Source organism: Mercenaria mercenaria, chromosome 4 (assembly GCF_021730395.1).
Source record: "Mercenaria mercenaria strain notata chromosome 4, MADL_Memer_1, whole genome shotgun sequence".
In the NCBI taxonomy this organism is placed as follows: Eukaryota; Metazoa; Mollusca; class Bivalvia; order Venerida; family Veneridae; genus Mercenaria; species Mercenaria mercenaria.
The window spans coordinates 40142128-40430485 of record NC_069364.1 but is presented as its reverse complement, the minus strand read 5'-3'; the positions used below and the strand labels follow the sequence as shown (position 1 = coordinate 40430485).

The 288358-nt window shown below is 35.2% G+C and overlaps 16 protein-coding genes across 23 annotated transcripts; 6 read left to right on the top strand and 10 right to left on the bottom strand.

The window, feature by feature from the left end:
- Positions 1–4701: 4701 nt before the first annotated feature.
- LOC128556603 (tyrosine-protein phosphatase 10D-like) lies at positions 4702–15724 on the bottom strand. The gene is made up of 8 exons (XM_053542146.1): positions 15662–15724; positions 13195–13377; positions 11034–11180; positions 8745–8880; positions 8412–8479; positions 5772–5874; positions 5480–5575; positions 4702–4726 (listed from the first exon to the last, which is right to left on the bottom strand). The coding sequence occupies exons 2-8, from the start codon at positions 13334–13336 to the stop codon at positions 4702–4704; spliced, it is 717 nt and encodes a 238-aa protein (XP_053398121.1). The 5' UTR covers positions 13337–13377; positions 15662–15724.
- A 33846-nt stretch (positions 15725–49570) lies between these two features.
- Positions 49571–51705, top strand: LOC128556738 (ceramide synthase 5-like). Its single transcript, XM_053542403.1, has one exon. The coding sequence runs from the start codon at positions 49597–49599 to the stop codon at positions 50671–50673; it is 1077 nt and encodes a 358-aa protein (XP_053398378.1). The 5' UTR covers positions 49571–49596; the 3' UTR covers positions 50674–51705.
- Positions 51706–55450: 3745 nt separating this feature from the next.
- LOC128556321 (putative inhibitor of apoptosis) lies at positions 55451–58571 on the bottom strand. The gene is made up of 5 exons (XM_053540990.1): positions 57665–58571; positions 57260–57453; positions 56867–57005; positions 56397–56609; positions 55451–55894 (listed from the first exon to the last, which is right to left on the bottom strand). The coding sequence occupies exons 1-5, from the start codon at positions 58422–58424 to the stop codon at positions 55698–55700; spliced, it is 1503 nt and encodes a 500-aa protein (XP_053396965.1). The 5' UTR covers positions 58425–58571; the 3' UTR covers positions 55451–55697.
- A 2381-nt stretch (positions 58572–60952) lies between these two features.
- On the bottom strand, positions 60953–64275 carry LOC128556737 (baculoviral IAP repeat-containing protein 7-A-like). Of its 3 annotated transcripts, XM_053542402.1 has the most exons (5): positions 64105–64275; positions 63338–63826; positions 62977–63118; positions 61479–61631; positions 60953–61215 (listed from the first exon to the last, which is right to left on the bottom strand). In XM_053542402.1, exons 3-5 carry the CDS (start codon positions 63077–63079, stop codon positions 61019–61021), a joined length of 453 nt encoding a protein of 150 aa, XP_053398377.1. In that variant the 5' UTR covers positions 63080–63118; positions 63338–63826; positions 64105–64275; the 3' UTR covers positions 60953–61018. The 3 variants fall into 3 exon arrangements, with proteins under 3 accessions (XP_053398377.1, XP_053398376.1, XP_053398375.1); XM_053542401.1 differs by having other exon boundaries at positions 62977–63826; XM_053542400.1 differs by lacking the exon at positions 63338–63826.
- Positions 64276–70118: 5843 nt separating this feature from the next.
- LOC128556602 (tyrosine-protein phosphatase 10D-like) lies at positions 70119–94144 on the bottom strand. Its single transcript, XM_053542145.1, has 6 exons — positions 93762–94144; positions 83243–83315; positions 79122–79188; positions 75386–75691; positions 71431–71736; positions 70119–70447 (listed from the first exon to the last, which is right to left on the bottom strand). The coding sequence occupies exons 2-6, from the start codon at positions 83285–83287 to the stop codon at positions 70119–70121; spliced, it is 1053 nt and encodes a 350-aa protein (XP_053398120.1). The 5' UTR covers positions 83288–83315; positions 93762–94144.
- Positions 94145–100540: 6396 nt separating this feature from the next.
- On the bottom strand, positions 100541–120715 carry LOC128556320 (receptor-type tyrosine-protein phosphatase O-like). The gene is made up of 15 exons (XM_053540989.1): positions 120569–120715; positions 118580–118653; positions 115381–116213; positions 114811–114960; positions 112242–112380; positions 111937–112004; positions 111504–111603; positions 108774–108864; positions 106913–106989; positions 105983–106108; positions 105573–105695; positions 104791–104951; positions 103853–103988; positions 101761–101839; positions 100541–101255 (listed from the first exon to the last, which is right to left on the bottom strand). The coding sequence occupies exons 8-14, from the start codon at positions 108832–108834 to the stop codon at positions 101804–101806; spliced, it is 720 nt and encodes a 239-aa protein (XP_053396964.1). The 5' UTR covers positions 108835–108864; positions 111504–111603; positions 111937–112004; positions 112242–112380; positions 114811–114960; positions 115381–116213; positions 118580–118653; positions 120569–120715; the 3' UTR covers positions 100541–101255; positions 101761–101803.
- Positions 120716–135772: 15057 nt separating this feature from the next.
- On the bottom strand, positions 135773–178869 carry LOC123544416 (uncharacterized). 2 transcript variants are annotated; one of them, XM_053540986.1, is made up of 23 exons: positions 159363–159505; positions 157719–157880; positions 157253–157390; positions 156439–156668; positions 155237–155392; positions 154721–154978; positions 154234–154362; positions 153474–153586; positions 152240–152368; positions 151646–151714; positions 151259–151347; positions 148292–148415; positions 146697–146802; positions 145305–145429; positions 144718–144809; positions 143833–143974; positions 142919–142996; positions 142027–142082; positions 140665–140755; positions 140320–140375; positions 139454–139537; positions 138776–138933; positions 135773–137715 (listed from the first exon to the last, which is right to left on the bottom strand). In XM_053540986.1, exons 2-23 carry the CDS (start codon positions 157823–157825, stop codon positions 137657–137659), a joined length of 2589 nt encoding a protein of 862 aa, XP_053396961.1. In that variant the 5' UTR covers positions 157826–157880; positions 159363–159505; the 3' UTR covers positions 135773–137656. The 2 variants fall into 2 exon arrangements, with proteins under 2 accessions (XP_053396961.1, XP_053396962.1); XM_053540987.1 differs by lacking the exons at positions 157719–157880; positions 159363–159505 and adding an exon at positions 178747–178869.
- A 145-nt stretch (positions 178870–179014) lies between these two features.
- Positions 179015–193034, top strand: LOC123539111 (uncharacterized). 2 transcript variants are annotated; one of them, XM_053540985.1, is made up of 5 exons: positions 179015–179632; positions 183781–184046; positions 187110–187186; positions 187664–187804; positions 189392–193034. In XM_053540985.1, exons 1-5 carry the CDS (start codon positions 179274–179276, stop codon positions 189545–189547), a joined length of 999 nt encoding a protein of 332 aa, XP_053396960.1. In that variant the 5' UTR covers positions 179015–179273; the 3' UTR covers positions 189548–193034. The 2 variants fall into 2 exon arrangements, with proteins under 2 accessions (XP_053396960.1, XP_053396959.1); XM_053540984.1 differs by having other exon boundaries at positions 183493–184046.
- A 3630-nt stretch (positions 193035–196664) lies between these two features.
- On the top strand, positions 196665–200148 carry LOC123553347 (uncharacterized). The gene is made up of 3 exons (XM_045343079.2): positions 196665–196804; positions 198043–198268; positions 199350–200148. Exons 1-3 carry the CDS (start codon positions 196738–196740, stop codon positions 199408–199410), a joined length of 354 nt encoding a protein of 117 aa, XP_045199014.2. The 5' UTR covers positions 196665–196737; the 3' UTR covers positions 199411–200148.
- A 1407-nt stretch (positions 200149–201555) lies between these two features.
- On the bottom strand, positions 201556–222421 carry LOC128556319 (DNA-(apurinic or apyrimidinic site) endonuclease-like). 2 transcript variants are annotated; one of them, XM_053540982.1, is made up of 11 exons: positions 221839–222420; positions 221423–221507; positions 216396–216449; positions 215291–215347; positions 214665–214724; positions 213909–214079; positions 211548–211746; positions 209176–209247; positions 205876–206022; positions 204073–204253; positions 201556–203335 (listed from the first exon to the last, which is right to left on the bottom strand). In XM_053540982.1, the coding sequence occupies exons 1-11, from the start codon at positions 222243–222245 to the stop codon at positions 203212–203214; spliced, it is 1557 nt and encodes a 518-aa protein (XP_053396957.1). In that variant the 5' UTR covers positions 222246–222420; the 3' UTR covers positions 201556–203211. The 2 variants fall into 2 exon arrangements, with proteins under 2 accessions (XP_053396957.1, XP_053396958.1); XM_053540983.1 differs by lacking the exon at positions 214665–214724 and having other exon boundaries at positions 221839–222421.
- Positions 222422–227014: 4593 nt separating this feature from the next.
- Positions 227015–245986, bottom strand: LOC128556318 (exodeoxyribonuclease-like). 3 transcript variants are annotated; one of them, XM_053540979.1, is made up of 11 exons: positions 245812–245986; positions 243731–243784; positions 241521–241580; positions 240279–240332; positions 238613–238672; positions 236683–236853; positions 235760–235958; positions 234314–234385; positions 229639–229785; positions 227743–227923; positions 227015–227137 (listed from the first exon to the last, which is right to left on the bottom strand). In XM_053540979.1, exons 1-11 carry the CDS (start codon positions 245833–245835, stop codon positions 227017–227019), a joined length of 1143 nt encoding a protein of 380 aa, XP_053396954.1. In that variant the 5' UTR covers positions 245836–245986; the 3' UTR covers positions 227015–227016. The 3 variants fall into 3 exon arrangements, with proteins under 3 accessions (XP_053396954.1, XP_053396955.1, XP_053396956.1); XM_053540980.1 differs by having other exon boundaries at positions 245818–245985; XM_053540981.1 differs by lacking the exons at positions 238613–238672; positions 240279–240332 and having other exon boundaries at positions 245812–245985.
- A 3606-nt stretch (positions 245987–249592) lies between these two features.
- Positions 249593–252292, top strand: LOC128556316 (uncharacterized). Its single transcript, XM_053540977.1, has one exon. The coding sequence runs from the start codon at positions 250474–250476 to the stop codon at positions 251557–251559; it is 1086 nt and encodes a 361-aa protein (XP_053396952.1). The 5' UTR covers positions 249593–250473; the 3' UTR covers positions 251560–252292.
- LOC128556317 (uncharacterized) lies at positions 252238–254436 on the bottom strand. Its single transcript, XM_053540978.1, has one exon. It carries the CDS (start codon positions 254424–254426, stop codon positions 253680–253682), a length of 747 nt encoding a protein of 248 aa, XP_053396953.1. The 5' UTR covers positions 254427–254436; the 3' UTR covers positions 252238–253679.
- A 5850-nt stretch (positions 254437–260286) lies between these two features.
- Positions 260287–267029, bottom strand: LOC128556315 (sodium-dependent glucose transporter 1-like). Its single transcript, XM_053540976.1, has 3 exons — positions 266683–267029; positions 265012–265303; positions 260287–261775 (listed from the first exon to the last, which is right to left on the bottom strand). Exons 1-3 carry the CDS (start codon positions 266740–266742, stop codon positions 260679–260681), a joined length of 1449 nt encoding a protein of 482 aa, XP_053396951.1. The 5' UTR covers positions 266743–267029; the 3' UTR covers positions 260287–260678.
- Positions 267030–270027: 2998 nt separating this feature from the next.
- Positions 270028–273539, top strand: LOC128556736 (E3 ubiquitin-protein ligase TRIM71-like). The gene is made up of 2 exons (XM_053542399.1): positions 270028–270420; positions 271136–273539. The coding sequence occupies exons 1-2, from the start codon at positions 270101–270103 to the stop codon at positions 272469–272471; spliced, it is 1656 nt and encodes a 551-aa protein (XP_053398374.1). The 5' UTR covers positions 270028–270100; the 3' UTR covers positions 272472–273539.
- A 4561-nt stretch (positions 273540–278100) lies between these two features.
- LOC128545847 (uncharacterized) lies at positions 278101–288039 on the top strand. The gene is made up of 2 exons (XM_053540975.1): positions 278101–278253; positions 282768–288039. Exons 1-2 carry the CDS (start codon positions 278182–278184, stop codon positions 284955–284957), a joined length of 2262 nt encoding a protein of 753 aa, XP_053396950.1. The 5' UTR covers positions 278101–278181; the 3' UTR covers positions 284958–288039.
- Positions 288040–288358: the final 319 nt, after the last annotated feature.

The window sequence follows — 288358 nt, the reverse complement described above, 5'->3', positions numbered from 1 at the left end:
CTTTTTTGTAACAAAATGATATAAAACAATTCAAAACTAGGATATAATACCTAGACGACAACGCCCTATCAGAATACTTTTCGTTAGGTAATTGTCTTTATGTGCCTACTGCATAGTAATCATGATAATAATATCAAAGACAAAGACAATGTTTTCAAATACAAATATTGTGGCTCAAACAATAGCATCCCACTTAATCCTTCTAAGTTTGTCCTTGAATAATGACATGGCGCCAGGCCCGAATCAAGAAATATGTAAATGGGGGAGGGTGGGGGCCAAGTTTAGAATGAAGGCATCTATGGAAAGACGCGTATCGCCGAGAGGGGGTGGGTACGGCATGTGAGCCTTCTTCGCTCATATTGGGTTGGAGTCAGGGGCTCTCCTCCTGGAAATGTTTGAAATGTAAACATGAAGTTGTGGCCTCTGGAGCAGTTTCAGGTCTACATTTGAAGAAAATATGATCTCTTTGCCAAGTTTGATTGGTATAGGTAAATTATCAGCCAGCTGGTGGTGACAGAGTAGGGGCCTTGACTGAAACACTGGAAATTTCAGAGACGCGTTTGACGTCTCCCATGCAACTAAGAGACCTGTAATGGTTCTTGCAAAGGAAGAGTGCTTTGAGCATATCGGTATTATACACTAGATACATTAAAAGTCAAGACTGTATTCATAAGGTGCAGGCTATATTAGTCGTGCATGCATGTATCTAAACGATTTCTATTTCTCTCCCTCTCTCTCACTGGTCACATGGCTCTGTGTCTGTGTGTATATAACTTTTTTTATTCTGTCATGTTATTTAGAATATGGTAGGTTAACCGGTGCGAATTTCCCTCTAAAGAATAGATAAAACCTAGAAGTAATGCATTTGATGAAAGAATCATACGTTATTTAACTCGTTGAATAGAATCTCGCATTATATCACTATATTCAATAATTTCTGTATGATAAGACACTTGTGCAAGATCCTCTATGTATATCTTTGTACAATGATTAATCCTGAATCGAGAAGTGTTCTTTGAGAAACAAAAAAACCTATTATCAAGATGGCAGACTTGTATCCAAATTTTCATATACATGTATTAATAATCAAATAACACAAGGATTAAATATATAAAAGTTATCAAAAAGAGAGTATATTATAGCGGATATGTCCATGTACATGCAAACCATCATCTATTTATTAACCTCAACGTGCCTCTGCATTGTTCTTCATTTTTTCTGCTACGAGACAGCTAGGCAGCTACCGCGATACATCAAAACATTATTTTGAGCAAGTAAATTTTTCTGAAAAGATCATCTCAATAGTCGAAAATTTTCTGGAAATATTATTGCGATCATATATATTATTATCTCGATACCTTTAGTACCATAGCTGCCTTTTTTTTAGATAGAATGCTGTTTCAATACTTTAGAAATAATCTTGATATTTCGAACTTTTCTTAAAAGTTTATTTCAATTGCCTAATGTTTTCTAAATAGGAATCATATCTAGAACCAAGACTGTCAGACTTTCACAAAATACACCCATAATCGAACTTGGCCTTATTCAAAAGCCATAATCCATAAGAGTGCATGGGGCGATTTTGATAGTTATCGAACTTGGCCGATATATTATACCTACAAGGATTGTCAGTATGTTTGGTGAAGATCGGATGAAAACTGTTAGACTTAGAAAGCGGACAATGCTAAACTCGCAGTTTTAGAGTAGAAGAATAATAAAAAGACCATAATCTAACAGTGTCTAGGTTTAATTGGGTGGTTATCGAACTTGGCCGACATATTATGCCCAAAAACATTGTCAGCAAGTGTGATGAATATCAGATATAAAAAGAACATCATTCGATAGAAAATTTTATAAACGAAACGTTCAGAATTAAAGGAACCTCAGATGTTCTTCCGATATTTGATAATACAAGATAAAAGCGTACACTTTCATTCTGTGAATTTTTTTGTTTTCATTAACTTTAAGATTTCTGTAGGACATTCGATACAAGAGATATTTTACAAATAAAGTAGAGTATTTACTCAAAACTTGTCTAATCATGTATGAAATCGCTTTAGTGTTTACCCTCAAAGAAAGCGTGCATTTTTGTTAATAAATTGCCTTTAGTGTCATAAATTTCACAAAATGCATGTTAACCGTGGAAGAAAACTGGCATGTCAGCACCCCGGAAAAAAGGTTTAAGTCTGGATATATTCAAACATAGTTTCAAGTGGATATAGAATTAAATGACTTCTAGTCCAACTAGAATGTGTCTGTAGGACACAGGGTATGCCCCACTAGTACATTTGTCACAAATAACGGGCAATAATTCACATATTTGCAGTCTTAATGGGGTATAGCCTCAACAAACATTTATGAAAAGGATTCACTATTCTAGGCCCTAAACGTTTTGAGCTATGAGCATCACAAACAAAAAATCAACTTTTTTTGATATTTCAAGGGCCATAACTCTGAAATAAGATTCTCAAGAAGAATGCCAGTTGTGCAAGGTCACATCACGATAAAGACTCCAGCAAGGTTTCCTGAATTTACATCTAATACTTTTTAAGCTAGGCGCATACTTAGGTGAAAAAGTGCATGTTTACTATTTCAGGGACCATAACTTTAAAAATAGGGTGGAGCCCGCCAAAAATTTAGAGGTGTTCAAGTTTATACCATGATAAAGACTTATGCAAGTTTTCAACCATTTATATAGTAAATACTTTTTGAGCTAGGTGCGTCACAAGGAGAAAATGTACATTTTTGACTATTTCAGGGGCCATAACTCTAAAGATAGGGGGAGGACTCAAATGAAACATAGAAGGTGCGCAAGTTCATATAATGATTAAGACCCATGCAACGTTTCATGAATCTATATAAAATACTTTTTGAGCTAGGCTTGTCACAAGGTGAAATTGTGCCTTTCTTTTTACTATTTCAGCGGCCATAACTCTGCAAATAGCGGGCGAACCCAAATGAAAATATGAGTTGCGCATGTTCATATCATGATTAAGACTCATGCAAGGTTTCATGAATCTATATCAAATACGTTTAAAGCTAGGCATGTTACAAGGAGAAAAAATGCACTTTTGACTATTCCAGGGGCCATAACTCTGAAAATAGGGGCGGTGCCAGACGAAAAATAGGAGGTGCGCAAGTTCATATTATGATAAAGACTCATGCAAGATTTCATCAAATTATATTAATTACTTTTCGAGCTAGGCGCGTCGCGAACTTCGGACGGACGAACGAACGGACGGACGCACGGACAAGATCAAATCTATATGTCCCTACCACTCATTGGGTGGGGGTGGGGGGGGGGGGGCACAACAACACATTGTAGTCATCCTAAGCAGTCTGCAGTACATAACAAATTTGGTCAATTTAGACCCCATCTGATCTTACAAAACATTACATTGTCTCATACACAGTTATGGGAAGTATAAGTATTCGCATTCAAAGGTTCAAGCAAGGGCTAAAACGAAACGTAGTGTTTATAGATGCTAAAATTAATTCAAAATTATCTACCATACTTCCATGTAAGATCTGGCCTATTTTCTAGAGCCAAACAAAATGTCTGATCTTGGCAAGGATCTGTAATCACATGTTTATTCGTAGAATGATACATGTTTTAGTTAAGGGAGCTTGATCAAGGCCCGAAACAATCAAAATATGATCAAAATTGTATAAGCTAACACTATACGGTGACATTTATGACCTTCCCTGACCTCTACTGTTAATTCAGGTACTGGTGTTTCTTCTCAGGCCATAGACCTACACGCAAATTTAGAGTATAAATGAAAAGTGCATGCTCTGGTTGTCAGTAAACAAATAAAGTCAAACATCTGGCCAGAAAAGTGATGTCTTTGCTCCGTATTCCAAACATATATTACCTTTTACACCTCGGAGATTTTATAACAGTATATATACGGGTCATAGGAGCTTGGACCTTGTCCAAAAGTACACTAGTATACACGAACCACATATTGTCATATGGGTATTGGTCAGCGCTATCATAAGGTTGCATATTGGTGAAAAGGGTAACTGAAGCGTTAAATGCTCGGTTTGTGTTATTTCACTAAAATATCTCTTCTTTGGAACATTATGTAAAAAATGAAAAGAAAAGGCTTTAACGTAAAGAGAAAATTAGGTAGTAGTAGGTGAATACAGCATTTATCCTAAAATCGCACAGACGATTTATTAACAATCAAATATTATAGCTTGATATCATACTAGAAGTCCTGACATTTACCACAATAATTGAAATTAACAAAAGTGTTGAGAAAAGGAGAAATAATTCAATATCAGCATGACACACGTTCATTATTGATTTGTAATGTTTTGAAACGCTTTCATCACATACTCTAAAATCAAGTTAATATCGTTCTTAAAGAATATACAGTTAAAGTTATGTAAAAATGAAGCAATTTCACGTGTAAGTAAATTCAAATAATCATTTAAGACTGTCGGGCAGTAAAGTATTTAAAAAGTTTACCAAAAGAACAGGCTGTTGTAGATAAGCGCAGTGTTGGATAATGTAGTTGTAATGCAGGAGAAAGTAGTGGCTTGTAGCATGTCTGTTATATATTATTTACAATATACATACCCAAAAATGCTGAAATTACAAAATCAAATAATTGATATATAATAGAAGTAATAATTACTATTTTACGAACCTTTGGAAATATGTTTTAAGCAGAATGTATGGAAATTATTTTGTCATTGGTGTCTTTCAGATATAATCCTAGTAAATATTTATAAATTTTCAGAACAATGCGCTTATCAGTCCTTGATATAAAAATAGCATGGGGTTATGGAAATACAGAATTATTTTCAATAAAAATTAATTATTCTAGATACAAATTTTCTTGAGACAGGTTATATGTTTTCAAGATATGTAATTTAAACTTACATGAATTCTAGAACATAAAAGACTATCTTTATTAAACTTGGACAGCTGATATCTTGCTTGGTTGCTTTCAATGCCTCCAAAGGATCTTCATATTGTTAAATATAGTTCTTTAAGACTATCCGGTTGGGTATCGATGGTGGCAAAGGGATGTGTCCATAAACATACTATTTTAGGTAAACGTTGGATATGAACTACTCAAATTAAAGGGGAAACACTTAATTTTCTCCATTTTGAGTACTTTCGTGACGAAACCTCTACTCGACTTCATGAACATCACAAGTTACAAAACGAGCCTTTATAAACGCTGCCCTCAGCCGTCCAGGTGTTCCCATAGTACGTTTCGTTTCATGGGCGTATAAAAAGAGCTGATGTGGAAAATGATCACAATAGAGTTATGGTTCTTAAAGTTTGCAGACACTCTCGTTGATTTCTTAAGTTTTACTGAAATACTTTCCGTACTTAAGGGCAGAAACGTGTAACAGACTGATAGACGATAGCCAAATCAACAATTATTATAGAAATACAGTAAAGATAGTTTGTTCCACTGCACAGAATGGAAAATATGGAGCAGCAAAGAAGATATACCTGCAACTATTCATTTTCATGGGTTCTATTTTGTCCATATGGATACCTTCGACTGGTGTATGTGTACGCAGACTTTCGTCATCTTTGGCAAAACAACTAACAATGATAAAGACACAAGTAAAAAAATAATTTCAAAACCTTAAGCACTGCTTAAACGAAGTCGTGCAAATGTCATAAAAGATGAACTCGTTAAAATGTTCTCGTAAAATATTTTGACTTAATATGTAGTGTTCCTGTTCGGTTGGGTAATATATGATTGTTTACTTTGATAGGTACATTACAAATTGCTTACACAAGCTGTTTCCTTCTCAGAACGAAAACAACGACACCAACAACGGCTATGACTACTAATGCTGATGATATACCAGCTGCCATCGGTACTGTAAGGTCTGGAGCTGAGAAATAAATTCACATATGAAAATAATTAACCTAATCTGCATATCTAATTTTCGACTAACAGGTTTTTAAATGGACTTTTTATTCGTGCTTGCTAAAAATAAACATTTTAAAGTTTTAGTTGATACTTGACAGCTACCCAACGTCTTATGTTGTCCAATACATTGACTGAAGATAGACTGGTAAATGCACCAAGAACGTATTATAGCACATTCGTTTTATAGACTCTAGTGATAATCTAGAAATAGTGCTAAAAAGGCGTTTGCTTTTAATACTTGCAATAACATGCCAAAGAAAATAGCAGTATTCCTTGGCAAATAAAAACGCACGTTAAAGTGTTGTGTCTGAAAAGTAACTTCCAAACAGTATCAGTAACACTTTAACTTGAAAGTTTAAGCTGCATGATCGAAGAATCTGTTTTAGGCACATTTATACAATCTTTCGTTTGTCTTTGACTGCAAATCATACTATTTTTACTACATACGGGACTACTATTAGCAATTTTGCTTATTGCATTCAATTCTTAATCATACCAAACACGGCCTTAGTGCGGTTACAATTCGCTATTGTAGTAATTAAAAGTGTTGTAGCAGCACAGAATCTTAATGTTAACTCTGTTAAAACAAAAGAGCAAAAGCTTGTTGCTAGAAAACTACAAACAAAAGAAGAAGCATCTGTGAATGCATCAATACCTTTCATCACCTTAGGAATTGTAAAGAAATCAAGCTAAATGTATCTCTAACTAGTATTTTAATACACTGTTTATAAAATACCATATTTTATGAGCGTAAAATGTTCTAGGTGTCCGTGTTTAAGTGGTATACTTCACGTATTATTAAACACACTTGCGCAAAGGCTGATCGCAGAACTACTTTTTGCAGCACCCCAACCAAACATTTTTCACAGACTCCTTACCAATAATAAATAAGACAGTCTAAATGACAACTATATCCCTCGCCACTTTTAGGAATAGTAAAAGGGTTGACGTTGTTGGGTGGAAGCACTGACGTTGCTAAAAGCCCTTTTATAGTTGTTTAATAGTTCTCAAACCTTTGACCTTGAGTTTTGAGCTTAAACTTGAGCCAACATGGACGACTCATGCGTTTTGTACATCGTCTCGGTGAGGTGATCATTTGAAGTTTCATGAAACTCATTCAAGGAGTTAAGGAGATACAGAGCGGACATAAAATGGAAGGCTCAAAACTTTGACCTTGAGTTACAACCTTTACCTTGAGCCGGCATGGCTGACTCATACGTTCTGTATATTTTCTTGATGCGGTTATCATTTGACCAAAGGTTCATGAAAATCCTTCAAGGGGTTTAAGAGATATGGAACGGTTACAAAATGGAAGGCTCAAACCTTTGACATTGAGTTGTGACCTTAACCTTGAGCCGACATGGCTGACTCATATAATCTGCACATCGTTTTGATGGGATGATTTTTTGACCCAAACAAGTTTCAAAATACCTGAAGGAGTTTATTTAATAATATATGGAACGTATACAATTGTTACAAACGGACGAAAGGGGACCATTCTCTGCACTCCTATAACCACAACTACTCGTTGCGGGAAATTAATTACAGTCGACAAGCATATGTCAAGTGATTACACTGAAATTTGTCTTTATAGAAAATTTAGATATTCCAAATATTATACAGAAACAAACTATTTTTGTTCACGTTTGTAATGTCATGACGTCATTGTGTTTACGAACGTACATTTCCCGCGCTACTTTTAACACGCATTTATCCTAAAAAGTAATGTACAGAAAAATATATTAGTTTCCTTTTATTCTGTGGTTTACAAAAACAAATTTGTCCCTGAAAGTAGCTGCAGCTCCCGGATATTCATTTTTGCACCTATACCCCTGAATGATACGTATTTATATATTAAACGAGTTTTAACACTACTTTCGACTTGAATATTCCGTTCGTCTAGTTGCAACTGCCTATCTAATACAAGTATGCTTCAATAAGTACACCAATAATTCAGTATACCGGCCATTTAAGCCCAAGTTGCACTGTCAGGGTTTAACGACTAAGGTATTCTTTCATCTCCCGCAACTACGGATTACATATTTTTTGTTCCGTTCATGAGAAGTAAGGGTTTTAGTAAGTTTCCGCAACATTTTACTTCGTATCATCAGACTGACATACACAGTGAATTAGTGTCACACTTTCATTGCAGATGGATACATTTTACATAGTTTTCTGCGTTTTATTTCGTTTCAGCACGTTTTTCTAAGGATTACACGGTAGAGCCAAAAACCAATAAAGTATCTAATCGCAATAATAATAGAAATAATACCTCAAGTTTGCTTTCAGCAGTCTAAAGAAGCCATCGTTATATGTATGGCCGTATCTTACTCGTTTTATAAACGTAGCAATACCTAGCCCTTAATGTCTGACAGTGGGAACTGGGCATTATCGGTTGGCTCTATAAATGACATGACATAAAGTTATTTCGCGACGTTGAATGTGTAAAATGAACAGAATTTAGTTAAAATCATAAAAAAATAGCTTATAATAACTCACCCGTGGATATTGCATTTGAATATTCTGTCTCAGTACAGCCTGCGGTTGTGCATACAAATGATTTCACCCTATATTGTATCGAGAATTATCGTTAATTATCAAATTAAAAAAATTACCAGAAATCTCTTGGAAATGGGATTTTCTGCATTAGTGTTCATATATAAGAAATTTTGCGCATAGTGAAATTTAGTTTGTGTTATTAAATGTTTGACAATGATATCATTCACAGCAATAAAATTGAGGATGAAAAATACACATAATATATTCGATAGTTAAGATAGAATAGAAATTATATGCATATAAACATAACATATCTAATAAAGATAATGAAACCTGTAACTACGTCCTGGTTGTAATTCTCCATTACAATATTTGTTATTTTGTATGCCGGAACACTTGCCGTCTTCTCCCACAATAAAATCTGTGTACACGTGCTCACGCGTTGCTGTCGCTCGTTTTCCTCGGTTACCTGAAATAACACGTTCTTCAAGTAAAAAGTAAATATACTAATTAAATTGAGTGTGCCTGAAAACATTGCAAAACCAATCAAAAATTGTTGATGCTTTTTTTTTGCAAAAACAATCGCGAAATGACTAAGCCAATTTGTATTATTTCAAGAAAAAAATACAACACCAACAGTAAAGAAAAAGAAAAGAAACACAAAATCTACCAAATTTTGAAAGTGAAAAGCTATTACTTCTTTTGGTAAAACAAAGCTTCGCAGAGTTTTGCTACCTCAAGTTTGTCAAGAAGGGTTGTTCTTTATTTATACGAAATTTCGACATACAATCTTGAAATTTTGACTCATCATCTCAAAATTTTGACCCACGTTATTTAAAAATTCAGCATACTCGCTACCATTCATGGATGTATATGTAAAGGTCCAGAGTAAGATAGCCCTTTTGGTAATAGCTGAGGACAGATCAGTGTTAATATTTCAAAAACCGCACTATTTTCACCACGATTATGACTTAAATGTTTTAACTCGGTTAGAACCATATGGCAAGGAAATATAGCCATACCTTACATGAATATGTCCTTATGTGACCTTGCTATAGATTGTGGACACAATCGGGTACCTATGGTATTCATAACTCTTGAATTAAGGGCAGTTTTTAGAAAATAATCGAGTTGTGTTCTGATTGAATTTGACTATATCTGAAAAGCTTTTCATTTTCTTAATCCCTACGACCAGATAGTTGTTAGAATCATACAAGACATTGTAAGAGCGAAATGCGAACTTGAGCGTCAGCGATGTTTTGTTATCCATACTATCAAAAGGACTGGGGAAAAGCTATCATTCATGTTTTGCAGCGAAGTGGAACATGCCAGCGGTATATTCAACTAGGGTACTGAGTACTCCCGTGAAGTTCCGTTAAAATCCAGCCTGCATTTTGACATGTGAATGTCGAACAAGATTTTTCTATCTTAAGCTATGGCGGCCATTTTGTGCAGCAAAGCGGAACGTGCAGGCGATACGCAAAACTAGGGTTGGTACTAATCACTCCTGTGAAGTTTAATCGAAATCCAGCCAACAATTTTACCTGTGAAAGCCGGACAAGCTTAACGCGGACGGAAGGACGGGCGGACAATCAGTCGAAGAAGGCAAAAAAATATGGGGGACATTAAAATGTAAGTCGAAATTTCTAATTGATAGAACAAATCCTTCTGGCAGTTATGCTCCTCCATACTTGAGTAGTATAGACGGTTTATTTTTATACTAAACAACAACAACAACAAAAAAAAACGCACTGTTGTCGCTTCGCGTTTTTTAAAAAAGAAATCCATTGCACACTTTTTTGTTTTGAAAACAAATTTACACGACCCGCTTGTTAGCAAAAACATCGCATAAAACAAACTTTGATTAGTTTCACGATCTTCTTAGCAAGAAACAACTATATGTTACCCTTTTTACAATTAAACAAAGACGACTAAAACTATGTTTTTATGCAACTATATCACAATTATTAGCCCATTTGCTTATCTCAATAGGGATAGTGCAGGTCTATGGACCGCTGGATTCCGACAGAGATCCACACGGCGGGACTCATGTTCTCCGTGGCGATTTGATAAAAGACATTGTGCCTGAATTCATTCGTCCTCCACCTTCATGTGATAAAGTTGGCAGTTACTTGCGGAGAACAGGTTTGTACTAGTACAGAATCCAGGAACACTGGTTAGGATAACTGCACGCCGTTACTTATCTGAAATACTGTTGAAAAAGCGTTAATTACTACATCACAGTTTCAAATGTCATAGCCGGCAAATATTTTGTGGACGTCGTAAAGGATGTAGAAATGATTCTCAGTTTCTCATTAGAATCCAGTTCATATGTCTCAAACAGTGACTTTGTCGTTTGTTTATGTGCTACCTATGATGTTTGATTCAGTTAACGGATATATGTCTTTGGGATAAGAATATTACTCGTTCTGCTATTATACTAGTGCATACAAGTGTATATTTAATGCAATAAAATTTATGAGTTGTGCTGAGCATTGGGATTGTAAGGGACCCTCAACGAAAACATATACACATGTATTCTATGTTATGTTAATTGCTGTGCATCAATATTCATAAACGAGACAAATAAACAACGAACTGATATTTCTTTAAACATATTACTGTAAAAAGTGGGACACTGCACTGTCCAATTTTCTGGTGTAGCTATGTAAGGTGGAATAGGATCCATGTCTTTCACTTGAAACCAGCTCTTATACTTCTCTGTCACTTTCTTGTTGAAATACGCTGTGCTTCCTGTGAAACTTGTGTCTGATTGTTAAAACAATTGAATAGAACCTTTAGAACAATTTCGTAAAAATGAAATATCCTGTAACACAATAACATATTTAGTAATTTATGTCTTACAACTTTCCATTCGTCATATTATTTTTGTTGTTTTGTAGGACTAAACGTCAATGATATGCTTAAATAAGTAATTATATAGAATTACAACCAACAGCTATAATAATGAGAATCTGAATTTCTAGTTAACCATGACTTTTCTGTTTTTCTTTAGGCTTAGTATTCGAGATCATCTGCCTGAATCATGTACCAATAAATCATACTAGTATTAAAATTACAAAGTCTGTTAAGATCAAGTAGTCTGTAATAATAGTTTGTTTCTTTCTTCATACTAACACTGATATAATCTCAGAAAAAGAATCACTCTGAGCTCATCTCAACAGATTAAGAGATGAGAGATATTGCTTTCAGCAGTACTATTGAATACTATTGAAGAGGATTTTATTGCAGAATGGTTTATTTTAAAGGAATCTAACGACGGATACTCAAAGCATATACGTACCATTTTCTGAGAGCTGTGCAAACTTTTCTTCTTTTTTTTCAGTTTAGCTCGACTTTTCAAAGAATATATTAGAGTATATTGGACTTGCCCGTGCGTCAGTGTCGGTATCTCGATTTGGTTAAGTTTTTGTATGTAAGCTGGTATCTCAGTAACCGCTTGCGGTAATAAATTGAAACTTACTACACTTTTTCACTGTGATTAATTGACTTACATTGCAAAGTTTCCATAACCCTATTTTGCCTTTTTACAAAATTATGCCTCCTTTTCGACTTAGAAATTTTGGGGTTTGGTTAAGTTTTCGTATGTAAGTTGGTATATCAGTACCCACTGATGGTAATGGATTGAAACTTCACACAGTTGTTCACTGTTCCCTTCTGACATGCACAAAGCAGATCCCATAACTCTACTTTGCTTTTTTTTTTTTAAAAATAATGCCCCCTTTTCGACTTAGCAGTTTTTGGTTAAGGTTTTGTAAGCTGGTATCTCAGTACTCACTTATGGGAATGGATTGAAACATCACAAACTTGTTCACTGTCATAATATGACATACAGTGCACATGTCCCATAACTCTACTTTGCATTTTAAAAACATCATGCCCCTTTTTTGACTTAGCAGTTTTCGGTTGGACTGGAATGTAAGCTAGTATTTCAGTACCCACTGATTGGAATTGATTGAAACTTCACACACTTGTTCATTGTCATGATCTGACATGTAATGCACAGGATACATACCTGTACTTTGCATTTTTACAAAATTATGTTCTTCTTATGACAAAGCAGTTATGGTTAAGTTGTTGTATGTAAGCATGTACTCAGTCCCCACTAAATGGAATGGACTGAAACTTCACGAGATTGTCTATTGTCATGAACTGATACTGTGAAATCGATTAACTTCGTTGGCATGAAATTTTATGGTTTTCAACTTTTATTTTCATTCAACAGACAAGGCTGTTAAATAGTCGAGCGTTGCTGTCCTCCGACAGCTTTTTTCATCTTGTATACGTAATATTGGTAAGAAACGTCCATGCCTTTAGTATACTAATGAGTCTAGCTTGTTAATAGTCTGTATTCATTCACAATGTTTAGTTCACAGGCCATTCAAATTTTAAATCATGTCCCATTGCTTCTCAAAACAGTAGATAAGTAGCCACGAAAGTTCGGTCAGAAAATTAAAGATTAAACAAAAAGCATGGTTAGTAGCCAGGCTAGTTCGTTAAGTGTTGCAATCACTTGATATTTACATTCTAAGTGATTTTCAATACATCATATGCATCAGTCGGTCAAAATAGCAAGTATATTCAGTAATAATCCACGCACAAGAAATTAGTTTCAAAATTGAAAAGGAAAACTCAACGAATCTGTTGCAGTTTGCATAATAACATTTAAGGGTTGCTGTTATTATAGGTATCTTAAATCAACTCTATTACCAATTATTAGAAATTATAATAACGCGACTTATAGAAAGAAATACTGCTGAACCTGTTGCTTGGCTTTCCTGGGCAACAACTACACCCCATCTTTTCAGCTGACCGTTGCGTATATTGCATAGGAGATCTTTCAAAGGAAGCTTCACTGCTATTTGTCTCTCGTCATCCGAAACCTTGGCCTTACTTGGCTGCATCAATAAACTATCTGCTGTTTCTTCGATAAGTTTCAACGGGGCTTTAATGTAATATTCACCAAACATCTAGAAATACTGTTATTTTGCAGAAAATACGTGTTCACCAGGCACTAGGTACATTGTAAACATAAAATGTAAAAATGTACAGAGGCACAATTGTTATTTGAATTTTAAAGGACAGGCATGCTACAAATGTAGGAGTAGTGAATTCCAAAATGAATCACATTTCAACAAGAACATAACGTGACTGTTTTAGTAGAGTACTAGTATAATACTTAAAGTGTTAAGTGCCATTGTAGACTACAGACTACTGGTAATTATATATCAAAAATACAAAACGTAGACAAAATAAAACCTGACTAAAACAGAAACTTTTCTTAGTAATTAAAACTGGCAAATAAAATAAATTTCATTTGTAAAAGAAAGTTTTAGACGCTATATTCAGAATTTTTACACATGTTAGTACAGTTCTAGGTCTTTTCTTTACTTTGAACAATCAAGACAGTTCTTAATGAATAGGTTATACTGAACTAAGTTCAAAATGAAATCTTAAAGTATTTATATTCCGCCGCTATCAAAACGATATTGAAATAATAGAAGAAAAAGATGCTTGAAAAGGTTATCGGCATGCGCTAGAAATATTAATAACTAATTTGATGCTAGAATTTAGGCCAGAGAGTTCTGTGTTTTACTCAATAATTAAGATAAATGTTGAATCATGTCGTTTATTTTGTTTTTCTACAAACTTCTATCCTAAATTTAACAAGGTATTCAAAGATTATGCAATATCATTTTTTTCTAATTTGTTACTTTGAACAATCAGGACTATTATAGTAAAAGAAGTACAAGAATGAATACGTCTGATTTTGTCAGGCGCCATACATTTTGAAATTTACAGAAACTTACCATTCCAAGAGAGGTCAAATGTACAAAAATGACTAAACGGTATAAAAGAAGAAAAAAAAAGCTGTCAGGAAACAATTGTTGTTAAAACCAATCCGAAAACGGCTTATAATATAACAATTGTACCAAACACGGAAATCCATAAATCGAATCCCTTCTCACACAAAAGAAAAAAACGTTTGATAATAAGTAGTTGATTCAAAACTTTTGTCTAAACATGTCACCAAGTATCAAAAATATGATATATATAAGCACATACTTTAAAGATATCAATCTTTTACTATAAATATATTTTCTTTTTAGATATTCACTGAAAATGTACAAAATCAATTGAATTTAACTTTACTTAATATATGAATTAAGTCTGCAGTAAGAGCTTTATCTATAATTAAAAATGTTATGCATTAACAGGTAATTATAAAACGTTTATTTTATTGGTACATTGTAGTACACTTCTATATAGTAGTCGCAACTTGACCGCGATGGTTGACCTTCGGCTGATTATTCATATCGATTATTTCATTACAGAAATTTAGGGTGATTAGGGTAAATATGTATATTTATATAGAATATGTTTGTATACAGTGCAGTATCAAAATATGTATACTTACATTTGATCAGTTAAAACATTCCAATACACTAATTAATAATTACACAAATTTATATTTCCGCTTTCTCATGCAACTCGTGTTTTACGCACACTCCTTTTCAATAATAGTTTGTGCCTCATTATGTATTATAATACAAAGGTCAACCATCGGGGTCAAGTTGCGTCCACTATACCGTGTTTATAAATCTATACATGTATGCAGTGTGTACTATTTTTAATCTAATGCATAGTAAAATGTGTGTACGTTAAACATCTATAGCATCTACAGGATTGCATAACACTGGACAAAACATGTCAGAACTGTCAGACAAATCAAAATTTTGAAAACAGACAATGTCTACACTATGACTTGAACAGTTCTTATCCAATTTTCACCGGAATAATTGATAATATAGCATACACAATATCTCAGCTCAGTGGCACTAGAATTACTGAGTAAGTTTACAATTACTATGGTGGGTGTATATTGTGACTGTCTAATACTCTTGTTTTCATGTGAATAAGGAATAGATATATACATTTCTAATTATTTTTATCTATTTTCTAAAATTCAATATACAGATGCGGAAGTTTAGTAAAATGAAATCAAGTTGTTGTGAACTATATGTAATAGTTTTCATTAAGTTTTGGTTCTTTGTATCCAACTGGCCATGCACGTCATCTTCCAATACCTAAAAAAGTAACACAGGTACATAGCCTAATGACCACTGAAATTAATAGGGTATATATTGAAGCAGATTCATGTAAAATTATATTTGTAGAAACAAAGTATAATAAATGTGTCGAAAAGGGTACACATGAATGATGCTTACCACCTGGTCTTACAGTTATCGATTGTGTTTCCACCGTGCCGTTTCCGACAGTCGTAGCAGCAAAAACCTAACAGAAAATATATCATTATTGCAGAGAGCACACAAAGATGCAGTAATTGTGGGTGTCATTCAATCTTCAATTTCATATCATTGCGTTAGTTCTTATTAAGTATTTGTGGCCACGTGGTTAAGGTCGCTGACTTCAAATCACTTGCCACTTATCGATGTGGGTTCAAGCTTCAATCGGGGCGTTGAATTCTTCATATTAGGAAGCCATCCAGCTGGCTTACGGAAGGTCGGTGGTTCTACCTAGGTGCCCGCTCGTGATGAAATAATGCAAGTAGGGGCACCTTGGGTCTTCCTCCACCATCAAAACTCAAAAGTCGCCATTTGACCTATAATTGTGTCGGTGAGACATTAAACCCAACACAAAATCCCTTTTCAATAAAATTAAGATGATGGTATAAGGTGTGTTCATCTATAACATATGTAAAAATAGTTTCGCTCTATAATCAGTTTCCGATAAAATAAAATTATGATTAATTGACCCGAATGTCTTTAAAACTCATTTGTGGCTAATCATATTTTTTCTATAGATTAATCAGCAGGTTACTTTAATACTTACAAGAGCGGTTCATATGATATCGTACTTATATATTTCGACATCTTCCAAGTTGAAAAAGGGTCACTACTTGGCAAGACTTTTGTAACTGAATTATTTTATCACACTATATTACATATTCTAACACGACCAGCAAATAACCTACATACGAGTACATGTAGAGCAAATCTATCTCGGGTTATTATGAATATACCACTCCCGTGCAATGACGTCATCCGATCCAGGTGTGTGGCGCGGTCGTAAAAAGTTGTTACCACTATTTTCTAACACTGTTGATACTAGTATGTCGTGTTAGAATCGAAATAGTTAGTTCCCAAGGGTGATTTATCATAGAATAACCCGAGTGTTTCGTTCTTATGCGAAGCAATGTATCACTCAGGCCTACGGCCTTCGTGATATATTCTTACGCATAAGAACTCAAAACTCGGATTATTCTACGATAAACCACGTTTGGGAACTTATTATTTCTTAATTAAATCTTATTACAGCAATAAAAACAACTGACATGCAGTACTTCAATTAACTCTTTTTGAGTCAAGAACGAGAATTAATTTCAACCAAGAGTTCTCCAACTTCAGCATGTATGTACATTTAACAATAAATATATCTTGTGTGAAGTTTTATTCACTTCATAGTTAAGTGCACGCAATACTTTATCAAACTTTTCTCAATAATTAAAAAGAGGCCATAACTGGTACCAAATTCATCAAAAGTTACATAACTTTATAATTTCAACAGGTTTGATGACTATATAGAAAACCTTGAGTTATTTCAATAAATAAATGAAATAGTTACTAAGACATGAACTTGCAAGTAAAGTTCTAATAAAGTGTGGTGATTAAAATAGATCTCAATGACACATTCTTCGATTAGTCAAGATAAAATCAGAACAATGTATTTATTTAATTAAAACATCCATTCGTTCTACAAAAAAGAAAATTTTCAACCGGTTAAGAAAACCTATCATTTTCTTAGGTACTACAGGAAAATTAAGAGCTGTCACATGAGACAGCGCGCTCGAATATTTTAATGCTCGATAGTGAAATTTGGCACATATGAGGAAGCTGTCACCGGAGTGTTTGATGACTCCATGAAGATGAAAATGTTGGACTTAACATTGTTAAAATTGTTGATGTTGACTTAAGTCTGTGTCAGAAGTATTAGGTAATAACATATAAATATAAACTGTATCAAAACTTACAACTTATAATTATAAAAGGGACAAAATTCATGGAAATTCCCTGCAAGAGTATTGCATCATTGTCATATCTAGTGACTAATAATATGTAATAACTATTTTACGTAATAACTGAGATAGACCAAAAGTGCATCAAAACTTTAACATGAAACTCTAAGTACAAAGAGGGCATTAGTCATAGCACTGTGGACTATATGTCATATGTTGTAGATGATGATGTGGAACAACCATTTTACGTAAAAATAAAACCCACCAAGCAGCAAAATTAAACCAAACTTCTTACAAAAAAGAGGACATAATTAATGAAATATTGGTCCAAGAATTATGGCCCTTGTATTAACTGACGCGGGTGATGATGTAGAATAAATATTTTGAAGTTTGAATCAAATCCGTTTGGCAATGATAGAAATTGAGTGACAGTGCATCAAATCTTTTACCTGAAATTTCAAGTATAAAGGGGAAATGGTTCATAAAATATTGGAGCCATATATATTTTTGCTTTCATGTCAAATGGTCCAGGTGGAGATGTGGAACAACCATATTAGATTTGAATGAAAGTGGTGGGGTGGGGGTATAATTCGTGAAAATTGCAGTCAGAGTTATGTTTTTGATCTCGTGTCATATGATTTGAGTGATGATTTTAAGTTTGAATCAAATCCATTTAGTTATAACTCAGGTAGAGTGAAAGTGCATCAAAACCCTAACCTGAAATTCTAATTAAAAGCGGACATTGTTCATGAAAAAATGAGTTATGGATATTCTGCCATACAATGTAAGTGATAATTAGGAACAACTACTTGAAATCTAAATCAAATCCATTCAGTTATAACTATGATAGAGCGAAAGTGAATCAAAACTTTAATCTGGAATTCTTAGTAAAAAGGGGCATCATTCATAAAATATTGGTGCAAGTGCCAAAAGATGCTTATGTGGGAGATGAGTAGGAATACCTTTTTAAGTTTGATACAAATCCAGTAAGTAATTAAAGAGAAAAAGAGAAAATGCATCAGAACTTTAACCAAGGTGTGGACGCGGAAGGACGCCGACGCCGGGTCGAGTAAGACAGCTCTCCATACTCAATATAGTCGAAGTTTTATCAGTCTACAGGCCCTGGCTTGCGGTTTTTTCGAAGTCCGTGCTTTCCCGCGATCGGACACTAGTGCGAACACTTTTATGAGTCGCGGGGATGCGCTTTTTTCCTGCATTACCGTAATATACTTTACAGTTTCCATCTCGACCGAAAGCAATAAATCGATTGCGATGTATTGCGAAGACATATCGCAACGCATCGCAGTGAATTGTCATTGATTCGCGGGGAATTGCGGTGGATCGCCGCGATTTGAGGTAAGAGAATGACTATATAGATGCTATAGACAGTGCAGAATGCATATAAACCGACAGGAATTTTGTCATTAATTATTTAGAGAAAAAATGAAAAGTAAATGGCTTTTCGTCACCTTAAACTATAATAATAATTTCAAACATATTTGTCATAGGTTATTTCAGTTATTCGTATATTCATAATATAAAATTTTCTACTGACAAGAATTGATAACATTTATCTTTATTTAAAATAATGCATTCTTTGTCTTACCGTTTCTAATATGTTTAGTTTGTTTTTCAATGTGGCCGTATTGTGTAAAAAGTAAAATCTGCATATCATGATAATAAAATGATAAAAAAAAATGTCATATCAGTGTGATATATTTCCTTTTTTTATATATATAAATAAAAACTTTCAAAAGAATGATTAAATATTTTATCACGAACGTACAATCATGCATAGTTATTGTAGACAACAGGATAAAATCAGATTATTGAGTTTCATCTGTAAAAGAAATGTCAAAACGGATGATAGCAAATATATATGAATAGGGAAGATAAATCGCATATATATATCAATGATTAATGATATGTATGCAGTTGATTTAAACTGCAATACGAACAGTCTAGCTGGTTTAAAAATATGAATAAGTGAATGGGCTTTAAATTAATTTCCTGTTATACCATTATTATCTCAACAGAGCAGAACATGCTCAAGTTGAGGTGTTGTGATCACTCGCCATCTGTTTTTTTTTAGTCAAGATTTTCAATAGCATCGCGGAAACTATAAGATATTGATGACACGGCTGGTCCAATTTTGAAATAATTTCACACAAGTTGTCCTTATTTAACCTTCTACGAAGATTATCTAAATTATTCCGATTTGTCGAAAACATGGCTGCCAGGTGGCGTGTTCACTTTTCCCTATTTGTATATAGTGGAAACTTTTAAAATCAATTTATGTGAGACTACTGGCCCGATTTTAAAATGATTTTTCATGAATGGTCCTTGTGTTACCTTCTACCAAGATTGTTCAAATTATTCCGATTCATTTAAAAACATGGAAGCCAGGGGGTGTGGTCAAATTTCCCTAAATGTATATAGTAGAAAGTAGAAACCTATAAATCTTCTTATGTGAAACTGCTGGCACGATTTTAAAATGATTTACACAAATTTTTTTTTGTGACCATCTACATAGATTCTGATTTGTCAAAAACCACTGCTGCCAGAAGTTGTCACTTTTCGTCTTTGTTTGAACAACATTTCCAAAACCACTGAATCAATTTTGAAGAAACTTGATACAAATGATCTCTGGTTGGCCCTTTTTCAAAGTTGTTCCAGTTCATTGAACATATTGGTCACTATGGTTGAAAATAGTTTCCAGCTATAAAACTTTAAAACTCTTCTTCTCTAAAGCAATAATAGCTAGAGCCTTGATATTTGGCATGTGATATCAGGGGTTTGACTCTACCATAATTGTTCAAATTATTGCACTAGCATAAAAATGGCCACACCCCTTGGTTTGACTGTATATTCTATATGCTTATATATAAGAAACTTTGAAAATTTCTCTGAAGCCATAATAGCTAGAGCTTTGATATTTATGTGATACTAGTGTTTGACTCTCTACCATGATTGTTCAAATTATTACACTAAGGTAAAAGTGGCCATGCCCCTGTGTGTGCATGTACTTACTATAGGTTAATACATGTATATAAGAATCTTTGAAAATCTTCTCTGAATCCATAAAATCTAGAGCCTTGATATTAGGTGTGTGATATCAGGGTTTGACTATTTGCTGTAATTATTCAAATTATTGAACTAGATTTAAAAAGACTGTGCCCATTTGTGTGACATGTATGTAAAATAGGTTAATATAAAAAAAACTTTGAATATCTTCTTCTGAGTCCATAGTTTCTACAGCCTTGATATTTATATAAACCCAACTCTGCTTGTACTCAAAAATTATACAAGCCCGAAATTTTGCTCAGGTGAGAACTTTAGGGTCAATGAACCTCAAGTTTTCAAAAAAAATTGGCTGCCAGAGGATGTGGCCACTTGTCTTTTGTTTATACTGAAACTGGAAATACTAGAAACTGGTGGCCAAGTTTAAAAGGAACTTTAAACAATATTTGCTATGATGACCATTTACAGCAGCCATAACTAAAAAAGGAAAACTTTGAACAATATTGCTGCATTGCTTTTAAAATAATTTCAGGGTTATGTTCCTTTGGTGATCTTCTACCAAGATTGTTCAAATTATTCAAATTTGTCATAAGACATGGCTGCCTGATGGTACTTTTCCCTATAAGTATATAGTGGAAACTTTGAAAATCTTCTTGTCAGAAACAGTGGGTCCAATCTTAATATCATTTCACAAATGATCCTAATGTGACAATATCCCAAGTTTATTCAAACTATTCTTTTTTGTCAACAAAAATTTAGTCACCAAAGGTATGGTCACTTTTCTATACATTATTTTGATTCCTCAAAAAATGAGCCCACAGCTTAGAACATTAGGGAGAGCACAGATCTGAGGGTAATGGAGTTGTGTGTTGGAGGCCCAGGAATGCATGTGTTCTCTGTGATGATTTGATAAAAGACATTTAGTCTTTTAAGTTCTTTTTCCTCCTCCAGGTCCTCTGGTTTATGTGGAGAAATTGATGGTTACAAAGGTACTTCTGGAAAACATGAAACACATGAAATCCAGGAACACTGGTTAGGTTAACTGCCCGTTGTTGCATAACTGAAATACTGTTGAAATATGGTGCTAAACCCCAAATAGACAAACAAACAAACAAACAAATATAAACAATATGGGCACCAGACATGGTCAGCCACATGTATGTAGTTGAAACATGGAAACTGCTGGCCTGAATTTGAAGTCATTTCACATGACTAATCCTTGGGTGACCTCTCACCAATAATATTTAAGTAAAAAAAAAAAGATAACATTCAGTAGGTGTTGTCACATTTTCCTATATGTAGTGGAAACTTCAAAAATCACGTAAGACACTGCTGCCTGACTTAATTTTAGAATAATTTACACAAATAATCATTCGGTGACACTTCATTAAAGATGCTCAAAATATTCTGATTGGTCAGAAAACATCCCCTGTTTAAAATTTTGGGAATAATTTCGCAAGGGTCACAGTGACCTTGAGATTGAAAATGATTTCAGATCATTACTGTAGAAATCTTGGGCCCTGTTAGACTTCATAAGAAGGTTGCCAGTGGTCAGAAGTTGAACTATATTTTCTAAGTTTAAAGATGAAGGTCAGAGTGACCTTGAGCCTGAAAATGGTTTCTAGAGTGCTTAGACCAACAGCTTATAAAAATCATTATGCCAAAGGTCAAAGTTATAGTTGTTTTAGGTATGAAAATGGTTTAAGATTAAAAAAAAAAAAACTGGAGAGATCTTTGACCTACAGTAGTAACTGTTGACCTCATCTAAATGAAATACTGTGGTCAGGAGATGGCCCGACTTTGTTTTAGTGGTGTCAACAGCTCAATTGAAGATCACGGCTAACTTAATAATAAGAATTACACACCTGTGGAAAGGGAAATTGCGGTGAATTTGATTATCCCTATATTATGTAAATGAACTTTTAAAAGTCTCAGAAGTGTTACAATGTGTTAAAATTTGGACAAAATCAAATAAAAATATTGTGAACTAACATTAATTAAGTTTGTTTTATACTGGTTTTCATTTCTTGTGTTATTTCTTTATGTTCACATTGCTTCTGATTTCGCAACACTATATGAGCCGTGCCATGAGAAAACCAACATAGTGGGTATGCGACCAGCATGGATCCAGACCAGCCTGGTCAGGCTCCATGCTGTTCGCTTTTAAAGCCTATTGGAATTGGAGAAACTATTAGCGAACAGCATGGATCCTGACCAGACTGCGCGGATGCGCAGGCTGGTCTGGATCCATGCTGGTCGCACACCCACTATGTTGGTTTTCCCATGGCACGGCTCATATTATCTTTTCGATTACACTGCCTGATAAATGCCCATAGCTGTGACATCTCATACAAGCAGAACTTTCCCGAAGTCACTAGCTTGCTTTCCTATGATTGTTTACATGTATGTGTCGTGTCACTTTATGAGGTTTGTTTGTTTGACCAGGCGTTATCCATGGAATAACTTAAGTGCATTTGATCAGTAATTATCCATGGAAAGACGTATGCATTTGACCAGGTTTTATTCATGGAAAGATGTGTGCATTTAACTAGGGATGCCAAATGCCTCCACACTTAACATACCCATATATTTAATACCTAGATGTAAACTTTATGGTGATTTATTTCTTGAATAAATATGACTTTATATAAAAACTTCGAATCTAAGACCTGCCTTAAGTTTTGGAGTGTTAACTTTAATGCCAGGAAGTCATTCAGGTGCCTGACAGAGGGCTTTGATAATGTACCTCCTGTGATGAAATAATGCCAGGCAGGGTAACTGGGGTCCTACTCCAGAGGCGTAGCTGGCCTGAAAATCAGCATACACACATGCGAATTCTTTATATTTCTAGGGGTATCAGGGGGATTGCTCCCTGGAAAGTTTTTGAATTCTGTATCCCATTAGGTTTGAGGCAAAATTCTACGTAAATAATGTTGAACAGGTTTTTGTTACACATAAGTGAACAAACTTTGAAATATTTCTAAGATAAAACATAGTTTAGGTCTACATTAAAGGTATGAATAATTTTGAACAAGTTTCAAGGTTTTTGTTACAGATAAGCGAACAAACTTTGAAATATTTCTGAGATAAAACACAGTATAGGTCTACATTAAAGGTATGATATATTTTCGGATGAAATTCGCAATAAAATTTAGTTGGACGATTTTGTCCTTCTTCTTTTCCCTTTTTTTGCCCCTGAAGGGAGGCATATTAGTTTTCAACTGTCCGTCCGTTCGTCACAACATTAACTTTTTGCATGAAGGCACTTTACTCGCGAACCACTGCACCCAGGACCTTCAAACTTCACATGCTAATAGTTCTTATTGAGTACATGACCCCTATTGACTTTGGGTTCACCAGGTCAAAGGTAACCAGGTCAAAGGTCAAGGTGCTGCGGGGGCATTTGTCACCATTAGTGACAGCTCTTGTTTTTAGCTCCCCTGAGCCAAAGGCTCATGGTGAGCTTTTGTGACCGCTCAATGTCCGTCGTCTGGCGTGTGGCGTGCGTTCGTCAACATTTTCTAAAAAAATCTTCTTGAAAACCACTGGGCAGAATTACACCAAACTTCACAGGAATGATCCTTGGGTGGCCCCCTTTCAAAATTGTTCAAAGAATTGAATTCCATGCAGAACTCTGGTTGCCATAGCAACCAAAAGGAAAAACTTTAAAAATCTTCTTGTCCAAAAACACAGGGCCTAGGGCTTTGATATCTGGTGTGTAGCATTATCTAGTGGTCCTCTACCAAAATTGTTCAAATTATCCCCCTAGGGTCAAATATAGCCCTCGCCCCGGGGGTCACATGGTTTATATAGACTTTTATAGGGAAAACTTTGAAAATCTTCTTGTTCAAAACCACAGGGCCTAGGGCTTTGATATCTGTTGTGTAGCATCATCTAGTGGTCATCTACCAAAATTGTTTAAGGTATTAGATCACTAATAGAGAACCTCCTTTCTGAAGAGTATTCAATTCTTACTATGAACCTACTTTTACTGCAATTCCTAGGGGGGCGTAGGTTCAAGCCCTACTGGGACCAAATTTTTTTTTCCTTATTTTCCTTTTTTCTAGTAAGTTTTTATTTCTTTCAAGACTTATTACTGATTTCTTGTACAAAAGTGGAAAAAGATGAATCTTATAAGCGATTTCTTGGTGTTCAAAGAGAATTTACTACTTAAACAGATGGGGTAGAGTTATAAATCTTTAAAAATATTGAGTTACAAGCGGTGAAAGTTCTCTATTTTGCTTTCACTCTTAAATTATATATTGTGGAAGAAATTTAGGTAGGTTTTAGGTCTGCCCTAAGATTATTTTTAAATGGAGTAAAAAAATTCAAAACAGAAAAACATCTTTTGACCTTATTTTTTCAATGTTGAAGTTTGAATTCTGTCTCATTAAATCCGTTTACTTGAGGCACCATAGAAAAAATGATACTGACATTTTTATTTTGTGTTTTATAATCGTTTACCAATAGTGTGATGCTTCTTTTATTACAATTAATGGTAAAATGAGTTCTCTACAAGCGTTTTGGATAGTGGCTATCACTTTGAAATTTGTCTCTACTTGAGCTTGAGGAGATACCATAAGTTATACAAAATTTATAAAAAACGGCACGGTAAAACTTGTTTAAAACTTGCAAAATAGTGCAAAACATGGTTACCTTTCAGAATATACCAAGCAAAGGCCATTTTGTAAACATTACTATTAGTGATCTAATACCTTAAATTATCCCCCTAGGGTCAAATATGAGCTTTTGTGATCGCACTTCGTTGTCTGTCGTCCGTTGTCTATCCGTAAACTTTTACTTTAAACGACATCTCCTCATAAACCGCTTGGCCAATTTCATCCAAACTTCACAGGAATGTTTCTTGGGTGAAGCTCTACAAAAATTATTCAAAGAATTGAATTCCATGCAGAACTCTGGTTGCCATGGCAACCGAAAGCAAAAACTTTAAAAATCTTCTTCTCCAAAACCGTAATGCCTAGAGCCTTGATATTTGATATGTGGCATCATCTAATGATCCTCTATAAAAAATGTTCAAATTATTCCCCTGGGGTCAAAGGGGGCCCCACCCGAGGGGTCCAAAATTTTACATAGACATATAGGGAATAGCTTTAAAAATCGTCTACTTCAAAGCCATAAGGCCTAAAGCCTTGATATTTCGTATGTGGCATCATCTTATGGTCCTCTATTTAAAATTGTCCAAATTATGCCCCAGGGGTCAAAGGGGGCCCCGCCCAAGGGGTCCAAAATTTTACATAGACTTGTATAGGGAAAAGCTTTAAAAATCTTTTTCTCCAAAACCATAATGCCTACAACCTTGATATTTGTTGTGTGGCATTATGTAATGTTTCTTTAAGTAAATTGTTCAAATTATGCCCCTGGGGTCAAAAGAGGCCCCGCCCAAGGGGTCCAAAATTTTACATATACTTTTATAAGAAAAAACTTTAAAGATCTTCTTCTCCAAAACCATTAGGCCTAGAACTTTGGTATTTGGTACATGATATCACCTAATGGTTTGCTATGAAAATTATTCAAAATATGCCCCTGGGTTCAAAAGAGGCCCCGCCGGCGTGGTTCAAAGTTTTACATAGACTTATACAGGGAAACACTTTAAAAGTCTTCTTCTCCAAAACCATATGGCCTAGAGCCTTGATATTTGGTATGTGGTATTATCTAATGGTCCAATATGAAAATTGTTCAAATTATGCGCATGGACTCAAAAGGGGCCCCGCCTGAGGGGTGCAAAATTTTACATAGACTTATACAGGGAAAAGCTTTAAAAATCTTCTCCAAAACCATAAGGCGTAGAGCCTTGATATTTGGTATGTGGCATCATGTAATGGTCCTCTATGAAAATTTTTGAAATTATGCCCCTGGGGTCAAAGGGGGCCCCAAAATTTTACATAGACTTATATAGGGAAGAGCTTTAAAGATCTTCTTCTCCAAAACTATATGGCCAAGTAGTATTTTTTTGAAAACAGAGTTGAACTTTGCTCTTTGTAATGATTTGCTTACCTACTGAAGCCTTTGTTACTCTGCAATGCTTAGGCCTAGGATGCCAGATGTATACAGGTGAGCGATTTAGGACATCATGGCCCTCTTGTTAGGATTTTCCAGGGGTATGTCGGGTGGGGGAGGGGGGTCTGGACACCCCTCTGGATCCGCACATGGGTTTTTATTGCTTGTTGGGTCATTTATTTTTTGTTATTTTTTTTTAAACAGCATACGTTCGTGCCTGTTTGCGTATGCGTGGCTACCCCCCTGTGTTCCACTATAAGAAGCTTGAAAGTTATAGTTTGAGTTATAGTTTTGCCTGTTTGAGGTTAAACCCTAACAAAGCAATTTTTTATCACTAAATAGTAGCTTTAGTGACATGAATATTTGGATATCTAATTAAAACATATCTGCTTTGATGCAGTTTTGCTTTGAGTGGGATGGTAATTATTTTTAAGCTTAAGAGAAACCTGTCGCCCTAGGTTTCAGTCTGTTTTATACAAGTATATCATTTCTGTATCACTCTGCATGGAAAGCATCTCTGAAAGCATTATTTGTGCACAAAATACACCAATAGAAATGAAATTAAAGCTTTATTGATAGAAATCATGAGAATATCTTCATGGTAGTACAGATTTAATACATTTTTAGCTCGACTGTTCGAAGAATAAGTAGAACTATCTTACTCGCCATGGCATCGAGTTGGCGTCAGCATTGGCGTCACACCTTGGTTAAGGTTTTCATACCAGCCCATGTTTTGACAAAGTCTTTTGAGGTAAAGCTTTGTAACTTTCAACACTTGTGTATCATCACCGTGTCCAGTTTTGAGCAAGAGTACATACCTCCATCAAGGATTTTGGCTGAGTTATGGCCCCTTTTAACATAGAAATCTTGGTCAAGTATTTTGTACCAGTTTACATTTTGTGTAAAGTGTTTGACATATGACTTTGAAACTTTTATCACTAGTTTATTTTAAGTCTCCAGCCGAAGGCAAGAGTACATAACATTGTCAACTATTTTGGCTGAATTATGGCCCTTTTTGGACTTGGAAATTGGTTCAGTTTTAGTACCAGTCCATGTTTTGTCAAAAATATTTGACATGTGCTTTTAAACTTTTAACACTTGCTAATCATCATGGTTTCCATCTGTAGGCAAGAGTACATAACTCTGTCAAGTATTTTGGCTGAATTATGTCCCTTTCTGGACTTGTTATTCGTTCAGTTTTCATACAAGTCAACGTTTTGTCAAAGCTATTTGACATATGACTTTGAAACTTTTAACACTTGCTAACACTTGTTAACACATGTCACATTTGCCATCTGTAGGCAAGAGTGCATAACTCTGTCAACTATTTTGGCTGAATTATTGCCCTTTTTTACTTGGAAATCAGTTCTAGCGAGTAAGATATGGAACAAAAAATGGTAAAGATGTTCCCGTTTGTGAAGAAAGTACCAAATTTTGCGTGAAACTACTTTAAGGTATCCCAAATCCTACAAGAGGAGAAGACACGCTATATCTGCCCTGGAACCTTGTTTTAAATCAGTCTAAAAAAGGGAGGTAAAAATGTCTTGAAAAAATACTTTTTTCCTTTAAATTGAAATTTATCTATAAAGTAATGTTTCATATGATCTAAACATGGATAACATTTCACTAGCATAGACAAACAACCATTTTGTATTGACAAATATACAAAGTTTTCTACAAAATACTCTTATTTTTCAAGATACTAAAACGGGAGATAATCAGATTTTACTGTATGCTTAATTTCAAAACTGCGTGTGAAAAGATGTTTCTTATGAAGAAAGCAATAAGTTTGTATTTACGTATACTGGATCAGAAATGGACTACATATACTATTTGTTGGCTTGAATAGACCAAAACATGAGGCCTCAAAGGGGAACTACCTTTTATTTATTTCAATTAAATATATCTAGAACAATTTCAAAATGTTAATTCATTACCTTAATCAATTATAACCCTTGAAACAAAATTTATTCAATTAGATTTTATACGCGTTCAATATACATGACTCAGGAAAAATAATACGAGGTCCTTCAAGGGAAAATTGTTAAAAATCACATTTTAAGGGCAAATTATTATTTCATTCGTTAAACTATCATATTACTGAACTTAACACAAGTAAAGAAACAGAATTCATGGATCTTCTATATAAAATATCAAAAAAAGTAAATATATTCACATGTTTAGGTCCATGAGGTAACCTGTGTATCTGTATTTATTATACTAAGGGCAGTAGATTTATATAAAAAAAAGAGAGGCCTTCCAATGGACCATTTTTTATGTTACATAACAGTATATGAAATAATCATGTTTTCAAATCAAATGACTCGTCCAAAAATCCATAAAATAAAGTGAGTGAGTGAGTTGGGTTTTACGGCGAATCGACACAAGAAACTTATATTTAAACCCATTCAATAGATATCTAAGAATTGTAATAGGTTTTCCAGCACTTCTCTAATACATTTGTTTGACAAATTAATATTTACATGAATGTGTTACTGCACTGGCATTTGATTGGTTCTATGAAGTGTACATAGTAATGAAAGTCAAGTGTCATTACTGACCAATCCAGATTCAACAGAATTAAGCAATGCAAGGGTCACAATTAGGGTATACAGAAACTAGATAGAAAACAGGCGCGGAAAAAATCATGGTAGTCGCAAAATAGCGCATTCAAAACGTCCTCCTACATTGCTCTGCAGAGCTTTTTTATACGCCCGTTTGAAAAACGGGACGTATTATGGGAACGCCCCTGGCGGGCGGGCGGGCGGGCGGCGTCCACAGACCTTGTCCGGAGCATATCTTCTACATGCATGAAGGGACTTTGATGAAACTTGGCACAGTTGTTCACCATCATGAGACGGAGTGTCATGCGCAAGAACCAGGTCCCTAGGTCAAAGGTCAAGGTCACACTTAGAGGTCAAAGGTCAAATTCAAGAATGACTTTGTCCGGAGTATATCTTCTTCATGCATAGAGGGATTTTGATGAAAGTTGGCACAATTGTTCATCATCATGAGAAGGAGTGTCATGCGCAAGAACCAGGTCCCTAGGTCTAAGGTCAAGGTCACACTTAGAGGTCAAAGGATACAAGAATGAAAACTTTGTCCGGAGCATTTCTTCTTCATGCATAGAGGGATTTTGATATAACTTGGCACAAATGTTCACCACCATGAGGCGGAGTGTCATGCGCAAGAACCAGGTCTCTAGGTCTAAGGTCAAGGTCACACTTAGAGGTCAAAGGATACAAGAATGAAAACCTTGTCCGGAGCATGTCTTCTTCATGCATAGAGGGATTTTGATATAACTTGGCACAAATGTTCACCACCACGAGACGTAGTGTCATGCGCAAGAACCAGGTCCCTAGGTCTAAGGTCAAGGTCACACTTAGAGGCCAAAGGTCAGATACAAGAATGACTTTGTCCGAAGCATTTCTTCTTCATGCATGGAGGGATTTTGATGTAACATGACACAATTATACACCATCATGAGACGAAGTGTCATGCGCAGTTCTCTCCTTTAGAATTACTTCCCTTTGTTGTTACTATAAATAGCTTATATTGTAACTTTTTCATTACTAGTCATAGGGAAAAATCGAGACCACTTTTCTGTAGTACAATATGCATGCTACATCCAATTTTGAGGTGTATTTTGACCAGTCTCTACCTGGTAAAGATTTTTGTGAGGACTTACAATTTTTTTTTTGATTTTTTTTTTTTTTTTAAGATTAACTTCCCTTAGTTGTTACTACAAATAACTTATATTTTAACTTTTTTATAACTGACCGTAGGGAAAAACCAAGACCACTTTTCTGTGGTACAACATAGATGTTACTTTCCAATTTTAGGTGTATTTTAAGGTATCTCTACCTGGTAAGGAGTTTTTTTGTGGACTTAGAAAAACAAAACACTTAGTTATTACTAAACAACAACAAAGTTAAAATTCCATTTGCAAATACAGGTGCTAGAGTAAAGAAATTTGCTGTGACGGGCGTATATTGTGACATTCTTGCACTCTTGTTCCTTCCTTTTTTACATTTTTTTGCTGAAAACACATAATAGATCTATCCTTTACATATAGGAAGCATTTTCGCAATAATATGATAGTAGGACAGATTTATTATGGAAATATTTGTCATACAATTTGGGGTATCATTTTTAGTTGATATTGTAGTTGGTTTGTTTGACTGAAGTACATGAGCCCCAATTTTCTTTTGATGTTTTTGTCAGCACTGACAATATTCTTTAAGAAAATGTAAAAATGTAAGCTACAGACATTTAAAACTGGTCCTGCTCTGTGCTGTGGCCATTTGAAATTTGTCAATTTTATCTAGAATAAAGAATGCCAGCTATTTAGTATGTTCATACCTTAATGTCTATCCCCAAACATGGCTTCGTATATAAATATTAGAAACATGAACATCAGGTAATTTAGATGTTTTCATGCTGTCTATTTCCTTTTGGAACTAGAATGGTATCTGGCACCATTTACTGACTTACAGCTTGATACTTTTGTTTATAACATGACCATATATTGTTCCAAACGTTTGAAGTCACAACATGTGGTGCACTAACTGGTATGCGTGCGACATGGTACACAATACCACAAGGGGATAATCTTACGAGCAACCAGCACTGATACACACTGGTATTTTTAGCCCACCATCATCAGATGGTGGGCTATTCAAATCACTCTGCGTCCGTGGTCCGTCGTCCTTCCGTCCGTCCGTCCGTCATTCCGTCCGTCCTTCCGTTAACAATTTCTCGTTATCGCATCTCCTCAGAAACTACCAGGGGGATTTTGACCAAACTTTGTCAGAATGATGTATTGGTACCCTAGTTGTGTCCCCCTGAAAATCAGACTGGTTCAACAAATTTTTAATAAGTTATGGCCCTTTGCTTATTTCTATAATTTACATAGATTTATATAGGGAAAAACTTTGAAAATCTTCTTGCCCCAAACCACAGAGCCTAGGGCTTTGATATTTGGTATGAAGCATCATCTAGTGGTCCTCTACCAATATGATTCAAATTATTTCCCTGGGGTGTAATATGGCCCGCCCCGGAGGTCACATGGTTTATATAGACTTATTTAGGGAAAAACTTTGAAAAACCTCTTGTCCAAAACCACAGGGCCTAGGGCTTTGATATTTTGTATGTGACATCATCTAGTGGTCTTCAACTAAGATTGTTCAAATTATCCCCCTAGGGTCAAATATGGCCCCGCCCCGGGAGTCACATGGTTTACATAGACTTATATAGGGAAAAACTTTGAAAATCTTCTTGTCCAAACCACAAAGCCTAGGGCTTTGATATTTGTAATGTAGCATCGTCTAGTGGTTCTCTACCAAGTTTGTTAAAATTATCCCCCTAGGGTCAAATATGGCCCCGCCCTGGGGGTCACATGGTTCATATAGACTTATATAGGGAAAAGCTTATAAAAACTTCTTGTCAATAACCTACAACATTCAAATTTGGACCACATGTATGGTTTTGAGTGGCAAGATGAACCTTGACATGAGTTGACCTTGATTTTGACCTAGTGACCTACTTTCACATTTCTGTAGCTACAACCTTCAAATTTGGACCACATGCATAGTTTTGTGCACTGAAATAAACTTTGACCTTGACATTGACCTAGTGACCTACTTTCACATTTTTGAAGGTACAGGCTTCAGATTTGGACCACATGCATAGTTCTGTATTCTGAAATAAAATTTGACCTTGATTTTGACCTAGTGACCTACTTTCACATTTCTCAAGCTATAGCCTTCAAATTTGGACCACATGCATGGTTTTGTGTACCGAAACAAACTTTGACCTTTACATTGACCTAGTGACCTACTTTCACATTTTTGAAGGTACAGGCTTCAAATTTGGACCACATGCATAGTTTTGTATTCCGAAATAAAATTTGACCTTGATTTTGACCTAGTGACCTACTTTCACATTTCTCAAGCTACAGCCTTCAAATTTGGACCACTTGCATAGTTTTGTGTACCAAAATGAACTTTGACCTTAAGATTGACCTAGTGACCTACTTTCAGATTTCTGTAGCTATAGGTATCAAATTTAGACCACATAATTAGGATTGTGTACCGAAACAAACTTTGACCTTGATATTGACCTAGTGACCTACGTTCACATTTTTGAAGGAACAGGCTTCAAATTTGGACCACATGCATAGATTTGTGTTGTGAAGTGAAATTTGACCTTGATTTTGACCTAGTGACCTACTTTCTCATTTCTCAAGCTACAGCCTTCAAATTTGGACCACTTGCATAGTTTTATGTACCGAAATAAACTTTGACCTTAAGATTGACCTAGTGACCTACTTTCAAATTTCTCAAACTACAGTCTTCAAAATTGATGCACATGCATAGTTTTGTGTACAAAGAACTTTGTCCTTGAAATTGATCTAGTGACCTACTTTCACATTTCTCAAGTTACAGCTTTCGAATTTAGACCACATGCACAGTGTTGTGTACGGAAATGAAATTTGACCTTGAGCTAGTCAGTAAGTCTTGAAATTTGGAACACACGAAAATGACACATTGGTGGGCGCCAAGATCACTCTGTGATCTCTTGTATATAGTAAAACAGTTTGCTAGTTGTAAGCTGTAGCTTCATTTGGCTGTTCCAAACAGTTCTAGTACATGCTGACTAATACTGTAGCAAGCCGTCTTTTTGGTATAAAAACAAGGACAAAAATCCAACAGGAAAAGACACATCCAAGAACGTAGACTTAAAGCTAACATTCTTTATAATGCATTATCTAGTTGTGACCTGTCTCAATACGTTTGCAAGGCATAGGATGATATCTTTACTTATGGTTATGCCGTTTTAAAAGATTCAAGAAGCGCACATGACAACTGGAAGGATAGGTTGTTCTATCATGCAAAGAAATATCAAAATGAAGCCAGAGAATATATTTTCTTAAGCAATTACACATATTGAAAGCAACCCCCTGAGAGATGTTCACGTATGTAGCAAATAACATTATATCAAGCTGGTTGCAGACAGGCATTTATAGCATACATTAACATTGCTAATTCTGTCAATTGGAAATGGTCAAGAGAACTGGTACTTGGCTTTAAGTATGCAATACGATTCATAATTAGCTGCTATAAGTTGGAGGAAACTCATCAATGTAACTACAAGAATACATACAAAGGCAGATATAAATGCATCAAGCCAATCCTGTGTACTTAGAGATTTTGAAGACATGACATTGTGTGCTAGAGAGTGAAATACTGGCAAATTACAGTTTTAGTTAAATATTGAAAAGTTTGTTACGCATAAAATTAAAAGTTGTTTGTTTAGGGTAACTTGACCGTAACTTTTCTTTCAACTTTTGTAAGTTTATCAGATACATGATATTATTATATGGGCTGATTTGGAACCTAAGACAGAAAATACCTTATTTCGTTATTTATCAAAAGGCTTAATATGCGAGATAACTAGCCCAGTATATTTTAAGGAGACATTTTTAAGAAAGCGGAATTTAGACTGATTCTAAAACTTGAAATCTTAATCAAATTCAAATAAATTAGTATCATTGAATATAGTATAAATTAGCAATAATAAATACAACAATACATTTAGCTCGCATTTCATTTTCTTTTGTTGTAAAGAAAGCATTAGGACGAGCGTATGCTTTAGCTTGAAGTCATTAATTGTCTTGAAAAACATAGAAATTATATTTTGTATAATACGTTTTACATGAATTTACATTAGTTATTGAACTTACAAGAAAAACACAAAATACCCCCTTCTTTTGCTACTCTTTTGAATGCTTAATAATAATATTCAAAGGGAAATCGAACTATCGGTACTCCATGTAAGGTATAAGTACTGTAAAGTTGATTATATGAATTACAGTATGTACCTATATGTGAACTTGTTTTATAAAATACCCTTAATGAACCTCAAAATGAAAAGAATGCTTAAATAATATTTTGATATAATTAAATGCTAAAATTAGTTTTGTTTACTGGAGTGATATAATATTCACACTTAAAAATAAAGTCATCCTGTAAATGAAATTTTTAAACAATTTCCCCCCTTTTAGGGCCTCATCTATATCTATGTCATTTGTCAGTGTCCTATATATTAAATGTGTATAAAATGTAACTAAATAAATATTATGTCAATAATAGTTACTTATCTAGGTTATAAATTAACCTTTTGGACATTGCTTACAAAAATATATGATTAAAATAAATAAAATATAGGTCCCTTTTTGGGGCCTCATTTTAAGCTAATTAAGGTTTGCGAACAGGGTGTCTCCTCCTTTTTTTGGATTCAGCATACTTCAAAATAGTTACATACAAAGTTTGGTGCTTTCTTCACAAAAAGAAACATCCTTTTCCTATAACCTACTCACTATTCAGTTCTCCGTACCAGTCGGTATTTTGCCTTATCTTTTCGTCATATGGCTTTGAAACTTTGTCCACCTTCATAGTCTGCATACCTAGGACAAGGACTTAAAGCTCAGTTATGCCCCTTTTTTGGACATAGTAATTAGTTAAGTTTAGCATACCATTCCATATTTTGTCTATTTACTGTTTTATATATGGCTTTGAAACTGTGAACACTTGCTTACCGGGTCACATATTGCCATACACCTGGTAGTGCAAGACTGAACCAAATCTACAAATGCAGATACATTGTTTGTCTTATCTATCCCTTTTCTTTTGTCTGAAAATCTCTAGTAATATTTTGACCCTATATTATCAATGCTTCGAAAAGACAAGCGCGTTGTTGCTGAAATGAACTCCCTTATTCAATTTGGGCAGTACCACTTATAATGTAAAAGGCTGTTCACTGAAAATTTACTGACTTTTTGTTTGTTTATTTTGATATTGACAACATGGCTACAATGACAACATTCATGATATGATATTAAGATTTATCAGCAAGGAAAAAAATAATAAAATTCATGAAATATGCATATGTAATGAACCATATCAGTAAATCAATATCAGGGATAACACGAAAAAGGGAAGAAATCCCTTATTTCCATTGTGGTCCCTGTTAGTGATGTTCTGACATAAAGAGGCATGAAACATGATATTAATAAAAAAATTATAAAAGACTTAAAGTGGAATGATACGCATTTTTCAAGTAAACATCCAGCTGAAATAGATGTGTGTGTAAAAGGGGTGGAGAAAATTATAGCTTTTAACCCAATATACCGGACTCTTCCTGTTACCAGTAGGAAATAATAAGTTTCCAAATATGACTTTTCTATTTTGAGTGGGGCAGTCTTTTACGAAAAGTAAAATTGCATGCAAGAGTTGCTTCCCTTTGACTTCAGAAATCTCTACCTATAGGTAAGGGAGATCACTGTGTAGAAGATTGAAGAAAAGAACTATAATTTATTTGTCTGATTTCTTTATTTCTAAAGCATTAGCTTCAAATACTTATGTGGCATTGTCGTTAATTTAACACATTTAAATGCACAGCAACTGAAAATTGCTTTTATAAAACATTCACCAGAAACACACTATGTGCAGTAAGATGTGCATAATGCCACTTTAAGATATTTAATAATTTTAAAAGAATTGAACAGTGTAGACCATGATCAGCTTGCATGGATGTGCAGGCTGAGCTTGGTCTGCACTTGTCACAAAGACAAAATCACTTTCCAGTTAATTTGGCTGCTAAAAATAGCAGCATGGAACTTTGGGAAAACCATTACCTATTTAATTTTAGATTATTATACCATGACTGGGAAAACCTTTAAGTAACATTTTTTTCAAGTAACGAATAAGCACTTCTTTGTTTTGCAAAAATGTCAAGTGCATAGGAGTGTAGTTTTCCTGTATAAAAATTGAATATATTAATTCAACTTCACTGTGATTATATTACGTAATAATAATAAAGAATTGTCAAGTTTGATGTATAATTTAGAAATACAGTGCTTACTGGTACAGTCAACTCGCCAATAAAGAATCACTGCTAATAGCGGGTCACTTGAAAATAAAATGTGAATCTCTCTTATACATATTAGAGTATACAATGTTTTAGTCTCCAGTAATATAAACTTATCACTTAGCAATTATTACACAAAAGAAGATGGATCTAATCTAATGAGTTTGAGTTCCATGAGTAGATAACTCTTGCAACCATGTTTCCTGACTTGGATTTTAGCACTCTTGAATTCTTCGAAGTAGAATATTTTTGAGCATACCTCACAGTTTCTAAGATAAAACCACACAAATTTGGTACCATTTTGAAGAGTGAAACACACACTTTCATCGGGATAATACGATTATGAATTTTAGATTGACTTTGACAAAAAAAAGTGCCATCAAGCAGAGGCGGCAATTTAGCCAATAAAGGATCACCCATATCGGGGATAATCGAAAGATTGTTGTCCCCCCTGACAACAAAGTTGTAAGGGGGGTATACTGGTTTCAGGTTGTCTGTCTGTCCGTCTGTCTGTCTGTCCATCTGTCCGTAGACACAATCTTGTGCGCACCATCTCTCCTCATCCCCTTGACACAATTTAATGAAACTTCACACAAGTGATCAGTAACAACAGTAGTTGTGCATGGGGCATGTTAGTTTCTTTCAGAAAATAAAATTGCAGAGTTACGGGACTTTGTTTTTTGTTACTATACTATAAACATAGACACAATCTTGTGCGCACCATCTCTCCTCATCCCATGGACACAATTTAATGAAACTTACTATATACTAGACACAATCTTGTGCACACCATCTCTCTTCATCCCCTTGACACAATTTAATGAAACTTCACACAAGTGATCAGTAACAACAGTAGTTGTGCATGGGGCATGTTAGGTTCTTTCAACAACAAAAATTGCAGAGTTATGGGACTTTGTTTCTTGTTAACATACTATGTACATAATGATACAGTCTGCATATGCAATTTTGTGCGCGCCTAATCTTCCGAACCCTTGCACACAATTTAATGAAACTTCACACAAGTGATCAGTAACAACAGTAGTTGTGCATAGGGCATATAAGGTTCTTTCAGAAAAAAAAAATTGCAGTTACGGGACTTTGTTTTTTGTTACTTTACTATATACTAGACACAATCTTGTGCGCACCATCTCTCCTCATCCCCTTGACACAATTTAAAGAAACTTCACACAAGTGATCAGTAACAACAGTAGTTGTGCATGGGGCATGTTAGGTTCTTTCAACAACAAAAATTGCAGTTATGGGACTTTGTTTCTTGTAAACATACTATGTACATAATGATACAGTCTGCATATGCAATTTTGTGAGCCCCTAATCTTCCAAACCCTTGCACACAATTTAATGAAACTTCACACGAGTGATCAGTACCAACCCTAGTTTTGCATGGTGCATGTTACGTTCTTTTAGATAAATATTCTGCATAGTTATGGGACTTTGTTTTTTGTTACTATACTGTATACATACAGTCTATATACATACAGTCCACATAATTATGCAATCTTGTGTGCGTCAAATTGCAATGTACTGTGTCAGTGCATGCGGGGGGTACATTCATCACCTTTAGTGATAGCTCTAGTTTATTCTGCTTAAAAATACAAATCAATGGTTGATTTGATGTAATAATGGTTTGAACTGGCACATTTAGACAAATGAATAAGGTTCTATGCATCAGTATTTTGATTTTAGTTTTAGATATCGTTTGTGCTAATTATGCTTAGAAATACAACTGTGAAAACTAGCACTATATTCCTTTTACCTAGTATCTCCCGTTTGAAATGTCAACATACTGATTCTCATTATATTCTGCTTGAAATGTTTATTTCCAATACCAATAACATCATCTCCCACATCATATGACTTAAGTTGCATAACTCTGGCACCAATTTTCATGAATTATTCCCTCTTTTTACTTAGAATTTAAGATTAATTTTGATGCATTTCCATTATATGTCAGTTATTATGAAAAGCAGTTGATTCTAACTTGAAGTAGTTGTTCTACATCATCACCCACATCATATGACACAAGATACATAACTCGTGCACCAATATTTTATGAATTATGCCCCCGTTTTGCTAAGAATTATAGTGTTTGGATACACTTTATCTTTTAAATTACCTCTTTTATTACTTAATATTTTTGACACAGACTCAAGCCATGTGCAATATCTTCATTTACCATTTTAGTCATTAAACATTCCAGTGACAGCTTCAGTGTCCTCAGATGTGCCCGGTTTCACTATCTAGCAATGAAATATTTGAGCGCGCTGTCTCCTGTGACAGCTCTTGTTTAGCTCACTTGAGCATTGCTCATGGTGAGCTATTGAGATCACGCTTTGTCCATCGTGTGTCCGTGCATTTGTGCGTGCGTCCATCGGTCGTCAACAATTGTTGAGACATCTCCATAACCACTGAATGGATTTTGATGAAACTTGGCATGGATGTTCCATGGATGGTGCTCTTCTTAAATTGTTCAAACAGTTCCACTTGGTTGCACATAGGGTCCGGCAAAGCTAAAAATAGAAAAATCTTCAAATGACATATTCTCCTAAACCGATGATCGGATTTTGAAATAATTTCACAGAAATGGTCCTATGTCACCCTCTACCAAGATTATTCAAATTATATTATTCGTCATAAAACATGGCCGCAAGGGGGCGTGGTCACTTTTCATTATATGTTTATAGTGAAAACTAAAAATCTTGTGTGAAACTGATGGCCTGATGTAAGAATAATTTTACATAAATGGTCCTTAGTCACCCTCTACCAAGATTGTTCAAATTATTTTGATTATTCAAAAAACATGGCCACCAGAGGGTGTGGTCACTTTTCCCTTTATGTATATTATAATGAAAACTTTAAAAATCTTCTAGTGTGAAACTACTGTTCCGATGTTAGAATAATTTTACACAAATGGTCCTTATGTCACTCTCTACCAAGATTATACAAATTATTGCGATTTGTCAAAAATCATGGCTGCCAGAGGTAGTGGTCACTTTTCCCTATATGTAAATTAGTGATAAGTTTAAAAATCTTCTTGTGTGAAACTGCTAGCCCGATTTTAGAATAATTTTACACAACTAGTCCTTATGTCACCCTCTACCAAGATTGTTCAAATTATACCGATTCGTCAAAAACCATGGCCACCAGAGGGCCTGGTCACTTTTCCCTATATGTATATAGTGGAAGTTTCAAAATCTTCTTCTGTGAAACTGCTGGCCCGATTTTAGAATAATTTTACACAAATAGGCCTTGAATGACCCTCTACCAAGGTTGTTGAAATTATTTTGATTCGTAAAAACATGGCCGCCAGAGGGCATGGTCACTTTTCACGGGGAAATTTTTGCTTTGTTACTATTGCTTATATCTTACTGTTTATATCTTACTGTAAGTTCACATAAACATTGTCCAGCATGCAAACAAAGTATGTGCAGGGGCTGGGCCCATTATACCCAAGGTCAAGGTCACAAAGTTGTTATAAAGGGTGTGTAAAAAGTTTGTTCCTATTTTCACCATAGGCTTCATTTTAAAATGAGTTTTCAAGTGCCATGTAACTTAAACATTCAAACAAGAATGCATATGAGCTTTAGAAAATTTAATGAAAATATTATAATTTCTAGCTAAACTGGATTCTTTGTCTATAAAACATATACACTTTGTATACTGAAATCACTCAATTTTGGAAAGACAAATATTTTCACTGCCCCCATCCACTTAATCAGTTTACATGTACTGGTCACTTAAATAAATTCATGGTTCTGGGTAAAGCGTCATATAGGTATGTTCATCAGAAAATGAAAACGTTCAATCAGTGTTAGTTACGAAATGGAAAAGCTCATAATCCTGTAAAATATTCAACAGCTTGTTTTTATCTGAAACGTCATTATCCAAACTTGGCACACGTTTTAAATGTGAAATCTACCTTACGGTCTGCATGCCAAATTGCATTTGATGACATTCTAATGCATTTGATGACATTCTAATCTTGTATACTAAACAGGTTTTACAGTAACAATCCAAGACTTGCAACAAAATCCATTTGACACTATTCAGTTTATTAGGGTAACAAAACGAATAGGAAAGAATTTACCACACACCCTATACTTGGAATTATTTTTATGTTAAATTTTTTCGAAAGCTTTGTTTAAGACATATCTTTGGTTCTTTAAAAGATAATGACTTGAAATTAAGAATATTTCTTTATAATGTTAGGTTACAATTCCCATAACTCTAATTGTATTTTTGACAGAATTATGCCCCTTTCAAGTTTTTTGGCAATATTTGCTTTCTGGATGTAACTTTAGTACAATATAAGACAAAGACTTGAAACTTGAAATGTAGCTTTATCATCATCATCAGCATTTGTGGTAATAATCCACATAACTCTGATTTGTATTTTTGGCCATATTTCGCCCTTTTCATACTTAAGTTTTTTGACAATCTTCATTTTCTTGACAGTAGTTTTGATATTATTTAAAGTAATAACTTGAAACTCAAAATATATTTTTACCACTATCATCTACATGTGTGGTAACAATCTCAGTAACTCCAGTTTGTGTTCTTAATACAGAATTATGCCTCTTGGTGTATCTTCCTTTTAAAGTAGAGGTCTGTTATTGAGACATAAGTTCATTTTACTGTTAGATTATGGACAGCTCTTGATTTGCTCACCTGAGCAATGCTCATGGTGAGCTGTTATGATCACGCTGTGTCTGTAGTGTGTCCTTTCATCCATCTGTCTGTCATCAACAATTGTGTTTAAAAGACATCTCCTCCAAAACCACTGAATGGATTTTAATGAAACTTGGCATTGATGTTCCTTGGATGGTCCTCTACCAGAGTTTTTCAAACGGTTCTTCTTGGTTGCACAGCCCGAGCTAAAAGTGAAATTTTTTTTAAACAACATCTCCCCCTAAATCAATGATCCGATTTTGAAGCAATTTCTTACAAATGCTCCTTATTTCACCTTATACCAAGATTGTTCAAATTATACCAATTCATCAAAAAACATTGCCGCCAGGGAGCATGGTCACTTTTCCCCTTTATGTATATAGTGGAAATTAAAGAAAAAATCTTTCTTGTTTGAAACTGCTTGCCCGATCTTAAAATAATTTTACACAAATGGTTTTTATGTGACCTTCTCAAAATTTTGTTCAATTTTTTTATTCCTCAAGAAACATGGCCCCCAGAGGGCATTGTCATTTTTCATCAACAATTTCTTTAAACAGGATCTCTCCCAAACCACAGAATGTTACACAAATTTTGGTAGCCCTCTTTCAAAGTTGTTCAAATGTTTCTGATTCATTAAACATAATGGGCATTGATATTTTGCATGTGATATCAGATTTGTAATTTTTACCATAATTATTCAAATTATTGTCTAAAAGTTCAAAATGTGTGTGAAATGTATATAATATAAGTTAACATAAAAGAAACCTAACTCTGCACTAACACAAACAAACTTGAAGCCTTGTACACAGGTGAGTGCTTTAGAGTCAGCGGCCTCTTGTTTTTTATTTTGTTTTTGTACTGGGTAATATATTGAAGAACATGTAGTATGATGCAAAATCAGTTTGTTAAAAAGTAGCACAGTGTCCAGTATTTTATGTATTTCCAATGCTACAACTAGCTCCATGACGCATTTCAACTAAAACAAGTGATAAATCGAGGGCTCAACGCGAAACTAGTCTAAGTGTATATATAAATAGAAGCAGATAGACTATATGGTATATGCTGATAAATCTGCAATTATATATACAAACAAAACTCGCTTTAAATGTTTAAAATCATGTCCATATGATGAATTGTAAATGACCATATTCTGTATGTGACAAAACGCAAAAAACATGGGTATATACCTTAACAAAGTGCAACGAAAATCACCAGTGCATCTGATCATGTACAAAATAGACTATTTTTAACACAAGGTCAGAATGAATAGTTGGTAGCTAATTATAGATCTGGAAAACCTACCTAAGATAATTTTGGTAAACTAATTTAGTATTAAGGGGACGCATACTTTGAAATTAGAAAAAAGTGGGTGGGGTATGATAAAATTTACCTGCAAAAAAGTACAAGGTTTTGGTACATGAAATGGATACTGTTTCAACTGTTATAAGTACACAAAGGATTGCTCACAAAAATAAAAATGAGAAAACTGAAACAAGAAAGTTATTGTTGAATTACATAAGACTTATTGTGTACATTCAAAGTCAACAATTAAGACTTTTTGGTGCGAAAATAATAGTGCTTCACCTTGTCCAAACATTTATCAGTGTCCTACAGATTCTAATTAAAAGAAAGAATGTGAAATATGGTCACTGTCTTGCTTTTCATTTCGCATATGTAAGCTAAAACACATTATTTAGTTTGTTTACAAAGTAGTGCATAAGAAAAGATACGGTGGTCAAGGAATGCCACATTCCAAAACTAAAAGAATATATTCCCCTTAATACATTAAAGATTTATCATTACAGAAGTCTAGTGGCTTACAATAAGGACCTAGAAATGTTGCCATTATTAATTTTTAACTTGGTATTCATGAACTACAATGCACTTAAATATTAAAACACATTCAACAAACTTTTGAAAATGTATTGTCTTAAAAATCCCTAAAATAAGGTATGAAATTTGGTTGAGAGGTCCAATCAATGTGTATATGTGCAAAAGTAGCATTCTAATCTTGTTCACAAAAGTTACTAATACACAGCAGGCATGTCAATGATCAAAACTGGACGAATATACAGTTATCCTCACTTTAATGTCATTTATAATTTGTCCTTGAATTCTCCACCATACTTTTCATAACTCTGTTTGCACGAGTTGCACGAGAATGCTGTCATTCACGTAAAAAAATGGGGTCAAATAAGTTGTAAATGCAATATCATCTAAACGTAATTAATGGATTATGCAGTTCAAGATAAACTTTATCTCATAACGTTACGAACATGTATAATGTTGTAACAACAACTTTACTTACACTGATTTAAGTAGCAGTCGGTTTATAAGTGACTTTATTGATTCATTTTGTGTTTTGTTATTGTTGTCAAAAAGTATAACGGAAGTGCCTAACAACTGAAGCGGAAACCAGTTTGATGCGCAAAGTAGTCCAATGTAAGTAATATTTTTTGACAAATGCCCACAGAAATTAATAATTTTCTAATATTAATAACGAATATCTGAATAGGATTCATTATTTGATATGAAATTATAATCATCGACATGTTTTTTTAAAAATCGTACACGTGCTGACACCTAAGTTGTCTCCCGTTGTTTATTAGAGGCTGAACACCACTAAATCCAGCTGTTCTTTATTTCATATAAAATCCACTCACTTCATAACGGTGTTTCGACATTTTCTAGCATATCAGATTTTCAGAGACTTATATTCCCATAAAGAACTAGATCGCTACTTTAGAAAAACAAAAAGAAAAGGGGGTGTTAACTTTTATAAAAGAAAACTACAGTTCGTTAAATACAACCCGCTGATTTTACTACTTTTCGCTTATTTCAATTTCTCTTTTCGTGACATTAAATTCTTACGCCGCCATTTTTATCTAGCAGGCAATAGGAACATGCCGATTTCATTAGAATGCAAAGTGATACATACTGAAACGCGGTAGGGTAAAAGTAAGCACGTTGCTGCCGAGAAAATGCACTAGGAAAGGAAAAAAGATTAGTACTATTTATATTTGGACTACTTGTGACTAGACCTGCGGAGGCTTACATTCTATTTGGTAGTGATCAGCCTGTAAGAGAATTTTTTTGTTTGATTTTTCCATGAATTTGCATTCATTCTCAAGGTACACCTATTTCACAATGATTCTGCTTTGTTTTGGTGCAAAATATTGAGAAAATGTAGAGAAATGACAATTCATTACAGGTCACCCCATCCCCAAAAATATGCAAAATCTAGCCCTGTGCAAGCAATATTTCAATTAATTTTACCTTATTCGTGGAATTTACATTTAACATCCATTTAATCGTTACGATGTTTGTCATTTTCATTCAGAAACATGCTAATTTCAATATTACTTAGAAAACTGAAGTGCTAAAATGCGAGAAAAGACATTTACTAGGCCCTTAAATGAACCAAAATAGTGCCACCTGGTCGAAAATTCGATCTAAATTCCAAAAACACAAGAAATTTAAGCGTTTTCAGCCATTTGTTACCGTTTTACATCATAAAGAATAGATTAATGGCATTTCCATTCATTTTCGAGGGGTTTCAGAAAATAACATGTGTTGCCCCTGTAAGAGAATTTTTTTGTTTGATTTTTCCATGAATTTGCATTCATTCTCAAGGTACACCTATTTCACAATGATTCTGCTTTGTTTTGGTGCAAAATATTGAGAAAATGTAGAGAAATGACAATTCATTACAGGTCACCCCCATCCCCAAAAATATGCAAAATCTAGCCCTGTGCAAGCAATATTTCAATTAATTTTACCTTATTCGTGGAATTTACATTTAACATCCATTTAATCGTTACGATGTTTGTCATTTTCATTCAGAAACATGCTAATTTCAATATTATTTAGAAAACTGAAGTGCTAAAATGCGAGAAAAGACATTTACTAGGCCCTAAAACGAACCAAAATAGTGCCACCTGGTCGAAAATTCGATCTAAATTCCAAAAACACAAGAAATTTAAGCGTTTTCAGCCATTTGTTACCGTTTTACATCATAAAGAATAGATTAATGGCATTTCCATTCATTTTCGAGGGGTTTCAGAAAATAACGTGTTGCCCCTTATAGGCTGAACACCACTAAATCCAGCTGTTCTTCATTTCATATAAAATCCACTCACTTCATAACGGTGTTTCGACATTTTCTAGCATATCAGATTTTCAGAGACTTATATTCCCATAAAGAACTAGATCGCTACTTTAGAAAAACAAAAAGAAAAGGGGGTGTTAACTTTTATATAAGAAAACTACAGTTCGTTAAATACAACCCGCTGATTTTACTACTTTTCGCTTCTTTCAATTTCTCTTTTCGTGACATTAAATTCTTACGCCGCCATTTTTATCTAGCAGGCAATAGGAACATGCCGATTTCATTAGAATGCAAAGTGATACATACTGAAACGCGGTAGGGTAAAAGTAAGCACGTTGCTGCCGAGAAAATGCACTAGGAAAGGAAAAAAGATTAGTACTATTTATATTTGGACTACTTGTGATAGACCTGTGGAGGCTTACATTCTATTTGGTAGTGATCAGCCTAGAGTTACCTTTCGTCCGGCGCAGTAATACATTTGCAGTGAATCGCCGAGAAGTCGTGGGAAAATTAAAAAACATGTAAATAAACTAAAATTAACCACCTTTTCAAGATGAATTTCAAGTGATCGCCATTATGCATTCAACCCGCCTGACCTGTGTAGCATCTTAGATATCTGTTCTAAGGTATTCATTGTGTAGAATGTCATGCTATGCCCTTGCAATGCTAATCCCACTCTGATTTTTTTTGTTTACATTTTTATCAATGAGAAATATGGCGTCCATCCCGAGCTGAAATGACGTGGCGTTAAATTTTTACATGTTTAAGCAAACCTGGTGTGTTAGAAAGAAAATCTCATCCCTTCAACATTATTTGGAACACTGTTATTGTAAAAAACCTGTTTTTTCCTTATACGAAAGCTTAATATTTTGTGTTGAATGTACTTTCACAAAGACCTCTATTTTCCTATTACATTCATAGTACCACATCCTTATCCACAAAATACTGATTATTACAGGTGTCCATCAGTATTATATCAGTTTAGGAATATGTATTTTATTTTCCCACCATCGATTTCTTGAATATGCACCCCTTCCGTATTTCTGTATGAACTGTGAATGTAGCAATATGCGTCCCCTTAAGTATGTAATCTGTCTAGTCCAACTTATTTGACGCGATCCTAGGAAATACTGAGATCTTTTTTTTTTCATATGGGCAATATCCCCACACTTAGCCCCATGTGGTTCTATGACGATCTGTGTATGAAAAGGAACCACTGCCTTACCCTTGCATGATCGGAAGAGGCGACTAATAGGGTCTTAACACTTGGTTTTGCTGTAAATCTGTGATTCCAGCAGGTATGCAAATTTTGATTCCATACTCCATGTTTTTATTCCAATTTAAATGAGATGTGAAACCAAAATTTGTAGTCCTGTTTGGCGCCATATAACCTATACTGTGTTGGTGCGCCGTAAAACCCAAATAAATAAATAGAAGATTGCCAAAACAATCTGAACGTTGCATTATTTTTACTAGTAATTTGTCTTAAAAGTTGAACTGCCTCTTCGTACTTTTTGTCTTAGAACTAAAACACTTACTTGTTCATGAGGTGTTTACTTATTCAAATGATTCCAGTGTGGGAGATCGCATGCTGCAGGTCATATGAATGTTGAAAATAGCACTGAGACTAGCTCTTTTATGAATTGTGTTTTGTATTTTAAAGTTTTTTTGTGTATGGTATGTTTTTTTTTCTAACTTTAATTTGCAGTTATCTTACGTAGAAATAACTTTCAGATTTAGGATAATCTTCCGGTACTTTTCACTTTATAAGCTCACTATTTAATGATTGTTACCCTTGACGTCTTTTTCAGAATATGACTCCACTAAAAACATTAATTCAGTGTTAGGACAATGATCGTTTCCATGTTAAGTAAAGCTTTAATTGCACTACTCAATACTGAAAATAGTACATGACATCCGTAATTAGCTCAATGAATGTTAGGGGTTTAGGAAATTCAAATTTATAAGAGAAAGCAAGTATTCCAATTTTTAAAATCTCGAAAATTCTTAACGTCTTTTTCAGGAAACACATTTATCAGTTGATAAAAGTACATTCTGGCATGGCGAATCTTACTCAGTATAGAAGAATCACACAATATAATCAGTTTCAAAGAAATGTTAAAGGACGACTTGTTTTCTTAGAATTAAATTATAAGGACACAGATATAACAATAATTAATATATATAGCCCGAATAAAGATGATGCCAACTTTCTGAAATCTCTTGAAGATTTTTTAAATGAAAATAATGACAAAAACTTTATCATTGGGGGAGACTCGAAACTCGACTAAAATCAAATAATAAATTTTAAGCAATTATACAAGATTGAGCCTAATTGATACATGGCGAAATAACGATTCATTCACCCAATTTACATGTAACTCAAACTCAACATTGTCATTGAAGTGACCTAAGTTGCACCCAACTATTTTTGCTAAGGATTGATATTTTCTCATAATTTAGACAAAAAAGCGCCCCAGAGGTCCCATTTCATACCTGTATTTCATTTTTTAGCTCATCTGATTTTTTGAAAAAAAAAATGATGAGTTATTGTCATCACTTGAGCGGTTGTCGGCGTCTGCGTCGGCGTTGCCTGGTTAAGTTTTATGTTTAGGTCAGCTTTTCTCCTAAACTATCAAAGCTATTTCTTTGAAACTTGGAATACTTGTTCACCATCATAAGCTGACCCAGTATAGCAAGAAACATAACTCCATCTTGCTTTTTGCAAGATTTATGGCCCCTTTTGTACTTAGAAAATATCAGATTTCTTGCTTAAGTTTTATGTTTAGGTCAACTTTTCTCCTAAACTATCAAAGCTATTGCTTTGAAACTTGGAATACTTGTTCACCATCATAAGCAGACCCTGTACATCAAGAAACATAACTCCATCTTGCTTTTTGCAAGAATTATTGCCCCTTTTGGACTTAGAAAATCAGTTTTCTTGGTTAAGTTTTATGTTTAGGTCAGCTTTTATCCTAAACTATCAAAGCTATTGCTTTAAAACTTGCAACACTTGTTCACCATCATAAGTTGACCCTGTACAGCAAGAAACATAACTCCATCCTGCTTTTTGCAAGATTTATGGCCCCTTTTGCACTTAGAAAATATCAGATTTCTTGGTTAAGTTTTATGTTTAGGTCAACTTTTTCTCTTAAACTATCAAAGCTATTGCTTTGAAACTTGCAACACTTGTTCACCATCATAAGCTGACTCTGTACAGCAAGCAACATAACTCCATCCTGATTTTTGCAATAATTATTGCCCCTTTTGGACTTAGAAAATCATTTTCTTGGTTGAGTATTATGTTTAAGTCAACTTTTCTCATAAACTATCAAAGCTATTGCTTTAAAACTTGCAACAGTTTTTCACCATCATAAGTGGACACTGAACATCAAGAAACATAACTCTATCCTGCTTTTTGCGAGAATGATGGCCCTTTTTAGACTTAGAAAATCATGGGTAGGACAATATTTCTATTACACAAAAAAAATCAGATGAGCGTCAGCACCCGCAAGGCGGTGCTCTTGTTTCCCACGGGGAGAACACACTGACCCCCTCAAATTAGGAAAGAACCACTCCCAGAACTTCAAAGTTAAGACCAAAAAAAAATACACTAGAGCCCACTATTTCGTACTTGTATTTCAAAATTTCCCAGGGTGAGAGCCTCCATGTTCCCCTAAAATGACTAGGATACCTCCTCCCTTACCTTTAAAATTAGACCCAAAAATGCATCAGCGTCTCCTTTATACCTGTATTTCAAAATTCTCAAGGGGAGAGCCTGACGCCCATAAAATGACAAGGATACCTCCTCCCATACCTCAAAATTGAGACCAAATAATGCAACTGAGCCCACCATTTCATACCTGTATTTAAAATTTTTTCAGGGGGACAGCTCCCTTCTCCCCTCATCCCCGTACAAGGAGGGGAGTACTCCTACAATACCTCAAAACTTAAACCAAAAATGCACCTGAGGCCATCATTTCATACCTGTATATCAAAAACAATAATTCAGGGGGACACCCCGCTCATCCTTCCCCCAACATGGACAGAGCCCCCCCCCCCCCCCATTCCTATCTCTTGGCGCTATGCTCCTCGCCGGTTGTGCTTTTTTCTAAAACTGACGAGTTTGTTCTCATAAGTCCCTACTCTTTATCATCAGACTCCTACTTTTCTCATACTTTTTCATCAAAGGTCACTTGAAAGCCTGTCAATTTCCAGCCGCATGTTACTTTTGACCTAATGTGAACAAATTAAGGTGATGACCGATAATGGTGATAACTGATAAAAAGATGATTACGCTGGCTTATGTACTGATAAATACATCCGCAAACCAAATGTTTTGGGTAAAATCAAAATAGGCCAACATGTCTTTATTCAAATTCATTTGGAACGAGGAATTTTGGTTTTCAAATGTAACTGATGGCGAAGCTATTGTGTGGAATGAATTTATGAAACAGAAAGAAACTGGAGAATATTTTCCCGTAGCTTTAGATCTAATGTGGTCTATCCCTTTTGGATTCATAATGATTTTGATTCGACGATTGTTACAGTCCAGCGTTCTTATCAAGCTTGGATATTACATGGGTGTTCCAAAAACAAAAGGTGTAAACATTGCAGAATGTTCCGTACTAGAGCAGGCATATAGGAACGGACACCAAAACGACAAACGGACTTTAGAGAAGATTTCGAAGCAGACGGATATGTCCACTCGGCAGATGGAAATATGGTTCCGGAAAAGAGCGAAAAAGGACATTCTGACAGATATTCAGAGATTTACCGAAAGTACATGGCACCTTTTTGTTCGAGGATCTTCATTTTTGATCGGATTGTTTTTGCTGTGGAATAAACCATGGTTTTGGAAAACGAAATACGCTTGGCTTGACTGGCCAAAACATTATGTCTTTGATGACATATACTGTTATTATATACTCGAACTCTCCATATACTGGCATCTTATCTTTAACTTACTTATGGACCATAAGAGGAAAGACTTTTGGCTTTCAGCTGTTCACCATTTTTGCACAATAGTTTTGATGTACTTTGGATGGGTACTGAATTTCGTTAGAATCGGCACATTCATTCTTTTAGTCCATGATGCCTCCGATCCATGGGTTGACCTTGGTAAAATACTGGTATACAGCAAGAAGAAACGGTCTTCAGAAATAGTTTTTGTAATTTTTGTCTTCGTGTGGCTATTGAGTAAGGATGGTATATACCCATTTATACTTCTAAATAGCACCACCTTTGAGGCATACAAATACCTTCCTGTCACGAATTATATGCTGATCTTTTTCAACGTATTTCTGTACATTCTCATGATTTTGCATATTATGTGGACATACAACATTTTCGAGGTCATCGTGAATAAACTCAGACATGGTGAACTTAAAGATGTAAGGAGCGAGTCGGAACATGACAGCGGAGACACTGATGGAGAATAGATAGTTGCGTGGACAAATTTTTGTAACTGAACTTTATGTATTTATTAGACAGTAGCCTTAGTTATCAATATGCATGTATGTTTTATGTGGCAAAACAAATGTTAGTTTAGTGAATAGTAGAACCTGCAACAACAAAAACAAAAACGGACATAAAAGTGTACAAATCGAAACTGTCTTTGCCACTTTGTTATCTCGATAATCTAAAGCAATTTAGTGAAGCGCATGATTTTGGTTCTTGTATTAGAGAGGTACTAGTACCCACTTCTTGGAGTATACACAGTTGTAGTTTAATCTATTTCTCGCGTGCGGATTTGTGAATCCAAGAGTTACTCTTACATAATTCATAACTAATACTACACGTTCTTCATAATGACATCAGCAGAAAGATAATTCTGCACTCCGATATGCTGCTTATGTAGAAATGTTTGCCAAAATGCGTATGCAAGTTGTATGGAACGCCAAAACCGAGTTTACTCGTCTATTTTCTTTAAAATACAGTATGATGGGACACATTTTCATCCTGATGTGGTTTTATGTCATTCTTTTGTTGTCAGATTACATTATGACGTTGTTACTTTAAACCTTTTGTGGTCTTTTAACAGTGGCTATTTGTCATTCGGCAGTGGTTTCTTGCCAGTCTGCTGTGCGAACCTCTCATACGCAGCGGTATTCTGACTTTCGGCAGTGGTTACTTGTCATTTGGCGGTGCTTACTTGTTATTTGGTATTGCTAGCTTGGCCGGAGGGGCACCTGGGGTCTTCTTCCACCATCAAAGCTGGAAAGTCGTCATATGACCTATCATGTGTCGGTGCGACGTTAAATCCAAAAATAATAATAATTGTCATTTGGCACTGGTTACCTGACATTCGGCAGTGGTAATTTGTCATTCTGGTAAGCTGGCATTCGACAGTGATACATTGTCATTCAACAGCGTTTACTGGTATCTGGTTACTTGTTATATGGCACTGGTAATTTGTCATTCAACAATGGTAATTATTTGGCATTCGACAATAATAACTTGTCATTCCTACTCGTGAGATCCGATCTGGTAAGAATACAGCATTCCAGATCGAGCTACTATTATATTTATTACTTAATTTGGCTGTTAAAAATAGCAACATAGTACTTTTTTTTTTGGGGGGGGGGGGGGGGGGGGGGGGGGGGGGGGGCGGGGAAACCAATACCTATTTGATTTTAGATTATCATCATGATAGGAAAACCTTTAATATATTTTTGTCATAAGCACTTGCCTTAACGTCAAGTGCACATGAGTGTAGTTTATCCATTCAAATTCAATGTAGTTTCATTACTTACTTTAATGTCTTCTAAGAAATGTCAAGTAGATCTATATTGTATTATTGGAATGTTGTAATACACACGATATCGGCTTCATGGGTTCGAAGCTCGACAGAGTTACGATCAGACACGGGAGTCGAGTAGAGATATCTAAATTTTTCACAACAGGGTGTAAATAAAAAAAAGCTTGGTCTTCGATTTGATGACAGCAAATTTACTATGTATAACCTCTCATGTAGAGGGTTTCTTCTGTTATATAGTGTGCAACCTACTTTTTTGACCAATCAGAGCAAGTTATTATTTTTTTTTAAATGTGGCTTCTTATTCCTGAAGTCCAGTGTGGCATGTGAGATAGTTTGTTTGTTTTGGGTTTAACGCCGTTTTTTTTTCAACAGTATTTCAGTCATGTAACGGCGGGCATTCCTGGATTCTGTACCAGTACAAACCTGTTCTCCGCAAGTAACTGCCAACTTCCCCACATGAATTATCAGAGTTGGAGGACGAATGATTTCAAACACAATGTCTTTTATCAAATCGTCACAGAGAACATACGCCCCGCCCGAGGATCCAACTCCCGACCCCGCGATCCGTAGACCAACGCTCTACCTACTGAGCTAAGCGGGCGGGCTTGTATGTCAGATCTCGATATAGTCCATGAAGAGAATTCTTCGAGAAAAAGAAAACCTCAGTCGGTCACTCCAGTACGCTCCGTTTCTCTCCCTATCGGTTTCTTTTTCACGAAGAATTCACTTCATAAACTCTGTCTATAACATTAAAACCGAAACACACCGGAAAGGATCCCATCATATAAGTTCGGTTAATCGTAGAAGCTAACATAAGTAAACATCAATTTTTGTTTGTTTGTTTGTTTGTTTTGAGTAACAGCGGACAGTTAACCGAAGAATGTATTTTTTGTCTATAGATGCGTTTGAGAGCATTTTTCAATAATTTGTCATCTTGATTTTAGGAAGTGTTGCCTCGTTTCTGTGGGAGACTGGGATACAGCTAGGGTCCTCCCCCGCAAAATTTTGGTATTTTAAGCTTTCTGATTCGTCTTGATAGAAAGAAATCTTGGTCAATCAAACTGAGGTTTCACATGTGTTTTACCTGTTTTTATAAAATCAATTGTCTTTATAGACGGAGTTACATTTTGTTCGTCTTTTTGTGAGAGAGAGCATAAGACAATACAATAATCATCTTCATTTTAGAAAGTGTTGTTACATTTATGTGGGAGATTGGCTTTTTGGGCGTGGTGGGTACAGGGTCCCCCGCCGGAAAATGCCAAATCCTGAATTGTAGGGGATTTGAACCTCAAGAATAAGTAGGTGTAGGCAGAAATGCTCTACTGATAAGCCTCCAGTGATAAACGTTAAACTTCGGTGATCAACAGTTATAGTAAAGGTAATTTATATTTGACAGAAGTCTCAGTAAAGTTTAAAAAAAAATCAGTCAGTAAAATAAAAAAGATTATGGCACAATTGTTCACCACATCTATTATATTTGCAACTGTAGTTGTTTTTTTCATTCACTATTTTTGTACAATCATCTTTAATATTTTACATTATTACTTTTACACTTTATTTACTATAAAAGAAGTCACACATTACAATTCAATAAACTAATTTCGAACTCATTTATTGGCCATTTATCATATAGATATTAAGTTCCATAATGCTTTAAAAGTTAATGTTAAAATCAGATGAAACAGCATTCTAAACAAATGATATGCCTAATTACATGTCTAAAAAGTGCTACATGAACTTTCACAGTTAAAGTTATAAAGGAGGTATTAGTAAAAAAAAATAGTACATGTAAAGTTCAGTAAAATATCCTAGTATGTTCATCAATATTCTATTAAAGAAAACTTGAGAAGTATCGGAAATAGGATTTAACAAGAAATTTAAATATTTCATGTTTTTTTTTGCGGAAAAAAATTTAAAGAATGGTATTTGAGCCTTTAAGACATACACTTGTCAGGGACGACAAACCATAGAAACCTATGGTAAAACACAGTGCTAACGCGTCAGCCAGATAACTATTAGCAAAACATGAAAATAACTGAAATATAAAGTCTATAAATAGTTAAAACTCTAAATATAGCCCAAGGAAATTCCCAACATGATACGTACTTGCATGAATTATTATGGTTGGGTGAGTCACTGAAAATAACGAGATAAAATCTATAAATAGAATAACACTAAATATAGCGTAAGGAAATCCAATATGATGTATACTTGTTGAATAGTAAGCGAACACGTGGCAGTTGAGTTATAAACACATGTTTATTACAGTTGGATTTCTAGGTCATATAGTGGACGCAACTTGACCCCGATGGTTGACCTTTGCATTATAATACATGATAAGGCACAACCTATTATTGAAAAGGAGTGTACGTAAAACACGAGCTGCACGAGAAAAAGGAAATACAAATTTGCGTAAATATAAATTAGTGTATTGGAAAGTTTTAACTGATAAAATGTAAATAAATATACTTTGATACTGCACTGTATACAAACTAATTCCATATAAATATACACGGCTACTCTAAGCACCCTTGATTTCTACAATGAAATAATCGATATGAATAAATAGCCTAAGGTCAACCATCGCGGTCAAGTTGCGACTACTATACGTGACGGTGTTTACATGTTTACAAACCAAAATTTCTCTACTTACAAAATGACCTTTCAACTTTTTGATTATGTTTTGTTTTCGCTTGAGCTCACGTTTTTCTTATACAAGACACATTAAAATATGGAACCCTAAGTTTAGGTTACAAAACGCAATCTTTAATGTTTATAAACATGATGTTTACGAATATCGTCGCTACAATAATATGTTAGAAAATAAAACGTGATTTTTTTTTCTTGGTAAGAAATTGGTTCACTTATATTTATTAATCCTTACCCTGCTAAATTTCTATAATGAATTTTAACTTGCCTATCTTTCAATTTAGACTGTACAATTAACCGTTGAAAGGGGTACTTTAAAAAAAACAACGGCGAACAGTGTAGATCATGATTGGACTGCATGGGGATGTGCAGACTGATCATGATCTACACTGGTCGCAAAGGCAGAATCAATCGTGTCCAGCATGATAAACGTGTTAAATTTATACTTGGCTGGTCAAACATGCCACGTCAGTAGGTTTCCAAAGCTCATGTATATGAGAAATTTACATGATCACCCGTATTTGCAAACTGGCGCAAATATAAACTTTATCTTGTATAATTTGAGTACTTTTCCGAAAACACACCCACTTGCGAACTTACGCTAAATAGTTGAAAACCAAAACCTCAAACCGCGGAAATCCGCACAATTGTAGCGACAGCGTGTTCTTTTCCTCTTTTCAGTACTGTTTTGTGAAAATATTGCGTCCTGTATTTTTCTTGTCTATTTGGTCGTCAATGTGTCTGTTCAGTCGATGATGCTGTTAAATAGGCATTAGCTCTTGATCAACTTTAAAGAAAACAAGTCTACATTCTTCTGTAAATCTGATTATTTATAGCGACAATCAATATGTATACCATAGAACTAAAATACATGACACGTTTACTCAATAAATAGATTAACAAATAAAATGGATGGAAGTAACTGGTAATTTTTCATATTAGCTGCCTTTAGTTGTAAACAAATCCTCTTTAAACAAAATAATGATCAGTCAGAATGCTGAACACCTCTGTAATAATGCCCCCAGTTTATTTGTCCTCATGCAGAACTACAGTGACTCAAGATTGGTACACCCTCACTGTCCCTTGCACTATTGTTCTACAAATTGCACATTTTCTCAAATTTTTTGAACATTCTACACATGAAGTCAGATGTCCACACGGAAGAAATGCAACACAGGCTTCATTGTCCAAGCAAATCTTGCATGTTATAAGATCCTTTAGTCTACGGTTTTCTTCAAGTAGCCTTTGTTTTTCTAAAAAAAAAAGATTAATGACAATTTAAAAAAAACGCTTGTTCAGTGTCAATGGAAAGAGATATGTTGGCTATAATTATGAATAGAAATCAACAGATTAGCATGTGAAAAAGAGAAGACAATTACTAGTACTTAAAACAAATGACACGGAAATTAATGAGCCGCGCCATGAGAAAACCAACAGTTTGGTCAGGATCCATGCTGTTCGCTAACAGTTTCTCCAATTCCAATAGGCTTTAAAAGCGAACAGCATGGATCCTGACCAGACTGCGCGGATGCGCAGGCTGGTCTGGATCCAGGCTGGTCGCAAACCCACTATGTTGGTTTTCTCATAGCGCGGCTCAATTGTTTTTCATTATTTATTAACTGTTGGTATTTTTAACAGCAGTTTACCATATTCAAGAAATATTCTCTTGTAGTATCAGTACAATATAAAGTTTCCAAAGATTGTTTTGCAAAGAATGGATTACTAGTTGAAGATAAAACAGTTGATTACATTTACCTGATTTGTGTTTTGGACCATTTGTACTTGTTTGTGCTTCTGTCACGTTTCTGACAGAATTGTGTGGTTTTTCTTTTCTATCTTCGGAATAAGTTTGGTTTACGTGTTCTGATGTTTCGTTGTTTCCTCTGGCTGAAAGCTGTTGCGCAGGGCTTTTAGTATTTGTTTCTAGCAAGTATTCCATGATAAACTGAGCTTTCATTTGAGTTGAACCTGAAACAAAAAATACTCAACTTAAGTATGTGCAAAATTTGTAATTACATAAACTGTCCACTAAAAGATGTAATTAAATATCATTCTATCAACCACATTAGCCTTGAATCTCTGAAAAATACTAAAAAAGTCATTAACTAAAATTAAAAATAATATCATTAATGATGAAATAAAACGATATATCAAAATCTTGATAAAGACAGAGAAAGGGGGAAACTACTCCGTATATCGGGATCAAGTATTTAACCAGTACCTACCGTATTTTCGTCTTGCAAACAGAACACCATTTTCAACGTCTTCTTGTCTATATCCCGCGGATAACACAAATTTGGCTGCAGCACTGTTAACGTTTTCTATCAACCAGTCATCGGGAATATTTTCTTGATCCAGCTGTGACTAAAAATTAAAATTGAAATTTAGTACCATGACAAATCATTAATATTTTGTTAATACATTTTGAGATTTTTTTTTCTAGAAATGGGAATTAATAACAATAATCTTATTACCTTTCCTTATACAGTAGTAATAATATAAAATATTTTAGAATTTGATATTTTTCTTTGTGTTCTTTTTTAGATAAAGAATCATGAAAAACTGTTTAGGTTATTACCGATAGATGTAGAGAGAATTAAAACTGATATAAATTTTACCTCTTCATCATAAACTGCGACATGATCACCATTTACTGCAGCGCTACAAATGTTAACAAATATTTGTCCTTTGCACAGTTTGACATATGCACAGTTGGGAGACCACCTTGCATGTTCGACCCACGGATTGTCGCCTTGTTGCCAGTTTTTCATTCCTACACTACAGAAAAAACATCTCACACAATCTTGCAAACCTGAAAGACAAAATAATTATAGTGTTAAATGCAAAGCAAAAAGCAAAGTTTGCTACTGGGATAAATAAAACTTACTTAATAATTATTGTTTAAATATAGAAAATTTCTGTTTTATTTCTTTGTGTCTTGTTTATGCGTTAAAATACCTTTAATTCAGAGATAATTTGATATTTTAGCATGGCTTAGACATATTTCGAAAATGGTTACAAACCTGCAGAGTAAAATCCTGCTTTAGCTAAATCTGCTGGATCCAATTGCTGCTGCTCTGGCAACTGAGAAAATGATGCTAGCCGTTTACTTAACAGAGCGTAGTCTGAATGTTTAGGTCTGGAATCACTAATTCTTGGATAAAGTTCTATCTCTCCGTTCAGTTGCGTAGAAACGGTCTTTAGTCCAATGTCATGTTTTTGATTTGTAGATGAATGATTTACACATTGGTTTTCAAGAAAAGCATGCTGAGTCGAAATCCTGCTTAAACACACATTCCCCTCTTCTCTGTATTTTTCATTTGATTGTCTAGCAGTATGCGTAGATGGAGCATAGTTGCCTTTATCATTTTCAGAATCTGATTTTTTAAAATTAAAATGTTCGAAATGTGTTTCGCTTAATGTTTTCCCACACTCTGATGTAAAATACGAGCCTTTCGAATAATTTTGTACAGTTTTCAATCTGTTATCTCCATGGATGGCAGTGTTATTAGTATCCCCACCACATATATATCTGCAATGCGGGGAAAGCCGCCGGTGAACTTCAAAAACAGTCTCGTCCTCACTCCAAGCATCATTTCTCAGTCCACAAAAAAAGCAAACGGCTTCTTCTCCTGAGCCGGTGTAATAAAATCCAGCCTCAGCCAGTCTCAATGTACTCGCAACCGACTCTGCTGGAAAGTTCATAAATGAACGAAATCTCGACCACTCCTTATTCATCATATCCCATTGACTAGAATGCTTATCATGAAGAGTTTCCATCATAAAGCTTTTAATCTTAAAAATATTCTTTAAATGTTATTTCAGCTAAGAATGCAAATGTTAATGTTTAGTGCAATATTTGACCAGTGTCAGTATTTTATAGTAACGTTTTATATGTATGTGATTTGTTATGCAGCAATAAATCTGTCTATACAAATGTATTGCGTTCACCGTCCTTTTATACTTGCCTCAATGCTTGTTAAATTACTGTATCTATTTTTACCAGGAGGAAAAACCAGGTTATATTTAGAATATTCATTTTTATTTTTAGAAGCTTTACAGGAAACTGAAATGTAACAATCAGTAAGTGATCAAATTGTTATTTTTGGAAACTGTTATGATGTTGTTTAATGGTTTTTGTTGCATTTGACCGAATTCTAGACCAATGCAGGGTCGTAGCTGGTCCAAACCCCAAGTATCTGTGCCTATCTGTGCCTAAGAGTCCTATGAATTTTGCACACTAGCCTCGTACATATACGTTCTCAGACCGGTTTGGAACGAAGGCGTGACCGCCAAAATCTTTTAATTATAGGAATGAAATGCTGGCCTCTGGTGCATTTCTGGGTCTTAATTTTGAGAAAATATTATTCCTTTGCCAAAACTCTCATGAGTGTAGGTCACTTCTCAGCGAACTGGCGGGGGGGGGGGGGGGGGGGGGGGCAGGAGCCCCCTCGATCCGGCCCTGGACCCGGTTCTGCGAGGGTCGATCACACGACCCCGCGATACGTAGATCTGCGCTCTCCCTAGTGAGCTGAGCGGGCGAGCTGTAAGCGGTTATGAGACACTTGTCTTACCACCTTTATTATCGTCCGGTCACATGCCTTTAAAATATTCATACAATTTAGGTCAGATAATACGGAACAGGTCCCACCAGGCGCCAGCCATTCTTGCCCCTGAAACCGAAATTTTACACGTTTTTATTTGCCAAAGCAAATTTAAGCCTACAGAGAGCTAGTCACAGGTAGTCCAATATGAATAGTCCTAATCTTTTTCTCCTTTTCTTGTGCACCGTGTCTTCTTTTTCTCTGCTGCCTTCCAGTATGTATTGAGAGCATTGTATCGAAACCTATATGGAAAGTCGCCATTTGACCTATCATGTGTCGGTGCGACGTTAAATCCAACAACAAAAAAGAAAAAAGAAAAATATATCGCCCCAGCGGCGTAAGAGTTTTATGTATCGGAAAGAGACACTGAAAGAAGGGAACAGGAGTAAATTTAGAGGGTTGTTAGAAATGAAATGACTTTTTTCGGTGTTCATGCAAAATGAACGACAGAATAGGATCGGAAAATCCATGTTAATTTGCCGATCTTATTTTGTCGTTCATTTCGCATGAACACCGAAAAAAAAATAGTTTCATTTCTTATATTTACATTATATTTCCTTTCCATTTGTAAACAAGAAAATATTATAAATTCACATATTTTGTGGCATTTAACATTAAAATCAGCTTCCCTGTATTTCTGTTCACCAGATGGAACATCTGCGACGTCATCAAAGGAACTTCCTCCATGACGTCGTCAAAACAGCGGTCGGTTATCACTAAGCAGCGATGACATAACTTTCGCTGTTCATACGAAATGAACGTCATAATTTTCAATTGAAAAGAATAGGGCGAATGTAAATATTATTTAATGAATCGTTACTTTTTATGTAGAATTTAACACCCCTCTTTATCTGTTTATAGTAGCAATATATAAATGTCTCTGATAATCTGATATACTAGAAAATGTCGAAATAACGTTATTAAATGAAATAAAAGAACAGCCGGATTTAGTGGTGTTCATCCTAATACACCTGTATGTTTTGCACAGAAAGGGTGTTTCATTCATGGTGTTTTTAGAAGGAAAGCAACATATTTTTGCATTTTATGGCATGGAAAAACGATTTACCCTTTAAAGATTGTGACTCGTCACTTTGGTCTATATGTTCGATCATCAAAAGAGGACTGGCAATAAACGGTGGAAAAGGGAAAAACGAATGGTTGGATACGCCCGATAAAAGTCAAGAGACAATAAAGTGCAAAAAAAGTTTGGTACACAAGAACGTAGTTTTGAATACAATTTAAAAAGTTAACCATTTGAAGCGCCGGACCAACTTCTGGTTTATAACGCACGTTTTACATGACAATGGTCAAGCCAACAAAAGTAAAGACTGAGTAGTGTACTTCCTGGACAAAGAAAAAGTAACAGTCTTACAACATCCGCCTCTTTCTCCAGATTTAAATCTCTGTGACTATTTTTTTCTATTCCACCGTAGGACGAAAATGTAACACTGGAAATGCTCTAGATGGCGCAGTTTACCAGTGTTTGACAAAGGGAGACACATGATGACAATGGATGTCTCGATTACAGAAATAATTTTCTGTCAAGGGTGAAAACTTTTTGGCATAACTTTTGATCGACCCTTGTAAGTATGGGGAAAACGGTATTTGTCGAATACAATCAAATGTAAATCTTTATTTTGTATCAGCTCTGCTTTGCTAAAACAAGAAAATGGATACTGAGATATATAGAAAAAAGTAAGATTTATTATTTCTTTAATGTTTTTTTTTATTTGTAAATATGTACAAAGAAATGGCATCCAATTTGTCTTGTGTTCAGCTTGGATATGCTCTAATTTTCTCCTCTATAACCGCTCGACAAATGGCACATGTGTCAATACGACCAGCACATTCGACGCAAACTGCCATATGTCCACAAGGCTGAAATAAGACGCATGCATCATTCTCTAAGCAAACTTTGCAGATCAGTCGGTTTCTCAATTCTGTGTTCTCTTCTCGAAGTTGGTATACCTCTGAAAGATGATGAAAATATAACAATTAAGATATTAAAAATATTCAACCTGTTTTTGATTTAACCCAAAGTCTAATTGGCCTAAAAAAAGTAAAACTTTGCTTACATGGTCCAAGAATAGCGCTTAAGCGCGAAGCGTCATGTATCTTCTTGGTGAAAATAACACAAATCAAGCTACACATTTGATAGGCAGGTATTTTATTTGTCAATGAAGTGTAACTTACATTTAGCGCTTTTTACTGATAACACGAAAAAAAGCATTACCGTTTCGCAGGCTTTGAATTGACCCTCCGTCAAAGTTATGACTGTATACCGTGAAAGCTGGCAGGCTAATGGGATAATTTTGGTCGACTAGGTTCGGCTCAGTGTTGTGAATGAATTCCATAAGGTCAGACATTGCCATTTCTTGTCCTACACCTAGAGTGTAAAAAGTATAAAGAGGCAAGAAAATAAAAAAAAAACAATTTACTTTCGCAATAAAAATATTTAGTAGGTTGCAGTTTAATTATTTCGTTGTTATTCATTTGTTTTACTAAATTAGTTCAATTTTCATTTAAAACAAAGTTATTTCATTAATAGACCCCTGTTGACTGAAAAATTGTTGAAAAACACGTTAAACCCGAACACACACACACACACACACACACACACACACACACACACACGCGCGCGCACACACACTTGATAATGATAAGCTTAAAGAACTAAAGCGTGCGTTTTTTCCTACATGAGAGACGCATTAATAGCACGTTGCACGTGGGACGGCAAACTTACCAAATTTAAACTTAGCCACGACTGTCTGCAATATTATAACAGAACGTTAATATTTTTGTTTAACTTTTTGAAAACAAAAGCACCAAGGACAAATGTCCGATATGAACAGCCCCCGGCACGGTGTCGTTCCATGCTCTCTATAGAATCGAAGCTCTAAAACAGTGTATTTATAGAAACGCATGGTAAGTATGCACACAAAAATACATAGACTAACAAAGAAAGAAGGCATCATTCTGGAATTTTCAGTGAAAAAACAAAACAAAACAGCAATGATCTGTTTAATTAAACCGGCTGATGGTGCACACCAAGCCTTACTATTAATCCCCCAAACTCCAAAACTAAATGTTATCCCTGTCAGCTGATTCCCTAACATACGCATTGGTGATGAAAAACACGATAGCGTAATCACGGACATGTACATGCGAGAATCTGACGAACCATATACGAGTGTACGTAACGCGTTTGCAGATTGCCCAGACAAAGCAATTATCAAAGCAGTTCAGTCCTAGCGGTTCATCGAGTATTGCATCAGTTTCAATTAAACCAGTAAACAAATCCAATTTATGGAACCTGTTTTACGACAATAATATTATAATGTTACTTTATCTTACTCCTTGAAATAACCACAGGGATATTAATATTCAGGAAAGTGATAGAGCTAGTAAATATATATCAAGCATCAACATTATCAAATATTTAACAGAGTAAATGCATATCAGCTCGATTACGAAGAAAGCTTGACCGCTACCTGACCTCTGTATAAACACTTTCGAATGCCACAGAAGGAGTATATAGACACGGCTCTTGTTAGATTTGAAATACAGGATTGAATGTAATCCCTAGACCACCTCTAGATCTTTCGTCGAAGGTTGATTTAAGATACAACATCATACATATCTAAAACTACTCATCAGTTACCCCTGAAAACTGCAAAATGTTGCAAAAGCTGTAGTGCACTTAACCCGACTCTCAATTAAAATGCAGTTACCAAAGTTTGATCTGTATTGTCCGATTGCGCACCTCACACAATCTTCGCTATATCCTTGCTGCAAAAGGCACTGGGCAGCAAAACTTTGTAGATCTGCTGTCATGTCGTCCGGAAGTACAGTCTCTTGTCTACAGCTAGCATTCTATATCAAACGAGTTATTTAAAGGACTGTTATTTAAATGACACATTAAACCTGACAATTAAGGTACTCATCAAAGAGTTGAATATTTTCTTTTTTTTAATTCCAGAAGTACATTTTTTGGAAAGACTTTCTAAATTCCCAAATAGATTAAACAAATCTGATCATAGAACTTAGATCTACAAAAAGATGAACGTCACCTAAGGAAATAAGATGTCTTACCTATTATTTACTTTGACCAAAGCTTACATTTAAGGGTACCCCCTATAGCTAGAAGTCTTTGCTGTATTTTATACAGTATTCCCTTCTTGATGTAACTGAGTATAAGGCAGCGGATGACAACAGGTGGTACCCAGGCAGTAGCTTGCACCTGGATAGACTCCCTAAGTTAGTAGCACAAGTCCTCGTTATATTTTCGGATCACCTAAGCTCTCAATAGTCCGAGGTGGGCTATTGGTCTCACTCACCGTCCTTCCGCACTTTACTTGGAACGGCATCTTCCCAAAAACCGTTTGGCGGAAGTAAGTAAAACTTTGCCTGGATGTTCCTTGAATGGTGTACTACCTTTCTAAGTTGTTCAAAGAATTTTATTCCAAACAGAACTCTGGTTACCATTGCAACGGAAGACAATCTTTAAAATCTTCTTTTTAGAAACCACTTGCCGATTGTTTCGTCAAGAAACATGGTCGGAAGAGGGCGTGGTAACATTTCCTTAAATGTATATAAAGGGGACTTTGAAAATCTTGTCAGACACTGCTTGCCCGATTAAAACAATCAGAGAAATATTCCTTTTTGACCCTTTACTAAGATAATTCATCTTTAAGATTCGTCAAAAACTGGTGAGCGATACAATGCCGTCATGGCCCTCTTGTTTATTCAAATTATTTGCATATAAGCAACAAATTAAAAAAAAACAACTTAACAATGTAAAAATAACAAGAAATCATAGTAATTCCTGTGTTAATTTGTCTACATATACGAAAACATACCATTTCTTCTTGTTCCACCATCCTTTGGATACGTCGTACGAAGTCTTCACCCATACATTCTATCACGTAAGAACATGCTATCGACCATCTGGCATGCTCGGTCCAAGGATCATCATTGTACTTCCAATTCCTTACCCCTTTTCCACAAAGGAAACATCTCACACAATCACTGACGCCTGAAATAGTAGTTTCTAAACTCATGTAATAATACCATTTTTAACAACCAGTGGCGAAATCAAAGTTATTCGTTTTTGTTTTTTTTTGTTTGTTTTTTGTTTTGTTTTTGCACGGTTAAAGGCTCGCTTCTGTTTGTCTTAACAAGTCCCGGTTTGACTGAGTTTATTCATGATAATAAACTCCCCTAGTACTCTAGCACCGATTTAAACGGAGCTCTACTTTGATTAATTACAACACTGAATTAAAGTATGGGTGACTTTTAAGGCCACTATACCGCACGTAAGTCTGTTATCGTGGAAGTTTAGAATTTCATCAGGAAATCATTTAAAAAACAGACTCGGCTAGATTTGGTCTCTAGTCCGTGAAGGTATTCGTAATCTTAGGCTTTTCTAGTTATATGTAAATTTGGTGCAAATCCGCCAAAAACCCAAATGCCATAACAAAGTTATACAGCCAAATAATGAAAAAAAGAGAGAAAAAAAGAGAAGATATAGGAACAATGATCCAGATATTTAGATATCTACTGCGCCCACAAAGGAATTGTTCTCATATCTGTATAGGCATCTCGAGTAATTTATAAATGTTTGTACAAAGTAAATGCATATACGGAACAGACATACTGCTTATTCTAACACGGCCCGATTTCTTCCCCTATTTAGCAAAGAAGACTGAAACTGTGTGTTATTTAAGAAACAATGTGTAGAAAATCCCTGTTTTAACGTTATTAATACACGGAAAGAGGTTATATGTCCGCGGAATAATTTCACGATTTTAAATGTATTAATATAGATAAAATACGATTTTGTTATACATTATTTCGATTCTAATATGTCCTTAATCTAAAACAGTAGATAAAATATAGCAAAGTAGTGCTCTTTCTTGGTCGCAACAAAAACATTGACGTCATCGAACGTTAACATGACGTCATTTTAGCATAAGCGTGTTTTAACAGAAACATGCATAATAGAATATTAGGTTATTTAATATTGTTCTGTACAATACGAAGATATATTTGGACGAGTACCCAGCTGAGAAAGCCATATTGGACGAGCCGCTATAACCTTTTTATTCTATATCTATTTTAATTTAGTTTCAATTGTAAACGTTTCACTGAATATTGTATTTCTGCCTTTTCTGTATTTTTCAAGGTTGGTATGGGTGCGAATAGATCTATATATTATTCTAACACGACAAGCAAATATCCTACATACATGTAAGCCTAGTGCAAAATCTATCTCGGGTTATTCTGCAATAAACCACTCGCGTGCAATGACGTCATCCGATCCAGGTGCGTAGCACGGTCGTAAAAAGTAGTTACCATTTTTTCTTATACTGTTGATACTAGTATGTCGTGTTAGAATCGAAATAATAAGTTCCCAGGTGTGATTTGTCGTAGAATAACCCGAGTTTTGAGTTCTTATGCGTAAGAATATATCACGAAGGTCGTATTCTTACGCATAAGAACTCAAAACTCGGGTTATTCTACGATAAACCACGTTTGGGAACTTATTATTTCTTAAATAATATATGGTTTTCCCAGCTGGGTACGAGTCCCAATATATCTCGTATTGTACAGTACAATGTTAAATAAACTTTTTATTCCATAACTAGTTTGATTTAGTTTAAATTGAAAACGATTCACTGAATTTTGTATTTCTGCCTTTTCTGTATTTTCCAGCTTGGTATAGATGCGATTATATATTAATAATATACAGAACAATGTTAGGCTCTTAATATCATTTTTATTCTATATCTATTTTAATTCAATTAGAAATATACATGATTCAATCTGAGTCCTAGTAATAAATAAATTATGACGCCCGATTTACATTCGGAACATTTTTACGCGTTTCGGGCTTTATCGTATGTTTAACACGGGACTGTTGAACCGTCCAAATACGGAAAAAATACAGTTTTTTTTTTTTGTACGCGTGATACAATAGGGTTATTATAACAGCAGATTGATCTGGCGCGCCGAGTGTGATCCGACCTTGCAAATTCCACGAGAGCCGAATACAAACTCCAAGATCTAGCTACTGTTATAATGACCCTTTTATTATATACCTTTACCATTTTGATTCTTGTTTTGTTTTTGAACAAAATCTTCAATGTTTATCGATATTAATTATGTGCATTATTTATAGATATGTGTCGGGTCATGCATATTTAGGAAAATAGTCCAGCAGCATACAATACGGAATGTACAATACGGAGTTCAAAAGGTACAATACGGATTTTTTGTCTGTCTGTTCATATTTAATTGTGAAATACAAGTCGATTTTTTTACAGAATTTATATAGGTATATAATAAATTACCATATTGCACGGTCACGTGTTGCAAATAAACGTTAACAGATTGGATAAAAAATATATATATAGAATAAAGAATAATATACAATACACAAACACAGTCTGTACGTAACAATTATTACGTCAGAGCACCAAACGTCATAGTGCTCAGAGCGCTGGAAAAGAAAACACTCAAAACGGGCAAATATTTGTTGAATCAGTTGCCGCGAAAAGTTTATATCTTATATCTTCAGAGTACGTGATCCTTTAATAAGTGGACTTAAAAATGCAAACCCGGGTAATTTAAAACTAAGGGTATATATAGAATTTGCACATTACTTTGTTGCAATAAATTGGGTTGATATGTAGTGCAGCTTTTGACTTGCCCAACAAAAAAATTAAATTCCGGGTGTATATAAAAACCACGTTTTTAGTGACATATTGGTGACATGGATTCCTTTTGTTTATTAATTACCTCCTTTCTATATGATAAACTATTTCATTATATTTTTATTTTGTATTTTTCGTTCCCAATGTAAAAATAAATCTCATTAAATCTTTAAATACAGACTTTTCAAATTTCTTTTTGTCTTCATGAATTATATGATGTATAGTTATGATTTATATACATTGTTAGTATGTTGCTATTACTTGGAAGATGTTGTAATGGTGTAAAATATGTTTAGAAAAATGCTCATGGGCGGATGTGGTTGGTAACTTTGTTAAAAATTTTCTTGTTTAAGAATAAAATATAATTTTTGAACTTCAGATCATACGTTATCAAAAAGAAATGCAATATCTTTTTTCAACAATATCATGCTTGTACTTTTTTTAGGCAAACGAAAATTCATTTGAAACATTGTAATAATTTCAGCCATTCCAAAGTTTGTCAGACCATTCCAACTAAAATTTGTGTAGTAATAATTGATATTATAGTCTTTCTTCTATTTAGTAGACTGACCGAACAATTATGGATTTGAGTGTTAATTGGGTTTAACAGAATTTATAAAAATTTCTTAAAGTTTTGCAGAAGGGAAAGGGAAACGTCCACCCTTTCCAAAAGAAAACTATAGACTTTATTTGCCACAAAACATGTATTGTTGAAAGGGAGGAATATTCCTCCCTTTGAGTTTTTAACTGGGTTAACAGAATTTACAAGAATTCTTAAAGTTATGCAGAAGGGAGGAACGTTCCAACCTTTTCATTAGTAAATATAGACTTCATTTGTTACAAAACATGTATTGTTGAAAAAAGAATATTCCTCCCTTTTAGTGTTTATTATGTACACAGAATTTACAAGATTTCTTAAGTTTTGCGAAGGGAGGAACGTCCACCCTTTTCATTGGGTATACTTTTTTAAAAAAAAATTTGTGCTTTTAAAGGGGAGGAATATTACTCTCTCAAAATTTTAGATACGTAGACATGACTTTTAAGAAAGGGAGGAACCTTCCACCCTTTTATTAGTACACTTTTTTTTTGGGGGGGGGGGGGGGGGGAAAACATGTCAATTATTTCATTTTTTTATGTTTAAAAAAAATTTGTTTGTGAAAGGGAGGAACGTTCCACCCTTTTCATTACAGGCAGACAATATTCCTCCCTTTTAATGAAAAACAGAAACGACATGAATTCTAAATTTGCAGAAGGGAGGAACGTCCACCCTTTACATTCAATGTAATATATTATCACAATATTTGGGGTTGTTGAAGGCCCTTTATCTTTGGGCAAGAAAGGAGGAACGTTCCACCTTTCAATTAGTAAACTATGGACTTTATTTGTTACAAACCGTGTAAGGGAGGAAGATTTCCTCCCTTTGAGTGCTTATTATGTTAGCAGAAATTACAAGATTTCTTAAGTTTTGCAGAAGGGAGGAACGTTCCACCCCTTTCATTGGTATACATACAAGATTTGTTAAGTTTTGCAGAAGGGAGGAACGTTCCACCCTTTTCCATTGGTATACATTTTAAGAAAAATTGTGCTGTTGAAAGGGAGGAATATTACTCTCTCTAAATTAGATACGTAAGCATGACGTTTAAGAAAGGGAGGAACGTTCCATCCTTTTATTATTACACCTTTTTTATGGTAAAACGTGTCAACTTATTTTCAGTGTTTTTTTTATATATAAAAACAATTTGTTTTTGAAAAGGAGGAACGTTCCACCCTTTTCATTAAGGGTAGACACTTTAAAAACATGCATTGTTAAAACGGAGGAATCTTCCTCCCTTTTTATGTAAAACAGAATCTACATGAGTTCTCAAATTTTGCAGAAGGGAGGAACGTTCCACCCTTTGCATTATAGGGAGACTTTTTAAAAACATCATTGTTAAAAGGGGGGAAATATTCCTCCCTTTTTATGTAAAACAGAATCTAAAATGAATTCTCAAATTTTGCAGAGGGAGGAACGTTCCACCCTTTACATTCAATGTAATATATTATACACAATATTGTGTTTGAAAGGCCTTAACGTAGGCAAGAAAGGGGGGAAGGTTCCACCCTTTCAATTAGTAAACTATAGACTATTTGTTACAAAGCGTGTAAGGGAGGAATATTCCTCCCTTTGAGTGCTTATTATGTTAGCAGTAATTACAAGATTTCTTAAGTTTTGCAGAAGGGAGGAATGTTCCACCCTTTTCATTGGAATACATACAAGATTTGTTAAGTTTTGCAGAAGGGAGGAACGTTCCACCCTTTTCCATTGGTATACATTTTAAGAAAAATTGTGCTGTTGGAAGGGAGGAATATTACTCCCTCTAACTTAGATACGTAAGCATGACGTTTAAAAAAGGGAGGAAACGTTCCACCCTTTTATTATTACACTTTTTTAGGGTTTAAAAAGTGTCAACTTATTTTCAGTGTTTTTTATGTATAAAAACAATTTGTTTGTGAAAGGGAGGAAAGTTCCACCCTTTTCATTAAAGGTAGACACTTTAAAAACATGCATTGTTAAAAGGGAGGAATATTCCTCCCTTTTTATGTTAAACATAATCTACATGAATTCTCAAATTTTGCAGAAGGGAGGAACGTTCCACCCTTTGCATTATAGGGAGACTGTTTAAAAACATGCATTGTTAAAAGGGAGGAATATTCCTCCCTTTTTATGTAAAACAGAATCTACATGAATTCTCAAATTTTGCAGAAGGGAGGAACGTTCCACCCTTTACAGTCAATGTAATATATTATACACAATATTTTGTAAAAAAGGGTCATGTTTGTCAAAAGGGAGGAATTTTCCTCCCTTTTAAATATTTTGTGAATAAAAACTACAAAGATAAGAGAAAATTATCTTGATTATTTCTTGGACAACCCACACACCAGAGTGACTTTCCGAGTAGTATGAAAATTACCCACAAGTGGGTGTAAAATCCTTGATAACCGGTCCTGATAAAAGAACTTGATGGGAAAGTATTGAATTATATTGGAAGCTGTTAATTATGAAACCATTGCTTTCACTATTGATTGTGAGTTGTTGGATTCAATAAGAAAATAATTGTTGCCCTAGAATTTGGCCGATGTTGTGATTTAAAGATCTCTTAACCTCACAAAAAAGGCAATTATTCATTGAAAGTGTACCTACTCGTATATGTATGAGTCTCTAGTCCTGCTCCACTTATTAAACCGGGAACTGAGGTGTAGATGATAACTGAATAGTTTGTTCCTGGATCGAGTCCATTGAATTCTAGAGATATAACGTTATTTTTTCGTAGCATTATACAGTTCCCATTGTCTAGAGTTTCACACATGGTGTCAAGAGATGCTGATACAGGAAATATGACGATATGGTAATGAGTGTAACTTAAATTCTGATTATTCTTCCATGTGACTAAGAAACTCTGTTCGGTGACATTGCTGATACGTCCAGCGTCAGCAAGAGGCAGTGGTTCTACAGATATAATAAGAGAAATATAATAACGCTCTATATCAATCTACGATAAAGTTATAACAAATGCATCAACATTTCTCCGCAGCATTTATGAAATTGGTGAATTTATGAAATAACATTCTGAAATATTTATTAACCTGGAGGTCGTTACTTCGTGTCCAACTGAGGTCATGACCTCAACTTTCTCATCCGATAACAGCACAGGGTTTTCTCGGGATGGACTTTAGATTAATTCAAATAAGTTTACATCTCAGTCGAGCTAAAATAAATTAGTATAAGCTAAATATCTATACTTTAAAAGGTTTCAATTCCGTATTTAACCATAGTTTGCTGATTTCAACAGGGAAAATGCGGTTTGCTACAGATAGCCCCCCACCCCCACCCCTTTTTCCGGCAAGTAATTAACTTCGAGTTTATTGAGTTAACTATCCATCTCAAAATACTAATGCGTCACTGTACAGCAATTCTTCAAAGTGGAACTTGGACATGGTTTAACACTTTTTTGCATTAAATAAGAATAGGAGAACACAGTTAAAGTGAAAAAAATATCTTAAAATGTTGATGAAATATGACTGTCTATTTAAGTTTTAATATCATCATACTCCAAACAGTGGTAAGATGGGTTTTGACTATATAGATATAATCAAAGTTTTCATCAATTGATAGGGTGTAGAAACTGTCCTGATATGAATGTGCAGGTAAAACTATTTTCAAGAAAATAACATTCAAGGGTTTTGTTTTACTAATGAATTTACATGTCTTTTAAATTTACAAATATTACAAAAACATTTTACTATGACAGTGATATTTAATCTCCGCGAGTTGTTAGATTTAGATAAAAAAAAACAATTGCTTTCACTTTTGACTAATGAGTTGTTAGATTCAATAAGAAAATAAGTGTTGCTTTAGAATTTGGCCGATGTTGAGATTTAAAGGTCTCTTTACCTCTGAAAAATGCAATTATTCATTGAAATTATACCTACTCGTATATGTATGAGTCTCTGGTCCTGCTTCGCTTATTAAACCGGCAACTGAAGTGTAGATGATAACTGAATAATTTGTTCCTGGATCGAGTCCATTGAATTCTAGAGATGTAACGTTATTTTTGCGTAGCAATGTACAGTTGCCATTTTCTAGAGTTTCACACATGGCGCCAAGAGATGTTGATACAGGAGATATGACGATATGGTAATGAGTGTAACTTAAATTCTGATTATTGCTCCATGTGACTGCGAAACTCTGCTCGGTGACATTGCAAATTCGTCCAGCGTCAGCAAGAGGCAGCGGTTCTACAGATATAATAAGAGAAATATATAATAACGCTCTATATCAATCTACGATAAGGTTATGGTATTTCTTCGGAGCATTAATTACATGCTGAAATGTTTACATTAACCTAGAGGTCGTTACTTCGAGTCCAATTGAGGTCATGACCTCACCTTTCTCATACGACAACAGCACAGGGTTTTCTCGGAGAGATTTTGAGATTAATTCAAATAAGTTTACATCACAGTCGAGCTAAAATAAATTAGTAGAATCTATGAGCTATATATGAACATTTTTAAAGGTTTTGATTCAGTATTTAACAATAGTTTACTGATTTCTCTTCGTGTGTTCCTAAACAGTTAAAACATAGACGTTTGTTCTTCACCACTGCGGTTCTGGATTCATAGTCCCTCATAATGTTACAATCATTAGCAAAGTGCATATTGCTTGAACAAAACACACATACATTAGCGTTTGTAAAACGTTGTTGTTGTGTACGTTGATGTGGATGCATGTGTTTCTTATCCCTGTCCTGTCGTGCACGTGGTCTAAAGTCTGAACCAGTTAACAATGACATCGTGGTTGGTGTTTCATTCACTTACAAGTTACTGTTGACCTGACCTGCTTCTAATGCGTTGATTTCTTCATAGATTGCGCGGCGCATCTTCTATAATTCTAGATTTCTGCCTTTATGTTCACGTGCCAAGTTCTTGCGTATTTCTGCCGGACGTTTTTCAAATTTCACAGGCACTAAAAACATCCCAAATGATTCGTCATGCTGATCAAGTGACTCAAGTCCCCGAATGTACGTTTCTAGCTCGTAGTAACTTCTCAGGCTTGGCTTGGAAGTGTGTTGCTAGGCGACGGAAGATGTAGAAGAGACTGTATGTAAGCATGCACTATCTTATGCTTCTGTCTGTATTGTTCATGCAATAATTCTACTGCATTACTGTAGTTAACGTTCGTTAGGGCAAATCCATCTATTTTCCGTGCTGCTTCATCCTTCAGTTGTGAACGTAACTGATTGAATTTTTGCACATCCGTTAAATTCTGGTTTGAATGCACTGCTAAACTGAATGAATCCCAAAAAGCTTGCCATTCTAAGATGTTCTCGTTGAAAGTAGGTAATGAGAACTTTGGAAGGCGGGAATATTGCGTCGAACTTGTACTATTTCTATCCTGTACAATTATCGTCTGCAGTTCGCCAGGTGTTGATGAATTGACTCTGATTTTGTGAAGATTTTTCACGTCTCTCACTGAATTCTTGGAATTCACGAAGTTTGATCTGTATCGCTAATGAATATTCTTCAATGTTAATGATTTCTTCTTCAATCTCGCTGATTTCTGTCTGTTCAAGTATTTTTCCATTCAGTGATACAAGAGTCTCGAAATTGCCAGTGACAGATTCTAATATCGCACGAAATTCCTACATCGACGAACTATCCTTTGCATTTTCGATTTTCTGGAGTTGAATTTCTTTGCGTTGTCCCTCTCGGATCGATCGTAGTTTGTCTATCTTCATTGTTGCTTTGGTCACGGCACCAAAATCTGAAGGGGTTGCCTGTAAACCCTGTATTAAATGAAACGAACTCACGTCTGGTTCATACGAATCTATTCACTGAACTATATCCGATACAAACAATACATCGTAAGTGACGTATAACATCACGCATAAGTTGGTGTCAAAATAACGTCAATGTAATTTCGCGCTATTTCCGACACGAGTAATTATTGTGTAAAATAAACGAATAAATGTTTGAATCGAATTTCCTACCTCAGTGAAGGCGGCCGGGTCTAAAATCTTACCTGAGGTAACGAAAGTCAGAAGAAAAATAGAAACGGTCATCCATCCATCCAGATTCAGCTCAAATTTGCGGAAAAAGTAAACGGTTATGAGGCACTTTTCTTCCTACCATTATTTTTGTCTGGTCACATGCTTTAAAATTACATATGATTTAGGTCAGTCATTTGAAGATGTTGCGGTGCAGGTCGCGCAAGGTGTGCGTTTTAGGTCATTTTTACCTAAAAAATTAGTGTCCTGAAACCGGAGTTTTACTCCGATATGAAGTGTATGTCTTTTTGAGTTTTTAGAATTTACAAATATTACAAATACATTTTACTTTGACAGTAATATTTAATCTCCGTGAGTTGTTAGATTAAGATAATATAACAATAAAACAATTGCTTTAACTACTGACTAATGAAAGAAAGAAAATAATTGTTGCCTTAGAATTTGGCCGATGTTGAGATTTAAAGATTTCTTTACCCCACAAAAAGGCATTTATTCATTGAAATTGTACCTACTCGTATATGTTTGAGTCTTTGGTCCTGCTTCACTTATTAAACCGGGAACTGAGGTGTAGATAATAACTGAATATTTTGTTCCTGGATCGAGTTCATTGACATCTAGAGATGTTAAGTTATTTATGAGTAGCAGTGAACAGTTGTTGCTTTCTAGAGTTTGTTATTTAAGGCTATTGACTAGGCATAATAAGATTGTTTACTTTTTTCTAAATGCCCGATGTGTAAACGCAGCAAGGTAGCCAGTATTGTTACTGAACTGGACATTTTGGTTGTTCCACAGCGTGTCCTAGTAAAACTCCATAGCGTTACGGCAACATGGGGACCGTTTCAATGTATCAGTATATAGTAAAAAAAAATTCAAATATCTTTGTTTCGTTTAAGGATTAAAACAGTAGCTTTAAACTTCATTATGGGGGATCCATATATGGGCACAAAGACTGTACGAGCACCTGTGGACAACAGCACATGTTTTTCTCGGGGTTGACTTGAGATTAATTCAAATAAGTTTACATCATAGTCGAGCTAAAATAAATTAGTATAAGCTAAATATTTACATTTTAAAAGTTTTTTTCAGTATTTAACAATATTTTGCTAATTTCAATAGGGAAGATGCTGTTTTCTACAGATAGCCTCCCCCTTTTAACTGTAGGTAATTAACTTCTGGTTATAGAGATAAGTATCCATGACAAAATACTAATGCGTCAATGCACAGCAAATTCTGCAAAGTGAAACGTGGTCGTGGTTTTATATGTTCTCCATACATAATAAATCTGAACGGAGGATGAAGAATTTGAACTATAAAATGTGGTTAATCAGATTTGATCAAGTAATGGATTTGCTCGAATGTTTAGCAAATAATCACCTACATTTATTTGTGTTCATTGATTGCTTAGTGCATGTTACATTTTCACAGTAGGTACACTAATAAATATTTGATTTTCCTATTCCGGTTGCCCTGCCAAAGCATACGTAAAAATTTAATGAAATTTGATTGGCCAACTTTTTAAAGCGTATGTATATGCCTTTTTAAACTTTCTTATTGCTTTGACTATATAGATATAATGAAAGATTTCAGAAAACTGATTGGGCGTAGAATTTGTTTTGCAATGGTTACACAGGGAAAACGATATTTATAAAAGTTACATTCGTGGGTTTTGTGTTACTAGCTATTTACATGCGTTTTAAATTGTGAATTGTTAGATTTAGATAATAAAGCTATTGCTTTCACATATGACTATTGAGTTGTTGGAGTCAATAAGAAAATAGTTGTTGCCTTAGACTTTTGTCTATGTTGAGATTTAAAGATCTACAAAAAGATGTATCTCTTTTCCTCACAAAAAGGCAATTATTCATTGAAATTGTACCTACTTGTATATGTATGAGTCTCTGGTCCTGCTTCACTTATTAAACCGGCAACTGAGGTGTAGATGATAACTGAATAGTTTGTTCCTGGATCGAGTCCTTTGAATTCTAGAGATGTTACGTTTTTTTTGCGTAGCAATGTACAGTTGCCATTTTCTAGAGTTTCACACATGGCGCCAAGAGATGTTGATACAGGAGATATGACGATATGGTAATGAGTATAACTTAAACTCTGATTATTGTTCCATGTGAATACGAAACTCTGTTCGGTGACATTGCCGATACGTCCAGCGTCAGCAAGAGGCAGCGGTCCTACGATATAATAAGAGAAATATATAATAACGATCTATATCAATCTAAGTTAAAGTCGTACTAAATGCAACAGCATTTATTTCGGAGCATTAATAACATGCTGAAATACTTACATTAATCTGGAGGTCGTAACTTCGAGTCCAGTTCAGGTCATGACCTCACCTTTCTCATACGACACCGGTACTGTGTGTTCTCTTGGTGGACTTGATATTAATTCAAATAAGTTAAAATCACAGTCGAGCTAAAATAAATCGATATATTAAGCTAAATCTTCACATTTTATAAGGTTTTGATTCAGTATTTAACAATATTTTGCTGATATCAACAGGGAAAATACTGTTTGCTGCAGATAGCCACCTCTTATTACCTGCAGGCAATTAACTTTGAGTTTATAGAGTTAATCATCCATGACAAAATACTTATGCATCGTTGTACAGCAAATTCTGTAAAGTGGGTTAAGGAGATACAGAGCGGACACGAAATGGAAGGCTCAAGCTTTTGACCTTGAGTTGTGACCTTGACCTTGAGCCGACATGACTGACTCATGGGCTCTGCACATTGTCTTGATGAGGTAATCATTTGACCCATGTTTCATGATTATCCTTCAAGGGGTTTAGGAGATACAGAGTGGACACAAACTGTTACGGATGGAAGGACGGACTGACGGACGGAGACCATTCCTATAAACCCCACCACTCGTGGCGGGGGATTAATAACTACAATACTAGGATGTGGCAACATATTAGGGATACAAATATCTCCCTATTTTATATTCAAAGGCAAAGCATGAGCTGTGAACTCCTTGAAGGAGCATATCATGGCACACAAGGAACTGAAACTTGGTGGTCAAACTCAGAAGTGTTCCTAGAATACTTAGATACCCAATTTCTTAAAATGCAAGTAAAGTTCAGCCTCTGCTACTCAACATTGATGGGCACAAGTTACATACTACCGTACAAGTCCTTAAATTGGGTCAAGTAGCATAATGTTGTTTGTTTTTTTATTGCCAGCCTATACTAGCCATGTTTTCCAACCTCTGGACATAGGTTGCTATGGACCCTTGCAGCGCATTTATAATGTTCAGTGCCAGAAGTTCCTACGAGATAAGCCTTCTTCCAAGATAATTCGGTTTGACCTATGGTCAATGGCATGCAATGCTTATAACTCTGCATTTTCATTTGTAAACATGAAGTGCACAGGGATTTACCCTTAAAATCCAGATGTCATTTTGGATACCCAGCTTGCGCCTTCTAAGGAATACTCATCTCCTGAACCTAAAAGGGACATACATGAAGCACCAAGCAATCAACCGTCAGAGATGTGTGAAACAGCTGAAAAGGTTATAACAGATTTACAGACATTTGAACATAAACAGCAGAATAAAACAATCAACAGCATTAATTTTCTCTGGAAAATCCAGTTCATCTACCTGCAAATCTGAAACAAAATCAAAACCATCAAGCAAAAGTTGGAAGGTGAAAAAAGTATATCTTCATCCACTTTCAGTAAACAGCAGCGTGAACCTTATGCAAACAACAATAAGAGAAATACACAATGAATGTGATTACTCTTCAGACTCATCAGATGAGACTAGTGGCGATTAAGAATGTTGTGTTTGTCATTTTTTCAGCCGAAAGAACTTCAAAATGTCACAGTTGTACTTACTAAATGGGAAATTATTACTTGCGTTAGGTTAATTTAAATATGAATTGATCCTTATTATCAGAAACCTCATTCTGTGTCTGATTCACCCTTTGTATAGTTAAATTATATATTGTGTGTAAAACTTATATCTCATGATATGGCTGACTTTTTAAAATATATATGCATGTACAATAATATTATGTATATAAATTGCTGTGCAGTCAATAAGTAAACCAGAAATGTATGTTAACCAGTATTTAATAAAGATTTTTAACTTATTTCGACGCGGACTGCGGACAAGGGACTGCATACTTACAGTAGGGGGTTTCTCAAAATATTTAAAGGTTCGCAAGAAAGAAAACATACCTATGGTACATATGTTTCTTTTACCTAAATGTGAAGTAACTTTTCAGATGTCAACTAAATACTCTGCCGCATTTTACTTGCCTTTAGCATGTTCTTCAAATATTGTTTTGATATTGAGACATTTCTGGTGTTACCTATCTTCAGCGCGACTCGAACGACACGACAAGTGAAGTAATTTCGAACCCAATGTACTACGATAATATTTCACGCGTTAAAAATACAGCTTGAAAGATAACGGCTATTCCTATAAAAAACAGTTTGGTTTTAATTTGTATTCGTCCATACGATTTTTAGACTTGTTTTTCCTAGCAACAAGATAAAAAAAGCAGTACAAAATATTATTGTGAAAATTTTTTGTTGCATAGTAGATTACTTTACGTAAAGTCATTGTCTTTCATTAATTTTGATAATTGTAGACTGTTCCATGAAATAGAAATTTTAATGAAATATCTTGAATTGTTTCGTTCAACATTTTGTCTAAACATACAGGAAGTTCTCATACATGTATATTTCGTCCCCGTCGAAACAAGATCTGATACATTACCATAATTTAGCGACAACGTCCTGAATTAGTTATGTATCAGCATGTTCGAAACTAAAAAAAGAATAGCATATCTGATACATCATCATGATCTAGCGACAACATCCTGAATTAGTTATGTTCCAGCATGTTTGAAAATAATTTAAAAAAAAAAAAAAGAATACTAGTAACCACTTCGTATATGAGATTTTGAATCAAAGGACTGAAAGCACTAGAGGATCGATTGTCTCTGAACAACACATATTAATTTTATGGCATAAAAAATTGGTATGAAGCATTAAGCATTAAGTAACTGTCATTTAGCAAACAGTAACTGCCATTTTACATTAAGTTATTGGCATTTAACATTAATTATTCGGCATTTGGCATTTGACATTTAGCACCGGCCTTCCATAGATTCCCTACAGATATGGCTTTCTTCGCATGTAACAATATGACTGTTTAATACATACTACTCTTCAATGATACTTTGAAACATATAATTTATTAGGCTCTGATCAGTTATCCGTAAGTTATACTCTGTGTACATATAAATTTGCACTTGTTTTATTATGACATGTATGCATTGTTTCTACAGACAAAAATACCAAATTTGGTGCTCCTAAAAAAATTGATTATTGGGAAAAAGCACGGGTAACTATTGTTTTTCTTTTCTATGTTAACTTATGGTACATCAGTCTATAAATTTGCAAAATTATACAAAAATCTATCTGCTAGAATTAACTGTGAAAAATACCTTTTTAAATTGAAAATTATAACAGTGTGCATTTTTTGCTGCAATATTTATTTTAATGACTTCCGTCTGTGCACTGTTTAAACTGGATGATGCTACACTTATTGCATTAATATTGTGTTGCATTACATCTAACAAACACTTACCCTTACGTAAAATCGGTGTGTTCATCGGTGTTAATACTGTTGTTGTGTCTGCCAGAGTCAAAAACATCTGAAAAACAAACAATTATGTGGAAAGGAGTAATGTGAATTGCACACTTAACGGAGCTAATAACTCCCATTCGTTATTTTTGCAATATCTTCCATATTACATAAAATATACTTCTGATATTGTTCGCTTGTTTACAACGATAGCTTTTAACGAACTCAGTGTGTCATTCAATTTTATGACTATAGAATTCCGCATAAGCCAGTTGTAGGGGGCGCATTTCATTACCCTTCATGAACAGGCTCAATCAAACTTTTATCTATCAAATATTATTTTGCCTGGTTACACTTTATGCTTCAAAATGATCTTCTTATAGATGTTATCGAATTTCATTTAAAATCGGAAAAGGTTATACTATCTTTCAACTAATTTTGCTAACTCAAACCGATTTGAAAAGTCTAAACTTAACAAACGAACGAATTTTGTCATAAAGCCAGAGAGCCTTGACAAAAGCAAAATGGCTTCTCTATCCTGTGATATCTTACAAACAAATTTAAATTTGGCTAAATATTTGATCACATATCAGAAATAGTCACTATCTTCTGTATCCTTACATTTGCCCGTATAATTGGGTTTACTTTTATGACTTTTCGAAAATGTGTAGAGATTGTTAAATGAATAAAATAATATCATGGCATTAATCTATTTTATTAAATTTTTAAGATTATATTTCAATATAATCAACAATATTTCAATATATAACAACCAGTATTTCTAAACATGTACTATTCGTTATATGAAAGATATTTTCTAACATTTTTGCGGGGTGTTAGACGATACGATTAGTACATGACACGTGTCCTCTGGAAATGCTTGATGTAATATCCTAAAAGTTCAAAGAGGGGACATAACTCACAAAATATATCTAAACATGAAACTCCAGGCAATATGCTCATGTGCATCTGATATCAATGATGTATAACAGGTTTTATTTGTGTTTTATGGAATTGAGTGTACATTGTATTATCATAAAGTCCCAAAAACGGACATGACTAAACAACGGACATAAAGCTCTGCATAATGTGAGTATATATAATACATACTATATCCATTTCCTGTTCATGTATTAGACGTTTAATTTGACTGGGATTGAAATTGTAGCATTGAGTATGCAAGGCACATGTGTAGTTATTATAAAAACAAAACAAGGGGCACAACTAAACGAACAGACATGAAACTCCCGATAATATGCGAATTTCCATTTTATGTTATGTTTCATTTGATTTTGACTAATGCATAGCTGTAGAAGAAGGTGGATACACAAGGTACACAATGTACAACTGTAAAGTCTAAAAATGAGCTACTTACTGAAGAAAAATTACAGAACCCGAGCGTTTTAACAATAGGTACTTACCCACTTAATGTTAATGATGTAGTTTTTATTTAGAAGGGGTAAACAAATGTAACATTGTAAGGTCCAAAAAAAGTAGCAAAACCAAACAAGAGATATCTGGACATGAAAGTCCACACTATGTGCGAATGTCAGCTTCATGTTGAAAATATTTATCAAGCTTTATTTCAATTGGATGAAACTGTATTTATTTACTAGGAGTTTAATGACGGACTAATGGATGAAAGAAATGACGGACGGACACTCAATGACTTCCAGATTTTCGACATGGGAACATAAAAATGTCTTAACCTAGTATTTTTAGATGGACGGACAGATGAAACTGTATTTATTTAAGAGTTTAATGACGGACTAATGGATGAAAGAAATGACGGACGGACGCTCAATGGCTTCCAGGTTTTCGACATGGGAACATAAAAATGTCTTAACCTAGTATTTTTAGACGGACGGACAGATGAAACTGTATTTATTTAGGAGTTTAATGACGGCCTAATGGATGAAAGAAATGACGGACTGACACTCAATGGCTTCCAGGTTTCCGACATGGGAACATAAAATTGTCTTTACCTAATATTTTTAGACGACGGATAGATGAAACTGTATTTATTTAGGAGTTTCATGACGGACACACAATGGCTTACAGGTTTTCGACATGGGAACATAAAAATGTCTTAACCTAGTATTTTTAGATGTCGGACAGATGAAACTGTATTTATTTAGGAGTTTAATGACGGACTAATGGATGCAAGAAATGATTGACGGACACTCAATGGCTTCCAGGTTTTCGACATGGGAACATAAAAATGTCTTTACCTAGTATTTTAAGCATATGGAAAAAATCCAACTGTGAGGCCATCATAATTGGCGACATTTTTGTTTGAAGGTTATTCATAGTCGCCATCGGTAACCCGTATAGGCGGCTTCCCCAGAAGATTGTAAGGATAATGGAAAAAAAACAGAAGACGCTACATTTCCAGAAGCTTCATTGGTTCTTCAACGTGTCAAGTGTGAATCACCCGTACATAGGACTCTTGTCTCAATGTTTAAAATTCACGACCTCTTGTTTCGTAGTCAGACTGCTGTACCACTTGACCACTAGGACGCTCCTTAATGCATGTCTATATCATGTTAATCACAGGGCTGCCATTTGTGTAGCAGAATTTGTATAGAAGAATACAAATGAAATTCGAAATATATATGTAGTGGAAATTTATGTAGTTATTTATATTTTATTTCATAAAACGGAATGCTACGGTGCCCCTAAAGTGACATGTTACGCACTTTTTTTCCACTTAGGTAATGTGAGACTTTTTTTATTTCGTTAATTAGTTATTTCGTTTAAACGAATTAGTTATTATAATTTCGTTTAAACGAAATAGTTATTTCGTTAAAACGAAATGATTTCGTTTAAACGAAATAGTTATTTTGTTTAAACGAAATGATTTCGTTTAAACGAAATGATTTCGTTTAAACGAAATAAAAAAAAGTCTCACATTACCTAAGTGGAAAAAAAAGTGCGTAAAATGTCACTTTAGGGGCACCGTAGAATGCAGTCAAATACCTTGATAATACTTCTTTGTTCCTTTTAGTATATTTCCTGATTTAAAAAGACCGTTTGCTTTATCAAAAATACTTAATTTTACGCTACAACTGATAAAACAAAACCGATACTAATCATTGTTATTTGTCTTGGAAACGTCCTGACGTCCTTTCTGTATACGGACTTGCTTTCTCGCTCTTTTTTTTTAATACGCTGCTATACAAAAATAGTTCTACAAAGCTTTATTTATACATACTGTCTAAATCAACATGGTCATAATAACTTGACCAAAACAAAAAGGAAGTAAATAAATATATAGATAAATAAATAAATGCATACATAGATACTATTCAATGAATTTTAAGGAATAATGAATCTTAAAAGTTTATCGGATGGTATGTTGTATCATCAGTATGTAACAGACTGAAATACTTCAGCCCTGACCAGGAATCGAAACCGGGACCTCTCACACCTAAGGCGGACACTCTACCACTTCTCTTTAAAAGGTAGCATAATAGTAAGGAAGTATAAAGTGCACCATTATACTCTCCCCTACTGCATACATCCCCTCCATTTTAGAATTCGTCCTCGAATTCTAGCAGTTTGAACCTCTGTGGGACGTTCAAACGTGTCCATTCATATCTACCCTTGAGTTATTTATGTTGAGCGCCAAATGTAACAGGCTGAAAATACTTCAGCCCTGACCGGGAGTCGAACCGGGGAGCTCTCACATCTAAGATGGACGCTATAAAAACTAGCTTAATAACAAGGAAGTATAAGCGCACCCTTATATTCTACCCTACTACAAGTTGATGATGCAATTATAGTAAGAATGAGTTCCCAAAGAAGAATGGAAAGTAGGTTTTTCACTGAAATATCTTCGACTAAAAAGATTCAGAAGCCACTTTCCTTATAAAAGAAAACAGAGAACATCTTTTCGTATTTTCAACTATATTTTCTACAATGAAGCTGATATCCCTTCTGCAACCATTTTTGTTGTCAGAGACTTTTGCCCTTAACATTTTACTTTTGTGTAATTTAATCAACAAATTGCCACACGACCTTTCGAAATTCTAATCTCAGCAAAGAGTTCTAGCTTATGATGTTACATGGCAATTTCATTGCTAAGTAAAATGGTAAAAGACATTTAAAATAAAAGTTCTTACCAAAACTATAAATAGGAACTTCGAAACAACTGTAGTTCTTGCCATCTTGAATTTCTCCTCGTCTTCATTAAATCTGCAAGATTAACATAATCATTTTTTATCACAATTTTAGGAAAACAGTGTTTAATGCATCTGTACTCCCTAGTACACGATCTTTTTAAAAGTACTGACCAGATTTTCCGAATGATTGCACAATATGGTTTAGTAACCACATGTGTGATAACAGGAGGAACTTACGTTCATTCGTCATTTGTCTGTCCCCCGTCCGTCCCTCCATCCGTCAGGTCACTTTTCGGTTACAAAATGTGGACCCGGCAACGACTTTAGAGAACTACAAAGACAATATTAAAAATTTAGGAGTACTTTTAGTTTGTATATTGAATCAAAAATGTATTAAGCGATAACTTTAAATGTTTTAAAGATTTTTATCATGAAACAAGCACACAAATAGTTTTGTTTTTCCGTCAGTCAATCAGTCAAACAGTCAGCCACAAAAAGGTACACTATGTGGTAACTTTATAAACAAAAAGATATTTTTCATTAAACTTTATAATTGTGACCAACTTGTAAAAAACGCTATCTTGATTATTTATCTTTTATTATGTCGATAATAAGTTGATCATATGATTCGTTCATACTTGGTTTAAAATAATTGGACATTGTCACAGGATAATAAGAACATTTTTATCATACATTGAGAACAGCATTTCTTGTAAAGTGTTGATTTTGTTTATCTTTCATAAATTTGTCTCCTTTCAAGGCAGAATTGCTTGCTTGAACTTTGATATTTTTCAAACTTAATACTGTCTGCCAGTAAGTTCATATCAAAAGTTCAGTTTCACAAACTGCAACAGAAGGACACATTTACAAACAAATAATGAACCAGTCGCATTAAAAGTTAAATGTTTTATGAAATATTATTTACTAGTGGTAGATAGACACTAGTAAGACGGAAATATGGAAAGTATGAAGTTTTTTGTTATTAAATAGTTATACATATTTTGTTACAGATATCCATTTTTAATTGTAAGTATGTACCTTCTGGAATGGGACGTTTACTGCTAGGCAATGATAGTCTTGGGACCAAGATCACAATGCTGCCCTAACATTAGTCAATTGTTCAAGTTTAAGCCTACTATCAACCAATCATGCTTGAGATCTGATTGGTTTCCAAACTCAGTTTTATAATCTCGTTGGTATTTTTCGCCCATTTTAGAGTCAAAATGTTTAAAATTGCTTCAACCACTAAAGGTTATTATCTAAGACTCCCTTTTTATAAAATTACATCATATCGACTACGAACGACCAGGAGAGTATTTGTTCACAATATTTTGTCAATGTAGCTTAAGCAACTACTAGGGACGCCAGGGAGTAACATATTCCAGTGTCTCATGAACAGACACAACCAAGTAGAGTTTGTTCTTGTTTGGTTTGGATGTGTTCTATCCTTTCAAAGAACCTTCTTATACGTTTTAATTGTATCTAACCGTTCGTCAAGTTATCATATCACTTTTCTCCACCTTTTTTCGTATTCAGTTCTGGAAAATGGCTTAATCGATCTCGATATCAATAGCTGATAGTGAATGAATGCCCGGGGTTAAGTGTTAAGGCCTAAAAAATTCTTTGTTTCCGGTAACATACTCAAAAGAATTAGGGTAGGTAGGTCGAAAAACAATTTTGGAGGAAACCTTTTTTATTAAGTGAGACTTTTCGGAAATTGTTTTTATGTCAAAAATGAATACAAATAAGGGGGTTATGCCTTTAGAGCATCAGTAAGTTGATTTCTAACATCACTGACCATGTTAAAAGCATAAAAAGTGAAGTTTTGCAACTTTTTTCTAAAAAGTTGAAAAAAATATTCTCAGAGGCCATAAAAACATTAAGGGTCTGGCCAAAAATTTAGGGTAGGTCGGGATACCGGAAACAAACAATTTTCTACGCCTAAATATAAAGTAATTAGCAATGTTTTGGTAAAAACATACAATACAATCAAAAGGATTATAAACGCGATAGTCGCGTATTTTGATCGGAAACATTATTTGTTCATTAATCAATAATTGCTAGCTTACCTGTATAAGCCCTATTAGATACGTTCCATTTATCAATACCCTAATTAAGTAACGAATAAGAGTATAAGCTTGAACGTAACGAATAAGAGAATACGTTCTTTGGCAAATTACACTATTAATAAATTTCTGCAAGGCAAAGCCTGCATGGATATCACATTAAACGCGCAATATCTGGTGTTGTTCAATAATCCAATTAACAGACAACACGGGGCAACGTTAGCAGAATAATGTACCCATCGTCAAATACAGTATTTATAAAACGATTTAAACAAGCGGCATCCAGATTGTACGGCTATTCGTGGTATACCTATAACCGAATACCCCGTGATAACAATGTTTAAGAGATTTTTGAAGTTTTAAGTCCAGATACTTAAAGTAAGAAACTGGTTGTTGATCAGCACCTAGGTGAGAACCATCTTCATGGGCAGAAAAATTGTCTGACACCATCGATGATAATAGTGATAATGATGGTGATAACGGGTGTAAAAAGAACAATACTACCGCCCGGATTACAAAGAAAGAAAGAAAGATTGGCATTGAGAAGGCGTGTCAGCTAATTATGCTACGGCAGCGAGGTGTAATTGTCGGGAATTGTTCATTCATTAAGTGAACAGTTTATATTATCCTCAACTTATCCCCAGCTTAAAGGCCAAGCCGTCTCGCGATACTCTAAATGTCGGCTTAACTTAGAGGAACGTAAAATCAATTATCAATGTTATTATGTGGCTCTTTAAATAAATCGCCGGTCCACAGTTTGTGCTTTAAGACTGATTTATTTTCAATACATGTTTACCGGGCTCATAAGTCAAAAAGTTAAAAATAACACTGAAAATTAATTTCTGATGTCATATTATAAAACACTTACAGAATGGCTTCCTGGTCAATAGTCAAAACTATTGATGTTCGGTCCTTCCGAACTTGGGCAATAGTTTTGACTATTTAACAGACAAGCTATTCAATAACTGTTTATTATTACATGTCTCCTTATATAATTCGCCAGTCCTTAGTTTGTGCTTTATGGCCCGAAGTATGATTCTACATTCAATGCATGTTTACAGAGCAGATAAATTAAAAAAAAAACTGGAAAATAATTTCTAATATCATGTAATAAAACATATATTGAATCCTTCATACTTTGGGCTAAAGTTTTGACTGTTGACCGGCAAGTCATACAATTAATGTATGATATGCTGCCGGATATACTCAAATCGACCAGAGAATACCTTGGAAAATGCAAGTGTCTGTTACTTAGACCAATGTTAATTGTATATATCTATTATAAACACTGCCGAGCCGCTGCATCTTTCCTCGCATTTACCCGTTCTCTTAACATATACTGAAGTCACTCTCGTCTACAAGCACTCTCGTCTACTTAAAGCAAGCTCTCATACATGAAAGAAAGCGGGGAAAACAATGATAATGATGATGATAGTGACACCGAGGCAGAAGCCAAAAATAAAATAGCGTGAGAAGGCTTCATCCCCATTTTAGCTTAAAAAGATGGGCGGGAAATTAAGCAACAGAATTTGAAATAGCAGAATTTCAGTGAAAGTGAAAAAAGCGAAGTTAAGGTAATTCTGCACTTTTGAAAACCCGGAAGTGATGGCGTAACGTCATTTATCCGGAAAACGTTGAATAAAGTTTGGATTCGGTGTACGAAAATGAAATCACTTCATGAATTAATGGCAACCGTTGATTAAATTTATTACAGTGACAGTGTTACTATCTTTCTCAAGTTAAAATATGATATTAAAACATCTGACATGATAAATGATTCATTATAGTGTCTAGATATTAGCGTGAAATGTGCGGTTCACTTTATGGTCAAAATTTCAAAAATAAGCGCACGGACCTACATGTATACGTTTTATTCCATCACATTATAGGACATGTACAGTTTAAAAAAAATACATGGAAGTTATTATTTTCCCATAGACTCCCATTACGAAAAATTGCATGAGGTCCAAATTTTTCAAATCAGTCTAGCAAAAAAATCAAGCACACGATCCTATCTTTTTTCTTTGCTGAAATTTTTGAATATATTTTGAAAAATCAGAGTTTCATTAAATTCTACATAAGAAAATTCAATCCGAACGTGCAGAACTACCATTAACATACCACTCAAATTTCTTTTTTCAAAGATACAAACTCTGGTCTTTCTGATATTTGTAATAAGACCCATTTAACAGAATATTGATGACTACAATCAAACTGTGCTTGTAAGGTCCCCGCATTTGTACTAAAAAATTACAATTGAAAATAAACTATTTATAGTAAAAATAAAGGGAAGTAATTCTATTTAAAAATTGTAAGACCATGCAAAAGGGTTCTGCAAAATGAATAATACATTTTAAGTTATGCTCTTTACATGAAATATGATGGGCAGCTTGGACCTTGCTGTGACCTTGACCTTTGACCTACCGCCCTGATTTATGTACTCTGCACATTGTCGCATCACCACCTGCCTTCATCACAAGTTTGAGGTCAATACCTTGACTGGTTGAAAAGTTATGCTCCAGACACTAAATATGGTGGACAAGTTTGACCTGTGAACTCAATTTGTGATCTTGACCTTACATCTACAGACCAGATTTATCTTCTCTGCAGATCGTCTCATCAAGACCTACCTACGCGTCAAGTTTGAAGTTAATGCCTTGAATGGTTAATAAGTTAAGCTCCGCACACGAAATATGACAGACAGATTTGACCTTTAAGCTCAGTTTGTAGCCTTGGCGTACAGACCGGACTCTTAAAATCTACACATCGTCTCATCACCACCTAACTACATGCCAAGTCTGAAGTCAATATCTTGCATGGTTATTTAGTTATGCTCCTGATACAGTTTTGACCTTTGAGCTCAATTTGTGACGTCTGTACATCGTCTCATCGCCATATACTAATATGCCAAATTTCAAATCAATACCTTTAATGATTATAAAGTTATTCTCCCGACACGAATTATGACGGACAGAAGTTAGACGGACAGACAGACGAACGGACATTCTAACGAAACGATATTTCTGTTACACCCCCATTGTTCTCTCTATTGTTTTATCAGTCACATAAAAAGAAAAAGGTCACATAAACAGAACGGAATGAATGACATCAAAGAGAAAGTACCGTTATGCAGTCACTTAAACATCATTTCGCAGGCACGGACGGACGCACGCGCCATCATTTAGTATTACGTCCCGCTTTTCCAAAACGGGCGTATAAAAATGAAAGAAAATGAAAGTGACAATATCTATCATGTTTACCAAAAACTGGTAGGTATTAAACTATAAAATGTGAAAAGCAGAAAATCAAGTAACTCTCCTGGACTAATATTCGTTCATGCATATCTATGAATGATATAAATTAACGATATATTCTATTAATATATATGCTTTTGGTGTGGCTGGTACTAGTTCTCAACAAACTTATCAGCACTATATATTGTATAAAAGTATGGAGAACCAGCGTTCATATGTCACTGCGTCTGTTTTATCGCTTCGGAATTAGATTTGATTATCTTTCTGTTGTTACTGAAAAGTTTTGATCCATCACTCAAAACAGCTGTCTCACCTATTACGTCAGGAATCATTGTTGGTAAAGTTGTCTAAAATACAATTTATATTACGTACAAATATATCTCAAGGTTTTATTTTTAATTATTTCATTCAATAAGTTTAGTTTGAAGAAATATTTTTTTCTTTTTTTACTTTTTCCCAAATACACCGTAATGCTTATGGTCCTTGCTGTAAGGCTCTTCATCTGCGTACAATTCCACTAAATCCAGTGTGTATGAAAGTCCGTATTTGTCAAAATCGTAACTACGATGGTTTTCTGCTCATACGTTGGGCAGATCACCAATTGTTGAAATATGTAGTTATTGATGCCTATTTAAAATTTTGAAATTATTCTTAATTTTAAGGTTCGTATGCTATCCGCCAAAATTGCAGACTTTCCAAAATACATTACATCCTATAATAAGTTGGAATATATGCTGACGGTGTTGAACACTTCGCATGGAAAAATGTCTGTTTGTAGACATGTTTAGTCAGTAAGAACCGAATTTGTCGGTTTTTATCTAAAAGAAAGGCAAAAGAGTCGTCTATTTAAAAGTAAGAACAAAGAAAGTAATGAACATTTAGCTTTGGGTAGTATAGCCACGAATGAATACAATTACAGTTAAATTGTTATTCATATTTATGCAAGCACGTTTAAACGTTCCATAAAAAACATGTGTAAAGGGCGATTTTACTTAATCAAACACCCAAGGATTGAAAAATTGCAGGCGGGGAGCAGAGTTACGACCCCTGGCAAGAAGGAATCAAAATTCGGGAAATATCTTAATATCGCAGAAGAAAAGCAGCATGGCTACCCATTATTTTAATGTTGGTTTATTTTTTATGTATAATACTACAAAGACAAACAAGTTGTCTGTTGAAAAAAAACTACCGTTTCTTAAAATGGCGACGGACCAAACAAATCTGACAGTGCCAGATAAAAAATGTCCAAGTTTTGAAAATGCCTAGTCGCGTGTGTGAAAATATTATGGTAGTTTGCCTGTTATGTCGGAAACCTGTGCTAAACCACGCTTTGAAGTAGCTGGCGGTTTGAACGAAATAATCGCCTTGGAGATCCTAACTTCGTTTTAATGTGACATCGAAGCGAAATTCAAATCGCCCGATCTTTTAACTACACAATTTTATCCAATAACAACCTGTAGCTCGACGACATGATTTAAGCTCCGCCTACTTCAGATACGCGGTATCGTCTTTGACACTTTAATTTGTAAACTAATTGTTGCTAAACTAAACAGTATGTATATAACATAAACTAATAAACATTCTCTTTTGACCGTTTAAAAAGTATCATACCTCGAATGATTTCATTACATCCACCTAGTTATGAAAGTGCTATAAAACATTACCAAACCCAGTCTTTAGTAACATATTTCTGACACTTTGTGGGAAAAAAACAATTTCACCTAAATTCACAATGCAGCAGAAACTAGGATAAACCTGTTGGACAACTTTTTCCTTTAATGCATGCATGACGGGGTCTAAAGGAATATGTTATTCTATGTGATGCCATGTGTATAATTCAGGGCCAGTAAATATACATTCAATGTTACGAGTTTTCGTTGCACTGGGAGGGAGCTTGATTTTCTTTTTTTCTGAGCCAGTTTTAGAATATATACTGTACTTTTCATAATTACGGGGTTTCTGATTAAGTAAGACTGAAAAATATACTATGGATTTTTTTATTTGCAATAGATTAACAATGAAAAGAAAAAAGATTCAATATTTTTTCTTTGAATTAAGCATCTCTAATTGCTACCTTACATATTTCATCTCTATAAGCTATAGCGTACACGTAAGTTACATTTCTGTGTTCAAGGTTACCCTACTGAAGAAATGAATTACACAAGCTCTATCATTTCTAGCTTTCCTTTAATTGGAAAGGTCTTACAGAAGATGTTATATATTATAACAGTAAGAACAAAGACAAATATCAAAGAGGGAATGCCACATACCAAAAACGCAGCCTCCCCAATACGAAACCCACAGCACGCAGACGTGCGCATCACACACACACACACACACACACACACACACACAAACACAAAAAGCCAACACACGAGGACAAAACGAACAAGCAAAAGAACACAGTGGGGCATCGCATTGAAACGGTCAGTGCCAAAACACCACTGGGAAAGCTTTAACCGGTTTATGGTGCGCACCCAACCCCATTCTTATCACAACCATGTTCCAAAGACACGGGACAGTGTAAATAAAAGTAATCCCCGCCAGGTGAATCTCTAACACACGTAATGGAAACAAAAAGGCATAGCAAGTAAAATCGTTCAATGATTCATAACCACTCGAATCAGCCAACAGATTTGTGCAAATTAAGCAGTGTATAAAGAAATAAATGTCTTGCAGTCCAGCGCGAAGCCTTTCGACAAAAAATTAGTACCTACAGTGCAAATTGAAATGATTCATTACAACTGGACGCCTCTATTGCATATTGATATCACCTTTTGTAACTCAAAGCGGTGTTATACAACAGATGCAAAAGCTCTGAAGCCAACACAAAAACAGTGGTCAAAAATGAAAGGAGAACTGAATATGCCTGATTCCAAACAACCGACTTGGCAATAAAATATAGTGTACACTTGATCAAAAATAGAATTTGTACTCTTCTCCTGGCTTACTCTTAACAGTAATTTTATAATCGTCCTTACGTCCTGTCAAAACTTTTATTTGCATCAAAATTAAAAATTCCCATATTCAAAAAAGGAGCGTTACTGCAAATATTAATTTTGCTGTTTTTGCAACTAAAAGGATCATGCTTACAGTAAGTGTACATTCGACAATGAGAAATAAGAAATAAGTCATAAATGGTATCACATATTTGAAGCAATCTATTTTGAATGTTGTTACACAATATTATTGATGAATATAACGACATTTAACACAGGTTGTGATAAACATGTTTCACGTCATCGGTTCAAAGGTATTTAAGATGGTTTACTGATTTTGAAGCATTTCTCCGACTGTTCATGGGTACTTCGCTGCAAACAGGGTAACTCTCATTATTGAATTATATCCGGACAATCCACTATAACATTTATCACCTGTTTTGAAAGCATCCATGCGGGAAAATGTTGATGGTAAAACGATTCAAGGATTTGTTTGCAATATAGGATATCTTTTTCAGGTTTATTTTATTATAGTTTAGGTAAACCATGATAAAGAGCATATGATTCTCTTTCCCTCAGAACTCTTTTATGGGCTGTTGAATTTGCTAAAAGACTTGAGAAACTTCTTTTAAGTGTTTAAAGTAGAATGTGTATACTAACATCGAAGTGGCTTACCTGTAGAGATTAAAGGATAAAAATGGAGCTCATACAATAGTTGTCCATTTTGCATTAGGAAATATTTAAAGTATTAGACCCCTAATAGTAATGTTTAAAAAAATGGCATTTGCTCGGTATATTCTTAAAGTTGATCGTGTTTCGCACTGTGTTGCAATTTTTAAACAACTTTTACCTTGCCGTTTTTTTATAAATTTTGTGTTATTTATGGTATTTCCTCAAGCTCAAGTAGAGACAAATTTACAAAGCGATGACCTTCATCCAAAACGTTTGTAGAGAAGTCATTATACCATTGTTTTTTATAAAAGAAACATCGAACTATTGGTTAACAATCATAAAACTTAAAATAAAACTGTCAATATCATTTTTCTATGGTGCCTCAAGTAAACGGATTTAATGAAACAGAATTCAAACTCCAAAAATAACCTTGGGGCAGAAGTAAAACCTACCTACATTTCTTTCACAATATGTAATCTAAAGAATGAAGGCAAAATAGAGAATTTTTATCACATGTAACTCAGTATTTTTAAAGATGTCTAACTCTACCACTTCTGTTTCAGAGGTAAATTCGCTTTGAACAGCAAGAAATCGCTTGTCAAATGAATGTTTTTCCACTTTTGTACAATAAATCAATAATAAGTCTTGAACTTACCAGAAAAAAAGAAAATAAGGGAAAAAAAATTGGTTCCCCCCCCCCCCCCCCCCCCCCCCCTCCACACCCAGGAACTGAATACTCTTCTAAAAAGGAGGTACTTTATTACGGGTCTTATACCTTAATGGTCATTTATTGAGTAACAAGTAAGAGGCGAAAATAAAAGAGATGTATTTTCTAACAAACAAGCAAGACTAAAACTAGATATCTCTATGTGTTATTATGCAACACACTCGCTATATACATGTACGTCACAATTATGACGTCATTTCGTCAAACGTCATAGCGATGCGCAGGAAAAGAAATCCACACTACAAGGAAGATTCTAAATATTCAATTGACAAAAAATCATTTACGTATTACAATCGAAATAATATATCTCAAACAATGCTTTGCTTTTGAATAAGATCACTATTTGTCGTGAAGCTGCGTATTATTACATCACTCAGGCTGCGCCTTTGTGATATCTAGATCTAATTCTTTCGCATTTGAACACAAGACAATGAGTGTATACAACGAAATATCACTGTTTGGGATATATCATTTCTTAACTAGATCTACTTATAATTTCTGGGTATTATTTTTATTCTTTTCTCATTTTTTTTTTATGTTAGATCTAGATCTAGATGTTACTTCAGTCATTCGAAGGTGGTGTCCGTAATTTGTTGCCAGCGCTACAGTCTATGCTCTTGGTGTCAGTGTAACCTCTCCCTCATCTACCCACCCAAGCACAAGTAAACATTTTGTATTGAATATATCAAAATAATTTTGCAGATGTAGATTCTATATAAAGTACTCTGTTTTGAAGACATATAAGTCGAAAGTTTCTCTGTACACAGCGTGTGAATCTAGTAGAAATTATAAGGATTCTATTTAGGTAAAGTCGTATTTTACTGTGGGTAAATACTTTCAATGAACAAATTAAATACTCACATTTACATATTCAGCGTCAAGGATATTCTCGTTTTGAATGTCCTAATATCACTCTTCCACTGTTCACAAATATTTAAATATTTCGGCCCGTTTATGACACGTCTAGTCCAATGTATCAATTTAAACTGCCTGTTTTAGCAAATTTAAAGCTCACGCGGCATTCTCGATATCTGTAGATTACCACACTTTTTATCAAAATGTGATATCCGAGTGCATTTGCAGTAGTTTCTTATTATATTTAATATTAGAAGAAATGAACTTTTACAACGCACAAAAATAAACATGTTTGACGCAACCACTGATGTTTACTTTCTTAAACATGCAAACTTCACGCTTTATTTGCAGTATTTTAACAAAAAAAGGCTTTTAGAAATCGGTATAAATAAGAATATTCCCCGTTTATGGAAACAACTTTGGAATTGACGTTACTCAGTGCGTTTTATTTACACTGAATATCAGAATTGTGTATCTGAGTGGGTAAGTTCAAGATTATAAGTTTACTAATGAGGCTAAGCCTCTTAATACAAAAATCCCGAAACCAATTTGATGTGGCATTTTTCTTCTTAATAAAGAAAGCCAAGCATGAGTCGCCAAGCTAACTATAACCATCTTGTATACTGACAGCATTTGAAACTATTGCTCTTCGCACTTTCTAAAAATCTTCTTTTAAATGGGAATTTCAAAACATACAACAACTCTTGTGGGCCATTTACAAATGGGTTTATTTAAGATAAAAATATCAAATTCAGTTCTGAATGACGCCAATCTGATTAAAATCATCTCCTCAATAACCGTTGGGGGTCATCTTATCGCAACCTTTCAACTAACCAATTAACGCCTAGCTTTCAAGTTTTTGAAAGTGAAAGTAGAGGTCAAAAATAATCTATATTTAGCCTCATAAGCTTAGGATCTCAACTTTTTAAGCGAGATTAACATGTCTATAAGTCTAATGACGGCTGTTGATTCAACGATCAACATACCCTATAACCCAGGATTTGAACTAATGACCACCTGGTGAGGACCCCTACGCGAATGGCATCACAAAAACATATGTTACAAGTTACTACTTAATTAAATATTTGGTATCAAAGAATGTATTATACATGGAGTTTCGTACTATTGCAATCGCGACGTTGAAATGCTATTGTACGACGCACACTTTTGAATATGCACGATACGATGCGTGACGGTTTTATACGGTACTGAATTCATTCAGTTTTCAGTTTTCCCGGGTACTGAATTCAATCAATTTTCTCGGTCACCTTACCATGATATACATGATGGCTACATTATGAATTTTTGAGCTTTCATGAGTTTAAATCTTTGTCCAAAGTTCCTGAAGCCGGATATCTACACATGAATTCGAAAGGGTACTCGACTATAAAGGCTTTGTCAATAATGATAAAAGGCTAGTCTCGGCTACTAAGCTGGTTGTATCAAATTGCCGCACAGAATTGCTCAAATGGTGTTATTGGAGTTGGCTAAGTCAAAAACATAATTTCGTTGACAATTCTACAAAACAATTTTAGGTCTCAGGTGGGCTTTAATTGAAATTTTGACAGCTAGTTTTAATGGTCCTTAAAGATTTAATCCCAGACTGACAATTCAACTGAATAGTCACTTGAAAATAGTCATGAATTTAAAACTTAAATCTTAACATGCAATTCTGATATCAGATTATGAAAATACGAAGTGGCTATTTCCTTTTTTTTATTTTCAAACATGCTGATACATAACTAATTCAGGATGTTTTCGCTAAATTATGGTAATGTATCGGATCTCGTTTCGACGGGGATGAAAGACTTCCTGTATGTTTAGACAAAGTTTTGAACTAAATCATTCATAATCATGATATTTCATTAAACTTCTATTCTATGGAACATTAGATACGTGAAGGGCAAGAAAAATTATCCAACATGTCTGCCTGTGTAAGACAGCTGTTTTTCCGCCCCTCTTTACAGCCTGGATAAAAAGACCCTACTGTAAGTTCGCGGTCCTCGTCGAAGTAAGTTGAAAATCTCTACTCTTATCTCAACGATAACTTGATGTTTACAAACATGACTATGAATAGATTAAAATGGAACATAGAGGATTTTACATTTTTCTAACATGTTAAAATCTTAATATTTCTATTTTGAGTTACCAATTACAAATTAGCTCAGAGATAAAGCAGAATGTTAATATTTAACGTATCTTTTGCCGTGTGGGTTCGAAACTCAACATCGACATTTAATTTTTTTTTTTTTCATTTTTGCATAAAAAAACTGAGATTCCTTCATGTGACAACACAACAGAGAAATATTATAACCGATATGGCAGATGAGAAAGGTTTAGCATCATATCAAATACGATATTGATACACTTAAGCGACTAATGAACATGATATTTTGTTATATAAAGACATATGCAAATACAAACCATCAAACAGAGAAACAAAAAAAAGAAAACGAATGAGAAAAACAAAAACAAAAATCTGAAAAAAAATCCTGATGAGAACGAATAAAACGATTTGCTTATATCCAATTGCTATCTGCATTTTACCCGACTGAGTGATGTTGCAGTTTACTAAATGGTAGTTAAAATGAAACAAATACTAATATTTACTTGTCAAGTAATGTGAAACCATTATATGGAGATAGACCCTAAAATTTTCAATGATAGTAATACATTAAATAAAGTCTAGAAATTGATTTCCAAGTCCTTACAATAACCAAAAATGATTTCACAAATGTGAAGTTTATGATAGTTTTGTTAATATCAATAACAGAAGTTTTAATTTTTAATTTAAAGTTGTGATCCAGAAAGAATGACAACTCTTGCCTTGGGCTAGTACTTATAAGCAGAGATATCTATTAGATTACTTCCCTTGCAATTATACAATTGAGTGGAAAATGAAAACTGTTTTAGACACAATACCATACATTTTTGCACAACAAAAACATTTAGGATTTATTTATTTGTGTTTGATTTAACCTTCAAAACATGGTTCCTATGATTTTGTCAACATATATGTGGTAAAAAAATAACTTTTAACAAGCCAATAATAAAATGAAGTACCAGTAAGTAAATAATTGTGCAGATAATACAGTTTTGCTTGTATCAAAATGTCACATTAGAAGCACTTTTGTAATACAGAACACCTGGTAGGATTAGTAAAGGTGCAATTATATTGATCTCTTTTCCCTATGCCTACATTATAAATTGTTATTTTATCAGTGATCATAAAATGGGCCCGTCCTCGCGTTTCGGCGGGGATCACGTTATCAATGGGGATTTGTAGTTGTTTTATTTTAACTTTTTCCAAAACAGTTTGACAGCACTCAAAGCAAATGGGCAGCGCCATTTTGAATGTCAAGCCTGCGTTATTTTTGTAGCAAGCGATTTCATTGGCTGAACTATAAATACCGTTTTCAAAAATCCGATACGGTGCAAAAACAGTGTACAATGTGCCACCGTCAGATCTTCGTGAGGAGATCGGGATTATAATCAGACTGGAATGACGCGTATCTAGTGAGCACTAGATATGCTTGGTAGTCACTTTTTATTAATATCCAGTTAGCGCTCGATACATGCTGGGTGTTCGTTGAGTTTCAGTTGATTCAGTGAGCACTCGATACATGCTGGATGTTCGCTGAGTTTCAGTTGATTCAGTGAGCACTCGATACATGCTGGGTGTTCGCTGGGTTTTTACTGATTCAGTGAGTACTTGATACATGTTTGGTATTCGCTAGATTTTGATTGTTTCATCCAGGTTGCCTAACTAATATAAAGATTTCAAGTTAGCGTAAGAATAAATTTTCGTAAACTACGTTGCTTAGCAAATGCAAAAAAAAATGTAGAATAGTTGTAAAAAATTACATTGGTCAAAGATTTGTGTTAAAAATCATCTTATATATACAACAGCAATTCAACATAAATTCAATTTCTTTAAGTTCTGATTACTTCCCTTTCGTGGTTCCGCGCAACCAAAGTATGTCATCTAAAGTTATCAACATTGGATTGCTTTAAAACCACAACAGCTATCAAGTAGGAATGTGAATGTCACTTCGTCGCCTCAACTAGCTCAGTTTTCTACTTATAGTTGACTTCGCTGCATGATGTGGTATTTTCTTTGAGGGTGGGTTGGATGACAAAAGTAATTTAGATAGTTCAATAATGGGTTCAATAATGGGTTTAAAGATAATAATCTTTAATAAAAAGCAGTTACTGAAACTTTAGTTTTGTCTCTAGTTATTTCACATCTTGATTATTGTAATGTGATACTGTATGGTGTAGCTAACTGTGAGGTGCGTAAGATGCAACGTATTCAAAACATGTGCGCAAACCTTGTCCTTAACATGAGGAAATTTGACAGTTCTAAACAAACATTGTACCACTTACATTGGTTGCCTGTGAAAGCAAGAATTGAGTTCAAGATACTTTCTTTCATGTATAGCTGTCACACTGGCAGAGCACCTCTGTACTTAAAAGAATTGCTTACAGAGTATATTCCTAGTAGACAAGGTTTGAGATCGTCTGAAAATTCTGAATGTCGTTATGTTGTTCCATACAACAAGTGCAAAACATTCAATGATAGAAGTTTCTGTATTATTGGTCCAAAACTTTGGAATGAACTGCCGTTAGAACTACGCCAAAGTAAATCACTTGACAAATTCAAAAAAATCTTAAGACACTGTATTTCAGAGATTTCGCGGCATTGTTTTAAATTTTTGATAACTGTTTATAATGCGAAAACAGCAGGTGATAGTTCTTAAATTTTTGTAAAAGGTTTTACATTTCAACATTTATATCTCCAAGGTTTGTTTATTAAACGCACTTGTTTGTAAGGCTCTATGGGTAGGGTAGTGTGTAGTATTTCTTTCTTAGATAGTATATATATAATTTTAGCAATGTGAGTGTATGTTGATATAAACTAAAATTGCTGAAATTAATTAACAGAGAGAATTTATACGAGCAAAATCACCACCACGATATACCATACCAATCACGGCAAAACGCCTAGCAGTACAAACGAGTGTGCACATGCCACAGCAAGTCCACTAACCCAATAAGATTAGTTTCGATGCCGCTTTATATACACGCCCGAATTGTATTACACATTCGTACTGGTTCAACATTTACATATATACTCAAATCTCTGTTTTCATGTCTCACAAATCAGCAGTGACATCTTAGTCTTTTAACTGATTGGTACCAGAGAAGCTATATTTTCTCTCCCTGAAAGTTTTCTAGCACAAAACTCTTCAAACACTTTCTTGGTGTGTTTACTCTAATCAAATTTAACTTCAGCCATTTCAGTTTGACTTGGAGTTTAAATTTTCCATTCATCTTGTTTAAAGCACTTCGATTACGTACACTGGAAACTAACAAATACGAATTTTATCGCACGATCGTTTGTACATTCGATTCTGGAAAGAATTATAAAGCGCGGCTATTCAGGTTCGCTATCAATTTGTATAACTTTTTTCAGCATTTCCTGCAATTACCTTCATATAAAACTAATCCGTCACTTTCCATGCTTTACAAAATGTGTGTTTATAAAGAAAATACGTCTGACACTACTGTTTTTCGGTGTAATCCATATAAACAATGTTAACATTTAACGTTCAATGTCATAAAAATAATCTAAATTAAAGATAACTTTTTACACAGGAACATATATGTACGGCTTAATACCAAAAGTGAGCAACATTTGTTACCCAGATTGTACACATATTCTTTTAAAACTAAAGCCTCAAGAAAGGATATATGAAGAAGTTAATTTTTTTAAATCGATATAATTACAAAAAGGTATGTATGACTTACGCTGATAAGTCAATATTTGCTTTTAATCCCTAGGTTATAGAACACATAACAAATGCAAGTCAAGAAATGTTGGTATGAATGAGCGTTAGCCTGAATGTATACGTTAACAAGAGTGCCAGAATGTCACAATATACGCCCGACACAGCAAATTTCTTTACACTAGCACCTGTATTTGCAAAAGGAATTCTAATTTTGTGGTTGTGTAGTAATTATTATAATTTTTTGTTTTTCTAAGTCCACAAAAAACTACTTACCAGGTAGAGATACCTTAAAATACACCTAAAATTTGAAAGTAACATCTATGTTGTACAACAGAAAAGTGGTCTTGGTTTTTATCCCTTCAGTCAATTATAAAAAAGTTACAATATAAGTTATTTGTAGTAACAACTAAGAGAAGTTAATCTTAAAAAAAAATAATAATAATAATATCCCCAAAAAATTGTCAGTCCACACAAAAATCCTTACCAGGTAGAGATAGGTCAAAATACACCTCAAAATTGAATGTAACATGCATGTTAAACTACAGAAAAGTGGTCTCGATTTTTCCTTACGACGAGTAATGAAAAAGTTTCAATATAAGCTATTTATAGTAACAACAAAGGGAAGTAATTCTAAAGAACTCCCGTCTCATGATGGTGTACAAGTGTGCCAAGTTACATCAAAATCCCTCCATGCATGAAGAAGAAATGCTCCGGACAAAGTCATTCTTGTATCTGAACTTTGGCCTCTAAGTGTGACCTTGCCCTTAGACCTAGGGACCTGGTTCTTGCACATGACACTCTGTCTCATGATGGTGAACAATTGTGCCAAGTTTCATCAAAATCCCTCAATGAATGAAGAAGATATGCTCCGGACAAAATCTGTGGACGCCGCCCGCCCGGCCATCCGCTCAACCGCCCCCCAGGGGCGTTCCCATAATACGTCCCGTTTTTCAAACGGGCGTATAAAAAATGGAAAGAAACACAACAAATAAATTTTCGTATTACAAATATTATTGGGAAGAAACTTGATTGGAAATGTAATATTTTCCTACCGATTATATGTTTGGTTTGATATGTTACATTTGAAAGAAAATGGACCTTTTTCAGTGAAATATGCAATCTGTGAATTCATATGTAACATTTGAAAGAAAATGGACTTATTTTAGTGAAATATGCAATCTGTGAATTTAAATGTAACATTTGAAAAAAATGGACCTATTTTCAGTGAAATATGCAGTCTGTGAATTTTACTTCCTGATAGTATGAGTTATGTATACCATGAATATGTACTCGGTATTTGAACGGAAATAGATGGTAAAAGTCAAGATATCAGTGAAAAAAGTTTCGTTGCATGTCAAGATGATATGATGTACTTCTTTGATTGATGAGAAAATGGCCGTCACACAATGACATATTTATGTAACTGATCAGGAAGGATCTACAGAAGAATACTTGTGAACTGCGAAAAGGTTACTCCATAAGGTCCCTACAAGCTCTCTATACTAGCGCACAATAATTGTATAGCGTCATATAAGGCAATACAGAAAGTGATGTCTGTCAAATACATATTTCACACATAATAATGTAGCACACATGCATACAGTGTATCAAGTTAAGTAACGTTTTTATGTTCCTCAATCCTTCTGATATCCTGAATTTTCATAGATAGTTTCCTCTTGTGCTCCGAAAGAAGTATTCACGTATACATCTACAACAGAAAAATGTATAGAATCTGAAAATATCACAATAGAGTAATATCACCCATTGACCACACAAAGTGCGTTTTAAAAAGAAGTTTAAATTATTACACAGATATGGAAAAAGCAACGTCAGATAATGCAAGTGTTATAATCGAATTTTCTCTGCTCTCGTGTTCTTTACACGCAGCAGTCATTTTCACTCTTTATACATAATTTCATTTTACAATCCCACTCTGCACTTACAGATGCAATAGGCCATTAGTATAGACATATATCTTCAACAGAATTCTATTTCTTTTAAAGAAAAAGACTTGTGTACATAAATCTCCTGTAAAGTCAAGTTCTAGACTTTATGCATAAAAAGAACTTGTCGCTATTCAAATCGTGTCTTCATACATAAAACGTTGTGTAACTCTTCATTTATTACGACATAAACGTATAGTAGCATATCTCGATGGATTACTATAAATAGCTTACTTTTGCATAATTGTAAAGATATCAGAATTTACATACGTTCATCTTTATTCTCGTCTTCTTCTGTATTAGTTGTAATGAACTATTTCAGGCAATCATGGATGTAAACATACTGATCCTTCAAACATAAAAGTTTAATTTTTATTAAAAGATCACTTTTTCGAGTCAGTGCAAATTTACACATTGGTAAACAGGCCATAAAATAAATTATATGTCAGCGTGAGTAGATCACTTTAATAAAGTAAGTTTTGGAGTATGAACTCATTGTTGTTACTATTTCTGACCCTGTAGGTCTGCAGAGTACAGTGGATGTTCCTTAACAACAGAGTTCGGATTCCGCTTAAGCCGGTGTTAGGGGGTGCGAAGGTTGTTGCACAATTTACTACCTGTCATGAACAGAAACGAGTCAACTATAATTATTTAGCTTGGTTGCTTTCCATGTTTTAAAAGGATCTTCTTTTATTTTATCATACCTTAATTCTGTGTGATAATTAAAATAATCCAGGTTAATTTATTATTCATTATTGTAGTGTTTTTGGTCCACAAATATATGTCTACACGATCTAATAATGAAACCCTCTTCTTAAAAGGTGCACGTATGTCGATGCCCTCCAGCAAATACTTTATTCACTAAATTTGTCAAACGATTCAATGTAGTTCTCCCAAAACCGCAACACTCAGTCATACATATATTTTTTTTGCTTTACTTCAAAAGCTCAAAAACTATACTAAACAAAATGATATGTACTAGGATTTGAAATATTACAAAATATGAAGCCAAGATAGCAACAGCTGTGATGCCAAAAATACGCGCTTACAGATTTACCAAAATTATCATTTTTCATATTTATTTGTATACATCCGAACCTTTGTTGCAAACCCGTTTTTCATTACTCCCTGCCATTTCTTTACATGCAAGAACAATTTATGACAGTATTAATAATAGTTCCCCGATTAATCAACCTTACCGTGGTGTCGGTACGGTGTAACAAAGATATCATTACAGTGGTTATACAATGTCATGACTTCATTTCTAGGACAAGAATAAATATCTCTACTAAGTTTAAGCACTAAATATATCGTTCGCGTGTCGTAATCATGTTAAGTTTTTCGGTCTAGAAATTAACATAATCCTGATCTCCGACATGTTGTAACATGTAGTTCCTACTGTGATCATGATCTTTGTTATGTCGTAAATTCTCTTACCTCGGTCTGTGACATAAAAAAAAATGTATCAGCCTCGTCGTGACCTCTAATCAATCAATAAATCCTTTGTATTCCTTACCACTGTCTGCACCATATTCAATCTATTGTTCCATATTTCTTGGGTAAGACCAAATGTGCCGTCTTTATTGCGACCGATGGAATATTGTTTCAAGCAAATCTTACCTACGTCGTACCATTTCTAGTCTAGTTCCTAATTTCTAGGGCAATGTTAAATATATCAATCGTTTTAGTTGTGGTCTCGAAATGCTGCCGAACTATGTTATACTTACCACCGTAGGTACAATGTTCAGTTCGCGTCATGATCTCTGATACGTTGTTCCTCTGTCTACCATGTTCAGTCTATAGTTTGAATATCATGCCTGAATGTACCAACCTAAATGTGATGTCTGATAAAATGCTACAGGTAAATCTAACCTTTGTCTGAACCATATTTAGTCTATGTTTTGTCATTTCAAGGATAAGTTTGGCATTTGGTACGCTGTAACAATTGATCCTTACCTCAGTCTATATACCGAACCTCAAAATGATCTCTTTTTTGTTGTAACAATCGGTTTGAACCTATGTCTGTACCAAATTAAGCCTTTGATTCCTCTTTTCTATGACTAGGCTGAAATATCAACCTCGTCGGAATCTCTGGTATGTTGCTAGGAACAATCATTCCCACTGTCTCTACCATGTTCAGCATGCGGTACATTGTTTGGACATCAATTATGTTGTACATCGGTTTTTATCATTCTTAGTCCATTGATTCCAAATTTGAAAGGTCAACCTAATCGTGATCTCTGATTCACTGAAACAAGTAGTCTCAGCTTTAGCATAAGTTAATGGCTCCTGATTTCTATGACAAGACTGAATATACCCACTTGGTTATGATATCTGAGATACTGAAAGAAGTAATTTATACCTCTGTCTGTACCATACTGAGTCTATGGTTCCTCATTTCTAGGACAAGACTAAATATGTCAACCTCGTCGTGATCCTTGATATGTTGTAACAAGTAATCAACAGCTATAAATGTCCCTGTTCGTCCTACACCGGCACTGTGATATGAAAAAAAACTAGTGAATTAGTAAATTAAGAACTGGTTACAAAATTAAATACTGCATTGTTATATATTGTGTATACGGTATTCAGTCGAAGTCTAGAACTTATAAAAACGTCGTTGCAGAAATTTTAATGATCAGAAGACAACATTTCTTACTTTCACATTATTACTTATCTTTATGAACATGCAAAATGTTTTTAATTCACAATGGTCATTCATTACATTAAAGCTATAAATTCACTCTAAAATAGGGTTCTTGTTTTGCCTTTATGAAATACCACTTTTTGAGAAGTTTAAGTAATTATACATATTAACTACTTAATGGCAAACCTTCTGTTGTTTGGCAGGTAAAAAGATACACACTGAGCCTGGACATATATTCCGCTATGAGCACTACTCTATTTGATATTGTTTTGATATTTCCTACCACTTTACGGAGGAACTTGATGAAAATATGAGCATTAAGCCACTTAGATATATTTCATACATCAAGTTTTCTTAACATCTACACGGCTTTTAAGACAGCTCATGCTGATACAAAATTATCTATTATGTTATTGCAAATAAATAAAATCAAAAGAAAAACTCTCAACGCAAAGTAATATGGGTAGCCTGTGGATGTAAAACAGTGAAAGAAACATTACGCAAAGAATATCACATGCAATTATATCTTTGGAGCGGGTACAATTTTGGCATGTGACGATGCATCTATTAAACTTTCTGCAATATCTTTATTACGACTACTTTATAAATCGAATTCATGTTTCTGCATACCATGTTTTCAAAGTATCAGTTACCTGCAGTGCACAACAGTCGGCCCTGTTGACGTTCTCTTTTCTGGATTTGTGTACTGTCGTACAGCTTTCACAAACTCAAGCAATAATTTTGGAGTTTCGGGACAACCCTTCTCCGGCCATTTTAGGTAACTAAAATGCCTGACCGTCTTCCGTTCCTCTTTCTAGAAAGCATGCGAAGATTAATTTCACAATAAAAGAAGTTCTATATATGTTAACATATATATATACCTTGGATGGTGCTGTAGTAGCATGCTTTTCATAAAAATAAACATGTTGATAAGGATATAAATACGGGGATTTTAGCTGATAGGCCATAAGTTTCACCTCTTGACACTCGCAATCAATTTCAAAAGCTGTTAATGGTATAAATCCGTTCATCATAGCTGGTGCCTTTACCTTTAAATTTACGGGAATATAAGTCACAATGAAGTAAAGATCAAAAGCAAAGACGGAGGCCCAATGCTGTTATATATACTGGTCCCATGCTAAAAAAAAATGTTCATTTTTTCATATGACTTAATTTTATGCTCACTTTCTGAATTATATTTTGTGTAAATAAATAGAACATATGCTGGCTACTTATAGAACTATTGTTTAAGATATTCAAAATCCATTTAATTTCATGTAAAATACCGTACATTACATTTACGGGGTATGTTAATCCTCATTTATTTGTAGTTAACTGCTATGTTATAAAACATCCCTGGCTTGCCGAAAGTTTACAATGCAAAAATTTAAACACATGTTATCAAATGAAGCAAAAATCATCCTGTAACACATACCATTTTTACTTCAAATATCTTAATTGTGTAGTCTGACAGATTCGATTCTGACTGAAGAGACAGAACCAAATCACCATAGAATGCATGTTCACCTAAGTCCGGCCAATACTCATCACACTTATGCTGAAATTATTTAATCATTTCAATATTGTCATGCATTTATGCATTAATGTAATGCGTCAATATGGTATTGTAAAACTACGAGGCCCTATCGTTGATAAAAAAAGTGATCTCATTTCCATTAAATAGTAACTATATAAGTATCTTTCATAGGTAACTCTACTAAAGTTTTGACCAAACATTTCACCTGTATAAAATCGTTAAAGGAAAGCAAACATGAACATTACATCATTTTTTTTGAACGAAATAAGAAATTGTTTTAATTTTGTCCAGATTTTAAACGAACTTACTCGTCCTTCTTCCATAAGCTTTGTCAGCATCACAATTGTATCTACGTTTTGCTTCCAAATCATTCGCCAGAAATCATCAAACGTTGCACCTTGGGTCGCAATATATTCTCTTCGAGAATTATATCCCTTAAGTGTAAAAATTTAATTTTGAAACATGAAAATCTTTGGCAGTTTTGTTCAACACTTCGAACAATACTAAAGCTGCATAAAGTTTACTACAACAGCAGCTGTATGTGAAAGTTTTTTCAACAAAATGAAGGGCTCTTTTGAAACGTAACAAATCAAGTCTTAAGTCACCCATTTATCAAAGGTCTTCACTACCGGCTTACACGATATAAACATTATGTACTTGTGTACTAGTGTAAAAACAAATCAATATACATTTCTGTCTCTTAAAAGTAATACGACTTTGACAGTGGATTTCAAACATTTCTCATCATTTGAATACTTATAACTACAACATCAATGGCAATGAAAAGGTTACATAGAACAATGGTATGATTCTGACCACAGATAAGGTATATGTTATTACTTCTTCTGCAAGCAGTAAACACATTATTAAACATTCAGTACCATTATATTCATGTACTCTGTTGACTTTGACTTAGAAAAATGAAGTTTCGATTTATCACGACAGTTGGTTGTGAGTTTCAAATAAATATTTACTGAAAACTGCACACACAAAAGTCGTGATATAAATGTCTGTGATAATTATAAAACAACAGCTATATCCTGTCAAAGCTGTCCTACACTGTAGTATATATGAACTTTTTGACCCACAATAATAGGGATGGAATTAAAAAAAATAAACTAAAAGTATTTAGTTTTATGACATGTGTCATTTTAGATAGTCAGAAAAAATGTAGCATATACTGTTAAAAAATAACCAGTCAGAAAACGACACATTTCGAGAAATACATAAAATTTTACCGGAATGTAGTTTGCGTTAATATAATCAGATCCTTCCATGCCATCTGATGACCGCAGCTTCACTCTCGAGTGATCAACTGAAATACGTTAAAATGAATCCTCAAAAGACATACAGATAATACCTAATAGTGTTCTTTATCTTTTCTTTTTTATTTTTTCTTTTTTTTATTTTTTTGAGATTTTCACATTTCGAACTTGGCTGTCTTCTAACACATATTACAGTAACAAACATAACTCGGCATTTTACTATGCGTGGGTCAATCAGAGACCATAAATGTCTATATACAAATTTCAATAGAAACACAACCAATTCAAGACTTATCTTTCTAGGTTACTGATGGAGTGAGTAAGCTGTCGTAGTCAAATAGGAAAGCAAATGAAATTATAGAATAGGTATGCCAGACTTCCAGTAATTAAAAATAAAAAAAAAATGAGATTATTGCAGATAATTCAACTTTATCAAATTTTCCAAACGCAGTATGTTTATAATCGCAAGTTCTAAAGAAGTTGAGATGTGTCCATAGTTGAGGTATTACTTTCATTCCCGAAAACAGACTTTTTCATATTTGTCTGTTTACTATTTTGTATTATTTATTGTATAGCAAATGTTGTTAGTTTGAAAATGGAAAAGCAGTTGTACATTGTCTACATTCAATAGCTATGTCATACATATTTGTATAATCTGAAGCACTACATCAGGTAAATAAAATGTATATTTCATACTGTTAATAAAAACGTATTATGATATATCCGATATGTAACCGCCTCGGTAGCCTAGTGGTAGAGTGCGGCAGGTCGTGGGTTCGATCCCCGGCCGCGTCATACCAAAGACGTAAAAAAATGGTACTAGCAGTTTCCTCGGCGCTCAGCATTAAGAGGGTAGTGCTAGGACTGGTCAGCCCGGTGTCAGTATGGTATCATGTCACGTGTCTACGGTGTAATACTCCAGTGAGGCAGCACTATAAAGTTGGGCATTGTGCTCACCGTCGTTTATATGACTGAAAAATTATTGGAAAAGACTTTAAACCCGAACACACACACACACACACACACACACACACACACACACACACACACACACATCTGATATGTGCATCTCTTGCACAGCGACTAAAGAACTCTATCATATGTTGTTAGGTTTACACAGCGCAACAGCAGTCTTTAAGTGCCGTATAATTACAACTATTACTAAATTCATAGATTTGCGCGTTTCTGGTTGGCTGCTTCAGCACACGTGACCAACTTTCATTTCTCACTGAAGCCTTCACGTATTCATTAGATCTAATTAATATGCAAATGAGTCGTTCGCCTGCGTCCATGACGACGAAATTAATGTGCGTAACACAGGTGCATTTCAGTAAAAAATGTTGCATTTTTATTTCAAATAGTGAACAAATGGAAGAAGTTTTTATAGTTGTAATTATAAGAATTGAATGGTATTTTTCTGCAGTTCATCGATGTATTCATGAACTGTCAGGAAATTTACACCTAATTTTTACATACACACCGAAATTTACACCTAAGTTTTAGTGTTTATGCAAATTAGGTGTAAACTTCCTGACAGTTCACACATCGATGAACCGCAGAAAAAAACCCATTCAATTCTTAAGTGGAAGCTGTGAAAAGTCTCCCCGTACTTGGACTCAGTGTTGTTATACAGTCTGGTCTTTTGGAATCACGGAGCACATTGCCATAATAGATGATCCCGCTTAAGCTAGAGTGTGTGAAGCGTGGTGCTCAATTCATTACCTCTGTCAAACCGAGTCTGCTATTGTTTGGTTGGTTGCGTTCTATGCTTCAAAAAGAATTTTAACATAAATTCTATTAGGTGTGTATGTCAATCATCATAACTGATACTTACATGGAAGAATATTCTTGTACCTGTTCTTTGGTCTACAACATTGTTGTTCTGCTGCTGACATTGGGTGATTAGGACTTTTTTCTTTCAAACGCTAGAAACAAAATACAATGTAAACTTTTAAAATGCAACTTAAGTCAGATTCTAACACGACCCGATTTTTTTTAAATACAGGAAAATGAAACTGTGTGTTGTTATACAACAAATCACAGTTTGTAAGTCCAAGTTGTCATATCATAGCATCAAACGTCCTAGTGGTGCACATGAATAGAAAACCACATAAAGCAGGCAATTGTTTGAGGAGTGCATCAACGATGTACAATGCAGGTAATAGTCCTCGATATTGTGTTAGAATCAAATCACAGTTTGTAAGTCCAAGTTGTCACATTATAGCATCAAACGTCCTAGTGATGCACATGAATAGAAAACCACATAAAGCAGACAACTGTTTGGGGAGGACATCAACGATGTATAATGTAGGTAATAGTCCTCGATATTGTGTTAGAATCAAATCACAGTTTGTAAGTCCAAGTTGTCACATTATAGCATCAAACGTCCTAGTGGTGCACATGAATAGAAAACCACATAAAGCAGGCAACTGTTTGAGGAGGACATCAACGATGTATAATGTAGGTAATAGTCCTCGATATTGTGTTAGAATCAAATCACAGTTTGTAAGTCCAAGTTGTCACATTATAGCATCAAACGTCCTAGTGGTGCACATGAATAGAAAACCACATAAAGCAGACAACTGTTTGGGGAGTGCATCAACGATGTATAATGTAGGTAATAGTCCTCGATATTGTGTTAGAATCAAATCACAGTTTGTAAGTCCAAGTTGTCACATTATAGCATCAAACGTCCTAGTGATGCACATGAATAGAAAACCACATAAAGCAGACAACTGTTTGGGGAGGACATCAACGATGTATAATGTAGGTAATAGTCCTCGATATTGTGTTAGAATCGAAATAATATATCTCAAACAGTGATTTTCCTTTTTTGTCGTTCAGCTGCGTATTGTAAACGCTCATGATATACCTTCATTATGTAAACTCTGAACAGTGACTTGTTAAAATCACTGTATGTTATTTGTTAAACATATCTGTTATGGGTTGATAAAACTGATCGAGGAAATAAAAAAAACATTGCCTTAAATTCACACTAATGTATTAGACAAGGTATAATAAATAGTCATAATTGGACATGTATTTACTGCCACTTTTCGCTAACCATCATTTACCTGCCCCACTTTTATCATTATAAGCCATAATAGACCTTTCTAACGTAAACGTAATTACGAAACGGAATACTGATTCCGTAAAATTTTAGGCTAATTTGTGGTCTATGGGAGACAATTTCATCCAATAGTAATGCAATAATATCTCCCTTAGACCATTATTTGCAAATAACATTTACGGATTCAGTAATCCGTTTCCGATTTACGTTTACGTTAGAAATGTCTAATAGCATGTAACCTTAGGATCATATTGTACTGTTGTTCCTTTTCATATGATAATAAATGTGATGTCCATAGTCCATCCTCATGTACATGTTTATATCTAGAACTAATATAGATGTTGTTGTATGTAGCTTTCCATGTCCTTGTACATATTTGTCATGTTTGTATGTTACGTGTAGCAAATTATTGTATCACGTAACAAGAAACGTTTATATGTTTACGTTACCTAATAAAGAATCTCTCTCTCTCTCTCTCTCTCTCTCTCTGTATTACACAGCCGCGTTTAATCAACATGGAATTATAATTGTCATCAATTATATATCTACAAAAGAATAAAATAAAATAGAAACCATGTATGCATCTACAAAGAGTAAATCCGAATCTCTGTGCATTTTTTCAACAGTGTCTGAGAAATCGGCGAGCTTTATTGGCCCAGGTCTATAGAAATAAAAGAAACAATACAAAAATGTCTTGCTGTCATAAAAGATAGTAACTGAAGGATATTTAACGTTATTAGCAAAAAGAGTAATGATAGGATCCACATGCAATACGGTTCTTATAAACAATAATTTGAACTATGTATTGAATTAATACGGCTATCAATACATGTACTCATTTTATCGGTTAATATCTAAAGTATTTTCAATTATCATTTAAATCATAAATTTCAAAATTTAAGAATAATCAAACGAAAACACTATGACTGTTTCTTTTGACGGTGATAAGTTGAAATAGGTTCATCTGTTTCTCGGTATCTAACAGTACATGTATATTAAAACTGTGATTTTAAAATTTAGTTACTTGGTTGACATACTATTCATTGTTATTTTACCGAGGAGCAATGTATTCGTTCTTTTTTTTAATTTTCCAGTATCAGTTTAGCGGTTGCTTTGGAGGAAAAACAGCTTTTTATATACTTTTATGTGTGTTTGTTTTTGCTGTACTTATTTCATTGTTTTCCTAGAACTGAAAAACTCCATGTTCCAAATCATAATGATTTTCCCACTGTGACAAAATTAAGATGTGAATTAAGAAACACCTGAAGGTATTCTTTTTAGTGGACTCAGTTTTATCCAAGTGTATGTCATCAACGGGTCTATGTGTTTGCGTACTTCTTTCGGGATATTTTGCAAAACACCTAAGTAGAAAAATATAAACACATAAATTTAACCTCAAGATAACACGGTTGCAAAAAAATTTTTAAGTCACCTCAGAAACTGACAATTGATAGATAATTCGATAAAAGGAGCGAGCAAATGTTAAATACATACGCTAACTGTTTCCTCCTCAAAATGAAAACAACAACAACAACTACAACCACCAACAAAACGATCGCCGATGATGTCCCAGCTGCTATTGGTACAGTCAAATCTGGGTTTAAAATAAGATAAAAAATTATCAATGAAATGGTTTCATTTTTCTTCAGAAAAACCTAACATAATAGTAAATTATAGATAGTTTGTTTGCTTCCTTCATATAAATAATATGTATTGAGAGAGATAAAACGTATGTGTTCAGTTAAAATGAACAATTTTTTTATCTTTACTTGGCTGTGTTAGGACAAATTGGTTACAAGAAAAAATAGTACTCACAATAAACAAAACAAAATCATTTCCGGAGTTAAAACTGTGTTTGGATATTGAACTCAGATTCTGATATAGTGCTGAAGCATTCAAAGACTTTAACGTGTAGAATACAACTCACCGGTCGATACTGGGATAGAATATCTAGTTTCCGTGCATCCTTCAGAAGTGCACACGAACGCCTTCGCCCTACAATATACAATTTATTCATCAGCGTCTTAAAACCTTGCTAAGATATGACTGCTTATAACCAACTTCTCTAAAGAATACATAAAACATTGTAAGCGTTCATTTCAATTAACGCCGATTGTTATAATCTTCATGGTATCTCACAGAACTGGCTTTGGCATTTTTACATTCTGTTACTCACACTAGCTATTGATAAATAACTGTTTTCATTTTATTGACATTTGTTCTAACGTTTACCTGTAACTTCTGCCTGGTTGCAATTCTCCATTACAATACTGATCATCTGGCACACCTGAGCACTCTCCTTGACTTCCAACTATAAAATTTTCATGAGACGTCTCGGGAGTTGGTTCTGCTGACCTCTTCTGCCGCTTGCCTTGAAGTAATAAGATGAAATATCTTAACACATGTACGTTCTTTCACACACATTTTGTATACGGTCTTAACTTTTGTACAATACCTCTGTTCCTTGAAAAATATATATTCTACGTTTCTGATGCGGACATCAGGATAAAGTCAATAAAAACAAATGTAAAGAGTAAAAGAGTTTCACGCTTATAGTCTACATTAGCTTTTACAGTGAAAACTATTCCCTTATTCGTACATCTGTATGGTCAAAATTCTTTAAGACACAGAACAAGCAAAAATCGATAAAATAAATAAAAAACATTACAATTTTCTTTTATTATAATTTATAAATACTTCAAGGAAATTCATTGATGCAAGCATCGAAGATGCCACCAAGTGTTGTGTCCAAAGTACATTTACTGCAATATGAGAAATTACCTAATTATTACCGGTAACAAATTATTATCATTAGCAATATATACAATATATGTTATAAACTGTCATGGATTTAGGCATGATAAAGAAGTGTTACCCTCTACCTGACATTGACATTGCGTGTTGGCGGTCCTTTACATAAAAAGTTAAAATTATTATTTCATCAACTAAGGTCAGCACCTGCGGAAAGTTCTTCTATGCAGGTGCATGTGTATGAAGTTTCACATAAATGCAGTTTGTTGGGAAATAAGAAAATGCTGATTATTAATTATTTCAAAGTTGTGGTTCACAGTAACCAATTTTTTTATTATCATTTTCTATTCATTGATATTTAAAGTGTCACGGACTTTAGTCACCTACATTATAGATTCCAGGATTAGATTATACACAGTATTCTGCTGTTTCCGTTGCCAAAGCAACCAAAATTTTTGTCCAAGAAAAGAATGATACAATTAGCATGCATAATCTCTATATTGCCCCTACACACAAAGCGAATGCCATGAACCTTTTTTATATACTTTTGGAATATCATAGAATTCAGTTATTTTTCGGACGAACGGTGAACCTGAAGTCCTCTTTGGTTGAACCGAAATGTTACTAGAAGTATGTCAGTGTCTGGCTACAGGAAATTTAGCAAGCATAGTAATCCACTGCTAAATGTGGTATAAATGCCATTGTATCAGGTAAGTAGGTTATACTAAGGTCAGAAATAGACAATTTGACTTGCAGTAATCTTCCTTAACAATAAATCGGATCAATATTTTGACGAATTTTCTGCTCTTCAAATAAGGAGAGGAATGACAAATAACATCTATCTATCATGATAATTTGCTTAACATACATTTTAATTTATTTTTTTTTTTTTTTTTATTTTTTTTTTTTTTTGCTAGTTTATTTACTAAAATCTAAAATGCAATATCGTGGGTCCTTTAACACACTATTCACTGTGTTCTTTTTATCGTTTCGGAACAATGCATAACTATCTTCGCATGGTCCAAAATAAAAAGTGTATACCATAAACTCGACGCCGCCTCTTGTCGGCGCCGAATAACAGGAGATCAGCGGAAAATTTGTTCCTTTTCGAAACTGTCATAATGTTTGTTGTTTATTACATTTTATCTACTAAAAATACGAAGTGTTTAATACTTGACAATAATGTTTTTGTTCGGAAGGTTGAATCTGACCTTACATATATCGACTCAAACTAGAGATGTTTTTGAGAAAAGCGCATGTCTCCCACAACTGCCTAATCATCTAAATAATAAGTCAGTCTTTATATACTGTTTACTGAATCCACATGTGCATGCGCTTTCTTGACACCAAAAGGACCCCTATACTACTAGTAGTATAGGGATCGGTTTGGAGGTAAAACTACGCAAGAAATCTGAGTGGTTTTGGTAATTCAAGGGCCATAATTCCGAAGTGCCTAGGCCGATTTGGCTAGTTATCGAACTTGGCCGAGCACTTATTGGCAGACACATTTTGTTGAAGTTTGGTGAAGATCGGGTGAGAAATATTCGACTTAGAGTGCGGACAAGCTTTGTGACAGACACACACACACACAGACAGACACACAGACTGGAGTAAATCAATATGTCTCCCACACCACTGTGTGGTGGGAGACATAATAATGCATTGACCATTTCATTTTTGTTTCAAACAGTACTTGAATTTCTTCGGCACACTGTTGTTTAATGTAGCGTAGTCATTCGTTATGTATTTGGATGATAGTTTTCGTTGAATATACATTTTAACTACATCTCTAATACTTTGAAAATGTTTCTACTCTCATTTTCATTTAACCCGGTTCACATATTCCCAAAACAGTTTACGCTTTAAAACCGTCAAATGTGATTCAGAAGAAAGTTAGATACTAAAAATAATCTTCATTTACTTAAAACTGTTACTAGCGATTAAAGTCGTAGTATAAGCTTTACCTAGGAACACTTAGTTTTACTAGTGAACTTAATCTCAAAAGTCCTCTACGTCGCGTCTCATGAGAATTAATTATTCATCTATTTACCTATGTCTTTTGGTGAGCATCTAGGACTCCAATCTGGTGGAGTTGCAACGTAAGCAGGAGTTGGATCATCATCCTTAACCTGTGACCATCTTTTATAGACCGATAGTGGCTTACTTTTAAATTCTTGTAAAGTTCCAGAAAATGGGACATCTGAAATGAGCATAAACATATGAAGGTGATAATTATTGCCTTTCAAAACAGAGATACATGCTCTGTAAGGTGTTCCGTCGTAATAACTGCCTTTAGATAGCTTAAATTACCGGTCGGCATTAATTCTCCCGAATTGAGCGTACGCACGCATGTTGTTCCTAACTCTTATCTTTAGTCAATACACTGCAAACTCAATATGTGCGTACATCCAATAGGGGCGATTAAATGCTGGCGTTAAATTATCATTTTACATAACCAGAGATGAATTTATATGTCTTAATCATCAGTGCGTTACTGTAGTATGTTGTTTTGTGTCTTATTCATTTCAGCAACTATGAAACAAGATCTGATGTCAATGAACGGACACAAAGTTACAGTCACAATATTCGTTGTTTTGTTACTTTTCCAAATTACAAATACCGTTTTGATTGCCATCTTGAACAACAACCACACCCCAGCGTATAGGTTGTCCATTGAGAAGATTGCACAACAGATCTCGTGAAGGCAGTTGAACAGATATCTGTCTCTCTTTGTCTGCCACTTACACAGGACTTGGCTGTATTAGCAAATTACTATCAGTTTCTTCCACCAGCTTAAGAGGTGCTAGAATATAAAAAAAAACTCGAGTGAATTATACTGGCGATGCAGAACCGATTTTGAGCGTATTCAACTGATTTAAGCAAAACACGATTTTGCTATACATTATTTTTATTCTATTCGCCCTTATCCTAAAACCTTACCCTAAAGTAAAACCTTTCCGTAAAATTTAATTGTTTCTTTCATGACTGAATGCTAACACATGGAATGTCATGGAAACAGGTTTGATAGAACATCAGTCCATTTGCTTTCTTATGTTACATCAAAAACACATTTTCTTTACTTTTGGCCTAATACATGCCACTGTCAATTTGTAATTATATATTTATTCATTCAAATCATGTACTATTACCATCCTGGAAACGCAAAAAGAATATAATTATTCCGTTCTGGGTCTTTGAGCAATCAATAAAATACATCAATTAATTGTGGTCTGCTCCTCCTACATCGGTAAAGTCACGCTCGAACGGGCAAAAAAAATCCCTCATTCCAAGATGTCGGGTTTCCTATAGAATATATACGGGTTCACCTAGTCAAGTTAGTGCAAGCGGCGCTGACAAGTCTTTGTTCATTGTATAAATCTTCTCACCACCTGCTTTTACACGTGTGGTACTTAACAATGGAACACCAATCCCGGCACTTTTTTCATCCGCAATCTGTTAATGGTAAATGTAAAACAGAATAAGTAAAGTAAAACAGCATACTAGTAAGTAAATAGGTAACAGTCTGTTTAAAAAGTCGTAGTCCGACAGTAAAAAATAAAATCCAGCGAAACTTCTGCACTGAAATCATTAATAGGTTTATAAGAAACAAAATAATGACATGGTGTTACCAGGGTTTCCTGTAATTCATAAATATGCTCTGCGTGTGCTCTATTTAATTTTCGTTGATAGTGACAAGTTAGAATATAAGATTCATTGGCTGTAGGTGCAGATGAGAATTTCCGGCCTCGAGGGTAACTGTTTAGGCGATAACGAGGCTCCTGCCGAGTTACCGCCTAAACAGTTACCCGAGAGCCGGATATTCCCATCTGCACCTATAACCAGTGACAGAATCGTTTTCTTGCATACCGATATCAAAAAATAATAACAAAAATAAAATCAATCGAACGGTTTTCTTTTTAGAACTATTTTTTATAGCAGTGTATTTAAATAAGCGCGAGAAACCAACGTCCGTAAACAGGAAAGGCGTCATGACGTTTCAAAGACAAATAACAATTTGTTATCAATTGCAGCGTAACGTTGTGAATTTTTAATGAAATAACGTATTTTGAATCGAGAAATATACTATCAGGAACAAAGAAGAAATATCAAGGTTTAGGATTTTTATTCAGTTGTTTTTAAATAAACGATATAAATTATTACATAAATCTTTGACATGTATGTAGTTCGTAATACGTCATTTACAGCACGAGAGTCATCTAAGATGGATTTTTCCAGCACTGGTAAAAATACCAGAAATCCCCGTCTGGTATGCAAGAAGACGCATGCGTTCATAATATAATATAAATGTCAGCGGCATCAGATAAAAAAACAACAACATTATAACAGAAGTTGAGATTGATTAATACATGTGTTTTACTGTAAATAGTTCTCATAGATAACTATCACTTATTACAATCAAAATTATACGTTTTATTTTTGTTTCAGATATTATTAGAATTATTTATAAAAACAAACGACAACAAAAAACAACATTATTTTATCTCTGAAACAATCTCAATTTGAACTACGTCAAATGTAACTAAAATAATAAATGGGTGTATTTCTGTTGAGCCTTCATACCCTACTAAAAATATACAAACACGACTGTTATCAAAATACTAGTAATTAATGGTTTCTTATTCATTGTAAATGGAATTTATTAATAACAACAATTGTCGCAGAGAAGTCTCTTAATTATAGTTGAAGTAAATCAAAAGCAGTGTTCTTTATACACAGCTTATAGATTTAAAACGGCACTGAAAAAAAAGGAATGTTATTAGAATCGTACAGTCAGGAGAACATAGCATACTCCTGTGTGTATTAAGAATATAACAAGAGCGCCGCCAAACGGGGCAATATACGCCCGAAGGGTTACACCAGAAGATGGGAGCAAAATTTAAAGAACTTGACTGTTGAAACCCAAAGGACAGGAACAACAAAAAGAAGAAATTCAAAAAAAATTCTAAGTCCACAAAAAATTCTTAGCAGGTAAAGTTATGTCAAAATACATTACAGAAAAGTGGTCTCGGTTTTTCGATATGGCCAATAATAAAAAAGTTTCAAAATAAGCTATTTATAGTGACAAAAAAGGGAAGTAATACAAAAAAAATATTGTAAGAGAACAAAAAAGGGATCAGCCAAATAAAAACAAGAGCACTGCAATGCAGAGCAATATACACACAGCAAAGTCATATATAACCTTTCACTCCTAAGTGTGACCTTGACCTTGAAGCTAGTCATCCGAAACAAGCGCTCTGCACGTCGTCTCAGTGTGGTGAACCTTTGTGTCAAGTTTCTTTGAAATCCTTCAAGCAGTTCAAGAGTTACAGAGCGGACACGAAACACACTCATATGACCTTTGATCCCCATGTGTGACCTTGACCTTGAAGCTAGTCATCCAAAACAAGCGCTCTGCACGTCGTCTCCGTGTGGTGAACATTCGTGTCAAGATTTTTTGAAATCCTTCCAGGGGTTCAAGAGTTACAGAGCGGACACGAAATTGCTAACGGACGGACGGACAGACGGACATCGGCGACTTAACATAATACGTCTCTTCGGGAGTATAAAAAGGGATAGTCATAATGTTACAAACGCATACCTGTGAGTGCAACATGGCTAGATAGTGCATTCAGTATCGTGCGCTTTGTTAGAAAGGGGTTATTACTTCGAAGTACATTTTACCGTTTCTTTAGTCGTGGTTGCAGAAGAAGCTAATGTAGATGAATTATCACATGTTGTAGGCGATGCTGTAGTTGTATTAGCGGTAGATATTGTTGGAATATCAGGTCTTGCAGTGGTCTGAAGAAATGTTTACTTACCAGAACTACAAGCAGGAACGTCGAAATGATTGAAGAACTTGCCATTGTGAAAGTTCTCCTCGATTTCTTTAAATCTGCAATAATAACAGTAACAATTAGCTTATCCGTCCTAAAGTTTTGTTTTTCGCTTCTAAAGGCTAGTGCTAGGAGTGTTGTGCATTTCATTACGTCTCATGGATAGACACATTACCGAAGATTTTGAGTGACAACTTAATTATATTAATATATGCATATGTATGAAGGACAAGAAATAAATAAAATATTTGCAAAAGATGTCTATGGTGTTGAGGATACAGCGAGACTGTCTTGAATCTGCGGACAGCAAAGACGTCATGTGTTGGTAGAGATTTATACAGAACAACTTCACGGGGAAGATGACTAATGGGTGGTATATTTGATATGTGAATAGGTTGCCTTGTGTATTTTATTAAATGAGAACAGATGTTTACATAGAAACGCTTATTGATTATTTTGTAAAAAAAAAAATGGGATAATTTATACTTTCTAAGGTGTCCTGATTTCGGTGCCCTAGTACATTTGTAATATGCTTTCGATATCTTCTAAAATAAAGGTCCCAGACTGATAAATCATATTCTAGGGCTGGCCAAATAATAAAATTATAGAATTCAAAGCTGCCTGCTCTGTTTCTTGCTAAGCTCTTTAAATACGTCAGCCTTCGGGTAGTTTAGCAAGTTACTTTATAAGCCAGTGTTGACCATATTGATTTGATGCAATTTCGACCCCAAGGTGGGTAATCTGGTTTATTATGAAGAGAGTATACTGTAATACAGTGTTTTCAGACATTGTACTATGCATTATTTATAGTATAGACGACTGTTGAGTTGCAGTGTCTGCAATAGACCCAATGTTCAGTATATAATACAGTCGTTGTTTCATCATCGTGCCATCGCGCCATCGCGTTTTCGTCATCGTACCATCGTGTATCGCGGTTTAGTATTGAACAGAAAGTCAAGATTGTCCAAACGGGACACCGTAGTTATGATATATTATAATGGAATAAAGCTGCATTTCTGAGCGTAGAAAACGGCTTCTGTTGGTATCATTGTTTTCAGTTAAGAATGAAAATTAAAAGTTTTAATCTATGGATGGTATAGAAAACTGCAAAATTGGTGACTGAATAAAATTTGTGTTTCATTTGTGTCATCGACTGGGTACTGTTGTTTGTTGTTGTTCTTTAAGAGACAATAGAAACTCTTAACATCTCTTTGACTAGGAGCATACACATGGCGCCCCAAAAAGTTTAGGCCTCGTTTAAGACGTGGTTTTATTTCCTTTTGACTGGGAGAATACACATGGCGCCCCAAAACGTTTATACCTCGATATTTTATCTCCCTTTGCCTAAGAGCATACATAGGGCGCCCCCTAAAAGGTTACTCCTCGGTATTTTATCTGCCAGCTACGGGTCACATAGACATGTTTGTCACTTGATATATCGTTTTCAGTCGCATCGATCTGAATGCATTTGAAAGATATATAAGATAGCCGAATAAATCTGAAGTTGGTTTACATAAGCATTTATTCTACGTTGAATTACAAGGTAACGAAAACATAGGAGACAAAACCACTAGACAAATGTTTATTCATGTTTTAAAATTTGTTTGTTGTCAATGCTGTAGTCTATGAATTGCCTTGCATATGCATGATCTTGGTGTTTGTGTAACCTTCCCCCTCCAGCACGCACAAGAAAACCTTTTGTATTTATTACATCAAAATAATTGCGTAGATGTCTGTTTTGAATGCATTTAAGTCGGATGTGTGTCAGTATACAGCGTGTGACTCTAGTAGGATTGGTAAAAAATGCACTCCATGCCACTTGAATACACAAACACGTAAGAAAGAGAATGTGTGATAAATCAACAATGTGACATTATTTTTAAAGTTCTAGACATCATGTCGTATTTCACTTCGGGTAAATACTTTTAATCCTGGGGCTAAAAGTGAATCGGGTATATAGATCAAAATACTCACGTTTACATATTCAGTGAAGGAGTGTCAAGTTGTCACATTAATGTCTATTTTAAATTTAAACGTCCACTGTTCATAAATATTTAACTATTTTGCGCCAATAAAACTAATAAATTAATTCCAAGTTTGATCACTATATTGGTTTTTCAGCCCGTTTATGACACATCTAGTCCAATATATAAATTTAAACTTCCTGTTTTAATCAAAGCGGGGTATCCACGGTATCTATAGATAACAACACATTTTATCAAATCTGAGTTTGTACTTTCTGACTTTTTTATATATCGACTGATTTAAGACAGGGAAAGGATAATTGCTCGGCATTTTTGTTCTATTTGTTGAAGACCTTGAATTATTTTACAAGGTAAGCATGACAGGGGACTTTCATTGAATGATTTGATTATAATTCTACTATTATTTGCTGATGACATGGTCATAGTTGGTAAAACTCAACAAGACTTACAAAACAGTCGAAATACTTTACACAAATATTGCTGTTCCTATAGGTTTGAAGTAAATACTTCTAAAACAAAAGTTGTTGTATTTCGAAAGAGGGGACCCATCAAATTATGCGAGAAGTGGTATTTTGATAATGAACCGTTATAAGTTGTAAATGATTTTAACTATTTAGTAGTGGCTGATTTCTCCCATATTTGTCGTTTTGGCGCGTTCACTTGTCGTCTTGGCGTGTTGGCGCGTTGGCGCCCTGCAAACGCGCCAAGACGCCAGAACGCCAGGACGACAACTTCCCCGCCAACGCGCCAACACGCCAAGACGACAAGTGAACGCGCCAAAACGACAAATATGGATTTTGTCGTCTTGGCGCGTATAATTGTCGTCCTGGCGTGTTGGCGTCTTGGCGCCCTGCAAACGCGCTAAGACGCCAGAACGCCAGGATGACAACTTCCCAATTTAGCGTGTTGGCGCCCCCGCCAGAACGACAAATGCCTTGTTTGTCGTCTTGGCGCGTATAATTGTCGTCCTGGCGTCCTGGCGTTCTGGCGCCCTGCAAACGCGCCAACACGCCAGAACGGAATGGCAGAAATCAGCCACCATACTATTTAGGGGTTGTTTTTAATTATACTTTTCCTTTGTTCTTAATAATCAATGTATTGTTGGCAAATTTTTAAAGACCAAGAATGTTGAATGTTTTAATGAATAATATCGAGAAATATGATAGAACTCCATTTATATCACTTCAACTCTTTGACTTGTTTGTAGGCTCTATTTTAAATTACGCATGTCCGGTGTGGTGTTTCTCAAAGTCTAAAGACCATGATAGAGTAATTCTTAAATTTTGTAGGGTTAGGGTTAGGGTGTGGCGTGAAACAAAGTGCATGCCATGCTGCAACCTATGGTGATCTTGGACTCCATCCGTTGTACATAAATAGATATGTTCATTCTCCGCGCCCACAGGCGCGGAGTATTTGTGAGTATTGTTTGTGAGTGCAGTGCAGTGTATGTCGTAAATGACGATTTGTTTCCTTTCAATTTGCAAAATTTCAAATTTTTATTTTTAATGTCTGACCTGGCCCATAATAATGGTATCAGATTTAACAACACAAACGAGAAAAATAAGTTTCACTAGAAAAAAGGAGCAGCAAAAAAATCAAAGAGCAGAAAAGAAAGCAATTTGTGTCGGACATCACGTGGAAAATATCTTTCGTCTTCAGCTTGATGATTGCTCCAGAAAGAAGGTTACCTTTTTTCGTGTGTAATAATTTTATTTTTTATTTTATTTTAATTATTTGTTTATTATATTGTAGGCATTGTTATTTGCCACATTTATTTCATATGATAGAGGGTATAGGCCTTTTATTCCAACCGAAATTCCGGATACTGCTTTGTAAAGTTGATTTATGCTAATTTTAAACCTACTTTAAAATGTTACTTTTATTGGTATACTAGTATATATAAGTAAGTTTTATTCTAACTACTTCTGTATAAGTATTTGTTCAGGATTGTTGTGCATTTGTTAAGGATTGTTGTGTATTGTGTTTACTATGTCGTTGATTCTATGTAAAGTTTGTAACTCACTCTGCAACTCCTTAAAGGTACAAAGCTCTGTCATCTTAATGTAGGCATGGCTATGCCCATTCCTCATTGGTAATCAACACCAAACTTATTACACAGTACGTACGTCTGGAACAAACATCCATAAACAGTGTCTTATATTTTCAGTTTTATACTTTGATTATTGTTTTAAGTTAAGTATAAATTTATGTGTTTAATGTTAGATATGAATTAATAATTATAGTCAAACTTTTTACAAATGTCACTTAACAATAAGGCAAAAACTGGCCTTTGAACCAAGGTGACTTGCATTTTAAAGTATCCTTGCTCTATTATCTCAATGTGGGTTTCTTACAGGCTGATCTTCAGCAAAATTAGAACAATGGTCTTTCTTGAGAGGTGGCTGATTGCACAACATCGACTGTTTGTCCTTCCAAAACACCAGTTGATCAGTATATGACTATATATAGTGTTAGAGGTGTTTATATTAGTGAACTGTTTAGTCAATATTAATTGCTGCGTATTCAGAAGCAGTTCTCCTAAGAAGGAGGTAAAGAAAACAATAACAACAACAATACCCTCTAAGTAAATACATCAACGTAATCATCAATATATACCACTTGGGTAATAAACTAATAATTTTCTTTTTCCTTTTAAACTGTAAGTTTTACGCCCCTAGGCGGGATTAAATGATGTTTGTTTTGTTTAATTCTTTAAACATCTTAGTCCTTCCTCGTCATTTAACTTGAAATTATCATATAGAGCCTACGTTCCTGATTAGACATTTATCAGAATAATGGTCTTGATAACACCTGAGCTGAAACTCGGTCATTACGGATAAACAACTAAGTAAGCCTGAATTTTAGCACAACCTTGTGTATGCAATACATTTCATTCCATATACCGAAACTTAGAGGTCAATTTCGCATATGGGTCATAATCAGTAAATAATTAGGTCACTAAATACAACAATAAAAACCCTGCTCACACTACAAAGAAAATGTTGTTTTTTTTCTTCAACATTCAGCCCAGTGTCAAATTTAACATTCCTCTCCAAAATTCTTGAAAAAGCTGCACTAAATCAAATCAACAAGCATATTGAAGCTAACAATCTCCTCCCAGCTTACCAAAGTGCCTATAGAACATATCATGGGGTTGAAACAGCAATGGTCAAAATGTATAATGATCTTTTGGAAACCATAGATGAAAATCAAATAACAATCGTGGTCATGATCGACTTGAGTGCAGCGTTCGATACCATCGATATCCCGATACTGATTCAAGTTTTAGCCGAACAGTCAGCATCTGACACGGAGCCACTAAGGTTTGGTGTCCCGCAGGGTTCTTGTGCCGGACCTGTGATCTTTACCCTGTATATATCGGCTCTTAACCGAGTGGTGCAGAAATATCCAGCTGATCTCTATGGATACGCGGACGACCACAAGATTGCGTTAAAAATTCAAGCGGGAAATTCTCAAAATGAGACAACTGTTCTTCAACAACTCGACAGTTGTCTAAATGAAATCATAAAATGGATGACAACCTTCAAACTGAAAATGAATCAGTCTAAAACTGAAATTATTATGTATGGAACAAGACAACAGTTAGCGAAATTGGACATCACAAGTGTAAACGTTGGTGGGTGTGACGTAAAATGCGTCGATCACGTCAGAGACCTAGGTGTAACTATGACCAATACACTCAACTTTGACCATCACATTCAGAAAAAGTGTCAGATAGCTCATGTACAGTTACGAAACCTTAGGGCTATACGGAAACATCTCACACAGAAGTCAACTGAATCATTAGTGCATGGATTGGTTCATTCTCACATTGACTTCTGCAACAGTTTATTTACAGAAATTCCAGCCTACCAAATCAATAAACTACAGCGAGTCCAAAATCATGCCGCTAGAGTAGTCAAGAATGCTTCCTATGAAAAACCAAGTACCGAACTTCTGAAAGAATTACACTGGCTTCCAGTTAAGGCTAGAGTCATGTTCAAAGTTTTAGTAATAGTCTTCCGTGTCATCAATGGTACAGCTCCAGTATATCTGAGGGAAATGTTTGTACCTACTCGACAACGATACAGACTTCGCTCACAAAGTGACACTAACTTTAACATCCCTAGACGGCGAACAAAACTAGCAGACAGATCTATGGCAGTCGTTGGTCCCAAATGGTGGAACGATCTGCCTAGCTATCTGAAAAACATTCAGTCTGAAGCCAGCTTTAGATCAAAACTGAAAACACATTTATTTAGGCAGTTTTATGAACAATGAGTGTAGTCTTGTTAAAATACAAAATATTCAGATGTGGTGTAAAATAGTATTTATATTTGTCCAAATCTTTAAATCTAAGTTCTAGAATCCTGTTCATATTTTGTATGTATATATGTTAAATGTGTGTTATGTAATTGTAAAGCGCAATAGAATATTTTATAATTTTTGCGCTATATAAATGACATGTATTTGTATTTGTATTTGTGTAAATTCCATTAGACTTTCTGTTTGCCTAGGGTCTACAACAAAGACACCAGTATCGTTATATCATCTCCTGTTCTATCAATATTACGTACACTGCTTTCTTTGGCGCGGAGTTTCCTTCTGCTGCAGTAGAAACAGTTTCTAACTGTACATGAAGTTAACGGGTATTAATTTAAAGTAGGACAATAGATTTGTTCGACTTCTGTAACTGACCACAAAATAGCGTTTTAATTGCAGAGTAAATTCAAATTAGTTTAACCAGAGCAATTTATTGTATTTCTTGTAAGTTAATGTTTTAGCTGCTACAATCTCAAGTTCGTTTATCTCTGACCCTTCAAGTACAATATGTATCTAGGTGTGTTTGAAGTACATGACCCTAAACAAGAAGGAAAATGTGGATATTTAACGTTTTTCAGATTACTACGGTTTCACGTTTTTCCGTAGAAGGCTGCGTATTTGATAATTTTACTAGTATGCGCATTAGCTTTCTAATATAAGCTTAAATGTATATGTCGCAGGGCTTGTGTTTCCACGGTGACGCATTTTCTCTCATTTTTAAAGAACTATGTATGAAAAGGGGTTTTTCAACAGCTTCAGTGCCATTCAACATGGAATATTACGGTAATGTTATAAGCCGAATACCAAACACTTTACATGGTACCATATTTATCTTAACGTTTAAAGTAACCATGGCAACACAGAGATTTAAAAATATCTTATATCTTGCTTTTTATCGTAATTTCTTATTAAATGAAATTATATTTCTCGGTTTATGTAGTTTCAAAACATTTTATTTCTAAAATGAGTAATATGTTCGTGTTATTAGTATTGATTGAAACAAATTTCGAAGCTTAAAATACTTACAGCTGTACGTCTCGTCTGACATTTTTATGGAAAACTAATTGTGTTTGCAATTATTATTAATAGTTACCGTACATAGAAAACGGTAGTAGCATAGCAGAAAACTCGGAGAAAAGAGCATTTCTATTTAAGTAAGGGCTAGGTGTTGCTCATGTTGGCATTGAACCAGAATTTTGAATGTGAACGTATGGCTTTAACTATATATTACCTAAATAGTAATACTAGTATATCAATTTGACAGTCTGTCTGTTCGCATGAAAACATTTTCTTGCATTAAATTGTTCCTTTTTAAATTTTTAATTTAGATTTTGATACTGACAGTGGTCCAAAAAGAATTAAGTACATTTTAAAGACAGAACTACATTTCCAATGCCGTTGAAACAAAAGTAACGTTGCAAAATGTAGTTCTGACTTCATCAAATTTAGGTAATATATAGTTAAAACCATACGTTCACATTCAAAATCCTGGTTCAATGCAAACATGACCAAGACATAGCCCTTACATAAATCTCTGAGTTTTCTGCTGTGTTACTACCGTTTTCTACGTACGGTAACTATTAAGAGCTTTTAGAACATTATCGCTGCTGCATTTACTGTTTGAAATATACGGTTTTACCGGACAGAATGGGGTTTAGCATGAAAAAAAAATATGGAATTGATTGGATTACCGGACGAATTTTACTTGTGTTTACGTGACTATTTCAATTTATGTTAATTGCTTACTACATAATAATTGACTGACACGAAAAATGGGTTGCCCCACTGTGGCCATAGTTGGAATAGGTATTACACCACTAAATTTGTGGTACGGAATTTATTATGCCCCCGGTATCTACTGATGAGGCATATAGTGATTGTCGTGTCCGTCTGTCCGTCCGTTTGTTCGTTCGTCCGTCCGTACTAGGTTAACCAAATGGGACCGTTCCGTCTAGCATCAATACCGCTTACAAAAACGAATTGATACTAATGCATATGTAACCTTTGACCATTCCTCATCTTCAAACATAACCTGACCCTAGTTTGACCTTGACCTTGACTTTGACCTCATTTTGGACTTAGATTGCGTTATATGGGCCATCTCTTGGTTAACCAAATGGGACCGATTCGTCTAGCATCAATACCGCTTACAAGAATGAATTGACACTAATACAGATGTAACCTGTGACCATACATCATCTTCAAACATCACCTGACCTCAGTTTGACCTTGACCTCGTTTTGGACTTAGATTGCTTTGCATCGACAAGGATGTCACCGGGGGCATCAAGCGTTTATTGTACCAGTAAATTTTCACCCCATTAAATAGATCTCAAAACAGTAGCAAAAAGTTTTTTTACCACTCACTTCTGGCCACAGTATATAGGCGTAGGAAATAGATATCAAAATAATTGCACCTTTACTACTCCTACCAGGTGTTCTGTATTACAAAAGTCCTTATATTGTGACATTTTAATACAAGCAAAACTGTACTATCTGGACTATAAAATACTTACCGGTATATATATTATCGGCTTGTTAAAAGTAATTTTTTACCATTCCTAAGTTGACAAAATCATAGGAACCAGGCTTTGAGTGGTAAATCAAACACATATACATTAAATCCTAAATGTTTTTGTTGTGCAAAAAAGTATGATATTGTGCTTTAAACTTTTTTTCATTTTCCATTCAATTGTGTAATTGCAAGGGAAGTGAACTAATATATATCTCTGCTTATAAGTACTATCCCTACTATGGCTAAAATAAATAAAATTTCAAACAGTGGCAAAGACATTCCTGAACAGTCGTCTATGGCCACAGTACATAGACCTTCAAAGAGCAGGGAAGACTTTCCTGACCAGTCTACTATAGCCACAGCAAATGGACCTTCATTCAGTGGCAAAGACTACACCGAACAGTCGTGTATGACCACAGTAAATAGACCTTAAAACAACAGGAAAGACTTTCCTGACCAGTCACATATGGCCACAGAAAATAGACCATCAAGCAATAGCAAATACCTACCTGACCAGTCGACTATAACCACAGTAAAAACAGTAGCAAATACCTTTCTGAACAGTCGAGTATGGCCACAGTAAACAGACCTACAAACAGTGGCACAGGCTTTCTTTCCAGTCGACTATGTTCACAGTAAATAGACCTTAAAACAGCAGGAAAGAGTTTCCTGACTATTCACCTATGGCCACAGTAAATAGACCTTCAAACAGTAGCAAAGTTCTACCTGACCAGTCGACTATGGCCAAAGTAAATAGAACTTAAAACAGTGCCAAAAACCTTCCTGTAAGGTCGACTATAACCACATTAAATAGACCATAAAACAGTAGCAAAGACCTTCCTGACCAGTCGACTATTGCCACAGCAAATATACCTCTAGACAGTAGCAAAGACTACCCGGAACAGTCATGTATGTCCACAGTAAATAGACCTTAAAAACAGGAGTGACTTTCCTGACCAGTCGACTATGGCCACAGTAAATAGACCTTCAAACAGCAGGAAAGGGTTTCCTGACCAGTCACCTATGGCCATAGTAAATAGCCCTTAAAACAACAGGAAAGACTTTCCTGACCAGTCGGCTATGTCCACAGTAAACAGACCTTAAAACAGCAGGAAAGACTTGTGACTATTCACCTATGGCCACAGAAAATAGACCTTCAAACAGTAGAAAAGACCTACCTGACCAGTCGTGTATGACCACAGTAAATAGACCTTAAAACAACAGGAAATACTTTCCTGACCAGTCGACTTTGTCCACAGTAAATAGACCTTAAAACAGCAAGAAAGAGTTTCCTGACTATGCACCTATGGCCACAGTAAATAGAACTTAAAACAGTGCTAAAGACCTTCCTGTACAGTCGGCTATGGCCACATTAAATAGACCATAAAACAGTAGCAAAGACCTTTCTGACCCGTCGACTATGGCCACGGCAAATATACATTCAGACAGTGGCAAAAACTACCCTGAACAGTCGTGTATGTCCACAGTAAAAAGACCTTAAAACAGCAGGAAAGTGTTTCCTGACCAGTCACCTATGGCCACCGAAAATAGACCTTCAAACAATAGGAAAGACCTACCTGACCAGTCGACTATAGCCACAGTAAAACAGAGGCAAAGACCTTCCGGAACAGTCGACTATGGCCACAGTAAACAGACCTTCAAACAGTTGCACAGGCTTTCTTGACCAGTCTACTATGGCCACAGTAAATAGACCTTCAAATAGCGGCAAAGACGTTCCTGAACAATCGAGTATGCCTACAGTAAATAGCCCTTAAAACAACAGGAAAGACTTTCCTGACCAGTCGACTATGTCCACAGTAAATAGACCTTAAAACAGCAGGAAAGTGTTTCCTGAATATTCACATATGGCCACAGTAAATAGACCTTCAAACAGTAGAAAAGATCGCCATGACCAGTCGTGTATGACCACAGTATATAGACCTTAAAACAACAGGAAAGACTTTCCTGACCAGTCGGCTATGGCCACAGTAAATAGAACTTCAAACAGCAGGAAAGAGTTTCCTGACCAGTCACCTATGGCCACAGAAAATAAACCTTCAAACAATAGCAAAGACCTACCTGACCAATCGACTATAGCCCCAGTCAAACAGTGGCAAAGACCTTCCTGAACAGTCGACTATGGCCACAGTAAACAGACCTTCAAACAGTGGCACAGGCTTTCTTGACCAGTCGAGTATGGCTACAGAAAGTAGCCTTTAAAACAACAGGAAAGACTTTCCTGACCAGTCGCCTATGTCCACAGCAAATAGACCTTAAAACAGCAGGAAAGAGTTTCCTCACTATTCACCTATGGCCACAGTAAATGGACATTCAAACAGTAGAAAAGACCTACCCGACCAGTCAACTATTGCCCCAGTAAATAGACCTTAAAACAGTGCCAAAGACCTTCCTGTACAGTCGGCTATGGCCACAGTAAATAGACCATAAAACAGTAGCAAAGACCTTCCCGACCAGTCGACTATGGCCACAGGAAATAGATGTTCAGACAGTGGCAAAGACTACCATGAACAGTCGTGTATGACCACAGTAAATAGACCTTAAAAAAACTGGAAAGAGTTTCCTGACCAGTCGACTATGGCCACAGTAAATAGACCTTCAAACAGCAGGAAAGAGTTTCCTGACCAGTCACCTATGGCCACAGAAAAAAACCCCTTAAAACAACAGGAAAGACTTTCCTGACCAAGTAAATAGACCTTAAAACAGCAGGAAAGAGTTTCCTGACCAGTCACCTATGGCCACAGAAAAAAACCCTTAAAACAACAGGAAAGACTTTCCTGACCAAGTAAATAGACCTTAAAACAACAAGAAAGAGTTTCCTGACTATTCACCTATGGCCACAATAATAGACCTTCAAACAGTAGAAAAGATCTACCTGACCAGTCGACTATTGCCACAGTTATTAGAACTTAAAACAGTGCCAAAGACCTTTCTGTACAGTCGGCTATGGCAACATTAAATAGACCCTAAAACAGTAGCAAAGACCTTCCTGACCAGTCGACTATTGCCACAGCAAAAAGACGTTGTGACAGTGGCGAAGACTACCCTAACAGTCGTGTATGACCACAGTAAATAGATCTTAAAAAACTGGAAAGACTTTCTTGACCAGTCGGCTATGGCCACAGTAAATAGACCTTCAAACAGCAGGAAAGAATTTCCTGACCAGTTACTTATGGCCACAGAAAATAGCCCTTAAAACGACAGGAAAGACTTTCCTGGCCAGTCGACTATGTCCAGAGTAAATAGACCTTAAAACAGCAGGAAAGTGTTTCCTGACTATTCAACTATGGCCACAGTAAATAGACCTTCAAACAGTAGAAAAGACCTACCTGGCAAGTCGACTATTGCCATAGTAAATAGAACTTAAAACAGTGCTAAAGACCTTCCTGTACAGTCGGCTATGGCCATAGACCATAAAATAGTAGCAAAGACTTTTCTTACCAATCGACTGTGGCCACGGCAAACATACCTTCGGACAGTGGCAAAAACTATCCTAAACAGTCGTGTATGTCCACAGTAAATAGACATAAAACAAACAGGAGAGACTTTCCTGACCAGCCGACTATGGCCACAGTAAATAGACCTTCAAACAGCAGGAAAGAGATTCCTGACCAGTCACCTATTGCCATAGAAAATAGCCCTTAAAACAACAGGAAAGACTTTCCTGACCAGTCGACTATGTCCACAGTAAATAGACCTTAAAACAGCAGGAAAGTGTTTCCTGACTCTTCACCTATGGTCACAGAAAATAGACCTTCAAACAGTAGAAAAGACCTACCTGAGCAGTCGACTATTGCCACAGTAAATTTAACTTAAAACAGTGCCTAAGAACTTCCTGTACAGTCGACTATGGCCACAGTAAATAGACCATAAAACACTAGGAAAGACCGTCCTGCCCAGTCGACTATGGCCAAAGCAAATAGACATTCAGACAGTGGCAAAGACTTTCCTGAGCAGTCGCCTATGGCCACAGTAAATAGACATTAAAACAGCAGGAAAGTGTTTCCTGACCAGTCACCTATGGCCACTGAAACTAGACCTTCAAACAATAGGAAAGACCTACGTGACCAGTCGACTGTAGCCACAGTAAAACAGTGGCAAAGACCTTCCTGAACAGTCGACTATGGCCACAGTAAACAGACCTTCAAACAGTGGCACAGACTTTCTTGACCATTCGACTATGGCCACAGTAAACAGACCTTCAAACAGTAAGGAAGACTTTCCTGACCAGTCGCCTATGGCCACAGCAAAAAGACCTTCAAACAATGGCAAAGACTTTTCTGAACAGTCGACTATTGCTACAGTGAATATACCTTAAAACAGTGGCAAAGACTTTCAGAACAATCGTCTATGTCCACAGTTCATAAATCTTTAAACAGTGGCAAAAGCCTTCCTGAACAGTCGAGTATGGCCACAGTAAATAGACCTTTAAAAAGTAGCAAAGACCTCCCTGACCAGTCGACTATGGCCACAGATAATAGACCTTCCAACAGCAGGAAAGACTTTTCTAAGCATTCACCTATGGGCACAGTAAACAGAACTTCAAACAGTAGCAAAGACCTACCTGACAAGTCGACTATAGCCACAGTAAATAGATCTGTAAACAGCAGGAAGGACTTTCCAGACCAGTCGACTATGGCTATATTAAATAGACCTTCAAACAGAAGCAAAGACTTTCCTAACCAGTCGACTATGGCCATAGTAAATATACTTTCAAACAGTGATAAAGAATTTCCTGAATAGCCGACAATGGCTACAGCAAATGAACCTTCAAACAGAGGCAAAGACATTTCCTGAACATTCGACTATGGCCGCAGTAAATAAACCTTCAATCAGCGGCAAAGACCTTCCTGACCAGTCGACTATAGCTACAGTTAAAATACCTTCAAACAATGGAAAATACTTTCCTGAACAGTCGATTATGGCCACAGTAAATAGACCTTTAAACAGTGGCAAAGACTTTCCAGACCAGTCGACTATGGCAGCAGTAAATATACCTTCAAACAGTGGCAAATATTTTCCAGACCAGTCGAGTATGGCAACAGTAAATAAACCTTTAAACAGTGGTAAATACGTTCCTGAACAGTCGAGTATGGACACAGTAAACAGACCCTAAAACAGTTTGTTTGTTTTTTTGTTGTTGTTTGTTTTGGGTTTAACGCCATTTTTCAACAGTATTTCAGTCAAGTAACGGCGGGCAGTTAACCTAACCAGTGTTCCTAGATTGTGTACCAGTACAAACCTGTTCTCCGCAAGTAACTGCTTACTTCGCACATGAATTATCAGAGGTGGAGGACTAATGATTTCAGACAAAATATCGTTCATCAAATAGTCACAGAGAACATACGCCCAGCCCGAGGATCGAACTCACGACCCCGAGATCCGCAGACCAACGCTCTACCTACTGAGCTAACCGGGCGGGCCTAAACCAGTGGCAAAGCCATACCTGAACAGTCGTCTATGGCCAGAGTACACAGACCTTCAAACAGCAAAAAAGACTTTCCTGACCAGTGGAGTATGGCCAAAGCCAAAAGACCTTCAAACAGTTGCAATACTTTGCTGAATAGAGAAGTATGGCCACACTAAATAGACCTTCAAACAGTGGCAAAGACTTTCCTGACCAGTCGATTATGGCTACAGCAAATAAAGTTTCAAACAGTGGCGAATATGTCCTGACCAGTCTGCTATGGACACAGAAAATAGACCTTCAAACAGTAGCAAAGACCTACCTGACAAGTCGACTATAGCCACAATAAATAAATCTTTAAACAGCAGAAAGGACTGTCCTGACCAGTCGACTATGGCTACTTTAAATAGACCTTCAAACAGTAGCAAAGACTTTCCTGACCAGCCGGCTATGGCCATAGTAAATATACTTTCAAACAGTGGTAAAGAATTTCCTGAATAGTCGACAATGGCTACAGCAAATTAACCTTCAAACAGTGGCAAAAACATTTCCTGAACAGTCGACTATGGCCACAGTAAATAAACCTTCAATCAGTGGCAAAGACGTACCTGACCAGTCGACTATAGCTACAGTTGAAATACCTTCAAATAATGGAAAATACTTTCCTGAACAGTCGATTATGGCCACAGTAAATAGACCTTAAAACAGTGGCAAAGACTTTCCTGAACAGTTGACTATAGCTACAGTAAATAGACTTTCAAACAGTGGCAAAGACTTTCCTGACCAGTCGACTATGGCAACAGTAAATATACCTTCAAACAGTGGCAAATATTTTCCTTAATAGTCGACTATGGCCACAGCAAATAAATTTTCAAACAGTGGCAAAGACTTTCCTGACAAGTCGATTATGGCCACAGTAAATAGACCTTAAAACAGTAGCAAAGACCTTCCTAACCAGTCGACTATGGCCACAGTAAATAGACCTTAAAACTGTAGCAAAGACATACCTGACAAGACGACTATGGCCACAGTAAATAGATCTTAAAACAATAGGAAACACTTTCCTGACCAGTCGACTATGGCCATAGCAAATAGACTTTCAGACAGTGGCACAGACTTTCCTGAGCAGTCGGCTATGGACACAGGAAGTATACCTTCAAACAGCAGGAAAGATGTTCCTGATTAGTCGCCTGTGGCTACAGTAAATACACTTTCAAACAGTGGCAAAGACTTTCCTGAACAGTCGAGTATGGCTACAGTAAATTGACCACAAGAAAGTAGCAAAGACCTTCCTGATCAGTCAACTATGGCCACAGTAAATACACCTTCAAACAGCAGGAAAAGCTTTCCTGACAAGTCGAATATTGCCACAGCAAATAGACCTTTAAACAGTAGCAAAGACCAATCTGACACGTCGGCTATACCAACAGTAAATATATCTTTAAACAAACGGAAAGACTTTCCTGACCGCCGACTATGGGCACAGGAAGTAGACCTTCAAACAGCAGGAAAGACTTTCCCGACCAGTCGACTATGGCTACAGTAAATAGACTTTCAAACAGCGGCAAAGACTTTCCCGAACAGTCGAGTATGGCTACAATAAATAGACCACAAAAAAGTAGCAAAGACCTTCCTGATCAGTCGACTATGGCCACAGTAAATACACCTTCAAACAGCAGGAAAAGCTTTCCTGACCAGTCGAATATTGCCACAGTAAATAGACTTTTAAACAGTAGCAAAGACCTACCTGACAAGTCGACTATACCCACAGTAAATAGATCTTTAAAAAGAAGGAAAGACTTTCCTGACCAGTCGACTATGACTACAGTAAATAGACCTTTAAACAGTAGCGAAGACTTTCCTGACCAGTCGACTATGGCCGCACCAAATAAACCTTCAAACAGTGGCAAAGACTTTCCTAACCAGTTTGATTATGGCCACAGTAATTAGACTTTCAAACAGTGGCAAAGACTTTCCTGAACGGTCGACTATTGCCACAGTAAATAGATCTTAAAACAGGGGCAATGACTTTCCTAAACAGTCTACTATGGCCACAGTTAACAGACATTCAGACATTGGCGAATACTTTCCTGACCAGTCGCCTATAGCCACAGTAAATAGATCTTAATACTGAAGCAAATACTGCCCCTATTCCTCTACAGCCACAATTAATAATTACTTCGTCATTTTCATCCCTAAACGAGGCGTTAGCAGTACATCTCCTTCTGTCTCTGTTGTTTGCATCATGTTGTGCCTCGCCCCACAACAGCGCCATCTCTTTCAGTTCTAGTGTGATGATGCGTCTTCATGTATTTTTTTTGGTGGTCGTGACAGGTCCATTTTAAGGAATGTCAAAATAAGATTTTAATATACAGCTTTTAATACGCATCTAACTAGTTAGATATGGTCTAAGTTAACAGACGTAACTGTAGTCCAAAGTACACTGCTAAGTAGTTAACCTATGGTCAAACTAAGTAGAACATTATATAGAACAAGATATCCTCCCGAGTAGTTACCTATGTCCACATTAAATACACATCAATATACCACAAAGCACTCTTCTGCCTAGGAACTATGCCCAAAGTGATTACATTTTAATAAAGCATCATACACTCAAGCATCCATATACACGTCATAACATGGCAGTTAAGTTTATGTCAGTAGCCAGCTGAAAAGTGTGTCTGAAATTGTGTCTTGTCCTTGCATTTTAAATGAAAAGTTGACTTTATATAGGTATATGAAGGTTCTAATCTTTACATGCATTTCTTATTAAAACATTTAACACAGGGTATTAAGAAACACAGGTGAAGTTCAGAATATGTTTGTTTTTTCTTGACTTTCCAGTTTGATATAGAAATGACGATAATATGGACATACACAATCTGAGCTATTATACAATGTACATGTCTGGAAAGAAAAAGCAACAAATCATCAGTATATTCATTTATATGTTTCAATATCACAACAAAATTAACAGTGATAATACTGCATGTTCAACTTAAGCAAAGAAAAGTGTACAGAAAATATGAGGAGATCTACTAAACAATTACATAAATGTGTATCAGGAAATTGTATATATGAAATGCAATCAATTTGTAGTGTTAAGTTAGCATTTATGAATATGAAATAGTTTGTAAAATTTGACGGATGAACAATATAATGTAACACTTAAATTTACACCCTAATAACATGGCAGTACTGATCTGATATAAATCTTGGCTTAACCAAAACTTGATTAATTGATAACCGTGGTAATATTATTGTTTAAAATGATCCTCAATTTCAAACAAATCCCTCCACTAAAGTTTACAATATAACAAAGATATGGACTATAATATAACTTTAAGCAGAATCAATGAAAATAAGTCTTGGCGTTCAATGTATTTGCTGGAAAGTACATGCATTCGTGCCATGTATAAACTGAATAAGACTAGTTAGTACAAAAATTTAGGACCTAATAAGTAAAACATGGAAGTAGTAAAATCGAAGGATGATTTCAAATTAACTGGAAAACATACTCCAGACAGAATGAACATAAACATAAAATGTATAAAGTTAAACATATCAAATAGGTTTTCATTCATATCCAATTAATTTTGAGATTTTTAAATTTTAAAAAGGTCCCTAATTTATATAAAATTCACACAGACTTATCTTATTGTGTTTTGTTTCAGTATGTGGCTGGGAAGTATAAAAGGCTATAATTGTAACACATTCAAACTTGGTCATTTCAGTAGGCGTGTTTTCTAAGAAGTAATGAAATCTTCAATGCAACACCTAAAATGGTAACTGGCATATGACCTTGCACCCAAAACTGTACGAAAGTGTGACCTTTGTGCTAAGGTGGATGCCCAGGTGAGTAGAATAGCTCATTATTCATATTATTCTACGAAAGGTCTTAGTAAAATGCAAAAATTATTTTGAATATATTACCAAGGCTACATAAAATAGTGGCAAAAATTCTGGAATGAAACTGTAATTACTCTATTCATAAGAGCTTACATTATATTTGTCAAAAATCAAAAACAATTACCAATAATACACATTAAACATTCACAGACAACAGCTATTTTATGAAATATCAAAGTAAATGTTATCATGTTATCCTTCATACCATTTAAAAGGATCTCTTTTCAAAATTCATATATTGCAAAAGCAAAACAAAGAAAAGACATGGGCAGAATTAAAATATACTTGTAGTTTTAATACTGTGGCTTTATATTGTCCTGCAAGAGAAAAGCATTAGCTTTGCAAAAATGAAACTAATGTTATTTGAAATTAAAACTGCCACAAAAGATATAACAACAGGTGTTAAATAAGTAAACATACAATAATATACAAATTAAACTGTCTCCAGAAAAATGTAACATTTTAAAGCAGGGTATATACAAACAGCAATGTTTTTAATAATATTCTGATTTTTGGAGCACAACAAAATAAGAAATTTGTTTGCCATCTTGTCAACTTTAATTTGAAGTCTAATTTTATAATCTTAATAATTGTCCCACCGTAAAATGTAATACAACTACACAACGAAGAGAAACTGTTTAATTAAACAGTATGTGTCAAACTATTTGACTGATATCATGTAAAGAACAGTCATTTCTGCATGTTTTGTCATCTTCAACATTTTATATTATGGTAATATATACACTCAGTACCAGACTTCCTCAAGTTCCAAACAAGTTTATTGATATTACATATCACCTAATGTAATTGAGCCAGTAGTTGCATTGTCAGTCAGATATCAGTTACTAACTTTCTAAAGAAGTAATGCCTGACCATTCCATTACACCCCATAGTAGGAAAACTATTTCATTCAACTGTTTCATTGGGTTCTAATTTCTGGAGCAATTCTGCTTTCTTTCCTTTACCTGAAAATAAACAATAGATGGTTTCAATATCTGTCAGTGTCAATGTTGCATTGCATTATTTGCATAAAGTATAATAAACATACAATTGTTTTTAAAGCAATTTTTAAAACTGCATCAGAAAACTGTGGCTTTAAATCAATCACTGCATTACAAATTGCCTTAATAACAAGGTCAATGTCACAGAGACCACACTTAAGAACACTACAGTAATGCATCCATCTGTATGGCATAATATGTCATTCCTAATTCAAGTTACTGCCTGGAAGTGGCTGTTCTATTTTTGTGACATTATTTTCAGTATCTTCACATGAAATAAAGACTGTAAAGTATCATCACAATAACTTATTCCTGACTGGAGTAATAGGAAGTAAATATTATTTTACTTTTTTAATTAACAGTGACCTTGACTCACCACCAAGATTTCCATATACAGGTGTTTTCCCAAATACAAGTCTGGATGACATAAAATTTCACTGGTTAAGATATGGAGCAAACATAAATTTAAAATAAAATATTTAACTTTTATCTGTAAGTGTCACATTGATCTTTGACCTAATGCATGTGGATGTGATAATGGTTAAAACTGATACTAGTTTAACTTAACCTACCCTGCAGTTAAGATAACAGAACAGCCATGGAAATGGATGGACAAACCAATGAATGGATGGACATGTGTAACTCCCAATATACTTTTTTGTTTTAATGCTTATATTTTTAGCAATAGTGACCTTGATCAAGATCATACCAGCATACATTTTTTAAATATATTTAGGATTTGGTGGAGAAATGGTGGTACTGCAGAAGCAACATTAAAGACAGCATTTTTTGTTAAATAAGAACATGTAAATGTTCAAAATCAGTCTTTTCCAAGAACATCGAGGCATAAACAGTCTCTGTATATATGATTAAGAATTGTTAAAAAAGTTTAGTAATGACTGCTTAATAAATCAAGAAGGGTAGTGTAAGCAGAGGGTAGTGTAAACAAAGGACCAACCATGGACAATCAAAAGTTCTTGTATAATCTGCATGCTAATGCAAGGTGATAAGAATGCAAACATACTCATTTTAAATCCATCTTTTAAGGCTTGTAATTTAGAGGCCTGAAGAACCACTGAACATTGCTCATCACAGTACTGATAGTCCCATCCAGTGAAGTCCTGTATTACACAACAAAGTGCCTCTGGCACCAAAACCTGATCAATATACATTTCTGCTAACCTAAAAAATGTAAGAAAGTTGCTAATAATAATAATATAATAGCAATCAATACTGACAACAATAGCTGTTTATAACACACCCGAGGTAAATACAAAGGTTATATTTATTCATACTGAAAAATTTTCAAAATAGTCTTTTTTTTTTGGTACTCTTATGCCTCAATTATGCAGTTTGATGTTAATTTAGAAATTTTATTTCAATCTACATATCACCCTCAAACATTCAATCACATTGTACGTCTAAGGCACACATAAAACGTTTCTCCAAATCTAGTAGATATTAACCATTCAGTTGCACAGTAAATCATCAAAACTTTTAATAAATATAACTCCTGCATATATCTGGTGCTGTAATTAATGACCTCTGTTAGTGTCTTGCAGTTCTATTAAAATAAAAAGCAAAATGCAAACATTTTGCGCAGACTTACTATCCAGACCCTAGTATGAACCTAGTATAAACCTAGTATAAACCTAGTATAAATTTGAATATGTATCTGTATGCAAGTAAAGTAAATGCTCACGGTGTATGTTTATCAGATTTAAAGTGCTGTACAAGTTTTTGGTCACTCATGCCGGTAACTGTTCCTTCATAATGAAACAATGAGCTGAAAAAAAGAGCAAATTCAATGATACTTTAGCTTTTTCATATTTTGGCAGTTGTTCATAATTCAATTCGGCCTGTGTATATTTTCAATAGCTAGTGATATCAATAAATGTGATTTAGTCCTCTATAACTATGCACTGACTACCACACTGATAAAGTTAGTATAATGGTTTAATAATACAATATTTTATAATGTGTATTATTCTTGACAACAGATCCAAACCTGTGACACTGAATATTGAATTAACTATAACTATCACTAAAGGTGATTAATACATCAAGATGCTGCTTTGATATACAAGTGGAAGTAAAACGTTGTGATGAAGACCTTTGATCTCTTCGAATGTGACCTTATATTTGGAGATTGTCCCCTAGTCAATACCTCTTGATTAGGTTAGCAAATGATGCTATTTTTATGAAAATCCTTCCAGTGGTTATGATATGGAGCAAGCATGATTTAACCTATTTAACTTTGACCTGTAAGTGTGACCTTTTTTTTGTGCAGGCAATACAAAGTAATGCCAGTTTTCTGAAAAACTTATAAGCAGTTCACAAGATATGGAGCAGACACCAAGTTCTTGTATGTGACACTTGATCTCCAAGTTTAATCTTGAACTCAGCAAGTCTTCCTAATGAGGTTAACATTTTGGTTAAGAAAATATGGATTGGACAGAAAAATTGACAGACGGATCAAATGACATGTGAATCCAATGTGGCCTGCATATACATTGTATCTAGGGATATAATAAATGTACCCCTCCTGCTATAACAATTTTAAAATACCGGTATTCATTTTTCAGGAACATCTTCTTTACATAAAATCTGGCACACTCTACAGCCTGAAATGTAAAGTAGATAAAAGATGCACTTTCAAGTCAGTTTGGAATGCTCCTCACGAGGTTGTAAACATAGATATATATCATTCACAAGAGGGTTGTTTCAATAAGCCTGTTTGTCCTTGTGGAAAGAAAATCATTTAGAAACTGGTGAACTACTAATTGCTTTAATGAGTCTGTTTTCATGAGGAAATACTTGGCATGTAATGTGTTAAAAAGCTCATCAACATTTGGCCATTTTATTATTCTTGTACTATAAATGTCATGACCCTATTGCTGATAAAGAAATTACCCGCTGACTAAAAACTGCATAGCCATAGCCATTACTCTTTGTCATTTTTCCATTTCTGTACAACAAATGCCGAGCCATCCATGGTTCCTTCCTGGAAATATAAAAATTCATGGACATTAATAAGGTTGCTCAATCAAACATCATTAGATTTAATTTGAAAATTGTCTGAAGCCATAGACTGTTAAATAATTGGTAATGAACCATTTCTTAAGGTCTCCGCCAAGGGTATATTTTCTGTTAAATCTTGAGATAAAGAACAAAGAAGTTTGTTATTAAAACAGCTTTAAGTCAAGCACATAAAATGCATATGTAAATTATAAACTGTATCTATAGGACCCAGTTGCCCCATTGTAAAACTGACAGGCCATTCTGATTCAGTGCGTGTTAAAATCAAATTAATCATGGTTTCTTTCATAAAACATTTTGTTGGGTTTAGAGTCACACCAACACAATTTATGAAAAGTAGATCACATTCGTGTTCACTGAAAGTCAACTGTAAGATCAGTGTGCAAAACTATACATCTTATCAAAATTTACCTAGCTGTATCCTGAACATGAAAGTAAGACAGGTCAATGTCACGGTCAAGTGACCCCGTAATTGCTTCGGGTCATCAGGTAATCATAATGAAACAGTTGATCCGATAATTTTTCATTTTATTCCTATATGACTCATGTAACTGAAGGGCCCAGGGTTGGGCCTCTTTCACCGCTAGTGCATAATTTGAACAATCTTATTAGAGATCCAAAAGGCAACGCTACCAAACAAACATCAAAGGACTAGGCCTTGAACTTTCAATTAATATTTTTTTATTTTTTTACCTATATGTTTATGTTTAATTTTGAACCCATATGGAAAGGTTTTGTATCATCCCACAGGCAAAATTTGAACAATTTGATTAGAGAACCATAAGGCAACACAACATTTACCAAATATCAAAAGGCTAGGCTTTGCACTTCTGGAACGAATATTCTCATAGTTTTTTCCTATATAAGTCTTTGTAAAATTTGAGGCCCCGTGGGCCAGGGCCTTTTCTACCCAGGGTTATAATTGGAACAATTTTGGTACAGGACCACAAGGCAATGCTACATACCAAATATCAAAGGCTTAGGTCTTGTGTTTTTAGAACAAAAGATTTTTAAAGGTTTTTTTTTGTTATATAAGTCCATGCAAAACCTGTGACCCCTAGAGCAGGGCCTCTTCAACTGACAATGGTTGACCGACATACAGCGGTTACAAAAGCTCACCATGAGCCATCGTGTCATGTGAGCTGAAAATGCTGAATCTTATGTCAACTATCTCTTGTATATTTATTTCAGAAATTAGACTAACAATAATGGTTGGCACACAAATCAAGAAAGTACCTCTTTTGGCTTTTATTGCTAACAATGCACTTCACCCTGATTACCGCTGCTGACATCTGAAAAAAATATTGAGATTAAAACTGTACATTATCGACAAGAACACCATTATATCAATAAAACAATATCTCAATAGACAGCATAGTCAACTATTCAAAGCCTTCAAAGCCTTTCAAAACAACAGGCAATGCAACATACAAAATATGAAAAGCCTAGGCCTTGCAATCTCAGACCAGAAGGTTTTTATAGTTGTTCCCTATATAACTCTAGGTATATATAACTCTAGGTAAAACTTCTGAACACTGAGGTGTGGCATCTTTTCATATAATTTGAACAGTCTTAGCTGGGGACCGCAGCACAATGCTACATACAAAATATCAAAGGCCTAGGTCTAGTGGTTTCACAGAAGATTTTTAAAGTTGTTTCCAACATAAGTATATAAGTATGTACAGCTTGAGACCCCGCCACAGGGTGGGGCCTTTTTTCACCCAGGGGGCTTATTTTGAACAATCTTCATAGAGGACCATAAGATGATGTCAAATGCCAAATCTTAAGACTCTACCTCATGGTTTGGGACAGTAAGATTTCTTAAGTTTTTCCTTTTGGTTTCCAAGGCCAACAGACATCTGCATGGAATTCAATTCGTTGAAATAATTTTGAAGGGGGTGTCACCTAAGGTTCATTCCTGTGAATTTTGTTTACATATACCCATTGGTTTTGAGGAAGATTTTTTATAACTGTTTGACGGATGACTGATAATGCAGAGTTACAAAAGCCCACCATGAGCCTTTGGCTCAGGTGGGTGAAAAAGGGTAGTAAATACTGAAATGTACATTTAATGTCACTTAAATTATCAGGTATTAAGATTAAAGAATCTACAAAATAATGAGCTTACATGTTTGCAGAGGGTGTTTGTATCTATGAAAAAGTTGGTCTCCAGCTCCTCTTCCTCTTCATCATCATCAAGTGAAGGCTGTTAAATGGACATTTAAAGAACAGCACTTTATATGACAAACACGCCTTTTAAAAATGAAGAAATGTAAATGCAATGTACAGTTAAGAATAATGCTTCTGGACAGAGGCACCAACAGACGTTAATATCACCAATGACATTCCCAATATGTATTGTATTTGGACATGATATTTTGTGTACTTAAGAAAGAAAAGCTTCTTCTTTGTTATTATAGGTATAAACAAAAGAGTAAATTCTTGCAAATCCATGAACAGCGCTAGCAAATTCTTGCAAGATTTGCAGAAAGTTAAAGTGTGGTTTATACCCATATAAATGCATAAAAATTGCATTTAATTCACATATTTACATTTAAATTAGCTTGCTTCAAAAGGAAGATGATGATGGCCATGACAAGCTATTCTAAGATATGTTGTAAGTCATATGCCATTGAAGGATACTACACACCTTGTCTGGTGAAGATCCATCAAGTGGTTAATAGGAAGTTGTTTAAAAGTTATATGTTTTTAGGTATAGCAGCGCGCAAAAGAGGCCAAATGCCCCCTTTTGATTTAAACCAATTTTGGATGACTACACAAAGGTGCATGACAAATACTGGAGCTCTAGTGCTTGAGTTTTTTTTTTGACAAACAGATTTTTAATACTTCCTTTTTATATACAAGTAAGTCTATGTGAAACAAATGAACCCCTGGGCGAGGCCAATTTTGACCCCAGTATGGTTTAAAAATACATGTTAAATGTTTTTACTATCACTCTCAGTGTAACCAAGAATAAGTTATGTAGCTGGCCTCTCTTTATTTAAGACACAAGAAAGCATTGTAACTTCAAATTATACCCACCTTCAATACATCAGGAACAGAGAAGACTGAACATTGTGTGCATATGAAGGGCATGCCTTTCTTTGGGATGTCTTTTTTCTCTATACCAAGACATTCTAAATGGAACCACTCCAAACAAAAGTCGCAGAATATCATAAATCTCCTGAAAGCACAATGAGAAACAGATCAACAAACTTCAAAGTAAGAACTGAATCATGGCACATTTCATGTAAGAGCTGATTCATAGCAAATACACTGTAAAATCTGATTTATGGCAAATCTTAAATCAGTCATTCAACATAATCTCCTGTAACAGAAATGCACTTTCACATCCTAAACATCCATGACATGAAGACTACATTGTATACAGGTACAAAACTGGTTGGAAGTCGTAAAAAAAGGTTTCTGCTATGCACTTTATATTACCGAACGTAACTGGATACCGTACCTAAACACATTATGTTTACCTCAGTGATGTGTTGGTTTCAGCGTTCACATATTAAACTAGAAGATAATGGTTCCATGCCCTGTCACGCAACTTTAGGTGTGTTCTTTAAAACGACACCTAATGTCACACGTGTCTCTGTCAACCCAGCTTAAATAGTTAACAAGACACTGTCCCTTAAAAGTCTCAGTCTGGGAGTTACAATTGCCACACAACCTTAATAACTAATATAACTGGGTCAATCCGTATTGAATGTGTTATGTTTAAATGAAATAAAAACTTTGCTAACACAACAGGAAATACTCTTACTGCTTATCATTCGGCTGCTGGCACAGGCAATACAGTTTTATCTTTTCGGTTCACACAACCATAATAACTAATATGTCTGGGTCAATCTGTATTGAATGTGTTATGTTTAAATAAATTAACAACTTTGCTGACACAACAGGAAATACTCTTACTTCTTATCATTCGGCTGCTGGCACAGGCAATACAGTTTTATCTTTTTTGGTTCAACCTTCACCTCAGGGTACACAAAACTTGACCTTTTACGCTGAAATATAGAGCATAACGAATTATTTCAAAGGCTTATTGCTGAAAAAGCTGCTCATTTCATTTTAGTCGCCTTATGTTAAAACATGTGGTTATCAATTTTGTACTATCCAAATTTGTTTTCATAATATGTGTTGCCTTTGTAAGCCATTTTATGAACTAGGGTGGTACTGAGGCACTATGTTTACACTAACATTAAGTTGATTCAGTCAATGAGCTCATCAAAAAAACTGTCAAGAAATAATACATTATGACATTAATGATCCCATCATAAATAAGGAAGAATAAATTAAGACAGTAACAAAACATACTTTCTTTGGACTAAAATTTTAAACATCAATGAAGTACTTCAAAGGAATGAATGTATCTAAAACTTATTATTGTCATTTCTATCAAAAATTGTGAGATTCTGCTAAATTAAAGGAACTAATTCGCTGAAACTGGATTTTCAGATAAACATCAATGCCTTATAAATCTAAGTATGAACACATCTTACATTCAGTCGCCTCATTCCTCTAAGCTTATACGTCTTCTCATCTTTGTCATCGGCACTGGTTCTATCCTGATTACTGTCCTCACAGTTGGCAGTATCTTCCTCAACACAGACCGCTGCAGTTGACCCTTTTAAAATACTGAACTTTATTTTATGCTTATCAGGGAAATAAAATTGAAAATTTCACTGTTTCAAACATTGAAATTTCAATTATTCTTCACTAGTACAGAACTTCATTGTAATAAATTCCATGCAAAATATTCCTCAGTTAATGTATAGATGTATAGAAATAATAAAATGATCATAAATATTTACATTCCATCATAAGGAAATGTAAAAAAATCAGGAAACCTAATAAAACCATTTACACTTTTCAAGAAAGTCATCCTGAGGTCTTGACATTATAACATCATGATGCAATGCACATAGGGCTGACAAACTGGATATAATTTTGTTAAAAAACAGCAGAAATACAAAATATATAATATATTATAGAAAATTTCTTAGTTTCAGTGTAAAATCGAATATATATTTCACCCATGAACAATATAACTTACATTTTCACTTGTGGTTGTGCCACTCCTGAAAATATTCCATTACAGTGTTTACTCAGTGTAATACATTTGCGATTAAACACTAAAACAAACAAGAGCTGTCCGTAAGACAGCCAAGCTCGACTATTCGAAATATTGTCACAGAAGCAGGAAAATATTACCCAAAATGTTAAATATCAGAAGAGTTTTAAGTTTGAAAGGGGACATTATTTGACCAAAATGCATATCAGAGTTATGGGACTTGATGCTATCAACTAGTTTTATAATCCCGAAGAAACATGTTAAGTTTCAATTCCATATCTGCATTAAAAGGGAACATAATTTGGCCAAAATGAAGGTAAGAGTTATGGGACTTGGTGCTATCAACTAGTTTTATAACCCGAAGACATGCAAAGTTTCAATTCAATATCTGCATTAGTTTTTGGGATAGTAACTTGCATGTAAAACTTTAATCAGAATTTTCTAAGTCCAAAAGGGGGCATAATTTGCTCAAAATACATGTCAGAGTTACGGAACTTGACCCAGTGAGGTTGGTAATTGACCTAGAAAAAGAATAAATAAGTTTCAAAGCTAAATGTCTTTAAGTGATAGCTGTATGTACTTGCATGCAAAAACTTAACCAATCTGTGATGCCAACACCGACACAGACGCCAGGGTGAGCAGAATAGATAGACTATTCTTTGAATAGTCAAGCTAAAATATTATCCTCTATACAGTCTTTTATACTCGAATTTTAGTTCTGTATTTCATAGTAATTTACAAATATGTAATTAAGTTTATTGGTAAGAATTAACTTCATAAGTTCCTGAATTAAATGAAAGAAACTGTTCTGTAGTCTTACTGGAAACACTCAGGAGGAAAACTGCTAAGGACAGACGTGCATGCTGGACCTCTTCCTTGCTCCATTCAAAAGCCAATGTCCTTCCTGCCAAATAATTCTCAGCCAACTGTGAAGGATATATATCAGATGAAAGAAATGTATAGTGTATAAACAAAATCCAAATAATGTAAGAGATTATAGTTGCTTCTGTAATAGTTGGTCAAACCTATTCTTCTTCTTTGTACAGTTGTCAATATTGATCCTTGATGTGTCTGTCAACTATTTTTATTTCAAAATAAGTGAGTCAGTTCTCTTACACATTACATTTGATTTTATTGGATCATGCACAAACAACATCCACTGGTCACTTCTTTGAAGAAAATTTTGAGGGAAACAAGATTGAAGGAACCTGTTATAATTTATTGATCATGACCTTTTACCTTTAAGTGTGACCTTGACCTTGGACCTAGTAATTTTTATTAGGTGATGCATGCCTTCTTGAAGAGGTTAAGGACAATAAAGCAGAGAAACAACAGAAGTATACTCTTTGATACAGGTGAGGCATAAGGGCCAAGTTCATAGTAAACATTTTCTTACTTTTGTAATAAATTAAAATCACAACTTGGTAAAATGTTTTAAGTGATTCTATTCCTTTATTTATGACGGAAATTGCATATACATGTGCAGTCTGTTTCGATGACGGGTGCTATATAAAAGCGTAACACAGTCTTTTAATAACTGAAAACATTAATAATAATAATAATAATTTCTTTATTTTACGAAGGTAAACTCATTATGCAATCACATAAGCAGATACAAATGAAATCACATATTTACAATGAGGCCTTCAACAAGGTACAAAGTATTTTAAAAAAAATGCATATTAAAACAATACAATATAAAAAACAACAAAAGGTAAAAAACACATTTGATCTGAGCACCTGTAGCATTATGATTATGCAGTGCAGACTTCCTCAAATAAATGTTTTTTGTAACTGTATTTGAAAGAGTTCACATTCGCTGCATTTCGGATAATAACTGGTATAGAATTCCACACTTTCATTGATAAAAATTTAAAAGATTGTTTCATATAATCTGAATTGAGTCTGAAATGAGTAATTAAACCTTGGGAATTAGATCTTAGGTTGTAAGACTTGTTGTCGGAAACAGTCATCAACTGAGTAATATATTCCGGGGTTGAACCATGTAGAGCTTTAAACGTCATTACAGCTATATGTAATTTATGTCTGTTACAAGGAGGACAAACTGTTGTTACTGATCACTTGTGCGAAGTTTCATTAAATTGTGTGAAGGGGATGAGGAGAGATGGTGCGCACAAGATTGTGTCTATGTATATAGTATAGTAACAAAAAAACAAAGTCCTATAACTCTGCAAATTTTTTTTCTAAAAGAACCTAACATGCCCCATGCACAACTACTGTTGGTACTGATCACTTGTGTGAAGTTTCATTAAATTCTGTCAAGGGGATAAGGAGAGATGGTGTGCACAAGACTGCGTCTACGGAGAGGACAGACAGACAGACAGACAATCTAAACCCAGTATAACCCCCCCTTACAACTTTGTTGTCAGGAGGTACAATTAAGGCAGTACATACTTTCAACACATAAATCCCACAAGAACTTCCATCCGACTGCTTTGCATGACAGGGTGTTTCCATGTCCCATTCCCCTGGCAATACCGAATCAATTCCCTCATCATACCTGGATTTCAGGAAGTTGCTGTAAAATAAAAGGATATAAGGAAAAATGTGAAACAATGGTCAAAATTTATACGTCTGTGGTTATCTAACCTGATAGTATGATATTTTTGAAGGTTTTTTGGCAGGTTCCCAAAATCATTTAATTGGTTATTGAAATAATAAACTTACTTCAGAGTTCATCATTCAACAATAACTTTGTTTTGTTTTTAAATCCCTACTGGCATTTCTCATATAATATTTTGAGTGGAAAGTTATGCTACTTTCAATTAACTTTAAGTCATATCATAGCAACCAGGAATGCACATTTCACGGACAAGCTTCAGATGTTTACCCCACTTAGGTTTACAATTCTTGACATGTTACTCACCATCATGTTTACATGTTGATTTTGGAATGTAAAAATTGATTAATAACTTCATTAATTGAACTGTAAATATAGACTACTTTTAATAAAACACCATGAATATCTTTCATTTCTGTATGCCAATACACAAGGAATTGTGGAAAGAAATTTGCACTTTAGTTATTTCATGTTTAATCTTCTGTGTTTACCATATTGCATTACAACAGGTAAATCCACCCATTATCAAACACCAAATAATAGACTTAAATTGCATTCCTTTTTACAGTACAACTTGCATTAAGATAAAGTATACTCGGGTATTCGAAATCAGTTTTCATATGAAATATAATAGGACTACTGATTCAACATGTACAATATCCTTTATACATATTCATGAAACAATCATGAAATTGCCAATAAAAGGACATTATTTGAAATATGAAATATCGCTGACTTACGTTTATTATTAACAAATTAATCAACTGTTATAACCTATGATTGTTTAATTTGCACAAATGCTTTAAGTTTACAAATAAAAAATTTTTTATAATGTTTGCTTGACAATTTATTGTCATCAGCAAAAAAACTTTTAGAGTAACACTCATTTAAAACTGATTTGGAATACTACAGTAGACTATACCACCAAAGCAAAAGGCAAGAAATATCTCTCAACACAACTGGTCTCTTAATATACAACATAACTTGTTCTTTAATAACAAAATTGGGAACTGCAAACGTGGTTTCTTAATGCAAGTGACGTCGTACTAAATGCAGTTTCTTGAGCATGTTTGACTGTATTATTTTGTTACATTTAGAAACACACTAGAAAAATATGGATCACATGGCAGCTTTTCAATGGTTTCTTACAGGAAGACCTCTAGTGCCTCTCTAGACACTGTTCTGTCATGGGTTGGCAACTGTTTAAAATAGCTGACCTTCCTTAAGCCAGTTTCCTAACATGAATAAAAATAAACCCCATGCGAGGTTGTGAACCATCATTGCTGAGGCGAATGTGATTTGAAGTCTGCGACCTTAATCACTCGATGATGGAATTATTTTGCAAGGGAAAGTCATTTAAAAAAAATATTGCTGTCAAAAAGCATGGGTTTTAAAAAGTATGGGAAGAACTATACAGTAAAATCTGGTTACAATACTTGGAGATGTTCAATGGATGTATTTGCCATTTTGACCACACATACATTGTACACGTATATTAGATTTTGATGAAATATTTTTAGTAATAATAAACAACTTCGGCTTTATTCCGAAATATTTTTAACCGAAAAACATTCTGTTATCTTATCGATGGATGAATATGCACTGTAACCAGCTATCACTGAATTGCATAACACAACAAGAGCACCAACTTGTGGGTGCAGATGCTCATCTAATTTTTTGGTCTCCGTGTAATAGGAATATTGTCCTAACCATGATTAGTCTAAAAGGGGCTATAATTATTACAAAAAGCACTGTAGGGTTTGGGTACTTCCTGTGCTTTATATGGCAAATAACTGCTCCAAGTTTAAAAGCAACAGCTTCGACTGTTGTGGAGAAATGTTGAGTCCAAAATAGGCCATAATTATTGCAAAAAGCGGGATGGAGTTCTGCTTCTTGCTGTTCAGTGTCAGCTATATATCCCCTACCACTGTTATAGATAGGGCTAAACCTTTCACCTTGAATTGTGACCTTGACCTTGAGCCACCATGGCTGACTCATGGGTTCTGCACATCAACTTGATGAGGTGATCATTTGATCCAAGTTCATGTTTATCCTTCAAGGGGTTTAGGAGATACAGTGCGGACACAAAATGGAAGGCTCTAACCTTTGACTTTGAGTTGTGACCTTGACCTTGAGCCAACATGGCTGACTCATGGGTTATGCACATTGTCTTCATGAGGTAACTGGCGCGGACACATGTAAGCTTGAATCCAATAGCTCTAGTTATTTTCAGAATAATCAAACAAGAAATTTCAAAAGAACAGAACAAATTAACATGAATAAAAAGTTATAAAACCTCAGTAACGTTTTACAGGGTTGAATTTCTTTAGTGAAGTTTAACAAGAATGAGCCTATGCTACCATAAAGGTTTGAATAATATGTCTGAAAAGGTTCCTTGTAATTTCCATTTTTTTCCCATTTCATTTAAATTTTAAGTAAATTCCTAGACATCAGTAATAAAGTTTTACAAATTACATACTGTTTACTTACAGGTAATCTTCAATTTCATTTAGTTCTTTTTTGTTTCTTAACTGAGGTTTCTTTTTCAAGCTATTTCAGAAAAACTGCATCAAGCTGGTAACACATAAAATAGTGACTGTTTCTGTTTCAAAACACTTTGGTTTGAAGTGTTATTTTAAAAAAGCACCCATTAACAATGTCAAACAATGACAAATACATTTACTGAAATAAACCAAATACAGGACAATTTTGTTCAACACACTATTTTAACCGAATTTAGTTACCATCCAATGATGACTTTTCCCTACAATGGCTTTAACTAACAACTTTTCTTCACTTACAACCATTTCAGAACAATGTCTTGTTCTAATACATCCAAAGTTCCGAGAGGATTTATATATAACAGTTTCCTCTCCTTCGGAAGTATAATCTGTTCATATAAATTGTCATTAAAGCAGGTAATTATTATATTGTTTCAGTGTTCGAAGAATTTGACCAAATTATTTGTGACAGGGATATAAAATGAATTTCATAGGCTGTGCAAAAGACCATTTTCCAACACAAATTATTATAGACAAAATACTGCTGGAAATATTACATCAATAATTATAGAATATATTTTGCAGGTATATTAACAATGAAAAGATTACTTCTAGCTGAATTCTTACTCAGTCTTGTATGTATTCTAAGACTGTGCTTGTAACTGAATACAATTACTTTATACTTACAATCAAACACCAGTGACAACCAGCTTCATTGTATGCACCTATTATGGTGTCGTACATCATCAATGATGGCTGAAATGAAAAGTTCCTAGTCATATAGCACTTTTCCAGCTTTTCATGGTGGACAAAACCCAAGGTGCCCCTCTAGGCATTATTTCATCACAGATGGGCACCTTTGTAAAACCAATAACCTTGCATAAGCTAGGTGTATTTCTTAATCATATGAGTTAATACCATACTTCAAGTACTTGGGAATGTAATTGTATCAGATCATTTTAAAGTAACCATTTTGCTGCTTGGTGGCAATGTAGCTTGTATGATTTGTCACTATCCGTATAAAGTAATATTTCGCAATGATCTTTGTATTAAATCATTTTTTATCATGATAGTAGTTGTGACAGGAAACTAATTAAATGTTCAAGAAATTTTATGGACAAAACTGACAACTACTATCACAGTTGTGCATTGCATCAGTAATAAGAGAAATTTTACCAACAAATAACATCTTTAATATGGAAATAGCATTATGTTCACATTTACAGATAAAAAATTATACTTGTCAAATGATACATTTTTGTACAAAATAAATGTTCTTACAACTCTTCTTAGACAGCGATGTATTTCCTGCTGTGCTTCAAATATGGAAGTCATGGTAATACAGTTTAAGTGGTAGACCTTTTGACCTTGGTATCGACCCACTACTTCATGCAGAAAGGCATCAATAACCTTTAAAAAATAAGTCAGTCTCAAAATTGCACATCTTCATAAAGACATTTAACTAGCATTTTTCATAAACTGATGCTGAATTTACAAATAAAGGATTAAAGAAACAAAATTTTAGTAAATGATAATAGGTACCAAAGCTTGACAGAAATAAATGCAATATGCATATCAGTGCCTCTTCTTATTAATGAATTATAAAGCGATACTATGTTATCAGCAGTAAAGTATACTGTCTATGTGCATGACCACAAATATTTTTATCGAGTTCCTAACAAGAGTGTCATGATGACCCTGGATTGCTCGCCTGATTAATATGAGCCACATTTCAAATGCTGAACTGATGCTAAAATATTAAGAAAGAATGTCGGTATGTCACAATCATGATCACTGAAAGTCAGTTTTAACTGTATGTCAGGAAAAAAAACAAGAAAGTAAATCATTAGGCCAAGTGAGATCTAATTGTTAGGAGTCATCAGGAAATTATAATTTAAGAGTCTACAAAAAATGATTTGATAATTGTTAAGTATTTCTTCCAATATAACTCATATAACAAGTGACCCCCGGGGCAGGGCCTGGGGCATAAATTCAACAATCTTGTTACAGATCCACCAGGCAATGCTACATACTAAATATCAAAGGCTTATGCCTTGAATTTTAAGATAAGAAGATCTTTAATTTTTTTACCTATATAACTCTATGTTAAACTTGGTACCCCTGAGCAGGGCCTCTTTACACTCTATGGACATAATTTGAACAATTTGGCCAAGTAGCACTATGAAAGGCAACACATCAAATATCAAAAGCATAGACCTTGCAGTTTAAGGAAATTTTGGAAGTTTTTTCCATTATAAGTCTGTGTAAGACTTGAACCCTACCCCACCCCCATGCTGGGCCTCTTTTCGCCAAAGGGACATAATTTTAATAAATTTTGCAGATGACCACAAGGCAATGCAACATACAAAATATCAAAAGCATAGGCCTTGCTGTTTCAGACAAGAATATTTTTAAAGTTATTTTCTTTTGGCTCAGGTGAGTAAAAAATACAATGAACTTTATTACATTTAAAAAATATCACTGTTCTTATAATTGTAAGTATACTAGTATATACCTCATCACACAAAAGGTTATTGGTACACCAAAATGATTGTGCTGTTAATGGATAAGGTCCAACAGATCTAGGTTCAAGCTGTTCAGACCTGGATTTCCACATCCTCTCTACTTCTGAAAATTTGAGAAATGAATCAGACATATGTAAATCAGGATTAAAATCGACATAAAACAAAGCACAACAAAGATATTATTTTTGAAACTATTGATGCTCCCCCATAAAAAAACCCAGCCTGGACAAGAATGGTGAAATGCATACAATATGCAACAATAATTGAAGATTCATCACTCTGTAAGAAATTAGCAACACAGAAAAGCTTAAAATTTGCCAATCTCCTCTTGGTAGTGAAGCTTTCCATAAACTGTTGATCAATTCCATTCAGCGGTTACTAAAAATTATCCCAGACAAGAATGCATAAGCAATCATAATCAAAGGGTCCTAACTGCATAAAGAACCATACCACTGAATCATGTTGATAATATGTGCATCTGCTTTTGGTAGCGATGCATCCCATGACATTTTGCTAAATTCCCTTCTGATCCTTCAGAAATATTGTCAAAAAGAAAGCTGGACACATGAACAGACAGACCAAGCGACCACTGCAAAATCCTTGTTTGGGAGCACTAAAAAATGCAGATTCTAGTTTGATGTTTTTATATAAGTTGGATGTTACCAAATAAATAATTACCTATTCAAAATATGACGATGATTTATGTTCTTTACTTAAGCACACGTTTTTAAAATACATCTTATGAGTTACCTTGGCATAATTCAGGGTGGTTTTCAGGTATGCAGTCTTCTGGCAAGCATGGAATGACAGGAACAGAAACATCCTCAAAAAGCTGTCCTTCCTTGTCACATGAAGAAGTATGATCATAAACTGGCACATCTGAATACATAAATAAAGTTTCATTTAAGATCATAATTAAATGACTCACAGCTTGAGTTTACTTGCAGTATTTGAAAGTTGTAATACTTAATACCGAATAAGTATTTTTTGCTTATATAAGAAATCCATTGAAATGTAAAAAACAGAATTTAAAAGTTGTTCAATCAAACATATGGTGGCTAGGAAGATGATATCAAACTGCTGTCTAACACTGATTTCAGGTGCAGAAACATTTTTGGTTTCCTCTAATGAAACCACATTAATGAAGCATTTATCAGCCAATCACAGCAAATTTACGTTTAATGCAATGCAGTTTCAGAGAATACAATAATGTTGTCTAGTGGTGTAATTGTTGTACCTTTTGGGATTTCCAACTTTGAATGTTTCTTTAAATTCCTAGCTTTTACGCCACATCTCTTGGAATGCTTCCTCAATGACCTTCTTTTCCGAAGAGGTACATATTTTGATGAACTAATGGTACTCCTCACATCAACTTCTTTTATAAGTATATTTACTGAATTTTGTATCTTTCTGAGTGTTAATGTGTCCGTTATATCATAGGTCATACTTGTCAATTTTTTAATTACGTCTCTAGCAATTCTTTGCTCGTTCTCCACTGTAAGCAGAAATAAAACTTATATGTATTATTATTTTGCAATCTAAGTATAAAGATAATGAACACAAACACAGAAGTCTAGAGTAAATATTTTTTAAAATCTGTTTGTATTACACATGCATTTTACATTTGTTTATACTTTGGTGCAATGCAAGTGTATAGTTCTAATCTGAATCGTTTGGCCGAGGTGTTCCTAAACAACTCCATGACTTTGATTTACAAACAATAACTGCTTCTTAAAACAATTATAACACATACCTTTATTGACATTTACAGAATCAGTCTCATCTTGCACGTCCGTCAGGTCTGTACCATCATCTGCAGGGATATTACTGACATTTTCATATTCATCTTCCAAGTCTGTTGGACCGGTATTATCATCTGTTGGTATTTTATTAGTAGCACAAGCCAAATCTGAAGTAACACAGAATCAACATAAATTGTAATGAAAGTATGTTTGTATCAATGTAACTGATTAGGCAGAAGCAGAATATTCATTAAAGATAAAAGAATCTTACACACATAATTTTATTTACATAAACATGTGCCTTAAAAAAGGAAACATTCTTAAATTAAGTTTCAATGGTATGTAATATGAAATGGTTAAGCTTTTTGAGCTTTTGCCCACCTCAATAATTCCATAAGCATTCAATTTTCTTTCTGTAAGTATTTTCAATCTTTATTCATACTGATAATTTCACTATTCTTTTTTCTAGTATTAATAGTTATCATTTTACGCAGTAAATTCTGGTAATAGCAATCTCCTCAGGACAGCAAAATATGTATGTTATATGCCAAACTTCTTACAGAAGTGCAGGAAACAGATTACTTATCAACACGATATGTATGATGAACTGGAAGATCATGCTTTGAAATTCATATTTGGCTAAAAGAGTACTTATAGAATACAGCTTATTTGATTTAGCTACAAATATCATTATTTATATTCTGTCCATTACTGATAAAAGTTTACACAGAATAATGCAGAAAAGAGTATGACATTCCAAGCTGTTCTTCATAACCAGAAAAAAGTTATAACCATGCTTGTTACTACTGAAGCTACTGTAAAACACACTGTCTTCTTCAAAACAGAAGGCATATGTATTACCTGCTGTTACTAAATATAAATCTATATGCATGTTTTATTCATAGTAGATTACCAATACACATGCATGTGCTAAATTCAAGTTTTAAATTGATATGGGGAGTTGGTGAAAAGCTATTGAATATTAGTGTTAAGAAGATTTACTGTTTCAAACAGGTATAAGATGGCCATCACAGAAATCAGCAATACATGTATAAATGTATATGAAAAGGTGATACACCCACTTCAATGAAGGGCAAGTATTTTGAAGTCAGCCAACTTTATCACTCTGCTACAGAGGCCAAAAAGTACTAATGACTCAATATCCTATTGCTTCAGGTGACAAACCAATAGCAATATGATAAAATGATATTACCATCGATAGTACAATACGCCGAGTTCATATACAGAGGTGATATTTGCTCCCAATCGATTTCTCCATTGCGTTTCATAGCAGCGAACATGTGTTTACATGGCATGTGGTGTTCATCCCAATCACTGCATTCGCAACAAGGAAATCTGTCTTCACTGCCTAAGGTTACATTATATGTTCGTTTGCCACTGATGATGTTGAAAGAATCGTTTTCAACGGACTTCACATTAGACCTGTACAAAGAGACAAAATAAATCAACACATCAATTTAAAAGGAGCCTATTTAAACTTCCTGTAACATGGAAACCCAATGTGTTGAGTATCTACACAGTGTCATTTCACATATTTTATAAGTTTATAATGATTATTTTGCAATTTTTACATTACATTCACTCAAAATTTTGTTACACTTCAAGCTTGCCATGAAATGATCTATAATTCTTCATATACAGTCTCAAAAGGAAAAAAACTGCAACTGTCATTCCATTTTAAAATTGCAACCTATGTTAAAATTAATTAAATCACATGACTTTTGACTGCAAAATGTACACACTAGGGATAGTACAAGCCAACAAGGATCATAGATATTCTTAACAACAGCTGTCCGTAAGACCGTGCCCTTGACTTTTCTCAGTGCTTGACTCTGAATTAGAGCTTTACTATTAAAAAAAAATCCAAGTTAAAAAGGGACAAAACTCGTCAGAATTCAAAACAGAGTAATGGGCTTTGTTTCTCCTGGTGTTTACTTTTGCCAAGTGCTATAGCTCTTCTGTTTCTTTCAAAAGTCAGTCTGAAAATGGGCATTGATCAAATTTACCTCTCAATATCTTTTGCAGCCTCCAGCCTTTCCATACAATGTTTAACAAACTTCTTTGGCCGTTTATGGAGCTGTTCTGGGACATCAGATGAAAACTTACGGAATTTTCCAGATGAAAATAAATTCAAGTCCACATATCTGTATTAAATAGAAAAGAAGAGCTGCTTTAAAGAAATGAGTATTTCTCCAACAACTGCCTAATCATCTTAATAATACTATATGAGCGGATCATGCACAAAGACCTCATCTGCCTTATCAGACTTTCAGTGCTTTGAATATGAAACACAAAGAGTGTCATAACAATCATGGATCACTCACATGAGTAATACGAGTAATACCAGTTATATGTTTAAAATGTTAAACTGATGCTGAAATATTATGCTAGAAAAATGAGCCAAAAAATTATTTTAACCCTTTTTGACAAACATTATGGATTTATACTTTATTTCATAAAAAATATACTTACCCCCTATATCTGGCTGGAAAGAAGTCATTTATGAGAGTTTTTAACATGACTGAAAGACCGTAACTAGTTTTCCTGTGCATGAATCTTGTGTTGGGACTCAATTCCATTGTTTGTTCCAGCTACAATTTCAATGGAACCACTCCTGAAAGCCTTGCTCCATCGCTGTCAAAGATAACAGAAAATGCATGCATATTAAAACATACTGCTTTAGAAGACCTATAAAGTTATTAATCTTTGTTCACACTTAATAAATCTAATAACCAATCTTTTACTTCAAGTAAAAAGCTCTTGCAAAACATTTTTGCATTATATTTTAAGCCTGATTTCAACTGTTAGTTTAATATTATAATTCTATCAATCATTAGAGGGATGTGTGAGTACCAGAATGCAATTAACAGAAAAAACCTAGACAATCAAATGAAGTATTTAGTTAGCTAACTAGTGAAATACTGCTTTTTATCAGTGAAATATTATTTTCATATCACTTACTGCGTAACAGCTTTGCCTATCTACTTGTACAGTGTGTTTTAAATTATAATTTTTTGGGGTAAAACAGAATGAAAATTTAGTCATGATTTGTTGTTCATAGCACATTTCTCCATTTAAATGATGTTACATTACAAAATACATTCTGAATGTTATGTTGCATTAAATAAAATGAAAATAGAACTTTATGTGGTGTGCTTCTTTTCAACATCACCGGATGTTTCTATTTCTTGCGCTTACATTAAGATTTGTTGCAAAATGTGTAATTTAACTTAATATGTCATAAAATAACAAGAGCTGTCTCCATAAGATGACACATGCCCCCGATGGCACTTTGAATGAATAGTTATGGCCGATGTTAGAGTTTAGGACCTTTGACCTACGGAGCTGGGTCTTGCGCGCGACACGTCGTCTTACTGTTTCACACATTCATGCGTAGTTATTTTAAAATCCATGCATGAATGACAATGATATGGACCGGACACGCCCATCAATGCACTATCATGAAAAATGACCTTTAATGTCTAAGTGTGACCTTGACCTTTGAGCTACGGACCTGGGTCTTGCGCGCGACACGTCGTCTTACTGTGGTACACATTCATGCCAAGTTATTTGAAAATCCATCCATCGATGACAAAGATATGGACCGGACACGCCCATCAATGCACTATCCTTTAACGTCTAAGTGTGACCTTGACCTTTGAGCTACGGACCTGGGTCTTGCGCGCGACACGTCGTCTTACTGTGGTACACATTCATGCCAAGTTATTTGAAAATCCATCCATCGATGACAAAGATATGGACCGGACACGCCCATCAATGCATTATCCTTTAATGTCTAAGTGTGACCTTGACCTTTGAGCTACGGGCCTGGGTCTTGCGCGCGACACGTCGTCTTACTGTGGTACACATTCATGCCAAGTTATTTGAAAATCCATCTATCGATGACAAAGATATGGACCGGACACGAAAATTGCGGACAGACTGACAGACCGACAGACAGACTGACAGACCGACAGACCGACAGACGGTTCAAAAACTATATGCCTCCCTTCGGGGGCATAAAAAGAAAATTTGATTGTTTTTCATGAATACAGAATATTAATATTTCCCTTTGACCCTTTTTATCAGCGAAAAAATAATTATAATTTATAATACCTTATGATGAGGATACCAAATTTGGTTGAAGTATTTCTGAAACTTGCTATTTGATTTCCATATGGTGGAACATTTCATTTCCTCCAAAGCAGACTTAAAGGAAACAACATCCTTTGCTATGGACTCCTTTCTCAGCAGGGACAGAATCGCATCCTTGTTACCCATGGCATTGTCCTTTTTGCTGGTCCAATGTTCCCATGCTTGATTTCTGTGAAAGTCACATATGAGGACTTGGGAACCTGATAATGCAGAACATTCAAAATTACATCAAAACTTATCATATTCATTTATGCTGTGTATTTTTTCAATACTTCACACTGCATTTGAAAGAAGAACTATTACAAATATGTAAAGCAATTATGTACTTCATTCCAATCATGTTCAGAACGTTTATGCAAAAGGCCCTTGATGGCTCTATATCACTTACGACTTGTGTAGTTTATGAATACATGATATCATCGAACTTGGTAGAGAACCTTTAGACAATGCTAAATGCCAAAAAGGCCTTGAGGTTGTACACAAGAAGATTTTAAAAGTTTTCTTACATAACCCTAAATCATTACCTCCATGAGTAGCACAGTGCCAATTTTGACCACAGCAGCATAATTAAAAAGGGGCTGAGAGACGTCCGATACACAATGCTATATACAAATATGCAAATTCATGGCATTCGAGATCTGCCTAGACCAACTTAGAATCCTAGTTTGGCTACACTTATTTACGATCTCCCTAGATTCAAGTTTGGCCTAAAACATACATACCAGCAAATACTTTCTCAATAGCTGATATCTCACTCTCATCGAAGTCTGTCAGAAAGTATGGAGGAACAGAGTCGAAGCATTGGTCTCTCAACAGAGTAAGAGCCTCTGCTATCGACTCTGTTGTCTCATCTTCAGTGATGAAACAGCCGACAACCTGATAGTCAACGTTTGTCTTCACCGCCAGGAAAAACAGCGGTAGGTCGTATAGTGTAGTTTTGTATGTGGCATCAAGAAACACTGTACTTCCATATCTGGCGAGTAGTCTTTTCTGCTGTTGAGACTGGTAGATGAAGAGGAATTTCGAGCCAAACTGAAATGAAACCAAATATGTAACTGATACGCGAATGGACAGGGCGAAGTGCATGAAAATTAAGAAATTAGAAATCAAGACAATGTGCTGTTACCATAGTTTCTATATTAACAAGAGCTGTCACAGGCGCTCGACTACTTCGATGCTTGATAGTGAAAATGGGAACATCTCAGAAAGCTGGAGCAGTCACTGGAATGTTTAATGACTACAATGTGGATGCAGATATAAGCTCATATTTGTGTCAAAAGAATTAAGTGATAAGAGAGATAAAAAGATCAAAACATTAAATAACATCTAATTTACATTTTTTTCTAGTGGGTGCAGGCAGATGGGGAAGTGGCTGAATGCAAAAAAATTAAATGCCTACCACAACAGACTTGTTACTCGGATTTTCCTCAGCCTCTGATTTCAGCCGGCAGAATATGAAATCATCCTTGCATCCTTGCATCTCACCAATCTGCAATAATTTTTTAAGTGCCTTATTTTTGTTACCTATTTAAAAATCCAGAACTGAACTTTTTTCTGACAAGAGGTACAACCCAAAAAATAAATTAATAGCTTTCCTTCACAATAGTTTTCTCACGTTAATGTTCTAAATTGCCGCACTTTTGCATTTGACTTGAATCTTAAAAGCCTTTGACTTTGACTAATTGCAGACATCTTTGGTTCTTTTTCTTTTAATTCAGCAATAAGTATTGCATTTTTTAGAAACTTTTTCTAGAAATTCTGTAGTTTCAGGAGATGAAAATTAAAACAGGAGAAGTAGTCATTTCAGGAGTTGTTAAAGAAATAATACATCTCATTCAGTGATTTGTCGCTGAATAAATCATTGTTTACAGTTCAGATGCGAAGGAATTAAATCACAAGGGCGCAGCTCGAGTGATATAATGATATGCATCTGAACAAAAAAAACAATGGTTTTATTCAAGAGCAAATCACTAAATGAGATCTATTACTTTGATTCTAACACATCACCAAGGACTTTAAAGTGCATCCTTGACGGCATTCATTAAATATTTGTCCGTTTCTAATCGGTTTCTTTTCCAGCACGCCGCTATACCGTTTGACGCTATGGCGTAATTATTGTGACGTCAGAATAGTGAATTGTTGTACAATTATCCCCTGTTTTCAGCCTGCTTTAATAGGAAAATGAATCGGATCTTGTTAGAATAACAAATAATATGTAGCTGAATGTAAACCAGTAGTGCCATGTATTATTACCCATACTCCTAACTTTGTTTGCTCGTCTAACACCTTCTCATTCAACGCATTATATAAATGGTTTCGAATTGTCTTATCGGAAGGGTAGAATCGTTTGCTGCTTGGATGAGGTATTGGATCACATATTGTTCTGACATACGCATAGATCTGCGTTCTGAGTACTCCAGGATCGGTTATATTAGCAGTTACCAATTCTCTTATTTTCTGTGCCACTCTCGGATCAATAGGTTCAAGTACAACCTGCAAGTATGATTCATTAGTAACATATACTGATTTAATGAACATATTCTCATTCTACTCTTCACTTGGGCAGGCGTCAGTGATGCATGGGTTACAACATTCCCTTTGCAACATGGAAGTTCTGGGTCTGTTCCAAGGTGGGACCACTTGCAGTTTTTCTTTCAAGAAGACACCTGATGTCACATTTTCCTCATTTCATCCAGGTGCAAAGTGGTACCAGTAATGAAAATTTTGTGCTCTTTCTCTGATAAAAGTGACTAATATAAGCTCTGATAACTGGTTTACAACAATTTACTTAAACATTAACTCTTCACTTCCAGACAGTGAGTTTTCATAAGGTGAAGACTGACAGTACAGAAGCTGCACCTTCTTGTGGCTTTAAATCCTTAAGAACGAAAACTGGTCTTTCTACATTTCAACAATATGTGTTAACTCCTTACTTTACACTCTACATTTCTCTGATCAGATAGCAAAATAGTTGTCATTAAAAGTCATGTTTTACTGTACATTTATTTGACTTGATACTGAAATTATCTGTAAGCATAAAATGTACATGGGCAGTCTAAAATCAACTCTACATTCATACCTCTTCAGGCCCAACAGGGTGAACTGTATGTTGAGAGTTATCCGGCAGACAAGTTATAATCAGCCGTTCATGAGGGACATTTTCGCCAGCAATCAGCCTGCATAACAAATCTTCAGCCTTCATTTTTCTTTCGCCTGGTGTGGGAGTGTCAGTAATCTTTATTCAAATATGAAAGGTTATTTTGTAAAAACTTATATACAATGTATACAAGAAGGTTTCAATAAACATAAACGAAAAGGTATTGAACAAGATAAAATAGAGCCTTGCATGTTTAATCAAAGCCATAAGTGAACATCCACTGATTCTAATAGTCTTTGTCTCAGTTAAGCTTTTAGGCTTAAAAAGTGTTTACTAGATTTCAGCTTTAAACTAAAAAAAGCAGACATAACTATCTTTTTATTGGAGTAGGTAACTACCTTATATGTTGGAAACTGGCAAATTTCCCTCATGACGCATCTTGCCTCACAATTTAGTTTCTTGGAATCAGATATTAGGAACTTCTTGCCTTTCTTGTATGATCCATGGTCAGTCTCTTTCTATAAATATATAAAACAAAGATATAAAAAGTATTAGCATGATATTTAACAAAAGGTTACAACAAATGCTGTTCTTCCCCTTCAAATCATAATGATTTTTACATCTGAATATTTTACTTTAGGCTGAAATGACTTCGAACCAAGTACGAGGGATATTTAATAGACATTATGTCAGACTTGCCCTCTACAATTTGCTATTTTATGTAGCAAAACCACATTCCTTTCATCCACAACTGCAACTTATGTACAAAATATACAGTTAGGCTTCTATATAAGTCACTAGAAAAAATATTGAGCAAGATATTTAATAGACCCTTTCTTGTTTGATATAACAGTCTTTGTCTAAGCTGAGCTACAGAAGTACAGGTTGGTAACTTTTCATGGCATTACTAAAGCACAGATTCTACTTCATTATTTTGGACATGAAATGCATTCTGAGGTTGCAGTGGAATTTATTTTTACTACTGTGCATAGTTTCATCTTCTTACAACAAGGCTGGAAATAAGGCTAAAAACTGCAAAGATCATTTTTGTATCTGTAGATATTTGAAAGCCATAAAGAATTACTATGTACCTGATTAGCTTTTCTTCTTTCCTTTGCTTTAACTTTTCTATCTTTTCCAAACTGACAGTCAAACGTTTTTGTTCCTAGCAAGACAAAGGGAACACCTGTATACTCAACCCTACCAATTTTAACCGAAGGCCTATCTTCCCAATAAACCTTCTTTGCCGTCTGTATACCTGAAAAACAGTTTTCAGAAAGAAATATAATAGAATATATTAGATAATCCCAAGAAGCATAAAATCAATGTTAAAGAGATTTCTTTACTAACTCAAAGCGTATTTCTCATTAAAAATACATAAATACTGACAAAATGTCTGAAAATTGTAAGGGTATTTGAATGATCCAAGGGGCTTTGGATGAATGGTGTTGTATTAAAATATATGTACCGTGACATTAGGCAACTGGTCATTAAAGTATCTGGTGCTGTATCAAAATCTATTTGCTGTGGCCATAGGCAACAAGTCAGAAAAGTTTCTGGGGCTGTATTTAAATCAATTTACTGTGGCCACAGGTGACTGGCCAGAAAAGTATCTGCTACTGTTTTAAGGTATATTTACTGTGGACATAGGGGACTGGCCAGGAAAGTCTCTGCTACTGTTTTAAGGTCTATTTACTGTGGCAATAGGTGACTGGTCAGAAAACTATCAGCTACTGTTTTAAGGTCTATTCACTGTGGCCATATGTGACTGGCCAGAAAAGTATCTGCTACTTTTGTAAGGTCTATTTACTGTGGTCATAGGTGACTGGCCATAAAAGTATCTGCTACTGTTTTAAGGTTTATGTACTGTGGCCACAGGTGACTGGTCAAGAAAGTCTCTTCTACTGTTTCAATGTCTATCAACTGTGGACATATGTGACAGGTCAGAAAAGTTTCTGCTTCTGTTTTAAAGCCTATGTACTGTGGCCATAGGTGACTGGTCAGAAAAGGCTCTGCTTTTGTTTTGAGGTCTATTCACTGTGGCCATAGTGACTGGTCAGAAAAAGCTCTGCTTTTGTTTTGAGGTCTATGTACTGTGGACATAGGTGACTGGTCAGAAACGGCTCTGCTTTTGTTTTAAGGTCTATTCACTGTGGCCATAGGTGACTGGTCAGAAAAGGCTCTGCTTTTGTTTTGAGGTCTATTCACTGTGGCCATAGGTGACTGGTCAGAAAAGGCTCTGCTTTTGTTTTGAGGTCTATTCACTGTGGCCATAGGTGACTGGTCAGAAAAGGCTCTGCTTTTTTTAAAGGTCTATTTACTGTGGCCATAGGTGACTGGTCAAAAAAGGCTCTGCTTTTTTTTTTTGAGGTTATTCACTGTGGCCATAGGTGACGGGTCAAAAAGGCTTGCTCTTGTTTTGAGGTCTATTCACTGTGGCCATAGGTGATGTTCAGAAAAGGCTCTGCTTTGTTTGAGTCTATTACTGTGGCCATAGGTGACTGGTCAGAAAGGGCTTTGCTTTTGTTTAGAGGTCTATTTACTGTGGCCATAGGTGACTGGTCAGAAAAGGCTCTGCTTTTGTTTCAAGGTCTATTTACTGTGACCATAGGTGACTTGTCAGATAAGGCTCTGCTTTTGGTTTGAGGTCTATTTACTGTGGCCATAGGCGAATGGTCAGAAAAGAGTCTGCTTTTGTTTTGAGGTCTATTCACTGTGGCCATAGGTGACTGGTCAGAAAATGCTCTGCTTTTTTTAAAGGTCTATTTACTGTGGCCATAGGTGACTGGTCAAAAAGCTCTGCTTTTGTTAAAGGTCTATTTACTTGGGCCATAGGTACTGGTCAGAAAAAGCTCTGTTTTTGTTTAAAAGTCTATTTACTGTGGCCATAGTGACTGGTCAGAAAAAGCTCTGCTTTTGTTTTGAGGTCTATGTACTGTGGCCATAGGTGACTGGTCAGAAAAGGCTCTGCTTTTGTTTCAAGGTCTATTTACTGGGACCATGGGTTGACTTTTTCAGATAAGGCTCTGCTTTTGTTTTCGGGTCTTTTACTGTGGCCATAGGCGCTGGTCGAAAAGAGTCTGCTTTTTTTTTGGGGTCTATCACTGTGGCCACAGGCAACTGGTCGAAAAGGCTCTGCTTTTGTTTTAAGGTCTATTCACTGTGGCCATAGGTGACTGGTCAGAAAAGGCTCTGCTTTTATTTTAAGGTCTATTCACAGTGGCTATAGGTGACTGGTCAGAAAAAGCTCTGCTCTTGTTTTAAGGTCTATTCACTGTGGCCATAAGTGACTGGTCAGAAAAGGCTCTGCTTTTTTTAAAAGGTCTATTCACGTGGCCATAGTACTGGTCAGAAAAGGCTCTGCTTTGTTTTGAGGTCTATTCACTGTGGCCATAGGTGACTGGTCAGAAAAGGCTCTGCTTTCTTAAAGGTCTATTCACTGTGGCCATAGGTGACTGGTCAGAAAAGGCTCTGTTTTTGTTTGAGGTCTATTCACTGTGGCCATAGGTGACGGTCAGAAAAGGCTCTGCTTTTTTTTTTGAGGTCTATTCACTGTGGCCATAGTGTTTGGTCAAAAAGGCTCTGCTTTGTTTTGGGTCTATTTACTGTGGCCATAGGTGCCTGGCGGGAAAAGGGCTCTGCTTTTTTTTAAAAGGGTCTATTTACTGTGGCCATAGGTTACTGGTCAGAAAAGGCTTTGCTTTTGTTTAGGGTCTATTTACTGTGGCCATAGGTGACTGGTCAGAAAGGTCTGCTTTTTTTTGAGGTCTATTTACTGTTGCCATAGGTGACTGGTCAAAAAAGGCTCTGCTTTTGTTTTGACATCTATTCACTGTGGCCATAGGCGACTGGTCAGAAAAGGCTCTGCTTTTGTTTTGAGGTCTATTTAATGTGGCCATAGGTGACTGGTCAGAAAAGGCTTTGCTTTTGTTTAGAGGTCTATTCACTGTGGCCATAGGTGACTAGTCAGAAAAGGCTCTGCTTTTTTAAAGGTCTATTTACTGTGGCCAAAGGTGACTGGTCAGAAAAGGTTTCTGCTTTTGTTTTTGAGGTCTATTCACTGGGGCCCCTAGGTGACTGGTCAGAAAAGGCTCTCCCTTTGTTTTGAGGTCTATTCACTGGGGCCATAGGTGACTGTTCAAAAAAGGGCTCTGCTTTTGTTTTGAGGTCTATTTACTGGGGCCCATAGGTGACTGGTCAGAAGGGCTTTGCTTTTGTTTAGAGGTCTATTTACTGTGGCCATAGGTGACTGGTCAGAAAAGGCTCTGCTTTTGTTTCAAGGTCTATTTACTGTGACCATAGGTGACTTGTCAGATAAGGCTCTGCTTTTGGTTTGAGGTCTATTTACTGTGGCCATAGGCGATGGTCAGAAAAGAGCCCTGTTTTTGTTTTTGAGTCTTTTCACTGGGCCTAGGTGACTGGTCAGAAAATGCTCTGCTTTTTTTAAAGGTCTATTTATTTGGGGGCCATAGGTGACTGGTCAAAAAGGCTCTGCTTTTGTTTAAAGTTCTTTTTACTGTGGCCATAGGTGACTGGTCAAAAAGCTCTGCTTTTGGTTTAAAAGTCATTTACTGTGGCCATAGTGACTGGTCAGAAAAAGCTCTGCTTTTGTTTTGAGGTCTATGTACTGTGGCCATAGGTGACTGGTCAGAAAAGGCTCTGCTTTTGTTTCAAGGTCTATTTACTGTGACCATAGGTGACTTGTCAGATAAGGCTCTGCTTTTGTTTTGAGGTCTATTTACTGTGGCCATAGGCGACTGGTCAGAAAAGAGTCTGCTTTTGTTTTGAGGTCTATTCACTGTGGCCACAGGCAACTGGTCAGAAAAGGCTCTGCTTTTGTTTTAAGGTCTATTCACTGTGGCCATGGGTGACTGGTCAAAAAAGGCTCTGCTTTATTTAAGGTCTATCACGGGTGCTATAGGTGACTGGTCAAAAAGCTCTGCTCTTGTTTTAAGGTCTATTCACTGTGGCCATAATTGACGGGTCAAAAAGGCTCTGCTTTTGTTTAAAGGTCTATTCACTGTGGCCATAGGTGACTGGTCAGAAAAGGCTCTGCTTTTGTTTTGAGGTCTATTCACTGTGGCCATAGGTGACGGGTCAGAAAAGGCTCTGCTTTCTTAAAGGTCTATTCACTGGGGCCCCATAGGTGACTGGTCAGAAAAGGGCTCGCTTTTTTTTGGGGGGTCTATTCACTGTGGCCATAGGTGACTGGTCAAGAAAAGGGCCCTTTGCTCTTGTTTTGAGTCTATTCACTGTGGCCATAGGTGATTGGTCAAAAGGCTCTGCTTTTGGTTTTGGGGTCTATTTACTTGTGGCCATAGGTAAACTGGTCAGGAAAGGCTCTGCTTTTGTTTAAAGGTCATTTACTTTTGCATAGTGACTGGTCAGAAAAGGCTTTGCTTTTGTTTAGAGGTCTATTTCTGGGCCATAGGTGACTGTCAGAAAGGCTCGCTTTTGTTTTTTGAGTCTATTTACTGTGGCCAAGGGACGGGTCAAAAAAGGCCTGCTTTTGTTTTGACATCTATTCACTGGGGCCCAAGGCGACTGGTCAGAAAAGGGCTCGCTTTTTTTTGGGGTCTTTTTAAATGTGGCCATAGGTGACTGGTCAGAAAAGCCTGCGTTTGTTTGGTCTATTACTGTGGCCATAGGTGACTGGTCAGAAAGGCTCTGCTCTTGTTTTAAGGTCTATTCACAGTGGCTATAGGTGACTGGTCAGAAAAAGCTCTGCTCTTGTTTTGAGGTCTATTCACTGTGGCCATAGGTGACTGGTCAGAAAAGGCTCTGCTTTCTTTTAAAGGTCTATTTACTGTGGCCACAGGTGATTGGTCAGAAAAGGCTCTGCTTTTGTTTTGAGGTCTATTCACTGTGGCCATAGGTGACTGGTCAGAAAAGGCCCTGCGTTTGTTTTGAGGTCTATTCACTGTGGCCATAGTGATTGGTCAGAAAAGGCTCTGCTTTTGTTTTGAGGTCTTTTTAAACTGTGCCATAGGTGACTGGTCAGGAAAGGCTCGCTTTTGTTAAAGGTCATTTACTGTGGCCATAGGTGACTGGCAGAAAAGGCTTGCTTTGGGTTTAGAGGTCTATTTATGTGGCCAAGGGGGACTGGTCCAAAAGGCCTGCTTTTGTTTAAAGGTTATTTACTGTGGCCATAGGTGATGGTCAGAAAAAGCTCGCTTTTGTTTAAAAGTCTATTAACTGTGGCAAGTGACTGGTCAGAAAAAGCTTGCTTTTGTTTTGAGGTCTATGTACTGTGGCCATGGGGAAAGGTCAGAAAAGGCTCTGCTTTTTTTTATTTAAAGGTCTATTCACAGGGGCATAGGTGACTGGTCAGAAAAAAGTTGCTCGGTTTTAAGGTCATACTGTGCCATAAGTGATGTCAGAAAAGGCTCTGCTTTTGTTTAAAGGTCTATTCACTGTGGCCATAGGTGACTGGTCAGAAAAGGCTCTGCTTTTGTTTTGAGGTCTATTCACTGTGGCCATAGGTGACTGGTCAGAAAAGGCTCTGCTTTCTTAAAGGTCTATTCACTGTGGCCATAGGTGACTGGTCGAAAAGGCTCTGCTTTTGTTTTGAGGTCTATTTACGTGGCCATAGTGACGGTCAGAAAAGCTCTGCTTGTTTTTGAGGGTCATCATTTGTGGCCATAGGTATTGGTCAGAAAAGGCTCTGCTTTTTTTGAGGTCTATTACAGTGGCCATAGGTGACTGGTCGGGAAAAGGCTCTGCTTTGTTTAAAGGTCTATTTACTGTGGCCATAGGTGACTGGTCAGAAAAGGCTTTGCTTTTGTTTAAGAGGTCTATTTACTGTGGCCATAGGTGACTGGTCAGAAAAGGCTCTGCTTTTGTTTTGAGGTCTATTTACTGTGGCCATAGGTGACTGGTCAGAAAAGGCTCTGCTTTTGTTTTGACATCTATTCACTGTGGCCATAGGCGACTGGTCAGAAAAGGCTCTGCTTTTGTTTTGAGGTCTTTTTAATGTGGCCATAGGTGACTGGTCAAAAAAGGCCCTGCGTTTGTTTGAGGCTTTTCCCACTGTGCCATAGGTGACTGGTCAGAAAAGGCTCTGCTCTTTTTTAAGGTCTATCACAGTGGCTTAGGGACTGGTCAGAAAAAGCTCTGCTCTTGTTTTGAGGTCTATTCACTGTGGCCATAGGTGACTGGTCAGAAAAGGGGTTTTCTGCTTTCTTTTAAGGTCTATTACTGTGGGCCACAGGTGATTGGTCAGAAAGGCTCTGCTTTTGTTTTGGGGTCTATTCACTGTGGCCATGTGACTGGTCAGGAAGGCTCTGCTCTTGTTTTGAGGTCTACTCACTGTGGCCCATAAAGGTACTGGTCAAAAGGCTCTGCTCTTGTTTGAGGTTTCCTGTGCATAGGGACTGTTCAGAAAGGCTCTGCTCTTGTTTTGAGGTCTATGCACTGTGGCCATAGTGACTGGTCAAAAAAGGCCCCTCTGCTTTGTTTAAAGGGGTCTTTTCACTGTGGCCATAGGTGACTGGTCAGAAAAGGCTCTGCTTTTGTTTTGAGGTCTATTCACTGTGGCCATAAGGGACTGGTCAGAAAAGGCTCTGCTTTCTTAAAGGTCTATTCACTGTGGCCATAGGTGACTGGTCAGAAAAGGCTCTGCTTTTGTTTTGAGGTCTATTCACTGTGGCCATAGGTGACTGGTCAGAAAGGCTCGCTCTTGTTTAAGGTCTATTTACTGGGGCCCAAATAGGTGACTGTTCAAAAAAAGCTCTGCTTTTGTTTAAAGTCTTTTTACTGTGGCCATATGACTGTCAGAAAAAGCTTGCTTTTGTTTGAGGTCTATGTACTGTGGCCATAGGTTACTGGCCCAGGAAAAGGCTCTGCTTTTGTTTTGGAGGTCTATTACTTTTGCCATAAAGTGGACTGGTCCAGGAAACGAAAAGGCTCTGCTTTTGTTTAAAGGTCATTTCACTGGGGCCATAGGTGACTGGTTCAGAAAAAGGCTTGCTTTGTTAAAAGGCTATTTACGGTGGCCATGGGGGGTGACGGGTTTCCAGAAAAAGCTCGGCTTTTTTTTAAGGTCTATTACTGTGGCCATGGACTGGTCAGAAAAAGCCTCCCCGGGTACCTTTTGTTTGAGGTTAGTATGTGGCCATAGGGGGACTGGTCAGAAAGGCTCTGCTTTTGTTTCAAGGCTTTTACTGTGACCATAGGGACGTGTCAGATAAGCCTGCTTTTGTTTTGAGGTCTATTCACGTGCCATAGGCGACTGGTCAGAAAAGGTCTGCTTTTTTTTTGAGGTCTTTTACTGTGGCCATAGGCGACTGGTCAGAAAAGATCTGCTTTTGTTTTGAGGTCCATTCACTGTGGGCCATAGTGACGGGTCAAAAAAGGTTCTGTTTTTGTTTAAGGTCTATTCACTGGGCTTAGGGGGACGGGTCGAAAAAGCTCTGCTCTTGTTTTAAGGTCTATTCACTGTGGCCAAAAGTGACTGGTCAGAAAAGCTCTGCTTTTTTAAAAGGTCTATCACTGTGGCCATAGGTGACTGGTCAAAAAGGCTCTGCTTTTGTTTTGAGGTCATTCACTGGGCCATAGGTGACTGGTCAGAAAATGCTCTGCTTTTTTTTAAAGGTCTATTTACTGTGGCTATAGGTGATGGTCAGAAAAGGCTCTGCTTTTTTTTGAGGTCTATCACTGTGGCCATGGGTGACTGGTCAGAAAAGGCTCTGCTTTCTTTAAAGGTCTATTTACTGTGGCCATAGGGTTGGTCAGAAAAGGCTCTGCTTTTTTTTTGAGGTCTATTACTGTGGCCATAGGTGACTGGTCAGAAAGGCTCTGCTTTTGTTTAAAGGTCTATTCACTGTGGCGATAGTGACTGGTCAGAAGGCTCTGCTTTTGTTTAAAGGTCTATTTACTGTGGCCATAGGTGACTGGTCGAAAAGGCTCTGCTTTGTTTAAGTCTATTTAAGTGCCATAGGGGACTGGTCAAAAAAAGGGCTCTGCTTTGTTTTGAGGTCTATGTACTGTGGCCATAGGTGACTGGTCAAAAAGGCTCTGCTTTTGTTTCAGGTCTTTACTGTGACCATGGGTGACTTGTCAGAAGGCTCTGCTTTTGTTTTGAGGTCTATTTACTTTTGGCCATAGGCGACTGGTCAGAAAAGGTCTGCTTTTTTTTTAGGTCTATTCATTTGGGGCCCACAGGCAACGGGTCGAAAAGGCCTGCTTTGTTTTAAGGTCTATTCACTGTGCCATAGGACTGGTCAAAAAGGCTCTGCTTTTTTTAAGGTCTATTCACAGTGGCATAGGTGACTGGTCAGAAAAGCTCTGCTTTGTTTTAAGGTCTTTTCACTGTGGCCATAAGTGACGGGTCAGAAAAGGCTCTGCTTTGTTTTAAGGTCTATCACTGTGGCCATGGGACTGGTCAGAAAAGGCTCTGCTTTTTTTTTGAGGTCTATTCACTGTGGCCATAGGTGACGGGTCAGAAAAGCTCTGCTTTTGTTTTGAGGTCTTTACTGGGGCCCATAGGCGACTGGTCAGAAAAGAGTTGCTTTTGTTTGAGGTCCTTTCCCACTGTGGCCATAGGTGACTGGTCGAAAAGGTTCTGCTTTTGTTTAAGGTCTATACAGTGGCTTAGTGACGGTCAGAAAAGCTCTGCTCTTGTTTTAAGGTCTATTCACTGTGGCCATAAGTGTCTGGTCAGAAAAGGCTCTGCTTTTGTTTAAAGGTCTATACACTGTGGCCATAGGTGACTGGTCAGAAAAGGCTCTGCTTTTGTTTTGAGGTCTATTCACTGTGGCCATAGGTGACTGGTCAGAAAAGGCTCTGCTTTTTTTTAAAGGTCTATTTACTGTGGCCATAGGTGACTGGTCAGAAAAGGCTCTGCTTTTGTTTTGAGGTCTATTCACTGTGGCCATAGGTGACTGGTCAGAAAAGGCTCTGCTCTTGTTTGAGGTCAAATTCACTGTGGCCATGGGTTTACTGTTCGAAAAGGCTCTGCTTTGTTTTGAGGTCTTTTACTGTGGCCATAGTGACTGGCCCAGAAAGGCTCTGCTTTTGTTTAAAGGTCTATTTACTGTGGCCATAGGTGACTGTTCAGAAAAAGCTCTGCTTTTGTTTAAAGGTCTATTTACTGTGGCCATAGTGACTGGTCAGAAAAAGCTCTGCTTTTGTTTTGAGGTCTATGTACTGTGGCCATAGGTGACTGGTCAGAAAAGGCTCTGCTTTTGTTTCAAGGTCTATTTACTGTGACCATAGGTGACTTGTCAGATAAGGCTCTGCTTTTGTTTTGAGGTCTATTCACTGTGGCCATAGGCGACTGGTCAGAAACGGCTCTGTTTTTGTTTTGGGGTTTCTTTTACTGTGCCATAGGCGACTGGTCAGAAAAAGTCTGCTTTGTTTTGAGGCCCATTCACTGTGGAAAAGGTGACTGGTCAAGAAAAGGTTCTGCTTTTTTTTTAAGGTCTATTCACAGGGGCTTGGGGTGACTGGTCAAAAAAGCTCTGCTTTTTGGGTTTTAAGGTCTATTACTGGGCCATAAGTGACTGGTCAGAAAAGGCTCTGCTTTTGTTTAAAGGTCTTTTACACTGTGGCCATAGGGACTGGTCAGAAAAGGCTCTGCTTTTTTTTTGGGAGTCTATTTACTGTGGCATAGGTGACTGGTCAGAAAAACTCTGCTTTTGTTTAAAGTCTATTTAATGGGGCCAGGGGTGGTCAGAAAAGCTCTGCTTTTGTTTTGAGGTCTATGTACTGTGGCCATAGGTGACTGGTCAAAAAAGGCTCTGCTTTGGTTAAAGGGTCTATTTACTGTACCATAGGTGCCCTTGTCAGATAAGGCCTGTTTTTGTTTTGAGGTCTATTACTGTGGCCATAGGCGACTGGTCAGAAAAGAGTCTGCTTTTGTTTTGAGGTCTATTCACTGTGGCCACAGGCAACTGGTCAGAAAAGGCTCTGCTTTTGTTTTAAGGTCTATTCACTGTGGCCATAGGTGACTGGTCAGAAAAGGCTCTGCTTTTATTTTAAGGTCTATTCACAGGGGCCCATAGGTGACTGGTCAGAAAAAGCTCTGCTCTTGTTTTAAGGTCTATTCACTGTGGTCATAAGTGACTGTCAGAAAAGCTCTGCTTTTTTAAAGGTCTATTGACTGTGGCATAGGTGTGTTCGAAAGGTCTGCTTTTGTTTGAGGTTATTGCACTGTGGCCATGGTGATTGTCAGAAAGGCTCTGCTTTCTTAAAAGGGTTTTTCACTGTGGCCATAGGTGACTGTCAAAAAAGGGCTCTGCTTTTGTTGAGGTCATTCACAGTGGCCATAGGTGACGGTCAGAAAAGCTCTGCTCTTGTTTTGAGGTCTATCACTGTGGCCATAGGTATTGGTCAGAAAAGGCTCTGCTTTTGTTTTGAGGCCCTTTTTACTGTGGCCATGGGTTGACTGGTCAGGAAGGCTCTGCTTTTTTTTTTGAGGTCTTTTTACTGTGCCATAGGTGACTGGTCAGAAAAGGCTTTGTTTTTGTTTAGAGGTCTATTTACTGTGGGCCATGGGTGCTGGTCAGAAAAGGCTCTGTTTTTGTTTTGAGGTCTATTTACTGGGGCCATAGGTGACTGGTCAGAAAAGGCTCTGCTTTTGTTTTGACATCTATTCACTGTGGCCATAGGCGACTGGTCAGAAAAGGCTCTGCTTTTGTTTTGAGGTCTATTTAATGTGGCCATAGGTGACTGGTCAGAAAAGGCCCTGCGTTTGTTTTGAGGTCTATTCACTGTGGCCATAGGTGACTGGTCAGAAAAGGCTCTGCTCTTGTTTTAAGGTCTATTCACAGTGGCTATAGGTGACTGGTCAGAAAAAGCTCTGCTCTTGTTTTGAGGTCTATTCACTGTGGCCATAGGTGACTGGTCAGAAAAGGCTCTGCTTTCTTTTAAAGGTCTATTTACTGTGGCCATAGGTGATTGGTCAGAAAAGGCTCTGCTTTTGTTTTGAGGTCTATTCACTGTGGCCATAGGTGACTGGTCAGGAAAGGCTCTGCTCTTGTTTTGAGGTCTATTCACTGTGGCCATAGGTGACTGGTCCGAAAAGGCTCTGCTCTTGTTTTCAGGTCTATTCACTGTGGCCATAGGTGACTGGTCAGAAAAGGCTCTGCTCTTGTTTTGAGGTCTATGCACTGTGGCCATAGGTGACTGCTCAGAAAAGGCTCTGCTTTTGTTTTGAGGTCTAGTTACTGTTGCCATAAGTGACTGGCCAGAAAAGGCTCTGCTTTTGTTTAAAGGTCTATTCACTGTGGCCATAGGTGACTGGTCAGAAAAGGCTCTGCTTTTGTTTAAAGGTCTATTTACTGTGGCCATAGGTGACTGTTCAGAAAAAGCTCTGCTTTTGTTTAAAGGTCTATTTACTGTGGCCATAGTGACTGGTCAGAAAAAGCTCTGCTTTTGTTTTGAGGTCTATGTACTGTGGCCATAGGTGACTGGTCAGAAAAGGCTCTGCTTTTGTTTCAAGGTCTATTTACTGTGACCATAGGTGACTTGTCAGATAAGGCTCTGCTTTTGTTTTGAGGTCTATTCACTGTGGCCATAGGCGACTGGTCAGAAACGGCTCTGCTTTTGTTTTGAGGTCTTTTTACTGTGGCCATAGGCGACTGGTCAGAAAAGAGTCTGCTTTTGTTTTGAGGTCCATTCACTGTGGCCATAGGTGACTGGTCAGAAAAGGTTCTGCTTTTGTTTTAAGGTCTATTCACAGTGGCTTTAGGTGACTGGTCAGAAAAAGCTCTGCTCTTGTTTTAAGGTCTATTCACTGTGGCCATAAGTGACTGGTCAGAAAAGGCTCTGCTTTTGTTTAAAGGTCTATACACTGTGGCCATAGGTGACTGGTCAGAAAAGGCTCTGCTTTTGTTTTGAGGTCTATTCACTGTGGCCATAGGTGACTGGTCAGAAAATGCTCTGCTTTTTTTTAAAGGTCTATTTACTGTGGCTATAGGTGACTGGTCAGAAAAGGCTCTGCTTTTGTTTTGAGGTCTATTCACTGTGGCCATAGGTGACTGGTCAGAAAAGGCTCTGCTCTTGTTTTGAGGTCTATTCACTGTGGCCATAGGTGACTGTTCAGAAAAGGCTCTGCTTTTGTTTTGAGGTCCTTTTACTGGCCATAGGTGACTGGTCAAAAAAGGCTCTGCTTTTGTTAAAGGTCATTTACAGTGGCCATAGGTGACTGTTCAGAAAAAGCTCTGCTTTTGTTTAAAGGTCTATTTACTGTGGCCATAGTGACTGGTCAGAAAAAGCTCTGCTTTTGTTTTGAAGTCTATGTGCTGTGGCCATAGGTGACTGGTCAGAAAAGGCTCTGCTTTTGTTTCAAGGTCTATTTACTGTGACCATAGGTGACTTGTCAGATAAGGCTCTGCTTTTGTTTTGAGGTCTATTCACTGTGGCCATAGGCGACTGGTCAGAAACGGCTCTGCTTTTGTTTTGAGGTCTTTTTACTGTGGCCATAGGCGACTGGTCAGAAAAGAGTCTGCTTTTGTTTTGAGGTCCATTCACTGTGGCCATAGGTGACTGGTCAGAAAAGGTTCTGCTTTTGTTTTAAGGTCTATTCACAGTGGCTTTAGGTGACTGGTCAGAAAAAGCTCTGCTCTTGTTTTAAGGTCTATTCACTGTGGCCATAAGTGACTGGTCAGAAAAGGCTCTGCTTTTGTTTAAAGGTCTATACACTGTGGCCATAGGTGACTGGTCAGAAAAGGCTCTGCTTTTGTTTTGAGGTCTATTCACTGTGGCCATAGGTGACTGGTCAGAAAAGGCTCTGCTTTTTTTTAAAGGTCTATTTACTGTGGCCATAGGTGACGGGTCAGAAAATCCCTCTGCTTTGTTTTGAGTCTATTCACTGTGGCCATAGGGACTGGTCAGAAAGCTCTGCTTTTGTTTGAGGTCTATTCACTGTGGGGCATAGTGACTGGTCGAAAGGCTTTGCTTTTTTTTTAGAGGTCTATTTACGTGGCCATAGGTGACTGGTCAGAAAAGGCTTTGCTTTTGTTTAGAGGTCTATTTACGGGTGGCCTGGGTGACTTGCAATAGCTCTGTTTTGTTTGAGGTCTATTTACTGTGGCCATAGGCGACTGTCAGAAAAAGTCTACTTTGTTTTGAGTCTTTTCACTGGGGCCCATGGGCGACTGGTCAGAAAAGGCTCTGCTTTTGTTTTGAGGTCTTTTCCTGTGCCATAGGTGGACAGGCCCAGAAAGGCCTGCTTTTGTTTTAAGGTCTATTCACACTGGCATAATACTGGTCAGAAAAAGCTCTGCTCTTGTTTTAAGGTCTATTCACTGTGGCCATAGGTGACTGGTCAGAAAAGGTTCTGCTTTTGTTTTAAGGTCTATTCACAGTGGCTATAGGTGACTGGTCAGAAAAAGCTCTGCTTTTGTTTTGAGGTCTATTCACTGTGGCCATAGGTGACCTTTCAGAAAAGGCTCTGCTTTTGTTTACAGGTCTATTTACTGTGGCCATAGGTGACCTGTCAGAAAAAGCTCTGCTTTTTGTTTTGAGGTCTATTTACTGTGGCCATAGGTGACTGGTCAGAAAAGGTTCTGCTTTTGTTTTAAGGTCTATTTACTGCGGCCATTGGTCACTGGTCAGAAAAGGCTATGCTTTTGTTTTAAGGTCTATTTACTGTGGCCATAGGTGACTGGTCAGAAAAGGCTCTTCTTTTGTTTTTAGGTCTATTTACTGTGGCCATAGGTGACTGGTCAGAAAAGGCTCTGCTTTTGTTTTAAGGTCTATTTAATGTGGCCATAGGTGACTGCTCAGGAATATTTTTGCTTCTGTTTTAATTAATATGTACTTTGGCCACAGGTGACTGTTCAGGAAGTACTCTAATGCTGTCTTAATGTCCAGGTAAAACGAACATGCATGACTATCATGAAAGTCTGTATTAAGGTCTATTAATACTGTGGCGATAGGTCACTGGTAAGGAATTATTAGGTGCTGTTTTGACATCTAAGTACTGTGGCCATAGGTGACTGATCAGGAAAGTATTGGGAGCTATTTTATGGTTTACTGCCTCACCATCACTGACATATTGACATGAGATCACAGACTGATCTTGGCACACAGTTGCCCAACATTGAGTCATTTTTGAATTTTCCAAATTTCAAAACTAGATCAAAATCCTTGTATTATAACTAATTATCAAACCTATACCCTAAACAAGACAGAATGATGGAACCATTAATGAGCTATATGCAATTATTATTTTTTTCATATTATGGAAACAAAGAATGCACATATAATTACTTATATTTTAACTAATAATTTATAAACCCAGAAGTTTGAGAACTAAACAAACTAAACATCAGGCTACTAGGGTAGTCCATTCACTGCTGAGGAGTAATAGGAAAATAATGAACAACTGGAATAATTATCTCATTAGTGTCTGCAGACTTTATGACCCTTCTACAGGTAAGGCCAGAAAAAACCAGTTAACCACTTGGAGGGCCACTTGATATAAAATTATATTACAAATCAAAATAAACAAAGGGCTATAACTCATTAAAAAATTGTTGAACCAGTCTGTTTGTCAGGGGGACATTACAGTAACTACAGTAACAATATATCATTTCGACAAAGTTTGGTCAAAACCCCCCAGTAGTTTCTGAGGAGATGCAATAACGAGAAATTGTTAATGGACGGACAGACGGACCACGGATACAGAGTGATCTGAATAGCCCACCATCTAGTGTAGATCTATACATAAAGCTAATCAACATTCTTATTAACATTGCTTAGGGTAATAAGGACTAATTAGGTCACTAGTGAAGTTGGCAGTTACTTGCAGAAAACAGGTTTGTGCTTGTACAGAATCCAGGAACACTGGTGATATTAACTACCTGCCGTTACATGACTGAAATAATGTTGAAAAATGGTGTTAAGCCCAAAATAATCAAACAAAATTAGGGTACTATTTTGAAATTAAAACAGCAATAAGCACATTCAAATATACAGATCTTTAGTCTAGGTAGCTAGAACCGGCTATGTAGACTAAAGGCCTCGATAGCCGGAACCGGTTACCTAGCCACTGCCAAATATTTCATCTACAGGTTTGTTTTTTGTTGGGTTCAATGTCCCAACTTTACAATTACAGGTCATACCGTGAATTTGCAGCTTTGATGGTGGAGGAGCACTTAAGGCATAATAAACTAGGACAAATTAAATTTGACTAGGTATTATATCTATAGATATAGTGTATTTATCTGCCAACAATAATAGACTTGACTAGTAACTTGACTAGTACTACTTGACTTCACAACAGTAGGACAATATACATACTTGAATTTCCGAAATTTTTGCTGCAGGTATATACAGAATAACGGGAATTTGTATTAATTTCATGTTCAGTTAGACGTTCCAAAGCTTCTTGCAAAGAATTGCACTTCACCGTGGAGAACGCCATGTTGTTTATTCCAAGGGAAGTCACTCTATTTGATTAGTTCACGGTTAAAAACGGCTCTGACGGTTTTTTTCATGTCGGAAAATTTAGTGGTGTGTACCCTAGACTATGGCCAGTGAGGCATGGAAACAAGTATTTCCCTTTATGATCAAGTTAAAACCAAACCGACTAAAAATTGACTACTTTCGTTTTCCTATTGTAATACATAAGTAAAATTCCTACTTTCATTTTTCTAGTATGATTCATTTACCAAAATCGCAATTGTTGTGTTCCTAGTATTAATTGAACGAAACAGTCCGTACTTTCATCAACAAAGTATAACAGACTAAAACTGGACTACATTCGTTTTTCAAGTATTCTACATTAGGAAAGTCGCTGTTTTCGTTTTTCACGCCAATATTTGAAAATGGCAACGGATGGAAAGTTTGCTAGATCACAAATCGACGCTTCTGACGCGTTATATGATTTTCCATGTAATCCTTGTGCCAAGGATGGCAAGAATATGGAAGCAATATTTCTGTGTATGGACTGTCAGATGTTTTATTGTAACAGATGTGTGACAGGGCACAACAAATTCACTGAAAACCATAACGTCGTGGACAGGACTTCAAAACTATTCAATCAAGATCAAAGACAGCAGAGGTCACTTTCATCAAATGAACTGCTAAGGGATTTATGCGAGGAGCATCAGGGAGAAGTAATAAAGATGTTTTGTGGACAACATAACCTAGTTTGTTGTACTGTCTGCGTTGCTGTGAAACATAGGTAATTATTATTCTCTTTATAAAAATATACTATACTGGGAACTAGTATCCAGACAAGTGTCCATCCATGTCTTTCGTCAATTATTTTCTCAGTTATAATAATCAGCTGAAACTCACGACGCATAAACATCTGGTCCTAATGCATCTAGAAATGTAATCCGCATTAGGAAGTGACGTACAATATGAATTCCCCAAGGGCTCAAATGGGGCCATGAAAAGTAGTACCTTTCTACGTGGTAAACAAGTAGCCGGAAAAATATATTGAGCATGAATTGCTGCTACTTTAAATCCAAAACAAGGTACTTAATTATTCTAAACATCCCTTCATTATTTATCTTCCTAACAAAGCACATATAACCTGTCTCTAAAAAAGCAGCTATGAGATCAACTATTAAAGCGTACTTCGTCTGACATGAATACTGAAAATTTCAAGTAGATATAGAACGAAATAAATCAAAATTCGTCAGCACTACAATTTAAATAGATATCAGTAATCCATGTCATATGCACATTAAATAGATGTCAGTTAATTTCTTCGCATATGATGCCTTAGCAAGTTAGTTATGCGCAATGCTTTCTACATGCCTCAGTAAGACCGCAACACAGATTCGGTATAATAATAAAACTGAATTTTTAAACTGTGCGTTTTTATAGGCACTAGTAACAAATACCCGAATGATCCAGATAAAACTATTGCTTGAATAACACCTACCCTAACGGAAATATTATAGTTTGCCGCGAACACTTGTTGCGATCATGCCGCGAATATCAGGCGAATATGCTGCGAACACTTTTGATACAATTGATGCAATGTTCGCGAGATGTTCGTTTGGTGTTCACTTTTCACATGAAAATTAGATTTGCCGCGAACTTCACGTGAACAAGTGCGTGCGTGCGTGCGTGCGTGTGTGTGTGTGTGTGTGTTCGGGTTTAACGTCTTTTTCAGTCAACAATTTTTCAGTCATATAAATGGAATATCCCGCCGTAGACACGTGGCATAATACCCAACCCAGTCACATTATACTGATACCGGGATGACCAGTCCTAGAACTATCCTGTTAATGCTGAGTGCCAAGCGAGGAAGCTACTAGTACCATTTTTACGCCTTTGGTATGACGCGGTCGGGGATCGAACCCAGAACCTCCCACACTCGAAGCGGACGCTCTACCACCATGCTACCGAGGCGAACAAGTAGCTGTGAGCTTCCCGCGAACAAGTTGCTGGGATCATCCCGCGAACTAGTTGCTGCGATCATACCGAACTAGTTTCTGCGAACATGCCGCGAACTAGCTGAAAACCATGACTACCAAAATAGCATACACAGAAAACGTGCAAAAACAAATAAATTAACAGGAATCAGGGATATAAATTTATTAAATAAACTTCAGCACTGAGGCTGTAATGAATTCAAATTGTCAATTTGTCTGAACTTTTTCATATCATGATATATCTACTTGGTATATTTTGAATTCTAATGATAAAATATATGTATGAATTTTAACTGTTAATTGTAATTTAAATAGAAGTGTCTCAGTGCATGTATTCATTTCATCCCAAATGTTTTTTTCTTCACACTGCATGCTTATCAGTTATTATGTATGACTACAAATCTGTCATAGGTTTACTTTTACATCTTTAACTTATCAAACTTTATGAAACTAAAATTGTCATTTTTTATATTTCCTTTTAGATAATCTGATTCAGCTATGCAAAAGTTTAAGCATCTATTTCACTTTCAAAATTACTTTATTCAGACATATGAGTATATTAAACATAAATTTTCTTACTTACCACAAATAAGAATATATTCCTATCATCCTGTAAGAATCGCCATTTACATATGAAAAATGTCTTTAATGCATACATATTTCCCTCTAAACATGTCCAAAATATCTGGTTGTAATTAACTTATCAGACTCATACTGTGACCTTACAGATAATGTTACAAATTAATTGATCTACAATTACCTGCTCTTATCAAACCTCTTCATGAACAGTTTAGCAAAAGATTACAATCTTCTAAGTTCTTCTCGCGATCATGCCGCGATCACTGGTCTTCCTGCAAATATCTCACGAACTAGTATCGGCATGATCGCGGGTAGCAGCGAATATCCCGCTAATACTTCCTGCGAAATAGGTATGTTCGCGGCATGTTCGCAGCATGTTCGCGGCATGTTCGCATCTTTTTGATCATTTCATACAGTTAATTAAAGCGTATTATAACGCGTGTCCGGAAAGTGATCCTGTCCGGATACTGGTTCCAAACAAGTAAATAAAAGGGATGTTTACATTTTCATTGACCTTAAATCAAAGTTTTGAGTTTTGTTGGATAAATTGCAACATATTTACAAGTTGTACATGAGTTGGTCAAAAAGGCTGATTTCAACTTTACGGAGTTGGTTTCTATCATTCGTGTAATAAGGCATTAATAAATCAAATATGTATTTATCTTTCATACAAACTGATAGTTTAAAAGAAAGACATTTGTAAGACGAAAGACAACAACATGATGTACAAGTGTACATACTTTCAACCCAACATGTTACTAATTTCTTAAAAAACAGGATTGCAGCTCCATTGTTTCAGTAAATGATAAATAAATGAGTTTTTTTATTAACTGAGCAGAAGTAAATCAGGAGGAGGGCTTCAGATTTAAATTAAATCTATTTCCAGCAATGATGTGTGCTAGAACAATATCAACAACAACAGGTTTCGGTCCGACAAATGTCACATTTCTGTATCAAGCACATTCCCTACTAAAGACAGTGTTTGAAACAAAATGTGTTTATAATCCAGCTGTAGAGTAACGTTTTTACCCAATATCGTTTTTTACTTTTCTCACCCTTATATCTCATATAGGTTCTAATTTCTGATTCTGATAGCCCTCCCATCTCCTACCACACACACAGGCATACACAGTCGCACTCGCACATTTCTACTGGCCTCTTACGAATAGAACATTATTTTTTCTTTTTGGATAACCAGGACTTGATGGCGCGTGTGTCAGTCCGTCATAATTCGTGTCCGGAGCATAACTAAAAAACGTTTAAGGTATTGACTTTAAACTTGCCATATAGGTAGGTGGTAAGGAGACGATACGCAGAGCGTTAAAAAGGGTCAGTAGGTCAAATGTCAATGCTACAAATTTAGCTCAAACATCAAATCTACTTGTTATACTACGTGTCCGGGGTATAGTTTGATAATTAAGCCTAAGTCCCCCCTCCCCCCTCCACACACACACATGCGTTTTATAGTTTACTTCCACACCTGCTTTGATCTAAACTTTCGGGCACGTCTGGCTGTAATGTATGTCAACTACTGTGAAAGGGACTTTTAAAGTATAATGTCGTTTTTAGTTATTTATTTAGTGTTTCATTACAACTCGTGTCGGATATGTTCAACGTAACTTTAATCTAAAATTGATTTCGGTTGTCTTACATCGATTTTCTTAATATTTTACTTGTATTTGATCTGCACTGCTTTTTGTTTAAGCGCATGCCATATTCATGCTATGATTCATTGAAATCCATACACCACGTAGGCCTATAATTATATGAAAAAGGGTAACTTTAGCATTTCAAAGTAAAAGTTTCAGACTTAAAATGATGATGAATACGGGCCTAGCTGTTAAAAGATGAGAGGATAGGGAAACGGCAGTCTGTGTTCAGACCCTGTGTTTTGTTCACAGGAGATAACTCCTGAAGCTATTCAACTTTTGTGTAAGTATGTCCCTTGTCTTCTCAAAACACAGTCATGATTGATGTCAGAATTTATAACAGAATTATTTTTTCTAATAAAAAGATTATCTAGTCGGTAGCCAGACTAAGGGAAACGGCTGTTATCATATACCGTTTATTTTAGATCCTGTGGAGGCGTAGAATATATCCCAAACATTGCCAAAGGGCTTATGAAGAAAGAGGATAAGGACCAAACTAAAACATCTTTGGAGAAGGTTAAAGATGAGTTGCAAAATCTGAAGTCCAAAATGCAAAATGAACTCAAGAAGCTGAATGTGCAACGAGATAGTATACTGGATGACATACAGAAGTTTAAGAAACACCTTATAGCTAACATTGAAGAGTTAGAGAGTAAATCAATAAAAGAAGTACAAGAGAAGCATAAAGAGATTACAGACGAAATATCTTTCAGAAGCAAGATGGTCGATGACATGCTAAAAGATGTTGAACAGCAACTTGACAAGCTTAAACATGTGAAAAGAAACAATGAAGCCCAGCTTTTTGTAGACATTAAGGTTGGCGAAGAGAAGAGTTCAGCGGGAAGTAATTGCATCAGACAGTTTGCTGCCAAAATGATGGAAACTTTGGTATTTGAGGTGAACAGAAGCATAGAGAATTGTCTATGTGAGGTACAGTCTCTTGGTAAACTAACACTTTGGTCTACGGATAACAATGTCGGTAATGAATTTATTTCATTTATATTTATCTTAATTTGTTCCATTCACCGATTGCATTTTGATACAGATTAAATTGTATGTATATAAAATAGTAACATTCTTTAGTTTATCAAACAATATATTAAGGCGCTGATACTATAAATTTATACTATGAATGGTAAGTTGAATGACGGACATTTTCCATTAATTCACGAAAAGTTTTAGAAAAATTGTTATCGTAAACTAAGGAAAACTCGCAAGGACATGTAGAACTAATTTGAACAATCTTGGTAAAGGACTTCTATACATTGCTACATACCAAATATCAAAATCCCAAGCCATGTGGTTTTGTACAAGAAGATTTTCAAAGTTTTCCCTTTATAAGTCTATAAATACCATGGGACCATATTTGACCCTGGGGGATAATTTCAACAATCTTGCTAGAAGACTACAAGATGATGCTACATACAAAATATCAAAGTCCTAGGCCCTATGGTTTCGGGCAAGAAGACTTTCAAAGCTTTTCCCGATATGTCTTTATAAACTATGTGACCCCAATGGCGGCGCAATATTTGACCCTAGGAGGATAATTTAAACACTCTTGGTAGAAGCCCACTAGATAATACTACATACCAAATATACCAAATATCAAAGACCTAGGTCCCCGTGGTTTTAGGCAAGAAGATTTTCAAAGTTTTTTCCTATAGATATAAGTATATTTAAATCGTGTGCCCCAACCCTCCCAGAGCGGGCCATATTTGACCCTAGGGGGATAATTTGAACAATCTTTGTAGAGAACCACAAGGCAGTGCTTCATACCTTCATACCAAATATCAAAAGCTTAAGTTTTGTTTCAGACAAGAAGATTTTTTTCGAGCCCGCTTGCGATGTGCTCGATATAGTCGTCACTGATGGGATTTTGATGTAACTTGGCATGAATGTTCACCATTATGAGACGGAGTGTCATGTACAAGAACCAGGTCCCTATGTCTAAGGTCAAGGTCACACTTAGAGGCCGGAAAGGAATATCGTTAAAAGTCCCGACCCCGTTAAATAATAAACAAATTCACCATTTGTTCCGATTATAAAAAAATTGATTGTTCACGTTTTAAAACGATTTCGTATTATGTTGACGTAATCAAAAACGTTGTTATGATAGAGAAGTCGGTCAAATTTAATGAAATAATTGTTTTTGGGTTTGAAACTGACTGCAGAAGCTCAACGTGCACCGGTGATAGTGGGCACGCTTGCAAGACCTTGCGTTTTTATTAGCTCACCTGTCACGTAGATGGGCTTTTGTGATCGCCCTTCGTTCGTCGTCCGTCCGTCGTCCGTAAGCCCACAATTTCTTGTGAACACGATTGAGACCACATTTTGCAATCGATTTTAATCAAACTTGCACATAACTTGTATTAGCATAATACCTCGATTCCTTTCGAAAACTGGCCAGATTTCGTCATGAGTTCCAGAGAAATTGTTATTTTGCTTTGTGAACACGATAGAGGCCGCATTTTACAACTGAATTTTAATCAAACTTGCACATAAGTTGTATTGGCATAATATCTCGGTACCTTTCAAAAACTGGTCAGATCACATCATGGATTCCAAAGTTATGGCCCCTTAAAGGGCCAAAATTTGCTATTTTGGCTTTTGCAGCCATATAGGGACTTCATTTATAATTTGATTTAACAATAGATCTTGGATTCCATGATGATTCCATCAGATCAAATCATAGGTTCCGGAGTTACGACCCCTGATTCACCCCTGAAAGAGCCAAAATTTGTTAGTTTTTTACCTTGTGAACACGATGGAATCGATATTTTACATTCGATTTTAACCACACTTATTTACAACTTAGGTCATAATATGATCTCGGTTCCTTTCGAACACCGGTTAGATTCCATCATGTGTTCTAGAGTTACTATCCCTAAAAGGGGCAAAATTTTCTGTTTTGTCCCTTTATGCCATATAAAGGTTTCATTTATGCTTTGATTTAAATAAAAAGAAATGCTTGTTAACAATCTTAAGGCCATATTTATGACACTATCTTCTTGAAACTTGGTCAGAATGTTTATCTTGTTGATTCAAAGGTCAAGCTCGAAACTGGGTCATGTGGAATCAAAAACTAGGTCACCCGCTCAAATCAAAGGAAAAGCCTGTTAAACATAGACTTATATGTTTTTGATGCAATGGCAAAGAAATTTGAACCACAAGTATAATGTTTGATATGGATTTCAATACTCAGTTAGAATAGTCTTAATCGTTACTTACTGACCCATTTTCTTGTTTTAGAAGGTACAACAAAGAAATTTGGACCACGTTCATAACTCTTGATACAGATTTCAGTTGATACTCGTCTTTACTATTCTTAACTCTGACCTACTGGCCTACTTTCTTGTTTTTGAAGCTACATCAAAGAGATTTGGACCGCCTGTAAGTTTCATACGGATTTCAGTTTTTATCTTAAATATTCTTAATCATGACCTATTGCCCTACTTTCTTGTTTTTGAAGTTACAGCAAAGAAATGTGGACCATATGAATAATGTTTGATACAGGTATCAGTTCTCATCTTAAATAGTCTAAATCATGACATACTGACCTATTTTCTCATTTTTGTAGGTACAGCATAAAAATTTGGCCCACCTGTATAATGTTTGATACAGATTTCAATACTAATCATGAAAAGTCTTTATTTTGATCTATTTACTTACTTTACTTTCTTGTTTTTGAAGGTACAGCATAGAAATTTAGGACATGTGTATAACTTTTGATACATATTTCTATACTCATCTTTAGTATTCTTTACCCTGACCTACTGATCTACTTTCTTGTTTTTGAAGCTACAGCAAAGTGATTTGGACCACCTGCATAATTCTTTAACATATTTCAGTAGTTTTCTAGAATAATCTTTACCGTGACATACTCACCTAGTTTTTCGTTTCTGAAGCTTTAGCAAAGAAATTTGTTCAAGCAAGAAACTAAACTCAGGTGAGCGATATAGGATCGTTAAGGCCCTTCTGTATAAATATCGAAGCAGTAAGGGCTTACAATACCAATGACAAAATATATTTATTTTTCTTCCAGTATATGACTCTGGTAATGTGTTTGAACCAAATATCTTGGACATTACTGATGATGATTTGATTCAGAAATTCATGAGTGTAAGATACCTAATGTTTTTGTTTTTAAATCCCATTGATATACTAAATATTTAAATCCCTATTGGCAGCTCACTTATTTTCTTTGTCTTGTTTGGTATTTAGAAAAATGACTGAGAATTCCATAGTCAAACAGACCATTAGGCCTGCTGAGATTTTTCAACTTTTCCTACAATGATAACTGTTGGAATATTTGATAGTACTTTTGTGTGTACTGAGTCGGTCATTTTAAGCTAATTACACAAAATACAAAGCAGCAAAAGATGAGAAACGAGAAAGCTTTGCATAACTTAACAATAAAAGAAGTTACAAGCTTTTAGTCCGCCTTTAATTTTGATCTGGATGACAATTGGTCTTTTTCATCTTGTATTTTTATCCTTTGGACTTCTTGAAATCTTTAAAGATTTCAGCCAAACAGTGACTGTCTCATTGACCAAAACATGTTGAAAAATTGAAATCTAACTCTACAAATAATTTCAGGGAGTAAGGAACGTCGCTGCTGTATCTCTTGATATTGGTTACCCGACCACAGCTTCAGCACCTCATTCTGTTGCTAATGGATTCAAGAGACTTTTAGCTATTGCTTGTGAGACTGACATAACTTTCCATGAAGCAGAGAGGGTAAATACGTTTCTTTTGTTTCTTGTGCAGGTAGACTTATAAGATAAAAGAAAATAAATCCTTTCTTCGCTTTGATCCACTTTTTACATAACCACTCTTAACAGAAAGGTTGTTCAGAGTGTTATCTTAGGTTCTCATTCACTTTGGTAATTTTGCCAATCCGTCTTACTACTGACAATTTTTATTTAAAGTTGCTGGAGATAATGCAGTAGGTAAAACAGGACAAAAAGAGATTGACTGTAATGAGGTATTATCAAAACTACATGATGCAGTGACGAAAGTCTCTTGTAACCTGTTAGGACCAGTCTAGCATGAGAGCCAGAAATGGCAGAACCACGTCTACTGACTTGTTACTATGGTAACAAACTGCCAGGGACTGTCTGCGCGTCATTTGTTATATAAATATACTTGTAGTCTGTAGCCATGACCAAGAACTGAATAGTGAAATCTCGTCCAACGATTGAGATTTGTTTGAAGTTAAAAAGTTCTAAGGAATGTTTGGACATGAGTTTCAGAGTGTTAGATTGACTTTTCAACAGCTTAATGGGTGGCAGTTGGGTTTTTTTCCCTCACATTTGGGAATTAAGCCGGGCCTTAGAAATTTGGGAAAGTGCCTCAAAAAAGTCATTGTATATTGTTCTAGATAAAAGATGCTTTTTATATGTAAATGTACATTACTAAAAAAGAAGTGTAAAGTTAGCATATAGTCTTGTTTCAAATGTTTAAGGTTGCATAGGTACAACTGTGACTGATAATGTAGCTTTGCTTTGGGGAATTGGGGGTATTTACTTTTTTCCATTGGGATTGGGGACTTTTAACCAGAATCTGCATTATAAAAAAAAACCAGATAAAACCGGTGCTAAAACTTTAAAAACAATTAAATAACTACATGTACTTCTCATAAAGTACATGTTTGATGTTCACCAAAGATGGCCCGTAGCATCCTTGTATGAATCTGTATCACGTTTGTATAAGTTGTGCTGCTTTCCCTCTTTTAGGAGCCACTGGATGCTGAAAACATAGAAAAACCCTTAAAATCACTTCCTGTGGTCGTAATTTTCACAAAACTTGCATGGGCCTCATTTTCTTTTGTTCAAATGTTTGGTTTATTAAGGGCAGTCAGAGCTAAAATTTGAAAACCTTCAAACAACATTTTTGCATAATACGCAAGAAAGATCTCCGATTAACTTGGTCCTCTTTCAAAATTATTATTGAATTTTCACTGCCGAAATGAAGGTATGGGCTGCCAGAGTTAAACCAGAACTTTTTAACAACATCTGAATTCGATTGACCGAACTATGTCTGTAGCATTCCTGGTAAGGCTTTGTTGCGTTTGCACGAATGATTATGCATTTGGGGCCGTCACAGCAAAACGAAAATAGAAGTATGATATTACTTAATCCGCTGAATGAATATTCATTAAATTTCATAAGGTCGGAGATCTCGGATGAGCAATATTTCGTGAAGTAAATGTAACTGAGTGCATACAGCTATAAATCAAAGTTCTCTTGAATGAATTATAAAACAAAGGTTACTAAAATATCTGTTAAAGTTTGATAGCAAAAATTACTTTCCTATCTATTTCAGACTAAGGAATATTTAGCTGATCCCTCCAAGTTTGCAACAGCTACTTTAGTATCTGCCGCCCTGGAAGTAGGTGGTGCCACGGAGACAAAGAAGGTAGATGTGAAGGAAGAATCTGAGGAATCTGACGACGACATAGGCTACGGACTGTTTGATTAAAGATGTAGACTCTTAACATATAGATTTAAATCTTGTGCACATAGAAACATCTAGGACATGTTCATCAAATTTTTAAAAAAGCTTACAGGAAAATAAAATGATAAAGCCCTAAACATCTTCACATGTAGGCTGGATACAGTTTGGAATGAAAAAAGAAAGTTAATTTCGTGTGTTCTGTTTTTGTTATTAGTCCCAACATACTCTTAAGAGAGTTTTTAATCTCCAGGTCTGATCACTCCCAAGTGTAGTAAAATCAAATATTTTTGTAAGGCTATGATTTTGCCAGGTATGTTAGAATAGGACTTTGCTTACATACTAGAACATTAGATTTTTTTCTAAACATAGCAGTTGTCACTTTTATTTATTTGTATGGATACAAACAGAATGGATATGAGTATAAGGAATATTAATCTCTTGCAAATTCCTAAAACAGTGAATTATAGAACATCAGTTTTGTGAAGTGTAGTACATAGGTTGGTTCCAGAAAAAAGGCACAATTGCTATGTGTTGTTTATATGTTTGTCATTGTTTAGAGGTTGCAAGTTCTGTTTGACTTAATTGAGCTTCTGTAAATAATTGTTTTCAGCTTGATAATTGGAAGAATTACGAGAGTTGTCCTAACATGGCGTCTGCGCCCGTGTCAAACCTTGGTTAAGCTTTTCTTACTATCACCATGTTTAGTTTTAGGCAAAAGTTTATAACTCAGTCAAGGATTTAAGTCTGAATTATGGCCTATCTTAACTTGCAGATCATGGTTAAGTTTTTCGTACCAGTTCATATTTTGTGTAAACTGTTCGACATACGACTTTGAAACTTATATCACTTGTTCATTATAACAGTCTCTATCTGTAGACAAGAATGCATAACTCTGTCAAGTATTTTGGCTGAATAATGACCCTTTTCAGACTTGGAAATTGATTCACTTTTCGTACAAGTCCTTTGACAAGTGGCCACTTGTTCATTGTCATGATTTCATCTTTTGGCAAGAGTAACTTTGTCAAAGATATTTGGCTGAATATAACTATTTCAAAGATATTTGGCCAAAATTTTGCCTTTTTTGAACTTGGAAATCAGTTAAGTTTTTATACCAGACCATATTTTGTCTAAACTATTTTTACAAATGGCTTTGAAACTATGACGACTTGTTTGTGATCGAAGTCTCCATATGTAGGGAAGACTACGTAACAATGGCAAAGATTTTGGCTCAGTTATGGCCCTTCTTTGACGTAGAAATTAATAAAGTTTCGCGTACCATTTGTTTAAACAGTTTGATATATGGCTTTGAAACTTTGAACCTTCCTTGCCATCATGGTGTCTATGTGTAGGCAAGAGTATACAACTGTTCTCCTTACCACCTATCCTATTGATCATGCAATATTTCAACTTTGTTTTAACATTCTTCGAAATTAATTCACATAATCACATTGATACTTGCTATCCAATTGAAACAGTAGGAATGGCTATTCTACCCGCACAGTGTTGAAGTCATGACTGACATTCACTTCAGAACTGCAATGCTTCTTTCCATGACTAGCGCCAGCAGATGTGTTGCTTGAATGCTGTACCAGCTTTACTGCAGAATATTTATATTCTTAATGTATTAATATACACAAATACAGGTACATTGTTTCTCTTATCTATTTTTAGCTAACCTGAGCCAATGGCTAAAGATGAGCTTTTGTGGCCGCTTGATGTCCGTCGTGCGTCCGTCAATAATTTCTAGAATATCTTCTTCTTCAAAACTACTGGGCAGATTTACACCAAACTTCACAGGAATTATTCTTAGATGGCTCCCTTTCAAAATTGTCAAAAAAATTAAAATCCATGCAGAATTGTGGTTGTCATGGCAACCGAAAGGAAATTTTAGAAAATATTCTTGTCAAATACCACAGGGCCTAGGGCTTTGATATTTAGTATGTTCATCATCTAGAGATCCTCTGACAAATTTGTTCAAATTATTCCCCTAGGGTCGAATATGGCCCCGCCCTGCAGCTGAGGGTCACGTGGTTTCTATAGACTTATATAGGGGAAAAATTGAAAATCTTCTTGTCCAAAACCATAAGGCCTAGGGCTTTGATATTTGTTATGTAGCATTATCTTGTGGTCCTCTAGCAAGAATATTCAAACTGTCTCCCAATGGTCAAATATGGCCCCGCCCTGGGGGTCACATGGTTAATATAGACATATATAGGGAAAACCTTTGAAAACCTTCTTGTCCAAAATCAAAGGGCCTAGGGCTTTAATATTTGGAATGTAGCATTATCTAGTGATCCTCTGCCAAGATTGTTCAAATAATCTCCCTACAGTCAAATATGGCCCCGCCCTGAGGGTCACGCGGTTTATTTAGACTTATATAGGAAAAACTTTGAAAATCTTCTTGTACAAAACCACATGGCCTAGGGCTTTGATATTTGGTATGTAGCATTGTGTAGTAGTCCTTCACCAAGATTTTTCAAATTATCCCCCTGGGGTTAAAACAGGTCCCGCCTCGGGGGCACATGGTTTAAATAGACTTGTATTATTGTAGTATTGGTTTAAATCGTCAAATACAGATAAAGTTATTTTGAAAGGAATTTACCAAAATGCGTTAGAATAGTGTTATCATAATGGTGTAAAAGAATTGGACATATCTTGTGAAATGCCTTCTTAACGAGTATGTTTTTTCTGATGTTTAGAACTTACCAGATCAATTTGAAGCCAAAAAATTTGTACCCATTTTTAAACAAAGAAGTGTAGATTGTTTTTAGCAGAAATGATGTGCCGACATTGCTGCAAATGTTTTAAACACCTTTATAATTATTCACATGTCAAAACAAGTTTTTGTATAGAAAATTATTTGAATATATTATTCTGTAAAACATAACGAAACTTCATAGATCATCACATAAGTTACGTGTAGAGTCTGCCGGGTATGGTAGAGACAGGTTGGAAAGGCACAAACGCTTATATCAGTTATGCGATCTTAATGAGGTTGAAGATGAATTTAATTTTGTTTTCAAATGTAGAGTTAATAAAGAATTACGAACAAAATTCATTAAACGTTATTTTATACTCATACAAGTATGTGTAAATTCTTAGAACTGCTACAATCAAGTAATAAATCTACTTAAGTTAAGTTGTGTAAATATAATTATAGCATTAGCTTATAACAAGAGAAACGAGTTATTGCAAGAAATTGAAAGCCATGTCCTGGAAATGTTTGTGCTTCTGTTTGTGATGACAATAATTATATAGCATCTAATGCTATTCAGTTGATCACTATACAGAATACAACCTATACTTCTTAAATTCTTAAATGCAGATTATCTTGTGTATTAATCTCTGTATATAACAAGATTGGCATCATTTATATAGTGATATCGTTGTAATATTCTTTTATCATCCCAATTGTTAAAATTAGAATATTTGTTCATTCCCTGCTGATACTAACAAGAGCTTTTGTCTAGCACGTGAACTGTATTGTATATATAATGTTATGTTATTAACAAGATACGTTAATAAAATGTATGTTCTGTTCTGTTCTGTTCTATTTTAAATAGTATTTGCTGTAGCTAAGTATTAGATGACATATGAATTACAATGCACATTCATATTCGAAAAATAAATCTTATTGATGTAACAATTGATGTTAACTTCCTTAATTAAACATGCAAAGTTCATATCAAAACTGTTCATTGTGATTCACCGCCATTATGGTCCTAATTTACAAAGAAATTTTTATTGTCCCAAATGCAATTTATCTGATAGAAAGTTTATCAAAATTCCACAGGTAATCCGAAAAGAGAACACTTGATTTACATCATATGATTTGTACGTGACAGTTATAAATCCTATACTTAAAGTGTAACATTTATCTTATATATCTTTTCATACTTCCTTGTACACTGAACAAAAAAGCATATCTCTCTTTGCGGAAGAATTGTCTCCTTTCGGAGAAATTCATGTGACATGGCGACTTCCCAGCGTTATTATCCTCCACTGAAGGCGGAGGGATATACTTTTGGTGTCGTCCGTCCGTCCGTCCTCCGGAGCCATATCTATGAAGTGGTTTGGAATCTTTAAATGAAACTTCATACACATGTTCACCACTATAGGGAAATGCGATCTGTCAAGTTTTAGTCAGATTGCCCAAGTAACACCAGAGTTACGGCCCTTAGTAGTTTCTCGTGTTGACTATATAGAGTACTATAATAATGGAAATTTCTGTTTCATAACTTGTGACCTATTTGACCTAGAACTATGAATTAAATTTAGATCACCATAATGTGGAAGTGCACACTCAGTTTCGTCAGGATTTCTACAGTAACTCCGGCGTAATTGTCCTTTAATTATTTTAAAATCCAAATATTTGTACATAACAAATTAACCAATTGGTAGAATTTCATTAAACTCCTTTCATTTTTTTCCGTGAACATTTTTTATACACATGTGAAATTGTGTAATCCACACCCGGTCACCCCAACCGCCATGGTCACACCCTGTCCCCCTCCCAACAAATAATTTATGTTTTCATTTTTGCCGATTTTTTTTATCTTAAACCTTCCATGAATATCTATCAACATTCAAAGTAGTACCCTTCCCCCACCTCACTACCCCACTTAGTCACCCCCACCACCCCGATCCTGCCCCCTCATCCGGTAACCGGCCCCTTGTTGTTGATTAAAAACTGTGTGCCAGTCAGCAAATATTAGAATATTTTGTCAAATGCCATTAGTAAATTTTCGGTCTTACATTTCTTTAGTTCAGTATAATGTCAGGAAACGGCCAAGCTATTTAACTTCCCTTTTCCGGAGTAATTACATTATTTCAAGGCTTTTCCACGAAATGTAATGAAATTATTTACATGTAACGTAATTTATACAACTGTGCCATTGGTAACGCTTGAACTGGTATCAGAATAAAAGAATACTTATAGTCTTTCTGCTGTGACATACTCTTATAATTATTCAACCAGTTATCTCCTGAAACGAGAAATTTTGCATTCCGACAATGATGTGTTTGTAAAACACTGAACTTTACCATTGACTTTGGGCCCTGAACCTTACCATGAAAATTAGAATATGATTTAGAAGTTTATTACCACCATACAGATAGCTATGGGAATATGTATTAAAATGAAACCTATAATTTATGATTAAAGTGTATATCGTCGTGAATATTAAACAAAAATACTATTTTTAAAAAATAAAATGCAATGATCCTTATCCTACGATTGCAGTCATATTTATCCTCGATTCGAATCTTGTGACCAGCATTCCTGGAAAACTACAAAAGTTTTTACATAGACACAATGACTTGTACTTTCCAAAATATGTTTAGCATGATGTTTATAGCCATGACTTTTTCTTAAGCATTTTCTTAAAAACACAATATTTAGAAAAAACACACCTTTCTACCTTTCTACGTAGTGCCGCGACATCGTCAACGCCCCCCCCCCCCCCCCCCCCACACACACACCTTGTGTTTACAACACAAGCAAAGTGTAAAATTGATTACTCAAACTAGAGACTATAGCTACTATAGACACAATATGATGAGAAATACAAAAATGCCCATGTACTTAAAAGAACGTAATGAACCCATACACGCTTAAACTCAATGCTAGGTTATACCTTTGTATAAATGAGGCAGCTTTTATTTCAGTTGGTAAAATATTGAGTCAACGTATTTTAAAATAACTGGCTCGATACTGTTGCCATTTAAGTAACAAAGTTTAGTAATGATCTCTAATGTGAACAGGTCTGTTGAATCCAAAAATGCATGCTCATTCACAAAACGATTTTCTTAGGAATGTATGAAATCCATCACTTCCTATGTGTATTTTGTTGCGTTTTGTTTTAAAACTTATTTAAGTGAGAGTAAATTTGATGTTTTGTCATCCTTCTCTATTGTCACCACAAAAAATTATGTTTAACAAGACTATATGATTCATTGACGAAAATTACATCTTCTTCTAGAAACGTTGCATTCAATGATGCAAAATACGAGGAGGATCAAAAAGCAGTGTCACTTGAGCCATAAAAAATGTGTAGAATGAAAAGACTAAAGTACTAAAAGACGTAAATTTCATATAAGTATGTGTGTTGTTTTGGATATTGTATTTGTCTGGTTGTTTTTTTAACTGTTTATGAAGCGCTATTTTTGCGTGCGGCTAAATATCGCCAGGGATGATCTTTGAAGTTCTGTGTATTTAAAACGAAACAACCTTACAAGATATATCCATATAATCATAACTGAATTAGTTATTATCTTGATCTAATTTCTAAAAATATACAGAGATGAATAAATGCCGATGGACGAAGTGTCATTACTTCTGTATCGACCCTGGTACATATAGATCTAATTTTCCTTTGATCTCGTAAATTGAATATATCTTTGACATGATTTATGTCGCTCTATCCCCACATTATACATTCATCCATTTTGAAAAGCACGTGGTCGCAATATATGTGCATGTTTAAACACTAGAATAAGCAATTTTAGAATGTAAAATAACGTACTATACCACATTGAAGATGATACTAACTTATTAACAACGAAATTTATCATTTACACAAAGATCAACACTTGCTGAATGTTGTCCCTTAATATTAAAAATTATGTGCATGAAGTTTCGTGTTGTATATTAGTGTTTGTTTTTGTTGTTGTTTTGTAAGAGTATACGCAGTTTCTGTTGTTACTGTATTTTAATTCTATTTAACCCCCCAATTAAGTGCTCATCAAAAAATATTAATATCAATATACTCCTGATCACCAGTGATCCAGGATTCTTGTGACAAAATTCCATTTAGTTGTCCAAAACAACTAACACATGCACTCGTGACAGGATTCGTACCCATGATCTCCAGTTTGCCAGTCCGCATTATATAATTTGTTTCACACGTGCTTAATACATTTGCGTAATCTTAATATATTTGCATATCATGAGCCGCAAAGTTTAAGAGGTTCTCTGTACTTATCGCACATGATATGCTAATTCTCAATATCATAAAAGATGTCGATGTACTCACGTGACAAACTTCTGTCAAAACATATCACGAGATCATCTCGAGACATAATTATTAATTAATTAACCTGACATTTTCAGTTGTCCTTTTTTTTCCATTATTCAAATAAGCAGTCGATATAAATGTTCAGTTAGCTGTGGCAAATCTAGCTGCACATCGAACTCGGCCCAACTATAGTTAAAGATGAAGAATTCTAGCTTGGGATCAGCAGTTGTAGTGATTTTGTCAGTTGTGATATTTCTTGACCAAGGTAGGGATTCTTTCTTTTCTTCATTCTTGATACAGAATTGTAAATATATCACCATGTTGATAGAGCATTGCTTTTCAAAGGGTTGTTCGCTGTTAGTTATAAAACGCATTTGACATTTAAGGTATTGTATCCAGCAAAGGTTATAGATCTCCAAAATATAAGTAATTTTATCCGGTCAAATTCAAGTTATTTCTCATCTATCATGAAGCCCCTTAATGTTCGAAAATCAGTAAATCGAGACAATACATGTTAAAAAACACCTTTTTTCTGTATTAAAAATAAGTCACGAGACTTAAGAAATGTTTATATACATATTATTAGTCTATAATTCAATAAAAACATTTAAAATTGTTCCTTTTTTACGTGAGAAAAAAAAGACAATAAACTGAACCTTTTTTTCTTCGCTGGTTTTATACTGCATTTGTTCAACGGTTCTTTACAAAAGAAATTCTAAAAAGATCAAAATAATACAACATAAAACCTATAAGACAAGCTGAATTCACAAATATCCAAGAAACTGAACGATGAACCGTGGTAAATCAGACGATAATCCATGAGAAGGCGTTGTTTATTTTCATTATAACAGGTTTATTAATTAACATGAAAATAGAAATTATGCTGAACTTCACTTGATTAGTAATTAACCTGGCGTCATGCGGCTTTTTGACGTCATATTCGACATTATAATGTTCTCTCACGGGTCCGCATGTCAAACGTTGTTTTATCGCAGAATAATATTAATTACAACGCTTGACTTTCTTCTTCATTTAACCGTTGACAAATAAACGAGCCATGTTAGAATGTGTCACTCTTGTACATGTAGATTGATTATAGCAATGGGTAACTTGATTAGAATGTTTTGTGAACAGCGCCGACTAAAACATTTTTCTGGATAACACGATTAGATTTTTGTTATTGTTAGGGGTTGTTTTTGTTGTTGTTGTTGTTTTTAAATAATTTTGGGAGGAGCGGTCATTATTGAAATCATTACTCACGAGTAAAATACCAAAAAGAAGTTAGTGTTTTAATAACTCAGTTTCTTTATATACTTCGGTCAAATACGAAATATACATGAAGCTACTATACTGTGCCGGATATAAACAACCATTGCACTTGTGCGTTACGGTTCCCGACATTCCTTGGCAGATGAGGCTTACGTAGGCCTACCGGGAGCCATCTCCTTGTTTCACATCTGAAAAATTATATACTGTGTAAGATACTCGTGTTTCTTGTTATAGGAATCTGCCAAAACCCGCACCAAAATGGTGGGCAACAAAACTGGGCTAGCGAATGGAGGAATTGGGCAGGTACAATGGGTAACGGAGCACCGGGTGCAACGGGAAGCGGAAACCCATGGCTTCAAATGGCTGACCAATATATGAGCAAATGGATGAATGGATACGCCGCCCGTAAAGCTAATGGTACAAATCAGTCTGGAGGTTTCTTTGCTAGCCTTATGGACGGGTAAGCTATTTTACTTCTTCAGAATGGATTATTAATTTCTACATATCGTATACATTTCTAACTCATTACAGTGCCATGTAATGTGCTAAATTAGAAAAGTTTAAGACGTTTTAATCAGTACGATTTGTACAGTGAAAAGAAAGTTTTCTTATATATCCTTTGTTGGATGCCTTGAAAAGTTACCCCCAGTACGGGCTATTTTGATCAAATTTACGGGAACGAAGTTGAAATATGACATCTCTGTTTCTCTTTCTAACTAACCTTTACTCTGCTTAATTTCTATAATGAACTCGTCCATCTCTCAATTTGGACAGTACCATTAACTGTTAAAAGGGGTGTTTACAAAACAAAAATACCTACTGAATGGCGAACAGTGCAGATCATGATCAGACTGCACGGATGTGCAGGCTGAGCATGATCTACACTAGTCGCAAAGGCAGAATCAGTCGTGTTTAGCATGATAAGGTTTAATATATTTAGCTCAATAAAAGGAAAAGATAGTTATGCTTAAAACCTTGACAGAGGAATATTTTTCCAATTTTGAAGTGTTTTTTTTATTGTATTTCTCTGCTAATTTAGACCGAAATGAGGGTACTTTCTCATTCTTATTTTACAAACTTGTATATGAATTTTGGCTAAATATGTAATTGTTATTGCAACATTCAACAATGAACGAGTTGGGTTTTACGGCGAAGCGACACGAAAGGGTCATATACAATAAATTGTTCTTATGTCCATGTAATTCCGTAGGCTAGGTATGCTTATGAGATAAGTTCTAATGCTAATATAACTCTAACAACGTTGGGCAATCCGAATGGAAAAATCAAATTAGTGAAAATCTAACATGTATTAAGCACTCATCACACATGATTAAGCGAAAATAATCAGATGCTAAAGTTTTGAAGAAATCCATTACTTGCCAGAGTCTGATTAACCGCTATAGGCCTAACTAGTTCCGCTCTCTTTCTGGATTTTCATTTAGTTTTATTCCACGAGGCTGACTGGCTAAAATCACCTTTAGAAAGGGCGGCTAACGAAAAAATGACTGGCGTCGTTTATTCATATGCATTGTCTGTTGTAGATATGCCAAGAAGTGGAACGGGAAGAAAAACAAGAAGAAGGGCAAAGAAGTGAAATACTGAGCCATAGATCTCTTAAGCGCATTTCCCGAGACTACGTTCATGTTGTTTTGTAATTTGTTGAGCTAATATGCATGCAAAATGTATAAAAGTATTTTGCTGAGCATACAAAATGTCTGTGCATTACGCCGAGCGTATATGCGTTATGTTGAGCATATGTGCATTATGTCGAGCATATGTACATAATGGTGAGAGTATATCATTGTGTTGAGCGCAAGTGCATAATGCTGAGCGTATATGCATGATACTGAGTGTATGCGCGTTATGCCGAGCATATGTGTGCATTATGCCGAGCGTATGCGCATAATGCAAAGTGCATATGAATTATGTTGAGCGTAACTGCATTATGTTGAGCGTATGTGCATAAAGTTGAGTGCATATGAGTGTAGGTGTATTACGCTGAGCGTATATGCATTATTTTGAGCGTATGTGCATTAAGTTGAGTGCATTACGCTGAGCGTATATATATGCAATGTGTTAAGCGCATGTGTTCTGTGATGAGCTTATGTGTTTGTAATGTGTTAATGTGTTGTTTCAATAATGTCTACAGGATAAACAACTTCAGCGCTGATATAGAGGCACTTGCAAGAAATTCTACAAACGAGACTTTGCCCCTTGTCGAGAGAATACAAAACAAAACAAGGAACTGGTTCGCTAATTTGAGGAGCAACTTTGTATAATGCAATTTTAGAGATGTTACAGTTGTTAAGTTGTTATAAATAAATAAATGTTTAATCAAAATCAATCGTTTATTTCTCAAAATTAATATGAAGCTACCGTGACCGTAATGCATCATCGTCTTACAGTTTTGATTTTCCTTTTACTTTGGCACTGAAAAATTGGCGCATACTGTTCATGAAATTTAACAAACTTTCAACGCATTATTGGGTAAATGAAATATTAATAAGAGGTTAATATATGGATTGGTTGTGACCATAATTGCCAGAGAGTTTTAGCTATTATGGCTAGAAGGCACACAAGTCGTATGTTGACCTTTTTATAATACATTTGTATATATTCTTGGTATGATCATTTAACAAATTCTCCATAACTTGTAAGAATCATGTATTGATATTTACACCTACAATCCCATCAGTATCTGAGGATCTATTTGAAAATGTTCGTCACTCTCTTCCCCTCCTAACTGACTTTGCTACATGACGTTGACGTCAGAACGTGTCACCGTTCCGGTTACCGATTACGTCGCGTGAGACGTACTGTTCCTTTATGGATGTTTCAACGGGCGGCAGTATGGCCGCTTTCAATGACGTTTTAGTTACTGTTTCTAATAAGCGTTCTTAAAGGTTAGACTAATTATAAATATTTTGGTGGTCCTAAACCAAGATTGTATTTCCCCCAATTAATCAAACGATGACCACCACAGTGCGCCCACATTGTCTTGTTTGCAGTCCGATCGTGACCTGCACTGATCGCTATTCAGTCAGTATCTTTTTGGTAAGCACCCCTTTTAACAGTTAATGGTATTGTCCAAATTGGAAGATGGACAAGTTCCTTATAGAAATTTAGCAGGGTAAGGGCTAATGTGCTAACAATTAAATTGTGAACGACAGACGATGGTTGCAGGACCATTCACACACCGGTATATCAACAAGTCATCCTGAACGTTTAGTTCAGGCGAGCTGATACAAGGCACAACTATGGCTAATGCGTAAAAATTGGCCCATAATCAAACTTCACCTAGATCTCTGACCATGTTTCATGTAGTTAGGTAGGGAAGTTAATCTATGATTTCACCTAATGACCTGGTTCTGGGCTCAGATTACACAATTTCGCACTTAAATTAAATTTCCAACTAACTTTCTGACAAGGTTTCAGGTCTTTCAGGCAAAAACTGCAGTCTCTAAATTGTTGGCTCACCATCTCTTCAAACCACTTGATCACTTTGAACATGATCAAATTTGATTGAAATCTAATAACAGTATGCACTGACTTATTATGTAAATGTGTATACTACAACGTTCGCAAGCAAACTGTAGAGAACAGACAGATGATGGACAAACTGATTTTCAATGACCAACATCCAACTATCCTTTAAACTCCCCATGAACACTTTGTTCTAATGTAGGATAGAAAGACAAAAATATGTTTCACATTTTTTTATATTTTTAATAAAAAATAGACAAAAAGTAGACAACATGGTTATTACAACAGTGACTTAAAAACAACTATATACATTTGAATGACCAATCAATTTTGCTACAGCTTATCAAAGGAAACATAATTTTAGGTCAGAGAAGTGGAGATAGCATGACTAAATCATTTTTGGTATGTTGGGAAGGAATGCAATAGGTTGAGCTGCATTGTCAATGTGCCCATTGCTTACAAAAAAGACACACTTCTACTTGTTATATTCAGCAGGAAACTAGGTAAAAATATGTAGGATAAAGTTACAGTAAGAAAGATAATGCTACAATGATGAGTTACTTTTTTCTTGTAATTCCTTTATTTATATAGGCTGAACACTACCAAATCTAATGTAAGCCTACAAGCCCCAATTTACCTGACTGTAAAATCAGACATTTTTAGCGAGGCTAAATGTCCACTATATTTCAAATTAAAAGTTGTAGAATACTTGGAATTTATTAGACAAATATGGCTATTTGTAGCAACAATGACTTTCACCAGTACATGTATTTAATTTCGCGCATGCAAACAGCAAATACAGTGAAAATAAATCCCTCCCAAAAATGTGTAGTTTTACAGTACTTAAGAAAAACAGATGTATGAATTTCAAAACATTTTTTAAATGATGCCAAATATACTCAATGACTTTATGCAAAACTGCCATGTGCCCTGTTGGCAATTTAGTCCTAATTCAAAGAGAAATGTAAATCCCCTAACATTTGTATCAAATGTTAAACATGACAAATGGTGGTGAAGATCAATGAACATGTTTTAGTTTTTCTGCATCTCAGCACTGTGATGTATGAAACAGTTAGATTATGAATTATACCAAATAACTGGTATAATGGGAAAAAAAGAGTGTCTCAAATAAGAAATTGTTACACTTCAGCAAGTAAATATTAAGCTGACAATAAAACTTAACATACCTCATTTCTTGGAAATACTTATAAATCTAAATTTTTCTAAATGGTTTAAATTTCAAATGCAAATCAAAAATGTATCAAAATACCATAAATATTGTCAAAATTTCTTATTATCTGAAAATACAATCACTAAAAGTGTAGGATAAAATATACATCTTGCAGTGTTCAATCAAGTGCTAAAACTACCACACAAAATACACAATAATACTGCCAAAATTAAAGGTATTTTGAAGAGAATGGGACAAACTTTAATGCTGTACCATTTTATTTTATTTAACATGTAGACAGACATATTAACAAATATTCAGCTATTACAAATGAAGAAATTCTATCAGTCTTCTTTCGCAAGTTAAGCCATTCTTAAAGAGCAGCTCAAAATTCGCCTTGTAAAAATTTCATTGTCAAAAGTAAACGATCTGTAAAATTTTTATTTTCTATTTAAGAAAATACTTTCTTTCATAAAATCATATTTTATCAGAATCAAAGAAAAGATAGATGACTTCCTTTAAGAAAGTTAAAAAGGCTTCAAATTCTATTTTACATGTCTTGTTTTTAATACTGCTGACAGAAAATCTTCAATATTAGACAAATCTCTACTTGACCTACTAAATCTACTGTCCTACATATTTTCTGGCTGCTTTTCAACATGTGTCGTGATTTAAACCAGTCTATGTTATTTGAAGGCCATGTAGAGACCAGTCTATTTAATTTCAAGTCCATGGAGAGACCAGTCTTTTTATTCTTTCAAGGCCATATAGAGAACTATTGGACAGTGGTCACTTCCCATAACGTCTTTACGGATAACGTTGTCACACAGATCTTCCTTCAACCTCTCTGACAACACAAAGTAGTCAAGTCTCCTGAAAGTATGAAATAAAAATGTTACAAAATAAATCTTTACAGTATTTCATAGTGAAGACAAATGGGAATTAGTATGCAAGAGGAATGCCAAATAATAAATGGCAGTCTAAGTGGCCAGGTGGTAAGTTATCATATCGAAATCATTTGCTCTGTGGGTTCGATTCCTATTTGGGCATAGTTTTTAAGGATGTTGTCAGGTTAACTTGTGGAAGGCCAGTGGTTCTATCCAGCTGCCCTCTTGTACCTGAAATAATGCGCGGAGCAAGACCTGGGATCTTCCTTTGCAAAAGCTGGAAAGTCACCATATGACACTGTGTTGCCCAACCCTTAGCCTGCTAAATTTCTAAAATAGACTGGTCCATCATTCAATTTGACAATACCACTTATTATTCGAAGAGGTGTTCACTGAAAATTTACTGACTGAATAGCGAACAAAGCAGACCATGATCAGCCTGCACATCCTGGTCTGCACTGGTCGCAAAGGCAGAATTTCTTGCCACCAACAGACTTAAGGTTGATTAAAACACTACAAAACAAATGAATAAGATATGTATCTCATTATCAAAATTTTGAAACAGATGTCACTCTTCAAAATATCATAATTATATATCATTATCAAAAAAACATCAAAGTCTGTTTTTCTTGGCTAATTCAGGGACAAAAATTAAGGTCACATAATGTAGTCATTTTTAAAACTGGGGTTTTTCAAAATAGGGTAATCAACAAGTAAAATTACCATCCAACATTTTTGGCCCTTGCATTTCCCATGTAGGTCCAGAAGGAGTAAGCCCCTTCAGTTTCTGGGTACAGCTCCCTGTATGAGTCGATGTATCCCTCCGCTAACAGATCCGTAAATCCCTGCCTCTCCTCAGCTGTGAAACCTGCTGTCTTTTTATTGGTCTTTGGGTTTGCCAGATCTTGGATAAGAAATTTACTGTCTTTAGTGTACAGAAACAAACTTGATAAATTATACCTGTGTTCTTTAATAAGAGGGCTATTTAGTTGTCCTAAATTGCTAATCTCAGTTTCTTCTACAGAATCACTGCAGTCAACAAGAACAGAGGCCTATGCAGTCAATGAAAATGGGGGACCATATTTATATACATGCACCTGTTAAAACTGTGTTTACCATTTCATGTTTTTACCCTCAGTATCTTCTACCACAACACTGTATACATTTTGTTACCTTCTTGTAATTCCTACTTTGAAGGCAAGTAACTCCCTACAAAGGAAACCGCACTAGTTTTTTTGTTGTTTTTTTTTACATACAGGAAAAAGTGACCACACCCACTGACAACCATGTTTTTTGACAAACCTGCATAATTTGAATAAATTTGGTACAGGGTGACATAAGCGCTATTTGTGTAAAATTATTTCTTAATCAGACCATTTATTTAGGAGAAGATTTGTTAGAAGAATTTTCTAATTTTAGCTCTAGTGGTCCCTATAAGCAACCAAGCAGAACCGTTTGAATAACTTTGGTAGAGGACCACCCAAGCAACATCCAGACCAAGTTTAATCAAAATCCATTCAGTGGTTTTGGAGGAGATGTCGTTTAAATATAACTGTTGAAGCTGGACGACTTGAAGTACGCACGCACGACGGACACAGCATGATCAAAATACCTCACCATGAGCACTTTGTGCTCAGGTGAGCTAAAAATTTGATGAATCAATTAAGGACCGTAACCCCATTGAAAATGACTGAATCAGAAAATGCCAATGACATGCACAACTAGGCTTGGCAATGATCCCTCTTGAGAAGTTTGGTGTAAATCCATCCTGTGTTGTCTGAGGAGATGCTGGACAAACTGTGTGACAGACAGACAGGTGGACAGACAGCCAGCACTAAATCAATATGTCCCCTATGTCTCCCCCACTGCATGTGGGAGACATAAGTAACCTCTCAAGCAGCAGCCATATTTTAGTCTTTCTAGTGATTCACATTGCTTTTGAAAAGTCTGGCAGTAACCTGGCTGGTCTTACAATATATTATTAAAGGAAGCAGTATACATGTATACCATAAAATATGTCTAATCCCAAACAAATGTGAGCATTTACAACAACAATTACAACAAACTAAATGTGTTTGAATATTCATTCTTCTGAAAATTATATAAACCTGTCTCAAATTCTATGCTAAATTAGCCAGATTTGTAATATCTATTTTTCCATTTTCATTGACAATCTGGTATAACTATAAAAATAACTATGCTATAACTGTCTAAAGTTCAGTAGAAAATAGTGACATAGTGAAATAATTTAATGCTACCATAGAATCTAGCCATATTACCTACACATATATAACTAACTTTAAAATTAAAAGGCTTTTGACACCGGCCTATCTAAATAACAAAGTTTCAGCTTTTCAACTGTATTTCAAAATGGTCTATGAGAATGATAACTGAAGGCATTATATGATTTTTCCATAAAAAAAAGGCAGATGAGGAGAACTACTGCTAGTATTTTAAGCTTCAATAATTGTTCAAGTTAATGAAAATAAAACAAACAAAGTTACAGGCCCAATAATAGAGTTTTACCTATTTCTAAATGAGCAACATTGAGGTCACCACACATTATGACTGGTTTGGATTTGTTGAGGTTGTTGAGGTACTCTCTAAAGTCTACGTCCCATTCTTTACTTCTGTATGGTAACTGAGGTAAACCATGTCCTGAGTTTGGCACATCTAAAAACAAGAGGACCATGATGGTCCTGAATCGCTCACCTCTTCCCACATGACCCAGTTTTGAGTATGACGTCGTTTTTTCTATTATTTGACATAGTGACCAAGTTTTTGAGCTCATGTGACCCAGTTTTGAACTTGACCTAGATATTATCAAGATAAAAATTCTGACCAATTTTCATGAAGATCCATTGAAAAATATGGTCTCTAGAGAGGTCACAAGGTTTTTCTATTATTTGACCTATTAACCTAGTTTTCGAAGGTACGTGACCCTGTTTTAAACTTTATCTAGATATCATCAAGGTGATCATTCTCACTAATTTTCATGAAGATCTCAGGAAAAGTATGGCCTCTAGAGAGGTCACAAGGTTTTTCTATTTTTATACCTACTGGCCTAGTTTTTGACTGCACCTGACCCAGTTTCGAAAATGACCTAGGTATCATCAAGGTGAACATTCTGACCAATTTTCATGAAGATCCATTGAAAAATATGGCCTCTAGAGAGGTCAAAAGATTTTAATAATTTTAGACCTACTGACCTAGTTTTTGACCGCAGTTGACCCAGTTTCAAACTTGACCTAGATATCATCAAGATGAACATTCAGACCAACTTTCATACAGATCCCATGAAAAGTATGGCCTCTAGAGAGGTCACAAGGTTTTTTTTATTATTTGACCTACTGACCTAGTTTTTTATGGCACGTGACCCAGTTTCAAACTTGAACTAGATATCATCAAGGTGAACACTCTGACCAATTTTTATGGAGATCCATTCACAAGTATGGCCTCTAGAGAGGTCATAAGGTTTTTCTATTTTTAGACCTACTGACCTAGTTTTTGACCGCACATGACCCTGTTTCGAACTTGACCTAGATATCATCAAGGTGAATATTCTGACCAATTTTCATGAAGATCCATTGAAAAATATGGCCTCTAGAGAGGTCAAAAGGTTTTAATAATTTTAGATCTACTGACCTAGTTTTTGACCGCAGTTGACCCAGTTTCAAACTTGACCTAGATATCATCAAGATGAACATTCAGACCAACTTTCATACAGATCCCATGAAAAGTATGGCCTCTAGAGAGGTCACAAGGTTTTTTTTATTATTTGACCTACTGACCTAGTTTTTTAAGGCACATTACCCAGTTTCAAACTTGAACTAGATATCATCAAGGTGAACACTCTGACCAAATTTTATGGAGATCTATTCACAAGTATGGCCTCTAGAGAGGTCACAAGGTTTTTCTATTTTTAGACCTACTGACCTAGTTTTTGACCGCACATGACCCTGTTTCAAACTTGACCTAGATATCATCAAGATGAACATTCAGACCAACGTTCATACAGATCCCATGAAAAATATGGCCTCTAGAGAGGTCACAAGGTTTTTCTATTATTTGACCTACTGACCTAGTTTCGAACCTGACCTAGATATCATCAAGATGAACATTCAGACCAACTTTCATACAGATCCCATGAAAAATATGGCCTCTAGAGAGGTCACGAGGTTTTTCTATTATTTGACCTACTGACCTAGTTTTTGAAGGCACGTGACCCATTTTCGAACTTTACCTAGATGTCATCAAGATAAACATTCTGACCAATTTTCATGAAGATCTCATGAAATATATGGCCTCTAGAGAGGTCACAAGGTTTTTCTATTTTTAGACCTACTGACCTAGTTTTTAACCGCACGTGACCCAGTTTCGAACTTGTCCTAGATATCATCAAGATGAACATTCAGACCAACTTTCATACAGATCCCATGAAAAATATGGCCTTTAGAGAGGTCACAAGGTTTTTCTATTATTTGACCTACTGACCTAGTTTTTGACGGCACGTGACCCAGTTTCAAATCTGACCTAGATATCATCAAGGTGAACATTCTGACCAACTTTCATGAAGATCTTGTGAAATATATGGCCTCTAGAGAGGTCACAAGGTTTTTCTATTTTTAGACCTACTGACCTAGTTTTTGAAGGCATGTGACCCAGTTTCGAACTTGACCTAGATAACATCAAGATGAACATTCTGACCAACTTTCATAAAGATCCCATGAAAAATGTGACCTCTAGAGTGGTCACAAGCAAAAGTTTATGGACGCACGACGGATGACGGACACCGCGCGATCACAAAAGCTCACCTTGTCACTTTGTGACAGGTGAGCTAAAAAGAATTTTAAATACATCTACAGTATAACAAAATAACAAGATTCTGCGTTATTAATTCATAAATACAAATATTTTATGTTCTGATTAAGGAAGTGTTTTCTTTGTCCAATAATACTGACAAAAGCTCCAAGGTTTACGTAATAATATAAAGCCATATGGAATATACATAGAATAAAAGTCCAGTGGAGGTTGTCAGAGGCACCAGCCTTTTCATTCAATGATCTTGCCATAGAGGGTGTGAGCTTTGCAGATTTGTAAAATGCATTTCATATTCTCTGCAACTTTCATTCAGTTAACTTCCATATTTCTTCTCGGAACATTGAGGCAATACCAAAAGTATCAAGTTTAACAAATACAGTGCAATGGCAGGAATTACATGTTACTCTCTGAATCTTAAAATTTGACTGTAGTTCTCTTATAAATAATAAAGTAGAGATATCAGTGGTGATTAATACCCCGGACAACACTTAAAATTAAGGTAAAACACTGTATTCAAGACCTTTCACCTCAAAGAGTGATATAATCTTGGACATAGATTGTGCACTCTGCAAGTCATCTTGAAAAGGTAAACATTTACTGACAATTCTATAAGAATCCTTACATAGATTTCAAAGACTTGTAGTCTGACTGCAGGTCACAATTTTTAATAAATGTGAGATCTAGTATCTAAATGCAAAGCATAATTATGAAGATGGTATTTATCAAACTGAAAGATATGAAGTAGACATGAAATAAAGTAAACTGACCTCAAAGTAAGACCTCAACTCATTCTACTAATCAGAATCATTAGTCTAAGAGTATTTTGCGCTTTTATGATGTATGTTGTAGTAGACTGTAAATCCGTGAAAGGTTTTGGAAATATGCCTCTGGATAGATTACAGACAAGACAGATGTGCATGATTACAATATATCTCCCATATGCATCCAGCAGGATGACTAAAGTAGTTGTGATACATATATCATGTATAAAACTACTAAACTTACAAGCAGTAACGAGGAAGAACTGGTCATACTCCGCTGTGATCACTCTACCTTCTGAATCATGCTTCTTAATACCTACAGTTAAATGTACATTTTACATGACACAAACATTTAATAATACTATAAATGAGAAAACAGAATGCTGCCTGTGTACCATGATATCCTTTTTCCAATGTATAGAAAAAACATAGTCACTTTACCCTATTATAAAGTCAGTGTTTTATTTTTTTTACTACTAGTGTTTTTAGGTAAAAGTGATTGTATACCCGTGCGAAAATGGAACAGGAATTCCTGGGATTATCCCAGGAAGTCCCAGGACTATCCTGGGATAATGTCCTGAAAATATCTCAGGAATTCCTGAGATAGTCCTGGGACTTTTCACGCCGATAAATGGTAATGGGACAATCCCAGGATTTTCCTATGAACAGGAAAAAACAGGACATCTGAGAATTCCAATCCTGCTATCCTTAAAATCCCAGGAATGTCCTGAGATTTCCTGAAGACAGGACATAAAAGTATAATATTGTCCTGTTCTCAGGAAATCCCAGGAATTCTTGAAGCCAGGATATCCCAGGACAATTGTCCTGTCTTCAGGAAATCCCAGGAATTCCTGATGTCAGGAAATTACAGGACAATTGTCCTGTTTTCAGGAAATCCCAGGAATTCCTAATGACAGGAAATCTCAGGACAATTGTCCTGTCTTCAGGAAACCCCAGAACATGTAATTGAATACCTTGTACACATTATTTGAAATTCTCTTTGGCGGGAAATACAGATAACAAATTGACTGTTAAAGTTCAATAGTATTTACAGTAAGAATATAAGGATTATCATTTCCTAATATTAAAAAATATTTTATAGTTAAAAGGCAACCATCATGTACATTGAAACAATACAACCTCTCATAGCAGAAATTTTAATTTCTTGGCACATCTTAATCAGCTCAAATATGTGCACTCATGGCAAAAAAAAACTAGGTGAAAGTATAACTATTTAGTCTAGAATCATCAAATTATAAAGAGCTTCATACTGAGCAAAAAGCTCTTATCATTCTATGATCTGTTCACTAGAGTGAAACTGTCTTTGATCAAACATGCATGTACAGATAACCTAAACTGTAGTAATGCATTTCACTTTTTAATGCTCTGACTGATTTTAAAGAAAACTACTTTTCTAAATAACTTTTTGTTTTGTAAAATCATTAAGTGAAGAGTATTATTTCTAAAAGTTTATACAGAAATAATTTGCTAACTTACCACAAATTTATAGAATATATTCCTGTTACACTGACAACAACACCATCAGAAGTACAGTACTTAATGATACAGTTTCTTCCAAAACATGGGTCTTCAACACCAGGATGTAATTAACTTATTACACCATTACAAGATCATGTTTCAAATTAATTACCATCTTTCAATCTGTGTCTTTAGAAAAAGTCCTGTCTTTCCTGTGAACAGGACAATTTTTCTATCAAAAGTCCTGTGTTTTAGTGTTAAAGTCCTGTCTTCAGGACTTTTTTGCAGCCTTGCTAAAAGAATCCCAGGATATCCCAGGATAATCCTGGGATTTCCTGAGAACAGGAAAATATTTCTGCATGGGTTATTTCTTTAATAACAATAGTCATGTAACAGTCTTTAACATTTGCTATGAACATGATTAGTGACTCAACTATACTTGATTAGTAGATCAGTGCCTACACACAACTTGACCAGAGGGCCTACCAAAATTGATTCCTAAGCTTGATACGTGGGTAGACCAAACTTGATTAGTAGGTCCCTGAACTTGGTTTGCAGATCTACAAAATCAAATGAGCTGATCCCTGATCTGTTTGTCTACTAAACTTGATCTGAACTTGAACTTGGGGTCCCAAACACTACACTAGTAGGTCCCTGAACTTGAAGTCAGTCTACAACACTTAATCAGTAACTTTAAGAACTTGATCCATGGATCTAGCAAACTTGTCCCTAGGTCCCTGAACTTAAGCCATGGTATAAGAAATTTGATTGTAGGTCCTTGAACTTGATTGATTGAAAAACTTGATTCAAAGGTCCCTGAACTTGATCCTTGGGTAAACTTACTGGTAATGACCAAGTCAATTAATTCAAAAACTTTCTTTAAAGGGAATTTAAAATTTTTAGACGTGATTTAATGCTGAAACTTTTAGACATGATTTATTATCATGAAAGCAACAACAAGGGAGTTAAGAAATAACTTGAAGCCATGACTGTTACTAGGGATAAAAAACATTATTTGTTGTAAATTTACCAAATTATTACAGTAAACAGTAATCAATACACATAGTATAATGTTCAACTTCCGAAAGTTTAAAACCAACAACCACAAAAATACATGCATTTATAAACACATCATACCTAGTCCATAAGTGACATTAATGGGTTTGGTTTTGCTGTATATGCCAGTGCCAGCATAGCCAGCCTGTTCTGCAGACGACCAGTAGTCATGGTAACCATCGACTTTGACATCGGCTGGAAGTTCTTCCTGTGCACATTTAGTCTCCTGGACACACAGGATATCTGGTTTCTCATCTGCGATGTATGACAGACCTCCTTTCTGAAATAACATCATAAGAAGTTTCTTTAAATATATCATTCAATATACCCTCAATTCACTTATTAACTCAGCAGGGGAGATTATATAATGACAAAAGGTGGATAATATTCAAGAGGCAAATTTCAGCCAAATTCAATAGGGGTCAACTACTGCACATAAGCAATGTGCCTGCTATGTTGAGGATCATAAATCGAGGTATTCTCAAGATGTATAGCCAAAACAATTTTCATGCTAACAGTTACTGTGACCTTCATCTATAGCCCACTAACCTCAAAATCAAAATGAGTCATTCACTGTCCATTGGCAATGTGCCTAATAAGCCACATGAATGTAGGTCAAGGGCTTTTCACAATACTGAGTAGAAACAGTATTGTACAAACAGTCACTGTGGCCTTGACCTTTGACCTCATCATCGAAATGTGGTCATTCTTTGCCCAACGGTAATATGCCTGCCTAGTTTGAGGATCATAGTCCAAGGGATTCTGTGGATATTCAGCATAAACATTTTTTGTCATTAACCAATAAAGGTCATCCACAGCCCAAGAGCAATGTGCATATTAAGTTTATAGATCACAGGTCAAAGCATTCTATAGTAATTGAGCAGAAATAAAATGCTTACAGATGGAAGGATGACTGTCACCAACAAATAATACTTCCCTTGGAGCACATAAAATATGACAGTAATACTCATTTTGCTTACCGGGATGACTTATTTTACGATCTGATATTTTATAGTTGTCATTCCTCTAACAGGACAGCAACAATCAAAAGTTATCATGCTTTCACGAAACATCCTATTACTTGGACTAAAAATGTGATAACAAAGTTATTCTGTGAGTTCTTGGTAGTTACAAGTTACTTATCAGTTACCAATTACAAGTTACTTATCAGTTACCCTGCCAAGTTTCTAAAATTCAATTTGGGCAGTACCACTTGTTTATCAAACTGGTGTTCACTGAAAACTTACTGACTGAATAGCGAACAGTGCAGACCATTATCTTGGTCTGCAACAGTCGCAAAAGCAGAATCACAAGTCACCAGCAGGCTAAAGATTAGACACTTGTGTAGTCTAGAACAATGTATACAACAAGAGCACCGCCTTGCAGATGCTGATGCTCATCTGATTTTTTTTGTATAATAGAAAAATTGTCCCACCCATGACTTTCTAAGTCCTAAAAGGGCCATAATTCTTGCAAAAAGCAGGATGGAGTTATGTTTCTTGATGTACAGAGTCAGCTTATGATGGTAAACAACTGTTGCAAGTTTCAAAGCAATAGCTTTGATAGTTTAGGAGAAAACTTTACCTAAACATAAAACTTAACCAATAAATCTGATATTTTCTAAGTCCAAAAGAGGCCATAATTCTTGCAAAAAGCAGGACAGAGTTATGATTCTTGCTGTACAGGGTCAACTTATGATGGTGAACAAGTGTTGCAAGTTTTAAAGCAATAGCTTTGATAGTTTATGAGAAAAGCTGACCTTAACATAAAACTTAACCAAGAAATCTGATTTTCTAAGTCCAAAAGGGGCAATAATTCTTGAAAAAAGCAGGATAGAGTTATGTTTCTTAATGTACAGGGTCAGCTTATGATGGTGAACAACTGTTGCAAGTTTCAAAGCAATAGCCTTGATAGTTTAGGAGAAAAGTTGACCTAAACATCAAACTTAACCAATAAATCTGATATTTTCCAAGTCCAAAAGGGGCCATAATTCTTGCAAAAAGCGGAATGGAGTCACGTTTCTTGCTGTACAGGGTCAGCTATTGATGGTGAACAAGTGTTGCAAGTTTCAAAGCAATACTTTTGATTGTTTAGGAGAAAAGCTGACCTAAACATAAAACTTAACCAGGCAACGCCGACACTGACACCGATCAAGTGATGACAATAACTCATCTTTTTTTTTCTTCAAAAAATCAGATGAGCTAAAAACTGTCCAGTGCCTAAGTCTATAATTTACTCTGAAAAATTTAATGTAAAATTAAGGTGAAAGTCCAATGCCTAAGTCTATAATTTACTCTGAAAAATTTAATGTAAAATTAAGGTAATTTAATAGCATGTCACAACATTCTCATAAAATATTAACTTCAATAGAACTGATAATTTTTCATTTGTTTTTCAGTTCTACATTTTACACGATTATTTAGAGCTTTCAGTTAAACTTACATCCATCCAAGCTCTGATTCCGTTGATATTCCATGAGGCAATCTTCCAGTTGGGTTTTCTTCCATCCTTTGTCTGGCAATCATGTGAGAAATCCATTCCCTTAGTCAAGGACACCGCTTTATGTAGTTTTGTCTTTTCCTCTGCCTTTGCAGACTTCGACTTCTTTGCAGGCTGTTTAAGCAAATAAATACAAACTGATTTCATTTCTTTAGCTAAAATAAGGCTAGTTCTACTTGTAAAATAGACTTGTTTTTGCATTTTTCCATCTATATTACTTAGCATTATTTTTAAATAAAGCACTTATTAAATAACCTGATGATTTTTAAATTTGACAGTTGAAATTGTTTACATTTAAACAGCTTTAGGGGATACATCTAATCATTACAAATATATGACAGTAATGATTAACAAGGACCCTTACAATTAAATGCATACTTTTCAAGATGTGAAAAGTTTCTGACCTACAGGTAGCTATTTTACATTGGCAATTATGTGCATAATTGAGATATAAGTGTGGGCGCCCCAAATAAAACATTTTGACTGGATGATACAAAGTGCAAATGAAGCAAATACAAAAACCAAGGCTTTATGATAATTTATTGTTTGTTGCTTATTATAATGACTCCACTTGAATAAGCACAAAACTGCATCACAGTTTCTGTGATTTTGTATACAATGCAAGGGATAACAAGAAGAAATATAATAAAATCAGGATTCATTAATATAGATCTGCATGTACATTTTGATCCAACTTACTGGTTCTCCATCTGCAGTTTCTTTTGCTGCCTTCCTGTGTCTCTTCTTTGGACTTTGAGTCTGTATCATCAGAAAATTAAAACCAGTACAATAAATTATTTACTACAGCTAACAGATTGTCACACAGACACTGTTGTGAGGCAAAACCATTCTATCAAATAAATAAGGCAAGTTACAGGACACTTTTTCTGTAAAGTATTTGCTGATGAACAGACAGAATCCAAAATATCCACTAGATATGGCACTGGATTGAAGAAATTCCAGTCCGTAACTAATTAAGGGGCCATAAAATGCACATGGAACCAGCTATGAGTGGACACTAACTCTCACACCAAATATCAACTCAATTTGACTGATAAATACAAAGAAATGACTGCAGGTAGTGTTTTAAAATAGACAGCCATGTGTATAATTGGAAAATTAATTCCCATTTAAAGCATTTTCAATTGGATAAAACATGCTGGGGGCTAATTTAAGATGGAAACCATGTCTAAATCATAAACTACTGGACAGAAAATTGCACCCTACTTACTGTGATGCTGGATAAAATGCTTGAGACATCATGAAGCAAAATCAAAATGATGTTTAACTGTATAGGCTCATAAGAATGTTATCATCTAACTTACTGTTTCCCCATCTTCAGTATCTTCTGCTTTTCTTTTGCCTTTCTTTGGACTTTCAGCCTGTAAATTAAAAGGGACATAAAGACCCTGTACCACTCACCTGTATCACTCAACTGGCCTTGTACTTACCTAAGATAACCTAGTTTTAAACTTTACCAAGTTTCCTTAAAGACAATCATTCTGAAAGCTTCATGAATGTCCAGTTGAAAATCTGGCTTATAGTGTTAACAAGGTATTCTATTATTTGACCTAGTGACTTAGTTTTCGACCCTGGCAACCAAGCATCAAACAAATAGTTTAACCATTTTTCATCAATATTAGGCCGAAATAGTGACCTCGATAGTGTTAAAACTTAACCAGGCAACGCTGACGCCGACGCCGACGCCGACGCCGACAACCGCTCAAGTGATGACAATAACTCATCATTTTTTTTTCAAAAAATCAGATGAGCTAATAAAAAGGGGGGATAATGCATGACATACTGGTGCCAGGGTAATGGACCTTGTGTCATATTGTGTGGTTGATAATGTGGAACAACTATTTTAAGTCTGAATCAAATCCATTTAGTAATAACTGAGATAGAGTGAAAGTGCATCAAAACCTGAAATTCTAAGTAAAAAGGGGGAATAATTCATGAAATACTGGTGTGAGTGTTATGGACATTTGCCATATGATGTGGGTGATGATGAGGAATAATTATTTTAAGTTTGAAACAAATCCATCAAGTTATTACATTTATAAGTCAATTTAATTCATTAAATATAAAAAATGCTCATCCTGAATTTCAAAATGTTCTATGAACTTCGCATGGCGTCATCTGTTTCTCACGAGAGTCAGTGCACAGATGCTGGGGTCTGACCTGGTCAGATAAACAAATGGGGTTACACCATAACTTAATAGACGAGACCATCAAAATATAAAAATAGCTTCAGTTAAGTTATGGTAGCCAGAACTATCAGACCACTTGTAAAGTCGATACATACTGCAGATCTCTAATTACCCGACATCTTAAAATGGAGGCTAGATATCCAGTTACCGCTGGACTGGTAGCTGGACTCATAGGCAATACCTCAATATATTTTGCTGCCATAGTGATGAGAATACTTACTATAACTGTCAATTCTGCACTTTGTTCTTCAGAGTTTTCCGGAGATTTAGAGGTCTGTAAAGAAAGACCCAATACAAATTCAATTTTATTTTAAACACAGACATAACAAGTTTTTCAAAAGAAACATTTGAAATAAAGCCGACATCCTTAAATTAAACAGATATCTTTTCTTGGTTGTGAATTTTATGCAATTTTCTTAACACAAAAGGCTCGCGAAATTACGCTGCATTATTGCAAATACAGAAGATAAAGGATATTGTATCTCCCTTACAGAAGCAAGCCTCTGTGGCGTACATGCTGCGTATTTGCTGTGTATATGCCGCGAACACAGTAGTACGCCAGAGGAGTACATTTTACATACACCGCATGCCGCGTACTATTTCGACGAGTACACAGCATGTATGCAGGTCACTAGTACACTTCAAGTACACAGCACAGACTCTGAAAATTTAAGGAGTACACTGCATGTACGCAGGAGGGACTTGTACAAGAAAATAATACACTGCATGTACACCGCAGACACTTTGAAAGGGGGGGTCCCAGTTAGGTGTCTGCACAAAATGTTTTTTGATTTTATTTATACTTTGTGGTAATATACCTACATGTATTAAGTTTCATTAACAAGTGTTACTGTTACCAGTTTTGACCTACTTTTATAGATATTCACATTTAAAGTGGGTGGGGTAATCTGACATGTGACCAGCCAGGAACACAATTTCTGTTATTTTTTTTAAAATGGTTCAAACCTTTTACCTGAAACTTTCATGGTAAAATAACTATGCAATGGGCATTCACACAATATGTTGCATTTTAAATTGTACTGAATACTTTTTTCATCACAGAGCCCTAAAGTGGTCTAATCAAATTTACTGATTTTCAGTGGACGAACTTTACCAAAAAGCTAAAACATTTTTCATTAGTTGAGATATTAAAGTGTTATTTTCAGCAGATATTATAAACTAAATAAACATTAAAATGACAGTATATCAGTTTACTCTGATTAATATTGGAAGAGTGGTACACTCTCAAACTGGGAAAAAGTGGGTGGGGTAAATAAATATTCGAAGCAACACTACAAAAATTGTGGAGTTGTTAAGCAATGGCCTCAGATTGTCTATTACTATCTTAATTTTATTAAATACAGCACTGATTGATAAATTTTAACAAAAAATTCCCCACTTTATACATGTGTGTCATGGAAAAAGCATGGACCTTGAACATGACATGTAGACAAACCAAATTAACCCTGAAAGCTCAAAGTATTTAACAAAAGGTTTTGCCTGAGGCAGTATATTTTGAGGAAAGCTATTGTTCAAATTAACATTCAATTTTCTGCATTGATTTTTCCATGGCACACATGTATAAAGTCTTATTAAAGAGAAAAAAGTATTGTTAAAATTGATCAACCAAGTCTGTATTTAATCAAACTAGAATGTGTCTGTAGGACACAGGGTGTGATTTTTTTTACTATTTCAGGGCCCATAACTCTGGAAATAGGGGGCAGACCCAGATAAAAAATAGTAGGTGCACAAGTTCAAATCATGATAAACACTCATCAATTTATATCAAATACTTTTTGAGCTAGGCGTGTCACAAGGTGAAAATGTGCATTTTTGACTATTTCAGGGGCCATAACTCTAGAAATAGGGCGCGGACCCAGATTAAAAATAGGAGATGCGCAAATTCATATCATGATTAAGACTAAGGCAAGGTTTCATGAATCTATATCAAGTACTTTTTGAGCTAGGCGTGTCAGAAGGTGAAAATGTGCATTTTTTACTATTTCAGGGGCCATATCTCTAGAAATAGGGGGCGGAGCCAACGAAAAATAGGAGGTGTGCAAGTTCATATCATTATAAAGACTCATGCAAGATTTCATCAATTTATATCAAATACTTTTTGGGCTAGGCGTGTCACAAGGTGAAAATGTGCATTTTTTACTATTTCAGGGGCAGTAACTCTAAAATTAGGGGACGGAGTCAGACGAAAAATAGAAGGTGCGCAAGTTCATATCATGATAAAGACTCTTGCAAGGTTTCATCAATTTATATCAAATACTTTTGAGCTAGGCGCGTCACGAACTTCGGACGGACGCACGGACGGATGGACGGACGGACGCACGGACAAGAGCAAATCTATATGCCCCCACCATTCATGGGGGGCACAATTAAGATAGTAATAGACAATCTGAGGTCATTTCGTAACAACTGCACAATTTTTATAGTGTTGCTTCGAATATTTATTTACCCCACCCACTTTTTCCCAGTTTGAGAGTGTACCACTCTTCCAATATTAATCAGAGTAAACTGATATACTGTCATTTTAATGTTTATTTAGTTTACAATACCTGCTGAAAATAACACCTTAATATCTCAACCAATAAAAAATGTTTTAGCTTTTTGGTAAAGTTCGTCCATTGAAAATCAGTAAATTTGATTAGACCACTTTGTGGCTCTGTGATGAAAAAAGTATTCAGTACAATTTAAAATGCAACATATTGTGTGAATGTCCATTGCATAGTTATTTTATCATGAAAGTTTCAGGTAAAAGGTAAGAACCATTATTAAAAAAATAACAGAAATTGTGTTCCTGGCTGGTCACATGTCAGATTACCCCACCCACTTTAAATGTGAATATCTATAAAAGTAAGTCAAAACTGGTAACAGTAACACTTGTTAATGAAACTTGATACATGTAGGTATATTACCACAAAGTATAAATAAAATCAAAAAACATTTTGCGCAGACACCTAACTGGGACCCCCCCTTTGTGCAGTACACTTCATATACGCGGGAAAGACTTGTACAATTTCTTTTGGCATTTATACTTAGTAACTGTTACCTTAATAGCATAGAATAGTTCAGATTACCGGTATTCTGAACAATGAAAAATTGCCAAACTATTTGCAATGTTCATTTGTGAAGCTTACATCTTAGTGATTTCTGAGCTGCACCTTATGCAGTGTAAAAATATATTCTTTTTCATTTTGAATTAATCCTGGAGCTTTCTAACTTGGATAACTGAAAAGCCTTATTTGAACTTCGTTGCATTACATTTTGTAATACATGAAATAATTACCAAGATAATGCCTCAACAGCGCCCGAATGAGAAGAATTAATAGGTCTCACTGTTATTTGAATACTCTTAAGCAAAACACTATTCTATCATGTTTTATAAAGGCTTTAATGCTCATTATGTTAACTCATTAAGGCCTCACCAAATTAAAAAGTTGTTCATCGGATTTGCCGCTCATATATTTTCAGAACGTTTTTGGCTAATTGCGCTCGCCCCATTGAAAAAAATCAATCCAAAATTTTTTGGTGCGCTACTTTTTACGGACGTAAAAGTGTATAAATGCTTATATAATTCCAGTCCTAGATTGTTCTCAGATGGATTTTAATCAAAATAAATACATACTACGCACACATCGTCTATAATAAATCATAACACTTATGTTTAGTTGCATTAAAGTTGTTTCCCCTTGATGCAGTTACGCCATTTACTTCAAATGTTTACCAAATTACATGCTACAAAAATTGATTTATTTCATTGAAAAGTGGATGAAGAAAAGCATACTAATTTATTTGATAAAATCAATCTACATTATTTTGGTAAGGGTAAATACTTACTGATGCATGTCACTTATCTTTTTTCGTTTTTTTTCTGTTCAAATGATCAGCATTTGCATTCGAAAGTTGGTGGGGTAAGGAATTTACATTATCACAGCAGTTTTGCCACAAGAGTACACAGCATGTATGCAGCAGGAGTACACAGAATGTACGCCCCAGGAGTACACAGCATGTACGCCACAGGGGTAGTACACTGCAGGCTCATTTGCATGTGAAAAGTGTATGTGCCGCGTACATGCTGCGTACTATTTCCCGCATACTAAATTCCTACAGCGTACATCCTGTGTACTATGTAGTCCACAGCATGTACGCAGCAAGTAGTACGTGGCAGAGCTCATTTGCATGTCAAATGTGTACTACAAACGTACTATCGGTGTATGTGCGGTGTATATCCTGCGTACTATTTAAAGCCCTTGATTTCAGTACACATCATGTACGCATGATATACACTGTATGTACACAGCAAGAGTACGCAGCAGGCCTTTTTCTTCTGTAAGGGCTGTAACAATTTAAATGAAAGTCTCAATTGAGATGCAAATAAGGATGCAATTTTGCTAACTTCTTTCTAAACTTGTGGTTTTGCTGGTCGGTGTGCTTGATTACCTACACCAAGGGATATACCGGCTTAAATAACTTGGTTTGAAGTTCGGCAACAAACTCGGTTATGTTCCCATATTATGTTCCATTATTTGTTTTTGAGAATACCTTAAAACAACAGAGTTTCTTAAAATCAAGAACGTCATCGGCTGTGGTAACACCCTGGTCGAAATCTCAAGGACTAAGACATTTTCATACGGAGATGAATCCAGACTATATCAAACATGCTGCGGGATGAGGTTTGTTTTCTCACATATTTTTTAGGATAAATGAACAAAACTCTAGCATTTATAATTGGTGTACATTTTCAACATAGCAAAACCGAAGCGATATACCGTTAGCTGTACGAAAACTGGTTGTACCAAAAGAACAGACAATAAATAATAATGGAACACAGAAGTTCTGCAACTGCTGTAGTTGTATCTGTTTAACTTAGTAGAAAAAAATAATAAATTTTAATTTTATTTGGAATTTTTGTCCAAAACTTGGAGGGAGAAAATGATGATTAATTTTTGTAAGGGGAAAGAAAGAACTCTGAAGTTAAAATTGCAACTGTTCATGTACATGATTGAAACTTCACAAGAAACAGACTGTAACCTGTATACTGGTAATGTCCAGTAGCTTGTGGCAGCCTGTTAACAGAAGTCCCAAATTTATTATCTGTTTTTCCTTTGAATGAATGATTTGAATAACAAAGTTTGTCTTGAAAGTTCCATCTTTCAGCAATTCTAAAGAAAGACTAAGCTGAGAAAATGCTTTAGCAATTAACAAGGAAGTATGATTTGAATAGACATTACAAACCTCATCCACAGTTGTGCTATTGTCAAGCCTTGCCAAATCTTGAACCATTCCTTTTAGTGCCCCTTTTGTGGTGTATTTTACTGTCCTGGAAAATAAGCATGGCTCCCATTCATGTGCTCAAATAATAAAATTTAGTCAAGTACCAACAATTTTAATCTCATCTGCGTAAATATAAATATGCATTATTTTCAGTTACCAATTTAAATAATTTCTAGGATTTATTTATAAATCAATAATAATTATTATTGATAATTATTAGTTTATAATTTCAATAAGTTGACTACAGAACTTTCAAAGGAACCAAATGCTGCAAACCGACAAAATGTACACAGTCAAAATAATTTCAATTATATGATTTATAACACTTCTTGATACATGTATATTAATAATGGGATTCGTAGAAATTTTGTCCTTACCCCTCTATGTACTTGCTTGTTGGAACACTAACATCTGATTTCAGGTTATACTCAAAGCTAAAAGCTTTACTTGTATCCTTTCTGAGTTCTAAACCAAACTGGTCTGCATCTTCTACAACAGTTAATGGCAACGGGGGACCTTCTGTAGATGTCTGTGATGGCTGTTCAGTATTCGATGTTAGTTTCTTCGGGGACTGCTTTTCTGGTTGTGCAAATGTTGGATGTGGCAGTAAGTTTGATAGCTGAGGTATGATGCCTTGAAATCCAGGATTTATACACGATTTGGTCATAACTCGGAGATCTCCTGGGGCGAATATTGGCTGTACATCATCACTGGGTTGGAAACTTGTGCCACTGCCAGGCCCTTTCAGTTTTTTCAAGTCAATAAATCCATTCTGGCCTGCCATTTTGCTAGCTTAAGGTGATGGTGGCACTAAACTCACTAAAAAGATATCCATGTTAAACTTTAAAGACAGCCATTGTGCAAAATATTAAATCATACACACTTGGTTTAAGCTTTTAAACCTTAATACTCCTACAAAAATCAATACACAAATGAAAGGGTACATTGTATTTGACAAGTTAGCTGTTTCTATAAATAGTAACCTTGTCATTTGATTACATGGCTCTATTTTTATCTTTAGAAAATCATATATAATGACAGTGTCCAATGACAGTGGGGGCCCTTAGCCCTCGAGGCTGGGTGTGTAGGAACTGTCTATCCCATTCAATGAATGTAAAAAGTGCTTTAACATGAGCTCTATATACAAGTAAACATTATTTTTTTTATAATAAAATATAACAAGAGCTGTCAGTCCTGAGAAATTTAGATGCTTGAAAGTGAAATAGTAAATATCTGAGGACAATACATCAATGTACAGATCCTTAAAATTCATTTCTATTTATTTACCATGTTTTAACCAAAAATAATCACTTGTATTTTTTCAAGTTACTGGTACACATTTACAGCCATGAGATTTATGCATTTAATTTACAATACTCATCACAAAGAGTAGGTGATATTTTAAACTTCAAAATAACTACTTATCTGTTATGTAGTATAAACACGTGGAAAAAAGAGTCTATAAAATTGTGGACGACAGACGAAAGATGCAGGATCATCCACATATATCATCAGGACTGGTCATCCCGGCCATTTGGTTCAGGTGAGCCGGTACAAGGCACAGCTTAGGCTACTGCTTCAAATTGGCCCATAATCAAACTTGACTTAGATCTGACCAGGTTTCATGTAATTAAGGTTAGAAAGTTTATCTAACATTTCACCTAATTACCTAGTTTCTGAACTTAGTTTACACAGTTTCGTACTTAAATTAAATTTCCAACTGAAACTTTCTGTCAAGGTTTCAGGGCTTTCAGACAAAAAAAACAGCGATCTCTAAATTGTTGGTTCAGGTGAGTTAAATGACCATGTCTTGAACTACTTGTTAAATTTGCACATGATCAAATTTGACTGAGATCTCATAGCAGTATGCACTGACTTATTATGTAAAGACTGCTTAAGAAATATGTATACTACAATGTGCACACACAATCTGCAGCGAACAGACAGATGATGGACAAACTGATGAACCAACATCCAACCATCCTATAAAGCTCCCCTTGAGCACATTGTGCTAATGTAAGATAGAAAGACAAAAATAGGTTTCATATTTTATTTTTAATAAAAAATAGACGAAAAATAGACAACATGATTATTACAACAGTCACTCAAAAACAACTATACAATCACCATTAAATTTTGCTACAGCTTATCAAAGGAAACATTATTCAGGTGCTGAAATTTAGGTCAGAGAAGTAGAGACAGCATGAATATATCATTTTTGGCATGTTGGGAATTAATGCAATTGGTTGAGCTGCATTGTCAATGTACCCACTGCTTACAAACAAGAGGGCCATGATGGCCCTATATCGCTCACCTGTTATCATTGCACTTGAGGACAAGAAGGTCCTCAGAAAAATATCCAGAGGACAGTCACAACAAAGGGAAGAAATTTAACCGAAAAGAAAAAAAAAATTCTTATAAGGTACAGATATGTCAAAGTACACCTTAAAATTGGAGGTACCATCCATATTGTACCACAGAAAAGTGGTCTTGGTTTTTCCCTACGGCCAATAATAAAAAAGTTACTAAGAATAAGCTATTTATAGTAACGTAAAAGGGAAGTAATTAAAAAAAAAATTATTTTAAGTGAACAAAAGAAGGATCTGCCAAATAAATCTGTTGACATAAATGAAATTTCAGGTAAGTATCTTCATTAATTACGGAGATATACCCATTTTAATTTGAAATAAAGGGAGGTAATTTGACATAAAATCAGTCCATAGTTATCTACCCTGATTGGCTCAGTCCAACTAATGACAATAATGAAATTTCAAATAAGTCCTATAAGTACTAACTGATATAAATCCAGTTTGATTACAATCAGGGGAGGTAATCAGATATGAAATAACTCTGGAACCTACGATTGGATCTGATTTGTCATGGAATCCAAGATTTATTGTTGTTGAAGATATTTTGGAAGTTTGTATCAAATAAAACCATAAATGAAGTCTCTATATGGCTGCAAAAGCCAAAATAGCCGATTTTGAACCTTTAAGGGGCCATAACTCTTGAACCCAAGACGGAATCTGGCCAGTTCAAGAAAGGAAGCAAGATCTTGTGGTGATACAAGTTGTGTGCAAGTTTGGTTAAAATCAAATCATAAATGAAGCTGCTATTGTACAGACAAGATCGAAATAGCTAATTTTGGCCCTTTCAGGGGCCATAACTCTGGACCCCATTATGGGATCTGGCCGGTTCAACAAAGGAACCAAGATCTTATGGTGACACAAGTTTTGTGCAAGTTTGATTAAATTCAAATCATAAATGAAGCTGCTATTGTGCAGACAAGGTCAAAATAGCTAATTCTGGACCTTTCAGGGGCCATAACTCTGGAACCCATAATGGAATCTCACCAGTTCAAGAAAGGAACCAAGATCTTATGGTTATACAAGTTGTGTGCAAGTTTGGTTAAAATCAAATCATAAATGAAGCTGCTATTGTGCAGACAAGGTCAAAATAGCTAATTCTGGCCCTTTCAGGGGCCATAACTCTGAAACCCATAATGGGATCTCGCTAGTTCAAGAAAGGAACCAAGATCTTATGGTGACACAAGTTTTGTGCAAGTTTGGTTAAAATCAAATCATAAATGAAGCTGCTATTGTGCAGACAAGGTCAAAATAGCTATTTTTGGCCCTTTCAAGGGCCATAACTCTGGAACCCATAATGGGATCTGGCCAGTTCAAGAAAGGAACCGAGATCTTATGGTGATACAAGTTGTGTGCAAGTTTGGTTAAAATAAAATCAATAATGAAACCACTATCGTGCAGACAAGAAATTGTTGACGCACGCACGGACTGACGACGGACGACGGACGAAGGGTGATCACAAAAGCTCACCTTGTCACTATGTGACAGGTGAGCTAAAAAGACACACTTCTACTTGTTATATTCAACAGGAAACTAGGTAAAAAATATGTAGGATAAAGTTACAGTAAGAAAGATAATGCTACAATGATGAGTTACTTGTTTCGTGCAATTCCTTTAATTATATAAGCTGATCACTAACAAATCAAATGTAAGCCTATAAGCCACAATTTGCATTGACTTAAAATACTGTGAAGGCTAAATGTCTGCTATATTTCAAATTAAAACTTGTAGAATATTTGAAATTTATTTGACAAAATGGCTATTTATAACAACCATAACTTTCACCCGTATTTAATTTTGCAAATGTAGACAGTGGATACAGTGAAAGAGCACGGAGAGTAGTTTCCCTTTACCAAAATGGCGAATATCGGTAACAAAACTTGTTTTGAAGTTGGAAAATTGTCTATACCTGGGTATAATGAGCACCCATGATTCGGGGATGGTCCCGGTGGTAAAAATCTGCGCATTTTACATGGGTATCTGCGCAAAGGAGGCTTCAGTGCAAAGGAGTTTCGTGACCGATTTTGCGGGTACAGTGGACGCAGAGGCACTAAAAAATGCGAGTTCAAAGCAGTAAAAGCGCGTCAGGGACGCAGAAAACCTGCGTCCGGAAAAACCCTGATAGCGTCTTAAAAATGCCAAGAATAGTCAATGACTTTATGCAAAACTGTCGTGTGTATTTTACTGCACTGCTCGCAATTTACTTTTAGAAAAGATATATAATTCAAAGAGAAGTGTGAATCCCCTAACAATTTTGTATCAAAAATGAGCATGAAAAATGGTGGTGATGATCAATGAACATGTTTTAGTTTTTCTGCATCTCAGCACTGTGATGTATGAAACAGCTACATTATGAATATACCAAATATCTGGTATAATGGAAAAAAAAAAAGAGTGTCTCAAATAAGAAATTGTTACACTTTGAAAAACCAGTTAATTTTACTCTGACAATGAAACTTAACATAGTTTTAAATCATTTCTTCAAATACTTACAGATCTAATTTTTTTCTAAATGGTTTAAATTTCAAAATTTTAAATGCAAGTCAAAAATGTATCAAAATAGCATAAATATTGTCAAAATTTCTTAATATCTAAAAATACAATCACTAAAAGTTTAGGAAAAGATATAAATCTTGCAGTGTTCAATGAAGTGCTAAAACTACCACACAACATACACAATATTACTGCCAAAATCAAAGTGTTTTTTTTAAGGCTGTGCAACAAATTTTACTGCTGTGCCATTTTATGTAATAAAACATGTAGACTGACATATTATCAAACATTCAAGTAACTGGTTACTTTACAAATGAAGAAATTTTAACAGTCTTCTTTTAGCAAGGAAAGGTATTCTTAACAACAACTCAAAATTCACTTTGTTAAAATTTCATTGATCTGTAAACATTTTATTTTTTCTTTCCTAAAATCATATTTTATCAGCAATAAAAAATAAAAGATACAAGACTTTCTTTAAGATTGTTAAAAAAGCTTCAAATTATATTTTTCACGTCCTGTTTTACTACTGACAGAAAATCTTCAATATTAGACAAAGCTCTACTTGATCTACTAAATCTACTGTCCTATGTTTTCTGACTGGTTTTCAACATGTGTCGTGACTTAAACCAGTCTATATTATTTGAAGGCCATGTAGAGACCAGTCTATTTCATTTCAAGTCATGGCACCAGTCTATATTATTTCAAGGCCATATAGAGAACTATTGGACAGTGGTCACTTCCCATAACGTCTTTACGGATTACATTGTCACACAGATCTTCCTTCAACCTCTCTGATAACACAAAGTAGTCAAGTCTCCTGAAAGAATGAAATAACACTGTTACTAAATAAAACTTTACCACAGAAGTGAAGCCAAATGGAAACTTATGGAGGAGGCATGCCACAAAATATGTGGCTGCCTAAGTGGTCTGGCAGTAAAGGTCAATTTCAAATCACTTCTTTTGTGTGTGTGATTCCTGAATCTGTCATCTTTTTTATTTGTTTGTGGGTTTGGTACTTGGGTTATAGCACTCTCCCTATTGAGCTAAGCTGACAGACATGTTTTTTTCAGGATGCTGACCAGCTGGCTAGTGGCAGGCCAGTGGTTCTGGCAAGGTCATGCTAAAAAGTACTGGCATAAGGCCAGATAAGAACAACAACTCCAGATTAATGTAATAGATCTTCAGTCATTGTGGATTTTAACAGTTTAACAGTTTGTCATACAAACAGATCTAATTATAGTTGATTAACTGGTTTGAGACAATGGATTTCACATTCTCTAGACACTTTAAGCTTGGCAGTCACTGTAAACATTCTCGTTATAAAATTATAGTTTAGCACATCAGGGAAAAAAATTAAGGCCACATAACGCAGTCATTTTTAAAAACTAAGGTTAAAATTAGGTAGACTACAAGTTCAATTACCATCCAACATTTTTGGCCCTAGCATTTCCCATGTAGGTCCAGAAGGAGTAAGCCCCTTCAGTTTCTGGGTACAGCTCCCTGTATGAGTCGATGTATCCCTCCGCTAACAGATCGGTAAATCCCTGCCTCTCCTCAGCTGTAAAACCTGCTGTCTTTTTATTGGTCTTTGGGTTTGCCAAATCTTGAATAAGAAATTTACGATCTTTAGTGTACAGAAACAAGCTTCAGAAACAAACTTGACAAATATACCCGTGTTCTTTAATAAGAGGACTATTTAGTTGTCTTAAATTCCTAATCTCAGTTTCTGCTACAGAATCACTGCAGACAATGAAAACGAAGGCTCATGCAGTGAATGAAAATGGAGGACTATATTCATATACATGCACCCGTTAAAACAGTTGACCATTTCATGATTTTACCCAGAGTATGTTCTACCACAACACAGTTTGTTACCTTCTTGTAACTCCTTCTTTGAAAGCAGGTAATTCCTACAAAGGAAACTACACAGTTTTTCACGAAAAACGTAAGTCTCCCACTACTTACCATGCTGAAATTGCAAAATGCCACAAAATAAGAGCCATAACTACAGGGAAAATAACTGAACTGTAACATTCCAATGTGGAACACAACTAGGCTTGGCAGTAATAACACCTGTGAAGTCTGGTTGAATTCCAACCAGTAGTAAAGGAGAAGTAGCACAGAGCAAACTATTTGGGAGAGGACCTTATAACGATGCTACATACGAAGTTTGACGAGATCCATCATTAGGTTCATGAGAAAAAGTCGTTTAAAGGCATTTCAAATTTTTGCTCTAGTGGCCCCTAAAATGGGCCAAGTGCCCCCATTTAGCGGACCTAACATTGATGCTACAGACCAAATTTGAATTAACATGAGAGAGGACCTTATAATGATGCTACAGACTAATCTTGATGAAAATCCTCCAAGCGGTTCACGAGAAAAAGTCATTTTAAAGGTATTTCTAATTTTGGCTTTTGCAGCACCTAAAAGGGGCCAAGTGCCCCATTTGAACAAATTTGGGATAGGAACTTATAATGATGCTACAGACCAAGTTTGATGAAGATCCATCAAACGGTTATGAGAATAAGTTGTTTAAAGGCACTTCTAATTTTTGCTCTAGTGGCCCCTAATATGGGCCAATTGCCCCCATTTAGCGGACCCAACATTGATGCTACAGACCAAGTTTGATGAAGATCCATCAAGCAACTCAAGAAGTTTTCAAAGGTTTTTCTATTTTAGCTCAGGCAGCCCCAAAAAGGGACCAAGGTGAACCATTTAAACAAACTTGACAGAGGTCCATGCTACTGACCAAGTCTGGTGTAATTCTGACCAGCAGTTTCAGAGGAGGAGATGTTTAAGCAAAAATGTTGACGCAGGACAATATATGCCAGACACTGGAGTATCCACCTATACTAACAGCTCACCCTGAACAAAGTTCAAATGAGCTAAAGATAGCAACATTGTGAGTTAAATTAATGCTACCACAGAATCAAGCCATGTTACCTATATAACTAACTTTAAAATTAAAAGGCTTTTGACACTGGCCTATCTAAATAAACTTTCATCTTTTGAAATGCATTTCAAAATGGTCTATGAGAATGATAACTGAAGGCATTATAAATAAATTGTATGTTTTAAGATTTTATTGAGATCATTTCATTTCTCACTTTACATATTCAGTTATTTTTAAAAATAGTTACTATTGTATTCTTTTGATTCATGGTGACCTAGTTTTTGACCCCACATGACCCAGTTTCGATCATTATGATTATTCCATAAAAAAGGCAGATGAGAACTGCTGCTAGTATTCTTAGCTTCAATAATTGTTTAAATTAATGAAAATAAAACAAAGTTACAGGCCCAACAATAGGTTTTTACCTATTTCTAAATGAGCAACATTGAGGTCACCACACATTATGACTGGTTTGGTTTTGTTGAGGTTGTTGAGGTACTCTCTAAAGTCTACGTCCCATTCTTTACTTCTGTATGGTAACCGAGGTAAACCGCGTCCTGAGTTTGGCACATCTAAAAATAGAATTTTAAATACATCTACAGTATAACAAAATAACAAGACTTTGTGTTATTAATTCATAAATACAAATTTTTTTATGTTCTGATTAAGTAAGTGTCTTCTTTGTCCAATAATACTGACAAAAGTTCCAAGGTTTCTGTAATAATATAAAGCCATCTGGAATATACATAGAATAAAAGTCCAGTGGAAGCTGTCAGAGGCACCAGCCTTTTCATTCAATGATCTTGCTGTAGAGGGTGTGACCTCTGCAGATTGATAAAATGCAGTTCATATTCTCTGCAACTTCCATATTTTTTATCAGAACATTGAGACAATACCAACAAGAGCACCACCTGGGGGGTGCTGATGCTCATTTGATTTTTTTTGTGTAATAGAAAAATTGTCAACCCATGATTTTCTAAGTCCAACAAGAGCTGTCACTAATGGCGACAAATGCCCCCGAGAAAAGTTGACCTAAACATAAAACTTAACCAAGAAATCTGATTTTCTAAGTCCAAAAGGATCCATAGTTCTTGCAAAAAGCAGGATGGAGTCATGTTTCTTGAAGTAAAGAGTCAGCTTATGATGGTGAACAACTGTTGCAAGTTTCAAAGCAATAGCTTTGATAGTTTAGGAGAAAAGATGACATAAACATAAAACTTAACCAAGAAATCTGATATTTTCTAAGTCTAAAAGGGGCCATAATTCTTGCAAAAAGTAGGATGGAGTTATGTTTCTTGCTGTACAGGGTCAGCTATTGATGGTGAACAAGTGTTGCAAGTTTCAAAGCAATACCTTTGATAGTTTAGGAGAAAAGCTGACCCAAACATAAAACTTAACCAGGCAACACCGACATTGATCAAGTGACGACAATAACTCATCATTTTTTTTCGAAAAAGAAGATGAGCTAAAAATGACAAATTCAACAAATACAGAGACTGAGCAATGAGAGGAATAACATGTAACTATCTGAATCTTAAAATTAGATTGTAGTTCTCTTGCTATACCCCAGACACCACTTTGATAAAATTAACATATTGTAATCAAGACCTCAATCACCTCCAAGAGTGATATCAATCTTGGACATAGACTGTGCACTTTGCAAGTCATCTTGAAAAGGCACACATTTACTGACAATTTTATAAGAATCCTTACGGAGATTTCAAAGACTTGCAAACTGACTGCAGATCACAATTTTCAATAAATGTGAGATGTATCCAAATGTAAGGTGTAATTATGGAGATGATATTTATCAAACTGAACAAGAGCTGTCCGTAAGATAGCGCGCTCTACTTTTCTCAGTGCTTGACTCTGAATTAGAGCTTTGCCAGTAAATAAAAATCCAAGTTAAAAAGGGACATAACTCTGTCAAATTTCAAACAGAGTTATGGGAATTGTGTCTCTTGGTGTAGACTTTGATAGTAAATAACTATTTTGAGTTTCAAGTCAAAAGCTTTAATAGTAACAGAGATATTTGACTTTATCAAAAAAATTAACAAAAAAATCTTAAGTTAAAAAGGAACATAATTCTGTCAAAATTCAAATCAGAGTTATGGGGAATGTTTCTCCTGGTGTAGACTTTGATGTTTAACAAGTAGTTTAAGTTTCAAGTCAAAAGCTTTGATAGTAACAGAGATATTTGACTTTATCAAAAACTTCAACCAAACAAGAGGACCATGATGGTCCTGAATCGCTCACCTCTTCCCACATGACCCAGTTTTGAGTATGACGTCCTTTTTTCTATTGTTTGACATAGTGACCTAGTTTTTTAGCTCATGTGACCCAGTTTTGAACTTGACCTAGATATTATCAAGATAAAAATTCTGACCAATTTTCATGAAGATCCATTGAAAAATATGGTCTCTAGAGAGGTCACAAGGTTTTTCTATTATTTGACCTATTGACCTAGTTTTAGAAGGTACGTAACCCTGTTTTTAACTTTACCTAGATATCATCAAGGTGAACATTCTCACTAATTTTCATGAAGATCTCATGAAAAATATGGCCTCTAGAGAGGTCACAAGGTTTTTCTATTTTTATACCTACTGGCCTAGTTTTTGATTGCACGTGACCCAGTTTCGAAACTGACCTAGATATCATCAAGGTGAACATTCAGATTAATTTTCATGAAGATCCATTGAAAAATATGGCCTCTAGAGAGGTCAAAAGATTTTAATAATTTTAGACCTACTGACCTAGTTTTTGACTGCAGTTGACCCAGTTTCAAACTTGACCTAGATATCATCATGATGAACATTCAGACCAACTTTCATACAGATCCCATGAAAAGTATGGCCTCTAGAGAGGTCACAAGGTTTTTTTATTATTTGACCTACTGACCTAGTTTTTTAAGGCACGTGAACCAGTTTCAAACTTGACCTAGATATCATCAAGGTGAACATTCTGACCAATTTTTATGGAGATCTATTCACAAGTATGGCCTCTAGAGAAGTCACAAGGTTTTTCTATTTTTAGACCATCTGACCTAGTTTTTGACCGCACATGACCCTGTTTCAAACTTCACCTAGATATCATCAAGATGAACATTCAGACCAATTTTCATACAGATCCCATGAAAAATATGGCCTTTAGAGAGGTCACAATGTTTTTCTATTATTTGACCTACTGACCTAGTTTTTGATGGCACGTGACCCAGTTTTGAACTTGACCTAGATATCATCAAGATGAACATTCAGACCAACTTTCATACAGATCCCATGAAAAATATGGCCTCTAGAGAGGTCACAAGGTTTTTCTATTATTTGACCTACTGACCTAGTTTTTGAAGGCACGTGACCCACTTTCGAATTTGACCTAGATATCATCAAGGTGAACATTCTGACCAATTTTCATGAAGATCTCATGAAATATATGGCCTCTAGAGAGGTCACAATTTTTTTCTATTTTTAGACCTACTGACCTAGTTTTTGACCGCACGTGACCCAGTTTCGAACCTAACCTAGATATCATCAAGATGAACATTCAGACCAACTTTCATACAGATCCCATGAAAAATATGGCCTTTAGAGAGGTCACAAGGTTTTTCTATTATTTGACCTACTGGTTTTTCTATTATTTGACCTACTGACCTAGTTTTTGATGGCACGTGACCCAGTTTCAAACTTGACCTAGATATCATCAAGTTGAAAGTTCTGACCAATTTTCATGAAGATCTTGTGAAATATATGGCCTCTAGAGAGGTCACAAGGTTTTTCTATTTTTAGACCTACTGACCTAGTTTTTGAAGGCACGTGACCCAGTTTCAAACTTGACCTAGATATCATCAAGGTGAACATTCTGATGAATTTCCATGAAGATCTTGTGAAATATATGGCCTCTAGAGAGGTCACAAGGTTTTTCTATTTTTAGACCTACTGACCTAGTTTTTGATGGCACGTGACCCAGTTTCGAACTTGACCAAGATATCATCAAGGTGAACATTCTGACCAATTTTCATGAAGATCTTGTGAAATATATGGCCTCTAGAGAGGTCACAAGGTTTTTCTATTTTTAGACCTACTGACCTAGTTTTTGATGGCACATTACCCAGTTTCGAACTTGACCTAGATATCACCAAGATGAACATTCTGACCAACTTTCATAAAGATCCCATGAAAAATGTGACCTCTAGAGTGGTCACAAGCAAAAGTTTACGGACGCACGCACGGACGGACGACGGACGACGGACACCGCACGATCACAAAAGCTCACCTTGTCACTTTGTGACAGGTGAGCTAAAAAAAGGGGCATAATTCTGTCAAAATTCAAACCAGAGTTATCTGAATTGTGTCTCCTGGTGTAAACTTTGACAGTAAATGACTATTTTGAGTTTCAACTCAAAAGCTTTAATAGTAACAGAGATATTTGACTTTATCAAAAATTTTAACAAAAAATTTTAAGTTAAAAAGGGGCATAATTCTGTCAAAATTCAAATCAGAGTTATGGGGATTGTTTCTCCTGGTGTAGACTTTGGTGGTAAACAAGTATTTTAAGTTTCAAGTCAATAGCTTTGATAGTAACAGAGATATTTGACTTTATCAAAAACTTTAACCAAAAATTCTAAGTTAAAAAGGGGCATAATTCTACCAAAATTCAAATCAGAGTTATGGGGATTGTTTCTCATGGTGTAGACTTTGATAGTAAATAACTATTCTAAGTTTCAAGTCAATAGCTTTAATAGTTACAGAGATATTTGACTTTATCAAAAACTTTAACTAATGGCGACGCCAACGCCGGGGCAAGTACAATAGCTCTACTTTTTCTTCGAAAAGTCGAGCTAAAAATATGGAGTAGACATGAAATAAAGTTAACTGACCTCAAGGTAAGACCTCAATTTTTCACCTAGTGACCTGAATCATTCATGTATTTTGTGGTTTTATGATGGTGAACGTGGTGTAGTAGACTGAAAATCCATGGAAGGTTTTAGAAATAGATTACAGACAAGACAGATGTGCATAATTACAATATATCTCCCATATGCACCCAACAGGATGACTAAAGCAGTTGTGGTATATATATCATGTATAAAACTACTGAACTTACAAGCAGTAACGAGGAAGAACTTGTCATACTCCGCTGTGATCACTCTACCTTCTGAATCATGCTTCTTAATACCTGAATGCAAAATTATTATTATTATACCAGATTTATATAGCGCCCTTTTCATGATAAACACGTTCAAAGGCGCTTTACAGCAACTGCAGCCACAGAGGGCGCGAAATCATCCTCTACTAGTACAGACACAGAGCGATCTGACCAGAGGGACAGAGTGAGACAAAGCCCCCACAGAGAGATCAGAAATCAGATACAGGCTTGTCCGGCTAACTTAGCCTAGCTCGTTGCGAATAGACAGCCTGGTTCTTTAACGTGCCCAGTGTATAGCACTGATACACGCAAGGATTGCCTGGGTTCCTGACCAGTACACCTCTAGCTGGGTGGGAAACACTGAAAAGCGTTTCTGAAAATTCCCGAGTAGCTGCCGGGGATCGAACCCCGACCTCAGGATTGGAAGGCCAGTGTGCAAACGTACATGTACATGTTACATGACACAAAAATTTTTAATAAACTATAAATAAGAAAACAGAATGCTACATGCATACCAAGATATACTTTTTTCAAAATATAGAAATAACATACCCGGTAGTCACTTTACCCTATTATAAAGTCAGTGTTTTATTTTTTTTACTAGAAGCAACTGTGTTATTTCATGACAATGTTCATGCAACAGTCTTTAACAATTGTTATGAACTTTAACAAAACTTGCCCAGAGAGCCTACCAAGTTCATAAGTATATCCCTAACCTTGATACGCGGGTCTATCAGACTTGATTAGAAGGTCCCTGAACTTGATTCGCAGGTCTATCAAATTGAATCAGATAGCTGATCCCTGAACTTTATTTTTTCAAATTTTGGTCTACTAAACTTGATCTGAACTTGAACTATGGGTCCTAAACACTTAACTAGTATGTCTTTGGACTTGAACCGTCAGTCTACAACACTTAATTAACTTGTCCCTTGGTCCATTGTAAAAGAAATTTGATTGTACGTCCTTGAACTTGATCGATTGAAATACATGATTCATAGGTCCCTTAACTAAATCCTTGGGTAAACTTGGTGAGAAGGTTAAGCTCCACAACATATTCCCTACTGAGTAATAATCAATACATTAATGTCGAAAGTCAATTATTAAATAAAAAAAAACTGTCTTTAAGGGGAATTCGAAATTCAATTTATAGACTTGATTCAATGCAAAAAGGTTTAGCCATGATTTGATGTAAAAAGTTTACAACAAAACATTTATTGCCATGAAGGCAACAACAAGGGAGTTAAGAAATAACTTGATGCTATGACTGTTTCTAGGGATAAAAACCACTATTTGTACCCAAATCATTACAGTAAACAGTGATCAATACTCACAGTATAATGTTCAACTTCCTGAATTTTAAAACCTACAACCACAAAAATACATGCATTTATAAACACATCATACCTAGTCCATAAGTGACATTAATGGGTTTAGTTTTGCTGTATATGCCTGTGCCAGCATAGCCAGCCTGTTCAGCAGAGGACCAGTAGTCATGGTAACCGTCGACTTTGACATCGGCTGGAAGATCTTCCTGAGCACATTTGGTCTCCTGGACACACAGGATATCTGGTTTCTCATCTGTGATGTACGACAGACCTCCTTTCTGAAATGTTATATTATTTAGATATTCATTCAAATACTATATTCAATACACCATTTACCATATATTCCCTTATCAATGCCCCAAGGAGCGTTACATTTTAAACAAGTGTGAATGGTTGTTAACTGCCCTAAAAAAAATTATTTTTTGTTAACATATTTTGGTAAATAATCAGTCCTACTTCTAATGAATGAAATTTAACAAATATAGCACTTTCATAGTGCCTGTATTCACTTACAACCTAGAAAAAACTTAAAATTTGTGTTTTTGAAAATGGGGGGGGGGGGGGGGGGGGGGGGGGGGAACGGGGGTTATTTATTTATTAGCCAGAATAACTAAGGAATATACAGTAAATCTTTAAATTATTCAAGTAACACATTAAATCCACTAAAAGATGCAATAAATGTTATTGCTGATCAATCAAACCAAAAACCAGGGATTTGTCTGTTATGCATAATTACATACTTATAGAAGCATTACAATAAACTTCTACAGTTACAGCCATAAAAAGGAGATAATCATAAACAACTTACACAATCATATTTTCTACTATGTTAATCAATAATCAAACCTCTTGCAAATATATAAGAAAACAATTATCAAAAATAAGATTTAACAATAAACAGACATATCTTAATGGTTGTAACAAAAATATGTGGCAGCCACATTATAAAGAAAGGCATTATGAAACCTTTAGCGGGTCTATTTAGATTCCAGTGAAACTTACATCCATCCAAGCTCTGATTCCGTTGATATTCCATGAGGCAATCTTCCAGTTTGGTTTTCGTCCATCCGTTGTCTGGCAATCGTGCGAGAAATCCATTCCCTTAGTCAAGGACGACTCTTTACGTAGTTTTGTCTTTTCCTCTGCCTTTGCAGACTTCGACTTCTTTGCAGGCTGTTTAAGTAAAGAAATACAAATTGATTTCATATCTATATGGCTAAAATAAGGCTAGTTCTACTTGCAAAATAGGATTTATTTAATTTTCCCTTATCATCATTAATTCAACACAAACTATTTTTAACAACAAGAGCTGTCCATAAGACAGCGCGCTTGACTCTGAATTAGAGCTTTGCCAGTAAAAACTTTATAAACCAAAAAAATCTAAGTTAAAAAAGGGGCATAACTCTGTCAAAATTCAAACCATAGTTATTTGCCTTGTTTCTCCTGGTGTAGACTTTGATAGTAAATAACTATTTTAAGTTTCAAGTCAACAGCTTTGATAGTAACAGAGATATTTGACTTAATCAAAAACTTAACCAACGGTGACATCGACGTGGACGCTGGGGCGAGTGGAATAGCTCTACTTTTTCTTTGAAAAGTCGAGCTAAAATATAGCAGTTAAGGTAGTTCTGCAGGTCTGGATCGAAATTTTTTCTACAATGTAGAATTTGATTAAACTCTTTTTCAAAACTTCAGAATATACCTAGAAAATTCAGATAGGATCGTGTGCTTGATTTTTTGCTAGACTGATTTCAAAATTTCGGACCTCGTGCAAGTTTTCATAATTGGAGTCTATAGGAAAATAGCAACTTTCATAACATTTTCGCAAATAGAAAATTTTCCACAATGTAGATTTTAATGAAACTTCTCACAGTCGTAAATAAACAATTATGGCCTATAATATAGTGAAATAAAATGTATAGGTATGTGTGCTTATTTCTGAGATATCTGGCCATGATTAAAGTGAACCGCCTATTTGAAGCTGATTTTAAGACATTATTTTGAATTATTTAACGTGTCAGATGTTTTAATATCATATTTTAACTTTAGAAAGTTAGAGACTGTTACAATTTAATAAATTTATTCACAGGTTGCCTTTAATTCATAAACTGATTTTCATTTCCGTACGCCGAATCCAAGCTTTATTCTACGTTTTCGGGATAAATGTTGTTACGCCATCACTTCCGGTTTATCAAACGTACAGAACTACCTTAAACTCTGATAATTTAAAAATTTGATGCTGCTGTGATTGTTTATCTTTAAACAGCTTCAGATGATATACCATGTGTTGACAGTAGAAGACAAGGTTTAATACATGTACATAATAACTGATTATTCCAAGCATACGATCTCTAACTGCTATAAATATAGAACCAAAAACTAATGATAAACAAAGGAATCCTCAAATTAACCCTTACCCTGCTAAATTTCTATATTGAATTTTTCCATCTTTCAATTTAGGCAGTACCATTAACTGTTAAAGGTTGTGCATACCAAAATGATAATGACTGAATGGCAAACAGTGTAGATCATGATCAGACTGCATGTATGTGCAGGCTGATCATGATCTACATTGGTCGCAAAGGTAGAATCAATCGTGTCAGGCATGATAAGGGTTAAATGTTTAACTTTCAAGATGTGCAAATTTTCTGACATACAGGTAGTGTTTTACATTAGCCTAATTGAAATATTAATGTTGGCATCCCAAATGACACATTTTCAACTGGATAAAACAGAGGGTGGATGAAGTAAATAAAAAAACAAGGCTTTACAATCAGTTATTATCTGTTGCTTTTTTTATGGCTCCATCTAAATAAACTCAAAATTGTGTCACAGTTTCTGTAACTTTTTATATAATGCAATGAACAATTATGATGAAATGTTAAAATCATAAATCATTCATATCCTGCATATATATTTTGATCTAACTTACTGGTTCTCCATCTGCAGCTTCTTTTTCTGCCTTCTTGCCCCTCTTCTTTGGACTTTGAGCCTGTACCATCAAGAAATAAACACGCAAAATTTAATGAAGTATTTTCCACACCTAAATGATTGTTGCAGAAAATGTTGTTCTACAAGTTACTAAGGCAAATGAACAGAAACCAGAAATATAAATATCTAGATATCGCACTGGGTGGAAAAAAAATGTAGATTGCAACTCAATGAAGGGCAATCACTCTGGTTTAAATGAGTACATTCTGACTAGATTTACAACAAAACATCAGTGAGCTAATACAAACAAAGTCAACAGTCATACATGTCAAAGTCCACATACTGTATGATAGAGAAACAAGTTTATTTCATATGTTTAGCCCATATGGGCATCAACATTTACAATTTCCACAACATGAATCTACAAAACCAAAACAGGAGCAACAACTCTGGTTATATAAAGTTGATTTTCACAAAATGTGCAGGGAAGCAGCAACAACTGTATGAATGAACATAAACTCTCAAACCAATATCAACTAAATCAGTCAATGTGACTGACAATTACAAAGTAATGGCTGGAGGAAGTGTTTTAAAACTGACACCTGCGTATAAACTTAGAAAATGTTTTACTAATGATTTCCTAAATATAGGTACCATATGATATTCTAATATGACTAACAATGCTTTAACCATCACAACGATATAATGCTGACATCACGTCGACATGATATTTAGCACCATGTATACATCTAGAAATAGGGTTTTTAAATTTTATCAAATGTTTTACTTAATAGCGTGTTTAAAACATAATGTCACATTGAACAACTGTGTTGATTAATTTACACATATATTAAGTTGGTTATTGGCTTTGCAGAATAATTCGCCATCTTTTGCGCCCAAACTGATTTCTTCCGCAAGTTGTATTACCATTTCTGGTCCTGGCATGCATAAACAAAAAGCGTGACAACCTAACAGTTGGCACCATGCATGTGCGAAGAAACAGTTCTGTCATATTTGATCTAAATTTTTCAATAAAATTCATATAAGAATCAAAATAATTTATAGCAAAACATTGTTTTAACACTATCTATACACTCAGGCAGTTATACGTCGTTCGAAATAATTCACACAGGCTGCACCCTGGTGGAATTATTACCCCCGGCGTATGACTGTCCGTGTGTATAAATAGTGTAAAAGCACCATCTTGCTATAAATCATTTCTTAAATATTTTTCAGATCCGAGTCTTAATTTTAAGCTCTATCTTTCAGAAAAACAGAAAACAGTTTCCATGATTTTCCAGCTCAATATTTGAAATAACTTAGCAAAATTATTATTATTTAGCAATGTAAGAAAAGAATTAATGCATCATTATGTCTTGAATTGTTTTAAATACCATATATATTTCCAAAGTTTGTGGGATATTTACACATGACTTCTGTTACTCAACATATCAACACAGACAACTCTCTGTAAAACTGTTACATACTATGGATCCCTATACCGGGCATCCACACAATCTGGTCAGGATCAATTCTGTTAGCTTTCAAAGCCTATTGCAATTAGAGAAAATGTTAGCGAACAGCATGGATCCTGACCAGACTGCTGGTCGCAAAGGCACTGTGTTGGTTTTCTCATGGTGCGGCTCATTAGTAATGATTATACTTACTACAGCTGTCTGTTCTGCACTTTGGTCCTCAGACTTTTCTGGTGATTTAGAGGTCTGTAAAGAAAAAGACCCAATACAAATTTAGTTTTATTTTATACAAATATGGAACAGAACCACTTTTTTTTGTGTGTGAGTTGTGACCTTGACCTTGAGCCGACATGGCTGACTTGTGGGTTCTGCACATCATCTTGATAAAGTGATCATTTGACCCAAGTTTCATTCATGAAAATCCTTCAAAGGGTTTAGGAGAAACAGAACAGACATGAAATGTTATGGACTGACAGACCCCAAAAAGGGGCATAACTCAATCAAAATTCAATCAGAGTTATGAGGTTTGTTTCTCCTGGTTTAGACTTTGATAGTAAATAACTATTTTAAGCAAGTCAATAGCTTTCACAGTAACAGAGATATTGAACCAACCGCGACGCCGACATGGACTCTGGGGCGAGTGCAACAGCTCTACTTTTTCTTCGAAAAGTCAAGCTAAAAATATAGCCGTTAACCTCACTCTGATAATTTAAAAATTTGATGCTGCTGTTATTGTTTCTCTTTAAACAGCTTCAGATGATATACCATGTGTTGACAGTAGAAGACAAGGTTTAATACATGTACATAATAACTGATTATTCCAAGCATACCATCTCTATCTGCTATAAATATAGAACCAAAAACTAATGATAAACAAAGGAATACTCAAATTAACCCTTACCCTGCTAAATTTCTATAATGAACTTTCCCATCTTTCAATTTGGACAGTACCATGAACTGTTAAAGGGGGTGCATACCAAAAAGATAATGACTGAATGGCAAACAGTGTAGATCATGATCAGACTGCATGTATGTGCAAGCTGATCATGATCTACACTGGTTTCAAAGGCAAAATCAATCGTGTCCGGCATGATAAGGTTTAAATATTTAACTTTCAAGATGTGCAAATTTTCTGACATACAGGTAGCATTTTACATTAGCCTAATAGTTGAAATATTAATGTTGGCGTCCCAAATGACACATTTTTGACTTGATAAAACAGACGATGGATGAAGTAAATAAAAAAACAACAAGGCTTTACGATCAGTATTATCTGTTGCTTTTTTTATGGCTCCATCTAAATAAACACAAAATTGTGTCACAGTTTCTGTAACTTTTTATATAATGCAATGAACAATTATCATGATGAAATGTTAAAATGATTAAAAATCACAAATCATTCATATCCTGCATATATATTTTGATCTAACTTACTGGTTCTCCATCTGCAGTTTCTTTTTCTGCCTTCTTGCCCCTCTTCTTTGGACTTTGAGCCTGTACCATCAGGAAATAAACAAGCAAAATTTAATGAGAATTTTCCACACCTAAATGATTGTTGCAGAAAATGTTGTTCAGTAGGTCAAGGTCACAGTCAAGTGACATCATATTACTTGGGGTCATCAGGTAATTATAATTAAACAGTCTTGGAAATAGGATCAGATGATTTTTTAAGTATTTTTCCTATATAACTCACATAATAACTAAGTGACCCCAGGTCGGGGCCTCTTTTAATCCCAGGGGCATAATCTGAACAATTTTTGTAGAGGACTACTAGACAATGGATCATACCAAATATCAAAAGCCTACGTCGTATGGTTTCAGACAAGAAGATTTTTAAAGGTTTTTCCTATATAAGTCTATATAAAACTTGGGACCCCAAGGGCAGGGCCTCTTTTCACCCAAGGGGTACAATTTGAACAATTTTGGTTGAGGACCATAAGACAATGATACAAACCAAATATCAAAGGTCTAAGTGTTGTGGTTTCAGACAAGAAGATTTTTAAACTTTTTTCCTATATAAGTCTATGTAAAACTTGGGACCCCCGGGGCGGGGCCATATTTGACCCTAGGGGGATAATTTGAACAATCTTGGTAGAGGACCACTAGATGATGCTACAAACCAAATATCAAAGCCCTAGGCCATGTGGTTTTGTATAAGAAGATTTTCAACGTTTTCCCTATATAAGTCTATATAAACCATGTGACCCCTGGGGCGGGGCCATATTTGACCCTAGGAGGATAATTTGAACAAATTTGGTAGAGGACCACTAGATGATGCTACACACCAGATATCAAAGCCCTAGGCCCTGTGGGTTTGGATAAGAAGATTTTTAAAGTTTTTCCTTTCGGTTGCCATGGCAACCTGAGTTCTGCATAGAATTCAATTCTTTGAACAATTTTGAAAGGGGGCCACCCAAGGATTATTCCTGTGAAGTTTGGTGTAATTCTGCCCAGTGGTTTTCAAGAAGAAGATTTTATTAGAAATTGTTCACGCACTACGCACGACGGACATCAAGCGGTCACAATGTTTTACTGTGGATTTCCCAATAAAGGTACCATATGATATTCTAAAATGACTAACAGAGCTTTAATAATCACAACGATATAATGTTGACGTCACATTGATGTGATATTTAGCTTCATGTATACATCTAGAAATAACGCTTTCAAATTTGATCAAATGTTTTACTTAATAGCATATTTAAAACGAAACGTCACATTGAACAACTGTCTTGATCAATTTACCATGTTTACACGTTTATTAAGTTGGTTATTCGCTTTGCAGAATAATTCGCCATCTTTTGCGCACAAACTGAACTCTTACGCAAGTCATACTACCATTTCCGGTCCTGGCGTGCATAAACAAAGAGCGTGATGATCTTACAGTTGGCACCATGCATGTGCGAAGAAACAATTCTGTCATATTTGATCTAAATTTCACAATAAAATTCATATTAGAATCAAAACAATTTATAACAAAACGTTGTTTTAACACTATTTAAACACTTTGGCAGTTATACGTCGTTTGAAATAATTCACCCGGGCTGCATCCTCGTGAAATTAATACGCCAAGCGTATTACCGTCCATCGTGTATAAATACTGTTGAAGCACCATTCTGCTATAAATTATTTCTTAAATATTTTTCAGATCTGAGTCTTAATTTTAAGCTCTATCTTTCAGAATACGTACGGAAAAGAGTTTTCAAGATTTTCCAGCTCAATATTTGAAAAAATTTAGCAAAATTATTATTATTTAGCAATGTACGTAAAACTGTTACATACTATGGATCCCTAATTACCGGACACCTAAAATTGAGGCTAGGCATCCAGTTACTGCTGGACACATAGGCAATATCTCAATATATTTTGCTGCCTGGTGAAAGTAATTGAGCCGCCCCATGAGAAAACCAACATAGTACCTTTGCGGCCAGCATAGATCCAGACCAGCCTGCGCATCCACGCAGTCTGGTCAGGATCAATGCTGTTCGCTTTCAAAGCCTATTGCAATTAGAGAAACCGTTAGCGAACAGCATGGATCCTGACCAGACTACATGGATGTGCAGGCTGGTCTGGATCCATGCTGGTCGCAAAGGCACTGTGTTGGTTTTCTCATGGTGTGGCTCATTAGTAATGAGCATACTTACTACAGCTGTCTGTTCTGCACTTTTTTCTTCAGACTTTTCTGGTGATTTAGAGGTCTGTAAAGAAAAAGACCCAATACAAATTTAGTTTTACCTTATATAAAGATGGAACAGAACCACTTTTTTTAGGATGACAACAGATTTAACAACATGCCGGCATTGTTATAATTACCGTTACGTCTCATAAACTGAGTTATGCATCCAATATCATGACAGTGCACATTAAAGCCATATCTGATTGTTCTTGTCAGAGCAAAAAAGATACACTTCGGAAAACAGTGTGTTACAATCTCTGCACACTTCCTAGTTCAATAACATTAAACTTGCACAGGGCGCCTTTTAATATTTGGACGTTCAACATGTCCCTGTGTCAAGTTTAATCGAATGTCAGCCATTTGCATAGCACAGATTACGACTTTATTTTATTGAAGTGTAATGTAGGAAAACTCTCAGACACATGAAACATTGGTTTACCGTAACTAAAACTGCACCACCAATCACTTCCCCGACGCATTTCACAGAAACTTCTAGCGTAATTTATTGAAATATCACGAACAATACAACACCGAATAAATATATAGAATCAATTATACATGCTTAGACGAAAACAAATACGTTTAGCCTACGACACTTGTAAAAAATCTGCGGCCATTATTTAACGCATGGGCACGTCGAACGCATCTGGACTAGCCTTTTAAACTGCTTTGATAGGACTTTACAATTAATTTAAGTAACTTTCAATAAAATTACCACCAATAAATGCTGATTACACCCATCGATTATAAACATATGCATACTACATAGACAATACGTTAGTAACGGGCCGCATTTCTTTTCAAATCCGACCGTGAGAATATTTTTTCGTCTAAAATTAATCTTTATAATAAAGAAGATTTGACAGTTCGTGTTGTGTTGTGGAAGTGAATGGATGTAAATTTCATTTTCAAAGTGCGGACTGATCTTCAATATCTTCAGTAAGACAGTATGTTCAATGGATGTGTAAATTAGGTTTCTTTGTCCGTTGTTGGTATTTAGCTATCGCTTTCAAGTCACTTCTACCGTGAACTTGTAAAACCTTCCGCAAGAACTTTTGCGGAAAGCTCTACCGGGAAATTCATACTTTCGATAAAACGTCGGACTATATGAAATGTCAAAATCGTAAAATATTGAAGTCCGACGTTTATTTATAGAACTACACACTTCCCTGTCATAAAAATCACACAGTTTAAGATATCTTCTATGCAACACAATAAACCCAAGGTTTAAAACAAGAATGTGAGCATTTAATTTTTTTTTTTTGTGTTCATATTTTTTGGTAAAATAGAACAAGTTCAACGAAGAGCCGCAAGATATGTCACAGCATGGTGAATACAGCAGAAATAATAGCATGACATCCATGCTGAATCAATTACCATGGGAATATTTACAACAACGCCTTCAAAAGCCAAATTCATCATGGTGTACTGCATAGTCCACCATCTTATTGCAGTACCAGCTGAAATTTTCTTGATCAGAACAAACACAAGTCAACTGAGGGGCCACAACAAAAGATACCTCATTACACACTCCAGGATACTATTACATAAGGCATCGTTCTTACCAAGTACCATTCGACTATAGAACTCAGTTCCTGCTCAAACAGTTGCAGCTGCAACCATCAAGGGCTTTAAGTCCGGACTGCTGACAAAAGTCATGTAAATATAAAAGGCATTTTTACTTTTAAATTGTACATAACAGCATCTTAACTTTACTATGTAGACCTCAAAAATCCATGTATAGTCACACACTTCGTTTTGCGGTATGGAGTCAATTGGAAGAAGAAGATATTGTTACCAGGTGTTTCCAAGAGTTATCTTTCCTGATCCTGTTATTTTACAGATTTTATTTTTGCAAAAAAAGCCCCGTTAGTTCATGTGCAATGCTATGGTACTTTGAAAATGTTATTATTATTAAACATGTAATGTATAACATATAATTCTGATGCCCATATCATTCGGTCAAAGTTGTAAAATAAAACTTGAAACTTGCATGCATTTTCAACACAAAGGGCTCGCGAAATTACGTTGCATTATGACAAATCATACCTTTACCTTCTTTTTTGGTGGCATTTTTGCAAATACAGAAGCGAAAGGATATTGTATTTGTAACAATTTAAATGAAAGTCTCAATCGAGAAGCAAATAAGGATGCAATTTTGCTAATTTCTTCCAAAACTTTCGATTTGCCGGTCGGTGCGCTTGATTATCTACACTAAGGGCACCAAACTCGGTTAAATATAGGCAACAAACTCGGTTATGTCCCGTTTTTTTGGGGTTTTTTTTTTGTTTTGTTTTTTTTCTTGTTGTTGTTGATGGTGTTGTTATTATTATATGCCATGGATTTTTAAATAATTCTGAAATCTATTGTTGTTGTTGTTTTTTCGAGAATATCTCGAAACAATACTTTGAAACAGCATATTTGTCTTAAAATCAAGACGAAATCTGATACACTCCCATGGATTCTTTCATTACAAAAAATTGTAAAACTTTTTAAATCAATTTATTTTTCTTTTTGGGACAAATATTCACGTGCATAACAATAATAATCACGTGATGCCGTCGACTTCTTAAATGCCATAGTACATTTCAATAAATGTTTATAGCTTTTCCCGTGCACAACAGTAATAATCACGTGATGCCGTCAGAATTGGTCATGTGTATCCTTTAATGGTTGAAAAGCCGTAAAGCTGTATATCTAGATATCTATTATTATTTTTATTATTATTATTATTATTATTATTATTAGATCTATTATTATTATTATACCAGATTTGTTGAGCGCCCTTTTCATATGAAATATATATTCAAGGGCGCTTTACAATTAGATATGTGACATATCGCTGATATGTAGGAAACTCAAGAAACACGAAATATGCAATCATAAAACTGAAACTAAATCATTTGATTTTAAAACGCCTATTTTTATAAATAATATAGATCTATTCAATAATATTAATAGTTCATAATAGTTTAATTACCTTTATGTTTATGATAATAGTTCGCACAAACGAAACATTTTTAAATTTATTTCTGTACTTTCATGTCATCGTATAAGACACGCTTAGACATTATTTTTGTGTGTCGGATAATAATAAATAATTTTCCCGTGCTCATCAGTAATAATCTTGATGATTTTTCAGATTTTATTTTATATCAGTCTTTTGCAATTCTCTTATATCAATTTATTTATCATCTTGGGGCCAATGTAACTCACATGACTATTTTTATTGGAAAAATGTTTATCAAATGTTGTTTTTTTTTAAATATGTAAATATTAGATTTTCGGCAAAATAATCATGTTTGCGTACAAAATTAATCAATGATTTTTTTGTTTGTTTGTTTAAATATCCAAAATAGACAGTAACAATGTCCTGTAATTGTTACAGGTATTACACAGCAGACGCATACAGACTAAGCTGTCCGTCAAGGAGAGGACATTCCTTTTATCTGCAAGCTATGTGTAAGTCTGTAGCCGTAACTGTCTATTTCTGTGTCCATCCAGTCCGAAGATGATTTGGAACCCACGATTCTTGAACGCAGTGTAAGTCCACTATTCTTTTTAAGTGTTTTGAACGGTAAACATGTTTAAATATCCCTAATTAGGATCAAGAAATCAACAAAACAACAAAAAGCATGTACTGAAGGTTTTTATACGATATTTTTTATCTCTCGTTATTACAAACAGATATTATAGATATTACCAATATCTTTTTTCATATTACTTAAAAAATTGGTAAATAGGAACACAGTTTCAAGAGTATATTCGAGCTATTTTGAGTATGAAAAAAATGTTAAGCGACAGTTCAACCAAACCTAGGAAAAAGGAGCTGGTGTTCCCAGAATTCAATTAATAGGACGGGATAACTGGTATGTACCCGGATGTCAGTAAACACAGAACCTTCAACACGATATAAAAAATTTAGAACGAATATCAATCCCTGAAGGATGAATATAGAACAACACTGAATGAGTGTACGGAGATAATTTTTACGGCCGCCACACAGCACAAACAACACAGTTGTGTGCATAAAAAAAACAAGGATAATTTTCAAACAGGGAATGCCCAAGTCACGGGACAGTGTAAATAAATGTAATTCCCGCCAGGTGAATCTCTAACACACGTAATGGAAACAAAAAGCATGACAGTCATGTAAAACACAAAAATGCTCCTGTATAATTATATAAAAAGCAAACCTTAAGGACCAAAAAAACGTATGTACTCAATGCCTTTACAGAAGACAGAGCATATTATGGACTAGACTGCATCTTTTATGCTACAAGAAGAGGTTTTTATGGAAGGAACAAGACGCAGATATGATATGTCAATCTGCGCAGATATACATATAGGTCCCTGGCAAAGCATTTCAAAAATGAAATTCCAGAGAAAAAAGTAGTTTTTTTATGCAAGAATAGCCATATTGTAATGATTCAGCATTTATTTCCAGCCTGGATTTTGTGATGAAATATTCAAAGAAACATTTTTCAAAAGGGCGGATATCCTGAAAAAATGCTCGTATATCCTTAAGCCGAATTATGTTAATTTTAATTAGAAATTGTTATTACTACCTCCCTTTGTGCAACAAACATAGATTGTAAATAGAATTAGGAAGCTTCACAGGATCTTAAAACAGGAAAAGATGTAAGGTCACAGGTCATCCGAGACGACAAAAATTAAAATGTTGGAACCACCAAACTCTTATCATTTAAACACTTTCAATTATTAGATAATGACAACAGATAAGCCATGATCAACTTCTAAATAATGTCTGGACATTTAAAGCAAACAACCTGAGTGATGTCAATTAATACGGGGTCTGATCACTGACAACAGTTTTATAAAAAAAATCTCTTTTCGATAAGTAGAATCAACAATTTGTCATATGAACAGACTATTATGAAAAGGAACTTGCAGGAGTTGTAGTTAATGATACTTAAACTGAAACTGTTAAAATGATCTGTAATAGATCCATATTTGGACACTTTTTCCACATAGGTAAAAGTGCCATAGTGAGCACCTGCATTAAGCAGTCACTTGTTATAAGCAGTCAGGCAGCTAACTTTCCGAACCGACATTTGTTCTGATTTCTGTCTGACTTAAGCAACCACCTGTTTAAGCAGCCACATAGTGTCGCTCCCTTTGTTGGCTAATTAATAGTCTTATACAGGCTCATAATCATTTTGCCACAAATCTGATTTTAAACAATCTGCCTATAAGATAAAATGGCAAACTACTCTCACCTCTTTTTATAAGATTTCTCTTCTATTTGTCATAGATTTTCAGAAAGAGATACGTTACTTGGTAGTTTTAAGCTCTTTTATTCGACACCGAGACAAACATATTGTGTTACAATGCAAAACACGTTGGCAGATAACATGAAAACTGTATTGTTTTTAAAAAATATATATAAAGAAGTATTTTGACCATAATAACCGAGGACAAGTATATCTAAATATGGAAAACACAAAATTACATATAGCTATTATGAGTTAAACGGCAGAGTGAATATTGTTATAGTAGATCATTTCTTTATACAGTACGTGCATTAAATATAATTTAGATTACTAATTTATTATGAAATGTAATATTACCTATCTTTTCTATCTTTATATAGATCTAGTTAATACCAGCAAGGGGAGATTAGGCAGTTTATATAAATCGATCACAAATATGTTTACATACATGTCGTAGTGGTAGAACATTAAATAAAATGAATCGAGTGCACCAAAGTTTAAACGAATTTATATAAAATGAAAACAATAAACACATTTCTGCGAAGCAACAATTACAAGGTTTGTTTTTGATTTATCAAAGCAACTAATGCAAACATTATTTTAAAGATGTTGAAAACTAACAAAACATTGAAATTTGTATGAAATGTTTTCGTAAAAGATGCGTTAGATAATCTGTATCAAAAGACGTTTGTGTAACCAAAGACGCTTTCTTGTCCTAACTGCACTGTGGAAATGTATATCTTTCTCAGTTTCTGTAAATGCTGTTTCTAGTGTTTCTAGATATGGTTACTAAATTATAAAACTACAAGTGAAATACTGTTAAACGACGAGCAGCATCGCATAGGCTGGCATTAGCTGCTGTTGTAAATAAATAGTGTTCATCTGTTCAGGTGTTTCGTCATATCGTCAGGTACGCTTGCCGCGGCTTGGACTACTGAGATGCCAAGTTACTACAGACCCTACCATTCCTGATCACCATGAAATATCTCTCGCACGTCCTACTTTGTATTAAGATTTGTTCTAGATAGTAACCTTTACTAATCTACGTATACATCCACTGTATACATAAAATAGTTCGGCTGTACATACGGATTCAAGAGATTTATAACCTAAACCAGTTGTGATAAAGTTTTATAAGCGTATGAGAGAAATTTAAACTTAAGACGTATCCATATTTGATATATATGTGATCGAATAAAGATGATGTACATTACCACTCCCCGGGTATTTGTTTTTTCGCATGTAGCAATTGTCCAATCAAGTATGCACAATATCCAGGGCAGTGTTCGTGATCATAATTACATCTGTATTTCTTTAATTGCACTGAAGTAAATTGATTTGCAATAGACATTTGAAATATTGATGAGATGGAATCAAATAAGCTTTTACCAGTGACAGTCTTGGACGAAAATGGCTAAATATTGGTCGAGAGCATTGTAACAACATTCATTATTCATTGCCTTAGTAAGACAGTAAAATGAGTTTACTAACGACCAAGAATGACCAAGATTCTTCAGACATTGATGAACAGCAGATATTGTCTTGTGTAACGATGGAATATTTTGAGGATGATCTTTTCGATTGCATAGTAATGAATAAAGGATGTAAAATTTTGGATTATTTAAAGAAAGGTCTTGATATAAACCATGCTTTCCGAAGTACAGATAGGCCAGATAGGCTGGGCAAAACGTTGTTAGAAATAGCAGTTTTGTACGGCGTGACTGATGTCGTCAAAATTTTGATAAAACGGAAATGTGACGTCAATTTGACATATGTTGTAAACATTAAGGACTTTTCTTATCAACTGGAAGAATTTAAGAAAAGAGATAAACTCAAACTGACGTGCATGTATAGATGTATTGTTCAGGCTGATATCCACCTAATTAAGATGTTAGTAAATGCAGGATTTGACGTGAATGCCTTTGACGAGCGTGGTTGCACATCCATATGGCACGCTGCTGATCTCAATAATTATGACATGTTAAAATCGATGTTACTATCTAAGGAAGCCGACGTGAACAAGGCTGACAACACTCGTTTAACACCGCTTCATATATCAGCAATGAAAGGTAACGTGAAAATGACGTCACTTCTTATACAGCGTGGTGCTGACGTGGACAAAGTCCAATTAAGAGGATCAACCGCACTGATTCTTGCTTGCCGAGCAGCAGATTATGACACTGTGCGAATACTGCTGCTAAATGGTGCCGACCCCAATCACGTGGGCTATAACGGTCACAATGTAATATCAACGGCTTTACAATCAACGAAGGACATAAGAATACCAGAAATGCTGATATCTTGCGGGGCTCTTATAGATTTAGAACTTATTGACTTGTGTAGAAAGGAGGGCAAGAAATTTCTTCTGTTGAAAGAGCACCCTGAGTTCTTTGAGCTTTTGAAGGAATGTGCATTTACTCCACGGACAATGAAAACATTGTGCTGTCTGAATATTCGAAGACTGCTGGTCCAGTCACGTGTCAAAATGCATTTGATTAAAAAAGTGGAGAAACTACCATTACCGCGTCTCATAAAGGATTACCTTCTATTCGGTCATGTCTAGTCATACTTTCCTACCACGTGATTTGTTGTTGTAGATATCTTTAGCTAGTATATGTTCGAATAATGTGTTTAAAACATGTTTTTAACATTTTCCGTCCATATATTACACCACTTGTTTACAAAACGTTGATATTTGTTCTTGGTGTCATGCTTAATCTCGAATGCTCACCATAGGTATAAGAACTACATGACTATGAAAATTTGTATAAAATACGTCATCTGTTTATGCTCATACCTTAATGTCTCTAAGATTGTTTAATTTTTTCATGACAACTTATTGTTTCATACTGAACTATTATTATGAACAGTCAGTTCCTGACAGCAAAACACGAATTGACTTTCTTTCAAGTTTAATTCAATACAATTCTTATGTCAACGTTTTGATGGAATAAACTTCAACATTCTACAGGCTTTTTCTCTATGTCAGTTATGTACAGTCACTGATGTTCCAATGATTTCATGTATGTTTTTGAAATAAAATATCAGATGAGTATCATGTCAGTGTCTTCAAAGAACAACAACTGGCATATAAGAGTGTGCTATTATCACCCTTTTTAGCATTAGCGTTTGTTAGTTGCCCTTGAAACAGAATGGTAAACTTTTGATTTTATTATATTTTATTCTTTCTTCTATACATAATGTATTTTTACAATGGATACACAGCACCTATAATATGATACTGAAATGCAAATACGAAAACAGCCGTCTAAAGCTGATCAAATTGGAGCACAGTGTCAGAATATAATCATGCACTTAATTAGCGAATGTTTTAACGAAAATTTACCACCTTTAAAAACTGCACAACATACTTTTTGGAGACCAGCATACTTTCAGAAAATATGTTGTTAATAGTATACTGTACATTTGTATACCAAAATTTCAATGTAAATCAAATACACCATCATCATATTTCAAGAATACATGCGAATGAATAGAATTTACAAACGAGCAAAAATCGTTACATATTTTGGAAGAAACATGAGGAAAATGGTAAAAGAAAACGATACCGGCCCTGTAGTGTCATATCTATAAAGAATATTTCTTTCTTGATATTTAACCATACTCGACTGAAAAATCGGTATCATTCTACATTTTTTTCTCATAAGTTGCATTGCTCATTATGTGTATTTTGTAACTTTAAGAAAATAGGACGGGTTTTTATTGAATATAATTGTAAAAACACTGTGCGACTTGCAATTTTCATATGCCATTCATAGCAAACAGTTCTAAGAGTTGGACAGATATAAAATATACTTTTTTTGTAATCTTTAAGACATTTTCAAAGAAAACACAAAACAAGTGATACATTAGAAGATAGTGTACAGGTGCGTTCCAATACTTTTGTATTACTGTATATCAGGAAATGGACTTGTTATAATTCTGTAACATATAGTGCCCTCCAAAAGTCTGGAAAAATAATCCCTTTTCATAGACAACATGCCCTTTTATGATAAATAAAATCTATAAGAAGATCCCATAGAACGCAACCAAGTATTGTGTCTGTTCTTGAAACGTTAAGAAATTTGCAACACCCTACAACATACCACGCAACCAAGCAAAATATTCAAGTCTGTTCGTGAGTTCAATACAGAGTAAGCACTGTAGTCCGCCGCTTTATTTCACAGAACATTCTACAAAAATACTAAATAAATATCACTTTACAATGTTGTAGCTTGGCTCTCTCAAAGGAGAAAGTTAGGAGGAAGCATGTTTCTTTTTGTCAACTTTGGCATGTTGTTGTAGCAAGTTGTCCTATCTAAACCCATTGAAGCCGTTAATGGTAACTCTGTCTGGTTAATCTTATCCCTGCTAAATTACGTGTATGTTTGCTCACTGGTCTTGGGTTCACTGATTAAACTAACGCGATATATAATTTTCCGTTAAAGTTTGCGGGTAAGCATAGAGCCGGTCAGAATAGGGTGTATCGAAGGCAACTATTGTCTGAACTGTTTCCAAGTCCATACTCCTTTCATGGAATTTATTCAATGGCTGTGTATTGAGATGACAAACCATCATTTATGTCTATTGAATTACAACCAGATAAAGAGAATTTTGCCTCGTGTCAGGTAATTTATTTTGGGTATACATTCGGTATAATATTTATGTGCAAAAACTGTCATTTCATATGCTTAATTTCCTTTGTCGCGGAGGCACTTCTGTCACGGTTGGTAGTACAAGAGCTGTGGCCATTCTTTCTTTTAAGTACCTGTGCTGTTCATTCGTTCTGCTCACTTTAAGTTTACTCGATATGTTCGGGAAAGTAGTTTTTTGTGTTGCTTCAGTACCTAATTTCGGTTCAGTTACACGTGTCAGTTCCGATTTGGAAACATCACTTTCATTATTTTCTTGTTTGTATTTTGATACTTTGTCTAGATTAGAATCTGATATGCTGAAAATCTTTGATTTCATCAAATTTGACTTTCGCCTTTTTCTCAAATGACTCTTTTCAGGTTTCTTTTGTTTTTTATTATGTTTATGTGACTGAGTTACAATGCAGCCACCATCTAGTCTAGGTAAATTCATGGATTGTATAGTCCTTTTCATATGAATAGCACCTGTGGTTTCAAAATTGAAATTGTCATGAGTGAGTTCTCTTTTCAGCTGTTTCATGTGCAACATGCACCCATCTGTGTATTCCTTCAGCTTGTGAACTTCCATGTTTTCATCGTAATATTCTAGTTGACCTTTTTCATCTTCCAAACGCAATAAATCCGAGGTTATTTGAAGGCGATCACGTGAAAGCAGTCTAAGTTGGTTGTACCAAAGCTTGTCAATTTTCTGTAATTTCAGGTCGAGAACTTTTTGGTGCCGTTCATTCTGAATGAATGCATCTGTAGGGTCGTACTGTTTTTGTTTGTGCCAAGCCATTCTGATGATTTTTTCTCTGTTTGGAATAGAAAGAAGACATAGTCAAACTAAAGTCTTAATTGCTTTTTTGCCACCTGTGGACGAGTGGTTATGATTGCTGAAAACCGAACAGAATCAAGTTCTTCCCCACCACCCTTCATGTAAGAAAATATTGCTAGACTAGGCATGCCAGTTAAACTAAATCAAGTGTACAAATCTACAAACAAAAACTATGAAGTATACAAATTTGTTTCCAGTACCCCCAACCCCATCCTCGCATAGGAAATATGCCTGACTAGAAATGTCAATGTGACTCTCTACAAAATATTCTGAAGTATACAAATCTGCTTCCAGATCCCTAAATCCCATTCTCGCGTAAAAAATAATACCTGTCTATTAATCCCAATTTAACTAAAACTCCAACTCAGATATTATGAAGTTTACAAATCTGTGTCCAGCTCCAACAAACCCTTAACGCTCATGTAAAAAAATGATGTCAGACTATGAATTAATGCCAGTGTGACTAAAACTCCGGCAAAAATATATAGTATACAAATCTGCCTCCAGCTCCCTCTACCCCATCCTCTAGTAGGAAATAATGCCTGGATAGGAATGTCAATGTGACTAAAACTCCCAACAAAAATATAAAGTATACAAATCTGTTTCTAGCTCCCTCAACCCTATCCTCGCGAAGGAAAAAATACCTGACTACTAATGCCAATTTGACTAAAATTCCAACTACAAATATTATAAACTTTACAAATCTGTGTCCAGCTCGCGCAAACACTACCGTCATGTATGAAATAATGTCAGACTAGGAATGTCAATGAGACTAAAACTCCAACAAAAAATAAAAAGTATACAAATCTGTTTGCAGCACCCGTATGACACTGGTCAATCCAATTGCTCGTCAGATAAGCTTATGAGCGTTTTCAAATTAAATGTCCATTTTACCTCAATTTAATAAATTTTGAGAGAATATGTCCAACATTTCACTTACTGAACAAATTACGGATTTCGTTTAATTCTTCATTAATTGGTAAAAAAACTGCATTGTATCGTTCAGCGTCAATATTTTTGTGAAGCAATTTCAATGGCAAGTAAATGACAAATATAGGATTATCCTCTGAATCAGCCTGCCAATGATCAACAACAAATAGCTACACTCCTTCAACTTCAGGGTATTACAGGATTAAAATTTTGATCTTATGAATACAAAAAAAGATTAAATTATTAAATTACTGTGCACAAACTTTAAGTGACAATACACTCACTAAATGGTGAACGTAAATCTGTCTTTTGTATGTTATAAGACAATGACCCTCTTTCAAAAAACGAATGTTTTATTTCGTAAGCGTTATTTTGTAGTTGTTAGGCAAAACCTTCGTGAGTTTTTATTCTCTGTATAATAACTGCACATTACGCCATATTACTTGGATTATTTTCTTCGTTTCCGACCTAACCCGGAATTTTGATGACCAGATACCATCGATAAGTCAAACTATGACTTGGGTACAGGCGATATGTTTGCATATTCACTCTAGATCTATATGCTTTTCCCCCACCTAACGAAGTCAAATAATGCAGTTCCTGTTTTCTTCTTGTAGCAGTTAAGGAGCAGGTAAATCATTAAAGTCTTATAACGTTATCTTGAAAACCCCTTTACAAAAAAATAACTTAATAGCTCATTAATATACATGTATATCAAAAAGATATATGATGCTTATTAACATTTTTTGAAGTAAACTATTGTTATAATATGACAATCTTACCTTTCAATTAGTAAATTCCATGTTATTGTCCGAAACACATTTTGTAGTTGTTATGTATAATATGGAATGACTTCGGGACTTTCTATCTCCTAATATTTCATCTGTATTATCCGGCAGAATGTCATGGTGATTTGCGTTAAAGACACTCCATTGATCATACAAAAGACTGTTCAAATTCACATCGGATTGGTGGTTCAGATACCCTTGTCATACAATTAATTATATATCGTCATCATGTTCACCTTTTGAAACACTGTTGTCATTGAAAGAAGGAACAAATGAAAAGAAGTTTTGAATGAAATAAAGACAGCGTCGATTGAAATAAATAAACGAATTAGATAGTGCGATTGGAACGTATTCAATTATAAGATCCAATCTGTAGTATTTAGTTACTTACATTTTCAATATGACACGACATTGAATCGATTAGGATTACGTCCATATCAGTTTCTGGTTTTCAGTAATAATTAATACATTTTTTCTTTATACAATAAGTAGGATAATCATTATTAAATTGGTTAATACGAACGTGCGCTAATCTTAACGATTATTTGGCTAATTAAAATCTGTAAATGAAACGTAATGTAAGTGTATGTAATATGTTTGATGCGAACTTTGCGTTTTTGCTCATAGACTTAGCTGCCCTACGCCGTAAAATCGCCCCATAATTTGCTTAAGTGTATTTTTTCTGGTCGTTTTGGAACTATTGAGTCCTTTCGATTGACTTCACGATAGTGTTCCGCTGTGGTAGGAGGCATGAGGAGTTTTGTACATCTCGTCTCATGAACAGACACCATCAAACCGAGTCAGCTTTTTATTTCGCTTCGTTGCGTTATCTGCTTCCAAAAGATCTTACATCCAGGGTACAAGATTACTCTCGTCCTATAAATGACGTATAATGAACCAAATCCATATGTAGCAGATTCACACAGTCAGTTATACTTTTACGTAAAACCATGTTAAAGTAAAAAATGTTTTTCTTTATTCCTTGCTTTACTGAAATAAAATGGCTGCAGATGGTAAAACAAAACCTACACTCTTCAATTTGATTGCCTTTATTACGTTATTATATATTTCCTGTATATGGACATAAATATCCGCGCATCAAATATGCTACTGTTAGAATAAAGTGCAATAAGAAAGTCATTTATTTGATTTTATTTTTCAAATCATTTGTTGATTAAGAGGGTGATTCAGTAAATTCTGTCACTAACAGTCTTCTATAGAAACCATGTTAAACAGCATGGTAATTTCATGTTCTGAAACAGATACCTGTGAAATATATTTGGTCATTGTTCAATTATGCACACTTTTATACAGTGGCTATATTTCAATGTTATAATGAAACGTGAAGAAAAAAATAGAAATCAGGGTTTATACTAAAGCCTGGGTTTCTTTGCTGGTATCTCCAAAAAGAGACATGTTCTGGATTGTGTCGTATCCATGGTAGATTTGTAGCAACGTTAAGAACAGTTTTTCTTTTGGTTAAAATTTCAAGGGGATCAAAATAATTTTCAAGACAATAACCGTCCATGCATACAACAACTTGCGGCAACAAAGAAAAACGGTGCTGCAGTTAAAGGTATGGTAGGAGAACATGGTTGACATACACCATTTCCCAGAATAGCTCAGACTATACTGGCATTCAGTAGAGACTGTCTATCATAGTCTGAGTGAACATTTTAAGTTAAAGGTAAATGCTAGATGGGACAAATAATGGCATTACAAAAAATAGCCGGGTAAAAATAAGGCGAGATAGGACAAAAAGTGTATACCAAAGAGAGACTATTTTGCAGCAATTAGGTCACGGATAGCAAGACAGCAAAAGGGGAGAATACTTGGCAGGGATGACGTGAAATTTGTCATGATCTGAATGATAATTTAGGCATACGAATGACAAAATTATCTGAAACACCCTCTAATGGCATTCAGGAAGGGTTATAGATACATGTGAGAATATCCGGCTCTTGGGTAACTGTTTACGAAATAACTCGGCAGAATCTCCTGTTCTGTACCCTCGAGCTGCACCTACAACCAATGAAATAATCTTATAGGTTTCGATTAAAACGTGAAACACAGAAATACCCAGTTTGGACAGTGTACATTGATACATCTACATTGAACCGTTGTCCGGAATTATATCGGCATAGTTTTACTTGTATTTATTTAACGTTCTAATATGAAAAAAGATCATCTTTACTGTCGTTAACATGGGATGTCACATATTATTCGGAGCCATTAAAGAGTGCTACCATATTTGATATACGATTTTATATAAAAAGACATCTCAGAACAAAAATCTGGCACACTGTGAATCGACTCGTCGCATACTCCTTAATTACTCCACGGAAACAGCTGTATCAATACTTTTAAGCACGATAGCTATAGATTTGTAATTACAGACCTGAATACTCCAAGCGTATATCAAAGTTTAGAACCTGTGGCCGTATAATGATAAAAACAGAATATATAATAAACGATTCAGTTATTTATTTAAAGCAAAGGTAACATAACGATTCAGTTATTTAAATGTAACAAGGATATACCGTATAAGTACTTATTTCTGCGGGCTCCAAATTCTGCGAGGGGGTATTAAATTTCTGCGGTGTCTTCCTTCTCACGTTGATGGAATTTATTTCTGCGGTTCTGTATTCAACTTTGTTTCATTAATTTCAGATAGAAAGATACGTATTTTGTTGTTATTTTGACAGTTATGTCGACTTCCGGTTTTAAAGTAAAATTTGACGGATACTGATGTAACATAGTCATCATCACATAATGTTAAGGGGAAACATGAAACACTAAGCAAAAATGACAAAAGCACGATGTTAACAGCGGGACAACATAAAGTTTTATTCAGCATAAATACATGTACATGCATACAGCTACTTGGTAGACATCGAGTAGTTATATCAGTGAAGATGATTTGCGGTTGAAGAAAATCACCTGTGAAAGAATAAAGAATGTAAGACAACGTATACAATAAGGTGTTAAACCCGAGAGTCTATTTTGACAGGCGTCACTGTTCATAGTCAGGATTTTCATGCTTTTTCAGTGACAATTTAAGGTTAAAAGATATAGGACTGGAGCAGACGTTTAAATTACGAGGCTATTATACTAGTATGACCGTAAAATAAAGATAATGAGAGGATTATGTTCATTCATTGTTGCAGGTCATTTTATAAAACCATTATACCATACATACACGAAAAAATGCCTGAATCTATATTTTGCAAACATTCTCATCTGTGCATTGTAACGGTATGATAATTTTTGTTAATCACGCCTTTTTCAAATCCCATGCAATTTACGCTAAATATGACAAACGCCAGACGGATCAGTTAACAATAGATACAAAGAGGCCACTGTTAAGAGGAAAATTCAAAGACAAAGGCGGAAAGTATTGCCAGAAATCCCGTCGTCGCTTAAGGAACTATTTATTACGGAACAGTGGGAGCGAAACAGTAGTGGGGAATAGTTTCTCTTATGTGACATAGAGTTTGAAAGTGATGAACGAATTCTGATTTTTTATAATATTAAATATTGAGTCATAAACTGTTCATACAATGATCGATTTCGTAACTGTTCGTAATCATAAATCGAATGCAGCATCATCTCAATAAAGTGAAAGTAGTATGATACATTGTTGTGTCCATTTTCGACCATGTTTCGACCGGTTTTCGACCAATTTCGACGAAAAAATAATTTAGACTAATTAACATCGTCGGCCTAATGTCACAGTAGACGAAATTGTCATTTAGACCTAATTTTAATTAGACGAAGTGTCTTTCGACCAAACGTCATGGAAGCAAAGAATACAATAGATTGTGTTTGTCACATAATTGAAACTGACAGCTGACTGTTGTTTAAAAACCGGCATGTATGAAAATATTTAAACAAGTCACTGCAAAAAAAACAAAAACAAAAAAACCTCACCTTGAAGGGTTCCAGCAATTTTAGGATACTCATATTGCAAAAAAAAAACACCACAACAACACAAGAACAACACGGTTGTGTTAACACTGTCTATATTGTACAATATAAAACCATCTGACCATTCAAACCATCAAAAAACGATCAATGGTGAACGAAAATCAAAACAAAGTCGATAATTTTATTATGGTTTATTCAAAAGCAAAACAATAATAACACTGTTCTATTATATTACCGTAAGTTTCTACTTAATTTTCAACTTAATTCTTCTGCTTTAGGCTACATGCGGGACAAAAGCCGATAACGCTATCGGACATTATCTTATTCTTAACCGGATTACAATGGCGGCCTGTGTCGTCGTTTCATAGCATGTTAGGGCAAAATTTTCTGCGGATTTTAAATCTGCGGTCTTACGGTCACCCGCAGAAAACGCAGAAATAAAGTTCCCGCAGAAAAAAAGTACTTATACGGTAATTCATTTAAAACAACACAGTGTAGCGAGACAGTAAATAAATTAATTAAAGAAAAGATGTATAAAATTGAATAGTAACAACCACAAGCAATTTGATTAATAATCCTCCGATTGTGTAGACTGTTCATCTAGTTTGGTGTACCGCATTTCAGTTGGTACTGCACTACCAATTCTTGTTACTTCCATTTCTGCGTCACCGAGTCTCTTAAATCTGTCTTCTCTCTTGTATGTGAACGCCACAAATATTACTGCAATAACAAACACCGAAGTTGCTGATACCTGCAGTGTATACAGCGTTGTCCTCGGTCCATAGTTTTGGTACAAAGCACCTTCAATCCAAATATATAACATATGCCCAAGCCCGACCATAAACACTATCAAAGTAAGAACCATTCCACCGACTTCGATCTGTGTGTTTGCATACGATATTCCAGCTGGAAAGAGAGGTGCTACCAAGAAGCCAACGAGTGCAGTAAAAGTCCAGAGAAGCGCTTTGTTTCTTGCAGAAAATACATCAAGAAGGGTTACCGCAAGAAGGTTCAAAGATACGTCAGCTAATAATAAAGTCCTAATATGAACAAAATGTGACAACACTGCGCCGAGGAAGCGACCAATAGTGAAACTTCCCCAGTATGCTGTGTCCAAATATGAGGCTTCATTTCGGGGGAAATGAAGCTCATCAACAGAAAATGTCCTGATGAAGTTTCCAAAAAGCTGTTCACCTCCGACCAAATTCAAGAAATACAGAGCTACCATAATGAACACAAAAGCGCCAAATTTAAAGGAACCTCCGGCATATGTTGCAGGATTTATGGTGTCTATCAGCTTGTTTAATTTGCTGATTTTAGATGGTTTCCCAGTGTCAAAGGAGACATACTGATCTCTGTCCTTCATAAAACAGCACTTTATGAACGGATAAATCAGAAATGGCGATGACAACATCAACGAAACTAAGCCAATGGTAACATAAGCGTATTGTACACGTGTCTCTTCAACAATGACGTAAGACTCTGAGTTCGGGACACCTTTGTTTCCTTCAGCAGTAGCATTATTTTGACTGAAATCTAACACGGCCAGGAAGGGATTTGCAATTAGCGGTGCAGCTACTGCGCCTATACCGAATCCCATGTGTGTAGCATGCATAGGTGATGGTGCTTTCTCCTTCCACATTTCCAGGATTATTCTTTGGCCAGCTGTAAAAATAAAGTAGTGAATAATAATCTGTACTGAATGGAAAAGAATAGAAGGATATATATTGTCGATAAATTGATATACATTGTATGCAATTTACGAAACTTTTAGTGTCCTCCCCAAAATCCCCCATCCCCCCAGATATCTTTGCAAATGTCTTTCCTATCACTTATATTGTTGTATTACTGAAACATGTTTTTAAATTTTTCACATATTTAGAAATAAATATATTTAAATTAAATTAACATGATAATGCTGTGATATAACGGCCTCAACCAAACTTTAAACAAGTCACAAAACACATACATTTCTACAACTTACAAACGAGAGAATTTCGTTATAAGGCAAGAAAGTTGTGACTAAAACAAAAAGAAACTTCTTTATCCTATCATACCTTGGAAATAAATGTTATATGTTTTGACCTTTGACTGTGTCACTGGAAAGTCAACATGTACTCCTCTGTATCGTTATAACTGTTTATTTAATATGGTAGCAAAAGCATATAGTTTCCTAAATGTGTGTGAAATTTGATATACGTACTGTCAGAATTATGAAATATATCGCCAAAAATATCGACATCCCAAAAACCTGCTAAAACATTCCAAAATTAATATGTCTGTAGAAAAGCACATCAACAAGGCCTTTGGATTTTTTTAACGGCACGATATGAATAGCTGTATTTAAAAACATTCGATGAAAAATTGCAGTATTAGACTAAAAGGAAGCTATTCTACATGTTTAAATCATGCCTGTGACTGTACCTAACAGCTTATTAGAATTTCACAAAGTAATTTCCAACAACGAATACATATATTGCCATATTTACTTATTTCAAAAGTAACTACTGGTTAAAATGTAAAATGTCCATTTTGTATATATTTATATAACTAGATATGAGCCATTCCACGAGAAAATCTGTATTAATGACACGATATTATTATTGCATAATAATAAGTTTAAAATACAGGAAATCACTGTTTTTCTTGAGTTCATGCAGCAACTTGTAACTAATGTAGGGATAATACACGTTTTTTTGTGTATTAACGTCTGCAGAAGCCCGCGGGATTGTTTGTGACCGAGACCGAAGGTCGAGGTCACAAACATATCCCAAGGGCTTCTGCAGACGTTAATACACAAAACAAACGTGTATTGTCGCTATTCTTGCATAAAAATATATTTCACGGCGATTTATGTATTGTTTTCATACGTGATGACTTGACGATTCCGGTACATTTTTTATTTACCATTCCAGTTGTTCTTGGAAACGGTAAACATGTTTTAAATATCCGTATCCAGGGCCCGGAAATAAACAACGCTATCAGAAGCACCTCCTGAAGGTTTTTAAGCGATTTTTTATCTCTCATTATTACAAACATAAAATTACCAATAATTGTTCATATCATTTCACAATTTGGTGGACTCGATCACAAGTTCAAGAATAATAACTTTGCATTCGAGTTATACTGAGTACAGACACGCAGTTGGAGTACGGATAAGTACGAATGTAGTGTCAAGTTTCCAAGCTGTTTATATAAATTCTTCGAGAAATTAGATAAAAACATACCGACTGATACTTACCAAAATCATAAATATAATACCTAAAAACGAACAATAGCACAAGTTACACGCGATACTTATTTATTCACAGTTATTTACAATAACTGAACAGACGCTTTGTAAAGGGAGTGAACTCTAAGAGAAGCTAGGGCGTACATTGATGGGGGCAGTACGTTTGGGGTTGGAAACAGATACAGCTAAACATACTATGGATTACATTGTATTTATAATGCTACAAGATGAGGTTGTTAAGGAAGAAACAAGACGCAGATGCCAAATATCAGTGTGCGTAAAAATACATACATATATCCCTGGCAAAGCATTTCAAAAGTAAAAATCGGGTATTAACAGCACGTGAATTGCCTTGTTTGCACACGATTTTTCTCCCGTTAATACATGGGCGGATCCAGTGAAAAAAGTAGTTTTTATGCAAGAATATAGATCTACGTACTGTTATTCAGACAAATCAAATTCTACCATATTTTACTAATAAATGTTATCTGTGTTGCCATGACAATCGAAATTCCAAAACTCACGTGGTGAAACTAAAAATACTCGATTAAGTTACAGTAAATATTATTCAAATGCATGATGTCAAGTTAGTGACACAAAGTAATTTACGTAACAGCATTTATCCGGGAAACGTAGGATAAAGCCTGGACTCGCCATACGGAAATAAAAATCATTTTAGTAATGAATTAATTAATGGCCACCTGTGAGTAAAGATATTAATACAACAACGTTACTATCTTTCTAAAGGTAAAATATGATATTAAAACGTCTGACACGTTAAATAATTCCAAATAATATCTTAAAATCAGCTTGATATATTTGGATCTCTTGAGCAAATACTAGTATCTCAAAAACTAGCCAAGGTCCTACATATTATAGATCATTTGTTTATTTACGACTGTGGGAACTTTTATCAAAATCTACATTGTAGAAAAATTTCTATTCGCTAGCATTACAACAAAATTGTGATTTTCCCATAAACCCATTATGAAAACATGTGTGAGGTCCAAATTTTTCAAATCAGTCTATCAAGAAAAAATAATGCACACGACACTATCATTTTTATTTGCTGAATTTTCCAAGTATATTCCGAGGTTTTGTAAAATCAGGATTTGATCAAATTCTAGTACATTGTAGAAAGAATTTTGATACGAACGTCTAGAGCTACTATAAGTGATAATTATGAACTATATACACGCCATGCACGACGACGTCATAATGCTTTCACGAAGAGTTTACGTCAGATCTCTGAATGCGTTCAATGACTTACTATTTTTAAAAGCAATTTTTGTCACCAATATACATGATTTTTCATGGAATGGCCCATAGATTTCTATAGATAACGCATGGTATAAGTTTGTTTATCGTTCAGAGACTCATGGCTTTCTCAAAACGGATAATTGGTGGATTACATGGAAATGAATGTATACCTTTAATACAGTTATGATACATTTAAATGTAGGCTTTGATTGTCTCTAAATTGAAACTTTTACAGTTTTAGGGTTTTTCGATGGACCGCAGAATTATCACACTAAAAGTATACAAATACATACAAAAACAGAATTTTGTTTATATGCTTCCAAAGTTTTTTTTATAGATTTTATTCAAATGTTTATTACTATAAATTCTTTTCTTAGATTTACCAAAGTGTCAAAATTGTAACACTTACAAACATTTACTATACCAGCAGTAGATCCAAGCAAAAAGAACATAAACCATAAAACGGAGAGGCTCCCCACGTATGGCATTGACACTATAGTAAATGTAGCAAGCAGCTGGGCACCAGTGACTAGCAAAATTTTCCATGTGCCAAGCATATCCACAAATATTCCACCAATGAGAGCACCAACGAAAATGCCTATGCCCTGTGCAGAAACCGATCGTGCTATCTCTTCAGAATTTGAGTTGAAATGAATTCGAAGATCCAGCATTGTCGGTCCACCAATTTCCATATAAAGACCCTGAAAAAAATAATTGACTATTTTCATGGCTTTGTACAATGAGTAAATGTTTCAACTGTTGACTGTTTTTTGCACAACGAAAAATAATTTTCATTTCATATTTTAGCTCAAATTTTAGTAAAATTCGACCAGACAAAAAGTAATGACGAATATAATAAATTTTATTATAATATTGAAATTGACGTTGATTAAAGATCCAGTCACACTGAGTCTGCTATTATTTTGCGTAGTTGTGTTCTGTATGTCTTGAAACTTGGTACAATGAGTAAGTGCACATTTTAAGGTGATAATTCTTTACTAACATTAAATAAAACAGGTGATTTCTTCAAAAGATAGAGGTATATATAAATTATACGTGGGCCATTTTATTTTTGCTACATAGAATATTATGCTGTTATGGCAATGGAACGTGTTACATACATACATTTATACTCATCAATTTCTGTCAAATTTTGACATGTTTCTATAAAAATTAGACAAAATATATATGTAGAAATAAAATGTAACATAAATGACAACTGGATGTATGACAGTGTACAATACGGAAACCCTAAAATAAAAAGTAACAAATTGAGTGCAACTTTGTGCTGGCCACAATGTGGTAAGTAATTCCTTATACGATAAACAATTTTGCGACCGACTTTTCACTCGTCAAGGGCTTGAAGGCGCATTTTTTTGACATCGGATACTATTCTGCTAGAGTGAATTAATAGATTATCAGATTTATATCGAGGAATATGCACAATTTAAGTTCTGCAAGGGAGATAAAGCGCAACTTAATGGTGCAGTATTTATTTGCAATAACTTGATGCTAAATAAAATTTAAAATCATTGACGTCATAATTGAATTTCATCAGTCCTACAAGTTAAAAACGTACAGCATCCGTTAGGGTAGTCTGGATTACCTGCCCCTTAATTGCCGGGAACCAGGCTACCGTTAGGGATATACTGAACATGTGTCACATGATGTGACTTTTGAATTTGGATTATTTTATTGTAGCCGTTGCTTACGTCCGATAGTTAATCGGAGTGCAAGTTCCTTGAGCTAAATAATGCGAAGCTTAAATGTGTATGTGTTAAGTAAAGGTTCTCTACAATCGTAAACTTTCTCAAATGAAATTGTTGCATTTTCAAAACTTTCTGACGACTTAAGTGTAAACCTTGAGAAAAGTCTGCATGTTCTGTGTCTAAGACATAAAGTTTTAAACAAATGTAGGTTATATATTGTCTTCCTGGTCAGTCGTTTGGGAAAATGGCCTATTTAGTTAATATTTCATTTATGTTGGCTAGTTTATTGGTCAATTCAGAGTTGTTCCCCTTTAATATTTTTTGGTAAGCACCATCTCCGGCAATCATTAAATCAAACAGAAATAACTTACCATCGAAACCCATGCCAAAATCAACATCACGGTGACTATCTTTTTATGTCGGTTTTCCATGGCTTATATTTCCGGTTGTCTGCTTACTGTCTATAAACTTATAAAATATACAAATTGAGAGCAATTTGATATATTATATACTCCTTAATTAATTTTATCCCGTTGGTGCACTTCATATCTTCAGGCTTACATATCTTTATAGATAGTTGATAGTTTTTCTTTTATTGATTTTTGACATTCTACAACAGTATTAAACATTTTTATACACATCCGGTTTGGTATTTTTAGTATAAACATATGCAATATAAACATATTTTGTCATGGTCTCTGCTTTTTCTATACCGAGGTTTTATAAAATCACGCGTGTCAGTCGTTTACTTTTGAATCAATGTTTCGTCTGAAAAGACGACAGCTAGCCTACCTCAGGCAACACTTTTAGTGTGTAAATGAATATCATGAATATGAGATATTATTTGAAATAGATTCGATATAATATATATTTAGTGTTATTTATAGGCTTTTTTCGCGATGCACGGCATGAAAATAGATCGAAAATGTATGCGCAATCCTTTGGATAACATTTTTTATTAAACAATTGTTTGAATTGTTTTATGATTCAAGAAATTAGAAAATAGTTTTTGATCTGCTATCGCCCCGGTTGACAATGTCAATATGTTTCTCAGATTTGTATTATCTGCTAACAAACTGACACGTATTTGCTATATAAGATATTACACAGAGAATGGTAGTATATGTACCAGTCGCTTCAATTTTTCCAAATACAAATATACATTTCCACTGTGTTCAATACCTGTAGTTAGGAATATAAATGTTTTCAAAAATGAATGGAAAAAAACAGCAAATAAATCAATTCTGTCTGACGAAGACCGTACCACAGATACAAATGGCAACCGCATGAATGATGATAAGGTTGCCAACGTGTACATAATACTATTGTAAGCCTATAAACATCTGTTGCATTATTAGTTTTACCTACAAACACAAACGGGATTGATCACGAGATACCAGTTTATCAAATGAAAATGTTATTGCTTATTTTGATCGTAGCTATGGAAAGCAATAGCTGTCTTCTAATGTTACTATAAACATCACATAAACAACATGATGTTTTTAAAGATACCGCACTATCAAATGAAAGCATTGCATATACAGTTTAAGACACCGCACTATCAAATGAAAGCATCGCATATACAGTTTAAGACACCGCACTATCAAATGAAAGCATCGCATATACAGTTTAAGATACCGCACTATCAAATGAAAGCATCGCATATACGGTTTAAGATACCGCACTATCAAATGAAAGCATCGCATATACAGTTTAAGATACCGCACTATCAGATGAAAGCATCGCATATACAGTTTAAGATACCGCACTATCAAATGAAAGCATCGCATATGTATCTGAAGGCACCTCATATATTATGTTTAAAACATTGATCATACTGATGAAAAGACACCTAATATACAACGTAAAGCTCATCATTAGACAAGCTACTAGTCTGATAATAAATTTATTTTATCATATTTTCATTTTCAGTCAATGAACTTTCATTCTGTAAAATACTACCTGCTGAATATCTTGCTATAGACTCACACAGTCGGCAGTAAGAGAATACCCATTTAACATAAATATAAGACGACAGAGTATTATTGGCAAAAATGTAAGGACTGTAACCAGTCTAGCGCTTCACACTGCTGAAATAAGTACAGCATAAAGTGCTATATATCATCACCAGAAGGCAGCAATGGCTTTCCATACGTAGCTGTGCTACAGTCTTAATTAACACAACAATCGATATACATTTATTCAAAAAAAAAACAAAGAAAAATATCAAACAGGGAATGCCACGTACCAAAAGCGCAGCCTCCTCAAAACGAACCCCCCAGCACGCAAACGCGTGCACCACACACACACACACACAAAGCTTACACATCAGGACAAAACGAACAACACGCACACACACACACTCAAAGCCAACAAATAAGGACAAGACGAACAATAAGCATACACACACGCGCGCACACAAAGTCAACACACAAGGACAAAACGAACAAACAAAGGAACACAGTGGGGCACCGCCTTGTACTTGTACGTTCTATCTGTTAAATACATATTTTTCCTCATCTGATCAATACTTATATAATATACAGTATCTGTGAAAAAAATCGTTCTTACATGTAAAAATATTTATACATGTCAGAACGCAATGTTAGAGTATGGAATTGCACATTTTCTTGAATATTTTTAAATAACTTCATAAAAACTCAACAGGGTACAAACTTTTTTATTTACAGGAGTTTTTTTAACTGGTCTATATTTCTAAATCAAGACGGTGACCATCTATTCACAAGATTTTGATCAATGAGAAATCGCCATAAATATCAGGCAAATATCTTGCAGAGCATTTTGTATGTATTATTCTGTAAAGTAATAGTTTTATGTCAGTAACTGATAAATGTTCAATGAATAAAAGTTAACATCCATAGAAAAGCAGCATCATATTGGTGTACACATGATATAATATAACACATATTCGTTAAGTTGGTCTGACATTCAAAGCAACCCGCGCAAATTGATTTAAGACGCTGATGTTTAGTACAATTAATGTCTTAATTTATAATGTCGTTATATTGCTTTTATAGCTTCTTAATTACTGAACAGCCATAAAAATGAAGATTGTTAAATATATTTGTGGAAGATTTTACAAATTAATTTGCATGGAAACCATGTGTGAAACTTATGTTTCAGACATTTCGAAGATATTTCGAATTCGTGTATATTTCAATCAATATGCACATATTTAGTTTTTGTCTTCTAGTATCTTCCTACAAAAATGTCATCACTTTATCGAAACTTGGTTTGATTTATTTTTATTCAAAACCTGAGACGGCACGCGCGCTAAATACCAAGGCATTGTGTACACTACGGTAGCGCTTTCATACTGTCGCACTGACGGAATGTGTGACGTCACGCTCTATGTATAGAATGAATACCAAGGTTGGATGAAATCCAGCATTTGGCATTCTCGCATACCAGAGGTCTACCGTTGTTCCCCGGATGAACGTCTCGGGATTTTGACGAATATCTGATGGATGAGAATGGCATTTGGGTACATGAGAATATGTTCCAGCCAATGAACTACCTTTTAACATAGTTGATCTAACAACTCTTGACAAGATATACTAAAGATGTTATCATTTACGATTCATAAGTATAGCTGTGGGTTTAAAGTTCCTAATCAGCTATATATAACCTGTTAGCTGTGTGTTACACACAACCTATATATACACACAACATAAACTGAAATACATTCGTAAATACATGCTATTTAAATACATGCTATTTAACGACTGAGAATATTAGATCTATTCATTGAGTAGATCCGGAATAATTATGAACTGTTTACCGTGTAAAAGGAACAACAACATTAATATTGCTGACAAATACTGTGTTGAATGTCAGGAATATTTTTGTAAAACATGTGTAGGAATGCACGAAAATTTCTCTTTACTTGCTAAACATACACTGCTCGAGATCACCGGCGGAACTGAAGTTGCTGAAACTGGAAGTGAAGAACTGCAGAGATTAACAGGTTCAACAGTGCTTCAAGTGCCGACGGAAAGATGTTTAAAACATCCAGCGAAAATTATAGACATGTACTGCAGAACACACGATATCGTCGGCTGCTCTGTTTGTTTTACCCTTCATTACAAGTAAGATTTTTCTTTTACTAGTATATCTTATGTATGTATATTATGAAAGTAATATAGGAAAAAGTGAATGTAAACGATAAAGAATTTATGACGGCAATGATATTTGATAGGAAGTTATTGATTCAATGAGATTACTTAACTTGAACAGACGTAAATATACACATTACATGTATATTGACCTATTCGCATATACCCCAGTTTTTACGAACTTATGACAATTACTTCCTCGTTCGCATAAACAGTTTATTTAATAAGTAAACTTTGTAAATATTAGTACTCGAAACTATTATTTGAAACAGGATTTATATGAAACTAAATGATTCTCGAAGAAAACTCACAAATCATGTACATGTATACATATATAATATTTGTACAGTATTAACCACCTAGATAAAACGCCGCACTAGCTTTTATTTGAAGTAGATATCATTAATTTCGTGCTGATATTGTAAACTATACTACATTTTATTTTGATAGTTTTATCATATAGCTTGACTTTCACACTTTAAATCAAATATATCCTTTTCATATAAATGTAAGCTCGTAATATATTTTTTTCTACAAACCATGTGCGATAAAAACTAATATTTTCCTTTTAAAGATTTGAATTCGGGGATATTGGCATTTGAAATCCTGTCTTATGACTATTGTTTGTGTCACAAGTCCTGTACATTAAAGCCGACAACATGTAGTACATTTTTGTATTACATTTCAGGGGCTGTGACGATATTCATTACGTACCAGATATTGCTCAGGAATTGTTTAGTACTGATGCTCTTCAGAAATCTGTATCTGAACTTACTGCCAGTAAAGAAAAATTGGAACAGTTGACGGAAGCATGCTTCACTGCCACGAATCAACTGGCGAAAATGAAGACTGCGTGTTTGGACAGGCTAAAGGCTTTCCGAAATGAGATAAATGAAATAGTTGATGAATTAGAAAGTAAGACGAAAAAGGAAATTGAACAAAAGTATAACGACTTAGACAGAAAGCTTTGTAATGACAAAAAGTCTATAGATGCGGTAGTACATAAGATGGAAAAACAACTTGCACGGCTGAAAGTTACTGACAGTAATAAATCGACTTTATTTGTATCTGAAAAACTATGCAAAAATTTAGCGTCAGCCGCCGATGATTTACACAGATTTGTGGGTAAACCTTCAAGGAAAACAAAATTATTTTTCAAAGGTGATTCTTCCATCCAGACGTACCTCAACCGTATTTCATCGCTTGGATATGTTCGTGATCAGAAAAACGCTTTCAGCTCTATTAAAGAAAAGACAACTCACGACATCAAAGTAGACAATGATGCAGACACTTGCAACATTTGGGGTACCTGTATAACCGGGGACGACAACATACTCATAGCCGATAACACTAACAACAAATTGAAATTATTAGATAAACAAACATACGAAGTGAAGAGCTTTTGTAGTCTTTCAGCGTCACCAAGGTCATTGTGCAGGGTAAGTGAGTCGGAAGCCGCTGTTAGCTTGAGTAATAGAGTGATTCATTTTGTCGAAACCAAAGACACACTTACCTTAACTAGGTCTCTACAAATGGAGCACAACTGTTTTGGACTTGCACTAACCAAAGGCAACATCTACATATCCGATGGCAGTCAGAATGTGTATGTGTACGATATGGACGGTAAACTACAAAGAACTATCTTTCAAGATAACAACGGAGATACCATATTCTCTGAGAGCCGTGACATTACCGTCAGTGATGATAGTGCTAAAATTCATGTAGCGGATAGCAGAAAAGGTCTGATTACTCTAAGTATAGAAGGAAACGTGTTATGGCAATATACTGGGTCAGAACTGAAAGGTGCATATGGCGTGTGCACAGATGGTGATGGCAATCTTCTGATTACTGGAATTTTGTCACATAATGTAGTGCTTATGAGTCAAACTGGAGAGAAAATTGGCCCGATAATTAATGCAGCTGACGGTATACAAAGCCCAGTTTCTGTATGCTTTGACCAACGTAAATCAAGGGTTTTGGTCACTAAAAATGGCAACCATTTGATCGCTTTTGAATTTGATTAAAACTGTAGCAGGAAAAAAATCACTTTAAAATAGGAAGAAAATTAATCATTTGTATATTTTTCCGTTCCGTTCCAAAGTGACCAAGGACACATTCACCTCGTTGTTATGTATGACGTTGTATTGTAACCTGACCCGATTTGTTTTCTTGTAGTGCTGGACGTTCGGATAGAAAAAATCTACAACGTAGAATTTATTAAACATTGATTTTTCAAAACTTCAAAATATACTCAGAAAATTCGACAAATAAAAAAGATAGGGTCGTGTGTTCGATTTTTTGCTCACTTTAATCATAGGCAAATATCTCAAAACTAAGCGCACGGACCTATCCATTTTATTTCACCATATCATTAGCCATATGTTAATTTACGTCTCTGAGACGTTTCATTAAAAACTTCATTATAGAAAAAAAATCTATTTGAGAAAATGTTATGAAAATTGTGATTTTCCCATAGACTCCCTTTATGTAAAGCGTGAGGTCCAAATTTTTCAAATCAGTGTAGCAAAAAATCAAGCACACGACTCTATCATTTTTATTTGCTGAATTTTCTAAGTATATTTGGAAGTTTTGAAAAATCAGGGTTTAATCGAATTTTACGTTGAAGATAGAATTTTGATCCGAACGTGCAGAAGTACCTTAAACAAAGAAGACTGAAACTTGATTTAAAGTTATTATGTCAAAATCCCTGTTTGTGAATCACAGCTATTACAATTAATGGGTCAAAAGCACAGAAATAAGCACATATTTGGTGTATGTGGTCAAGGATGTAAATAATAATCCTTAATATCGTGTTAGACTCGAAATGATATACTTCAAACCGTGCTTTTTCTTAAACAAAATCATTTGTCTTTCATATGCGTATTTTACATTGCTCCCTTTACAAACTTAAAGTTATTACTTTATTCAACAACAAGTGCACTGCTTGCGACACATTTTTTCTTGATAAGATAACCCTCTATATATTGTAGGGATAATGCATGTTTTTTTTTCGTGTTACAGCATCTGCAGAATCCCGACGGATTGCTTGATAGGCAACTTGTGTAAACAAACGTTGACTTGACTTATAAAGAAACTACGGGGTTGTTCAATAAAAACGTAGATTGTCGCTCCAGCTTTGTCCTCTTTATGCGCAATTCAATATTACTCACTGGTACCGTTATAACCAGTAACATGTCCAATTGCAATTGTAATTATTGAAAAAGAACAATTATATGTTGTTTAATAATCATAGCAACGCGCTAGCGGCTCAGTCGACATTTTTGGAGTCTTAAATATATAAAGATCAGTAACTGCAAATAAAGTTACATTACTTTTAGCAACAGCAAATCGCATTAACATTGTGAGTATACTCTTTAAGTGATGTATCGGTAAAATGTAAAGTCAATCGGTCATTCAAATTTACAATTAACAATTTTTGGTCTAGGGAAGTTGTTTGTGGTCTTGCATAAAATGACGTCACATAAACATCTGTAAATCTGAGCAAAACATGAAATAATACAAGATTTTTGGTAAACAGAGACTGCAACTTTTGAATTACGGTAGAAAACAAGAATTTTAGTTGATCTATCTTAAAAGACATCTCAAAAAACCCATTAGCATTAATTCAATAGTACAAATACGAATAGACTGTTTTATATTCCCAGTGAATGATAAAAGAAACCCAGTATCAACATGCTTTAGTCAAATGTATGGTTTTTTTTACATTAAACAAGTGTGATATCTTGTTGAAAATGAATATTTATATTCTTCAAATGATGCACTGAGTTTTAATCAAAAAATTTGTTTGTAAAGTTTCAAAAGATATAAAACATTATTAAATTAATAACGAATCATTTTGTAACCAAAGTTGACGTTTATGGAGACGTCGCTGACGTGGGCCGCATAGCATATCCCTTTCTTTAACAACTGGTCATAGCACAAATTAACATAACGCATGGTAACATAATTTCAGATTTGGTGTATACGTAACAGGGGTAGTGTTTCAAAATCATATAAACGTAAGACGTTTTTATGGGCTAGTTTTGAAGTTATTGCATCAGTTTACGTACTTATTGAACGACTGTCATCGATCAATAATTTTGTAATAGGAACCAAGAAGTTTTTAAAGTGGAAACTAAAATGGGATGCGCATATCACAGCCTTGACATCACAGCTTAAAATGAACACGAAATTGGCTTTCGTAATATGATATGTATTTATATTGTCATACAAATCCCCTACAAAAAATGTATTCAGTTCATCTGTGTCCGGCTTGGTAAAATCATAACGGTAAACCAGGCATTAATTGCCTTCAACTATCATAAAAGACAGACAGTTTAAAAGCTATATATATTTCTTTGAAGTAATACCGGTTTGTTTCTCTAACCATAAAAGTTCTCAATGGTTATTTTATCTGTCTAGTTTCTATTTAGTTACACCCTTTTCTTTAAAAGTTTCAGGATTTGCATGTGATCGTTTTGTATATATAATTTGCCTTAAATGGTCCAAAAATACAAAAGAAACATATCAAAACAATACTGGAGACCCCGATCCTAAGCTGTCTGTATTAAACGTTTCGGCCAATCCTCGTCAAGCAGAGGCAAAAAGTATGAAAGCTAAATGAGATCAAGTCTTAAAGGCGTTAGTATCTAGGCAATCACCACTAGTGATCTTGAAAAGGAAAGAAGATGCCGTTGGATCTTCTGCTCGACGAAGCTTTTTCAAGAAGCTGAGTACCCAAAGAGTTGTTTGAATAAGGACCATTAAAGTCAGCTGTTGCCTGTCAGAAGTTTGAGTCCAGATCGAACATAGCACCTAAGCACTATGATAATCAACTTGTACGCCGTGGCTGAAACAGGAATGCAAGGGACGTCAGTCAAAAGGCAAATAACTACGTAGAAACTTGTAACTGTGCAGATACCGTTGTTTGTTACAGAGTTTTAACTATGGAGTTCTTTTATGTTTTGATGGCTGTTCTGGTTCCATTGTATTAAATTTTGTTTTAGAATTCTTTATAACTTCTGAAAGTCCTTATCAGCTGTAAAGGCCGTTATACCTAGCTTTTTATTTATGTATTTATCCATATTGATAACGAGCATTGCTGCGTGCTTGACCTTAAAATTCGTTTCTTAAGTTGTTTTTACTTGTAACAGCCTACTTACACTTGTGCCCTGTATAGAGAAGACTATCTGTTGTCAACTGCACGAGTAGACTGGTTGGACAGATAAGACATTCAAACGTCAGTAAGAGCAGGGATCTGGTTTGCAGTAGAGACAGTGTACTGTTTGTTCGTTGATGTTTTAAACTTAGTTTGTTGATGTTTTAGTCTTTTATGTGCTTTAAACTTAGACTTTTATGTGCTTTCTTTTATATGATCTAGAGGATAAAGGCCACACCAACCTTAATAAACGCAAGACATTCAAAAATTATTCAATGTCTCTGTTCTATGTGCAGATGGTGCTTTGTTTGTTTGTTTTGGGTTTAACGCCGTTTTCAACAGTATTTCAGTTTAACGGCGGGCAGCTAACCTAACCAGTGTTCCTGGATTCTGTAAATTAACCTGTTCTCCGCAAGTAACTGCCAACTTCCCCACATGAATCAGATGTGAAGGAAGAATGATTTCAGACACAATGTATTTTATCAAATCGCCACGGAGAACATACGGCCCGCCCGAGGATCGAACTCACGATCCCGCGATCCATTGATCGGCACTCTGCCTATTAAGCTAAGCGTGTGGGCTTGGGGCGGGGGGGGGGGGGGGGGCAGCAGATGGTGCTATAGTATTATAACTATTGATTATAACTATTGATAATTATTATTATTATTATGCTTTCGTGATTTTTTGTATTTTATTTAAGCTCTCTTATACATTACTCTTTTAACCTTGTCATACATATTAGTAGTTTAATCTAAATATCTTAATATTTTACTTAACATATATGTTTTAAATATGCTTAAACACAGTAAATAGATAATTATGACTTTCTTTTAGATGCTTTATCATTGTAAATCTCTGTTTTATATATGTTTGATGGAAAATATGGCTCAACAGCTAATGTTAACTTGTTATATTGTATCCAATGTAAAATAAAGCTTCTTGTATCTTGTATCTGCTACTCCGTAAGGAACATTTTGAACATGTGACAAAGAAAACAGAGAGCAATCATAATGAAAATAAGATTTCTAGATTTCATGATTTATTTAATACTGTCATGGTTCATAAAAACATGTGACATCAAATATAAAATAATATAAAACGTGAACATGCAACACAGAAAATTATGCAAAGTAACAGGAGAATAAGTAACAATTACATCATACTCATTATATTTGTTCCCATATTCCAGGATTCCGGACCAAGGCAGTTAGCAAAGGTTCAAAATCCCTGGGAGAATGACTAGCCTCTAAACAGCCACAATTTGACCAATAATAAACAAATTTATGCACCATTAACAAATTTCTAAAGAAGAAAACTAATGATAGAACATTATCAAAATTATTTGAAGGTTGTAGTTATTTCTTTACAAAACAATGTAAGATTTTTAAAGGTGGTTTATTTCTACTGTTCATAAGTTCTTCAATTTCAATGTATTGGGATACCAAAAGACATGGACGCATTGGTCGAGATGAAGGCTCCTGGTTCGATTCCTGGCTACTCCCATTGCGGTGTGTCCTTGGGCAAGGCTTTTTATCACGATTGTCTCGGTCGACCCAGCTGTAAATGGGTACCAGCAAATTGCTGGGGGTAAGGTATATATAATTGGAAACTTCTTTCATCTGTTGCCCTGCTTTACATATGCTTGCTTTTTCTTTCTTTAAAGATTTAGTTTACTGTGTATAATTTTCGTTGCAATGTTCTTTCGCATTTGTTTTTATCGTTGCTTTTATGCCTGCTTGAAAACTGCTTCCCCTGTTGCCAGATACTGATGCCCTTTGTGATTTTTCCTATTTGCCATAGAGAAGTCTATCAGCTGAACGAGTACACTTGCTGGGCAGATTAGACTTTCAAACTTCAGTAAGAGCCAAGTGATCTGGTTTGCAGTAGATGTACTGTTTGTTCGTTGATGTTGATGTTTTAAACTTAGTTTGTTGATGTTTTAGTCTTTTATGTGCTTTCTTTTATATGATCTAGAGGGAGGTGCTAAAGGCCACACCAACCTTAGTAAATATGCTAGTAGCATTAATTAAATCATAAAATGCCTTTAAAAAATTCTTTTGCCTTTTATTTTTCTTTTATATATAGTTGCTGCCAAAATTAGCAGTGTATTATATGTATGCCATTTCCCTTTTACTTATGTACTTATTTTTACAGGTCTGGGCTTATATGTGCTATGTTTTTAATCATAAACCATGCCATTCTTAACCGCTGCAATCAGGAAGGTCTAATACGTATCAGTTGTTCCAGCTGCAATGTAATTTTTGTTTTGATATGCCTAAACCTTCGCTTATCTTTCTTTTTAGCAGCTTTATTTTTGTCAATTTCTTTGTTTGTCGGGAAAAAGCTTATGAGCTAATGTTTTTGACGTAAAATCTTGTATCCGCTCAAAAGCTATAAAGAGCTGTACGTGCTATTACTTTCAAGTATTTGATTATCATTAGCTTTATTTATTATTCGATATCTTGGACATCACGGAATAGACGATGATATTAGAGGTATCCGAATGAAATCATTATCGTGAAAACTAGTGACAAGAAAAAACTTGCATAAATTTACACGTGAAAAAATCAACAAATATGTCAGACGACGAAAAGTTTGATGGGGTTATGTTAAATATGGCCACCCAGCTTGAAGGTGGCGTCCCAGAAGTAAGTTTTTACGCTGTATATTTGCTGTTATTTGTCGTCAATTTTCAGCAGTTTCGGTTTAGAAATGGCGGAATTTGGGCAGGCATTGAGGTGATGGGTGGGGGAACGGAATTCATGAAATGAAATACCCACTCTGACACTTTCGTTATCTTCAATATTACACATGTGTCATGTTTCACTTCAGTAACTTGCATTCCGAAATGACTATTTACACTGCAGCCATGCAAATAATTTATATATTAGGGACACGGCAGTCGAAAGGGTATCAAGTCGGGATGGTAGTGGTTTCGTCAAACCACCGGTTCGTCATACTTAATTTATATAGTAAGTGAGAAGTGGTTTCGTCATACTTATTGTTATAGTGTAATAATGATTGTTGGTCGTTTTATTGTTGATGTACTTTGTGTGGCAAACAAGTTGTTAATTTTGAAAAGATAATTTCAAAGCTAATTATTTATACAGAAAATGAAAAGAAAAATAAATGGTATAATTGCCGATCGATATTTAAGATATATAGAGATTTAGTTTTTGTTAAACTAATTCTTATGGACGAAACTTATGTATTTATTACTGGTTACAAATGTTAAGTTCGACGCAAGACAATTTATTTTTCAAAATGTTAAATTTGAATTAATAAAAAATTAAGAATTTCTATTGAGAATCAAAACATTTTAAATTTATTTTGAAAATATGAATTTGATAAGAAAAAAACAAAACAAATACTATAAAAAGTAAAATTTAGATATACAAAATGTATATTTATTGTAAAAGAATTAAAATTCTTATCTTAAGAAGTTAGCGTAACTGTCCCCAAAGCTTAACTGATGATCGATGATTATTATACTTAAAATGTGCTAAATTCCTTGCATTTCTAGAATGTCATTGAGGTGCTAATTGTGGCACATTCTGCTCATTAAATTCCCGACATTTCATAGATGTTTCTAATTAGAAATTAATTTATCATCAAAATGTATTTGCAGAAGAAAAACAAAGCGTTTTATATTTTTACATTTATTTACATCATCACAAAAGACACACATTCAACAAGGAAAATAAGAAGCACATTTAATACACAATGCAATTTTATACATTATAATACACATGTCAACTCTGAAAAAGAAAAAAAAAAGCAATCAATAGCACATTCAATACATATTACAATTTTATACATTATAATACATATGCCATGTAAACTCTGAAAAAAGAAAAAGAAGCAATTAATAAGCTAACGATGTTCACAAACTTACGCGGGGATAATTAAACATACAAGCTAACGATGTTCATAAGCTAAAAACAACGTATAGTTTGCGTTAATTAAAGGCCGTAATTGAAGTTTTGTAAAATAAGTATTATGGCAAACAAATACTTACTCTACAAATACAAAATTATAAGAGTAAATGTGAAGATAGACACAATTTATTTCCATTGGTACATTTATAACATTCATATTTTAGATATGTAAATATATCTGTTTGCCAAATTTTTAATGTAATTTAATACAAGTCCGATAATTCATATTACCAAAATTGTACATTTTTCTTACAGCATCCTTTAATTATCAACATCTTAATCGCAAGTATGTACCTGCATTCGCGACCAGTGCAGATCAAGATCAGCTTTATATTGTTCGCTAATCATTCATTTTTTTTTCATGAAATGAAGTATAGATCGAGCCTTCTATTTCAGAAACGTAATATTTATCAAGAACTCGTTTTTAATACACAATAATTTTTAATAACTCATTTGCAATTTGAGTAACATTATCGATTAAGTATGTGCGAATTACTTTAACGCAATCATCGAGATTAACTGCCATTAAATAGGTGCGATCATCTTCCATTGTATTGACCTATTATGCTATTAACTATATAAAGTCTTTATGACGAAACCACTTCTCACTTACTATATAAATTAAGTATGACGAACCGGTGATTTGACGAAACCACTGTAATTCATAAAGTCGACTCGTTCCCCAGTCAACTCGTCAAGACCACAGGGACCTGACCATTGAAAGCAATTACCATATAGATTACCTAGATAAAACTATAGTCCAACTAATTTGACGCGATCCTAGGAAATATTGAGATAATTTTTTGATATGGGCAATATCCCCACTCGCGTCAAACACTCGAATGACCAAAATAGTTGAAGCAACTTCCGATGAAATTTTCATCACTGCCGACGCTTTACATGCTATTGGTTTAAGTGCCAATTATTTCACGAATTTGCCATAAATTAAAATATAACTTGTAAACATGTATCGAAAGGGCATTTAATTCCTCCTTAATCTATGTTAAAATTATTAAATAATAGGAAGTGGCTATTCCTACGGTCCCGTAAGAATAGCCTTGCAGGTTATTCCTACGGCTCTCCTGTAAAAATAGTGAAATAGCCCGCAGGTGGCTATTCCTACAGCTCTAAAGACAGTCGAAAATTATCATTAATATGTGTACTCTAATTATAAAGAAAAAAATGTTCTATTAAAGAAATGGCTTAATTATCACCTAAAGATAAAAAAAATCAATCATTTTTATAATGATTTTTTACATTGATTTGTTGCATATATCTATACATATATATCGTTCGATGACAATAACATTACACATAGACATAGCCTTTTCCTATATTCGAAATCACCTCCTGTTCTCTCAATGTGATACTGAAAAGTAAACAATTTGTTCGAAAATATACCATTTGAATCAATTCAGTACAATGCAATTCAAGATGGACATACAAAACTGTCTTTAGAGCCGTAGGAATAGCCACCTGCGGGCTATTTCACTATTCTTACGGAAGAGACGTAGGAATAGCCTGTGAGGCTATTCTTACGGGCCCGTAGGAATAGCCACTTCCTAAATAATATCCAAAATTACGAATTTCTGGTGATTTAAACCTTTGTATGTACTGTACACGAAAAACGTTTACCGTGTGTTCACACGCCATATAAAACCAATAACTTTACATGACTGTGTACTGTGATTTAACTTCCATTATTTTGGTCCTTCAAAGTTTGACGTTGAGATTGCCAGTCACAAATATAAAACAATCACGTCGAATTATTTTGACTAGATAAAACAATAGGTAGAATATCGCCATTAACTAATGGATATAATAATCAACTTTTTTTTCAAAGCATGAAGGGACATTCTGATTCTCACGCACCCATCCTGCAAACGGACCCCTGGAACAGCGCCTCAGAACTCTTTGCCATTGGGGAACATGACTTAGCATAACTATTATAACCATAGACAGTAGAGTCGTAGAAGACTATGATATGATAAGTCTTCATTATGAGTTTGTGTGCAATAATCACGATGTGTATGCAGATCGGATCCGCAGACTTGTGTCAACTGATAAAACAAATGTAACAATAAAAATGCAAGGGTATATAGCAGCGTCTTTCCGTGGTTCATATGTTTCTATGCACAAACCTGTGTTCAGGGCAATAATTTCGATTTTCTGAGCTCTCTGACAAGGCAGCGACATTAAAGTTCATTGTTTACCACATAGAAGGTCCTGTTCATGAACAGAGAGGGATCCGTTTTCTTATTTACCACCGAGAGGGATCTGATATGCATACACACCGTGATAATGTGACTGGCAGAAAGTACATGTAAACCATGCCTAGGGATAATTATGATTTAAATTTGCATGTAAGACAAATTTTCTTTTGATCAGGCAATAATAAAGTTTTGCCTACTGAACATCAGGTAGTCAGTCACAGTTTCTCAAAGAACATGTGCACATCAGTTTTTACCAAGTAATTGCCAATTTGAAGCACCAGTAAGGATTATACAGTTTAATTTTCAACATTTGTATTCGACAAACTTGTGTAATTTGATTCATTTTAACAACCATGAAATTATTTTGTTAATCTTTAATTAAATACAGAAGAAACTGAGAAAAGAAAAATATCTGTATTGCAGATTAAACATAGAACATGAATGCCTTACAGTTGTAGACATTTGACTGATAAACTTAGTTAGCAATGTTAGCAGAATTATGCTTTACTTTAATTTAAATTCTCCAAGCAAGCATGGTATTAATGAGTGAAGAAAGGGCTAGCGGTAGACCTGTCATTGGCTTTTACTCACGGTACATGTATATAGTCGGATGTTTTAGAAGATCACATGCTTGCGCAATCCTGACTGTATTGTAGAGGTAAGTGATCATCTAAAGCAAACACAATATATATATTTTATTAAAGACAAATTTGAAATTTTCATAATGATTGTTAATTTCCAATAAGTACATTTCAGTTTCAATTTTCTAAATATAATTTGATTAACAAGAAATTGTTCAGTACATTATAAAAATCATGGAAGTTATATGTACAAATGTAGAATCTTTCCTTTTTGTAGTCAGTATGTGCTTATTTCTACCAATTTAACTAAACAAACATTTAGTTTAGTTCTAATGCTAGTATCAGGTCTACAACTAGCCGTCTTATCAATTGACTATTTATTATTTTATATATCTTGTTGATATTAACAGCTTAATTTCCTATCTTTCAGAAAGGTCGTGGTAGAAAATACAGAGCATACTCAGCAGAAGACTTGGCCAGAGCTTACAAACTTGTTAAAGAGAAGGCATATGCCGTTCAGACTGCTGCCGACGCTTGTGGGGTTCCAGAAGCCACTTTAAGAGACAGAGTAAAGGGTAAAGTGAAAATCAGTATTAAAAGGTCTGGGCCACCACCTATACTAGGCCTGGCAGAAGAAGGTAAACTAGTGGACTACTTTCACCTGATGTCTAGTTTCGGGTATTCATACTCCAGAACTGATATAATAAATCTTGCCTCAGATTATGCAATTTTACTTGGCAAGCGAGAGCCAAGTGATGGTCTAACACATCAGTGGTATTACAAATTCCTGGAAAGATGGCCGCATGTAGAGACAAGTCGGGCGTCTGGCACAAAGAAGCAGTTTGAGAAAGCAACCTCTTCTGATTGTCTCAGTAGGTACTTTCTGATGTTGCAAGAGCTTATGAATCAACATAATTTGATGAACAAGCCGGATTCGATTTTTATAGTGGATGAAGTACTGATAGATCTGGAAAAGAGTCCACCGTCAGTGTATTCCTGGAGAAATAACATGAAATGGGAGAAGTACCAAAAAGGTATAGATCCAAGTATGACAATAATTGCAAGTGGTAATGCATCTGGTGCAAGATTACCAGCTTTCTTTATATTTCCCGGGAAGACTGTGAGTTCCGAATCAATCGAGGATTGTTCTCCAGGGACTGGAGCTACCTGCAGCGACGATGGTACGACTAACTGTAACGTCTTTCAGCTGTATCTTGAGAACCACTTTCTCAAATTTATTGAGAGGAAGGACAATTCGGAAGCAATCCTGGTTCTGTATGATGGCTTCCGCTCTCACATGTCTCCAACTCTTATTGAAATGTACAAAGCACAAAATGTTCATTTATTCCCCATACCGCCTAGTGGGTCACAGTGTCTTGTGCATATGAACAGAGGAATCTTTGGTGAAATTGAAACAAAGTTTGCAGATGAGTGTTATGATTTCATTGAAGCAGAAGTTGAAAGGTCATTGCATTCAAACATTTGTGTAGTTGCTAGTAAAGCATATAATGAGGCAGTAATGGAAGGAAATTTGAAAAGTGTATTCCAAAGATATGGACTGCATCCGTTCAAACCACAGATTGTTAACAAGAGAATTGACTTGACTCTTCCACCACCAGAGCCACCTGGCATTAAAAGAGACAGGATGGTTGTTGTAACTCCACTGCCTCAGAAAACAACAAGAAGGTCTAGCAAGCGAAAGGCAGTTAAAAAGAAAGTAGATGTAGAGGATCTTGAGGAAATAGATTCTCAGTTGATTGAAAACAGGAAAAAGAAAAAAATGATGCCTAATAAAAGAATGAATTACAGCAACAGAAGAAAGAGTGCAAAGGCGATGGCTAAAAAGAGAGAAAGGGAATTGGCAGAGTCGAAGCCCACCTTGAAATTGAAATTTGTAAGGGACATCAGTGGTAAAGGCAAAAGAGGCAGAAAACCTAAAGTAAGAGACGATGACAATGAGGAATCAGAAACAGAATATGAAACAGAGACTGATTATGAAATCGAAGAAATGCTGTCAAGTGAGGATGAAGATGATCAAGCTGAAGAAAATGCACAAAGAACTGTAGACATTGCCATACAAAGAGAACACTTTGAGAGTGCTCTAAGAGAGGAGTTACTGAGTACACATGGACTATACTTTGATGGAACACAGAGAGAAAGATTTGAAAGGGAGTTTGCCAGAGTGAAAAATGAAATTGAAAGCCAGGAAGTGCAAAGTGAAACTGGAGTTCAGGATGGAGAAGTAGTGGAAGAAGGTATTGTTGACCATAGTCAGGTCACACATGAAATAATTGACCAAAGTGAGGTGCACAACAGCTTGGTTAAAGAAGAGAAAATAATATACACTGAAGAAGCATCTTCCACGGAGGACAATATTGAAACTGGACCAACTGTAGTAATAGAGAGCGTGGAAGAGGAGATACCACAGTCAGAGAAATGCTGTGTGTGCAATAAGTACAACCCAGAGTTTCCAGACAGTGGGTATGTCATGGAGTTTGCTACATGGGGGAAGTGTGACTATGAGGGATGTCAGCACTGGACTCACTTGAAACATTGCTGTAATGTAAAAGTCCTGAGACGTCATGATATATTTTACTGCCCCTGTCACAACCAAGTGTAAAACATTCTTTTCAGTGGTGGAGATTTTATTTCAGAAAGGCATTAATCAGTTGTTGAACGTAGATGTATATAACTTCTTGCAGATTTTGTATATTGGTTTTTCTGTTTTATATGTCTCCTCAATTTCAAGATCCTTTTAATGCTTTTAAGGTGCAGAAAATAGCTCAGCTTGGATGAAATTTAATGTACATGTACTTCGTTCCTGTTTTGATATAAAAGACACAAAGTGTAGATCTGCAATGTAAAAACAATACTTTAATATTTCATTATACTTTGCCAGTATTTCACATACTTTACATTCAAAATCAATTTCCTTTCAGACAGAGCTACCATGAATTTTGAATTGTTGTCTATGGTGGCTAATTTAGGACATTTAATTATATTTTGCATAATTGTGCATGTGGTTTATGTAGCATATTTTGTTGTGTCATCACGACGCATGCTCCATTCACAAGTTTGAAAGTTGTGTGTTATTTTGTCTGCGTATGCCAACTTAGCAAAACCCAACTATGCATCAGAACGAAACAGAGAATACAACTGAACGAAACGTTTTTATTTCATGCTGACGTTAGTGCCATCAACTAAAATTTCTGTTTGAGCGCCTGCCAAGATGAAATGAAATGTTTTGCTCTATCTATGCGCGCCACAAGCAAAGATTAAGAGTTAGTGTGGGCATGTAGACGAAATGCAGGATGACTCGAGGAAATGCGCTGCGTAGCCTCTCGCACACCAACACAACATAACTATTTATTTTGTCTTGGCGCATGCGCCAACATGCCTTAACAAAATCTTTGTTTTCTCACCAACGCGAAATTAAAATGTTATGTTTCTGTAGCCTTCTATGTTTCGTTATTTGTGTTATAAGTTTCTTTTTGTTGTGTTGGCGTGCTTGCAAAAAATAGAAACACAAAACTTTCAAAATTTTGTTGTGGTACATTCACCAGGACGATACTGTGAAATGTGGTTCAAAAGCCGCCCATGCCAATGCAACATTATGAAATGCCCTGAATCAGCCACTATAGAGTGTAGGATAAATCCTCTCTAGCTGAATTTTGAGTAAGTGGATAAAACCCCTAACTCAAAAACATTCTTTTCTGACTTTTATACGCACATGAAATGCAATGTATTTTGTGATCACCTGCTTTGCTGGGGGCTTACACTGAGGTTGTCTTCTTCCTAACTTAATAGGTTCTTATAAATCCAGTGCTCACCAGACTGGGTTACAATGTTTATTGGCTTGATATATCTCAGACACATTTGTTAACCATCTGGATCAGAGTGGTTCTAGAGTTATGGCCCTTGAATTCTTAAGATTGCAAACATTGACAGTGTTTGCTCTCTGCCTTTAGTGGTTGTTATCCACTGTTCACAATGTTAATGGGAGTAAAATCTTGCATTTATTCAGTGAATAGTCAGATACTCCCCCGAGTCAGCTTTTGAGTTATAGTCCTTGAATTAAAGTGGTGAAAATTGAAAGTAATCACTGAACCACTTAAGCTGTTCTTTTCAGATGGTCATCAAACTTGGTTTATGTTTAGGTCCAATAACCTAGTGGATAGTCTTTGACACTAGAGTTACAAACCTTGAAACAGTCAAAATTGAGAAAGTTAACAATCTCAGCAATAAGTACTTTATTTAAAAATAAGGATTGATATTCTGTGACAGAGGTATATTGTGAAGGTTTGGCACTCTTGTTAATAGTATAATTTCATTGACATTAAGTGTACAATATTAACAGTTTAGAAACAGTTTTTTTTACTGAAATGTAAGAAAAAATTACTTTATATTAAATCATTCCTAAATTATTACTCATCTGTTCAGAGCATTTTAGGGATTGTGTCCTTTTAATGAAATATCAGCAGGTAGGGTTTCTTCTAAGGATGCTTCTTGAATTTAAAGAAATTTGTGACTGCATTTTGAACACTCATTATTTGCAACAGTCAGTGTATTTTAAGTAGAAAATTTCTGTTTAACCCAATGGATGGGCCACAGTATCAGACACGAGAGTTGCGCACAGAACTTGCCATGTTGTGTTGAAAATATTCCATGTTATCGTATGTGTGTGTTAATTTCTGTTGAGTCTTTCTTTTTTGAAAGATCTGGACTTACTTCTTATTACTCCTTGAAATAAATTTGATACAAATTCACATGTAGTAATGTCTGAGAGGTGTAAAGTTGGTTAAAGCTTTACTGGCAAAGCTCTAATTCAGATTCAAGCACTGTGAAAAGGCGAGCGTGCTGTCTTATGGACAGCTCTTGTTTTACTAATTTTATTTCATGAAAAAGTGCGATAAAGAATTGAATATAGCTTTAAATTGAACTTCTTATGAATGATTCAGAATGAATTTAGTAGTTTCCAAAATATTCTAAAATTCACCTTGGATAGCGTACATAGAATTATTAATACATGTAGTAATAGTGTGAGGTAAAAATAATAATTGGGAGTTTGGGCTACACCTTGGTGTTCCTTGGGTAACTCTAGACCCAGGTTGTTGTTTCTGTACCCCCCCGACAACAAAGTTGTAAGGGGGGGGGTATACTGGTTTCAAGTTGTCTGTCCGTCTGTCTGTCTGTCCGTAGACGCAATCTTGTGCGCACCATCTCTCCTTATCCCCTTGACAGAATTTAATGAAACTTCACACAAGTGATCAGTACCAACAGTAGTTGTGCATGAGGCATGTTAGGTTCTTTTAGAAAAAAAATTTGCAGAGTTATGGGACTTTGTTTTTTTGTGACTATACTATATACATAGACACAATCTTGTGCGCACCATCTCTCCTCATCCCCTTGACACAATTTAATGAAACTTCACACAAGTGATCAGTACCAACAGTAGTTGTGCATGGGGCATGTTAGGTTCTTTTAGAAAAAAAATTTGCAGAGTTATGGGACTTTGTTTTTTTGTTACTATACTATATACATAGACACAATCTTGTGCGCACCATCTCTCCTCATCCCCTTGACACAATTTAATGAAACTTCACACAGGTGATCAGTAACAACAGTAGTTGTGCATGGGGCATGTTAGGTTCTTTCAGAAAAAAAAATTGCAGAGTTATGGGACTTTGTTTTTTTTGTTACTATACTATATACACAGGGTTCGCACAGGCCTTGAAAAGTCCTTGAATTCGATGGTAGTCCTTGAAAACTCCTTGAAAATGACAAAACCCCTAAAAAACCTGGAAAAGTACTTGAATTTTGAAAAAAACTCCTTGAATTTGACCTTTCACTCCTTGAAAATATTCTTTCCGTAACTTTGCTTTGCAAAAAGAATTTAAGGCTTAAAATAAATCGGAGAAAATGAAAATAAATTCGTGAAATTGCAGGATCGGGTCACTCGTATGCTATTATAGTGGTCTACGGCCACACTTTATCGATATTTACATAGTGCTATTTCTACTA

What these genes read in the sequence shown, in the direction of transcription:
- LOC128556603 (XM_053542146.1), bottom strand. Translation starts at nt 13,336, where the DNA reads ATGCAGCCAAGTAAGGCCAAGGTTTCGGATGACGAGAGACAAATAGCA. An exon ending in CAACCAGGACGTAGTTACAG is followed by an intron (nt 8,480 to 8,744) that starts GTTTCATTATCT and finishes GATACAATATAG; the next exon opens with GGTGAAATCATTTGTATGCA. An exon ending in TTCAAATGCAATATCCACGG is followed by an intron (nt 5,875 to 8,411) that starts GTGAGTTATTAT and finishes TTTATTTCTCAG; the next exon opens with CTCCAGACCTTACAGTACCG.
- LOC128556738 (XM_053542403.1), top strand. Translation starts at nt 49,597, where the DNA reads ATGTCTTTATTCAAATTCATTTGGAACGAGGAATTTTGGTTTTCAAAT.
- LOC128556321 (XM_053540990.1), bottom strand. Translation starts at nt 58,424, where the DNA reads ATGATGGAAACTCTTCATGATAAGCATTCTAGTCAATGGGATATGATG. An exon ending in TCGCAGTTTATGATGAAGAG is followed by an intron (nt 57,006 to 57,259) that starts GTAAAATTTATA and finishes TTTAATTTTTAG; the next exon opens with TCACAGCTGGATCAAGAAAA. An exon ending in TGGTCCAAAACACAAATCAG is followed by an intron (nt 55,895 to 56,396) that starts GTAAATGTAATC and finishes TTTTTTTTTTAG; the next exon opens with AAAAACAAAGGCTACTTGAA.
- LOC128556737 (XM_053542400.1), bottom strand. Translation starts at nt 64,158, where the DNA reads ATGGGTGAAGACTTCGTACGACGTATCCAAAGGATGGTGGAACAAGAA. An exon ending in TGGTGGAACAAGAAGAAATG is followed by an intron (nt 63,119 to 64,104) that starts GTATGTTTTCGT and finishes CGTTTGATATAG; the next exon opens with AATGCTAGCTGTAGACAAGA. An exon ending in AATTCAAAGCCTGCGAAACG is followed by an intron (nt 61,216 to 61,478) that starts GTAATGCTTTTT and finishes ATCATCTTTCAG; the next exon opens with AGGTATACCAACTTCGAGAA.
- LOC128556602 (XM_053542145.1), bottom strand. Translation starts at nt 83,287, where the DNA reads ATGGCAAGAACTACAGTTGTTTCGAAGTTCCTATTTATAGTTTTG. An exon ending in AGAGACTCATACATATACAA is followed by an intron (nt 71,737 to 75,385) that starts GTAGGTACAATT and finishes TTATATCTGTAG; the next exon opens with AACCGCTGCCTCTTGCTGAC. An exon ending in AGAGACTCATACATATACGA is followed by an intron (nt 70,448 to 71,430) that starts GTAGGTATAATT and finishes TTATATCTGTAG; the next exon opens with AACCACTGCCTCTTGCTGAC.
- LOC128556320 (XM_053540989.1), bottom strand. Translation starts at nt 108,834, where the DNA reads ATGTCAGCAGCAGAACAACAATGTTGTAGACCAAAGAACAGGTACAAG. An exon ending in AGATATTTGAAGTAAAAATG is followed by an intron (nt 104,952 to 105,572) that starts GTATGTGTTACA and finishes CATGCTTTCTAG; the next exon opens with AAAGAGGAACGGAAGACGGT. An exon ending in TCAGTATGGTACAGACAGAG is followed by an intron (nt 101,840 to 103,852) that starts GTATAAATTACT and finishes TTATGTTTGAAG; the next exon opens with GATCAGTATGTTTACATCCA.
- LOC123544416 (XM_053540986.1), bottom strand. Translation starts at nt 157,825, where the DNA reads ATGGAATTGAGTCCCAACACAAGATTCATGCACAGGAAAACTAGTTAC. An exon ending in TTCTGTAAATGTCAATAAAG is followed by an intron (nt 154,979 to 155,236) that starts GTATGTGTTATA and finishes TTCTGCTTACAG; the next exon opens with TGGAGAACGAGCAAAGAATT. An exon ending in TTTCCTCCTGAGTGTTTCCA is followed by an intron (nt 145,430 to 146,696) that starts GTAAGACTACAG and finishes GTATTTTAAAAG; the next exon opens with GGTCAACTGCAGCGGTCTGT.
- LOC123539111 (XM_053540984.1), top strand. Translation starts at nt 179,274, where the DNA reads ATGGCAACGGATGGAAAGTTTGCTAGATCACAAATCGACGCTTCTGAC. An exon ending in GTCTACGGATAACAATGTCG is followed by an intron (nt 184,047 to 187,109) that starts GTAATGAATTTA and finishes TTTTTCTTCCAG; the next exon opens with TATATGACTCTGGTAATGTG. An exon ending in CTTTCCATGAAGCAGAGAGG is followed by an intron (nt 187,805 to 189,391) that starts GTAAATACGTTT and finishes TATCTATTTCAG; the next exon opens with ACTAAGGAATATTTAGCTGA.
- LOC123553347 (XM_045343079.2), top strand. Translation starts at nt 196,738, where the DNA reads ATGAAGAATTCTAGCTTGGGATCAGCAGTTGTAGTGATTTTGTCAGTT. An exon ending in TGTGATATTTCTTGACCAAG is followed by an intron (nt 196,805 to 198,042) that starts GTAGGGATTCTT and finishes TTCTTGTTATAG; the next exon opens with GAATCTGCCAAAACCCGCAC. An exon ending in TTTGCTAGCCTTATGGACGG is followed by an intron (nt 198,269 to 199,349) that starts GTAAGCTATTTT and finishes TGTCTGTTGTAG; the next exon opens with ATATGCCAAGAAGTGGAACG.
- LOC128556319 (XM_053540982.1), bottom strand. Translation starts at nt 222,245, where the DNA reads ATGGCAGGCCAGAATGGATTTATTGACTTGAAAAAACTGAAAGGGCCT. An exon ending in GTGCAGAATTGACAGTTATA is followed by an intron (nt 215,348 to 216,395) that starts GTAAGTATTCTC and finishes TTTAATTTACAG; the next exon opens with GCTGAAAGTCCAAAGAAAGG. An exon ending in ATACTGAAGATGGGGAAACA is followed by an intron (nt 214,725 to 215,290) that starts GTAAGTTAGATG and finishes CTGATGATACAG; the next exon opens with ACTCAAAGTCCAAAGAAGAG.
- LOC128556318 (XM_053540979.1), bottom strand. Translation starts at nt 245,835, where the DNA reads ATGCCACCAAAAAAGAAGGTAAAG. An exon ending in CACCAAAAAAGAAGGTAAAG is followed by an intron (nt 243,785 to 245,811) that starts GTATGATTTGTC and finishes TTTTCTTTACAG; the next exon opens with ACCTCTAAATCACCAGAAAA. An exon ending in GTTCTTCCTCGTTACTGCTT is followed by an intron (nt 229,786 to 234,313) that starts GTAAGTTCAGTA and finishes TTCTATTTTTAG; the next exon opens with ATGTGCCAAACTCAGGACGC.
- LOC128556316 (XM_053540977.1), top strand. Translation starts at nt 250,474, where the DNA reads ATGAGTTTACTAACGACCAAGAATGACCAAGATTCTTCAGACATTGAT.
- LOC128556317 (XM_053540978.1), bottom strand. Translation starts at nt 254,426, where the DNA reads ATGGCTTGGCACAAACAAAAACAGTACGACCCTACAGATGCATTCATT.
- LOC128556315 (XM_053540976.1), bottom strand. Translation starts at nt 266,742, where the DNA reads ATGGAAAACCGACATAAAAAGATAGTCACCGTGATGTTGATTTTGGCA. An exon ending in TTTTGGCATGGGTTTCGATG is followed by an intron (nt 265,304 to 266,682) that starts GTAAGTTATTTC and finishes TATTTTTTTCAG; the next exon opens with GGTCTTTATATGGAAATTGG. An exon ending in TGCTGGTATAGTAAATGTTT is followed by an intron (nt 261,776 to 265,011) that starts GTAAGTGTTACA and finishes TTATTTTTACAG; the next exon opens with CTGGCCAAAGAATAATCCTG.
- LOC128556736 (XM_053542399.1), top strand. Translation starts at nt 270,101, where the DNA reads ATGAACTGTTTACCGTGTAAAAGGAACAACAACATTAATATTGCTGAC. An exon ending in TGTTTTACCCTTCATTACAA is followed by an intron (nt 270,421 to 271,135) that starts GTAAGATTTTTC and finishes ATTACATTTCAG; the next exon opens with GGGCTGTGACGATATTCATT.
- LOC128545847 (XM_053540975.1), top strand. Translation starts at nt 278,182, where the DNA reads ATGTCAGACGACGAAAAGTTTGATGGGGTTATGTTAAATATGGCCACC. An exon ending in TTGAAGGTGGCGTCCCAGAA is followed by an intron (nt 278,254 to 282,767) that starts GTAAGTTTTTAC and finishes CCTATCTTTCAG; the next exon opens with AAAGGTCGTGGTAGAAAATA.